The following is a 288,358-nucleotide window of genomic DNA, read 5'->3' on the forward strand; positions in this document are numbered from 1 at the left end:
CCATCCTCGGGACTCTGTCTCACACCAAACTCTGTACCTATGAAACAGCAACGCCTCGTCCTCTCCTCCTCCCAGCCCGGGCAAGCACCATTGCCTTTTCTCTTTACAACTTTGACTACTCTTAGGTACCTCCTCTAAGTGATATTATACAGTATTTGCCTTTTTGGGACTGGCTTATTCTACTTAGCATAATGTCCTCAAGGTTCATCCATGTTGTAGCATATTTCAGGCTTTCATTACTTTTTGATGCTGAGTAACATTCCATCTTATATATATATATAACATATATGTGTGTGTGTGTTTATCCATTCATTGAATGCACACGTGGGTTGTGCCCATGTGTATAATGATGCTATGAACATGGGCCTACAAATATCTCTCTGGGATCCTGCTTTCACTTCTTTTGGGTATGTACCCAGAAGTGGAATTGCTGGGTCATATAGAAACTCTATTTTCAATTTTTTTAGAAACCATCATAGTTTTCCACAGCGATTGTACCATTTCACATTCCTAGCAACAGTACACAAAGGTTTCAGTTTGCCTACGTGATCACCAGCACCAGTTGTTTTTCAGGTTTTGTTTTGTTTAAGTTAAGATGGTATGGGATTGGGTTAACGGACTTGAAAGGCCTGATCTGATACGCAAGTCTGGGGGAGCTCCAAGGAAAGTGGACAGAATGCCCTGGCTGGTGTAGCTCAGTGGATTGAGCGCGGGCTGGGAACCAAAGTGTCCCAGGTTCGATTCCCAGCCAGGGCACATGCCTGGGTTGCAGGCCATAACCCCCAAGAACCGCACATTGATGTTTCTCTCTCTCTCTCTATCTTCCTCTCTTCCCTCTCTAAAAATAAATAAATAAAATCTTAAAAAGAAAAAGAGCTGGTGGATGTATTTATCTATTTATTAAAAAAAAAAGAAAAAAAGAAAGTGGACAGAACAGTAAATGGAAACACAAGGATGAATAAAGTAAGGTTCTTTCTTGCAAGGGAGTGAATTTCAGTCTTTCAGTTATGGCAAATACAATTTGATCCACGTGCTCAGAAGCAGTGATCCTACTGCATAGTGACCGCTGTTCAGAGCATATTCGAGTCAGACTCTTGGTTCAGTACTTGGTAAAACCTCAGGGGTCTTGTCCTTATCCACAAAATGGGGATGGTAACTTCTCTCCAGAATTGCTGTGAAAAGTTAATGGATACAAATTCTTAGCACAATGCAAGGCTTACAGTATTTGGTAAGTGATAGCCATCACAATTATTTATATTTAAGTCACCACTTTAGATAACAGCTAATTCACTGCAGGTAAGTTACTATGTGCCAGGCTTTGTGATAACTGCTTTACATATAGTATCTAATGTAATACAACACTATAAACTACCATTTTAACCTGCATTTTACAAATGAAACTGAGGCTTAGATCAAGAACCTTTCCCAAAGCCACACAGCTGATAAATAGAAGAACCCAAATGGGATCCCAAGGGTCTCTGCTTTCCAGGTCCCTGGCCTTCACCGTAGGGGACTCTGGCCAGAGACCTCTTACCTGAAGAGCACCCGCGAGGATGAAGGGGGCTGGGGCTGACGTCCTTCCTGGTGCTAGGCCTCGCATCATCTGGCACCCACTGAGCCTCACTACAAGTTGTATGATTAATTCAGACTATGATTTCAAAAGAAGTAAATTAAACAGAAAGACAGAAAATCTGAACATCAGAGAATGGGCAAGGATGTGGGCAGAGCCAATCAATACATGCTGGCCCAACCAGTCACTGAGTTGTCTTCTAGTGGACTTTGAGGTATGGGGAGCAAGCAGCATGTAGCTTTGCTACTTGTTTTTTTTAATTTGCCTTTTCAAAAATAAATTATACAATGAACATGTACCATTAAAAATCAGATTTTAATTCCCCCAGTCTGTTGAAAAATAATCTAATGTGAACTTGATCTACTAGAAACCAGCTGGATACACTACTGTACAAAAATCTGGGAAGTAGGAATTGAATAGATATCCCATTGAAATAAACTGAAATTTCTTTGAGCCCTTAAATTCTGTTACAAGTGTCTTCCTGCCCCCCATAATTTACCAAGATCTTCAGATGTTACAAATGGTTATACTTTAAAATATAAAATTTCTATGTTTACAAAAATGTTTCTCTCCAACTCAGAGTTTAACATGAAACATTTAATTAGCTCTACAGGGTTCCAAGTCTAACGAGATCTAATTAGTCGCCTAAATCAAATGCATTACAAAGAAGTGTCCTCTTGTTGATTCAAGACAACATTCCTCTCGTTACATTACAGTGAGACCCGTGTACCCTCCACTTGAATCTGAGCAGGCCCTGTGACTGCCTGGCCAATAAAATATGGCAAAAGTGATGCCAAGACAGTTTCTAAATGGCCCAGGCCTCAAAGAGAGTGGTTTCCACTCCCTCTCTCAGAACAATGGTTCTTAGAGCCCAGTTGCCAAGCTGTGAGGACACCAAGGAAGCCCCCTAAGGATGTCATGAACTAAGGCCTCCTGAACCCTGAGCCAACAGCAGCTCCGACTAGCCAGCCACATGAGTGAGCTGTGTTGGAAGTGAATCCTCCTAGGCCCCTAACCCATGTTGACATTTGGGGGGCAAAGACAAGACAATCATTTGTCTTGGGTCATGCCACTGAGTTTTGGAGTAGTTTGTTACACAGCGATAGCCACCAGCCCACTCCAATTTTCTCTAGATGGATGCCTGAACACACCAACCCCACTGTATCCACTACGCTGACCCAACCTATGATTTGTGTGGTTCACAAGGCCAGGGAGAGAAACAAACACACAGTCAGGCACCTGGAAACTCTTCACTGCTTCTTTATTAGGATGCACCCACAGTACAGAGCCTCTCACACATCTGTGAAAGGGGAGGGTTACATTTCTCTTTGGGAGCACCTTCATTTTTGTTTCCGTTACCACTTTTGATGAAAGTAAATCATTTTCAAAGAAAAACATTTTAAATTCCAAGTGTGTATAAGACTCAGCTTGCATTTTGTTGTGTTTGAAAAGGAAGTAGTAGCATACTTGAGCCAGAGCTGGAAGATTGTTGTGTGGCATTTTAACTTCGATGGTGGAAAAGAAGTCTTCGCTGTCTGGTTGAACCAGTCTACAATTTTCATATGCAACTTTTCATATCAAAAATGTTTCATTTTTACCTCTACCCACAAACAGATGCTGTTTAAACACACACACACGCGCGCACGCACAACTAAACAAAACCATTCATGAACCACAGCATTTCTAACAGGGAAAATAAACTTTTGCTGCCCTCTCCTGCTAAAACAATGAAATACTAAAATACCAAAAGATTTATGAAGCTAAAGCGAAATCCTCAAACCAAAAGCAATGGACATGTCATTCTCATATACCTCAGTCAAAAATCAGACAACCACCAGAAAATGTATTGGTAATATTTATATTTGAAAGTTCCCCACTGATACATGAGGTTTGGATTACAACTTATTTACAATAAGTGATTTCTAAAAAAGTAAAGAGAGAGAAGGGAAGAAAGAAAAAGGAGGGTGGGGGAGGGAAGAAGGGGGAGTAAAGGAAACCTATGTTCATAGACATCGCCATAGGGGGAGTTTATTTCCATGAGAGACCCTGCCGCTGCGATCGTGCACGAGAAGCAGCACAAACGAACATTCCACTACTTCGAAATTTGCTCAACTTTCTCTCAAGATGCACAATTCTTTCAGATTTTCAAAATTAAATACTGAGAAATATAAAATGCATTGCCAATATGCCTACTACAAAAATCCTTTGTGGCTCATTCCTTAACTCCTCTCAGAGAAAGCAGCTGAGCCAGAATATAAAAATAAAAATATTGATGTGCAAATAAAAAACATCACCGATCATGCCTGGTGTCTGTCACCTTCCTGCTATAGGTGACCAGTCACTTTGTGATAACATTGGTAATAGCATCAAGAGAGAGAATCTTTTCATTTCTTGGGCCAGGTCAGTGCATCTGATTAAAGGGGGGAAAAAGACAAAACAGAGAGGGGGGGAAAATAACTCTTAAAAATGCCAGTAACATCCATACATTTTCCCTTTCCCACCCCCTACCCCCACAAAAAAATAAAAAAGCTTTTAAAGCTCTAAATATACTTTTTTTCTTTCCATAGTGTGATTGAGCCTAGGGCTATACGTTTTAAGTATAGCAGGTGCAATTACAAGCAATTCCTGGCTCTGCACCCTGGACTGCCCCACGCATAGGAGGTACAAAATAAATTAAACCCTTCCCTTTAGGCACGCAGCCCAAGATGAAGGAGCATAACCCTGCTTGTGAGTATCCAGCGGCATCGAGGGTATTATTTCTTACTTTTTTATGTTTTATCTTATTTTATAAAAAAACAGATGTTAGGGAGAGCAAAATAAAATTTAAAAGGACACAAACTAAATACTTAGGGAAACAACTGGGGACACTTGCACAATGAGAAAGGAATGCATGCTTGATTCGAGGGACGAAATGGGTCAATTCACTCACATGGTTTTTCCAGGCCCACAGCCTAAGGCCTCAGCATCACTCTGAACCACAGGGTTTGTGTTTGTTTTTTTCCTCCAAAGACACTCTTAATCCTACCCCTGAAACCAATATGGTAGGGATAAGTTTGGAGTGATCATCACTCACTAACTACAATATTCGCTATTTAAAAAATAGATTTATATATAGTTCTGGAAATTATGAAGCAAACAAAATATAACATGAAGATGCATTTGTCACAATGAGCTCAAGTTGCAGCAACAGGAGAAATGTGGGAAAGGACAGAGAGGGCTGCTGCAAATGCAGCAAGTACGTCCTTAAATATGTCACATAGTGCAACAGTCAGGTTACCTCAGTTACTCTGCGTCACTGGACACAACATGACAAACGTCACATTGTCACTTTCAATTAAAAAAGAAAAGACAGTGTTTCTTCTCAGAAGTTGCCCTATGAACTTTAGACATATATCTAAAATTGCTTCTTTAAATGTCTAAAATTTGGCTTTATTCTTCTCAGTTTGGAATGATCAACATAGAAATTGACATCAAGGATATCTGTGTAGTTCTCACCTTACCTCCGAGGACAGGGTAAGGTACAGAAACAGGACCCTGGTCTTTCTCATTTCAAATGACTGCATTTCACTCTAATCGGCAGAGATGCTTCATAAACCTGTGATTTTAATGTCCACTATCTAAAAAAATGAAATAATGGCAAACAAAAGTTTATACTGTCAAAACTAAATGTAATGCAAAGTCAAAACTAACGGGCTAAAATCAGAGGTGATTTGCTACAAATTCGTGTTTCATCTTTAGTATCTGAACTTGCACCTTTGCTCCAACACTTTGAAAGGAAGTTGTTTCATCTCCTGCAGGCCTTGGCCAATTTTACATTGAATCCCCGTGACTGTTCTTTAAGAAAAAAAAATCTACGAATTCCATTAAACCATGTTGTGTTTGGTGTTGCATATGACTCTTTTACTGCTGTTTCTTTTTCAGAATTAACAATGCCAAGTTTTCTTTCTGTTTTACAAGGTCGTTGAGATGACAATATCCATCATTAGCTGACTTTTACGCACAAACTGTGACCTGATAATCCTGAAATACTGAACAGGGAAGAAAGGTCAGCTGTCTCCCCCGCCCCCTTTTTGGAAACAATACAACTGCATATTCTACTTTGTATTTAAATGGAAGAAAATATACAAGCCCATATTGATATTATATTTCTACTAAGAGCAATAACAGTTCAGATGTTCATGTTTGCTGCTATCACAATTCAATGCATGAACACGGAGTCAGCTCTATACCATGAATACTGCTGGAAGTGATGGTTTAGGATTATCAACTCACGCTGCAACATCCGTAACAAGCAAAAGCATCCTGGAAATAAGCCCCCAAACACATAACTTTCAGTACATAATAATGCAACCACATTAGGTAAGTACATACTGTATACAAGTTTTATCAGTATTTTTATCTCCCCAAGGTGTTAAGAGTCCTCTTTTAAATACAAAGCAGAGAGCCAATAAGATATATCTATGATACAGCCCTAGATTTGTTTTGTTCAGTTTTTTTTTTTGTATTTTTTTTCTTAAACAATTTGGTCACAATGCACCTTTGATATAAAAGCATTTTTAAACTTTATTATTAATACTCAGGACATTAGGAATTTCCAGATTTTTTTCAGTAGCATTTGTAGAACCACTTTTGGTAACAAATACAGTAGTTAGGAATACGCATCCAATTCAGAATGCATAATAATGTTTATCCTGAATCCTTTCTGGCTAAAAACAGGGCTGGCGCTGTGATGAGATATAGAAGGAGAATCTACAAAAAAACACTGTAACATGTTTTTTTCCCAGAGGCTACATCCTCTTTTGCTGGAATACTTTATAAATACATATTAAAAAGTAAGGCAACAACTCCAAACAGTCCAGGCTGTTTGCTCATCAACTCCATTCCCAATTAGATTCGCAATCCTGGCGATCAATTTCACGGTTGTACTGTTTAGTGTTTGTCTTTCTGATTTCAAAATGGTCCAAAAGGATGTTTTCTGACATCTCTACAACATCTCTGGCGTGTGTGTGTTCAATGATGTACACAACTAATACTGGTCAGGTACTGAAGCCTACGATGTCCCAGTGCCTGTTTTCAAAGGATTCAAGACATTGATTTGGATTCGACACAAACTTGCATGAATCCAAACTTCCCTTCCCTACTATGTTTATCACCTCTTCTCTTTACTCCTAATTTTAAAACTAAAGGAGTACCAGGACTACCTGGTTACTGGAAAGATGTTCACTCCAGTAAACAAAACTTTTATCAGGGGCCTTTATAATTAATCCGTGGCCCCATTGCAAGTGGACAATCAACTCATGAAGATGTGCAAAAGGAGAAGATGTCAAACACAGTCAAGTTATCCAGAAGAGGATATTGTACAAACTTACATGGAAATGACAGTCTTTTTTTTTCTTCCTTTACTATAAATACATTTAACAGCTTAGCAGAAAGACAAGCTAAATTTAAGATTGTTCACATTTAAAAATTGTTTCATACTCTCTGCTAGTGATAAATAAGGAATCCTGACACTGGAATTTTAACAGCAATTTCATTAACACATCTCTGAAGACTGCTTTTTTTTTTATAAGGGTTAGAACAATGATTATGTTTGCAATGTTCTGAGAAGTCCATCTACTGTCCAAACTTTGGATTGAAGTCCTTATTTTTTTTTTCCTTTACTTAGAGACAGGTATATACAGTGCTGTTGTAATAATGAAACAAATGTGAAATCTACTGTAAAGTTGCACAATACAGAAAACTGTTGCTCCATCTTCTACTACATAAATGTGTGACTCCACAGGTTAGTAATGTTGCTGTCATCGTTTTTGTTAAGTTGGAATTATGCCATCACGTCGAAGGCCTCTCTTCAACTCCAGATCCTCCAGTTTTTTCCATAATTCTTCACGCTCCTTTTCTTTCTTTTTCTCACTGGGAAAGAAACAGAACATGAGGTAAATACCTGGGAAGGTTTAAAGAGACTATTCAACAATAACTGCCCCTTTGACATGCTTTTCCCCCATATATGTTTTAAAAGATCTTTGAAAAGTTTGGCCTTAAACTTGTGGGTGTTTTTTTTCTTTTTGGTTTCCCCTCTCTTGCTCTTTATTTATTTTTTGACACACAAAGTAATATTAATGAACAGAATAGGAAATGACAAAAAATATTTTAAGATTTTAAAAATTTATTTATTTTTAGACAAAGGAAGGGAGAAAGAGATGGAGAGAAACATCAACGTGTGGTTGCCTCTCATGTACCTCCTACTGGGGACCTGGCCTGCAACCCAGACATGTGCCCTGACTGGGAATCAAACAAGCAACCCTTTGGTTGGCAGGCCTGTGCTCAAACCACTGAGCCACACCAGCCAGAGCAAGATTTTATATTAATATTCCTTTATATTTATTATAGAATATTTACTTCAAAATTACTGAGAAACAATAACAAGGATCATTTATATGTATCTGTTATACTAAAACCAAGGACACATTAGTGACTTTCATTTGGGGTCTAGTTAAAACTTAATTTTCTCTGCTTCCAAATATTTAAATTTCTCAAAAGCGATGCTAGAAATGACACTAATACAGAGAATGTATTAGATCAAGAAAATACACTTCCCCTTTATGAGTATCTATTTTTCCTACACTAAGTATATTTAAACTCTAGCAGTATCTTATCTGTACAATTATTAATGAATCACAAAATCTAAATTATTAACTTGTTTTATACTTATGAGGTCTGTCTGGAAAAAGTACAGCTATTGTTAATATAACTAGAACAGTTCGTGCAACATTGATGTAACCTGGCAGCCAAGGAGAGTGGACTGAACTGCACATGCGTGAACAACGATGACTTCACTGCACTACTCAGCGGGGAGAGTAGACACTCTTAAGTGAGTACGGGTACTGTGTGGCCATCGCACTCAAAATGACTGAGCGGCCCTGGCTGGTGTGGTTCAGTGTATTGAGCACCAGTCTGTGAACCAAAAGGCTGCCAGTCTAATTCCCAGGCATGGTATGTGCCTGGGTTGTGGGCCAGGTCCCCAGTTGGGGGCATGAAAGAGGTAACTAATCAATGTTTCTCTCACACATTAATGTTTCCCTCTCTTTCTCTCTCCCTTCACCTCTTTCTAAAACTAAATAAATAAAACCTTAAAAAGCAAAGAAAGCAAGATGACTGAGCAAGTAGAGTAATGAATCTACATGAAATTTTGCATTACGCTCGAACACTCCTCCACAGAAACTATTTGCATTATCCTGAAGGCCACAGGTACGGTTTGGCAGCTTCATCACAACAACACGCCTGCTCATCGTCATGTCTTGTGCAGAGTGTTTTGGCCAAACATCAAATCACCCAAGTGATCGAGCCCCCCTGCAGCCAATTTTGGTGCCCTACAAACTTGGTTTTTGCCAAAACTAAAATCACCTTTGAAAGGAAAGAGTTTTTCAACCATCGATGAGATTCAGGAAAATACGACGGAGCAGCTGATAGTGACTTGGGAGAACTGTGTGAGGGCCAAGGTGCCTACTTTGAAGGGGACTGAGGTGTCACTGCCCTATGTACAGTGTTTCTTGTATCTTGTATCTTCTTCAATAAATGTCTCTACTCTTCATTTAATAGTACATGGCTGGATACCTTCTAGACAGACCTCATACAACCAAATTAAATACTCTTTCTCTTGTGATTTTCAGTTTTAATGATCTAGACAGAACTTTGTTGATATAACTATATATTAAAATTTTAATGTTCCAAGCCTTCAAATTTAGTTCAACATTAATTTGAGATGTGACTTCCAGTCTTTTGGAAAAATTGGCAAAATTTACCAAAACTTTAAATGTCTAAAACAGGGTTAACAATTTTATTTTGCCAAGGACATTTTTAGATAACATTTAACATCAACCAAGTTGGAAGTACATTATCCAGGAATACATGATCATTCTGTAAATTAAATTTGCATTTATTAAAAATAACTCACTGCACTGTCCTTAGTTTCCCTATGTTGTGATGAACCAGTGAACAGCACACCCAAATGACATCTGCGTATCCATAAATTCAGATAATTCCTGAAGAAAGGGGCTCTGCCATTTCAGACATGGGTGATATGGTCCTTGTGCCATGTTACCTAGCATGGGTTTAATGTCAGTTACAGTACAATATTTAATATTTACTCAGGGAACTCCACACAGGTTATGTGAAATTTGTAAATAATTCCAATGCTTCACATATTTAAAGTTATATTTGATATCTATAGCAATAGAAATGAATCTTCATTTCCTCCCCCCCCCCAAAAAAATCTCTAGCAATATTTAGGTAATTTTATATTCTCATCCCACTAGTCTTAAGGGAATATTTAAGTATATAATATGGTAATTAATATGATCATAATTAATATTTTGTTATTTTAAGCCTTGTTTCCCTTAATTAGTTTCAGCTACCTCAAATATAATCTGCACAATACGAATTTCAGTGGATATAATAGTTTTTCAAACAATTACCTATTGTAATACTATTAAAAATTGTATTAATAGGGCAATAAGGGGCAAGATTAGATAATCCTTCAATCATTGTGGACTCCAGATTCTAAACTGTAAAAGCAAGCTTTTTGGTAAATTAACACCTTTGGTTTCTCAGTACACTTGATGATACCATTAAGTGCAAATAAATGTTATCTGAGAACACTAATTAGAGTATATTTAAATCAGTTCTATAGATCTTACATTTGGAATGAGTGACAAAATTGGTAGGCAATGGCTTAGGAACTTTATTCAACTAAAAAAAAAAACAGTTTAAATGTGTATTAGGTTCATATTGCCCTAAGTGACAGTTTAAATTAAGGAGCAACACCATTGAAATACTCATCATCTTATCATGGAAGTCTTTCATTCATATCTTTGATCGAAAGTTTTATGGCATTTGATGCAATCTGTCCTGTGGAGGCTTTTCTTCCAGATGAACTTTATGCTGATTTATCATAAATCTTTTATGCTGACAACTTCATCTTCAAACATTCTAAATATTTCCATAGTTAGTGTCATCCTCATTCTTTCCCACTTTTCTGTCTGTCTGTAGGTGGGAATTTAAAAACTTAACCACGCTGTCAAGCTAGGGATACTGTCAAATTCTCTCCCAATTTCAGTTCTATACAGCACTACTGCTGGCGTGCCTAACGCTGTTAGTTCCTTACTCCACCCACCACTGCAGATTATTGGTAAGACTTAAAACTGTATCTGAACTGAAATAGTTACTACCATCTTGCCATCCAGAAGTGAATTCTTTCATTCAGTTCTTCTCTGAAAGTACCAAATACATCTCTTTATTCTCTTTTCCTATTTCTATACCTGTGGAGAAATCAATGTTTCCATCTATTCGGTATAACCTTTGATTGCTAACTGGACGAAGTATTACCCTTGCTAAAAGAAAAAAATCCTTCTCGTTAAGAAAGTCCACTCACTTTAAATCACTTTAATATACCAGATCATGAGAATCAACTTTACAGTGTCTATTCCTGGTCCCCTTGGCTAATTCTTATCTTTTTCAAGAGTCTGGTCCAGTTTAAATAATAAATGATCAGAAAACAGCTTTAGTATTAAAGTTCAATAAATATGAATTAATTCAGTCAATTTCTCTATGTTAGAAATAAGGTCATTAATACTATTAATGGTATTCTACAGATTACATCCTTAATCAATTAGGATAATAAACTTTTAGTTGCTAAAAAGGAACACTATGTACAACACATTCTTTAATGGTACATCACATCATGAAAATGTGTATTATATCTCCTTTATTTAAATAACATTCTAAGTTTGCGTCTATGGCCATACCACCCTGAATGCGCCCAATCCCATCCATCTAAGTTTGGGACAAGAAAAATTATTATAAATTCAGTAATTTGTAAAAACTGTAAATATATTAAAAGTTCTTTAAATTGCAAGTATGACACAATATATCCCATAACTGATATTTACTCCACTACTGTATAAAAAATCTCAGCCTTTCCTGACTATAGTTAAACACCTGCCATATTCCATAATTAAGCTGCTTTTCAACATATCATATCCTGATCATTTTTCTTCAATGACTATAATGGTCCTTTATCTCCTGCCACCAAACCTTTCCCCTCTTTGCTCTCTTTATCATTAAAATACAAGTAGTACACTCCTAATCAGGCAAAGCAAAGAAGCAAGGGAACCACAGATAGCTTTGCTCAAGAGATTCCACAGGTCCTGGGTGTGAACTCTCACACACACCTCTGGGACCTTCTAAGGTCCACAGTTTTAAAAAGTGGTATTTGCTTCTGTGCAATCCAAGCAAAAACCCAGAGGTCCCACTACTAACAAACTCTCTAGACTTTCCTCAATCTCTCCAAGTACATCCATGCCTCGGTCTAAACATTTGTGTCTGCTCCTGCCCCTCCCCACACACCAAATTCATATGCTGAAATCCTAATCCTCAAGGATGATATTAGTAGGTAAGGCCCCTGGTGGCAGGTGATTAGATCATGAAGATGGAGTAATCTTCATGACCTAAGAGAGTAATCCCTTGTGAATGGGATTACTATTCTTCTAAGAAACCCCACAGAAATCCCTTGCCTCTTCCACCAAGTGAGGACACAATGAGAAGGTGCCAGCTCCGCACCAGAAAGACGGCCCTCGTCCCACCATGCCGGCACCATGGGCGCCATGCTCTTGGACTTCCAGTCTCCAGAACTGTGGGCAGTAACTTTCTGGTTTTTATAAGCCACCCATAAAATACCCATATGTGGTATTTTATTATAGCAACCTGAATGGACTAAGACAACATCTTTTGGAAAAATGGACCATAAATAACAAAACTGAAGAATCGTATCAATAAAATCAAGAAAGGCTTTACTCAGCCATAAGCATTTATTATAAAGAGTACAACTGCTTTTTGCCCCCTTTTGGTCTTAAACATTTCAAGATTCATACAATACCAGACTCTTCACCTCCCTCTTCTTTTCACTGCCCTTAAAATTATAATGCATTTGCTGGGTTCTAGAATAGAAAGGAAGTTCTGGGCCAAAAAGCCAAACAAAATGGTGCCTCATCCCTCCTGCTGCCAAAGTGAAGTACAAGTGAAGCCCAACTGTATTTCAAGTAAGTGCAGAATGGAAATGAATCCAGATGGCAAACTACCTGGCGGTCCCCTCAAGTGGGCCTGAAATATCAGCTGTGTGTCAAGCTCTTAACCCTGAGGCAGAAGAGAAACGTTATAGAGGCAAGGAGGAAAGCAGCCTTTTTCAGAATGACAGTTCATCACCCAGTGGGTACACTAATAAAGACACAGGTAATGAGCATGCAAAAATGAAGAGATAAATAAATAAAACTGAGCCCTGGCTGATGTGGCTCAGTGGACTAAGCACTGGCCTATGAAACTGAGTGTAGCAGTTCAGTTCCCAGTCAGGGCACATGCTTGGGTTATAGGTGAGGTCCCCAGTAGGGGCACATGAGAGGCAACCACGCATTGCTGTTTCTCTCCCTCCCTTTTTCTCTCCGAAAAAAATAAATAAATAAAATCTAAAAACAAAACCAAAAAACCTCAAATAAATAAAATTGTGCTGCTTAGGATCTCGGTGCAAGCAAACAATTTGAGCAAAGAGCAAGGAAAGAACTCAATAGTTTTACACATAGCTGACAAAAAAGCTTTAAAAAGTTACCGCTGACGATCTGACTTGTATGTGGCTGTCAGCTCATCAAACATGGTGCTGTTCATTTCCATAAATGCCTTTAGCACGTTGTAGACTAACGCCACGATAGCCCTGGAAGCAGAGAAAAGGGAACCAGCTGGTTAGTCTTACATATGGGATGCTGCATGAAGAAAGAGGAAGCATGAGCTTTGACTAAGCCCCACGTGTTGCGTACTATCTCCATCCCTTTTTAGTTGGAACTAGGAAGGACCTACAGTTCAATTACACATCAAGAGTGACATTCCTCACTGTTCAAAGAAAGATATCTTTCTGAGGGATGGCAGGATTAAACAAAAGGAAGATCTAATTTTGCCCTTCAAATTATTGGTACCCAGAATAGACTTGCCTGTGGACAGTTGTTAATTCCATTTAATAAAAAGGCAAGCATAAAATAAAGCAACTTCACGCTTAAAAATGAGCACCTGTGGTAGAACTAACCTTATAGACCTGAATTTGCACAGAATCTTATTTTTAAAGGGATAATATACATAATTCATCAAAATCAAAAGCTGTTCCCATGGCAACAAGTAATATGTATTATTCATATTCAAAGATATGATACTAAACCCCTTTAAGTTGGGCAGTTTAATGAGTTATGTTTCTAGTTGTGACTTGCATCAATCCATTCACACCCGCTGAGTCCCCAGTACATTGCCTGGTAAGGCAACTGGTAAGCTGGTCATGGCTGCTATTAGCTGTGGAACATTCTGCAGCTAAACAGCCAAAACAGTGATCCATCCTTCTCCAGTACTGAGTGGAAGAATAAGCTCTTGGGCAATATTCACTCTCTCCCATGATGGGCTTGACAGCTTCAGACTAGAGTCTAAGGAGCATTGCCCTTTGCAAAATATACAACAGTGCTTCCATTTTGCAACATGCTCCCAATACCTCTGAAAAAGGCACTGGTAAAAGTTAGGCCATATGTTAAATAAATAATGGGTTTGATGTTTCCAAAACATTTATAAGAAGGTGTCCTTGCTGTGGTGCTTCTTCCCATTGCCCATTATTAAAGGAAAACGTGTGCTCCCTTCTGTCGCGGGGAATGACCTCCTGTGCACAGTAGTGGAGAAGGCCGAAGCCGGCACACTGAGTGGTTACACACCCTGGTAAAACCCCTCTCTAGGTTCTCAAGAGACTATCTGTATAAGGAGACTTCATTGTTTATCAGCTCATAATTTTCACGTCTTAATAAAATTTGGCAAATTTGAAAAATGAAAAATGTGTTATTTTACAGTTGTACGCAAAACTTTTAAAGCCAAATTACACATATACTGAAATCTGTTTGCTAATTTTTAATGCAGCCTTAACTTTTCTTTCTATTCCACAGGGAAATATGTAAAGCCATTCAAGTACAGAACGCTTTAACTTTCATAGAACTAGATGTTAAAGTTCCCTCTGAAGACCGTAAACTTTTCTTCCCTAGAAAACACATATAATGACTGAGTTGGTTTTTAAGAAATAGATCTTGGTAAAAGCTCATGTGGGCCCCATTCCCCTTTCTAACCTTATCTTCCAGCAACCTCCCCAAAGTACCTTGTGCTTTAACCCGCAGATAGATCTGTCTCAAACTCAGACGGATCCACATTCTAAAAGGGCTTTTCCCCAGCCCTGACCAGCGTGGCTCAGTTGGTTGGGCGGCATCCAGCAAACCCAAATGTTGCCAGTTAGATTCCTGGTCAGGGCACATGTCTGGGTTGTGGGTTCGGTCCCCAGTGGGGGAGTATATGAGAGGCAACTCATCGATGTTTATCATTCACATCCATGTTTCTCTTCCTCTCCTTCTCCCTCCCTTCCGTCTCTCAAAATAAATACAATCTTTCATAAAAATAAAAAAATGGCTTCCCCCATCCCATCCACCTGCCACCATCTAATAACTGTCCACCAGTCTCTCCTCTTGCTCCAGAGCATCCCCACGTCTGCTACCTTCACAGACAGGCCAGAGGCCCTCCTGTGAACTGGTGTGTTAACAAAACACACATAAGACGCTATTTTATAAAGCATCTGTTCACTGTGGGTCTTGCCAACCAGTCAGTGAATTTGAAAAGGTAGGGATTTCACCTTTTCACATATCTGTCTTTAGCAACAAGCATAGCATCTGGCACAGAGGAAGCACTGAAGACATTTTATTATGCAAAAGAGAAGGAGGGAGGAAGAGAAGACCAAAGGAAGAGAATAAGACAGGGAAGGAGAAAGGGAAGGAAGGAGGAAGGGGGGGGGAGGAAGGAAAGAAGGGAAGGAGGGAAGGAGGGAGGGAGGGAGGGAGGGAGGGAGGGAAGAGGGAGGGAGGGAGGGAGGGAGGGAGGGAGGAGAAAACCTACGGATTCCAATGTTCTTTTGAAATCCTATAAAGACTGGAAAACATGATGGGAAGGATGACGTTCGAGTTTTCTTCTATCAAACTCATGATGTATTCATTATTCCAATAATACAGCGCCCTTTCCGCCACCTTTAGGAAAAAAAAAAGTTAAGAAAGCACAAATATAAAATTATACATCTCCAAACAAAAGTATTTAAGGTTACTTTTATATCATTCAATCAAATGTAAAATTAAGTATTAATCACTCTACATTTTTGTGGATTTAAAGTATTTCAGAAAGTTACAAAGTGGTCCATCAATGTGGGGAAGGAAACGACGGTTTTCCTACCTATGTCTATCTCCTATCACACTGCCCACTTAATCTGACTCTACAGTTTTCTGCATAGCTCCCAAGCCCCAGACTCCTTTACTCCCTATGCGACACCGTTTCCCCACCACTGTAACCCCCTTCCTGGCTCACCTCTTTCACCCACACAGCACACAGCTGGCGTTCAGTCCATCGCTGCTGAGAAACACCCAGCTGCCCGTCACTGCACAGCAGTCTCCACTGCTGAGCACCTCCTACGCAGGCGCTGTGCCTGCACTGCAGGTAGAATGCCCCCCTTCGCCAGCCCCTGAGGACAGTTATTGCTGTGCTCACTGTGCAGAGGGGGACACTGAGCTTCAGAGAGATTGGTAACCCGGCCACGGTCACGTTACTAGTAAATGGTAAAAGCCCGGACTCTTTCCAGAGTTCATTTCTGTCTCCCTTCCTCTGAAGTACATTAGCCAGGAGAGAGTCACTCTGCTTCCAGACTCGGGGACAACAGTGGGTGCAGGCCTGCCTGCTATCTCACATCCCTTTTCTCTTACTACCACACTATCAAATGACTCTACGAATTCAACGGACACTTCAAAAGATAATCTAAAAATCTAAAATAGTAAGAATCATGAGCCAAAATCTCCAAAAAATCTAAAAACTCTAAAAAGTGTAGTTACATAGACAAAGGGAAGAGTGACTTTTTTTCATTCAATTAGATTAAGAAATTATGTTTTAATTTAATGAATTAAATTTAATCTTAAAAAAAAAATGGTATAAGATGCACCCAACCACAGACTGTGAGGAATTAGAACTTTCCATTCTCATTATTCAGCCTGGTTCAAAAACCGTCCTGGGACTAGAGGCCCTAGGCTCTGAGAGCACAAAGGAAACAATCACTACTGAATGCTCACTGCATGCCAGCACTGTGCAAAGTGCTTCGCACACATGTTACCTAATCCTCACAACCAACACACAGAACAGGTGCCATCATACTTTGCAAATGAGGAAATTGAGGCTCAAGGTCACACGTCCAGCAAGTGGCAGACTCCAAAGTCCTTGCTCTTAACCTCATTACCCTGCTATCCCTATGGAGTTCATATATCAGTGGGGAAAGGAGGAATCTATGAGCCTGTCCAGTGTGAACTGTGGTAAATGTCGTATCAGACAAGAAATAAAGTGCTGGAAGGAAGGGCAGAAAGAACCACCCAGATGACGTGGGGGAGGGGAGAGGCAGGGCTGCAGCACAGGAGGTGGCAGCTAGGCCGGGCTTCAGAGAATGAAAGAAGGAAAGGGCATTGGAGGCTGAGGGCATTACCGGAAGGGAGGGCACAGGCACCAACACAGACAGTTTGCCCGACGACCATGAAGCACTTGGTGGGTCTCAGACAGGCAGAACATGAAGCAAGGAAAGGAGGGGAATAGGACGAGGCTGCTCTGAAACTTACAACTAAAAGGAGGAATTTTTAAAGAGACCATGGGAGGATGCTGGTGAAGAAGGAGGGAATCTAGGCTTTTCCTATATCCAACAATGAGCCACTTAATGCTAACAAGTATCCTAACCTGTATACATCTGTATGTTAACATGTAAATCATTCCCAGAAAGACAATATCCAGGTAAAGCCCCTTAAAGAGGAAAGGCGTTGTTTATGCAAAGTAAAAGGTAACGTATCTGACACTAGAACAGAACCACTACCTTCCTGGGACCACTGTCCTCCTACACACACGGTGGCACTGTCTCCAGCCAGGAACCTGCCAACCCCAGTGCCACACCTGGAGCAAGAAGTGATAGGTATCTGGCTACACAGAGAAGCACCGGATAAATGTCTGCTGGGTGAACCAATGAACACTTAATGAATGAGCAAAGAACCCCTTTACTTTCTTTTGTTCTCAGTTCTACTTCTGTCAATTTAAAATTCTTTTTTCTTTCTGCTATGGACTGAACTATGTCATGTCCCCACTCCCCGCCAACTCCTGTGTTGAAGCCCTAACCCCCAGTGGGTGTATTCAGAGATCGAAGGTAATTAAGGTTAAGTGAGGTCAGAAGGTTTAAGCCCCTAATTCGACAGGCCTGGTGACCTTACCAGACGAGAGCACCTCTCATTCCAGGAAAGGCTTTGTGAGGACGAGTGAGAAGGTGGCCGTCTGCAAAACAGAAAGCCAACCTTCCCCAGAACCCCACCGTGCTGGTGCACTGACCCCAGACTTCCAGCCTCCAGAACTGTGGGAAGTGACTTCTGCTGTTCAAGCCACACAGCCTGTGGTGTTCTGTTATGGAAACCACTAAGGTCTAAACATTTGCTCATAGGCTTGTAAACATCAAAACTCGTATGTTAAGATCCCTGCCCCCAAAGATGATGGTCCTAGTAGGCAGAGCCTTTAGAAGGTACTTAGTCACTAGAAAGGAGCCTTCATGATGGGATCAGTGCCTTTCAAAAAGGCCCCAGAGAGCTCCCCAGCCCCTTCCGCCACATGAGGACGCAGCAAGTCTGTGACCCAGAAGAGGGCCCTCACCTAACCATGCTGGCACCTGGATGCCAGACTTCCAGCTTTCTGTTGGTCATAAGCCACCCAACGCGGTGTTCTGTTAGAGTAGTTCGTCCAACTAACACAGCCCTCCCTGATGAAGAGAAGACCCTCTGTCTCAGTTTCTGAAAATCACACTTCATCCTCCCCAGTGATATTCATTTTAAAAGATTCCTGCTCCTTGCCGTCCATTACACCAAACACGCTCATGAAAACTGAAAAATAAGTTAAATAAGCCAGATGATTCATGTTTGAGCACCCAGGCATGTATAATATGCAAAACACCTACACAGTATCCTGAATTTTTGTTTAATCCAGACATGTGTTAGATCATCTGAATGCAATGGTTCACATAAGAGTTTCTGCTCTTTGGGGTTTTATTTATTTATTTGGGGGGCTTTGTGGGACAAGTCCCAAGATTGTCACAAGACCGCTGACTTGACCTACTAGGATGTGTTCCAAGAACAGCCGTGCCTCTAACTATGCAGGATAATGACAGCGCAGGGAACGAGCCCACCATCCAGTCACTGTTTGCTGTGTGGTTCTGTGCTGCTGACTACAGTCTGAACAAGCGCTCCACGCCGGCAGGCCGTATATAAAGTCAATTCTCTACTCTGTAACTTGGACTTTGCTGAGATAGCAAAGGGTAAAACCTACTGTGCTTTCACCCCAGATTACCCACTTCCCTCCTGCACGGGCTCCTCATCACTGCAGCCATGCAGCCAGGGCCCAGCTGAGAAAAGGGCTGCCCAGGTTCACCTGCCCTGTACTCTCCCAGAGTGGCCACAAGGAGGCAGAGTGCTGCCACAGGAAGGTCCTGACAAGAAACTACCTACTGACTCCACTCCCTATCAACTTGGGATCTTGAGCAAATTATTCTGAGCCTCATTTTTTATCTGCAAAATGGGGTGGGGAGGAGGCTTCATAAGATAATCTGCAGTTCAGAAATAATGTATGTAAAGCATCTAGCACAGTATGAAATATTAGCATCCTTTTGCCCATAAGCTTTCTTCAGTACTCTCTCTTACACACTATAGGGACTTGACCAGTCTACCTCTCATTCAGCTACTTTACTCGAGACAAACTACTTCCCACGCTGAGCACAGTGTTCACATCTGTAAAAACTATGCTGGCCTCCATGCAGGGCAGCCGTGAGAACTAAAGTTACCGAGCAGAAAGAACCATCAGGGCGGCTGGTGTGTAACAGGTCCTTGAGATAAAGGCGCCTATTGTAAACATTATTATTATGTGAAAAAACTGCAAATAAGTAACAACAGGTAGCTAGAGTCTATTATATTTTTTCAATACAAATAAAATTTTACCAAAATAATACGTGTTGCATAGGCCACTCTGGCCCCTGCCCTCCTTCGCACTAACCTGAAAATGGGGGCTAGATACACACTTGGCAATTTGTTTAAACAAAGGTTCTTGAATTTTAACAAACTGTGACGGTTCAATCACATCCAATATTTCTTCCAGCTCCCCAAGGAACATAACCTGTAAGTACATGCAAAACACAAAATGTCAGGCACTTTATTAAACAAATCCACAGGAATGATGGGAATTAAGGAGAGTTCACACTGTTTTAAGAAAAATTTACACATACAACTAAACATGAACAAATCAGGTATTAACTCGTGTTAGAAGGTGTTCATTCACAAGGAATTCTCCAGAAGGTACTTGTTGAGAGCAAGTCCCCTACGCTCTATGGAAAAAATATTGGAAAGACTATTTTTGGAAAAATGCATTATATCAATTACAAGAACAAGGGCACTGAGACAATGCAGCAGGGCCCTGTGAACCAGGACTGGCTCTGGGGGGCCCTCTTCTCTGTTGCTATCAACCCAGCTATCTCCTCCCCTCACCCACTGTTTTTAAACAATGGGGCGTGGCTGTCCTGCACGTGTGGACGGAAGTCTGCAGTGCCCCATGCAGATGTTTCCCAAATGCTCACAGCCTTGCTCTGTGCCAGGTGTTCCTTTAGGACACAGAGTCAGAGAGATACAAGTGAGCAGATTCGCCCCCATAAAGGGGCCCTTTCTACCCTGAGCACACACTCACCCAATCTCCACACTTACACACGCACATGCACACGTACACAACTGTTCGCTCTCAAGCAAAATGAATCTCGTGACCTTAAGAAACTGCTTTCAGATCACAAAATGGAGCCACATAATAAATATAATCAAGTGTTTTATATATAATGGGAAATGGACCAAGAAATAAAAAGCAGTTACCTATTTAGGCATGAAAACTAAGTACCTCAGAAAAAATTAAGTTTGCAATTAAAATATGAAAAATGACAATGTCTTCACATTGTAAGATACATATAGACAGCAATGTATGCTTTTAATTTTACCTAACAGGTATTTAAAAATTAGATTAATTTTCTGAAATTGTGTAAAGTATGGTTTTAGAGAATTGAAACTGATTTGGGAAAGGAGGGGGTTTCTGTTAAAAGCAAAGTTCAATAGACCCTTGCCATTTGTCAAGATACATAAATTATCTCAAAAATTTTCCAGAATGTAAAACTAACAGCTGACCTTTGCGGGGGGTGCATTTTCACATGGTTTCTAACCTTTCGGAAGAGGGGGTGCAGATCTGGTTGGTACCCAGCTAGGCTCACCTCCAAGCTGAGACTCACTCTCCACCCCCCCAACAACTTCACATGCATGTGCCCGGTTAGGTCTCAGCCAAGTACAGATCACTGCAGGGGACAGGGTTCCAGGGCCGCCTGTGAACAGCTGAAACTGGAGGTCTGTGATACAGTTTACGACTGTACATAGTACAGTCCCATCTATATTATGCTTTGAAGTGGTATTTAGGCAGGTTGCTCTAGCATCTATCTATAGCAATAGCAAAACCTCCTCCATACTACAAAAGTGGCCGCTAGGAAGGTGACATCGAGAGAGCTAGACAGTTGGACACATGACTTGGGCTTCCATGGGGCTGAGCAGCACTCTGATAAAAGTCCAGGGTTCACCGACCAGGAAGCTGGGCTCTGGCCTAACCATTGCCACTTGGCGTGCTCAGGTAGGCTACTTAACTTCTCTAGGCATCAATTTCTTAGCCAGTGAAATGAGAATATTTACACTCCTGCCTTACAGAGCTACAGTGAGGACTAAATGAGTGAATACATTTTATACATGCTTATTAGCTCAATGCCTGGCACTCAGCCAAGTATTTAGTAAGCTATTAACACACTGAATAAGCACTTACCTCTTTCTGACTACATGTTTTGGGCCAAAATTTCATTAACCCCCGAATAACCTAAAATGAGAAGGAGAAAAACAAATGACACTTAATTTTTCATATAAACTCCATGAAAAGTGATCCATAATTCAAACATAAGGAAAAAAACACTTACTGGTTCTGTGAGTGAAGGATCTTTCTCCAGAAACTGTACTATGCAATATGCCAGCTGGAGAAACATAAAAGAAAGAATAACAAAATTGGAAATTCTACATACTAAGGGCACAAAAGATATATCAGTAAAACTTCCCAAAGAGTTTCCAGATTCTGGTTTTAGTAACTTCATGTCCAATTCATTTAAAAAATAAAAAATATATAAAGCAAAATAAAAAGATTGATACTAATAAGGTTCCAGGAGAGGTTTTTAAAAAAGAACATTGGGGCATGAACTAGCCAGCTAATGAAAAGCAGAGGTGAAATATCACATTAAGTATATTCTGAACGTAACTCATCTGCATACAGTCTGAGTTACATCTCATGGGCTTCCTTTCACTCCTTGCTAACGTCCAGAGTACCGGGTTTTACTGTGGCTCCAGAAGAGTCCTCTGTAAGGAGCAGGCTCTTCCCGAAACCCCTGCTGACTGCCTGACGTGGCACATGCAAACTACAGTAGTTTCAGGAAGACATAAAATGTTCTACTGCCAGTTACAACCGGGAGAAATATGAGTTTTTACATCTGATAAAACTCACCTAGATAGGAATTCCTTTAAATGATCATGAAATGTGATACCTTGTTCAAAAACTAGAGGCAAGATTTGGAAAAGGACTGGTAAAGATTCTTGGACAAAAAAATCTACTCTTGCGAAACATTTTGAGGGTGTTCTAAATGAGAAGCATATGGACTAATTTTTCCTCGAAATACAGAATTTCACATTTAAAGAGGAACACTGCTCAGAAAAATGTGTTACATTTTTATGCAAACTCAAAACATTCCCTCTGCAGGGAGGGGAGAGTCAGAGGTTTCAAATACTAAAATTAAAACACCACGAGATCATTTCTCTCCCCTCTATGACATGCTTACCATGCAAGGCAGTGTGAGAATGGAAATAAGAGTGGGAACAAGTCAGGGTGTGCTTTTTAAAGTAATGGAGGGTAAAAATAAAAAGATGTGAAAATACTAATTTGTTTATTTATGCGAGCATTTATTTGTGTGTAGAAAGTTAGAAATTATGAACGAACTGGAAGAGGGAGCAAAGGGCAACTTACAGACTATTGCAAAATAAGTTTGAGACAAAATGTTTGAGAACATTCAAAAACGACTACCCATGTCCAAAGAGCTAAATCTGAAAAGCCCATGTATATTGTTCCATACAACATGTTCAATATATAATTTTATGAACAGGCAAGTCATCTAAATCCTCTGAAAAGTGAGAGGACTAAATAAATGCTCCTTCTAATTGAAAAATATTTCCATGAGTTTCCTATGCACTGAAAAACACATATATACACATTTTTATTTTCTTTGAGGAGTATTTTAAACTTTAACAAGTCTTTTAAAAAAAAACTAAGTATATATCACTACCAAGAAAACATCAGGTTTGCAAACTTTACTTTGCTTCCAAAAAAAGTAGTTGCACAAAATTCTACCTGGGCGTGGAAGAGTGATAAGCTCCGGACGGTGTGCAAAGGGATCAACACTTTCACCAGAAACTGTTTGTGTTCTGCCTTAAGAGGTAAAGCAAAGCCATTGATAATACTAGGAAAAAGAAAAGAGACGTGAATTAGCAATGTTACCACAACGAGCTAATGTAAGACAAACTGTTCTTGTGAGATGAGGTTAAATCTTAATCCACTTATGATTGTTCCAGAGCAACCCAAAACCCATCCCAGAGGCTTTCAGGATTTCTTAGTCATGTCAGAGAATACACTGAAGTCGGAAGGAAACTGAAGAGAAGACAATTTGATTGTGATCTCCCTGCACAGGCTCCTGTGCTCTTAAACCTAGGTGGATGGTCGGTCCCAACAACATTTGTATCAACAACTCTTTATTCTTCCTCCCTCTTTTCCTTCCCCGAGTAATTAATTGCCTGCCTTGCCCACTTATGACCCTTTCCATTTCCAGACATCACTCCTTCCTGTGCCTGACATCTGTGCTCAGACCAAGAATATCCTGGAGCCCAGCCTAGGGAAGGTGCAGAGAAAACCATGTGACTCCACCTTCTTTTTCTCCTCCGATTAGGAGGAGAGACTAAGTAATCTCATTGCTCAGTTACATTTGTCTCCCCTGTGTGTCGAGACCTACAACAGCTGTCTCTTTCCAATTCACTCCACTACGCCAGGGAACAGCTGTCCAAGAACTACACCTGGGTACACGGTTCCCTTGAAAATGGCAATGTTCCCAATCTATTATAAACCTGCTTTCAAAAGATTTGGCAAAGGACAGGTAGCCTGGAAACTAACAAGAGTAAGATATCTTGGGGTAACTGGGCTAACTGCAATCAGAAGCGTCGTCTGCACAACGAGGGATAAACTGCTAGCTCGTCCTGTCATCCCAGTAGAATGAGCAATGCGTAACTGGGGCAAGGGGAACGAGGACCAGTGTTTCGGAGAGTCAGCTGGGAGACATGCTAGCGCACAAGTGAGAGCATCCGGTGTGTGCACAGCGAGAGATCTAGGTCAGCACTTCCCGGCACCACCTGAACCTAACTTACAGAATGATACTCAACTGAGACTAGCAATCCGATGAAGATGTGCTTACCTTCCTAATATTTCCAGCAGTTCAGCTACACCATTGAAGTGTTCTGTTTCATAAACAAACCTTTGAGGGGGGAGGGGAGGATAAAGTCAGTCCAGTAACATTCAAATGTTTGAGGTTTACTTATTACTTCTATAAAACCACTAATTTTGCTTCTCCTTTTCCTCCCTCCTTCCACTTACCTTAGAAAAATATTGTTAATCTGTTTTCGGATAAATGCTCTAAGACCAAGAAACTTGCCATAAATTCTGTGTAAGACTGTTTTTAAGTAGTCACGTTCCCGAGGATCTTCGCTGTCAAACAGCTCCAAAAGCTGTTGTAAACAAAAAAGTGTAGCTGTTAAAAGCAGTGCCAGGAAAAAATTTAGGAAGTCTGCCACTCGTTATTCAAAATCCCTTCCTTCCTTCTTCAAAAATTCATTGAGTATCTATTATGTGCCGGGCACAGTGCTAGCCACTGGGGATACAGTGATTAAGTCAAACAAGGGGCTTATACACTAGTGAAGAGATACGCAATGATAATCACCACAACAATAATGTATCACAGCACTTAGTACAGTTATCAGGCTATTGTCTAAGCAATCTAGTTATATTATTACTCCCCATTTTACAGATGAGGAAATTGGGGGCACAGAGATGTTAAGTAAACTTGCCCGTGGTCTCAAAGCTCGTAAGTGGTAGGGCTAGGATTTGAACTCAAGTAGCTGAGGCCCTAGAGTCCACTGTCTCAGCCACTTCACTACTATGACATAAGCTACCTACTGAGCTTATGTTCCAAATGTACAGTTAACATAAGCCTTCAGCTCTACCAGAGCATTCCAATGAATGAAACAACCTAGACCAGAGCGAACACAAACAAGTCCCCAGTGATGCAGGCAATGTGTCTTTCTAGATCTTGGTTCTTGTTACATGGGTAAATAAATATCTTTGTAAATATTCACTGAGATGAACATTCACAATTTCTATATGTATGTTATATATGAATAACATTTTTAAAGTTCCCAATCATTTGTAAAGTCAGTAACTCAATCCTGATAAGACCTGACCTTATCAGGATAGAAAACATATCAACACAAAAACTTATACATGAAAGTTCACAACAGCATTATTCATAATAGCCAAAGAGCAGGAAGAACCCACATGTCCACTATCTGATGCACAGATAAGCAAAATGTGCTACGATAAAATATATTTGGTCATAAAAAGGAATGAAGTATTGATATATGTCACCACATGGATGAATCTTGCAAACATCATACAAAGTGAAAGGAAAGCCCTGGCTGGTGTGGTTCAGTGGACTGGGCACTGGTCTGTGAACTGCAAGGTCACCAGTTCGATGCACAGTCAGGGTGCATGCCTGAGGACCTGGGGGCCAGGTCCCCAGTTCGGAGTGTGTGAGAGGCAACCAATCAACCAATCGGTGCTTCTGTTGCACATCAATGTTTCTCCCCCTGTCTTTCTCCCCGCCTTCCCCCCTCTGTAAAAATAAATATCTTAAAGAAAAAAAAAGTGAAAGAAGCCAGCCACAAAAGGCCAGTATGAAATTAATAAACTGTATGAAATGTGTAAATATTTAGGTGAAATACACACAATAAGCAGCTTCACGGAGATATAAAGCAGAACGAGGAGAGGCTGCTAATGAGTGTAGCACTTCTTTGGAGAATGACAACAATGTTCTGCAATTATATAGCAGTGATGGTTACACAACTCTGAAAAAACAATGAACTGTTAATTTTAAAAGGGTGACCTTTGTGGTATATGAATTATATCTCAATAAAGCTGCTATTTTTTTTCTAAACAGTAGGCAGTTTCCTCTAGCTGAAGAACAAACTTAGAGACTGGTTTAAATTTTACTGAGTTCTTCACACATTCATTATCATGGCAGTAAAGCAGAACTCATAGGTCTAGTGTTGACTTTATAGCAAAACATTTCAAGAGCATACAGACAGCATACAAATGAACACAGACTACCCTAATTACCAAAAAGATATTAACATATAAAAGTATGATTTTAAGTGATTAAGACATGAAGCTAAGACTGACAGCAAAATATTATACTCAGTGGGCAGTATCCAAATAAATTATCTACTTTTGTTTGGTGTTTTTCTTTGAATAAAAGGCAGAGTTCCAGACAGGAGGGGCAAAAAAAAAAAAAGGCCCTTCAAATGATGGCAGGAAGCACAAACTGAAGGAGAGTCTTCAAAACGGCCAATGAGCCCTGGCTGATGTGGCTCAATGTATTGAGCTCCTGCCTGCAAACCCAAAGGTCGCCAGTTTGAATCCCAGTCAGGGCACATGCCTGGGTTGTGGGCCAAATTCCTGTTTGGGGATCCAATTGATGTTTCTCTCACACACTGATGTTTCTCTCCCTCTCTTTCTCCCTCCCTTCCCCTCTCTCTAAAAAAATGAATAAATAAATAAAATCTTTTTTTAAAAAATCATCAATGAGACAGATGCAATTTTTGGGCTACACAATGTCATCTATCCATCCAAAAAATGAATATTTCAAATAAATGTGTATGCAGACACAATCTGCTTTCAGAGAGCCTAGTCTAATGAGGGATGGTGATAAATAAAGAGCAAGATAGGTGGTTTGGGATGCTAAATAAATACATAGCAGACATATCTACTCTATTTGGGGGAAGCAGAGTGATCAGGGAAGGCTTCTAAGGAAGTGTTCATGGCAGATTCAATACCACATGCCTTCACCAGCAGTTTCAGATAACAGTGTCTGAAAAACAGATACTATTAAAATACCTGCCATATCTCTGGCCACCTGGCCACACAATCAATCAATCAATTAATTAATCAATGCCAGGGAACTGTCCTCATTGCTGGGCATGCACAAACATACACACACGCACACAAACTTGGGGCCCACAAAAAAGCAATGAGCAAGTCAACTACCCCTTTCTACAGGGAACAGCCTGAAAAAGAACATGGGACCCTACAGGCAAAAAAGAGACCTCATGGCTCAGCACCTCTTACCCACAACAGGCACAAAGTGATGTAAGACCCCTAACCTACCACCCTATTCCTTATTAACAAAATAATTAACCTTTTGAGTTCTATTTTTTCTTTGATTTCTGTTTTTAAGTGTTGTGAAAGGGTTTAGTGAGTAATTTGCAACAAACACAAAAGGTTTGAAGGGTGCATTTTAGCAAAACTTAACTATGCTTATGGACTGTTAATCTTGAGAGTTTAATAAAAACAATAATTAAACAAAAATTATTGAACTAATATTTTCATTAGGGCCTTAAAGAAAATGCATTACCAGGCACCTAACTGGAGTCATTTACAAAGCCATAAGCATTATATATATATATCACATTCTATGAGGAACAAAGATAAATTGCAGTATATAAATTACTTTCCTGCTATTCTTTAGAACACATTCTTGATGATTTTATGATGTATGAGATAAAGGGAACAGAATAATAGTACACATGCCAAAAAGGGGGAGAGTAGGATGAGGAGCTGATTTCGAAAACCAAATATGTGTGCTTAGTCATATATAAACTCCAAACTCTCCCCACAAAAATAAAAAAAGCAATGAAAAATATAATACAGCATCTGTATATGCTTAGGTAAACTGTGTCCCTTACAATATAACAGGCAACTGGTTGTCAGAAAAAGAAGCTGGATAATTTCCGAGGTGATTATGGAGCAAAGACAGACCTGTCAACATGTGGAAGCTAATCAACAGGGATGAGCTGTGTAATGATTTAACAAAGAAACCCTCCTCTGAACCTCATAATAAACCACAGTGAAAGGAGAACAGGAACATGAAAAAGGCATTAAGGGTCTTCCTGTTAGACATGGGGGACTGAACCTCTATCCCCCTGAACCCTCCCCGAATAAAAGAATGAAAGTAGAGAGTTAAGGAATAAAAATGGAAGAAACTAGAAGGCAGGGAGGGCTGAAGTTCAGATTAGACAAATTTGCACACTTTCAAAGATGGAAAGTGGATGGCGAGGAGTTTCCGCTTTCTCCACTCTGCTAAGTGTTTTTCCATTCTGCCAGCAGGGAGGGAAGCCAACAAGAAGCAAGCCAATTCACAACAGAGAACCCTTAACAGGCTTAAGAACTGAGGGCACCAGATATATTTGGTGGCAAAGGTGTAAGGAGCTAAAAACAGGAAGGCTGGTTGTCAGTTTGTAGGAGTAACAAGACCTCCCAGATCCCTGTCCCATGCAGTGTACTGAAGTCTGACCATCAAAGTCTGGAGAGAATTAATAAATGAGCAAGTCTCTAGTCTTGGGGACACTACACACAACTAAGTGAAGGGCTAATGGAAAATAATGGGGTTAAATGAAACTCTGCACGCTGAAGAGTGTGACCTTTGCCGGCCCCCTTCTCTGACTAAGCTCCCCAGTGAAATGGCAAGGTCTCTGCCTAATATGTCGGGTCTCCCACGCACGAAAGCATGACTACACGCACATACACAGGCTCTAAGAGGCTTTTTTTGGTGTGGAAATTGTATTTATTTTATTTTTTAAATGTAGTTAATCTTTATTGTATTCTAAGAGGCTTTTTGATGACTAACAGGTAACTATAAATATGAAGTTAAAGATCACCAAACATTCTACCATAACAGGCAAAGACCAAAATAATCATAAAGAACTCAGAGGAAACATACCCAACGAAAGGAGTAGGAAAAAAAATACAGAAAAGAACCTGTAACAGACTCAGAAATAAACAAATATACTGAATCCCTGAAACAAAAACAACACACTATTACAGATGAATACTCGGAAAATAAGAGCTTTTGAAAACTCAAAAGGTAACAGAAAAAAAATTCAGAAGGACTAGAACGTTAAAATGAGCAAATCTACACTAGAAGTATAACCCGAAGATGAATATAATATATAGAAGATAAGAAAACTTGAGGATCAATCAAGAAAACACGATTAATAAGAATGCCAAAAAGGTACAGAAAAGGAAGGAAGGAAGGAAGGAAGGAAGAAAGGAAGGAAGGAAGGAAGGAAGGAAGGAAGGAAGGAAGGAAGGAAGGAAGGAAGGAAGGAAGGACAAAAGACAAGATAAGACCAGGAAATTAAGAGAAGGAAATTATCTGAGGAAGAATTCAAATTTCCAAATACAAGCTTCACTATATATAGGGCCATCATGGCTCTGCACAAGGCATGAACATAGACCCACAACAAAGTACAATCTGAAATTTCTGGACACTGGGAACAAAGAGTAAATCTCAAAAGCTTACGGAGAAAATCAGTCACAATGAAGGATGGATAAGGAGTTCGGCTGGCACAGGCCTTTTCAATACCAACACTGGGAGCTGGAAGACAATGAAGCAATTCCTTAAAACTTCTGAGGGGATATGGGTTCCAACCTATAAACCTATGCATAGTCAAAATGTCAGTCAAGTATGTGGGTAGATTAAAGATGTTTTCAGAGAAGCAGTTCTAAAAAATGTTGTCATTTATAATGAGGAATATATATATTTTGGCCAATGTTCCTGACAAAGCTCCTAAAACCCTTGGAATTTCATAGGTGATGAGAAAAATAAAGGCTAATGTGTTAATGAGGTTAGTTCTTAGAGGGCACCTAAGTATTGGGGCAAGTTGCCAGGAGAATCAATTATGTGATAAGATGGTGGGAACTTTCAGCCCATCTACCTGACCTTGAGAGAGGGGAAGAGGGGCTAGAGGTCGAACCCATCACCAACTGCCAATGATCTAATCAATCATTCCTATGCAATGAAGCCTCCATAAAAACCCAAAGGAAAGGAGTCTATGGAGTGGCTTGGTGAACATGTGAAAACTCCAGGGAAAGTGGCATCTCTTCCATTTGGTTCTTCCTGAATTATATCCTTTGATAATAAACTGGTAACCCAGTAAGTAAAATGGTTCTGGGTTCTGTAAGCAGCCCTAACAAATTCTTCGAACCCAAGATGGGGGCCATTGGAACCTCCGAACTATAGCCCATCGGTCGGGGGCACAGATGACAGCTTGGGCTTCTGGCTGGTATGCTAAGTGTAAGTGGCGGGGTTGGGGGATGGAAGCAGGGGCAGCCCCATAGCACTGAGTTCTTAACCTGTGGAATTTGACCCTATTTCCAGGCATACAGTGTCAGAATTGAGTTGAATTATACAATATCCAGCTAGTGTCTGAGAACTGCTTGCTGGTGTGGCCCCACCCTATACACACACAAACACACACACAAAGGAGTTGGTCCATAGCCCCTCTAAATCTACATCCCATTCATACTCTTTTAGGAATCATCTAGAAGATATATTCCACCAAAATGAAAGAGAGGAAACTAAGCAGGTAAAGACATAGTCCAGGCCCTGGCTGGCATAGCTCAGTAGATTGAGCGTGGGCTGTGAACAAAGTGTTGCAGGTTCGATTCCTGGTCAGGGTACATGCCTGGGCTGCAGGCCACAGTCTCCAGCAACAGCACATTAATGTTTCTCTCTCTCCCTCTCTCCCTTTCTCGCTCTTTCTCTCTCCCCCCACCTTCCCTCTCTAAAAATAAATAATAAATAAAATCTTAAAAAAAAAAAAAAAAGACATAGTCCAGAAGAGGGCAAGGGGAAGTCCTGGGATGACCTCTGTGGACTCAGGACGGCCTGGCTCCGAGAGGGAGGCCCGAGAGAAAACACTTGGCACTGACAGACAGCTGACTGGAGGGCCACACTGAGGATGCTCTCACAGAAGTAACGGGTGAACTGGCAACCAATGCAGAGGAAAGCAAGCAAGTAGAGAAGAAGGCCACTATTAATTCCAGAGGTCTAAGGAGGGGGAATGTCCTATAAGAAATGCAATTATAACATAATACGAGCCTTGGCTGTGAACAACACGTACATGGCCATACTAATGCAAACATCACAATCTGATTTAATTAAATTTTATGGCATAACTGTTGGAAAGATGTAGAGAAGGGAGATGTAAAGGGAGACAAATAATGGTTTATAGTAGGAATAGCTAAAATCTAAAATGAAAAGTCAAAAAAATCAAGTTTAAGGATGTTATTTTAGAAATGTGGAGATAAACATGAAGACCGCTGGAAGACTTGAATAAGACTCTGGGCTGGGGAAGGATGAGGCAGAGAATTGCTAGTTTTCATTATAGTCATGTAAATATATTTGAGTTTTTAAAATTGACATTATTTTTTTATTTAAAAGTATATTTAAAAATTAAAAGCAAAAGATGTGAGACAAAAAGAAGCCCAACTGCCCTCTGCTACAATAAAGATGCAACAGCCCGGCCCTATTCCAGGTAAAGAAAGACTTTAAAGAGCATCAGAAATCCTCAAGTAGATCACCAATAAAAGTAGTATTCTAACTGTTTTAATCTAAACTAAAATCAGATCTCCATATTTCTGGCTTTGTTTTTAACCTTAGCTGTTCTACTACTTGAAAAATTCTGTCTTCCTAATTCCTTCACCTTGAACAAGTAATTAATGCACATGGAGAAAACAGCCCAGAACCAAGAAGCAAGAGCCAATGGCAGTCTGACTCTAACGAGTCAGAAAAAAACCGTATGAAATAAGCCAACCAATGAGGAAGCACAGGGAGGACAAGGGAGCAAAATGCTGCATGTCTGGCAATCTCAGTTCAAAGCCCCTATGGAAACTCGCTATAAAAATTTCAAAGGTATAAGTCATACAAATACGAACAATTTGACCAAGTCACATGTTTTTATTTTCTTCCTAATTTCAGGCATTCTTCTCACAAACTAGGAGTCTATCTTTTCTCCCTCAAGTACTCATTTTATCGGATTCAAGAAAACCTGCAACTTCTATCTTTAGGACAACCAATTTGGTCAGCATTTCAAGAAAGAGCAGTTATGCTACCGAACAACACATTTCAGGGATGCAGGGTATGGAACCAGCTAGAGTCCACAGGTCTCAGTGCTGAATAAAAACGCAGTGCTTCTTGTTCAAAAATTATCAGGAATTTCAAGCCACAACAGCAAGGTGTTAAACCAAGTGCCAGGCCCTTCTAAGCCCGGGCTTGTGCCACTACACAGGTGCACGCCTACAAAGCTGGCTCTGGATGCAGGATGCAAGCAGTGACGCCCTTTGTTAAGGTCTTTGAGGTGATCTGTTGTTCATTAGTAATGGCTCTCTGATAAAATCCTAGTAGAAATAAATTCTTCAGTTTTATGGTTTTTGCTATAGACTCCAAGAGAAATGTAAACATTTTAACATATTCAAGAAACTTGTTCAGAAAATAGTTGATTGCATTGGAGTTGAAATTCAAAGCCTCATGGAATTTATTTCAGTTTGGAACTTAAATTTTTTAACAAGCTGTTGTGTCCAATTTGTCTTGAGATTTTAAAAACACAACAAAAGGTCACTTTTAAGAACAAGCTGCCTGATTTGCATAACTTGCATAATAAATAAGGCACCTTTCTGCTAAGCTAACTGCAAATGTGATATACAAATTACTAAATAGCATTCTCTAGCAGTACATATATTTATGGGGATACTTGAATAGTAATGTGTCTCTTAGCAACCACCGACCGCTTTTCAGATTTACAGAATGGCTGAAAGCAGTCTTTAGAAATATGCTGCTACACTCTTGCCACAATAACCCACCCAATAAAATACTTCAAGGTTTGGCAATTCATTTTGGTCTAAAGCAGAGATAATAAAGAAACCATTTTCCAAGCCATCCTAACACAGATGAAAATGACCATTATGAGGAATGGACAAGCCTACACACTTACAGCTATGGAAGGCAGTTACCAGGCTAGCTAAGTCTAAAATCAACATTTCCGTAGACACAAGTGCACTGTGTAATCAACTATCTTTGATAAATCTGACAGCTTTCTTATGTAAAGTCTTAGCTTAAGTACATAAGAAATGCTAAAGGTCATGTAAATCTAGATTTAATAAAAACTGCAATGAAATTTAAGCAAGCCAGTCAATCTTAAGTCAAAAACAGCAAAGTGTTCAAAGGTAAAAGTCATAGACTGTTTTGTGGGACCCACACAAAAATCTGGATTTTCAGCTTACCTTAAAAATTTAGATCTAGCAACACTTGGCCCACTTACCTATTGGCCAGCAGTTCACAGGAGAGGGCTGGCAACAGGGTCCAAATTGTCTAAGTCATCAGTGTTTCCATCACTCCTTGTTGTCACACTCACACTAGTTCGTTATGTGCCACTTGTCTGGGCTCTGTCAAGATTTGAAGGCACTATCCCTGGTTCTCACGTATTAAAAAGGACATGCTCTTGGCACTAATAAACATTTACTCGCAACACTGATTGGGAGAAATCAGTTAGCAAACTGGAACTGATGAGAATCCAAGCACAGGAGAAATCACACTTGACATCTTTTTTAAAATCCCAACAAGTCCTGGCTGGCGTAGCTCAATGGATTGAGCACAGGCTGCGAACCAAAGCACTGAAGGTTCGATTCCCAGTCAGGGCACATGCCTGGGTTGCAGGCCACAGCCCCCAGCAACCGCACATTGGTGTTTCTCTATCTTTTTCTCCCTCCCTTCCCTCTCTAAAAATAAATAAATAAAATCTTTTTTAAAAATCTAAAAAAAAATCCCAACAGATTTTTAAACAAAATAGAATCCAAAGGGTTTTTTTGATTTTTAGAATAATAAAAGTCAGATTTTAAAAAATCCATGACATGCTAGGTAAGACATGATACACCATATGACTTCATGGAGTGAGGTTGTTCAAGAAAATCTGTTGAAAGAAGGTTCTCAAAACAAGAACTGACCCCAATAAAAACCAGTAGTAACAGCAACAGCATAACATTTACTGAAGACTATGTATGGTATGTGTCAAGAATTGTTTTATGTGCTATGTATTATTCACTTATTAAATCTCCACAACATCCTTTCGACATCATTACTATTATATATTATGGATACTTTGCATCTACTTTCCAGAGCAGATGAGGCATAGAGGAGTTATGTAACTTGCCCAAGGTCATGCACTAAAAAATGGCAGAGCCTGAATTCAAACCAGTTTTATACACTTCACCACTAATCTATACTGCTTCCTGATGGGGAAGAAAAATGGGAGGTATTGAAAAAGGCTCCTGAGGCAACACAGGAAGCTTTCTATTAAGCTTTGGATTTTAAAAAGACACATACAAATGATGAAAAGAAGGAAACAGAACAAATGTTAAGTATAAAATAATGGCACAGTCTTACCAAAATAGTCTTAGGAAGGCTAATGCACAAAATCAGCTAAGGTTTGTGAAAATGCAAGGCAACAAAATGAGAATGTACTTATAACTGAATATTTGTCATATTCTTACTGCTTGTACCATGTATGTTCATTATTTTTAATGCAAACACAGAAATATAAAAATTGGAAAATGAAGATCATCATGCATAATCAGATCCTATCAATTAACAATTTCATATATCTCCTTCCAAAAACTTTACTGCATATACAAATAATCCTTTTCCCTAAAACATTGGACTCAGACTCAAAAGCTCATACTGTTTCAAAATGTGCATGTTTCACTTAAAAACTGATCAAGTGTAGCTCTATCTCATTCTTTTTACAAACTTATAATTATTTCACTGTATAATGTCCACAGTTGATTCAAACAACATCCCTACTGAGAAACTTTTAAATTGTTTCCAATTTTCTAAGAATTATTAACAAGGATGTATTCAGTATCCTTGTATATGTATCTTTCTGTACATATCTATTTCTCCAGGACTTGCTCAGTCAAAATCTAAGTTGACAGAATACTATCAGATTTCCTCTTCAAAGGATTATGCTACTTTAATGTACTTATCTACCTATTTACACATTTTCTTATGCATTTTATGACATACCAAGAAGGAGCTTTTCTACCCAAGCCTCTATTATATTTCATTCTCTTGCACCCATACCACAGTTTAAAATAAATGTACCTTTTCAATATGTTTTCATAGGTAATATCATTAGTTTTCTTTTTCAAATGTTTTTTATTCCATAATATTTTTATGTGAAATTTTCAAATAAAAAATACTGAAAATTCAGTTAGAATTGCACTAAATGTATAAATTATTTGGAATTACAATACATATCTTTCTGATGGTAAGTCTTCCCATCTAGGAATATTACATTTCTGTATTAAGCCTTCTTTGCAAAATTTTATTATGTTTCATAAAAATGTTGTTTCAAAAGGTAGAGATTTTAAAATTATCAGAATCAGCCTTGGTCGGGTAGTTCAGTTGGCTAAAGGGTCATCTGATACACCAAGATTGTGGGTTCAATCCCCGGTCAGGGTCCATACAAGAAACAACCAATGAATGCATAAATAAGTGGAACAACAAATCAATGTTTCTCTCTCCCAAAATCAGTAAATTTAAAAATTTTTTAAATATCAGAATAAAAAAAGATATCCTACTACCATGGACAGATAATATAAGGTGTGAAAAGAGAAATATTTAATGAGCAACTACTATACTCCATACTAGCATCCTGTATATGATACCAGCAGGCATTTTTACGATTCATATCATTTTATCATCATAACAAGCCCACTTGTACCTTGTAAGAGAGGTAACTGTTATTGCCACTTTACAGAGGAGAACACTGAGGCTCAGAGTAGTCCATAAGGTAACCAAGTTCTCAGGATACATTTAAGATTTACTGTGGGGATCTTGTCTTTGTATCCATCATGCCAACTGAATTAAGCTTTAACAGCTGTCAGTTTGGTGCTGTTTCCCTATTTTACTTACAAATGACTGATTTGTCCTGTTATCCCCATGTCACAAATGAGGAAACTCAAACTTTGATATTACAAAATTATACATGTTTGAAGCCACATTCCAAATACGTAGAAAAGCCTGGGTTTGAAAGAAGTTTTTTCTTACCCCTCACCTCAAATTCTCAGCTCCTAAAATATACTTAGAGTACATAGCAGAGTCAGGATTCAAATCCAGAGCTTCTAAACTTTCTTTCTACTACATCATGTTAAAATAGCTCAATTCTTGCTTCGCTTTTGTCTTTACTAACAGGGGAATGAGAGTCAGAATAGGTTGTAAACAGAAAGCTAGCTGTTATAGAAAATAAGTTTAAGTCTCATAGCTAGAATAAATTAAGTCTAATATTTAGAAAGAGACATACATTGAGATCACCAAACTAACTTTGAGATCTTTGAGAATCAACAGAGAATAAAAAATCTGATGAAAGAAAAGGAACGCCGTAAATGTCATCACAAGGTGGATCTCATTAACAATAATGCCTCAAGCTCCCAAAGACCCATCCGTTTCCAGCAGGTCACAAGTCAGGGCCAAGTCTCCCAAGAAAGGACTCAGAAGAAGTAGGCAGGGAACTGAGGTCCTACTCCTACAAGGTGCTGGAGTCCCACGTGAGGCATCAGTAGTAGGAAAACAGACAGGAGGTCAACTTTATAGGTTACCAACATGAAGGAACAGGATATTCTGGAAAATGGCAACTAACACGCACCCAGGGCTTATCCCCAACATGACAATGAACACACGGGTTAGTCACATGATTATATTCAAGTATACCACTCAGTGGTGCCACTGAACCTGCCAATACCCTCCCTGTTCCTTTCATGACTAATTTAGGAACTGGGGTGAGCCTTGGGTTCGTAAATAGAACCAAAAGACGGAATATAAAGAAAGCAAATGTAAAAAATGAGGCGGGCTGAAAATGTAAAGTATAAATGGATGGACTTCACTATTTGTGCTTTATTTCTTGTCTCTAGCAAAACTCAGCGACAGAAGATCAATCCTGTGCTTTATAAGCACTTACAATAACGTTGCCACTACAGAGCAGTAGCCCTCAGAAGTTCACTAATGCCCCATGACAGATGAATGGCACCCCTCTTTATGATGAAGTTCCAAGGCCCATAGATGAGGGGAATGCTGTAAACATAAAGTTCTGGCTTTTACCACAATACATGACAAAGTCACTACACTCTCCATCTGATGAACAGAATTTTAAAGTTCAGGAAGGAGATGACATTAAATTCCAAACTGGTTCAAGGATGCAATTTGAAGACTGCTGACTAATGAATCTGTGCTATAATAAAAGGAAGTTGCTAAAGGCACGCCACAAGTCCTAATCCCCTGTCCTAGCTAGTTTAGTACTTCTAATCAACGACTTTGATGAGGCCACTAGCCAGCATATTTAAGAAGGTCACAGATGTGATTAAGATGAAAGATGCAGAGAATAAGGTGGATGACAGGTTCAAGATCCAGGAAAACTTAAAAAGGCTGAGGAAAAATTATATTCTACAGAATATATGTCAGATCCCACACCTAGACACACACACACACACACAAAAAACACACACACAAAATGAATGAGAAAACAAGAGAAACCATGGCCTTACAACAACATGCATAAAGCTAAATTAGAAGTCAGTTAAAACCACAAGCTTAACGTAAATTAGCAGTGTTAAAACGATACTTCCTCTTTAAGAAACCTAGCCTCCAGAGGCGGAGAACCCAACTTAAAGCTGCGCTGGACTGACAAGAATCAGGGCAGCGTGTTCGGAAACAGATGTCACCCGTGAAGACAAGCGGACACATGCTGAAAGATTTCAGAAACTGACAAATGAGACAGGGTTGAGAGAACTAAGGACATGGGCTAGAGAAGAAAATGCACGCTGACAGCTGGTAGGCTAGAAACTAGACAGCAGATGGGCTTAGTTCATCCCAAACAGGATATCAGAATTATCAGAAAATTTCCCATGAAAATCTGGATTTCTGTTTTTCTTGGTAGAAAGAAAAGTCTGGCTGTAACTGAAGAAAGAGGGGGAGCCAGAGATCCCTGCAGTGGGAGCCAGTGGGCCTCCTATTGTCTGACACCTGGATGCCACGCTTACCATAGAGCAGCCTGCAGGCATTTGACCAGCAACTTCCACTCTAGAGGAAAAAGAGCCAAGGGGTGAATACGAAAGCTGTGTCTAACACCCAGAAGCTTATGTCTGGATAGTGATATACCAAGGGATAGTGACATGCCTGGGAAAGTCCAGGGTAATAACACCAAAGGTACAACGAGGTTCAACATGAAAATTTTTCTAACAAAATTTTTCTAACAAAAATGGAACAGGCTGCCTGTGTACATGGCCTCTCCTCACTGAAAAGGGGTAAATTGAGGTTACCCCCTGATCAGGGTCACAAAGAAGACTGGTTAAAAAACTAGAATAGACAACCCAAAACATCCTTTCCAAGTCTGGGTTTCTCTGATGGTCTAATCTTATTTTGTTTTATTATCATCAGTACCCACCCACTGGGGAGAGCACACCGTGCTGGGCCCTGCAGGCTTTTCTTGTAAAGAAAGCACTGGTTCATAGAATGATTGCAGAATTTACTGTTTCCATGTCCACTACACACAGGCTTTACTGCGGAATCATTATCTGATCCTCACAGCCAGTTTAATTTACCATAAATATAAGGGAACCTGGTTATTTCATTAGTGGTAAGAAGCAAGAGCCCTCCTGACTTGAAGTCATTCCAAGATATAGTGAGGTTCGGAATCACAAGAAGGCATAAAGGGCAGAAAACCAGAACAGAAGATGTGCTTGGGAAAACTTGATCTCTCTACACCTTGGTTCACTCATCTATAAAATGGGTGTAAAACTTAGCCATGTCTATTTTAAACTGTTGTGGAAGTCAAATTAAATAATGCTTATGTGGATTCTCTGACAACTACACAGATGCTATATAAATGCAAGGACCTTCCAATAGAAACACTAACCTGTTGTGGCTGGTGTTCAGTTTATCATGTATGCCTTTTGCCTTCTTGGTATAAGAATCTGGGTCAGTTTCCCATTCACCCAGTGATCCATGTATCCACCTATTTACTTGCTTCTCTGTGTACACCTCAAACCTCAGTTTTCCAAAGCCTCCCATGTTAACCCTCCCACTGCGGAATCAGTGTATGCCAGAAGTGCGGCACAGGTCAATGACTTGCCCCCACAACCAGAGGGAAGGGATGTACAGGTGCTCATGAGACGCCCAGACCAGGCCCCAGAGCTCCTTTCCATCTCTGAGCTGACCGCTGAATTAGGGTTTAATTCCACCCAGTCGCATTACTGGGGATGTTTAGGAGCTCCCATCACCCTCAGCTCCTTGGCACTAGTCTGTCTCTGGCATTCTACTAGGCTGAACCATATGAAACTGCTGTGTTTTGAGTGTCAAAAGCAGTTAAAATATCAGCTATGACTCAACTTAATATATCCAGAATTCTAAATGTATTCATTTAATTAGGGCAAGACAATAAGGTCATCATGAAGGTTATCGAACTTGATCCAGGTAAGGCATAGGGGAGATCAATTTCTTGCCAAATTAATGGTTTAAATTTGAAGTTCTCACTGGGACACTTGGCTCACTCAGAAATAGAAATTTGTTCTTTTCTACATGCGGTGCCACACATATTACTCAGAAAGGAGCTCCAACAGTCAGTACGCCAGTTGGCTTGAGTACCCATTTTTGTAGATGAATGTCAACAACACGAGAAAGGAGATGTTACCTAAAACGTTACCTAAAGCCTCAGTGCCATGGAAGTACCCAAGTCCCAGGTGAAAAGGAAGATATGATCTATATTTATAAAATGTAAAATGACAAATCAGGAAAAATTCAAACTCTGACAAATTCTAAACAGGTAGGTGAGAGTTAATCCCTTCAGGGAAATTTTGAAGTGTTGAGCTGTGCTATTTCCTAGCTATGAAAGCTCATCAGTTAGTTCTCTGACTTTGATAATTTATTAAAGGTTATTCTAAACCACTCCAACTCAGTTTTCACGGATCTATGCAATAGTTCCTTAAGACTCCTGATGCAAATAGTCATTTTCAAGCTACATAAAAATTCATGTAAACTAGGGTTATATATAAAATCCCTTTATAATTAAATTTTAGGGAGGAAAAACTGCAGGGATTTAGGTATTACCATTCCTTATTATTTAAAATGTAATTAATTTCCAGCACAATAAATTAAAGAGGTAGCTATTACTTTTAATGGGCATTAATGGAAACTGTAACTACCATTGCTAGATTTTCCAAACATCAAGAGAAATGAGGTAAAGTATTATCAACTGAGTAACAAATGCATGCAACCAGAAGAATCTGCTTACCTGTAATACAAATTTCTGATCTATGTATTTTTTGGCAATGCTAGGTTGGAATTCTTGGCTCTCCAAAAACCGTATGAAAAATTCATATACAAGCTGTAACAAAAAATGAAATTCAAATTATAATTCACTGAGGACAGTATCTAAAACCATGAAAAGCCTGTAACACTGAAACTGACAGGTCTTAAATGCTGAATCACTATGTTATATACCTGAAACAAATATTATACATCAACTATAATTTTTTTAAAAAAACACTGTAAAAGAAAACATGACAGGTCTTAGAAAATTGGGTTTTAACATTAATTGACTAGTTGTGCTAGTGTTTCATTGTGGCTCACAGTTGCTGTTATATTTTTTAACTTTTTAAATTAAAAATTAAAAAACACAGCCAAATAAAGCAAATAAAATCTTAATCTTGTCATTCAGAAATACATTAAGATCTTAATGTATAAACCTCCCAATTTTTCTCTATAGTTCTACAATACACCAATGTACTATATATTTTATATGGTTTTGTAAACTTTTACCATCTAAACCAGTGATTTTCAACCAGTGTGCTACAAAAACTTTTACTGACCTCTTTTCTTTTAGATTGTCAAAAAGACAGTGACCAACACAACAATAGTCTTCTAACGTGAATGCCCTGTCTTGAACCATAAATATATAGGTCACATAATAGAGCATTTTATTAGTCACATCACATATTAAGATCACATCTGGTTAATTCTTGGAAAGACGTGAGATGACAAAGGTTGAAAATCGCTGTTCTAAACAATATATTATGAACAATTTATGTTAACAATATCTAAGCCATTTTTCGTAATAGCTACAAGTAGTACTCCATTAAACATAATCTCCTATGCTTGGACGTTTAAGTAGCTCTGAATTACTTCTCTATCAAATTATCCCACAATGCACATCATATTTTTTAACATACATTAGTGCGCACTGGCTCAATTATCTTATGAGGAGACACTTCTAGAAGTGGAATTGTTAGATCAAAAGATATTCAAACATTCCAGAATTTTCAATAGTCATTGACAAATTTCCTTTCAGAAAGTTCATGGCACATTACACTCCTCTAAGCAACATATGATGGCAGAATATTCTCATCTGCAAAGAGTAAGAAAGAACATTCTCATCTGAGGCATAAACCTTGAATAACTGCTCTGATGAAGCGTAGGGGACCACTGTTTATGCTCTTTGCATAATAAATCCATGTTAAAGTATACACGAGATCCTGGTGTAGTCCATAAAAGTATATTAAAACCAGAACCTCTAAGAGACAGGCAGACACTGGGTTGGAAGCCTAGCTCTGTCCCTTACTAACTGTAACCCTAGGCAAGTTAATTTCTCTAAAACTCTCTCTTCAGCTGTGAAATGAGGATGACATAATCCCTAAGATCAGATGTGTTAATATCTACAAAGCCCTCTGCACAGACTGACTCATATCACCACTGTTACTATTGCTTAAAACATTATTCTTCAACTTTCTAGTAGCACTTGACACTTAAAAATGATTAAAAACCCCAAAGAGCTCTTGTTTATATAGTAATATGATATATTAATACAGTATATATATTTAGAGTATTTAGATGACTATAGTATATATAGAAAAGATTTTAGTATGTATTTCATTTTAAAACAATAAAATATATTACACATTAACATAAATCATATATTTTTGTAAAAATAATTTTATTTTCCAAAATGTTGAGAAGAGAAGCACTACTTTTTATTTTTGAAAATCTCTTTAAAGGCATGTTAGAAGACAACTGTAACTGTCTTATCCACTTCTGTATTCAATCTGTTTGGGTTGAAGAATATAAAGAAAATCAAGCCTCGCACAGATCTCGCCGTATGACAAAGGGAACCCATTCTCGGTCTTTTCACATAATTGGGGATATTCTTCTTTGATACCACACTATGACCTGACAAACAGTCATCTTTTAAGGATGAACTGCAATGTAGAGTGAGAAACCATATCAATGCATTTTTCATGCTCCGTCACACTAATTCCAGTGGTCTGTCTTGCACTCTGAATGGATCTGTACTCGTGTGTGGGTTTCCTCTACTGGCCATCTATTGGCCAACTGGAAAATATCAGTTCATTGTGTTATGTAAAATCATCAAATGTTGACACATTTCATTAGTCACATTCCTTAGTATCTCCAATTTTATTTATTTATTTTTTAAGTCTAAGCTTTTGGAACCTGTAAAGTTCAAGGTGACAGATACAAGTTTTTCTATTTTTAATTTTAAATTTTGCTTGAGTGCTCTGATTTTATTAGTGGTAACAGCTGTTTTTTTAATTTATTTTAGAGAAAATATACTCCAAATACTCAAGCCAGAATAACCCTAGTTTGCCAAGCATTCCTTCAGGTAAAAATGACATTTCATGAAAAAACAGTTTAGCTTGCAGCTCAAAGCAATCACACAAAGGCCTCAGCACAAGACACCGTGATACTTCATTAAGCAGCAGAGGTGCTGTATGCAAATTCCTACTTCTTTATGGAGAATATGTTTTTAAAATGTGTATTCAAAGGTCAAGATTTAATAAAATTAATAATTTTTTTGCTGCTTCTTCAAGGACATTCTGAAGTGAAGAACTGCAAGTATGTGGCAGTGAAGGCCACTGAAAATCAGGTCTCAGGTCTCCCCCAGGGGTCTGCAGATACTACTAATGCAGATGTATCACACAGTAACCTTCCAACCTCGGGCACTACTACTTCAATACTTAAGTTAGGGGTTCACATTAGAATTTTACTCCTTTATAAAACGTTGTTTTTGTCTTTGAAACTCTCTGAATTCAGAAAAACTCCTTTCCCAACGATCTGAAAAATGCCGTCAAGCTGTACATATTCTCCTAGTCATAGTAACACCTGAGTCCCAACACCTCCTAGAAGAATTGTTCCATTTTTCAATTCACTAGTTTTTCAAATCTTAGTTTTACAAATAGAATATAAGCCATATATTCAAGTAACCCACAAAGTGCAGAGATTCTCATCTTCCAGGCCTGACACATGGGCTGGCACATGGGACTGGCCGAGTGGTCTCTCCCCTCTGGTCCCTTGAAAGCAGTTGTGGTTTAAAACAGTTTGGTGGAAACACTTCAGACATACTTATTAATAAGCATAAATGCTCTCTGTACTTAAGAGACAGATTTTTACCTCAGAATCAAAAATCTCCCTTAAGTTTCTAAAGGAAAAGACTGAGAACTTGGAGAGAATCAATTAGTTTTCAAGGTCTCAAAAAAGAATTCTCTAAGGCACATGAATAAAAGGACTTTTAGCATTCCCATTTTCCAATCTCAAGTGAAAAGCATTAAAAACAATCCCTTAATTGTAAATGAAAGTCCTGTAAAACTGTATTCTACTGGAAATACGTATAGGCCTAAGTTCAGAAATTACATAAAGAATAGCCACGGTAACTATGGAATACCAGGTTAAAAGATACCAATGCAGATAATGGGAAAAAATCAAGTAAAAAATGCAGCAGGACCCCTTGATATTTTGGAACTAACTTTTGTGGATTTAATATTCCTTTTTCTATTAATATTTTTAAATATCCCCAAAGATCCCTGATTTGTTGTAGGTGGTTTTGTGTAGACACAAACTTCAATCAAAGACGAGGTGTTCAGGAGCAGTCAACGAGCTGGGCGATGTGCCCAGCCATTCCCCCAACCACCACGTCTCAAGAGTAACAAACCTGCACTGAGATGTGGTGGTCGGGTGGTCATTTTCAACACTTGCTTCCTTGTAAATGTGGTCCAAAAGAAGCACACTGCTAATGCTGGAGTTAAGGAAAAGTGGAAAGGTCTAAGAAAGTGCTATATTTTGGTAGGAAAAGTGGATTATTTGATCAATTAAAAAGTAAAATGTTCAATTTGTTGATGAATCACTACGTCACGGACATGAATGACCTATCGTGAACAGAAAAGGAGATTTTTTAAATTCAGTGAGTGCTCCTGCCAGTGCTAATCCCATCCGTTGGTGAAAATGGAAAGGTGACTAATCTGTGGAGTCAGAATACGCAGAGGAAATACAGGACTCCCAACACAAGCCAGGAGCCTGAGCGAAGACTTCCATGAAGCAATAAATGGGAAGGGCACCAGTGTATCTACTGGCTCAGTCTTTACTATAAATGAAGGCTGAAACACAGATGAAATCAGCCTATTTTGAATATCATTTGTGACTCTATAACCAAAAGGGTACAAGTGTTATCATCGTTCCTCACTGTTGCTTTGGTTTTAGAGTTTCAGATGAGCTAATGGTTAATGTTCCTGTAGTAATGGTATAGTATAAGCTAGAGATTTTTGGTGGCAGAACTTAGTTTAGTAGCTTTAGAAATTAATTTGGTCCTGTATTTTATAGAGTCATTAAAGCTTAGGAAGGATTAACTGAAATACTGAGGTAAACTCTAATATAGTTTAGGGGAAACACGTCTATGGTAATAGTAATTTTTAGACTATTCCAAAAGCTCTTGCAAATGGCCAGAGTGGTCAACTATCTATTCTTTGGGAAGTAGGAAAGACAAATGGAAGCTTTTCCTGTCCTTTCTACTATAAGATATGGAGATTTCCTGAAAAGATTATCTTTTTTTGTTTTGTTTTTAAATTTTTTTTCCAGACTACAGTGCAATTCTATCAACTGCTGCCAAACATTAAGAATAAGACATGACAAGAAGTCCACCCATTCCAAAGAGTAATTTGGGGGCGGGGGGGATTTTTGTCACAATCTGGGATATACTATGAACATCACAAATAGTTTAGCAAATTTCTTAGACTGTGCATAGTATGTCTGGCACCTTCAAAATATCAAGCATCTAAGGTAATAAATCAACGATAGCATTTTAATTAATTTACTCAATCTTGGCTTAGTAGTAGAAATACATACATATAACACGCCTGAGTAAGAGCTGAGAGCAGAGCCCCTGAAAATTCTCCACATAACTAGGAAACAGTGTACATGTGTATCTGTAGCAACCCTGAGCTGTCAGAGCGGGACAGGGAACGGTGCATACTTATGTCAAAAATTCTCAAGTGGAGAAAAAAATAAACCCTTAGAATGTCTGTAGGCCTTATCTCCCTGCTGCACAGTTTTCTGTGCTTCAGAATGTCAACTAGTAACCAGGAACACAGCTATAAAGATGCAGTGGCTTCTGCCTCGAGGTGCAGGATGTACAAGGTTATATTCTTTCTCTTCCCTTCCTTTCCCTCCTTGCTATGGTTCTGGGAGGACTAGCCTCTGAGGATGGCCTGACTCAGTGAGGACGACTTTGGGATTCATTTTGTTAAATTTCTTTGTTCTATTCTTTTGAGAAATCTTGGTCTAGAGAAGGCAGCCAGGAGAGGAGGATGGAAAATGGCCAGTACGAAAAAGTAAATACAACACAGGTGGGCCTGGTGCCGGGAAAGGAGATTCGCTGATCTGTTCCAGTTCATGAATACGACTGGAAAGCGTGGCTTTCTCAGGGCGAGAGAACAAAAATGGCCATCACCAAGCTCCCTCAGGTGTTGCACTTCCTTACAACACTTTGAAATGGGCGTTGCAATTTGTTTTTGCCCTTCTGGGCTAAAGAAACACATTTGTGGTTATCAGTAAGACAGGCGTACAAGTCCCCAGGCTACCCACCGCTGCAAATGATATGCGTACTCTGTGACCTAATCACATCTAACTAATGTTAATGTGGAAACAGTTCTGTGCTTGTATGAGGTTCTAACAGGCAGGATCACACTGGAACTCATAATAAGAGGAAGAACTGCCAGTTGGACCGCAATACACTAGTGGGGGCCCACACTAAAGCACTGCACTGAAACGTATTACTTCATTCTTTTGGCATCCTAATTATCAAGAATAATACACATAAAAAGCATTCTCTAGCTTCCCATTAATGTACTGTAATTTGATTTCGTAGTAAATAAAGGAGTTCAATAACTTCCCATGCTAATCAGCTAATGAGTTAATGGATCTTTCTTTTATAACAAATGGTATAGTTCAAAGTACCTGTAAGTGTGGCCACGATGCCTCGAGGGTAGGTTCATCTTCTTCTGGATCAAATTCATTGCTGTCACTAGGAGGGAGAGTTCTGAATATATTGCAAGATACCTAAAAATAAACAAGCGGCAGAATTAGCTGGAAGCGCCTCCTGAGTAGCTTTACACAAGGTCTTTGCCACCAGCGAAAGGGAACCCAGAGGACAGATGCAGGAGCACCACTAAACTGAAACGAGGACAGCTTTCCATAGTCTTTGAGGTTGGGCAAAGGTTGACCACCTCCTGACAAAGCTGAGCACCATCTACCCTCTTGAACAGTACTCCTTGTCCTTATATGGTCATTCCCACCCCAGGTCCCTGGGATTGTTTACCTTCCATCAAAGCCTGCTTTTGGTTACTTACCACTCACACAGGCTTCTAATTAACCAATTTACACTAAGATATAAATAACTGCTAATGGGCTTCACGTATTTCCTTTCTCAGGCTTTTTCACAAGTTGCAAACTAACAGTTGAACTAGTGGTGAAATTTCAGGTGTTCACAAGAAGTACATCAGAGAAGATGTTTTAGAACTTTTCTAACATGCTTACAGTCATACCTAATCTGTTCTCAGTTAGTTTACAAAACAACAGCAATACCCAGGACAAGATACAAACCTCTAGGCATTCCTTTACCACAGGCAATTTCCAAATTAAATGCTAGTTGCTCAAAGAATGGCCATGTGTAACTGTTGAACCTGGGCAATAACACGATGAGGATTCATTATACTATTGTACTATTTCCGTATATATTCTAAGATTTCTAATGGGACAAATATAATAGCATAATCAATAAAATACACTTTAAAAAAGATTTCTATTGTAAAATGCTTATTTTTAAATGTTGTTGCTACTATTCTGAGGGTTCCTTTTCAATTTCTACTCTGTATTCTGTTTCTTGTCCTACGTACTCACCTATCTTCTCCTAAATATCCTAAACATCTCCAAACACTTCCTCAGAACTGAAGAATGAAACGAGGAGAGAAAGGGTGGGGGGAAGGGTGTTACATGTGTAGAAAGCAGAAAAGGAAAAGCAAGGAGATATTGCACCAAAAGCCATTGCTGCACTTTCTATATAATGCAGAAAATACTAAGCTTTAATACGCTGTTCTGAAAGAGGGAAGAAAGGCTTTGGAGGTCCATATAATCTAAATTTATTTACTCATTCAACAAACATTTATTCAGTGCCCATTATGAATGTCCACATTGTTCCAGGCACCAGGAAAACAGTAGTGACCAGAGCAGATAGAAATCTGTGCCCTCACGGAGCTTAAATTCTAGTTAAAGTCAGATTATTCCAATTTCCTAGCTATGGAAACCGCCCAGATGTCTAAGTCACAGAAAGAAGATTGGATTTTATTTTGAGTGCCACAGGAAGCCACTGGTGGATCTTAAACAGAGAAGTGACATCATTTGATGTTTGCTTTATTTAAAAAATGATCCTGGCAGCTGTGTATACAACAGATTGGAAGAAGACAAGTCAGAAGCCTGTGAAAGTACTAAGAGGTGATGATGGTTTGGACTAGGACGGTGACCGAGCATACAGAAAGACAGAAATAGATCGATTCAATATATACACTGCTGACTTGGATATGTGCGGTGAAGGAAAGGAAAGAATCCAGATTGAGTCACAGATCTAAAGCCATTTAACCAGATGGAGATAGTTTGGAAAGGGAAAAGGTTTCCTTGTTTGCTTGTTTTGGTGGGGAGTCACAGAAATCCAGTCAGGAATGTGTTAAAGGAGCAATGTGTAGGAGGCAATCAGACATACAAATCTGGACCTCAGAGCTGAACACGTCCGGACTGGAGACAAAAGAATTCATCAGCATATACACAATATTTACAACCACAGCCCTAATGGGACACCTTGGAATGGAGTAGAGAGGGCAAAGGACCCTCAAGCATCCAACATTTAGAAATCAGATAGAAAAAGAACAGCCAAGAAAGGCAAATGGAAAGGAGTAGGATGTAGAAGAAAAGTAGAGTTTGGGGATCTCAGGAGCTAAGAAAGAGTATCTTAAGAAAGCAGTCCACAGCAGCAAATGCTGTTCTGAGGTTAAGATAAGCATAGAGCAGTATCTATTGGATTTAGCAGCCCCAAAAGGTGGTACTATTATTATCCCCAATCTACCATTGAGAAAACAAGTCCAGGTGTTGTTAAGATCTCAGGTTGCAGTTAGTAACCAGCAGCTCCAAAAGAACCCAAGTTGTCAAGCTCCACCACTGTGTTCTAGAAAAGTAGGTAGACCACCTCTTTTGCTCTACTTTAATTTAAATGACTGAAAAAAATTATATTAGAATGTTTTTGCAATGGCTAATAACAACGTGCACAGTTCTGTTATTTTATTTTTGTCCCTTCCAATGATTATTAGAAATTATGTATACAAAGAAACTAGTCACTTTTCAGATAACCATCAACCCATGACTTCTCTATAATCAATCATACTGTGCAATCACACAGGCAAAAGTTTAATTACTTGCTTTTGAATCTTCATTAAACTAAACATGTATTTCAAAAATTGAATCGAGTTTTCATTCCAACTAAATCATTTATATTTGCTGTAATCTATAACAAGGTCTCTTCCTCTCCTGAGATGTAAAAGTAAACCCTAAAAGTGAAGAAGGAGAAGAGGAAGAAGAGGAGGAAGAAAAGGAGCAAGAGGAAGAAGGCGACTTCTGTACAGTAAAACTCTGGACAGAAAGACAGAACTTCTGTTCCTCTGTATTCTTGGACATATAAACTCTCTGATGGTGCACACCAGGCCCTACAGCAATTGTTTACGTATGTGTTTGTCTCTCCCCACTAATCAAGAATATGCAATGTCATTTTCACATTTGTTTTCCTAGCATATATGAAGCATCAAATAGTCACAAAATAAAAGTGCTTTACTGAGTTTACTTTTAAGCATTCACCAGATGAGAAACTAGGAAGCACAACCATGTTGGGCTGGACAATTAAGAGCTGACTCAGCTGGTACGTAGTTCTCTAGTACATTTGGAAAGAATGTCAAAGCACATCATCAAGTGTCATGTAAATGGCCAAGACTGACACAGTCTATGACATAATAGGTGCTTAATAAAAATGTCATGAATGAATGAATCATTGCTCCCATCCTGGAGACTCTATCCTAAGAAACTAACCCAAGACAGGGCTGAAAAAAAAAACAAAACAAAAAAACTAACAGTCATTTGCAATATTCTTCAAAAAGCATAAATTTGGTAACAATCCTTATGTCCAACATCAAAGATGTACATCAACTTAGTGGAATACTGTGCAGCATTAAAGAGGATGGCTATATGGAAGCACAGAGAAATGTTTAAAAATAAAGATTTAGGCGGAGAGACAATTGAAAATGGTGTGACTGTAACTATAAAGAATGGATATGGATAACTAAAGGGAAATTAAGAAAAGCTGTATTAAAGCAAGAAGAATGTGAATGATAAGGCAGGTAGTTACTATTTTCTTCTTGGGACACACCAAATAAGTCCTAAATCTATAAAAAGTATAAGTTAGAGACATATAATACATAAGTTATGCCTTTAATTTCAAGATGCAAATGGGCTCTTGAATTTGTCTGAACAAGATCATTACTGTCAAGAGAGAGTTAAAACTCAGAGCCTCCTACAATTAGAGTCTAGCTCAAAAGTGAACCACTGAATGAATCGACCAGTTTAAATGCACAGTTTAGCTCTAAAATCATGAGTTTAAAGCTGGGTTATCCATGGATGGGCTTGGGGGAGATCCCTAAATCCCCAATTTTTCCACAACATTTTGCATGTGGGTCCAATTTGGGAAAATAAATCACCTTCATCAGATTTTCAAAAGACTTCCTAGTTCTAAAAATGGTTAAAAACCACTGTCCAAAATGATAAATATGCTTCTATTAAATCTTCCTTTATCACCGGCAGCCATTTCAGATTTATAGGCCAAGGTTAAACAGATGATTAAATAGACAGTATTAATAAATAGGTAATGGCAGCTGCATGCTCATACAAATACATTGTGACCACAAGCAGCCACCAGCATCACCCCCCCCACCATACAGCCATTCTGTAAAGAGTCTCTGTGGCTAGGTTAAATTCACCTAAAGTCACAAATTGTCTCTGTAGTATATTTAAATATATGAGTCTCTAGCCTTGAGCCTTCTATTTTATTCATTCAGGAACAGATTAACAAAAATATGACCAAAAGAAAATTTTTAAATATATTAGAAGGATTTATTTTTCAACTATTTTATTTTAATCTACACTGGTGCCAATGCAAAGAAAAAGAAAAGTTTAAGAAATAATTATCTTTGAGGTAGTTTAACTCATTTTCACACTAAAGACATTAAAATAAACACTGAATACTGGACTCGAACTAACGGCCTGAAGGCGCTGGCCTGGCCTCCAATGAGTGACTACAGGGACAGAAAGCAAGGCTGGGGGAATGGGAGGAACATGTATTGAAACCAGACAGAAAACCTAAGGTTAGGGGCTCCACTGAGAAGCTTCCAGAATCAGATGACGTTACAGGCTACTTCATCCAGCACCTTCATCTTCCAAATAAGAAAAGTGAGGTTCGAACAGCTTGGGTTTCCCAAGGTAACACAGGGCCACCACAGAGGCTCTCAGGGTTCCTTCTCTGGCACACCACACCCACCCTACCCATGCAGGCCATGTATGCACCTGACTTCTTTCCAGCTCTCTTTTTCCTCCTCATTTCTTTTTATTATTTTATTACTCTTTCATTTTCTCACCTTTGCCATAATCTCCCTGGGTTCTCGGCCTGCCAGTGGCCTCGATGGCACCCATGGACACTGTCAGACCCCCAACGGCACTGCTCAGCACTAGCAGGGAAACAGAACCATCTCTTCCCTCCTGCTCTCTGGTTCATACTCCCGTCACTAAACGTCTTTATTATAACAGTTTCCTCTCTCTGGTGTTCCTGTTCCTTCCATCCCTTCCTCTTATCTCTCCCACTTAGATTTTGAGCCCCTTAAGGACCTCTTACTAATTTCAGAATGCCTAGTACCTAAAACTCAATAAATGGAAAAATACCTGGGGGATTGCCAGATAAATCTGAATTTATGAACATACTCATATTTCATAACATACTTAGACTGAAAAAATTATTTGTGACGATTATTAGAGAACTTCCAGCCAAGATGGAGGTGTAGGTAGATACACTATGCCTCTCGCACAACCAAAAGAAGAATAACAACAAACTTTAAAAAACAAAAATAATCGTAACTGCAAGAAAACCAAACTGTATGGAAGTCCGACAACCAAGGAGTTAAAGAAGAAACACTCACTGAGACTGGTAAGAGGGACAGAGATGGAGAGCCAGGGCGGAAAGGACGTATGACAAGGCAGCGGCTGGAGAACCGGGAAGTCCCACATTTGTGTGCAAATAAACCTGAACATCTGGGGAGCAAAACAAGCCAGCACAACCCAGGGTTCCAGCATGGGGAAATAAAGCCTCAAAACCTTTAGCAGTAAAAAAACCTGTGGGGGTCACGGCGGTGGCAGGGGAAACTCCCAACCTTACAGAAGAATTCACTGGCGAGACCCACAGGGTCCTAGAATATACACAAGCCTACCCACCTGGGAATCAGCACCAGAAGGGCCCAATTCGCTAGCCGGGACAGTGACTGAAAGCCAGTCGAAAACCAAGCAAGTGGCATTAGTGCCACAATGCAGCAACATGGGTTGCCGCACCCTGGCAAATAGCTCAGGCTCCACCCCTTACAACATAGCAGGAACACCAAGACAAAGAAATATGGCCCAATGAAAGAACAGATCAAAGCTCCAAAAATAGAACTAAGTGAAAAGACATAGTCAACCTATCAGATGCAGAGTTCAAAACACTGGTAAATCAGGATGCATACAGAAAGGTTGAGTATGGTCACAAAATAGAGGAAAAAGTGAAGGCCATGAAAAGTAAAATAAATAAAAATATACAAGAAACAGTGAAGGGAAGGAAACCAGAGCTCAAATCAGTGATTTGGAAGAGAAGGAAGGAATAAACATTCAATCAGGACAGAATGAAGAAATAAGAATTCAAAAAAATTAGAAGAGGCTTAAGAACCTCTAGGACAACTTTAAGCATTCCAACATGCAAATCATAGGGGTGCCAGAGGGAGAAGAGGAAGAGCAGGAAATCGAAAACTCACTTGAAAAAATAATGAAGGAGAACTTCCCTAATCTGGAAAGGAAACAGACTTCCAGGAAGTCCAAGAGGCTCAGAGTCTCAAACAAGCTGGACCCAAGGAAGCACATACCAAGGTACATCATAATTAAGTTACCCAAGATTAGAGACAAAGAGAGAATCTTAAATGCAACAAGAGAAAAGGAGACAATTACCTACAAAGGAATTCCCATAAGACTCTCAGATGATTTCCCAAAAGAAACCTTGCAGGCAAGAAGGGGCTGGAAAGAAGTATTCCAAGTCATGAAAGGCAAGGACCTACATCCAAGACTGCTCTATCCAGCAAAGCTATCCTTTAGAATGGAAGGGCAGGTAAAGTGCTTCCCAGATAAGGTAAAGCTAAAGGAGTTCATCATCACCAAGCCCGTATTATATGAAATATTAAAGGGACTTATCAAAGAAAAGGAATATGATCAAAAATACAAATGGTAAAATGACAACAAACTCACCACTATCAACAACTGAACAAAAAAAAACCCACTAAGCAAACAACTAGGACAGAACAGAATCACAGAAATGGAGATCACATGGAAATTTATCAGCAGGGAGGGCAAGGGGGAAGAATGGGGAAAAAGGTACAGGGAATAAGAAGCATAAATGGTAAGTCCCAAATACATAAGGGGCCCTGGCTGGTGTGGCTCAGTGGATTTAGCACTGGTCTGAGAACTACGGGGTCGCTGGTTCAATTCCCAGTCAGGGCATATGCCTCAGTTGTGGGCCAGGTCCCCAGCAGGGGGCATGCGACAGACAACCACACATTGATATTTCACTCCCTCTCTTTCCCCCTCCCTTCCCCTCTAAAAATAAAATAAAATCTTTTTAAAAATAGACAGGGGGAAGTTAAGAATAATACAGGAAATGGAGAAGCCAAAGAACTTATGTGTAAGACCCATGAACATGAACTAAGGGCAGGAGGGATGCTGGTGGCAGGGGATGGTGGGGGGTATGCAGAGCAGAGGGGAATAAAGCGGAGGAAAAAAATGGGACAACAGTAATAGCATAATCGAAATATATTTAAAAAATTTTTTAAATATTTGTTATTTACCTGAAATTCAACTGTAATTAGGGGTCCTGTGTTTTTATTTGCTAAATCTGACAACCCTAAAACAACACCAGTACTAATTAAGCAGGGCTTCTGGTAACAACTGGGCTGTGGCTCAGAATGGCGGCGCTGCAAGCTGGGGAGGAGGGAGAGAGGGGATATGCCGCAGGCAAGGCAAGGTACAGGCCCTGCAGCTGCTCGCTTTGAAGGGCGGGCTGCTCTCTTATTTTCTGTGTTTTAGTTTACTGCTGACTGTTGCTGAGTATGCTGCAGAAAAATAAATTTCAAAGTCTTGGCCAAATTTGAAAGAAGGAACTAAAAGGTTCTCAAGTGCCTAGCCCAATAAGCAAAAGAGGAAGAAGTGTTTAGGTACATTTTCATGAAGCTTTGATTAAGCAAACAACTTATAACTTTTGACTTGCAATGTCAAAATACAACTCTTCTTATTTTTAAATAGTTATTTAAATTACTATAGGAAAAACAAAAAACAAAAAACAATTCATTGTCCCCAGTCCATTTATCTCCATAGAACTACTAATTTTACCCATGATTTTGATGACATTTTGTTGTTGTTGTTGTGTAAGAAAAATGATTAGCAAATTGTAAAAGAACAGAATGTAGCTAGTACCTTGTAGCTACTCATAAATATATACCAAGATTAACCCTGAACAGACAGACAGTCAGGACAATACAGTGAGAGTTATTAAAAAGAAACTATTAAATGAATGGTTTCCATTTCTTAGTTATATATTTGTTAGCACTATGATTATTTCAGGCTTAGGTAAACCAGACATAATGTAATTGGAGAAGCACTTTTACAGGATAACAAGGTAACTTAAATCAACTTCTCTGTGCTTTACAATCCTACTTTCTTGATGATTAGGTGGCATCTTTCTGAGATAAAAGCAGATGAACCAGTTGACCTTTTATGTGTGAAACTAATGTCTTACAATTATGTAATACTACAAAAAAAATGTAAATACAAATATAATGATATCAAAGCTATACAATCAATTTTCTTGAGTGTATATCTAAAAAGTAAACTTTCTAACAAAAAAGAACTAAATGAATGATGTTAGAGAACATTCAAGCAAATTTAAAAGTGTCATTATTTCTTTAGTGCTACTGCATTAAGACCTCATCCAAATAATAATTTCAGTAACATTCCTGAGTTGCAATGTTGAAGCTAGGTCATTGTGCATTATTCTCATGGTATTTTGTATCAGCTCAATAGATGCATCTAAATAGATATGGTAAAACTAAATCCTGACAGAAAATACAAAAACCTCAGAGTAGTTCAACATTTTCCATGACTACAATTTTTAAAAACAATTTTATACAAAACAAAAAAATGTGAACATAAGCAAAATTTACTTTAAGGCTATACAAATCAGATGTTTAAAGAGAGACTAATTCCAAATATACTAGAATTTGTATTAAATATTAAAACTCTAAGGATAACAATTAAAATTCAAATAAAATTTGTATAGATACCTTGTTTGTTTTATTGCGTAAAAGTCATAAATAATAAACAACATACGTATAATATCAAGTTACTTTTGGTAACACCAAATTTAAGAATTTTTAATGATCCAAATGGTAAATACACTTCTAAACTTGATAAATTAAGAACAAGAAGAAAAGTCCCAAAGCATCTGTAATTATGCTCAAGAGACTTAGAATCAGAGCAGATAAATATCTTTTAAGCTAATGCTCTGATTAGGGAACAAATGGCAAAATTTTTAAACTTTCAATTAGGACTTAATTTAATTTACTGGCAATTTGTTCAATCATTAATTTGTTTCTAAAGCCAAACTACATCTTTTAATTACTGCACTAAATGTACTGTAGTTTCTACTTCACAGTAGGTGTGCAGTCTCTTTTTAATCCTCACCATCTACATGAATATACATGGCTGTTTAAAAGTTATCTTAACTTGTGAAAACATTAAAATCCCTTATTCTAACATAAAGACCTTATTGAGAAGATTAGAAATTTAATTAGAGGATCAGTATAACTTCCTACATCATAAGCCATCAACTATAGTTCTAACTTTATTCTCCAAGATAATATATAACTGTCACTGCTATGTAATGTTACCAATATAATAAAAATTTTCAGACGAGGCTTTCCAGAAGTTATTACTACAAATTATGTTCACTTGAGTTGGATATGATTCATTGAGCCCAAATGATGTCCACGATGCCCTTGTCTGCCACAACTACTGGTCTCGGCAACACAATACAGACTAAAATACTGTGATACACAGGGGTAGTCAAGCCCTCCAACAAGTCTGTCCACACTTTTACCATAAAAGCACCTTTGTGAGAAAATAGTCATCGAACCAGAACCAAAGACAGAGTGCACTGTTTACATGTGACTGAGAAACATGCACTTGTGACAGTTGTGAGGTTTGTTTTAGAGCATCTGGAAATCTAGAAGAAAATTTAAAAGATCTCTAAAGTCAATGAGTACAACCTTATTGTTGCACATTCAGTGTCATATTTTAAATCTGCATTAGCAGGGCTTTCTAGAACAGAGCAGCTATTCTTTTAAAGCTGATTTCTGAAGTGAGACAGAAGAAACGTCTTAAAATGATAAAAAATACATAGCAATCAATGGGAGACAGGGATTAACAGTAAAGAAACAAATAAAAAAGAAGTTTAAAATTTATACTGCCTAGTTAGAATTTGAAAACATGCAGTGAAATTCAAAAAAACCAAGACTAAGGTAATAAAAACTTGAGCACATACTGTTTTCCTAACTCTCAGGGATGTCACCATTTCTACTTACTTATATCTCCTTTTTCAAGTATTTCTTTCAAAATCTACTTGGTATACACACTGTTCAGATTTATATAGACCTAAAGAATCTGTTTTCATTGTTATTACTGATGTCGCTGGTAGCAATACTTAACTAGTTAATAATTCTTATGATCAACTGGAATAACTGTATTTAACATACAATAATTTTTTCTGAAAATAATTTGATCTCTTTAGGCTAGCCGTCTTTAACCAGTGTGCCACAAGAATTTTTAAAACATGCAATACCTAACTGTTTAGTCAGGGGCACTGACCTCTTTTCCCTTAGAATGTCAAATTAAAAAGTGACAATAGCCAACACAATAATAGCCATCCAATATGAATGAATCAAAATTATACCTATATTTTTTGTCAGATTGGCAAAAAATCATATAATTTTTGGTGTGCTACAGAATTTTATTAATTAGTTTATGTGTGCCATGAGGCACAAAAGGTGGAAAAGTGCTGCCTTAGGCATCCGGTTTCTAAGAGGATCAGAGCACCGACAACTGTATAGAAGAAAGGAATCCATCCATGAGAAATCAAAAACCAAGTCAACAGATTTTGAAATCAGATCAAATGTTAATACAAGGCACAGTGTTGAAAAATACATCAACATTTGGTTGTAAGGAGGCAAAAGAAAGTGTGTGAAGAAAAGGACCGTTCTGTTCCTATCGCATGCCCATCAGACAGAGATGCCACGAGGGCAGGAAGAGAAATCGGGAAGGGGCCCAAAGGAAAGAGCAAGATCTCTGAACTGAGTCCCCCCTTTGTACATTTATATAAATGCAAAACTAATTGACAGCACCAATGTCACAACAGTGTCAGGAGAGAGGCATCAACGCCAGAAAATCTGTGCTCTTACAGGGCCACTTCCAGTCACGTTTAAAATGGGAACTCTGTGCAAGGCTGCCGCTGAGCAGTGGGAGGCTGCCTGGGCTATTCCTACCCACCACCGCCCTTTCACCCCACTGGGAACCCTCCTTTCATTGGTGTCTTTAGGTCTTTTCCCCTCCAGAGAAGGATCATCTGTCCCTGACTAGAGGCGAGGGAACTGGGAGCTGAAAGGGACAGATGTTCCCAACGTGCCCCCTACTTTCAAAAAGGCGCCCACTGCTCCCAGCTGTGCCTAATGTCCCTAAGTTGAGACTCCCTCCAGTTTAGCCTCTCAAGAGAGTAATCCTTCCATTTTTTTTGCCGCAATTTGAGACATGCAGTCACCTGGCTGCCTGGTATGGGGGCAGTAGGGTAGGATTAGGAGTTCCAGATACTTCTCACACAAACTTTCCGTCAAGTCTCCTATGTTTGCCCCCAAGCACCCTTACTTTGAAAGGTATCCTTCTGAACTTCTCCGAGTTAATGTGCTGTGAGCTGGGTACTCCCAGACTTCCCTTGCTGCTTGCTGTTTAGTGTTCAGCCTTCTCTGATCGTCCAAAATAGAGACCACAGTTCATTCACTTACTAGTTTCCAACATGTTCATTCAGAGATCTCCTCTGCATTTTGCTTTCTTCTTGTGAGCTTTCTTTCCATTAACTTTTGTGTGATTTCAGGAGGTATAGGTAGTAATAAACATATGCATGTGTTCAATTCCCACTATTTACTCAAAAGTTAGTGATTATTTCCAATTAAGTTATTTCTTCTATTCCATGTTAATTGAAATAATTTAATTTTCTTATGCAAATATATCAATCCCATCTCAGTGGGAAAGAATCCAGTAGAACCACAAGAAAACCAGCAGTGGCAGCTGCTCTAACCTTAGCCAAGGTAATGTGAGTGACCCCTCATCAGTTTTCCTTCTCAGAATTAGCATCAACCACATAAGCTCTTAGTGTGGAACAAAATAGGAAGTAAAGCACATTCTGGATCTTGGCATACTGTGCACAGAAACTAAATGAATGCCTCAAAGTCATCATTTCGCCTAATGAACAAGTAAACAAATCTCAACATATAAATATATCAGCACCAGAACTCAAGGCAGAGCAAGGCTAGATCCTTAGCATGCTCCTCTCCTCTCAATACTCAGTTCTCTGCCACCTTTTCTATTATAACTTCTGTTTCTAGGCCACATAAATGTCTCAGTTCCATTACTTCCAGTTATATACAGAGCAGTTCTGACATCTCGCTAGATCTCAAATTTAATCTAGTCAAACCCAATCGCATCCTCTTTGACCTCCACATCCCCCAAAAGGGAATTCTATTCTCATCTTCTCAATTCTGTCTAAACCTTTGGAGGGTTTGGGGTTTTTTGTTTTTGTTTTTTGTTTTTGGGTTGTTGTTTTTGTTTTTTTTTTTTCATTTAAGGGGGAAACCTCATAAAAAAAAATAAAACCAGGAAAAAATGGCCAAAATGTGAACAATGATTGAACTTAAATAATCAAACTACAGGTGATTTTTTCCCTCAACTTTTTTTTTATAAGCACATGGAAAAAAAATGTAGGAGATGGTGAGTCCTTGACATATTCTCCATTTCCTCTTCCTTTGCCACCACTTAACAAGATTAGGATAACAGCCCTCTGTCATCAGCCAGCCTGGGTTAAATCTGCCATCCTAAACCTCCTTACAGGAGCTGGCAGAAGGGTACAGACTTTCTTTGTGGGGGGTTAAAGAAAGAAAAAGAAGAATATCATTTACATTTCCTCTCCTGTTCAAAAATATTAGCAACTTCCTGCTTGCTGCCTATAAGATCAAGTCTAACTTATTCTATTTAGTTTGCCAAAACCTCTATAACCTAGACCTATTCCTGCCTCCCCCACCTTATTGCCCACAAATTCCAACCATGAACCCTCCACTCCAGTAGGCTCCTATTTCAAGATTAAACTTTCTGAAAACAGTAAGCAGCTTTTTACCTGCTGCAATGGTGACAGTGATGTTAAATTAATTCTCTCTAGAGAATTAAATTAATTCTCTCTGGAGTCTGTTATTCCCACACAAAACCATTGCAGGGAAATGATATTTCACACACAGAAACAACTATATTGTACTGTCTCCAAAATTGGAAATGTAGTAGTGAATCCAAAAGTGGTGATTGTTGATATTAAATCTTGGAATCCAAGAATAGAGGTGTAAACACTCCGACAGTCACAGTGCTCACTGTGTATAAACACAGAGCAGGCCCTCGCACTGCCAGGGGTCACGGTCGAGCACGCAGGCCCCACCCACCGGCTAGCCTGTCACACCAGGTGTTTGCTACCTTTCCTTGTGCAGGGACTGTAGGTCCTAAAAGGTACTAAAGCTGGTAAATTAAGTGATTTCTGTAAGAATAAAAGTGTACAAGTTGATAAAACAGTAACAATACAGGGCTTTTTTTTGAGAACACATCTATTTTAACATCTACTTTGACCACTTTATGGCTCAAAATAAGCTAATGCTGAAAGAAAATTAAAATCTCTTGTATTTTGAACTAAAAGACAGAAGCGTGTGCACCCAAAACACTTGAGGCTCCTGATAATACATTTCTGACTATTGAATGTGTAGTCTTATTTCTAATCACCAAAAACAAACAGGAAATGCTGCCCAGTCACTCGCTGTCCCTTACCGTGTGAATCTCTTTCTCTGTGGCTCTTCATTACTAAAACAAAGCCCTGAGCTAGCTGATGAGTCATGAAAACAAAAACACACCTGAACTACATCTGACCATGGACAACATTACTTCTTACCTGATAGTACTGCTTCATAATAGGTCACTAATAATAGGCCACTCCGAGGGAGGGCAGGACAGGCAGCCCTCCCTCCTGGGCCTCACGGAGGCATGCCGGCCTCATCTTGAGAGAAAGGCAGAGAGTATGGATGTAAGTTCCTCCAAAAGAAGCCAAGAGAGGGCCTTGGGGCAGGAACTGTCCACCAACCCCGTAAGCTTCCACTTCAAATGTGCATGTGAAGATCATTGCCTTCCAGTTATTTTACCCCTCAGATAACTACTCCTACTTTTCAGAACAGGGTTTAACAGATTACCCACCTAACACCTGACTGTCAATACAAACACAAAACACCATTTTCCAGACCTTCTCTATTATCTAAGCCTCGCAAATTTTCCAAGAGAAAAAGCCAAGAGTCCCACAAAAGGAAGAGGTCTAGGCCTACATTATTCCAGAGTGTTCTACCCAAGGCTCTCTCATGAAGGCCTTACCTTCTTCGGGAAGGGAATTCCACAGCATTTCAAAGCAGCCCACTTAATACCTAACACAGTCTGTCTAGCCCCTACTCCCTGTTTGTTACCTATATTTCTGAAGGGTCAGAAAACAGCATATTCTCCAACAGATCTTGCTTATCCATTTTATTAAAAAATAAACCTGTTCTCCAACTTACCAAGAAGTTGTAACCAGTCCTATTTTTATTCAGAAACATCCTCTCTTCTGTGTGTCTCCCCTGCTCTCCTGGCAATGCTCTGGCCAGGACCTGCCACTGCCTTAGGCTCTGGTCTTTCCAGTTTACTCTCCTCCAGGCCCAGCCAACCCCCATCTTGCTCTATTCATCACTGGAAAGGCATTTTTACTGTAAGTCTTTTATCTTATCACTTTCCAGAGGCAACTTCCTCCGCAGGAGTCACTGGATAGCTCATTTCTTGTTTTCATCTCTAGATCAAATTTGACTTTTCACATCTATCAGTAGCCAACTACCTCCTGAAAATGACCTGCTCGTTGTTTTCTTGCTGAATTCTTGCCTCAAGCGTCACTGTCTCTGAGAATTTCATATTGAGGACACACGCTTTCTCCTTTTTTACACTGTGGTATAAACAGCTTTTTCTCCTGAGAGAATCAACCAAGAAATATATCCCTCTCTCACTTCTGTCTCTCCTCAGTACAGAGGCGGCTGAACCATATAAATTAGCACCAAGTACTAGAATTATCCAAGACCCATTTACATGGGAAATATTTCCCAATCATTTTATCATTCATTTTCTTGATAGATTTTCCCAAAAGTATTGTGTATACCTATAACCATATTTTCAGTTTCAAGGTTAAATTAAAAGGTGGGGAAAAAAAGAAACCAGAACTTGAATACAGTACTGTATGTAACTTATTCTGCAAAATTCTGGTGTTATCTTGGAACAGGAGGGGACAGGTAGAAGCACTGTCCTTACAGTGAGACAATAGTATTGGATGGATCAGTGCCGGACAAGTCACAGCTGTCAAACAATTTTATGTATACTGACGACTTTGAACAACCTGTAATGCAGTTAAGCCAGAAGGACTACAGCTTGTAAATGAAGCAAACAGCAATCATGACTAGCTTAGTTGCTTCCTGAGTAAACACCAGCTCCTTAGCATATATAACTAAAAACTAAACACATTAAAATCTCTGTCAGATTCCACAAGAGAAAATGTTTGCAGGAGAGAATTACTTATATATTAGTTATATAAATTATTAATATAGTAGGGACATGAACATTGGGGAAAACATTTGAAAAAATTTATTTAGGTTAACGAAGGGCAGTATATATACATATGTACATATAGTTATACACAGAGACACATGCAGATTTACAAGGTCCTCCAAAAAAAGAAAAAAAGAATTGAAAATAAAATTTCCCAGAGAGAATTAAACTTTAAAACCAAATGTCAGAGAAAAGATATGGAAAGTCACCTTGAAGAGACTAAAATCTTTCAGGCTGGCAAGACTTCACTGTAACTAGAAAACCTGATTAATCTTTCTAAAGAAAAAGGTAAGTCTAGAAGAAGGAGAGGTGGTAACATGAATAATGATGATAACAATGACATCACAACAGCCTTACAAAAAGTACCAGTGGGGTAACAAGCTTAAGACAGTTAGGATCGTCTAAGATCACAGATAAGTAAGTAGCAGGACCGGGTCCAGGTCTGTCTGTCTGTCTACAGCACCACCCCAAGAAGGGCAGCAAAAAGAGGAAAAGGACTGTACACACGTAAGTGCTTCCAAGGATTGAGGTCCATCATGGAAATGGAGGGATGTTCAAATCATCTAACTCTCTTGCTGCAAACTCAGGCTAACCAAGCAACTTAGGGATGCCTTTGGCTGCTGGAAGAGCTTGCCTGCTTCTAATGGTGGGACAGAGCGAGAGGAGGCCTGGGGGGAGCACACCAACTTAGAGAACAGGAAACAGGATCATCTCAAGGATCGTGGTTATGGGCAGAACAGGGGTGTTCTAACGACACAGCCCTCCTCACTGTCAATCACCATGCACTCGTTACACTGACAGGGAGTGTGGTAAGGCAGGGAAAAAGTAAGAATCACTAATACACACCTTTGTGAAGAACCTCTGAGGATTAAGTATTTGACTACAATGCTAAACTGTGTAACTATTATAACCTACCAAAACTGACACAAGATGAAAAAGAAAATCTGAAGAGTAAGATAAGTATTTAAGAAATTGAATTCACTACTAGAAACCTTCACATAGAGAAAACTCCAGACCCACATGGTTTCACTGGTGAAATCATTTTAACAACTTTATTTTTTAATCATTGGTTACTGCCATAAACGGGAATTTCAATCTCATCCTGTATTTTTCAACAAAGCAGCAGCTAGCAGAGCACAGCACATGTGGTAAAACCAAGCTGAAATCATTTTGAAGTCAGATATATCTTTGCAAATTTAATCAAAACCTGTGCTCTTCTACCAAAAAAGTACACACAAAAAAACACGTAAAATTTTGCAGCCAACATTAGAGGGTCTACTGACCCCATGAAGCCAATCTATGGATCCCCTGAGATGCTAAATGAATATTGGTGAGTATTAACTAAAGAAACACAGTGTGATAGTTAAGATGGTAATTAAGGAAAGGACAAAGTGCCTGCCAGTTTCTCTACCCTCTGGTAAATTACAAATGGTAACAATCTGCTCCTAACCTTGAGCAGTGAATTAATTCTCCCTGATCTCATTCTAAAAATGTCTTTTGGCGATCTTCATGGTCATAACCTTCTATTCTTTTCTAAGTACCAAGGAGTTCTTTCTAATTTAATTCTCAGGTCCTAGCATTTTTAGACTTATCCTACCCTGAAAATTCACCATTAACTTCAGTTCCTAAATGCCTTTCCCAGACACCACTCCACTCTCTTCCATTATTTCTACTTCCAGCCGTGTCAGCAGCCTACAGCCCCCTCAGTGGCTCACACTGACAGACCTTATCTCCTTCGGGGCTGAAGAGTCACCTCCAAAGCACATTCTGGCCAGGATGTATATTTATATTCTTTATCAGATGCAAGAAGATGAAAAATGGAAATTTCATCTTTCCCCCAGTAGCTCTCATTCCCAGGGCTACTTTTAGATAGTTGTTATTTTACAAAAAGAAACTCTGTCCTTCAGCCAACAGAGTATGTAATGAAGTTAACAAAGCACTCCTGTGTAGGCAGACTCTGAGACCTTTAATTGCAACTTCATAATTTTCTACAAAACCACATTATTCTATTAAAAGCCTAACCAGAGCTGTGATTTCCAGTTAAATCAAAGAATATATAAAAGATAAAGCACTTAGATAACCAAATGACAGGGCATAATTTGAGAGAGAGAGAAACAAAGTTAAGGGTGGCTAAGAAACAATATAAAGGACACAAGGAAAAACTTCAATAGAAAAGACAAAAAATTATTCAACATATTTTTATCTTAAAAGTACTTAGCTTTGGAAAACCACGTTTTTAAGATTTGCAGTATACAGAGATTTAACCACAGATTAGGAGCAGGGCAGACTTTGAAACCAAGAAAATTCAAGTCACAGAGACAAAATATGAAAATAACAACAGCAAACGACCAGTGCACACGGTACACTTTCTACAGGACAGAAGTGGTAGGATTCTATTCCATCAAGGAATAGCCAAGATTCCACCAGTGTGCGTGCAATCATTATCTACAGTCACATCTCAGCCTCCTCATAGTTCACGCGCTCTTCCACTGCACTAACGTACAGTGATTCCGCCATCACTTGGAGTTTTTCTACCCTGCCCTACTTGTGTGCTGATAATTACCAATATCTATTTCCAGCTTTCCACATCTAGGTTTCCCAAAACCTCCAAGTTACATAAAAAATCACCTCATCAGCCTCCACCCAGAACCTGCTCTCCCTCCTGCTGTACCTTTCTCAAATACCAGCACCACAAACTACCTAATTCCCAAAGCTATCGTAGACCCCATCCCCTCACACACTGTCCCCAAACAACCCCACAAACACTAAGCAGCTTCAATCTTACCTCCTAAGTTAGTCTCAAACACCATCCTTTCCTCTCCTTCTCTACTTCCACACCTGTGCTTGGTTTAGGCGGTCCACAACTTCTCTAGCACAGCAATCCCGTACCTCTCTTTGTAGCTTCCTCTGCCTTCCATTGCAGCCCACCCCACCCCCAATCTCTCTGACACACTGTCACTGGATTCTAAATCTGACTAAATCTAAAACTGCAATGGCTATCCATTTTCTGGGAGGTTCTTTCAGGATCTGGCTTGCATCTCCTTTTCAACTGGCACCATTCACCTCCTCCCACTCCCCAACACACACACACAACACTGAAACAACACAGCTTATTGTGACTGTATCATGCTATATCACAGCATTTCTGTGACTGTATCATGGGATTGGGGAAGTCCTTTGTATCACATAATTCTCTTTTTCGACACTATTTCAGCCACCTGAAAAATACACATTCACCTTTAATACCCTACTGAGGCTTAACTCACTTCGTACAGCCTTCCTCCACCACTCCTACCTACCTCTGGTTAATCACCCTTTCTCTCTACTCCTTCTTCGCCTTCTATTAATGCATACATGACATTATCTCATTTGTTCACATGAGTATCCTCTCTGCCTGACTGTGAGCCTGTTGACAGAGCAGGGTCCTGCCCTTTTTTTATCATCAAAATGTGAAAGTGTGTGGTTCTAAGTCATTCAGTAAACATTACCTGGAGTTAACCAAAACAATGTCTTCACCAATGCAATTTCAGCTCACATCTGAACTACCCCCAAGAGGCATTTTTAAAAGAAAGATGTGTAAATACAAAGAATGCAAAATAAATAGCATTTGGAGTTTGGGTAAAAAAAAATTAACATAGGATTACTGGAAGAGTCAGAAATCTGAAAGACCTTTCAAGTGGATGCATGGCAACAGAACCAGAAGGAAAACATGAGCACATGTGGTAAAATTACTGCCTCCAGGACAGAAGCTTGACACTTGAGAAGATACAAAGCAGAATGTGCCAGAGCTCAATGAACTGAAAGTCCTGATTCTCATTTTTCCATCAGATATGACCCCACGAGAAATACACGTAAGACAAACCACTCACTTAAGCAACTACTTTGGACAATGGTTTGTAAACTTCAAGAATGGCAGAATCCATTCTAAATTTCTTAGGCTGTGTTAACCAAAAGAGTTGGTAGTTTTCAGAGCTGGAAGGATGTGAGAGACCATTATGAATCCCTCCACATTTACAAAAGGAGAAACTGGGGTTTAAAGAGGAAATTACTGACCCAACATCTCACCACTAGTTAAGTGGAAGATGAAAAATAAGGACAGTGACCTCCACATTCTCTGTCTGGGGCTCTTCCTACTACCCCACACTACCCCACACTATTCTTCTTCGGGTAAGTTATACCCGAAGTAGTGCGATATTGTTTTGTTTGCACATAATTGCTTTTTCTTTCTTATTTCTAGCAGCTGGTAGGTGCTATCCAGATTTCATTTAAATGCTAAAAATGGCTTCCACAACTCATAGATTACTTGTATCTGTCACTCTTTTCTTCCCCTAATACGAATAGCAATTCTCAAATTCTAGTTCCCATGAGGTTGCGTCAAAAGCTTTTTTGGTAATAATGCTGACACCAGAACATTCCATCATGTCATTACCCGTGCTGGTGTCTAAAACCTAGTTATTACTTCATTGATATCTTATTAAAAAAAGCAGTACCATTTTCCCCCGTAACCCTGGTGGAGCAGTTTCATTTCTCAGCAACAGGAAAGAGGAATAGGAGGGACAGGGACTGTTCAATGGGCAGGATCACCTTGGAATTACAGCACTTGAGAACCACTGAAGCAATGGAATACACACATCTAGCTGATAGAGCATGTTCAGTCCATGGCCAGGAACTTCAGTTCCACCAGTAATTGTCAGATCAAGTATCTAATAACAAAATCATTAAAAAGTAACAATATGATTAATTGAATGTCTGCTATGTCTTAGGGACTGTTCTGAGAGCTTTACACGAATCATTGTAAATCCTCACAAAATGCTCAAAAGGCAAGTAAGACACGGATAAGGAAGGTGAGTAGTAGAAGCACCATAATTTCCATATACGAGGTGCTCAGAAGTGGCAAAAAGGAAAGGAGTAGAGGTCACCCTCAGTGGGGACTTGGTTCCCACCATTTTTATAGAGCGGTAAGGATCCTGCTTACTAGGTTGTGTGTATATTTGACATGGTGAGAACTTTCATGTACAAACAAAAGCACAACGATTTTACTTAGGTGGAGTATTTATGGAGCAGGGTGAGAGAGACTCTGACCACCTCTCCCCCAATCCTGTGTTCCTCTGAGCACCACATGAAAACCGAGGGCTCCCAAGATGGAAGGTTTCATCCAAGGTAACGAAGCAAGTGTGGCCAGAGCTGACACTTGAACCACGTTTGTGTAGTTCCAAAGTCCCTTCTATTCTACACGCTACCTCCTTCTCTGTGAATACACTGGACTGCCTAAGAGCCACGTAAAATTAATAGTTAGCAATTTTACAAATCATGATATAAAAAATAAATTATACCTCTGAGGACCATAAACTACCAGAAAGAAAGTTAATTTTCTAGTGCCTAGAATACCACACATGCTACAGATACAAATCCTCCTAAGATAGGGCTCAAGTAGATTTTAAACACACAAGTAATAAAATCGTTTAAAAAAATTTTTTGAAGAAGGGTAGGATGAGAGGGGTACAGGGAGATAATAAGGGAGAAGAGAAAATGGTCTCCTTTAAGAGACCAAAGCTGGTTTTCGACCATGCTGGTTCCTAAGAATGAAAGAATTTTTGGATTATGCCAAATACCAGGTTTAAAAACTGAGTAGAATCCAATGACATTCACTATCTTAAGAGTGATTCCAATGTCTGAAATGCTCACATTTTAAGAGGGTTCATTTACTCATCCAAACAACTGCAGGTAGGCCCGAGCTAGGAGGCCTTAAGAGACCACAGAGATGTCTGAGACACACTTCTTGCCTAGAAGTGCTTAGAGTCTAATTAGAAAAATCAAACAGCCCTGGCTGGTGTAGCTCAGTGGATTGAGCGCAGGCTGCGAACCAAAGCATCGCAGGTTTGATTCCCAGTCAGGGCACATGCCTGGGTTGCAGGCCACAGACCCCAGAAGCCGCACATTAATGTTTCTCTCTCTCTCTTTCTCCCTCCCTTCCCTCTCTAAAATTAAATAAATAAAATCTTAAAAAAAAAAAAAAAAAGAAAAATCAAACAAACATGTGAAAAGATTTTCTATAGAAAGCAACAAATGAACTAGTTAGCTGAAAGAACAACCCAACCCAAATGGGTGGGCTGCTGAGGAACTTAAGGAAGGAGAGAACTCTGGGCTTTTTCAGGAAATTGTGGTAGCACTTTAAGCCTAGTCCTGACAGGAAAGGGAGAATCAGAATTAGTGGAGGGGCTTGGGGGGAATGGGGGGGATGACACATGAAAGTCCAAAAACCGGGAGAAAAGAAAGAAAAATCAATCAGCAAATTCACAGAATACAGATTAAATAAATTACAGCACCTCCACACAATGAGATATTGTGGAGCTAAAAACTGAATGAGGCAGCTTCATATTTACTGATATATATTATATAATGATAAGTGAAAAAAGCAAGTTACAGAGAAAGTATGTACATATTTGTGTTTACAAAAAACAAGATTTATACATATATGCTTGTATGTGCTGACATTTGCATAAACTATCTGTATAAAGATGTAGAAGGAAGTTATAAACAGTGGATATCTCTTGGCTGAGGACACAGGTAGGTTAAAAGCAGGGACCATCCTCTGCAGAAGGCAAGGGTACTAGAGAAGATTCTAAGTACCAGGTTAAGAGGTTATACAACATGCAAGCTCTGGAGCAGGGCTTCTCAACAGCAGCACTACCAACTGTGGGGCCACGCCATTCTTTGCTGTGGGGGCTGTTCATCATTAAGATGTTTAGCAGCATTTCTAGCCTCTCTCTACTAGATGCTGGTAGTACGTACATTTGTCCCACCACAGGCTGTGACATTTCCAAAGTGCCCTGGGAAGCAAAACCACACCCTGGTTGAGAACCACTGCTCAAGAGCCACATGTTATTAGTTAACCTACAAAACATTCTGGTCCTATATTCTTATAAATTAACCACAAATGCAATACACATTCAGATATGGATCTGAGGAATACATTGGATATGCTAAAATGACCTTCACACATCAGTCACGGTTCCTCATGTTATGATAATACACACTGACCCTTCTGGGTCACTGAAGCACAATTTCACCAGTTAGCAGACCAGCCCGGCCCCCACCCATCCCACCCAAATAGTGTGCACTCTATAGATCCCAGATCTTCCAGGATGCCAAAGAAGGGCACTCTCCCACAGAAATCTAACAGAGAACCATATTTTAGCTCAGCTTTTGAAAAACTAATATAATTATTGATACAATAAGAGCAGAATTACTCGCATTATGTTAATAATGTTTCTTCTCTTAACTCCTAACAACCACACAAAGTGCAAGACACTGTTCAAAAATAATGAAAGACATCATCCCTGATTTCAAGAGTATAAAGAGAATAATTAGCTTATGAAGCCAAGAGAGGCTTAACTAGATTCTATCAATCACATTTTATTAAGCATAAAGCCATTTCTAATATACCAAAATGAATAAGGAGGGGGAAAAATCAAGACATCCAACAGGCTTGAATATTTTTCAAACACAGATCTAAAAGTTTTGTTGATTCTCCTGTGTCTGCTCTTTTCCCAAGGCCAGAAATCCAATAAAGCCCTGGCAGTCTTGGCTTCATAGTTTGAAGTCACTGATTCCTCCAATACTGTTGCAGGTGAAAAGTTCTGGGTTTCATTCTCATAAAACAATGCTCTTCAACTTCTAGTACTGTGCCGACTACTTGTGCTTAGCTCTCAGAAGGTTGGCTCTCTTGTGTGGAGGTGACCTCCAAGCGACCTGACTCCCGCAATAAATACACCTGCGAGTTGCTACGGAAGGTGCTTAAAAGTGTCCCCGGCGAAAAAAAAGAAACTCACCATTCTAACTACTTCAGGGTAAGTCTGCTCTGTCAAACAGCCTCTGCTTATTGTAATGTAGTCCACCAGTTCATTAAGAGTGGAGCGCTTGTATTCTTTCATTTTAAGATCAGATAGCGTGTCCATGAAGTCAAAAATGACACAGCACTGCTGAAGTTTCTTTAGGAACAGTTCAGGCTGCTCTGAGGATGGAACGTCTAAGAAAAAAAAAGGAAATGGTGTAAGTCTGTCATCAATTTCTAGGTAACAGGAATTCTCTGTGAAAGTTATTTCAAAAGCAAGCTCAAAAAAAATTCACATGACAACAGTGTTTTTTTAAAACAGTTACACATGGCGGGAGGGGATACCATATCCACTACCTTGGAGACCTTGTCTTTGAAAAGCTACATGATACCAACACCAGTTACAGCATTTGTTATTCCACACCAAAGATTGACCAAAATCCCAAGAGCCATTAGAGAGTTGAAGCAAATTTTAACCCAAAAACAACCCAATGTCAACATCCTTAAGCCAAAAACACTGAAAAAGGTCAAATTTCCCATTATAAGGTAAAAGCCAGAAGTTTTCACTGTTGGTTTAAATTAGTTTTACCCCAAAACTTCAAAGCAGAAATGTCAGTTGATTCATTTTAATTTCATGCTGACATCCATGGTATTTAAAGTAACTGGTGTGTGTATGTGTGTATGTGCATGCGTGTTTATATTTTTTTGTTTTGTTTTGGCTTGATATCCATGAAGTTTCTTTGTCAAACAAACTTGAAAAGTCAACAAAATGAAGTAATACCAACTCTCTCAAAAGAGCACATCAAGCCCTGGCTGGAGTAGCTCAGTGGATGGAGCGCGGGCTGGGAACCAAAGTGTCCCAGGTTTGATTCCCAGCCAGGGTACATGCCTGGGTTGCAGGCCATAACCCCCAGCAACCGCACATTGATGTCTCTCTCTCTCTCTCTCTCTCTCTCTCTCTCCCTTCCCTCTCTAAAAATAAATAAATAAATAAATCTTTAAAAAAAAAAAAAGCACATCAGCACTGGGACAATAACAATCTCTACTTAAATCTATGCTCCCTCTTTTGACCCATCTTCTTTCCTTACTGTGGGAGAAAACCACTAACATCTTTATTAATATGTTCTCAGAACAAACATCTATTCTTTTCCCACAAACAGGAGGCCAGACATTTGGTTTTGTGTTATTTCTAAAATATACCTAGAAATGTTAGGTTAAAATTCCCCAGCTAAAATGGGACCCTAATCTATAGTTGAACTTGAAATACAGTAAGTTGCAGACAGCCATTCTATTCCTACCTTCTCTCCACTATTTTATTCCCCCAAATTGGAGCTTCCCTAGAAAGGCAATGAAATTGTGACCAGATTAAGCTCTGCTGCCTTGTTCCAAGGCAATTAACTCATTAATCTTCAAAACACTCTTGGAGGTAAGCAGGTGGTATTATATTATTATTCTCTATTTTCTAAAAAGAAAAATAAAGACAATCATTGAGGTCCCGCAATGAATGAGTTATGGAGCTGGGCACAGTGCCTGTGTCTCTGACCACACTCCCATATTCCCTTTATTCCATTCATGAAGGACTTTAACAAGCTTGCACCCTTTGCTGCCACCCTCCCAGTAAATGCTTGCCAGCAGCTTCAAAGCATGGGCCACCTGCTCCCTGCACTTCAGTGCAACAGCTAACAGCACTCACCTTAGAGCCAACAGCAGCCCCAGCAGAAGGGAGTAAGGGCTAGGCTCCTCCTATTCACAGGGACCACATGAAGCCTCTCCACAGCCGCCTCCCCCTCCTACACCCCACAACCCAAGTGCTAGCCCTTGGGTTAGTATTCAGAATGTCATGGATAACTCCCCCAAGACATTGCCTACTGACATCGACTTTAGGGTAAGCCTAAGTGAGAGTGGATAGGACCCCTAAAAACATGGGATTTCTCTAACAGATAAGATATAAGAGAACAAGAAGTAGTTAGTATTTTTGAAGATATATAGCATCAGTTACTCTTGACAAAAACAAGTTATGAATTTGGAAATCATTCTTAACCAATGAGTTTCCGCTCCCACCACTACCCCCATAGTTCCCCAGAGGCCCAATGTACAGTATCTTACTGTCAAAGACTTTGGAATCTGAGTTAAGCCATGAGATATGTCTTATTCTAGGCCCCTAGACTTAAGCACTTTCAAAACTAGAACTAAATTTAGTCAGACCAAGTTTTCTTTCTGATTGGTACCTACTTCAATGTTTAAAATAAATAAACAAAAACTAAAGGCTGCTTATGAACATGACTATATACCTTTAATCAATGGCTAATTACATGCACAGGACCATCATGGTTAATTACTAAAGTTCTCTAAATTCTAAAGAGGACCCCATACCGCGAAGCTAATTGTAAGTTTTGATGCTGTATAGGGAACAAGAAAAAGCTTATTGATGTAACATTAAAATCTTCAGGGGAAATTTTAATTAATCTTATTTTTGATACAGTATAACTTTAATACAGCTTAAAAACCAGACCAGCCACATGGAGAACTCCATAACTCAGCATGCATGAATTAGGAAAGCATCTGTAAATGATAACCTTTTCTCCAAAAAGCAAACCATAGTGAAGCAGTGACAACCACAATTAATCTTTGCAGTCACTGCAATAATATGCAAGAGATTCATATATTTGGTTATTTTAAAAAATGTATGCAGTTAACATTTAGTCCTTTTTCAATGTTAGGCCATTAAAATGTCTTCTTTACTTATCCAAATGATGTAACATTACAGACAAATGTGAAACAGGCTAGCTGCCTGATAGAACAATGGTAACATCTTACATTTATTGAATTCTATTGGGTACATATACTGGGTACTATTCTAAGCATTTCCACATATTACATCTCATTTAATCCAAACAACCCTATGTAGTATGTACTATTTCCAATTTAACAGATGAGAAAACCAAGACAGAGAGAGATTGAGCGACTTGCCCAGAGTCACAGAGCTAGCAAGCAGTGGAGACAGGATTCAAACTCAGGCAGACTGAGTTCAGGGTCTGGACTCTTCACCACCACGCAGCATTCAGACTCAGTGAGAGGCAAGAGTAATATACCATACTCCATAGAACAGGGATGTGCAAAGGGAGAAGAGGAAGAATGCAGAAGGAAAGCACAAATTAATCTCCAACATGTCCCGCTCATAAAGGATCATACCGAACCCCTTCTCTCTCTTCTCTAGCCCATTCCCCAATAAGCTTTGCTTCATCCTTTTTCACAGACTAAATTCTTCTAAAGTGATATCCTCTCCTTAAATTAAACAACTTAAGTAATCAAGACTGACTGAAAGAAAACGAGGAGAGGTTTTCTCAAAGAGTCAATTCCCTTACAGCAACAATTTTCTAAAATCTTCATTCATGATGAAAGATGCCCTCACTTAGTCCAAGGAAAGAGCTCCTCCTGTAAAGTTTGGCCCTTGATCGCCCCACACAGCCATGCCAGTCCCAACCTCCTTGAACTCCTCTCCCCAATTCCGGTGGGATTTGAAAAAGGAGAATGTGAAAAGTGTAGGGCAGGCCAGCATCGGAGAAGGAACACTCTCTGAACAGTTCATAAGGTTTCAATAATAAAAGTTCAATGTTTATGTAACCAGTCCCAGAGGCAGATACAAATATTCTTTGTAAAGAAACATTTATAAAATGCATCAGGTACTAGGCCACAAAGAAAAATCTCATAAATGGCAAAAAGAAAAAAATCAGACAGGCAGTACACTTTTTTAAAATCCTTACCCAAAGAAAAAACTTTTTCACTGCTGTTAGCAACAGCAGAAGGGGGAGAGAGAAACATCGACACAAGAGAAAAAAACATTGATTGGCTGCTGCCTTCTGGTAATCGTCCCGACCAGGGAATCAAACCCATTACATTTTGGTCAATGGATGATGCTCCAACCGAGCCACACTGGCCAGGGCAGATGAGTAGTACATTTTTACCTCAATGAATAACACCAGATTTTAACTCAAAGCTACCATCTCCCAAATCTACCTGAAAATCTAAAAACTTGAAGTAACTTAAAAAAAAATACAAATTATAGACATTTAGAAATAAATGTAAATTAGAAAAATTAAAAGTGGTTTAGAATCCCAAAGCAGACCAGGTAGTGAATGTTCATGTTATCTCTCTTCCAAATGGAAATTCGTGGCCTACACAGGCTACCCCTGAGCCCAGGAGAGGGATCCCACAGAATCATAACCATAATAATAAGGAATCAAGTAGTGGTTATGTAATACCATGACGGTTATTAGCAAAACAATCCACCGATCCAATGTTACTATTTATTTAAAGGGAAGAATAACTGATCCAATTATTGCAGCTTGATAAGATCCATGAGGTCAGATTCCACTGCTCTGGAAAAACCGTTAAAATTAAGTTGATTTCAGAAAATGCTTCTCATCCCAGAAAAGAACGTGGTGACCGGCAAAGTGGTAAATCCACTTGGTGGTTATATTTCTCACTGTACTGTCCTTCTCTTTCCTTTTTATACATAAGTCATTTTCTCCCACATGCCTTTTCTATTATCATCGCCCAAGCATCCCATCAACTTTCATCAATAAGCTAGACAAAATAACTAAGCCTACCTCCAAGATATTCTTACCTAAATAATTTTAAAATTTACAAGTGCCACAAGTGATGGAAAAATGGAAACAGAATTCAACAGCAGAGGTAGGATACAAGTTCACTTATGAGACAGATTCTCCTTGTGTCTAAATAACAGTCGACAGAACTATAACCTTTTTTAGCCCACCCCATCACATGTGCACCATGCAAGCACACACAAACACATACTCACAAACACACACCTCCCCTCACCCTCAGTATGATTTTGAGGAATGGCTGTTTAGTGTGTGTGTGTGTGTGTGTGTGTGTGTGTGTGTGTCTGTTTGTAATTGGCAGACTCATCCCCCTGCCACTGCAGTCAACAGCTTCCATTATTCCATCCCATCTAATATTTGGGGCACAGGATCGTAAGTCCAATATCAGCCCACCTTCCCCTGGGGCCTGACTCAGTCCAGACTTTGCAAAGCAGAAAGTAGCAAAGGTAGAAGAAATAAAGCATGAGCCTGGTGTTCTTTAGATTTGGTACTCTGGGACTCCAGGCACCTGAAGTTATTGAAAATCATAGTGTTCAATTCATACCTGCAAATACACCAACCAAGTAAATAAAAAAGGCCCACATTCTTGTATTTCTTAACCATTATATCACAGGAAGAAGGCAAAATGGTTTTAAAGAGAAAAAAAAGATGCAGGCTAGTAACTTATTTACACATAGACTATTAAAATGTATGTGGAGCCCTGGCTGGTATGGCTCAGTGGATAGAGCACCAGCCTGCAAACCAAAGGGTCACCAGTTCAATTCCCAGTCAGGGCCCATGCCTGGGTTGTGGGCCAAGTCCTCAATAAGGGGCATATTAAAGGCAACCAGACATTAATGTTTCTCTCTCTTTTAATAAAAAAAATAAATAAATAAAACTTATGTGGAAATATAGTGAAGAAATATTTCTAAAAAATGGTCATGTTTGTATCGGAAGCTAAGAAATAACATGATTTGAGCTCCTACTGAACAGTTTATAACCAGTTACTCAATTCAAAAGATCTGAAATAAAATGCTTCTAAATTAACAATGCTTTTCACCTGAAAATGCCCTAGTATTAGCCATTTTACATTCATTTCTCTAACTCTCACAAAAAATAAAGGTACCAACAGACTGGGCATGTAAATGTAGTCTCCAATGCATTCTATCTCAACCCTTAGAACCTTCCATACAGTATATGAATCCCCAACCATGGATGCTGTTAGTCCCTCACACAACACCCTCCAAAACTTCAACAAAGCCAGGGAGACTTTTACTTGCATAAGGTAGTATGAACCTATATTTACAGAAGACCAGACACTAACCTGACTTAGTCTTGAAGGACCGAACCACAGTAGGCTGGCACATATGGTAAGGTGCCTAATTGCCTGTCCATGCTCTTACCTGTCCAAACCCTCACCACCAACTTTACTTCTAAACGCAGACATAGGCGACTACTTTTTGTAGCACGTATTTCAGGAAACTTAAAAAGAATCCTATTTTACTAGTGGAATTAGCTTCTATTAGAATTCCTTTTTGTACCCAAAAGAATCATGGTTATAGCCAATACTTCATCAAAACAAGGAAACATTTATAAATCTTTATAATGAATCAAATAATAAAATGAGGCTTCATATCCTATGAATTGTACCCAAGTATAACATGATGACACAGATAGTTCTAAGTAAATAAGCAAGTAAGAAATTAACATGTTAGCTAAAATAACTATTATATATTTGACCATCCCTACTATTTATTTTATTACTATACTCAATGCAGCGAGTTCAAAAATGTTGTTGCTGATGGTGGTAGTGGTTGTGGTGGTTGTGGTGGTGTGGTGGTGTGGTGTTCCAAGTGATTTCAATGTGTGGCCACAGCTGAAAACCACTTCTCTTTAAAGTAATAATTTTAAAATCCCTCTTTCATCTCCTTCACCTTTGAAATTCTTTCTCTCTTAGATTATTTAAAGCTAACAGTGAAAACTTTCCATTTCCAAGCAAAGGAAGGTCCCTGGAAACATCTACAAGAGGGAAAGCATTCCTTCTTGGCCTCAACTATAAATAAATTAATGTACAGTTAGCTGCCTTTAGAACTCCTTCCAATCTATTCGGAAAGTCGAAAAACATTTTACTGATTATCAGCATACACTTCTTTGAAAGGTTCAAAATGTGCCTCATAGAATAGCTTCCTAGATAAAATAATATCGTAAGAATGAGACCAAGGTGTGAGTATTCGGTAAACAACTAACTGAAAGGAAGAAAAGGCCAGGACTGATAGTTCAACGTAAAAATAACAACAATAATATAATGAACATCTTCTATTGCAAAGCACTGTATTAAGCTCCTGGCATACAGTATCCCCTTTAATCCTCAAAATACTTTATGAGCAGTTACTATTAATATCCAAGTTTTTCAGATGGAAAAAACCTGGGGCCCATAACAGCTAAGTCACTGGCCCAACCTGTCCCGCCAGTATGGGCTGACACTGGTATTTAAACCCAGGAAATTTCACTCCAGAGCCCACAGCAATAACAACAATGATGATGATGAGGATAACTAAAAGCAACTGACAGCGGCAACCACCACCACGGGAGATACATATAAATTGTCATGGTTAGTTACTTATTTAAGAAAAGTTGTCATATGATTTCACTTATATGTGGAATCTAATGAACAAAATAAACTAACAGTGGAGAGTGGAGGGGTTTGGGGCTGAGAAGGGTGAAGGGGTTAAGAAAAAAAAAATAAGGAAGACTCATGGACACACAACAGTATGGTGATTCCCAGAGAAAGGGGTGTAGGGAGCTCGAAGACAGTAATTAATGGTGGGATAAATGGTGATGGAAGGAGACTTGACTTGGGGTGGTGAACACACAGTACAATATACAGATGGTGTACTGCAGAACTGTATACCTGAAACCTACATACGATTTTATTGGCTGATGTCACCCCGATACATTCAATTAAAAAAATAAAGATTCCTTGGCCTTTCCAATTTTGATTCAGTAGTTTTAAATTAAAGCCCTAAGAACTATAGCCAAAAATTGTTTTAATTACAATAATTTTAAAGCTCCCTAGGTCATTTTGATGCAGCCTATTGACTAGTATTTGGACCCGCTGCATTCCACCACTGCAACCATCTTGATGGGGTTTAAATATTAAAACAACAGCATAACTATCATTAAACCATTTATAAATGCCTTCCTAAAATGTGTTAATAGTATTCTTTTTTACTCCAGTGTGTTATTTCTGCAGTTGGCAGTCTTTCATTATATATTAAATATTAGTATTAATTTTTAAGAAAGTTGGAACCTAAAATAAAGGAAATTTTGATTGACTTTTCGAAAATTAAATGTTTTTAAAACTTAAACAGCACAAAATTAGCCATAAACTAGTAAACAATAGTAGGTGGGTAAATTAGTTTTAAATAATAATAATGTATTAATATTAATTATTCTTCCCAGCTTGGACAATCAACATGTATTTATTATGGTTTTTTCATGGATCACTCCAGTTTGCCCTTCCCAAATGCTGACAAACACATGTTCTCTAATTTATAACCAAAACCCAAAGGTTTCTGATGCAGACTAGTAGCCTCAGCAGCAAAATTATAGGATTCAGGGCTTTCACAGGACTTTTGACACTATGTTCCAATCAAAGTAAACAGAGAAAAACACACATGGCACACAGACACAAAACCTCCAGTAAGTGTCTGTTTCCAACTCTTCACTGGTTACCATCTTTCCCTCTTTGTCTTCTAAGGCCACGGCAGTCACTGAAATTTGTTGGGACAAGAAATAAAACATTTTAAAACTGACCCAATTCCTAATTATACGCGTAGGTTACTCTCCTGTTACCAGTCTCACCCACAGGACAGAAGCCGCTGCAACCTCTAACCAACACCGTCAGTCTCTCGAACATCACTCATTACTCAGGGGCCTCTCTACAAAGCTAGAGACACCAGGAATATAGGGGCCAGGGCCTGTTGAATACAGTAAATCCCTGAAGCATGCTGGAGTATACCCCCCAAAAAAGGAGGGCGGGAGGCTGCAGGAAGTATGCAGGCTCCAAAGTACCTCTATCAGTGGTTTCCTCTTTTGAGGATCTCACATACCTACTTACATAATTTTAAAACTACAAAGAGTAGGTCACCTTTTTTTTTTTCCTTCAGGTAAAGGAATTAAAATAATAACTAGCCACCATTTATTTTCACTATAATTTCATTAAAAGAAAGGATCTTTCACATCATGAAAGAGAAAGGACAACCTCAGAATGAAAGCAAGCCTTCCTTAGAAAGCAGGCTTGGCATCCTCTACACACACACATCACATGTTCTCTCCCTCTGTATACCTTCTCTTCCACTTCTTTTTCACTTTGCTCCCTACCAGCAACAACTTTTCTGCCAGCCTCTATTGGGAATCTCTGGGCCATATCACTCACTGTTCCAACACTTTTCTAGAAGCATGGGAAACAGAGTTCTGGCCGTAAGGGCAGCACTAATTTCAGTTGTATTTAGATGACAGTAAAAGCTGAAAAGACCATCATATACGTGCAATAGCGTGGGAATACCCTCACTTGACAGCAGCTTTGTAGGCCCTAGGAATTCTGTAACAAAACTTTTCATAAAACTTTATACATACCTCCATTCAAAAACTTGCCACATTATATTGGGACTCTTTTTTAAAAACCAGTGAACCATATGTCTTGTTCATATTTTAATACCTAGGTGAGCAGGAGATTCTAAAATACAGTAGGTATATAATAAAACAAGATTGAGTCAATAAATTCTACATATTGAATTCCACGTTTTCAATTGTGAACAAAAACTCTATTCCTCTAGAAATAAAACTAAACTGAATAGACAAAAATGTTAATATAGCAAGCATATTTAATAAATTAGTTCCTAACACTTTAATAATAACAAGTTACAAAGTAAAACTTTAAAAATCAGGATGGGCTAAGGAAAGTAAATCAGATAAAGACAAATACTGTACGATGTCACTTATATGTGAAACCTAAAAAAGCCAAACTCACAGAAACAGAGACTAGTGGTTACCAAGGCCTGGGGGTTGGAGGGAAATGGGGAGATGCTGGTTAAAGTGTATGAACTTCTAGTTACAAGAGCAGTAAGTTCGGGGGATCTAAGGTACAGCACAGTGATTGTAGTTAACAACACTATATTATTATATACTTGAAAGCTGATAAGAAAGTAGACCTAAAATTTTCTTGCTCCAAAGAAAGAAATGGTAATCATGTGATAAGATGGAAGTGTTACCTAAAGCTATGGTGGTGATCATTTTGCAATACAGAAGTGTATCAAATCAACATGTCGTATACCTTAAATTTACACAATGTTATACGTCCTTGAACTCTCACCCCTACTAATCAATAAGATAATATCTTATTTTCTAACATTTTATAAAAACTCTAGCTGACTTGTGAAAATAAATGCTCTATACTGGAGGATGAGAGAAAAATAGAAGATAAACATCGAAAATGAAGATGAATGCACAACATGAATAAGCAGTATAATTTGGAAATGCCCTCCCTAGCAAAAATAACCTAATAACTTTGTCAAGTTTACCATTAACAAACGAAAAGTGGGAAGGTCTAGTGGAAAGAGTATAGGCTTTGCACTCACTCACTCACTCACTCACTTATTCATTCATTCACGAAATATTCATTGACTACACATTGAGGTCCAGACTGGGACACCACAACTGAAAAAGGAGACAAAAATCCGATCTCTTGCAAAGCTTTACATTCTAGCAGGAAGAGACAAATAATAGAAACTAAAAATAATACATATGCTATGGGAAAAACAGTATGCAGGGCAAGGACAATTTGGCATGCTGGGGTTAAAGGGTACAATTTTAAATAGAGTATTCATGTGGAAGACACCATTGAACACGCGCTTTTAGGAGGCAAGGGAGTCAGTCAATCAGGAGTCTGGGAATAAAACAAAAAGCAAAGGAGATGGCAAGTGCGAAGGCACCCTGGCAGGAGGGAGCATGCTGGTGAGTTAGCGAACGTGGCTGGAGCCTGAGCGGAAAATGAGAGAGGCCAGAGAGGGATGCGCAGCAGCTGCAGGAAATCACCCTGGGCCTTGTGAAATACTGTAAGGACTCCAGTCTTGACTATGGTTCTGAACGAAAACTGCACCTTGACTGCTTACCAGGTGACACTGAACAAGGCACTTACTTCTCTGAACCTTGGGTTCCCTATCTGTAAAACTGAGAAAATGTACTTGACAAGGTTGAGTGAGGATTAAATGAAGACCATCTGTAAGGTGGAAAGAGTTTTTCACAAAAAGTTATCCTTCATCTGACAAACATCTATCAAGTATCTACAGCATACAGTGTGAGATCAATTCCCAACTTTTTCACTGTTATTAGAACTATTTTCTATATGGAAATACATTATTATTGGCGTATCTTCAAAATTATTTTATGACCATTTAAAAATAAATCCTTAAATTTTCTAGAAACATTAAATTTTCATTTAAATTTTAATATCAAACTTCAATTAAACAAAGGCCATTTATTTAGAACGCTCAAATAACCATAACTTGCCTTCTCTTCTGCACTTGTCTTTTAACACAAGGAGCAAATCATAAAATCGTATTCTGATAAAAGGAATTAATAGAACAAACTTCCAGGATGTACCCAAGAGTCAGCACTGTTGTTGAAGACCAATTTTCAGCAGCATTCAAAAGTATGAACAACAGAAATCTTCAAAAAAACTATTCTTACTTATGCCATGATTATAAGGTAAAGAAATAAATTAATGGAATTACAGATTATCCACAAGCACTTCCCTTAAATTGACCCTCCCCCACCAAAAAAAAAAAAACACTGCAATAAAAGAACACAAGATTTTCAAGTATTTCAGTTAATTGAAGGTTCCTCTCTCCCCGAGAGATTACTTCTACAGGGGATAAAAATGGCCTATCTAGTTTCCATTTGTTTTGCGGATTAACATGATGAACCTGCAGCTATTAACAGTATGCTATGCAGTTTAAAAACCAATGGATAGATGGATGGACACATATATAAATATCACATTAATATCAATTAAGCACAGTTATTTTACAACTTAGAGTTGACACCAAAGACATCATTAAACTGTTTTTAAAGAGATTTAAAGTAAAGAATAGATTCAATCCAATGTTGCAATGCCAGCTTAGAGATGCTATTTCTGAACCTCAGTTGGGAGTTTTAAATATGAGATCTTAAGTTCCTGAGAGTGATACAGGACTCAGTAACCACAGTGGAATGGCCTCTAATCCCAAAAGTAATAAAGAATGTACACTTATAATTAAGGTCATACTCTGGGCAGTAAATCCCAGTGATGGCATATAGAACACCCCACTAACTGTGGAACTCATCCATACATCATATGAAAGATAGTGATTAATATAAACTAAATATAAATGTAAGGTCATATATAAGGGTTGAGGAAATCCAAAACTGAAATTTGAAACACCATGCTAAAAAAAAAAAATGAAATCCTTTTAAAACTTTATTTCCTATTGTGTATAAAAACAATACTGTCAAACATAAAACAACAGAAAGAAACTCACTATGTATATGCATATATGTATGTATATAAGTATGTTAAATTGTGAGTGTATAACTACAAAATTAAAACTTACAGAAAAGTAATGCAAAGAGTTTTTTAAAGACGAATGATGGATCTGGAAAGCCTAACACTTCAGAGCAGAAAAGCATTTTAAAACACTGAAAAGTAAGACAGGACACCAGTTTGAGCCAACATATTTACAATGTAAGTCCCTTTTTTACTACTAATGTCCTGAACACAAACGTCCATCTCATAGGGTAGGAAAAGTCAGTAAGCCCTAAAGATAGGCATGCCAACAAAAAAAAGCCAAGCCTTTTTTCTGAATCTTGATATAATTCAGCATTCTATACCCAATGCAGTACTCTAGGGCTTAGCTAAACATGCTGCTGGTTAGTAAAAACATTTTCTCTTCAGTTATATTAGAAGTGACTTTCTTTTTCAGAAAACATATAACTGTATATTCCATTTAAGGGGCCAGACCAAATATGAGAAATAAGATTTGGTGTTAATAAGAGTAACAAAATTAAAACTAAGCTGGGCAACTCAGTCTACTGTCTCAAAAGTCCGTCAGCTACAATTCTGCAAGAACATTACAGAAATGCTTGCAATGCCTAATTAATTCAACTTCTTTCAGCACACTGGGAAGTTGAAACAAAAAACAGTAAACTCATCTTGCAACTTCCAGATGGCTGAGGTTGTCCTTTGGGCCACACACTCCCTTTAAAGTCAGGGAGGTCCTGGTTCTAATCAGGTTCTACCACATACCAGCTGGGCAATCTGGGGAAGTATGGTGTGGCAGTTACAATGGGCTAAAGAATCACACTACTTGAATTCTAAGCCTGGCTTTGCCACTTCCTAGCAGGGAAACCATAGGTGAATCTCTGTGCTTCGGTTTCCTCTTACGTAAATGATGGCATAATAATATTTCCTACCTGATATAGTTGACTTATGGATTAAGTGAATGAATAAAAATACACACAACAATGGGACATTTCAGGTGCTCAATAAACTTCAGTTGCTAAATGTGCTTTAAAAAGCATTGCTGAGCCCTGGCTGGTATGGCTCAGTGGATTGAGCGCCAGCCTGCGAACCAAAAGGTCACCAGTTCATTTTCCAGTCAGGGCACATGCCTGGATTATGAGCCAGATCCCTGGGTGGGGGCATGCAAGAGGCAACTTATCTATGTATCTCTCACACGTTGATGTTTCTCTCCCTCTCTTTCTCCTTCCCTTCCCCTATCTCTAAAAGTAAATAAAATCTTTTTTAAAATAGAAATAAATAAAAATAAAAAACATTGCTGAGCCTTATTGTCCTTTGCAAAATGAGTCTAAGAATAGTAGCTCTGTCACAGTGCTAGCTCAAGAATGTAATGAGATATACATAAACTGTTTCACACAATGCCTGGCACATGGAAAATGTTCAATAAATGTCAACTTTAAAAAAAATACTTAACAGATGAATATAAATTGCTGACACGTATAGGGTTTCTTCCCTTCCCTTGTTTTGTGTCTAGTTGTATAAGCCATATTTGAAGAAAATAATGTTGAGTTTGACCTACTAATATCCAGTGAGATTACTTCACAAGGAAAATGTAATTTGATTAGAGGAAAGAAAGGTAAGGATGCTGACTCAACTCAGTACATGAAATGACTCAGCTGTCAGGATATGCATCAGCAATGTGTTGAAATCCTGGAGAGTGAAGAGAGCTAGCATCTGAATAAACGAATGACAGACTAACAGTCCATTTGGAACAGAAAAACAAGAATTTATGAGGAGTTCAACAATCTGGATGAGCACTGTCAAGACCGGGACACACCCGGCTCTCGTACCTCCCAAAGCTCCCTCCAAATACAAATTGGTTTATGCTACATTTGCAAAGGGAAGAAAAACAAGCAATGTTTGACTGCTCTGTTCTCCAAGTCTAAATTTTGAATTAACATTAATATTCACAGATGTTAGCTTATAAATACTAGCTAAAAGTAGTAATAGTAATTTACATTTGAAGAATTCTTTACAATATCATATTCATATCAATATTACTGACTTCCCATCAAAGTAATATTAAGTACTGAGCCACTTCAAAGTATTTTGTAAACCATTTTTCTTCTCCACACACTGTGTTAAAGATCTGAGGTCTAAGCTAAAATTCTGTAAGCTTTTTATAGCCTCCTACGAGGACTCAGGCTAAGTCTGCAAGGAATATGCTATATTTGCTTAGAATCTACTATGTTTAACTTAATAATCAATCCTTTATTTATTCATTCCACAAATATTTACAGAACACTTTTTACATGCCAGGCACTAGTCTAGGTCTTATGTATACATTTCTGAGCAAAATCGAACAAGATCCTGGCTTTCATGAAGGTTACACCAAAAGGGAAGAAAACCTAATTAAATGGTCGTATAAGTAAATATAAAACAGGTTGCTCTATGAAGAAAAGGTACAAGGTACTATTAAGAGCATATACTGCAGAGAATGAAAAAGAAATATACTTGTCCTCAAAAACTTTAGAGTCATGACAAACAAGATTAACATATGTAAATAAAAGGAAAATTACAAAAAATAATAATAATAATTGCCTAAATTTCATGGGCCAAGGCAGAAAAGGAGAAAGCAGTTGGCGAGGACCTAAAATATTCCAGCCAGGGTCCTTCCATGCAGTTTCTCATGGAAACCTTGAAAAAAATCCTGCAAGGTAGGATTTTGTAGACGAGAAAACTGAGGCTGCAAGATATTCAGTTCTATTAGCATGAGACAATAACTATGGGGTAGAAACAGCCTCATTAACAGAACCAGAAAGTATGACAATTTCATGGCAAAATAAAATATATTTGACATTAACTTGGACAGAGATATGTAGCATCAGAACTGTAGGGACCAGAGCAATGAATTTGTCTTCCTCATCCTCTACCTCCCCTTTTACGGCCCACCTCAAACCCCTCCCCAAGGCACACAGTATTTTCACCCCAATCACACCCAGTGCTCATGACTTCTCCATACCCAAAAAAACTGGCCTTTTCCTCTGAAAATGTGGTTAATCTTCCTGGCTGTTAAAGAGCTAACTGACTTACCATGAAGAAACATATTTATACTATTGCAAAGGCTTCATGGAAACAGCAGCAAAATGGGTTCATTCAATGGCCTAATTTCAACAATGGGAATTTCAGGCATAAAATGGGCAAATTATCTGGAGCCCCTGCAGGCACATCTATTCTGCTTTCACGAGGATCATAAGGCAAGCCTTATCAACTGATCTTGGGGTGGGGGGCACATCTGGATAAAGATATAAACTAGCCCTGGTGGATGTGGCTCAGTGGATTGAGTGCCAACCTGCAAACCAAGGGTCATCAATCCGATCGCAGTCAGGACACACTCCTGGGTTGCGGACCAGATCCCCAACCCCAGTTGGGGGTGTGCAAGAGGCAACCACACGTCAATGTTTCTTCCCCTCTCTTTCTCCTTCCTTTCCCCTCTCTCTATAAATGAATGAATGAATGAAACTATCTTATTCTTAAGTTTTAACAATTTACATTGCTTGCTTGTACCATTACTGCAGACTGTATCACAAAATTGACCAAGAAATAGTTTCCAAGACACCTTAAAGTCCAAAGACTTGAGTGTTACCAAGCATTCACGCAAATGACAATGTCTCTTTGAAAAAGGCCAAGTGCAGCAAGCTCAGAAGAGTCCTTTTAAATGACATTCACCTAGATCTTGGACATTCTCATATTACATAAATCTGGAAAAACAGGCACCAGGCTCTCCGTGGGAATGGGCAGCACACACAAAATATGTATGTCTCAAACTTCTGATGAAACTAGATCCAGATGGGCCAGGACAACCTCATTCACACAATCCTTACTGAGTATTTTTCACAATGTACCCTCTATTGAAAATACCATGATCTCCTACAGACAATCTGCCCTTTCAGGATATGCAACACTATAAACAATGTTAAAAGGTACCTGTTAATGAACGAGTAAACCCAAATAAACAGAAGTCACCAAAGACAGAACAGGTATAAAAAAAAAAAAAAGAGAGATAGGCACATTCTGAAGAGCCATTTCCTGTTTCACAATAAATAGTTCTTCCTGAAAATCTTGAATGAATCATTCGTTTCCAATCATATCATGTATACATAATAATCTTAAAAGCTTCGTAAGGGCTTACTCTGAGACAGTCACTGTTCTAAGCAGTTTAAATTTATTAATTCATTCAATTCTTTTCACAATGCTGTGTAGTAGGTATGATTATCCTTATTTTACATGTTGAAAATATCCCAGAGATATTTAGTAACTTGTTCTTGATCACATAGCTAGAAAGGGCCTCTACTGAGCTTCAGACCCAGGCAATCTGCCACCTGCACATTATCACCCCCTCTGCTATAGAGTAACAGGAATTGGCTTATCACTACTTTTATTACTTTCCATCTAATCTCTACAACACCCAGTGGAGGGACCACCTGGAAGGGTTCATCTTCCTAATAGATTTTTTAACATAGAGACTGAGGCAGACATGAGTCTAGGCATCTACCTCCACTTTGTACCAAGCAAGTTATACAGATTCTCTAGCTGGTTTGTTATTTCTGTTAACATTTAAAGGACCCCTATATGACGGTATTAAATCTCTCAAATGATAATTCCAAGTCTTCTCTGGCCTTCCAACATTCTCCTTTGCACCTAAGCTACCTTACTTTAAAGACTTCAACATTATGTTTGGATTTAATTTACTTTCTAGGGAAATGAAATGACACAGGTTTAGCTGCTTCATTGTGTTCTAGAACACCTGACATTTATTGTTCCCGCATAGGTTTTTGATGAGTTGAACTGAGCATTCAAACCTGTGTTATCACTGGCACGGCATAAGGTCAAGAAGACATCCGGTAGGTTGAACTGCTCCCAAAAGGAACTTCAGAGAAGCATGAATAGGACAAGAAATAAACAAAGGAAAAAAGTAAGGAGACATTTTAGGCAGAAAAAGTATGGAGGGAAGAATAAGCACATTACGGGGGAAATAAGATAAGACACACGTGACTGGACAGGGAAGACAGTTCACTGGGAGGAGTAGGAAACAAAAGTGCAGAATCAGAACCGGGCCGTGAAGGAATGCAGAGTACTCTGGGTTTCGTGCAGCTGACAACAGAGATACATTGGCCGGGGCCAAGCATAAAGAGTAACTGTTCTTAGAGAGGTTTGAATGGAAAATTGTCCCCAAAACAATGTCACCAAAACCAAACACGAAGCTCTATAAGGGCCTATACCAATCTGACAGCAGTAGAAGGAGGAAAGAAAAGGAACCTGAGACACATTTAGAAGATGGGAACAAAGGGATTTTTTGTCATACTAAGATATAATGAAAAGGAAAGTCAAAGATTTGTAACTGTTTCCAGGTTGGAAGAATGATATATTGCTGGTAAAAGTGGAATCACTAGACATAGAAGTTAGTTTATCAAGAAGTTCATGCATACACGAGTGTGAGTTAACTCCAGGGCGCAGAGGTTCACGTCAGTACTGGAAACATGGGGCTAAATGAGAGATAGAGATTCCAGAATTTTCCCAGCAAGGTGAAAGAGGAACAGATAAACTCAACTTACAAAGCAAGTGCAGAACAAAAAACGAAAGGTTAAAAATAAAACCATGGGCAGCTAGAGAAAGGTAAAGAAACCTTGCCCTGGCTAATGTGACTCAGTTGATTGGAGGGTTGTCTCCCAAGCTGAAAGGTCAAGGGTTCAGTCCCCAGTCAGGGGGTATGTTTCTCTCTCTTTCCCTCCCTCCCCCTCTTTCTAAAATCAATCAGCATGTCCTCAGGTGAGAATAAAAAAAAATTATTTTAAAGATAAAACTCAACAATGAGGCAGAATGCTCAGTGTAGATGCAACAGAGAAGAACTCAGAAGATGAAGTATCACCAAAAACAAGAAGTAAAGCTTCTAAGCCACTCCCAATGCTAACAGTGGATAATAGATACACGAGTTGGAAAAACTTCTGTATCCTTAAAGAAATTCCCCTGATGCTAATGAAACAACCCAAACAGTTCTCAAAGACGTCTGAGAGATACCTACTAAAATCAAGACTTAGGGGACTGGGAGAAGGCTACTTGTGATTTGTTTTTGGTGTGAGTTTTAATTAAATTAAGAGGAGTATAAGGAAAAAGAGGTAAGAGGAAGAGGAAAACATCAAGTCCGTTTGAGTTTTTATAAACTTGGGAGTTTCAATTCACATGCATTTGATTTTAGGATTAAATTTTAATTAGTTATGTCAGAAAAATTGCATTTAAAAAAGCCAAGGTGAAGAGAGAATAGCAAAAGCTCAAAAGAAGGAGTCTGGATTTCATTCCAGATGCAGTGAGAAACCATGGCAATGTCAAAGCCTGAAGGAGAGACATACCTTGTTATTTGTATTTTTAAAATGATTACTCTGGTAGAATGAATGGGAAAGAGGCAAGAGAAGAAGTAAGGAAACCAGTTAGCAGACTACTGCTCTGTAGAACAGCTATGGAGTCATGACAATGACTGGAAACAAAGTGGACAAATATGTTCATGTGGAATCGAAAGTACTTGCCCATAGTAATTATTCTGGGGGAGGGTGTGAAAGTTGACTAGAGAAACAGGGAGGAAGCCAAGATGACACCCATTTGTCTGGTTTGAACATCTGGATGAATAGGGGAGTCAGTAAGTAAATGAGAGAAGAAATAGTTTAGTGGAGGAAATCAAGTGTTCCACTGAAAATGTTTGAGAGACATGCCTGGAAATGTCCAGCCAGCAACTATATATACAAGACCCAAAGACTGAAATAAGGTCAGGGCTGGAGATAGAAATATGAGAGACAACAGTATATAAATGGACTTAAAGCCAATGGGATAGATGAGACCACCTATGGCAAAAGTACAGAAAGTACAACACAGAAGCCCTAAAAAAATCCCATACATACAAGTTGAGTAGAGGAGGAAGAACCAGCACAGAGAACAAGAAGAAACAGCCAGAGGTAGGAGGATAACCAGGGCAGTGTCACAGAAGCCAAAGAGGAATGAATATGTTTCCACATGGAGAATATAAACAAGTATCAAATGCTGCTGATCCGCATGTCCATCAGATTTGGGAGTGGCCCTGACAAGAGTATTTCAGTAAAGCAACAATAAAGGCAGGATCACATAACAGCAAGAACTTACGGAATCCTATTATGGCCCCCCATTAAAATCACTCTTCTGTCTTCAGCGTCTCTTCCTGCTTTCCACTGCTCTGTGTCTAGTTCAAATGTAAAGGTTCTGACTGGTACACCAAGTCACTCTCATCTCTATTGGGTAGAGCCTCTGGTGCAGATCACTGCCTAAGCCGAAAGCCTTCCTGTCGACTAGACAGCCTTGAGTCAGGTGGCCACTCATTCTGGTCACCTGAGATGAGAGAGCATAAGGTTCCGCATGACATACATTCTAGAAAGGGCATGCTAAGTCTTGACCAGTCCCTAACATATTTTACTAAAATGTAAAACAAAGACCAAGAATACTTCTACTGATGAAGATCTAAGGAGGCTGGTAAATTATAAGTAGTTTAATTTTTCCTAACTTGGGATAGGTGTCCAGATGTTCAAGATATCATTGCTCTCTCTAACTTATGATAAGCTTATAAAAACAATTTATATTCTTTTAACTAGATAATACATTAAAGTCAGTGAATATTTTAAGAAAAAAACACAAAAACAAAGAAAACTTTCTGAGTACAGAGTCATGGTATCCAATACATTTTTAAATCATTAAATTAAGAAAATACATATGTTTTTAAAACTTTTATGATAAAATGTTTATGATAAAACTTTTATGATAAAACTGTGTGTCAAAAAAAGACACACAGTTTTTAACAGCATGCATTCATTCCCTTTTAAAAAAAAGAAAAGAAAGTTTCCATCCAAAAATATTCAAGCCCTATAATTTTATACCCCAGCAGAGCCAAGCTACAACGAAAAAAGGACCCAAAGGGAGGTTTACAGCGGAAACTCTGATACACGCTCAACTGCGGTCACGAACAGCACTGGAATCGTCAGCGTGTGTCTATATAGCTGGATACAAATGCATACACTCTGCAGTTCAATTAGTGAAAACAAATAAAGGATCATGATACTTAAAGTTTATGAACCTAACCGAAACATTAAAAACATAAACACAAGCTGGAGCCAGAACACTCCCCAAACAATGCCCTTGCATTTGAAAGTAGAACTGATGCTAATCTGCATTTGTAGAGTACTCAAAAGTTTTTCATGGATTTTTAAAATGTGGTATCACTTAAGGGTCCTAACAAAACTAAGAGTTAGGTTGGCTAGATTTGACCCTCCTTTTGCAACTAAGAAACGTGAGTTGCATCAAAAATTCAAGATTTCCTCAAAATTATACACACAGTAACAGTCCACATTAAAATCTATGTCTTGTAGGGCACAAGAAGCCTGCTGCTCCTGCCGCTGAAGTTTATATTCTATAGCCTTCACTACGAGGGTTTCAAATCCCTGATGGAGTAAGTTCAAATATCACACACCATACTCTCACTTCTAAAACAGACTCAACCATTCACCCAAGTAATATAAATATTAGTTATGCTATAATTATCAGTTCTAAGGCATTCAATGTCTTACTATACTGGTGTATTACTAGAAAGCCACTTTTGACAGTTCATTCATTATGTTACTGTATTATTTTTGTTAATGAGCACATAGAACTCGTAAGACTGCTGGTGGTTACTGTTTTTTTCTTTTTTGGAAGTTCTACTGATTTCAACCCATTAACAATTAGTAGTCATAAAGTAATATATAAGTTACTTACTCATGACATTCAGGAATAAGAGCATATACTTAGTGCAAACCTAACTAAACAAAAAGCTACTTTATTATACCTGTCTAGTGTTCACTAACAACTGAAAATTAAAGAAAAATTTGCATCATTTAGGAGAGTATAAAGTATTATAGTGCTTGTTTTATTATTCTCCTACATACATCAAAAAAAACCCCAATACCTTTCTATTTTAAAATGCTTATTTGCAAGCACCAAATCTTCCCACCAATACCCACTGAACTCAATGGCTGTTCTCAGAAGAATCCTTTATGATGCCCACAATATCTACTACATATCTGAGTCTCGGCCATAGACTATCAGTATCTGCATCATTTCATAAAAAAGAAAACCATTCTCATTTATAAATTAAGACAGCATGTAAGAATAATACTACTTCAGCCCTGGCTAGTGGCTCAGTATGTTGGAACACTGTCCCATACACCAAAAAAGGTTTAGGGTTTGATTCCCAGTCATGGCACATACCTGGGTTACAGGTTCAATCCCCAGTTGGGGCATGTTCGGGAGGCAACCAGTCAATGTTTCTCTCTCACACTGATATTTCTCTCTCTTTTTCTCTCTCTCAAATCAATAAACATATCCTCAGGTGAGCATTAAAAAAAAAAGAACACTACTTCACATCTGCCTCAGCCAAACTCAATACACCATCTAAAAGTAAATACATAATGCACTAATATTAAATAATGTAAATAATTACTATTTACTGAGCACTCAATACATTCCGGAAACTGCCAATCTGCTTTAATGATAATAAAAAATAATAATGATGTAGCAAACATTTATTGAGTCTATACAGTGAGCCAGGCAGTGTTCTGTATAATTTACAGAATTATCTCACAGTGCCACACTTTATAAATGGAGAAACCAAGATACAAAGAGACTAAATATTTTGCCCAAGGTCACACTGGCAGTTAGGGAGAAACCCAGCAACAAAGTCCCTGCTCTTTCTTCATCCTGTGTGGGTGAAATGGGCTAATTTAAGCAAAGTACTCAGAACAATGCTTGGCACATGATAAGCACTCCATAAATATTAGTAATTATTACCAGTATTATTCAATCTCTACAACAATCATGTAAAATAGAAACAATGAAAAACGGAATGAGGAAAGTGAAAGGAAAGTGGGAAGACAGCAGGAAATAGATCAATAGTAAAAGAAAAAGAAAGTCAAGGCTTTCAGAAAGAATGAGCAAGGATGGCTGCCCAGAGGTTTGTTTTACAAACTTTGTAACAAAATGTCTTTTTCTATCATTTTATTGATTCCTCTCTGTAAAAAATAAAATTGCAGTGACAGAAACGCTGATGAGAAGGGGAGAAGAAAGAATAAAGAGAGAGAAAGAGAAGTTAAGACACATTATCTGAAAAACAGCTGCCAAATAAGTGCAAACCCTCATTGTAAATCAAGCAATCTTTTTTTCTCTTTATCAAAAAAAAAGTATAAATGTAGGGGAGCTGTAAGATTAAGCTTCTAATCTATCCACTACCAGATCCTACTAAAAAAAAAAGGCACTTATTAAACATGTACACTGAAGTTAAAAACCCAAAAATTTGTAAGAGAAACCATGAATTCTGGTTGATCATGTTCTTAAGCAAAATGCACGCAAAGAATTCAGTATGATTTAGCTTTGGTACCCTTCAACTATCCACCTGAGGCTGTTTTCCCACTTTAAATATGAAAGTAACAACAAAAAATCAAAGCCCAGTTTTACTTAAGGCTTGGCTCACTTAATATTTGCTCATCTGTTGAAACTACTAATAAGGAAACCAAAGGAAGGCAAACTGGTAAAGGTTTTTATGATGTGCATACCTGTCCCACAGAACTCAACACTGAGACTACGGTTTTCAAACAACTTGCTCAACATCAAATGAAAACCTCTGATTCTCAGCGACCTAACAATATCCGACATCCAATTTTCAATTTTTTAAGAATGAGGAAATTGAAAGCCAGAGAGAATCTGCCCAACAGGGAAGCAGAATGGTGCTGTGGAAAGAGAAGGCATACTGGAATCAGACATACTTGGAATAGATTTCTGGTTCCCTCACTAACTAAATGTTGCTTCAGTTTCCTCATCCAATAGGAGAATTATACCACTCTCCCAGCAAACTGTGGTTAGAAATAATGGAAACAGAATATTCAACATTTAGCAAGGAAAAGGTACTCAGTAAGTAGTAGCTATTGGTACTAATGGCACTACAATCTCCGTGAGGGTAGATCAGTAGGTGACAGTTATTATTATTATTATTATGAATATAACCTTCTAGAGGGGAAGGACTGTATTATCTGCCTTAGGCAGTCAGCACAGTGCCTGGCATAGAGTAACCCTTATATAATGGAAGCAGGCGACAAAGAAAGATGACAGGAGTAATTAACAGGGGAATTGATATTCAACAGTTCTCAAAAATTCCTTCTATTAAAACAGCCAAGCCCTGGCTGGTATGGCTCAGTGGATTGAGAGTCGGCCTTCTAACCAAAGGGTCGCTGGTTCGATTCCCAGTCGAGGCACATGCCTGGGTTGCGCACAAGAGGCAACCAAGCATTGATGTTTCTGTCCCTCTCCTTCTCTCTCCCTTTCCCCTCTAAAAATAAATAAATAAAATCTTAAAAAAAAAAAAACACCCCAGCCAAGACATGAAAGCAACCTAGGTGTCCATTGACAGATGAATGGATGAAGAGGTGTCTCTCTCTCTCTCTCTCTCACAGAGTCTCTCTCTCTCTCTCTCTCTCTCTCTCTCTCTCTCTCTCACACACACACACACACACACACACACACACACACACACACAGAATACTATGCAGCAATAAAAAAGAATGCAATCTTGCCATTTGCAATGACATGGATGAATCTAGAGGGTATTATGCCAAGTGAATTAAGTCAGGCAGAGAAAGACAAATACCACATGATTTCACTCATATGTAGAATCTAAGAAACAAAACAAAACAAACAAAATAAAAACAGACTCACAGAAACAGAAACCAAAGGGATGGTGAGCAGAAGGGGGGTGGCGGGTGGGAGAAGGGGGAAGGGGAATACAATCAACAATATTGTGATAAGTTTACACATTGCCAGATCATTACTAGCATTGGTGGGGTGATCACATCATGAGATGTGAAACTGTTGAATCACTATACTGTACACCTGAAAATAATTATCAATATGAGATTGTATACCTACTATATTTAAATTAAAATATTTTTAAAAATTCCTTCTAGAAGGCACTTATACCAAATGTTCAGTAACAGTTTATCCTATTTCATTGGTTGTTGGGGGTTTTTTTGGTTTTTGTTTTTGCAAACTCAATTTAGGGACTTGGAACACCATATTTTTTTAAATGAAGGAGAATAGAATAGAACATGATAGAAACAAGTATACATATATTAAATTGTCTTGCTTCATTTAACTTGTACATTGGTTACATTTGCATTGCGGTGTGTGTGTGTGTGTGTGTGTGTGTGTGTGTGTGCTGGGGCCAGGATGTAAAATAAATTCTTTACTGCAGGTAGCAAAATATAGAAATAATACCATCCTAGGTGTCCCAGGAGAGCAGGAGAGCTTGACTTATATGTGATTTTATATTTTTCAATAAGGTAAAATGAAGTATATTAACTACATGGGATCTAAATTTTATACATATGTGTATCAAAAATCATAAAGAAAAATCTTTATCAGACCCTAAGTTCCACTTAATGGTTTAGAAAGTACAAACATAGTACCTACTTAGAAAACTTATAGCTAAAACATCCATACAGATTACGTCAAGAAATCACCCTACAAAACTCAGATAAAACTAAAAGCATATGCCTTAGTAGTTCTAAAACATGGCAGCTTTGTCCCCCTATTCAAAACATAAAAATTCCTTTATTATGATTCAAGATCATTTCTCAGCATCTTAATTCTCATATGAGTTACCACAAAATAATCATATGCTATTTCTGAGGTTCTCGACAGTGAGCCTGAAGTATCGAAGCAAATTGTACCATGGGCAAAGATCATTACCGAGCTCTCTGAAAAGGAAATTCGGAGCCTAGTTCTATATATCACAAAGGCAGAGTTTTATTGTATTTTATAGCACATGACACCTAACTAGGCAAAAATACATTAAATGCTTACTATTCTCTGTTAAACTAAAAATGTAAAAGTAATACTTGTAACTAGAGGGCCAGGTGACAACAGCCACGCTGGCCAGGGCAACACACTTTGAGAACAATTGGTCTAAGATACGGAACATGCGCTGAAAATCCATGACAACCTGACTTACCATGACAGCAGATTAAATCACTTCACTTCTCCGGATCACAATCTCCTCGTTAAAGAAAATGTTAAGAGCAGTATCTGTCTCAGTCCATTATTCCCATACTTCACACAAAGACAAGAACACACAGAGACGTACTCTGAGCTCTTTAGAAGATTAACTTCTCTCTAAAGTCAATTTGTCAGGTACTACTCAGGTGACAGCTCCACCTGTCTGGCCCCAAACACTCTCTTCTGTTCACTCAGCACCTAGCTAAAAGAACTGACCGATTTGTCTGCCCACACTCAGGGATAAAGAGCTAAACAAACTGTAACTTAAATCTTCGGTACAAAAAAAGGTAAAAAGTGGCTGCGTGTTTAACACCTAGCACCATACTGATAGCAAATGAACTTTTTTTTTTGAAGATTTTATTTATTTTTAAAGAGAGGGGAAGACGGTGAGAAAGAAAAGGAGAGAACCATCAATGTGAAAAAGAAACATTAATCAGTTACCTCTACCGCAACTGGTGACCGGGCCCCACAACCCAGGCATGTGCCCTGACCAGGAATCGAACTGATGACCTTTCGACTTCTAGGATGATGCCCAACCAAGCCACCATCAGTCAGGGCTGACAACTCTTTTTGGCAAATCTTAAAAAGAGACAGGGTTTGAGGATTAAAGAGCTTGAAATATATTCTCCTTGGACCATCAAGCTCTGTTCTGTTTAGTGAAATGAAACTGGTTTGGAGAAAAAAACAATATCTACAATTAAATATTGCTAGGCTGAACCATATAAAACAATCATTTTTACAGGTCAAAAATGGTCAACCACTGGCAATTCATTTCATTCAACCTAAGAGAATGTCTTATTTTGTTAATGGCAGTAAGACTAATGGTGTTAGTGGCATCAAAGGACAATGGTCTCAAACCAAAATACACATACGGGAACATTTTTGAAAGAGAATTTTTGCTTTATTTTACTTTGTAATATAAATATTAAAATATCCTCAAAAGTGGAAAGAACAGTATAATAAACCCTCATGGATCCATCACTAAGCTTCTCTTTCTAAAATTCTCTTAATGTCAGTATTAACGACATCCTGGAAATTATGCCCTAAGCAATTACCTAAACATATTGTACAAGAAAACTTTTCAGAACAATGCAAAAATGCATTGTTTTACCAAATTCTTTCAAGCTTATAGGACCAAAAATGTTTGAAAATTGCTGCCATGAAGTTTTGTGTAATTTTGAACTCTATATAAATGGAATTATGAAAGCATGAGCTTTAATAAAATATGTTCTTACTTGTTGAGTTATTGAGCTTTGGCTTAAGACAGTGGGCCTGAAACAACTCTATCTGACTAGGACATCTAAAACTAATAAAGAAAATAAACCAGTCTTTTACAAAAGAACAAATTTATTTGAATGTATACAAATCCTAAAAAGTATTAATTATATTGACTTCTAAGTACCAGACATACATACAGACATACATACATCCCTCAGAAAGTCTGACAGAATAAACTGTTCATCACGAATATATATATATATATATATATATATATATATATATGGTATGGTATGTTAAATATATATGGTATGGTATATAAATGGTATATAAATATATATGGTGTGTATATATATATGGTATATAAATATATGGTATGGTATATATATATATATATATATATATGGTATGTTAAAGGGGTACCAGAGCAATAGAAAAAAGAAAAAGCAGAGCAAAAAAGGGAAATGGAGAGGGGACAGCATCACAGTTCTAAATAGACTGAGCTCACAGACTCGTGGAAAAGGTTGACATTTACCTAGTTATGATGGCTATGTGGTAAGTAGAACTGATCCAATCAACATTCCATGGAATGAGAAGAAAAAGACACTTAATTGACTTACTTCCTCTCAGAGGAAGTGATATCTGAGCCACTGTTGAGAGAGCAAGGTGGCCAGAAGCACCAGAGGAGGAAAGGCTCTGCGTGCCCGGACAACAGCATGCGTGAGGGCACTGAGGGGCCCACAGCCCCGCACATTCCCCATTCGAAGCAGGCAGCTCCCTGTGGCTAAAACACAGTATCTGAGTGGGAGGATGTAGCCAAGAGAGGCAGGCAGGGTCAGATCAGAGGGTTTCCATTTGGGGAGGGTGGGGGAGCAGAGGCTGGAAGCCAATGAGCCACCTACCACAGAGCTGGGATTCAGGCCGCTCTGAAAGGTGGATGACAGAGCAGAGCAGTGATGGGAAGGGAGAGGACAGGACAGGCTCAAAAAGCTATAGTGAGCAGCAGGAAGCAGAAAGACTCCAAGCCCGACCAGACAGACCAGCCTAGTCCACAAAGGAGATGATGGGGCCACTCACTAAAATGGGAAAACTCTAAAGAAGAGATCCTAGAGAGATGTGGGATGCTCAATTTCAAGTGCCTGTGACAAGGGACCAAGGAGTCACTAGAAATGCAGGTCTGGACTGGAGAAAGTTCTTGCCTAGACATACAGAAATGTATGTGGACTGAAGAGTCTGAAGGCATTAGAATGGATCAGATCTCTCTCTGCATTAAACATGTCTCTCTTAAAACATTTCCACCAACTAGGAAGCAATTTATTTCCACAGTGCTCATAAATGGAAACATTTGCACAAATAATAGGTTCTCCAACAAATCCCAAAAGAAACTCTTTTCTGGAATAATTTATACACACACACCCATTCACAAAGATCTATTGTGAACATATGCCAATATTCATATTTTGAGATGTATAATAAATTACAAACTGCAAATTATCATCAGAAAGTGTTTACCAACACCATAGTTTGAGGTATATCAGATTATAAAACTGCAAAAAACATGAGATCCATAGTACTCTACAATTTCCCTTCCCACTTATTTTCTTTCCTACCCTACTTCTGCTTTCCTGTGCCCTCCTTCCCCACCATGCCATTTAACTCTAATCCCAGCCACACTGTTATCTGTGGTTCAACTGAAGACCTAAGCAAGTCTTCATTCCATCATCATTCCCTACCCGCTGTCTGCCTGGGCCTGGCCACAAGAAATACCCTGCCCCTTCCCCCTCCAGCCCCTTTCCCCATCCATCCTTAAGAGGTCCCTCTCAAATGTCACTTCTTTCTTGAAGCCTTTCTTGGTGATTCCCTCGGCCTGATGTGATCTCTTCCTTCTTTTGAACTACAAGGGGCCCTATCTGGTACCTCTCTTGTTGCGCTCCACTAGATGATATGACACAGTAATATCTGCCCTCTTGGAATTACATTTAATTATATTTGTGTCTCTGCAGCTCCTATGAAACCAGCACATAACATGAATAGAGCTGAGCTATCTCAAACCTAGATGTGTCTGTGACAAATAATATATTTTAAATATAGCTGCCCATAAAGTCAACCTGTACCCAGCCCTTTAAGAAGCCCAGCTTCTATCTGAGGAAGAATCAGAGGAAATTATTTGTCCAGAAAAGCAACACAAAACCAGCATCCTAGTATTTTAACACATAATGCCAAGTAAACATGTTACTTGAAAGTGAAAATAAGTATTAACTCAAGTTGTTAAAATACTTTAAAATAAGAAAGTGTTACATTCTACCAGGAAAATCAGATTAGGAATTAAAACAATTAACCAATTAAAACACTTTATCTTGCTTCTCTTTTACGTTCCTGTTTGGTCTTTTTCCAGAGCAACAGATGTTTTTCTCCTTGAGCTCAGTCATTTGGAGAAGAAAAGGAGCTTGAAAATGGTTAAAAAGCTGAGGGGAAGTGCAGTGTAAGTGTGGATAAACAGACAGGGTCAGTGCCAATGATGTGGGCATTTGTAAACCAATTCAATGGTTTCTAGAAAATATTTCAGAGAGTCCTACAAAAGCCTCAGAGGAATATCTACGTTTTGAGGATCTTAATAAATTTGTAATTTTAATCCTTCCTACTTCACAAACTGGTCATACAGCTTTCAAAACATCTTTATATCCAGTAATAAACTCAACGGTATACCCTCTACATATTTACTGTATCAAAGAATCCTTCCTGTTATTTCTAAAATTCAACAATGCTTAATTTCAGGGTTCCAACCTCGTACTACTGGTCATCTCAACACACTTTTTCTTCATTCTTAGATTCAGTTCAAATATTCTTTTCTCAAATTATTCCAAATACTGCTTCATTACTGTCTCTCAAGGCTTTGTTAATAATTTCTTCTTCCTTATTTATCTTCCCAAAAATTGAAAAAGAGGCAATACTTCCTAACACATTGTATGAGGCCAGCATAATCCTGATACCAAAACCTAGCAAGCATAACACAAAAAAATAAAACTACAGACTGACTTCTCTGATGAATGTGGATGCAGAAATCCTAAACAATATACACTCAAACTGAATGCAATACATTAAAAAAAAAAATAACACATCACCATCAAGTAGGGTTCATTCCAGGAGCACAAGGATGGTTCAACATACACAAATAGATCTATTTCTATATCACATTAACAAAACAAAGGATAAAAATCATATGACCTTATCAATAGATGCAGAAAAGACATTCGATAAAATATCCACATATGATTAAAACACTCAATAAAATAGGTATAGAAGGGAAGTACCTGAACATAATAAAGGCCATGTATAATTAAACCCTCTGCTAATTAGGAACAAGACAAGGATACCCCCTCTCACCACTCTTATTCAATATAGTTCTGAAAGTTCTAGCCAGAGCAATCACGCAAGAGAAAGAAATTTAAGGACATACAAATGGGGAATGAAAAAGTCCAAGTGTCACTTTTTGCAGACAACATGTTTCTATATACAGAAAACCCTAACAACTCCACCCAAAACTATCAGAAACAATAAAGAAACACAGTGAAGTTGCAGGACACAAAATCAATGTACATAAATCCAGAGCTTTCCTGTATCCTAACAATGAAATTTCAGAAAAAAAAAATTTTTAAGAATTATTTCTTTTGCAATTGCAACAAAAAGAATAAAATATCTAGAAATAAACTTAACAAAAGATGTGAAGGACCTATATACTGAAAACAACGAAGTATTGTTAAAAGAGATTGAAAAAGACACAATGAAATGGAAGGATATTCCGTATTCATGGATTAGAAGAATCAACATAGTTAAAATAGCCATATTATGCAAAGCAATATACATATTTCATGCAAAATCTTCAGTCTGTAAAGTCTTAATGAAGGTAAGCCCATTTTCTTCTTCATGAATTTATATAGCTCCACATTCAATGTTAGTCACCAATACCACAGTTTTTCACTGAAATTATCCACAAGCTTCCTGAGGTTCAGAATGTTTCTATCAGAGTATGCTAAAATTTAATTCAGGTAAAAGTCTCCCCCTCCTTTGAATGCCGTTTTTCTCAGCTATCTGCCAGTTTTAAAGAATACTGGAAAACTGATACATGCACACCCACAAATACGATGCTGAAATATGACATGTTTTGAGCACCTTAAGAGCTAGGAGTTACAAAGTTACTAATTACAAAATTTTTTTTTCTTAAATTATATGTTCATATATGAATACCTTTGTCTGAATGTCCTTAAACTAATAGGTAGTAAAATTCTTATAGAACTGAAACAGACCAATTAGGTGCTGTTCAGGAGATAGGGAAAAGGAGCTGGTCAAATAAGACAAATATTCAGCTACAAAATGAGTAAGTTCTAGAGCTCTAAGTTATAGTATGCTGATTATAGTTAAAAATAATGTATACTGGATTTTGCTGAGTAGATCTCAAGGGTTCTCATTACAAAAAAAAATGTTAACTATGAAGCGATAGACAAGTTAATTAGCTTGATTATGGTAATTCCACCATGCATACATATCTCAAAACATTACAATATACATTTTAGATACATGTAATCTGTCAATCAAACTTCAATAAAGCTGGAGACAAAAAGGCTATGGTGTACAAACTGCCCAATGTGGTAGCCACTCACCCATATGTGGCTACTGAGCATTTGAAATATGACTAGTCCTAAGTGAGATGTGTTATAGATATATAGTACACATGAAAATTCAGAGACAGTATAAAAAATGTAAAAGAATTTATTTTTGTTACATATTAAAATGATAATATTTTAGATATATTGAGTTAAAGGAAAACATTTAAATTAAGTTCATATGTTTCTTTTTTTTTCAATCAGGCTACTAGACTATTTAAAATTACATTCGTGGTTCACATTGTGGTTTGCATCATTATTATTGGGGAGCACAAAATGAGGACAAAGAAAGAAACAAAGGGGACAAAGACAGACAATTAAAAACAAAGGGAAACACTTCCCATTCCCCTGGACTTGGAATAACCAGAACCTTTCTACCCTGTGGTTATAAAAGAAACTCAATCATCTGTTATTCAATAAACTGACTTATATCTTACTACCTCCAAATAAGAATTACAGGCATATCTTAAGTAAACAGCAGACTGAATTTTTACACCTTGAAATACACTTCACGTGCTTAGCCTAAACCTAAAGGGAAAGGGAAGACAGAAGAAAAATATACTTTATTTTCCAATCAGAAAGCTGCTTTCTTATTCAAAAAGAAACTTATTTCATGAAACTTTCTGCCCCAAGCAGCTACAATTTCCTCTTAAGTACCCAAAAATCCCTATCAGTTTTTCTCATACAAGAGGGTTAATGTAAGTAATGTGGCCAAATATAAAGGTGCCCTTTAGAAAGACTTCCACTAAACAAGCAGCATTCAGTGTTGTTATGGCTCTGAGGCCTCTTGTGAAGATGTTTAAAGGGTCACAACAGGTTTAAATTAACTCAGTGGAAAGAATCTGGCATTTTAAGAGGATCTGATGATTCAAAACATTCTTTTGGACTCTCCCAGACTCTTCACTGAAAATGCACTCAGGACAGTCATACCAGTTAGTTCTCTTTATACTAGACCAGGTCAACTATTAACTTGAAATGTGAAAGGAGAATAATTACCCTACGTTCACCTTGTTCACCAGGTTCATGTTTGTGTTTGTTGGGATTTTTGTTCTTGTTTGGCTGGGTGTTCGTTTTACTTCTCTGTTTGAGTGGAAAGATAATAAAATAATGATAGCAAATTCTTCAAAGGCAAAAATGATCAGAATCCTTACCAGACACCAAAATTTGAGTCTTTATATCAGTCTTTACTTTGCCAACGTCTACCTAACTCTGTCTCTATCTCTGAGCAAATCATGAAAAAAGCTAAAAGTTCTAAGTCCCCAAAGGAAGCCAAGGGTAGCCATAATCACCTGATCAAGAAAGATCTGGCATGCAGCTGCAAGAAATGGGGCAGAATTGGTTTAATTAAAGGAATCGGACAGTCGTAAGGCTGAACACCCTAACTTCATGAAGAGCTGGATTTCTCAGCCTCAGTACCACTAATATTTTGGGTCAGGTACTTCTTTGTTGTGAACAAGGGTCCGAGAACTGTATTGATAGGGTACTTAGCTGCATCCTTGGCCTCTCTTCCCACTAGATGCCAGGACTAACCTCTTCCTTAACCTCCCCAACCTGAGTTGTGGCAACCAAAAAGGTCTCAGATGTTGCCAAATGTCTCTTGGAGGACAAAAAATAAAAATAAAAAAAAAGTTGAGAATCACTGACATGGAGCAAAAATACCTGAGAAAAGTTCCTGCAACAGCCAGATCAAAGGCAGTTTACTCTACACCCAGCGTGCCAAGGTGTGCTCAAGTGGTTGGCCTGGCACACATGGTAAGAAGTATTTCTGACAAAGTTTCTGACACTACCAAACATGAAGGGTAACGACATAATAAAGTACTCTAGGGATATGAACCCACCAAGGCTCATATGACACAGGGTTCTTCAACTGCAGTGGAAGTGAGGCTTCCTGTCTCAGTAATTAATGTAATTTGCAAACATTCTTCTTTAACAGATTAACCAATAAAGATGGTCAACTGTTCAGAAGTCATGATGTTCCAACTTCTAAACTCAGATTATTCTGTTATTTTTTTTAAATATAGTTTCAAAATGAAATCAAGATACTATTTTCTGACCCATACAATTAGTAAAACTTAATAGGCCCAAGAACATTCAAGGACTGTGGAAAAACAGGTATTTTGAGATACCCTTGCTAGGAATGTAAATTGCTACTTGAAAAGCAATTTGGCAGCATATACCAAACTTTCATTTTTCACTCAAAATTCCATTTCTAGGAATGTATCCTATAGATACACTCACCTACATATGGACAAGGAGAGAGATGTAGCAAGCAGTTCCCACAGCACTATCGACAACAGCAGTGAATTGGAAATGCCACGCACGGTATCAATAAGGATACAGTTTTAAATAAGTGACTGTATATTCACATCTTGGAAGCCTGTCAGCCATTTTAAAAAATGCAACAACGTGACAAACTTTTAAGAAAGAAGTAAGTGTGAAAATATATATCATATATTGAAAGAAAGAGAGAGTAGGACCCCATTTTTGTAGAAATAAACATGCATATATGTAAGTAGATATAGACAAAGAAAAAAGTCTAAAAGAATATATATCCATTTATTTTCATTTCTTCAACAAGTACTTTTTTTAAGCCATTAACAATAATTTTCAAGGTATAGACTTAAAATTAGGCTTGGGCTATCTTTGTTTTTCTAATTTAAGGCATAAAAACTTTCCTTTATAAATGTTACTTTTTGTGTAAATCAAGCTTTGTACATAATTATGTATCATACATTGGGATGTACTCATGTTCATCACCTGTCCACCACCACTATGCTGACAATGCTGAGTCTTCAAGCAAGTTACATAGGTTTAGTTCCATTTGCCAGACCAACTCCATAGAGGTAAAACCTTACCCAACTGCCCTCTTGAGCCATAACCAGTTAACAGCTAAGAAAATATGTACAGAGTGGTAGTTTAATTTAGTAGCATGTTTACTTTACTCAATGTTTCTTGTTTAATTTAGCAGAATCTGATCATACACAAATTTAAATAATTCTAATTTTCCTTTCCTACTTAAATCCTGAATGAATAACCAAAGAAGTCAAATGTCTGAAAGACTGACAGACTTGTTAATTAATAAAAATTAAAATCTCAACTGTAGATTTAGACTAGCAAACTAATTTATCTGGGTGCACAGTAAAAAAGGCAGTTTTCCAAGAAATTTTTCTGGTTCTAAAATAAACATGCAGGCACACACTTGAAAACAAAATGTCAGGCTCTCACCATAATAGCTATGGCCTTTAAACCACCCTAGCAGCCCTCCCTCTGCCCCAACTCTAGACAGTTTAACTACTTTTAAATGGAACACTCTAAATTGCTAAAAAAATAAACTGTATCTATTTCTTCCTGCTTAAGTTTCCCCATTCCCCACTTTTCTGTGACATTTTAATTTTACTCAGGCAGTTATCACAAATATACAATCCTTATATGATACACCCTTTCTAAACATTTTATATAGAGCTGCATAAATGTTTTGAGTGTCACAGTATTTCCTTTCTTTTGAAAGAACAATATGACAAAATAACCTTGAAGGTCTTAAGTGTTTATTCCGTTGGAACCCTGGATGTGAAGACTGGCTCCATGGAATTTCATAAAACTTGGTCCCACACCTCAAGGCCACAATCCTTTTTTTCTTTTCAATGAAAAACAGAAAGATTCAAGATATAAGAAACATTGTACACAGGACAATGACGCCTCAGTCCCCTTCAAAGTTATAGTGACTTTTTTGAGGAAATCTGGTTCATTGGTAGCAGTCTGAATCAAATAATTAGCAACTGCAGCATAATATTCCTTCTGCTCTGGCAGCAGAAGCCACTCAAATTTTGCCACAACACACTTCACCTCACGATCCTGCATCAAAATCTCCCACGCTGTAGTTTTTGGAATCCCCAGATCCAGCTTCCCGGTCTCTGTCTGTCAGTCGCAGATTTTTGTTGATTGCAGCCCACAGACGTTCAACATTCTCTGGTGTTCATCTTGTTGCAGACCTTCCAGAACGCGGATCACTTTCAACAGATTCTTGATGATCTCGGAAGTATATAGGCCACGCTTTCATTTGCATAGGCGTCATTGCCTCATCCCGGAAAGTCTTCTGAATCATCTGAATTTGTTTCCTCCCACCGGAGACTTACCCGCGGGATCCGACCAACCAGACGCGGTTGCCTTCAGGCTCGATTCAGCGACCCGCAGACCCTTTGCTGGGTGAAGAGGCCAAAGTTCCCTTGGTAAGTAGGTGGGCGCGAGGCCCCACGTGCGGGGACAGGTTGGTGGGGCGTTTCACAAAGGCGCTCCGCGGGCGCTGAGCCCTCCGAGGGCCGCAGTGCACACGAAGTGAAGCCGAGAGGGCTGCCTGATGGGTCCGTGCACAAAAGCGGGGTCGAGACATAAAAAGGTAAAAAGGGCTGTTGCCACCCCAGGGGCTGGGGAGAGGGTTTCAGTGACTAGAAGCTGTGGCTCCTCGCCCCCCGCCCCCGTTTTCCTGACCTTTTGTGTGAGGGCAGCACCCACCCCGCCCCCAGGAAGGAAGGAGTCCGAGTGTGTATACTATCCTTTTTCTGGACAAGCACCATCTCCGCATAAACCACACGTCTCCTCCTTCCAAAGATAACTAACAGTATACAGGGTAAATACCTGGGTATAAACGTGTGAACTTGCTCCAACTTTATCAGAAACTGGAAAGGCAGCTCAAAGATCACTGTAAACCACCGCAGAGCACTGCTCCTTTCATACCCAGAAACACACTCCTGTTAATGTCATCACCTGGTATCACTTCCCATTGTTCAATCCTTTTTGTCACAAATATCAATAAATCTTGCCCTGGCTGGTGTGGCTCCAGTGGATTGAGTACCGGCCTGCGAACCAAAGGGTCGCTCATGCGATTCCCAGTCAGGGCACATGTCTGGCTTGCAGGCCAGGTCCCCAGTTGGGGACTTGGGAGAAGCAACCACACATTAAGGTTTCTCTCCCTCTAGTTCTCCCTCCTTCCCCTCTCTAAAAGTAAACAAATAAAATATTTTTAAAAAACAAAACAAATATCAATAAATTTCATTTTCTTATTTACTTAGAAAATAATACATCTGATGAATTTTTGGCAATACCAAATTCATTTTCTATAATTTATGCAGTGTTTTAAACACAATGCCAATTCAGTCAACAAAAACAATCATGAGAAAATGAAGTTAGTATCTTTTCCTTGTAAATTAGATCGCTTTTTAAGTTAAGATCAAACAAGTCTTGAGGTATTGTTTTTATAAACTTATGGAAAGTCAGAGTTTGTCCATTTTTTTTAAGATTTTATTTATTTATTTTTAGAGAGGGAAGGGAGGGAGAAAGAGAGAGAAACATCAATGTGCCGTTGCTGGGGGTCATAGCCTGCAACCCAGGCATGTACCCTGACTGGGAATCAAACCTGCGACACTTTGGTTCGCAGCCCGCGCTCAATCCACTGAGCTATGCCAGCCAGGGCTGGTATTTTTTTAATGTTTGTCATTTTGTCTTGAGACCCAACCCTAAATCCACTAAAGAAAGAAACAACATGGTTTTTATTAAATAAAAAAAGGCAAAAAGTGTTTAAATTCCTTAAGTTTTACTGAAAACAGGAACTACTTAATAAATACATGCTTCTAAACAAATATATAAATAAGTATCAGGTAGATCCTGTGACAATTCCACTAACTTCTTGACATGGTTTTAAAGAATTGTTTTCCAAGTTTTATGTATATACATGTATTTGGGAGGTTTTAAAGTACTCTTGGGTCCTAGTATGCTAGTAACTCTATCATTGACATCATTAAAAAATAAATGAAAAAGTATTTTTATGATTTTAGCATATAATTTTAAATAAATCTGTGCTTTATTAATCACAAGCACTTATATATTTTTGAAAAACACTACTAGATTTATGCCCAAGACCTATTTATTATTCATTTAGTCTGCAGTTTAGAGGTTCGTGTAGATGACTAAACTTCTTACAATAACTTCACATACCTCTCCAGCTTTCAGAGGCCACATTTGGGAACCACTGGCAGAGAATATGAAATATAAAGCCGCCTGGTTACAAACAGAATGGCTCTTTAAAGTAAATATTTGGAATCTGAAATGAAAGTTTATTGTGTCAAGTACCAATATGTTTTTCCCCTATAAAACTGTAACTCCAAATTTAAAATCAAAATGAGTCACAAAAATCATTTATATACAAAAATTTACTTCACAGGCAACTTTTAAGCAATGCAACTACTCAAAAAAAGGGCTCAGGACACACCAAAACATAGAACACATTAGCTCCATTTCTATCACCAACCACAGAGGGAAGGCTGAGTTTAGTCCTGAGCTCCATGGCCCAGCTGAAGCATCTGTAACTAAAACCTTAATACAATTCTGAAGGTATTACATGTCAGAGCTGCCTGCAAAAGAGATGAATACACATGGCAGAAATGCAAAAATAAAATACAAATCATAAGATATCCAGTGTCTCAGCATATCCAGTGTCTTATCTAGCATTTCACAATCGCTCTCATATGTCCTAATCTAGGTTTGATTTGCATTTGTGTTGAAAATTATTTTAACAATGCTAACTATTTCAAACAGACATTTCTCATGCTTCATTTTACTATCCTGTAGATTATTTAAATTGAGTCTCAGAATTTTCCCATCCATAAAGGTGGCAGTGGTACACATGTTTTGAGCACTGTGAATCTTTCTTACAGGGACATATCTCCTCTTTAATCTTGGAAGTCTATGAGAAATAATATTTTTTAAAAATTAGTTTCAAATGCAACTTTCAAGAACCAAACAACTTGATTTTCAGAAACCAATGCCCTAGATTTACTTTTACTTTAAATAAGATGGTCGCATTATCTCTCAAATAAATACGCCAAGTTGCTAAATGAACACACATAATTGCACTGCCAAATCCTGCCTGTTTTTTCACCAAGTCTTATGACAGAAAATAATTTACAATGACTAAACTCTAAACTCAGGATTTAGGACACAATATTCAAACTGACTTGAATAATTTGTATATAGTTAAAAGGTTAGCTGTTGACAACAGAGAAATAATAAAAACCAATATGGAAAAGTACAAAATTAATCCATTAGAAATATAACATATTCTAGCATAATAACAGAGCTAAATTTATAGAGTACTTACACAAATACAGTTTAAAGAGCTTTCCAAATTTCACTTATTTAATTCTCACAAACCCATATGTAGATAATATTATTATCCTCCACATTACAAACTAGGAAACCAAGGCAGAGACAAATTAAAGGGCAAGTGCATGGTCACACTCCTATAAGGGAAGAGCCAGGATTTAAACCCAGGCAGGGTAGTTCCACAGGCTGCACAGAACATACTAACAAAATATAATGACACTGAAAATTTTACTGAAATGTCCAGAACAGGCAAATCCAGAGAGACAAAGAAATCAATTAGTGGCTGCCTGGGTCAGGGGGAAAGGGATAAAGAGGAATGGGAGTAAAGTATTAGTGGGTATGGAGTTTCTTCCTGAGGTGATAAAAAAGATCTAAAATTAGACTGATTATGGTTATACAAACCTGTGAATATATTAAAAACTAATGAATCTTACATTCTAAATAGATTAACTGCATGGTACGTGAAGAATATCACAATAAATCTGTTTTTTAAAAAAGGCAGTGGTGAGATATATTCAAAACTGAACCACACTCAATAGCGAAAAAAATGAAGATGATGATTTTGTAAATTGCTAATATTAGGGAAAGCAGTTTGAATTCTATGACTACTACTGCAACCTTAAGCCTAAAATTATTTTTTACATTTTCTTTTTTTTTCTTTTAATGGAACCATCAATGCAGCATAAAGTAGAGCGCACTGGATTTAGAGGCAGGAAGTGCTGGCCCTGCCTCCAATCATGCAAAACTTCCTTACGTGATCATACTGACCTGCCTCACTCCTTCAGGTGCCATGAGGACCACTGAACCATGACATAATGAACAATTCTAAAATAATCAATGACCATTTACAGGAAAGATAAATGTTACCATGTTGAGATTTTATAAAATTAAAATAAGCAGTAATTATCAGAAGGTACCCGAAAGCTCATGAAATACAGTTAATAGTAATAATAGTAAATAACTAATTCTTACTGAGCACTCACTGTTTGCCACAATGTTTAGCATTTAATTCTCACAACAACCTTATAAAATAAACACTATTACTGGTAGCCTTATTTGAGAAAAGCTGGGACTGAGTCACTTACAAAAGGGCACGCTGCTTTAGAAGTGGCTAAATTGTAGTATAAACTTAAGCAGTTTGGCTCCAGAGCCCTGATCTTAACCTACTTTAGATACTGCTCCTAAAAGTGATTTTTTTTTTTAAGAGCTATTCATTTATCACCCATCCCACTCATCTGGCTCATTCACAGAGGCCCAAGTCACACAAAGCAAACAAAAATACAGTTGTGGCCCTCACAGAGCTTACCCTATAGAGGGGAAACCAGGCAAATAAACCCCAAATGCCTTTTTAAGAAGGGAGCTATCAGAGTGCTGGGGATGCTGAGAGAGTACAGAGGAGGGGCACCTCCCTGAGGTCAGGGAACTCACAGGCTTCCTGCAGGTGACATCTGAGCTACACCTTATCAGATCAGAAAGAGTTCACCAAGAAGAAACAGGAGGAAGAACAAAGCCAAGCTAACAGCAGGATGACCAATGTAGTAAAAACTCTAGAAACAGCAGAGATAAATTCAGAGCATAGACAGAAAATGACTATTGAACAGGAGGAAGAACACCATCCGCACTGAAATAAGAGAAAAAACATAAGGATGCATACAAGATGGGAAACAGGACAGGGAGTTGAGAAAGGTGAAGATGATTCATGCCTCTTAGACATCATGTTTGATTTTTCTGACAGTTCTGGGCGATACTTGTTTTGAGGTTTAGCTGTAATTCTCTCTGTGATTGCACAAGGAGACAAAGTGTGTCTATCTATTCTTCCATCTTTGATTTGTTGCTTTCTACCTGGTAGCTTTTTGTTGGAAGCTACCAGGTATGGAAGTCTGACAACCAAGGATTTAAAGAAATCACTTTCATCCAGACAGGTAGGAGGGATGGAGATACAGAGAGGGCAGGAAACACGGTGTGGCATGGAGAAGCTGCAGAAGAGGTGGTACCACATTCATGTGCTCACCAAGAATTAACTATTTCTTATTATTACTATTAACTACATATCCAGAGCTTTTAGGTACCTCCTGATAATTTTCTGATAATCTACTGGTAATTTTATAAAATCTTAACATGGTGACATTTATCCTTTCTATAAACAGTATTTGATTATTTTAGAAGTGTTTTCATTATGTCATGGTTCTTTGGTCCTCATGGCAACTGAAGGATAGTATAAAAAGCCTCTGGGACATCTTCAAACACACCGACATCAGAATCATAGAAATGCCAGGAGGAGATGAAGAACGAGAAATTGAAAAACTTATTTGAACAAATAATGAAAGAAAATTTCCCTAATTTGGTGAAGGAAACAGACATACAAGTCCAGGAAGCACAGGGAGTCCCAAACAAGTCGGACCAAGACAGGACCACACCAAGACACATCATAACTAACATGCCAAAGGCTAAAGATAAAGCGAGAATCTTAAAAGCAGCAAGAGAAAAACCAATAGTTACCTACAAAGGAGTTCCCATAAGACTATCAGCTGATTTCTCAAAAGAAACTTTGCAGGCTAGAAGGGGCTAGCAAGAAGTATTCAAAGTGATGAAAAGCAAGGACTGACAACCTAGATTACTGTATCCAGCAAAGCTATCCTTTAGAATGGAAGGGCAGATAAAGTGCTTCTCCTATAAGGTCAAGTTAAAGGAGGTCATCATCACCAAGCCCTTGTTATATGAAATGTTAAAGGGACTTATCTAAGAAAAAGAATATCAAAACTATGAACATTAAAATGGCAACAGCCCTGGCTGGTGTAGCTCAGTGGACTGAGCACAGGCTGTAAACCAAACAGTCACTGGTTCGATTCCCAGTCAGGGCACATGCCTGGGTTGCGGGCCACGTCCCTAGTGGGGGCCACATGAGAGGCAACCACATATTGATGTTTCTCTCCCTCTCTTTCTCCCTCCCTCCCTTCCCATCTCTCTAAAATAAATAAATAAAACCTTAAAAATAAATAAAATGGCAACAAATTCACAACTATCAACAACTGAATCTAAAAAAAACAAACTACCAGAACAGGAACAGAATCATGGATATGGAAATCATTTTGGAGGGTTATCAGCTGGGAGGGGGAAGGCAGAGAATGGGGGAAAAGGTGCAGGAATTAAGAAGCATAATTGGTAGGTACAAAAATAAGATAGGGATGTTAAGAATAGCATAGGAAATGGAAAAGCCAGGGGATTTATATGCATGACCCATGGACATGAACTAAGTGGGGGTACTGCTGGAGGGAAGGGGGATACCAGGCAGAGGGGAGGAAAACTGGGACAACTGTAATAGCATAATCAATAAAATATATTTTTTAAAAATGAAAGAAAGAAAGCAACAAATCTCCAAGGCCTGTTCTCTTCCACCACACCACACTCCTTCCATGAACACAAGGAATCTCTATACTGGCACTAGCCAGCAGTGATTTGGATTCTTCCTGCCTGGAAGACTGTAAAGATAAGAGAACTGAAGAAATGTAAACGTATCATAAATCATCATTCAGAGGAAACTGAAAACTCTCCTTCCCCAAACTACAAGCAAAAACATTCTGGCTCAGTTTTCAGTATTAAAAACTATGTAACAAAATAACTCATGTTTCCCAAAATGGAGACACAGATTTTTGAGGCAAAACCACATACTACTACCTAATATTCTAATCCCACATTGTTTTATATTCTTTACATTTCAGTGTTGGGTTAAACAAGCACTGATCTGACTAGGAGATGTATTACTAATTAAATAAGCTATCACTCAATTTCACCTGACAAAAAGGTCAATTAATATATTTTATTCATAGTGATGACCTGTTAAAATTCTACTCGATTAGCTAACAATACTGAAATGATAGAATTAGCTCCTCAAATATATTTTTACTTACAAATAAATTCAGAATTCTTTTCAAGACCATGAGCCAAAACATATACAATCTCTGGCACCACCACCATACCACCTGATGGGGGGGGGGGGGGAGCTTGAAGAATTCACACCAAAATGTTTAAATGGTAATCATCTCTGGAGCTGAGAGTAAGGATGATTTTTACTTCCTTCTGTCATCTTCATCTGTATTTTCTACAATAATACATCCATGACTTGTAACTTTAAGAATGTTCCCTTTTCACTTTTTTAGAAAAAGACCAAAAATACATTCAATTATTAACATATGAACAATTTGTACCTTTCTTTCCCTTTTTGTTTTTGGCAAGACTCAGAAAAATTTAGCTTAGGATTTCTAATTGAAATCCCTACATCAAAATCTTCTTTAGCAACTGTATATTCCATAAGGCAACATTCAATCAATAGTATTTTAATAGCTGCTAAAACATTACTTGTCACAAACTTATTAAACTATAATGTAAATGAAGCACTGGTGGAAAAAGAACTCTAAAAATAAAATGAGAACATTCATCAAATGTAAGACTCAGGCTAATATTAAACCATTTCTGTTAGTACAGTTCTTTTCTAAATAAAAATGAAAATAGTACCACCATGTTTTTTTTATTATATGAAACTGATAAAAGTACAAGAATTAATAAGTTGAATATAAATAGTTACTGGGTGCCATGGAGAAACAAAAACCTAAATTATTCCTACTTTCAAGGCACTTAAAATCTTATTGAGAGAAAGGACTATTTCTTACATTAAAAGGCAGAGGGCCAGTACTTAATGTTATGCAGTGTACTACCTGCAAAGCTGTACATGGGAGCCCTGGGAGATATATTAGTAAGGCAGGCCAATACATGGGAATGGTCCAATGAGCAATATGGACCATAAATCAAGAATTACATACTCTACACACCACAAGAGCCAAATAGGGCAAGTTTATGAGTAAAACCAGCTCAATGAAAATAAGGGGTAGCAGCAGTATTAAAATAAACAACAAATAACCCTTGTCCAGAATTAATAAGTAACAGGAAGGGGTAAGACTTGGAAACTATTGTATAAAGTAACAAATGCTGCTAATTAACTCCAACCAATAGTTATGAGCGAATATTGCGCCAGTTTGTTAGAAATTCTTATTTTTAGGAGTAGCTCCTAATATTGTCAATTTAAACAAACAAAAAAACTACCACATATACAGAGGAGTTAGGAGGAAGGCAACCTCTCAAGAAGCCCACTTCATGAGCTGAGCCCCTAGGGAAGCAGGAGATTCATTTCTATCTTGGGGGGAATGAATAGAGCATAGGCTCTGAAGCCATTCAAGAACATGGGGTGTGGGGCAGCAGGCTGGGTACAGGCCAGATGGCCTGTGTTGAGGAGTGCTAAGAAAGGAGGTTAGAAAGGAACATTGTGAAGCTTCCAAATCAATGTCCGGTCTGTGGCTCACAGTATCCAAACCATCTGGCCTCCACATCCCCAGGCGAGATCTACTGATCAGAACCACTGGGGAGTACAGATGAGAATCAAAACTCAACCAATTCCTCAGTTGATTCTTATGCACACTGAAGTTTGAAAACAACTAACTGTTTCAGACCAAGAAGGTAACAAGGAGAGTACTAAGGGCAAAGACTAGTATATTTAAATCACATTTTAAACATTATAAGGGAGACAGTTGTTTTAAAAGATGTTCTGTTTAAATACTCCCTACTACTATCCTCTCCCCAAAAATAGCTACTTTAAAATTAAAATGTTTGAATGTATTACACATTTTAATTAGCTTCACATCTTACAACCATAGTCTTTCTCCTTTTAGGTATAATGACACTAAAAGAACTATATGAAGACTGTAAGTACCCTTATTTAAAAGGTTCAGATAGCAGAATGTGAGGAAATCTACTGGTTTCTGCCATGTATAGTGCGCTCTGGTGTAAGTGCATACCCACATTTTTCACTCAAACTTTCAGGAAAAAATATTTTATTTTAATGTATTAATTCAAGTTTTTATTTACTTATATTTAGAAACAAAATCAATTATCATATTCCAGGGTATTATTTTGAATACAAATATTGTTACTGCTTTCTATAGTTACACTTTTAATGCATAAGCACAAATAAAAGAATTAAAAACATTTATATAGATGCAGAATTAGTACTACCCATGTATGATGTGCATCCTTATTTTTCCCTCAAAAATTTGAGGAAAAAATACGCATTACACACAGCAAAATATGGTATTTGGGGAAAAAAATCCAATCAACTACAACAAACAAACAAACAAAATTCTGCTTTACTGAGGAAGGGCACAGCCCTAGTTTCAAAAGAAAAGCAAACAAAACAGAAAAACTTTGAAGTTCTTTTTAAGCATGCAGTACCAAAATCACATGCCAATGTCCTGAATCCAAAATTAAAATACGTAAGTTCATTATTGAGAAATGAATCTGATTAAACTAGGGAGTATGAGAAGTACTGAATAACACTCTAAGCTACTTCCAAAATTTTCTTCCAAATGAAAAATCATGCACAGGTACAGATTATTCATACCATACTACCTGAATAACCACTTGGAAAACCTATACATACTGTGTAGATTATAAACTTCAAAGTCTGATTTCTCCAAATAACCCTCATGCTTTCTTGGCTAGCAGAGTTTTACTTGGCAATAATAAAAAAAAAAAACACTAAACAAGTTGATCAAATTATTCCTGAGAAGTATTTATCTGGGGTATTAAAATGATTGGGGGAATGAAATACAAAAAAAAAAAACAAAAAAAAAAAAACCCAACCCATGGCTAACAGTTGCTTCAGGGAGGAAAAAACTGACATCCAAAAGGCTACAACCAGAACCTCTGGCCAAAATGGAGGCTATGCAGACACACTCTGCTTCCTCACACAAACAAAAGAAGGATAACAACAAATTTAAAAACAAAAAACAACCAAAACTGACAAAAAACTGAACTGAATGGAAATCCGACATCCAAAAGTTATAGAAGAAACATTCATTCAGATTGGTAGGAGGGGCAGAGATGGGCAGCCAGGGCACAGATGGGCAGTCGGATCACAGATGGGCAGCGAGGGCAGAGAGGACACGTGGCAAGGAGCAGACCAGGTGATCCCACATTCACTTGCAGATAAACCGGGAGGAACAATGGGGAACGAAACAGACTCACGCAACCCAGCCTTCCAGTGCTGGAAAAGAAAGCCTAAAAACCTCTGGCTGTAAAAAGCTGTGGGGGTTGCAGCAGAGGAAGAAACTCCCAGCCTCACAGAAGAGTTCACTGGAGAGACCCACAGGGTCCTAGAGCATAGACAAGGCCACCCAACTGGTGGGCCTCAGCATCAGGAGGGCCCAATTTGCTTCTGGGTATTGGAGGAAGTGAATAAAAACTTGCAGAGCTGAGAAAGTTGCATTGTTCCCTCTCTGACCCCTCCCCAGTGCAGAAGGCCACAACACAGAGACATAGGTTGCCCCACCCTGATGAATACCTAAGATTCTGCCCCTTACAACATAACAGGCACACCAAGACAAAGAAATATGGCCCAAATGAAAGAACAGATCAAAACTTCAAAAATACAACTAAGCAATGAAGAGATAGCCAACCTATCAGGTGAACAGCTCAAAACACTGATAATCAGGATGCTCACAAAAATGGTTGAGTATGGTCAAAACATAGAGGAAAAAGTGAAGACTATGCAAAGTGAAATAAAGAAAAATATACAGGGAACCAACAGCGAAGGAAGGAAATGGAGACTCAAATCAGCGATTTGGACCAGAAGAAAAAAATAAACATTCAAGCAGAACAGAATGAAGAAACAAGACTTCAAAAAAATGAGAAGAGGCTTAGAAACCTACGGGACAGCTTTAAACATTCCAACACCCAAGTCATAGGGGTGCCAGAAGGAGAAAAGGAAAAGTAAGAAATTGAAAACTTATTTGGAAACATAATGAAGGAGAACTTCCCCAATCTGGCAAAGGAAATAGATTTCCAAGAAATTCAGGAAGCTCAAAGAGTCCCAAAGAAGTTGGACCCAAGGAAGCACACACCAAGGCACATCACAATTACATTAGCCAAGTTAAAGATAAGGAGAAATCTTAAAAGCAGCAAAAGGAAAGGAGAGAGTTACCTACAAAGAAGTTCCCATAAGACTATCAGCTGATTTCCCAAAAGAAACCTTACAGGCAAGAAGAGGCTGGAAAGAAGTATTCCAAGTCATGAAAGGCAAGGACCTACATCCAAGATGACCCTATCCAGCAAAGCTATCATTTAGAAAGGAAGGGCAGATAAAGTGCTTCCCCTATCCGGTCAAGTTAAAGGAGTTCATCATCACCAAGCCCTTATTATATGAAATATTAAAGGGATTTATCTAAGAAAAGGAAGATGATCAAAAATATGAACAGTAAAATGACAGCTCACAACTATCAACAAGCAAACCTAAAAAAAAAACAAAAACAGACTAAGCAAACAACAGGAACAGAATCACATAAATGGAGTTCACATGGAGGGTTAATAGCAGGAAGGGGGTAGGGGGAGGATGGGGAAAAATACAGGGAATAAGAAGCATAAATGGTCAGTATAAAATAGACAGGGGGAGGTTAAGAATAGTATAGGAAATGGAGAATCCAAAGAACTTACATGTACGACTGATGAATGTGATGATAAAGGGCATGGGAAATGCTGGTGAGGGGGCAGGGGAGTAGACTGACAGGGAATGAGGGGAGAAAAAAAATAGGACAACTGTGATAGCATAATCAATAAAATATACTTCAAAAAAAAAAAAAAGAAAAGAAAAGCTACAACCAGTATAATGCAAGATCCTTGTCTGTCTTATTCACACTTCATGCCCAGGCCATAGCTAAAATTCCTGTTCAATAAATACTGTTAAATTAAGGCTAATTTATTACCTTGGTCACTCTAGCACCTAGAAAATTCCTAGTACAACGTTTGCTGAATAAATTAATGTTATGATGCAGTACACAGAAATATGGCTTGAATGACTTAGGTTAAAAAGAGACCACTCAGGAATAAAGTAATCAAAAAATAGTTCATGGCAAAGACAAAGCCTTGAACCACAAAATCTTAGAGCTAGAAGAAATCTCACAGCATTAGTAGGATTTTATAATCTGGTAACTCCCAAAGAAGTTTCCAAAGATACCAAAGGTAGTTTTACACCTGTAAGGTTAAAAAGATAATTAAACTTGATAGTAGCTACTTTAAAATTGAGGAAATCTACATAAACAGTGGGCATTATAGAATAGTAATAACAACCTGTTCATGTGCTCAACTCTGCCATTCACTCTGCTCTCCCTACTTCTTCCCTACACTCAAAAGACCAGAAAAGGGAGGTTGTGTTCTCAGAGCCATTCTGTCTCCAGTCGCTGTCAAAGTTTGGACCGCAATGTGGAGAGTACCTTTTTCTAATTCTTTAACTTCTCATGTGCTCTGCACATACTCTTACAATCTGAAGTCTAAACTGATTCATAATTCATGACAGATGAGAACCACAATCTAGACTAGATGCATCCCCTCTTTCAGAGTTCTCTTAACAGAGTTCTCCAGAGAAATTCATCCATTCACAGGCAACTACTCTACTACACATGCCAGAAATTCAGCTGGGAACATAGTGGACACAGCACCTGCCTCCCTGGGTATCAATGGGTGAGACAGGAAGATATTACAAGTAAATTAGAAAACAGTGTGGCCTATTATCATGGATATTAAAAAGTATACACTCTAGGACCCTGGCCAGAGTGGCTTAGTTGGTTGGAGCATCATCCCTTGAACTGAAAGGTTCAATTCCCAGTCATGGCACATGCCTGGGTTGCAGGTTTGGTCCCTGGTTGGGGAATGGCGCTTAGGCCAACAGTACCCGGTCATGGTGTGTGTAAGAGGCAACCGATCGATGTTTCTCTACCTCTCTCTCTATCTCCCTTCCCCTGTCTCTAAAATTAATAAACATGTCCTCAGGTGAGGATTTAAAAATATATATATATATTCTAGGAATCCAAGAGAGTAAATAACAACTTGGCATAAAAAGCCTGGCAAGACTTTCAAGAAAAGGTAGTATTTCCTTCGATCACTCATTCAACAAATAGTTACTAAACATGTACTATGTCCCAGGCACTGCCCAGACACAACAATGAACATTTGCCCTAGATTGTAAAAGGATATGTAGGGAGTTCACTACAGAAAGAGGAGTAAGGTATGAGGGAGGCACTTAGTTAAGAAAAAAAGAACATGCAGAGTAATGAAGCAGGAGAAAGATATGACAGACTGAGATGTAGGTAAGACACTCCACATAGGTTTAGACATTGGTGAGATCTTCGACATCTCTAGGGAAGATGGTCCAAAGAAATAGAGCAGGACAGCTGTTGGGAGAACTTTAAATGCCAAACTTAAGTGTTTAGAGTATATCTTTTGGGAGTAAAGGAAAACCAGTGAACATCTGTGAAGAGGGAAATGACAAGATTAGCTTGGATTTTCAGGAAAACATTTTTGTAGAAGACAGACATATAGGCAGGACAGACAGTGACTTGCCTACTGTCAATCAGTTTATCAGTTACAGAATCAACTAAAACCCTGGCTCTCTTGTTCCTAGCACAAAATTCTGCAGAATAGCTAGGGATTAAAAAGCAGTAAGAACTCTGACTGGTGTGGCTCAGCTGGTGGGGCTTTGTCCCACAAAGCGAAAGATCACAGGTTAGATTCGTGATCGGGGCACATGCCTGGGTTGCGGATTCTGTCCCCAGACAGGGAGCATGTGAGAGGCAACCGATCAACCAATGTTTCTCTCTCAGTCTTTCTCCTTCCCTTCTCTCTCTAAAAGTATATAAATAAAATCTATTAAATAAATAAATAAATAGATAGATAGATAGCAGTAAGAAAAGTACAGGCAATGAAAGAAAAACAGATAACATATTTTGCCATGTATAATGTGCACTCATATTTTTTGGCCCAAACTTTCAGGGGGAAAAATCCTTCATTTTAATTTTTTAATTCATTTTTTTACGTACTTATATTTAAAAATAAAACTGCCATATTCCAGGGTAGCATTTTGCATACAGATATTGTTATCACTTTGTAGAGCTATACTTTTAATGTATGAGCATAAATAAAAGAATTAAAAACATTTGTACAGATATGGAGTTAATACTATCCATGTAAAATGCACATCTTTATTTTTCCCTCAAAAATTTGAGCAAAAAAGTGCATATTATACACAGAAAAATATGGCAAATGGGGACCTCATCAAGATAAAAACTTCTGCTTCAAAGGATACTCTCAGGAACGTAAAAAGACAATCCCCAATGAATGAGAGAAAATATTTACAAATCATATATTTGATAAAGACTTGCACTCAGAATATAAAAGGACCTTTTGCAATTCAAAAAAAAAAAATGACAAACCAAAAATGGGCAACTGATTTAGAGACATTTCTCCAAAGAAGATACACCAGTGGCCAATAAGCACATGCAAAGATGTTCAACATCATGAGCCATCACAGAAATCACACCCAATAGGATGGCTATGATCAAAAAGACAAAAAAATAGCCAGTGTTGACAAGGATGTAGAGAAACTGGATCCATCACTAGTGGGAAAGCAAAATGGGGTAGCTGCTTTGGAAACCATTTTGGCAATTCCTCAAAAACTTTAACTATAGAGTTACCATGACCCAGCAATTCCACTCCTAAGATATTTAACCAAGCAAGTTTAGAATACTCTTATAAGCCCATACAAAAACAAAGTAGTAGTATTCATAATGGTGAAAATGTGGAAACAACCCAAATGTTCACCAACTGATGAACAGATAAATAAATGTGTTATAATGGAATATTATTCAACCATGATAGACATAAAAGTACTGATGAATGCCACAACACTGAGGAACCATGAAAACATAATGCTAAGTGAAAGAAGTCAGTCACGGCCTTGACTGCGGTGGCTCAGTTGGTTGGGCACTGTTCCACAAAGCAAAAAAAAAAAGGTTGCCGGTTCAATTTCCAGCTAATACACATGCCTAGGTTGCTGGTTCTGTCCCTGGTTGGGGCATGTACAAAAGGCAACCAATTGATGTTTCTCACATCGATGTTTCTTTCCCTCACTTTCTTCCTCCCTTCCCTTCTCTCTAAAAACAAATAAATAAATAATCTTCAAAAAGAAAAAAAAATTAATGATCTCTCGAGTTCTTTGAATTTGCCTTCAAATCCTGGGTCAAATAACTCCTACACAGACTCTGCTGCTTAAAACTCTTACCTTGTTCTACAGGCCTGTTGTCAACTGTAAATATTTCCACATGGTTCATTATGTCCCAGTTATATCTTTGTCCTATGCACTATAATTTAAAAATCATACAATTGCCCTTATTTTTCAACCTTCTGTCATTCAGAGATTTCACTAAGCCAGATTGCCCTTCCTCCTACTCATTCTCATTCCATCTCATTATTCCAAATTAGAGGTTTGACTGTATGTTACAAACACATACCTGCAAACGGTTATCTCCTGTAGACTAACAGAATTCAAATTCAAAGCCTCAGGAGCAGCTATAAGCCACTTGAGAGACAAATTGGACTTGTAGGACAGCAACTCTAAGCCCAGCTTAGCTACAGCTCACAGAAAGCCAGACCCATGGGGGCCTGAGAAATTTGGAATACAGGTCTAAAAAAAAAAAAAAAGAAAGAAAAGAAAAAAGGAGGCTTGGGGAACTGAAGGAATTTCAAGAGTACAAGGAGAAAGAAAACACCACCACAGCTACCTGAGCCTCCATATCTAACCCACAGTGCTTGCTCCATGTGCTACTCTCTGCAAAAAAAAAATGTATATTTATGCATTTTTGTAAAGTATCAGCATAAAATGGAATGATTGTATTTCTAAATCCATGAAGATAGGTATTTATAAAGAAAAATGATCCAAATATCATCAGCTTAAAATTGCTCAAATTTTTTTAAGCAGAATAGGATGAACACTTCATTAAATATCACTACACTAGTCCAGCTGAGCTTCAGGCATGAGGAGGAGATAGGCTGCCTCTCACCCAGTAATGAGGAGACACAGGCCTTTCCAGCTCTGGGAAAGAGCCACCACTAAAACTAGGCGATGAGTTTCACTTAACAGTTACTCCACCAGGACTCATGAGGCATGTACCCTGCACCAAGCACTGTTCTAGGAACTGGGGATAAACAAAGTCTCTGTCCTCATGGAGTTTACAGTGTCTAATTGGAGGAGACAGAACCTAAACAAGTGTCAGGTGGTAGTGGTAAATGCTATGAAGCAAAATAAAGCAAGCCAGAAATTGGTAGGAATGAACATTATTTTACATAGGTAAATCAGTGAAGGCCTGAGAAGGTGACATATAAAGAGAGGCTTCAAAGAAATGGAGCAGGCCATGCTGAATAACTGGCAAAACAGCAAATGCGAAGCCCTGGAACAAGATTATGTTTAGTGTATTTGAGAAACAGCAAGAAGGGAAGTATAGCTGGAATAGAATGTATGAGGAGGAGAGTGCTATGATATCAGAAGAGGGCCATATGTAAAATTTTGTAGCCTCAGCGGGGAATTTAAATTTTATTATGAATGAGATCAGAACGAGAGACCATTTTCAAAAGTTTGTTCTGGTTGCTCTATATTGCACAGTGGGCAAGGGTGGAAGCAGGGAACCTGTTAGGGGCAAAGATAATAGTGGTTTGGACTAGGAGGTGGCAGAGGAGATAGTGGGAAATGGTTGGATTCGAGATATATTTCAAAGTAGAGACAATAGCCATTGAACCAAGATTTGGAGTCCTCAGAATATCTATGGCAGACTGTAAATATGGCCACAAATTCTTTCCCTCCTTGTATTCATGCCACTGCAGTATAATTTTAGACCTCCTCCAACAAAAAGGTGGAATCTTTCTTTATCCCTGGAATTTCAGCTTGCCTTGAAACTTGCTCTGACCAATGGGATAATAGCAAACATAACATAAGCAGAGATTTCAAAAGTACTTCAGCATTTGCACTTGCCTTCTCTTAGTGCTCTAGAGAACCACAACCCAGACTAACCTGCTAGATGATAAGACTGACACAGTGAAAGTGACCATCAACTGTCAGCTGACTACAGATGCGAGAGTGAGCCCAGAGGAGATCCAGACCATCACACAGTTGAAACCAACCCAAACTGTCCAACCACGGAATGCTAAACTAAAGAAATGGCTGTTTTTAAGCCACCAAGTTTTGGAGTAGTTTCTTAAGCAGCAAAAGCTGATTTAATATCTTCTTATCCCCCAAATTCAATGTAAACCACTAAATGCTCTTGATTTCTCTAAATGGCATTACACAAAAACAAAATTTCAGTTCTAAAGTAAATTGATAGAGACAGGGCATGATGGTACTGAGTTGATGAAAAGGAGAGAGCACAAGTCACAAATTACAGTGTCGTTCATTAAAGTGTGGTATGACAGCCAAGGAGCTGAGTTCTTTATGCAGAGAAATACCACGATAAGAATCTCAGAAAACAGGGAGAATAGAAGATTTCACACCAATAGAATTTCTCTTTTCAATGCCCCACGCACCATTTCTGAAAATTACTAAGTACTTTCCCCTCCTGCTGAACATCAAAACTAATGCTTTTTCAAGGTGATCTACATAGATAAACAATTAATGCTCTTTGCTTATAGAGAAGAAACCAATTATATTAAATAGATCACAAGCTGGATTTCTCTTCCTTTGCTGATACAGACAGATGGATAGATGATGATGGTTGGATAAAGGACTTTTTTTTCAATGTCAAGGTAGAGAGTGAAACCCTCCACTCCTACTCCCCAAAGATAACCACTATTTACAGTTTCTTGGTATCTCCTTCTAGACTAGTTCTCTCTTAAAAGTTATGTCTGACATACAATTTTAAAAACTAAAACATTTACAGTTCTTTCAAGGTACCCTATAAATTAAGTAGAATCCTCCCTATATATGTGTTCTGCTAACAGAGCTTTCCAAACTCTATAAAAATCTAACATTAATATTATTATAAGCTGACTGGCTGGATTTCTGAAACAGCTCATCTATTATCACAAAAAGAAGTAAACAGCAATGAATGACCCCACTCACCCTCAAAAAATGGGAAACTTAAATATCTAATGGGTGGGGGAGAAATTACCTTATTTGGAACTAAAACAGAAAATGTTTCAATGGTTAAATGAAAGAGCTTGCTACAGTTTATGGGCCTAGTTTACATTTGACATGTGGAAATGAGTTTTCGAGAAGAAAAAAAATTCCTGGAGACAGAGCCCGATTACCCCTGTTTCTGAAGGTATGCTCATCAAAGAAAGGCCTCTCAGGGTCACACACGGGTCTCCTGAGAATATACACTGCGTCTCCTTCAAGTACGAAGAACAAGGACAGATTGTCTTATCAAATTATGTATAACAACGTGAAGACTCCTGGAAATGAGATTTTTAGTAAAAGAAAATCTTCCCAAATACTGTACACAGATTTTTTAAAAAATGGACCATTATGTTTCTCCTGTTATTCAGAAATTTAGCAAACCACATCAAATCTTCCCACCTCTTAATTATACTTACTAATGAAGGGATAGAAACAAGAATAATCTAAAATTCTCTTCTTCTTGAGTATTAAAAAATGTACAATTGTAGGGGGTAGGAAGCAAGCGGTAGAAGGAGGCTTCTTGCAACAGCAAACAGAAACTTTTTAATTATGATTGCCTAAGGCCAGGATTAAAGTAAGCTTTTTCAATGTCCTAAATACACATCAAACAAAAGTAAAAGACAGGCTGGGTGAAGAGAAAAGTCCATCTAAGAGGAAAAAGAAACTACACAGATGACCAGAACAGTAACTTTTATAGCACTCATCTTTCATTAATCACGATGAGCCAGAACTACTGCCTCTGAGCTGACATAAACCCCTACAAGGCAAGAGGGGCCAGGCGAGAGGGAAAGAAAGAACTAGAAGAGAATATTACACTCTCCCACAGCTCACTCTTGCACTCACACCTCCCCCACAAATCTACCCAGAAGAGACAATACAAAGGTAATGATTTTCAGGTCCTGTGTTCCAGTCCAGTGAAAAGTTTTCTATGGTGTATTCCAAGGAGAGCAGTAAAGCACCAGGTTAGTGCCAGCAACAATTGTGAATCAGCAAATCTCCGTCTGGTGTAAACCTGAGATGCGACTAGAAACTGAGTTGTTTTTATTGTTAATGCAGCTACACTGAAATTCACTTAATGTTTGTATACTATTTCTGCTCTCCAAAGCTGATCAAATAAATACTACCTAATATAGAGCTCACTAAATTTTGATACAACAATCGCCGTATTCATTCATACATTCAGTAAACACTCATTCCGTATCTCCTTACACGCAGAGACACTGCCAGCTCTCAATCACAGATGAAATGGCTGAGGATAAAACCAGAAAAGGAAACTTATGCTCAGAGCCTGTCAAAGCACTTGGCAACTGCTGATAATCTTAAGCCTTTCATACTGAGGAGACTGTTCGTCCAAAGCAGCACCTTTTCAGCTAACCACTGCAGGCCATAATCATAAACCTTTGTCTTTAAAGCTATGCTCAGTTTACTATAGAACGACATTGAACAAAAGCACTCTGCATTTTAAAAAAGTTCTTTAGCCCTGGCTGGTATGGCTCAGTGGACTGAGTGCTGTCCTGCAAACCAAAGGGTCATTGGTTCGGTTCCCAGTCAGGACACATGCCTGGGTCGCAGATCAGGTCCCCAGTTGGGGGTGCACGAGAGGCAACCACACATTGATGTTTCTCTCCATCCCTTTCTCCCTCTCTTCCCCTCTCTCTAAAAATAAGTATTTTTAAAGCTCTTTAAAAGAATATTTAAGAAACAAACTAGAAAAGAAAAAGGAATGTGTAAGAAGTGATTTTGTGAGTCAGCACCATCTTATATACACGAAAAATCCCCTTCTCAGCTCAAAGGACAGTTTCATTCAATAGGTACTCATGGGGCGGTGAAGATGTGATTGGGACGGTACCCTAGACGGTGGGGATTCAGTCATGAATCAACGTGGTCCCGGACCTCAAGGTTGGAAATATCGTAACATCAGTCAATAACCAAATGCCTGCCATGTGTCAGCACTGGTCTAGGCATTTGACGTACGTCACATCTCAAACTAATCTTGCAAGGCAGATGATATTATCACTTTACAGATGAGCAAAGTGAGGTAGAAGGTCATTTGTCCAACGTCACCCGACATGCAAGGAAAACTGGCTGGAATTCTAACACTGGCTGGCTGGCTGGCTGACAAACCTACCCTGCGGGACATGCAACATCTTTGTGTCTTTGTCATCAGTCTACCTAGCCTTCCACGCTACCTCTATACTTCCGACCTGGCCATAGCTCTGTCTGCCCTAAGGAAACCCATCTGCCAAACAACTGAGGAAGGAAAAATAGAGAGTAGAAAAAAACTAAATGTAAGAAATTCTCTAAAAAAATTTTTTAAACAGGTGCGGGGGGGGAGAACAGCTTATAGGGAACTGTCTTGTGCTTCAAAAAGCTGAAGTAAAACATATAGACACCAACAGTATCCTGCCTTGACTGAGGCTTTCATTGTTAAGTCTGGGAGTCTTTATTTAAAATCTTTAGAAAATGTAAGAACTCAAGGTAGAACAGAAACATCAGCATCTACCAGCTTAGGAAGGTAACTTGGAAGGGCGACTTCTGATTGACATTCCAATTCACCCACACATGAACTGCCAGTTATTTCTTGGAATCTTGGTTTCCCTCATTCTATACTCACTTCGAATTATATGTACATGTTGACTTTGTGAATATTTTCATTCACACTTATTTTATTTTAATTCATTTATGAAAGCAAAAAAGATCCACTGGGTTGAATACATTTCCTCATCTCAACAGAAACTGAAGACATGTCAGTGCTGACACTCCTTATCTTGAGACACGTGTAAGAAATGAGTGGTTTGGACATTGTAATAACTGTAACATTCCATTAGGGAGAAAAAGGAAAAAACTTTCTAGGTCTGAATAAAGACTAAGTACAGGTTTCACTGCTAATCAAAATTATGGGTGCCCAACAAATCTATAATTTCAGTTCATAAAAACAGCTTCAGGTAAAAACTTACAGATGAAGAAAAAATTTCTAACACACATGAAATTCATATTGTAAGCCACTTGCTCCAAAGATACTTTTGTAAAACTCCTAGGAATACCTTTTGATTTTTTTTTTAATTTTCAATGTTCCCACTTAATGAAAGATGTGAAGTTAATAGCTATTTCCCATCTGTCCAGGTAACATTCACCAACCCCTTAGGAACCACCAATATCCCCTCCCAATGTGTCACCATTCAGTGTCATGACCCACACCCAACGCCCCAATCCCCCCCAACACATGACACACACCAGCTGGGGAAAACAGGTGAACAAAATGCCTCAACCTCTCTCATAAAGCAAAGCAGCTCACACTTGGCTAGACTAGACCTTGGATCCAGTAACATACTGACATTGACAGTTTCTAAATGTTACTTCACTCAAAAATGCTTTTAAATACTTTTTAAAGTTCATTAGCAAATGCACTATATAGTGATATATTGTTTTACTTAAACAATTTAGTCTGTAGATAGACTTAATGGATTTTAAAAAACAAACAGCTACTTCCCTAAACATAAATTACAGAAATAAATCATCTTTAAAAGATCCACTTGAAACCCAACCCTTAAAATACAGATTATAAGTAAATACAGATTTTATATATATATATATATATATACACATATAAAACCTGTAATTATATATTATATATGCTATATATAAGTGCAGATTATAAATAAATAATAACAACATCAACAACAATGGCAGAGACAGCTAACATTTGTATGACACCATGATCTGGAACCTATCCTTAACGTTAGCTATATTAACTTAACCCTCAAAATCACCCTATGAAGAAGTTTTTGATCTCTCATCTTTTACAAATGAGTCAAGCAAAACTTCTTGACTGTCTCACCAAGAAGGAGGCAAATAACTGCTCAATTATCCCTGCATTTATGGAGAGAAATGTGTATCTACCATTAACTACGATACCTTAATGTGAAGAAATTATTCGCTTAAGAGATAGTATAGAATTATAAATAGCCTTGCTCAAAAAAAAGGGGGGAAGTTTCTAGCCAAAAAATGTGTAGGTGTACTGTCCTACTTATATTATCAAGCAAAGGAAAAATAATATTCCATTAAGTAAAACCATAAAAAATATACATAATTTCACCAATGTTAATATTAAATATTAACATTGTACTCAAAGGACTGATTCCACATTATGTGACTAATCATCAAGTGATTCTAAAATTATTTTGAAATTTATTAACCATTGAGGTATAAGAGTGGTCACTGAAACACTGACTGTCAAAACTCTGAATTCTATAGTCTTTTTATTTATTTATTTATTTTGTTGGACTCTCCTACAGGCCAGAGACTGAGACAATCATAGATGATGCTTTCTCTCTTATGTAAACCATCTCAAATCCAGCTCTGCTTCAAGCACTGGTACTGAAAAGCACTCACTCCACTCAATTTTCACCACCCACAGGATGCAGCACAGATAACACAAAATAATTTAAATCTTAATAGCTCAAGAAGATTTAAAATTAGCAAGTGAAAAGGAGGTGGATTCAATTTTTAACTTCATTCAATTTGTCAAATTAAAATACTTTCAATTATTTATTTTTCCAGTCTTCACAGTAACCATAATACCACCGATGTTAATTGCTTTGCCTAACTGTAGTCTTACTGTTGCTTGCATCCTTACTTAATGAACTTCAATTAGTGCTGACAGTAATTCTTACCTCTAAAATCTTCTAAACCTTTATTCTTTTAATGAATGAAATCTACTGTATTATGTCTCCCACTATTCCAAGTGGCACTTCATGAAACAATGAATTCAAATACATGAAAACTTAAGATCATGAACTTCCATAACATAGAGCCACCTATAGAGCATATAGCTGGACATGCAGGTGGATTTTACTTAGTTTTAAAAGGACTTTTGTACTTTTTATGTTTATAGTCTGAAATTAAATTGGTAATGTTTTTCTTAAAAGTAAGCAATGATTAAGTGATTTGTTTTCAAAGAAACCTCTGTATCATCAAAGAACAAGCATGGTGTTATTGTGACAAGAAAGAACTTTCTAAATTCCAACTCCAGCAATAAGACTATCTTAATCTTCCAGTTATCTTCAAAGAAACTTCAGTATCATATAATGATGAATACAATGTTACATGATAAAAGAACTTTTTCTAATTCCAACTCCAATAATAAGATGATTTCACAGTAATCACAATGCTATTAATCATTGCGTAGAACAAGAAAATTGTTTAAGTGTAGTACAAGAATATACACACCTGAGGAGAAAATATACCTCATGACTGGGTAAGGATTTTATGGGTGATTTATATATTCTATGGGTGTGTATTTATGTATATGTACAAGGCCAGGATCAAGGATAAACTGTAACCAGCCTGAATGACTTGGTCCTGACAGCCTAAATAGCCCCATCAGTCTCTGACCTCCAGCTACAATGGCCTTTTGAGAAGAACCTCTCAACCTTGTTTTGCTCATCAGTGTGTTCCCAGGGCAGGGCCTGGAGCATCATACTGCTCAGAAATTTGATTAATGAATGGATTGAATTACACAGCCCACAGAACAATTACAAAAATGAGAATTTAAGGTCCTTGGAGGAGACAAGTTAGCCAGGCCATACATAGATTCCTTTCATAGCTGTTTATTTCATACATACTTTGAAAAGCATTTGTACGTGATTTATTTCATTCAAGCCACACCATAACTCAAGAGTGTGAGTACAGGATCTACCAGTCCTAAGCCCAAGGGCATCTAAAGTATACACTATTTCTAGAACATCCTACTAAACCAGAAAAGCCTAAATAAATTCCACCATTAGTTGAAATGACTTTTACAATGTTAAGATATAAATCTAAATACAAAACATAGCTCTACCCAGAATCTTTAAAGAATAACTAAATCTAGGTAGTAAAGTACATTCTCAGTAGCCAAAGGTTATGTCAAAGTTCCTCATACCTGAAAGCTTACAGACAGAGCTCCCCCTATATCCAGCCACATCCAAGTTAAATTTTAGAACTTCATCTTAACTGTTTTTGATTAAAACATCTTTAAGCTTTCTTAACATGAAAGGAGTATTATTTCTAGATCTCAGTTACTGTTAAAAATACCAGTTTGTCGTATCAGTTGTAGATGGAGATCAAGTATAGATGGAAGCATGGAAGGACAAGGCTGAACACAGAGCCCTGAAATGCCCTTTTACTTTTAAGAAGTCCCTTGTTATCAATCTGCTTTCAAGTCATTTTAACTTTTGCTCACAAATTGGGGAAAAACACCAGTTCTTCTGATGCATCACTCACTATGTTTCTGGAAAATTAACCTAATGAGACAAAGGATGAAGTAGCCTCGTGACCCTCAAAAGAAACTCATTTTTGCTACAAATGTCCTTGATTCCAAAGTATCCATTCAAAAAGAAAGTGTTATATGCCTACAATGTGCAAGTCACAGGGTATCTCTGATTTCCAAACTGCTAATATGAGAGAGCTCCTTAGGAGTCTGAACCCACTCTGAAGTCTCACTGTGTTTCCTTGTAAGATACGGCAGAGGAGTATCCCCTTCTGTTTCCAGACTACTGTCCTCCAGGGGTGCTTCGGTAAAGGATCATTCTGAAGTCTGTATCTTCCTCATTACAAGACAGTACTTTGCCTGAAATGATGCCAAATCCTGATGTTCTTCTCCATGTGCTTTTTAATGTTTTACCATTTTACTTTGAACAGTGTTCCAGGCATAAGCAACCACAAATTAAATTAAAATGTAACATAAAATGAAAGTCCTTCATGGTCCCTACATAAATGGATGAACTTTTGCCAGATCTCTTCCCTTATAACACAACATATTCTGAAACAGGATCCAGGTACAGAGGAGTGACTCAAAGAAAAATCAATGACAAACAATGATAAGGAAAGGAATATTTATTAAGCAACTGACCACACATTAGGCAGTTACCCACCTGATCTCACGCCTCACAACCACCTTGGGAAGTATCAGTCCCATTTTCCAAAAGTGGAAATGAAAGCTCCAAAGAGGTTCACAAAGTTCAGTTCACAAAGCTAGGATCATCACCTGTACTCAAACCCATGCCCTTTCCAAGAATAAGCTAATTCCCAAAGACAAAGATGAATTGGTAAAGGACAACGCTGCCTAATACCAATTACCAGTTTACCAAACCCTAGCCACCCTGTAGCTGACAAGCCTTTACTTTGACAGTATTTGAGTCCTACAAGAGTCCCGAGCAGCATCTTCGCCCCTCCTACCATGGAGAGGTGCCAGCTGCCCTTCCTCTTGCCTCTTGGCTGTACTGCCTGGCCCTTCCGAGGGCAGAGTCTGAGGCCCACTGCTCTACCGTAAATCTTCCCCAGCACCACCTAGGTGCCACTTCCCACAGTGTTGCTGCCCACCTGCTGCTCTCCCCGTTCTTTTCTCCTCTTTCTCATCACTCCAGTATCCTCACAATTTTCAGGTTCCTTCAAAAGGTAGTAAGATGATTTGCTTATTAAATCATCCCAGCACAGCATCAGCAAGATGGCAATTGGCTCCAGTGCTCACCTGTGTTCATCTGCTAATGCACATAATAGAGAAGGCACTGGCTTTGGAACCAGATAGGCCTGAGTTCCCGACCCTGGTTCTCTCTGTAGGATTGGGCAAGTTACTTACTTAGCCCAATTAATAGAAAACATCCTCGCTCTTGGTGTTGTTGGAAACTTCAATGTGGTACCATGTATTACATCACCAGGCACACAGCAGAACCAAAAGACAATGCTTCTCTTCTCCTTCCAAACTATTTATTCACTACCCTGACCAGTGTGGCTCAGTTGCTGGGCACCATTCTGCAAAGCAGAAGGCCTCCAGTTCAGTGCCCAATTAGGGCACATGCCTGGGTTGTGGGTTTGGTCCCAAGTAGGGGCACGTACCAAAAGCAACAAATCTATGTTTCTCTCTCACATCAATATTTCTCTTCCTCTTTCTGTCTCCCTTTCCCTCTCTCTAAAAATAAATAAATAAAATCTTTTTTAAAATAAATATAAGATAAACTATTCACCAGCAAAGATAAGTTGAGTTTCTCCTCCCAACTTCTTCTAGGTCCCTAGCTATATATAGTCCAGGAAAAATGCTTTTTCGCAGACGCACTCAGTTTCACCATTAGTAGTCCTATTCACCTAGCTTAATTTTCCAAACAACCACTCTGCAGTCACGCAGTCACTTTTACCTTCAAACATCTTTTAAAATTCTGTCTGATATCAAAAAGAATTAAAAATCGGAAGAGACATGCAGAAGAAACCCCTTTTCATGTGATCTCCTTTCTACAGAAAAGGATTATGGGACAAATTCTCTCTCTCTGCTCTGAGTGAGTGACTGCTGCCTACCACCCAAAGCAGCGGTTCCTAACCTTTGGGGAAACTCCTCTGAAAATCTGATGAACGCATTTGCCCAGAAAAAAATGCCACACTGCACAGGGACACAAAATACTGCCTGGAATTTCAAGAGGGTCAAGGGCCCTCTGAAACCCACCCACTGATAGCTAGATAAGAGCCCTTGACAAAGAACCATCTATGATACTGCTTAAACTAGCAAAATCTTCAATTCAGATTCTGTTTCTTTAAGTGCAATAAATTCAAAAGCCTGGACAAAAACTTTGAGGGAAGTTTTCTCATTCAACTCTTCACATAATGCTACAAAACGAACAAGGCTCAAAACCTAAAAAGGAGGTTCACTCTCAGAAGCAAAACCTCAAAACAAAGATGTGCTCAAGGCCTAGCACATGCTAGGGGATGGGCGAGGGAAAAGGAGGCACAAAAACTCAGTATTAAAACTCTACACATTTTTTTTTGGACTTCCGGCAAGATGGAGGAATAGGTGGACGCACCATACCTCCTCGCACAACCAAGATTAGAACAACAATAATTTACAGATAGAATATCACTCAGAACTGATAGAGGATTTATCTGAATAGAAGTCGGACAGCCAAGAAGTTGAAGTAGACCCATATATCCAGACTGGTAGGAGACAACGAGACGGGCGGGCGCGGGGCTGGCGCGGGTCGGCGGCACGCGGAGGTCGGGGAAAATTTGGCGCAAAATCGGCGCGACAGCCATCCGGGGTGCAAGAACGCAGCGGTGATCCCTGAGTACGCAAGCTGCGGCTGGCGGACCCAGTGGGGCAGCGATTGTGGACCAGGGCAGAGCTCACAGCCCAGGATCCCAAAGAAGGGTCTGAGCCCAGGAGAACGGAACTACCGCCATTTTTCACCCCCGCCCCCATATATAACGTCACAATCTAGCGACCGGGGTGCCCAGCCCCGGTGAACACCTAAGGCTCCGCCCCCCATCGTAACAACAGCGACCAGACCGAAAAAAAAAAAGAGACAGGGAAAGACATAAGACATGTTTCCAACAGAACAGATCAGTCCCCCAGGACTCATCCTTTTGAGCGACCAAGAAATAGCCAATCTATCAGATGCACAGTTCAAAACACTGGTGATCAGAAAGCTCATGGAATTGGTTGATTTGGGGCGCAATTTAAATGAAAGGATGCAGGTTACCATAAAAGAGATACAGGAAGATACGCAGAGGAGAGCCAATAGTGAAAGGAAGGAATCTGAGTCTCAAAACAATACAGTGGACCAGAAGGAAGATAGAATCAACCAAGCAGGAAAGCATGATGAAATAAGAATTCAAAAAATCGAGGAAAAGCTTAAGAGCATCCAGGACACCTTTAAACGTTCCAATATCCGAATTATAGGGGTACCAGAATGGGAAGGAGAAAAGCAACAGATTGAGCACGTATTTGAACAAATAATAAAGGAGAACTTCCCCAATCTGGCAAAGAGAACAGTCTTCCAAGAAATCCAAGAAGCTCAGAGAGCCCCAAAGAAGTTGGACCCAAGAAGAAACACACCAAGGCACGTCATAATTATATTAGCCAAGGTAAAAACGAAGGAGAGAATCCTAGAAGCAGCAAGAGATAAGGGGACAGTCACCTACAAAGGAGTTCCCATCAGACTGTCAGCTGATTTCTCCAAAGAGACCTTACAGGCAAGAAGGGGCTGGAAAGAAATATTCCAAGTCATGAAAGACAAGGACCTACATCCCAGATTGCTCTATCCAGCAAAGCTCTCATTTAGAATGGAAGGGAAGATAAAGTGCTTTTCAGATAAGGTCAAGTTAAAGGAGTTCATCATCACCAAGCCCTTATTTTATGAAATGCTAAAGGGACTTATCTAAGAAAAGAAGATAAAGAAAAAAACCATGTATAGTAAAAGGACAGCAAACTCACAATTATTAACAACCACACCTAAAGCAAAACCAAAAGAAACTAAGTAAACAACTAGAACAGGAACAGAACCACAGAAATGGAGGGCACATGGAGGGCTAGCAGCAGGGGGGGTGGGAGGAGAAGAGAGGGGGAAAAGGTATAGAGAATAAGTAGCATAGAATGTAGGTTGAAAATAGATAGGGGAGGGCAAGAATAGTACGGGAAATGTAGAAGCTAAAGACTCATAAGTATGACACATGGACATGAACTAAAGGGGGGGAACGTGGGTGGGTGAGGGGGTACAGGGTGGAGGGGAGAGAAGGGGGAAATGGGACAACTGTAATAGCATAATCAATAAAATACATTTAAAAAATAATAAAAAAAAACAAAAAAAACTCTACATTTTATTTTTCATATCATCATTTAAACTTACTATGTTGGTATATGTTCTGAATGGGCATTACATATCTGTATAATAGCACATGTATACAATGTACAGATATATATGTCATTTTTTTAAATATTTTATTTATTTATTTTTAGAGAGAGAAGAGAGGGAGAGACAGAGGGAGAGAGAGGGAGAGAAAGAGAAAGAGAGAGAGAGAGAGAAGCATCAATGTGCAGTTGCTGGGGATCATGGCCTGCAACCCAGGCATGTACCCTGGCTGGGAATCGAACCTGCGACACTTTGGTTCGCAGCCCGCAATCAATCCACTGAGCTACGCCAGCCAGGTATATATGTCATTTTTAGTGATAGGAGTAAACAATCACAAAAAATTTTGGGGTCCTGCCCTAGCAAACAACTTCCAATTAAGTTATTTAACAAAAATTTTACCTGGTAACTCTCCACAAATGGAATTTCCCTTGAAAATAATTACATTCTCCACTTTAAGTTCTTATTCCTGAACTCAGAAGTCAGGGTGAAACTGATGCTGACCAAACAGTAATGCTGAGACTGTTCTGTAAGAGCTAGCTCTCCTTTTTGCTTAAAAATCCAATTCTTGCCCTGGCTGGTGTAGCTCAGTGGATTGAGCGCGGGCCTGCCAACCAAAGCATTGCTGGTTTGATTCCCAGTCAGGGCACATGCCTGGGTTGCAGGCCAGGTTCCCAGAAGGGAGTGCAACCACACACTGATGTTTCTCTCCCTCTTTCTCCTTCTCTTCTCCTCTCTCTAAAAATAAATAAGTAAAATCTTAAAAAAAAAAAGTCCAATTCCCATAGCTATCCTACTCCATATTTTTCTTCCTTAAGTGGAAATAATCCATGTAAGGTATTAAAGAAATAAAAATCAACTGAAAAACACTGAGAAGCATTCTCCATTCCACAGGTTTTTTTATCCTTATAATTAATATTCTTCAACCCCTACAATGTACAAAGCACTGAGCTAAAAGTTTTACCTTTTTGAAAGCACCTAATCTGATTCTATTAGGTAGGTTCTAATACTCTTAATTTGGGAGATAAAAAATAAACAATGCTTAGAAGTCACACAGCTGTGAGTAGACCCAGAATTGAAAACTATGTGTCTGACCCTAGGGCCTCCATTCTTAACTCAGGAAGGCCACCTGCCTCCCTGAGTTAATATATTTTATATGTACTAGGTATATATTATTATATATTAGGTAACAATATACTAATAATATATTATTCAATTAATATGTTCCTATGCTTAATTCTACTGTAATCTAAAATTAAGACTCCTATTTATTTTTATAAAATTTTGAAATACAAAGGGTAGAAAAACATTTTTAAAGAGTGAAAGAGGGTGTCATCACTGACAAACAAACCAAAGAACTATCTTAGTTATTAGCCTTTTTGAAATATCCAGAAACTTTACTGTTCTGTTTTCAAGCACTAGAAAATCTAATTGATATTAAAAGCTAACACTGTTATAAAAGATTTGACAAAAGAAAATTTGATCATAAAACCCTGCTCTACAAGTCCTTTATAAATTTCAGATATGCTATTCTCTCCAACTATACACATGAAAAAGGTCTGGTGATATGATCAACTCATAATTCAGTCCCAAAACACCAGCACAATAAAAGGATTTCACTGTACTTAACAACTTCACTTCTATAAACTAAAAATGATAAATCCCCTAAGTAAAAGGAATCACTCAGTATGTCTTATATAAAATCCACTCCATTCTCTCCACAAGATACCACTTCAGTTTTCAACTTGAATCATGCAGAATTCACCAGAGCAAAAAAAAAAAAAAAAACACTCTCAGGATTTTAACTGAACACTCAGCACTTTGATCCCTTTATAAATAAATAAAAAGTCTTCATTACACAAGTTCATAATTGTGTGTAAATGACAAAATACAATTTGTATGGCCTGGATTTGGAGAAAAATATTTTTAAAATATTTAGGAAAGAAAAATAAATGTCTATACTACTACTAAAAACCTAGATGTCAACTAACAAATGTTCACTCGTTTTCTAATAAATACTTGCTGAACACCAACTGTGTGCTCAGACATGAGAGAAACAAGGGTCCTAAAGCAAAGGTTATATTTCTAATGGGGGAGGAGAAACATAACATACAAGTAAATAAACAGAGATAAAATAATTGTAGATTATAAATAAGATGCAAGGAACAATATAGAGTGATGGGAACTTCAAAGATAACTATAAGCCATCAGAGACAGTCCCTGAGAAAGTCCCATTTGAACTGAAACTTGAAGAATGATACATAGTCAGAGGAAGGAAGTTCTAGGTAGAAAAAGACCACCTCACATTATGAGAAGATTCATTTGGCACCTCAGTATTTGTATGCCCTGGCTGCGCTATATCCTAGAGAGACGCACATGATGATGAATTCTGTGGTTTACAGCTTACAGTATTTACTGTTTAAGTGTCCAGTGCACGTGGGCATACACACAGGTAACATGACACTCAGAAAACAACAAGTCTCAATTTTTACTCCACACCAAAAGCTCTTAACTACAGGGAAAAAGCAGGAATGATAGGGTTAAATCTTTGAGAAAGTCATGAAAGCAATAAACTGTCCTCAAAAAAAACTACACATACACAGAAACCTTACATGTAACCATTAGCAACTTCTTGGAATCTTGAAGCCCAGCCACAATGCACCCATCCTATGCCCAAACAGAAATCCATGGACCCTAGTTTAAGAACTAAGCAGTAATTATCACACTCTGATAGGATGGCATATGAATGCAAGCTGCTACCCTACTATTAAATGATTAATAAATCAGGAACACTTACTCTTGATTTCTTTTGGCCCATTTAAGACTCTATATGGGAACTCTTTCCATTCTACAGAAACAAACTATTAGAATGTCAGAACATATTACCACCTAAAAGTGAATGAAATACCTCTTCACTACAAATAAATATAATCTTTCACTCATAAAAATGGTGTAATCTGACACTTAGTGTTTTGCAAAATCTTATCATTTCTTCCCCAAAAGAAAATATTACCACACTGTTTCAAAGGCTGCAAAGCTGATGTTAACACCTATTAACTTACAAATATTCTTGTGGTTCAAAAGTAAAGCCTATGATTAATTTTTTAAAGCCACCCCCACTCCCCTCACACACACACACACACACACACACACACACACACACACACAGTCTCCCTCTCTCTCCCTTTCCCTCTCACCACAATTAAGTTGTCTAAACAACATACTTCATCAATCTAAGGTACAAACTAGATCAATGGTTCTTAATCTTTTCGATTCAGATACTCTTTGAGAATCTAAAAAATGCTACGGAATTCTTCCATTTAAACATGGACATACACATACAAAGTGTGCATATAATTTCAGGCTGTTCAATGCATTTCAAAGTCAGTCAAGGGTTTAAGAATGTCTAGACCACCCTGACTGGTGTGGATCAGTGATATGGGCACAGTCCTGCAAACCTAAAGGTCTCTCCCTGGTTCAGTTCCCAGTCAGGGCATGTGTGTGGGCTGCAGGCTAGGTCCACAGTTGGGGGCATACAAGAGGCAACCACCTATCAATGTTTCTCGCCCTCTCTTTCCCTTCCCCTCACACTAAAACTAAAAAATAAATCTTAAAAAAAAAAAAAGAATGTCTGTACCACCTATATAAGAATATTATGACTGATTGATTCTGGGAAGGGGACCTGGGAGAACCGAGTTGGCAGATCCTTTTGTACCTTTTGAAATTTTAAACATGCAACTGTATTAACAATTCAAAGAATAAATAAATTAAAAATAGCAGTTACACTAAAAAAATGTGGCAGGATACCAATGCAGTTGGTGAAAATCTCCAAATAAAGATCTTTTAAAATAACTAGTCTACTAAATTCAATACTTTGCACAGTTTCCCTGAATTTTTGAGTTGAAAAGGGTTCCTGACCGTAAAACTACACTCATTTCATAATTTTCAGAGAAGTTTCCAATTTCAACTTTTTGCTAGGAAAATATAGTCAAATAATAATTCCATATTATTCACAGTCTAGCTTCTGAAACCCAATCTAGATAATAGCTAGTATTTACTGAATGTGGCACTGCCACATCTATTGATTATCATCATCATTGGCACTTGATAGACATCATGCCTTAAGTTACTTGCCCCAGGCAATAGAGCTAGTAAGTAAGTTAGGTCTCTTGTGAGCAACGGAACTCGTGTACTTTCCCCCACACCACGCTGCACCATAACCTATATGGAGGATGGTAAACATTAGAGGATATTCTTCCATGAGACAATTCTCATTATGAATACACTTTTGAGTAGTAGCCCATTATAAAAATTGGGAATTATATCTGCATATTCCTTCTTTACACTACACAAAGCAGATATAGATGAAAGAGAATTACTTCATCCAGTAGTTAGAAAAGCACAAAAAATAAACTGGAATTTTTTAAATCCTCTCAAACTATCACCCTAAAAAAGAAAAATGTAGTAAGCTGAATCATAAGCCCAGAATTTCAAAACAATGTTTTCAGCTGGCTAGTGTGGCTCAGTGGACTGAGTACCCGCCTGCAAAACAAAGGGTGGCCGGTTCAATTCCAGGTCAGGGCACATGCCTGGGTTGCAGGCCAGGTCCCCAATGGGAGGGGCATGAGAGACACAACCACATATAGATGTTTCTCTCCCTCTTTCTCCCTCCCTTTTGCTAAAAATAAAATAAATACAAAAATGTTTTCATTAGAGAAGGTGTGTGCTATAGAAACAGAGTTACCATCTAAAGGTTTCAAAACCAAGAGGGAAAGAGTCTCTCTCTGCTGAATGGCACCTCCACTCATCATAGTTTGGGGAATGTTTAATAATGAGTGTCCAAGGCCCTGGCTGGTGTAGCTCAGTGGATTGAGCACAGGCTGCGAATCAAAGGGTCGCCAGTTCAATTCCCAGTCAGGGCACATGCCTGGGTTGCAGGCCAGGTCCCCAGTGGGGGCCACGTGAGAGGCAACCACACACTGATGTTTCTCTCCCTCTCTTTCTCCCACCCTTCCCCTCTCTCTAAAAATAAATAAAGTTTTAAAAAAATAATGAGTGTCCAAACTATCAGCAAAATGCCTCAGAAGCATGTAATGAGTTATAAGGCTATAATTAATACTACCACTTTCATTATAATCCCATCTTTAAAGAGATGGTAGTTTTCAAAAGCATCCACTCAAATCTAAACTTACATAATCTTCTAAAGTCAAAGAAAAATGGAAATAAGTTGTGGGAGAACAGGGTAGATAGAGAACATAAATCACTAACCAGATACTGCTACTACTAGTTCTATTACTACTACTTATTAATATAAATGTTTGTGTGTCTATTTGCCTAAATGCTAAGTTTGACTGCCCTTACTCAGTGATTTACCTAAATGACTGCCACAGCTTGCTTCATGTCCTGCTGTGTTGAGACAAAGAGAACATCCAAGTCTTTACTTTCTTATCAAGCACATAAGGCATGAAATCTCTACTGTAACCTTCACCAGTAAACCTTCATCAGTAAAATGAGTACGAGTCCTTTAATCTCAAAAACTTTAGGACTCCCTGAAAACATTTTCAGAAGTATGTGAAGATGGAAAAACTTCAAATGTCTTTCAAGGTTTATCCTGCAATTTCATTATATATACTGAGGAAAAGCCAGGTCACTCACCATATATTTTACAGAAAAGCACATACTAGTATTGCTTCCTATAGAAAATAACAACATTGACACAAATTTTAAAATCCCACCCATTAGCAAAAGGGCAAAATAGGTTAAACTCACTTTATTATGGATTTGCAACTAAGAAAAGTTTTAAGATACTAAGAATTAATGGTAGTATTACTTATAAGACAGTCAAGTATTAGATGCATAAAATAAACATTCTGGTAATGCACCCACACAAAATATGTGGTTGTTAATGAATATCTAATTTTTGAACTCTCAAAATGTACATATTAAAAAAATGAGTTACATAATAACTATATTTACACAATTTCCATTTTCAAACTACCCTAAAATTAAAGACCTCAAGGAAATTTTTCACTTCATTCTTTGAAGAAACCACAAAATTCAATTGCAATTTAAATTGTCTTCCCAAATAAAATTACTCAAGTCTACCAATTTACTTAAAGAATAGTATAGAAAATTAAATCAGTAACTATCCTTTGGCATGCATATATAATTTCTTCCAGTTTCTCCTACAGAAATAGAAAAAAAAAAGAAATTCCTTCTATAGTTTCCTTATATTCCATAAATTACTTCCTAAAGTTAGTAAAAAGGTAACATACAAAAGGTCAATTTGTAAAAACAACAAATGTCATTTAACAAACTCTTCACATTCACTACAATAAGCAATAGCAAATACACATTTCTGATGTCTCTACCTGACAGTACATCTGTGTTGTTCTATACATATGGGAATCTAATTTAAGGAATCCTTTCCAGAATATTTTCCCAGAATGGGCTTACTACAGTAGAATCACTTTTAATCTATCTGGAATCAAGTTTATGGATATATATATCTAGCATTATATGGTCCTGTTGCTCTGTAATTCTCCCACACTGGCAAAATATACAAGTTTACAAAAATCGCATTCTTAGAAAGCAAAGTTCCTGGAAATTTTTCCATACTACCAGACTTCACTTAAAAAATGAGAAAAAGGGTATACAAATGGCAATTAGCACATGAAAAGATGCTCATCACTAATCATTAGGGAAATGAAAATCAAAACCACAACAAATTACCACTTCACACACATTGTGATGGCTATTTAAAAAAAAAATGTTGGTGAGGATATGGAGAAATTGTATAAAATGATGCAGCTGCTGTGAAAACCAGTATGGTGAGTATTCAAAATTCATTAAAACATTTGACCCAGCAATCCTACTTCTCAGTCTATCCCCCAAAAATGTGAAAGCAGAGCCTCAAACAGGTATTTGTATATCCATGTTCAGAGCAGTATTATTCACAATAACCAAAAGCTGGAAGCAACACAAGTGTCCACTGACACGTGGATAAACAATATGTGGTATGTTCATACAATGGAATATATTGAGCCTTAAAAAGGGGGAAAATTCTGCCCTGGCTGGTGTGGCTCAGTGGATTAAGTGCCAGCCTGTGAACCAAAGGGTCACTAGTTCAATTCCCAGACAGGGCACATGCCTGGGTTGCAGGCCAGGTCCCCAGTGGGAGGGGCATGAGAGACACAACCACACATTGATGTTTCCCTTTCTCCCTCCCTTGTCCCTCCCTAAAAATAAATAAATGAAATCTTAAAAAAGAGGAAAATTCTGACACATGCCACAACACAGAAGGACACCATGCTACGTGAAATGACAGTCACAAAAAGACAAATGTTGTATGAATTCACTAATATGAGGTCCCTAAAATAGTCAAATGGTGGTCGCCAAGGGGTTAGGGGTAGGGGGGAATGGGGAGTTAGTGTTTAATAGATACAGAGTTTCAGTTGGGAAGCTGAAAATGTTCTGGAGATGGGCAGTTGGTGGTGTATACACAACAATGTGAATGTACCTAATGCTACACTTTTAATGCCCATTTAAAAATGGTTAAAATGGTCCATTTTATGTTATGTAGAGTTTACAATAAAAAAAGAGAGATAAAAGACAACAAAATATTAAAACATGTCAACTTCTTCTCACACATGCCTACTTCACTACCCACCAAACCAATACCCTATGAGTGGTTAGTTAAATTTTAATGTAAAGGTTTACCATGTGCCCCAAGAAAACAATGTAATGAAAGTTTAAATTTTTTTCTAATCCTAAAAAGAGTTTATTTGCTCAGAATAAAGTCCTTTGCCACATGTAGATACTAATGGCTATTATATGCCTAGTTCAGATTAAATAAATTACTACAGAAACCAATATGCCTATACACTTTGTATTTCAAGCATGGTTAGTTTTATCCCTAGAACGTTTTTCCTTCATTTTTCTTCCAAAGCTTCATAAAGACTATTTTCATTTTTACCAACAAAATCTTCAGCCAGAATGCCCCCTCTCCCCAACTCATAAGAGCTCATCTTTACTAATTGGTAAACATACCATCTTTACAGTAATCAGCATTCGTTTAGCTTCCACTGATTTCAAGTATAAATATTGGAAACACATTTATGAATCTCACTCCTTTAAAAAATTGTTCACATGAGTAAAATGCAAGTTTGAAATATGTTAGGCTAAATTTTAAGGATCCTCTAGTCGATCTCTAGTGTTTCTTATAAGAACTTTGATTTCACAAACTGTCACAGAAATAAATATTCGTGAATGAACTAGCAAACCAGGTTTTGATTTCCTCTAAACCACTATCGTGCATTTTGTTTTCAGGTCCCTTTTCCTTCACTCTTAAGTGTTAAGCAGACAAAAATCTGCCTTCAAAGGTAGATTCTGATAGTTTCCATGCTATAAACGCTATGTTCCAATTCATTTCGAACCATGCCTATTCATAAACATTAAACAAATAGATGAAAATTTAAAGGAGCACAAAGTATCCACATACCTAAACAAAAGCTGAAAGGTCTAATTTAGAGAAAATAGGTTGATATCAAAAACTAGTCCTTAATTCATTCTAATGGAAAGAGAAAAGTAGTGTTAAACAACTATGACCATCATACACATTTTCTATTTGTACTATCTGAAAACAAAAATGCATGCAATTACTGAGTATTGTTTCTTCCAAACATCATTTTTATATGTAAGTTAATGGTACTGTCTCTTCTACTAGGTCTACTTCCTAAAACTAAGACTGTATAATTTGTAATTGTCTGCATATAACAGGTACATCTAAATGTCAACAGAAGAAAAAATAAAAATATAGACCCAGACACCTTAAAGTTTCTCTGGCATTCAGTTTTCCTCCTTATCAGTGTAAGAGGTCCTCCTGATAATAAGTTTCGTTTTATTTATCCACAGCTATTCATATTAAATTGAGCCCTTTAAAAAGGAGAAAGGGTGTATCTGGTCACATGCCAGTAACTTCTGTAAGTATGAAACCTCCCATCCCACAATTTATAACACAAAATATTAACAAATGTGAAATTCTACAAAAAAAATATTACATATAAACATAAAAAGATCCATTGAAAAGGACTCCATCACCTGGCACGAATCTTACCTTTCAGCAGGGGCAGAGGTGTTAACTCAATAGGCTTGCCTTGGGACCTAAACTGTGAGGAACTTTGTGACCTCTTCTGTCTGGCTTTTCTGACGGACTTCCGAGAAAATCCGTCTACTTTATCCACTGATGGAGGAGTAGTTGGTGCTGAGGACATATCCCTACTGAAGAGAAAGAGGTATCATAAACATATTTCCAAGGTAGAAGCACACGAGAGGGACTCCCCCTCCCAAAAAATATGGAACTATCTTCTTGAGAGCAGGCCCCTTGTAGTACAGGCCCTCCCTGCTAGGTGAGTGTTCTAGGAATCCATCTCTATCAGTGTACAAGCTGGCGTTGTAGTGAGAGGCTGAGTTCGGCTGCAGTGTGGGTTTTTTTTTTTTTTTAAGATTTTCTCAAGGTATTTGCCCATTTCATGATGGATGTTTTACAAGCACACCTACCGACACCGCACTGAGTGTTCAGCAGTTTTTGACCAAAACGGCATGACCCCCATGCCGCACCATCCCTATTCACCCAATCTCACCCCAAGTGACCTTTTTTTAATTTCCCCAGATGAAAAAAGTCCTCAAAGGGAAACTTTTTGCCCACGTGAAAGAGGTGAGGTGAAACAAAAAACAGCAGAAGCACTAAAAGGCATCAAAATTGACAAATTCAAAAAACTGTTTTGAGCATTGGAAAAAATCTCAGTGGGTGTATTAAATAAAATGGAGAGTTCTTTGAAGGTGACTGAGGTTTAAACATGTAAGAATACAGAATCTTTTATAAATAAATTCTGGGTTTTTTGGGAGGGTCCCCTCTCATACATGTGAGATACAAAAATTCTAAAACTCCCATACACAATATTCATGAAAATGCAGATATATAATAAAGAAAAGCAAATAAAATCCATTAAGAAAAGTCACGTTCAATGAGAAAACATAAAAATTTGGTGAAAAATAGAATATAACTATGCTATTACTAGGATAAGCATTAAAGATGTTCATTTAGACCTAAAGAACTCTATGCTATGTACTCATTTTCTAACTATGAAGCTCTTCTGTTACTGAGATTCCTGAAGTAATGTTGGAGCTATTCTGCAGCTGGAAAACTTCCACTGATACATTTTCCCAAGATATTTAATATTATGAATGGGCTCTACACTTGAAACCCTTATTGCACTTCAAGAATCTACACCAATGTATCACAACAAGTAAAATTTATGATTACTGAAACTATCTAGGCATGACTTTTAACACTGTTAGCTATGATAAACTATACCACACTGGAAATGAGAACAGGCTAGATTACTTTAAACAGGACATATAAAAGGCATAATTAAATCACTTCAGCCCTGGCTGATGTGGCTCAGTGGATTGAGTGTTGGCCTGTGAACTGAAAAGTTGCTGGTTTGATTCCCAGTCAGGGCACATGCCTGGGTTGCAGACCAAGTCTCCATTTGGGGGCGTGGGAGAGGGGCCCCATCCATTGTTTCTCTCCTTTCCCGCTTCCTTCCCCTCTGTCTAAAAATAAAAATCTTTTTAAAAAGTCATTTCAAAGATGTCTTCTTTTTGAATGAAACCATCTTAAATTATCATGGCTTAATAAACAAAACAACCATGAAACTGTGCACCAAAGTTGAAATGAAAACAAATTCACAGCCTACTTAGACAACCAAGTTGAGTTCTCTTTAAGTTCACCATCAAATATTAATTTTCAGTCCATCAAACTGATGAAACTGAGCATTCTTTTGGATTTTCTAATCCTGTCAAGTTATTTAAATGAAGTCTATTTCCTAAAAGTAACAAGTGTTAAGATCAATTTCATTCACTTTTAGCAGATGCCATCATTTGCATGGCACTGAGGCTCCATGCAAGATTAATGGCAAACTCTAATAAAAATAATGCTTTGGGGGCAAATGCTGAAATGCAATTACTCACTGTCATTCCAAACATAAGACAGGTGTTTTTTAATCTCTAAATAAAAGTATAAGGGAGTTTCTTCCTAAACTTGTAAGAATAAAGTTACCTCAATTACTTGGATCCTGACAAAGTAGAAATAACAAAAACAAAAAACCATGATGTTGAGGGTTGGAATTCTGACCTCTTGTTTGGCTCCCTTTTAAAATAAAAAAAAAAGTTTTTAGCCCTAGGCAGTGTGGTTCAATTGGTTGGAGTGTTCTCCCCTACACGAAAAGGTTGTGGGTTTGATTTCCGGTCTGCGCTCATATCCAGGTTTAGGGTGTGATCCCAGGTCAGGGCGAGTACCAGAAGATAATCAATCGATGTTTCCCTCCTTCTCTTCCTCCCTTTATCTTCTTTCTTTCTTTCTCTTTCTCTTTCTCTTTCCCTCTCTCTATCTCTCTCTCAAAGCAATTAAAACATGTCCTCAGGTGAGAATAAAAAATATATAATAAAAGTTTTTAGAAATCTACCTAATTTAGTCATAAATAAAATGTGACAGATTCAAAGTGGAATTTCGAACTATGAATGACTACAGGAGGAAGATCATTTAAAATTTTTCATTTAAAAAAAATGCATCGGCGAAAAGCTCCACATCACGTTTGTACGTTGTAAATTTAGGGGTTGCTTTCCCAGTCTGGTATTTGACTTATTTAGATTTTCGTAACCGTAATTAACCCAGGATTTCAGTAAATCCTGTTCCTCCATCACTTTTTGTCTTCTTTATCCTCATCTCCCATTTGTAAAGATGGTTTATTGACAGCAATTTTTTTAAAAATCATGTGCCTCTTATGCCCGCGGCCAAAAATAAACGTCAAAGATCTCAACCCAAAGCGCCGCAGAACTGAACGTGCAGTTGCAGCGGGTCGGTGCAAAGCCCGGGGAAACAGGTTTCGCCCTGGACCAAGGCGCCCAAAGCTCTATCATCCTCTAAGCAGCGGGCAGCGGGCAGCGGGCATTTCCAAGGCTCAGGATAATCCAAAAGGGGTACTGGTATGGAGGGGAATATGGGGTAGAGGTTCGTCTGTACGGATGGCTCATATACTCCCTTTGCTCCTACCCACCCCCACCCCAAGCCCTTAAGAAGCTGTTTCAGAATCCTTCTCACAACACCAATCCCCCTTTTTCTCCCAGCCCCATCAGTGAATAAGGGGCACAAGAAAATGCTTCTAATGCCGGAAGGAGAAAAGGGGGGAGGGGGACAGAGTGAATGAGAGGCATCATCAGAAGCATTTGCAGGTAAATCAGCAAGTGGGACGGGCCCTCACTCTCCCGCACCCCACCCCACCCCATCGCACTCCTCGCCTGCCCGGACCCAGGCCTTCGCGAGGCCGGTGCCTTGCAGGTTTCCCTGGAAGACCCGGAGAAAGTGGGGAAGCGGGCGAGCCGCGGAGCTGGAGGGACGAAGTTACCTTGAAGCTTCTGGGGAAGAATTCGAAGATGATCTGTGGTTTTGAGGGGTGGGAGACTGGCGAGAGGGCCGCAGCGGGGGCGTGTGGCGGGACCGGGACTTGAGGTGGGAGGTCCGGACAGCAGCAGGGAACCCAGGGAGACGGCTGTCCCGCGCGGGGTCCCTCCGGTTCCGCGGCAGCGGCGCCTCTAGGCCTCACGGCCGGACCTGAATCTCAGCGTTCCGGCGGCGGCAACGGCGGCCTCACGATCCTCCCCCGTGGGCCCGTCCCATCAAATCGGCACCGACCCCGTTGCGGCTCCGCCGGTGGTTCCGCGCTCACATTCCCGGCGGGCGGCGCCTCTGCTCCTTGCCCGGGACCTGGCGGTGGTGGCGACGACGTGGGGAGGGGGGGGAAGGGAGGGAGGAAGACAAGATCCGCAGCGGCAGCAGAACGAAGGAGGAGGAGGTGGAGCCGCTGGAGCTGGAGCCGCCGCTGCCAAAGTCGCCGTTCCGTAACCGCGGTGGGTCCCCGTCAATGCCCCTTTCTCTCTCCTATTGTCAATATCACCGGGCGGCTGAGTCCATGGCACACGCGCAACCGAACCTTCTGGCCAACAGCGCCCGCCCCCGGAGCCCATTCACTGGAGGCTTCAAACGGGAAGCAATGCCTCACTGGTCGCCTTGCGCCTTCACTCCCATGCCAGCATGTTCGGCTGAGAGCCGACCAGGGATTGGCGGCAGGGGGGCAAAGAAACTGGAGGGTGGGAAGAGCGGAGACCGAGGATTGGGCTGAGGAGCGAGAGACCCGGATGCAGCCTCGCTCTCCAGCCGCGCAGCTGCCGCTTCCGCCTGGCGGAAGACGGCAGTCACCGCAGCCGCTAGGGCTGAGAGGAGCTTTAAACCTGGGAGGTGTGCGACTGACAGATCAATGGAATGGGTTTCCGCGCAATGCGGAACTTCTGGGCGGCGGTAGTCTTCAATCAGAGGATTCCAAGGGCCTTGATGGACTGAGGGTGGGGAAGCCCCGGGGCCTGGATTCCGCCCTCTTCAGCGGCTAGGGTGGCCCTTGTGGGCTCCAGGAGCCCCACTCAGGACGGGAACCAGCGCTGCGCAGACAGAAATAAGATCCCCCACCCGCGCCTGTGTAAATGGGCCCCCTTGCAGCCTGCTGTGAAATCCCCGGCAATCGCTCTCCGCTGAACCTTGTAGGAGACCTGGCACCGAAATCTGAAACCCTGGGGCCTGGCCAAGGGTTGGGTGTCTCATCCAGTTCTCTCTCACCTCGTATCCTTTTCCCTAAACCTCACTTTTGAATATCAGCTCCCTGACGATGCTGCAAGCCTTGGTTGAGGGAGGCTCAGTGTAGCATATACAAGTGGGAATGCTGTCTCTACTCTCCACAATCACTTATTGATACCCACCGCACCGTCCTTTCAGCTGCACCGAACTCAGAGAAATCCCCACTCCAAACTGTAGGAGCTTGGGAGCTTTTAATTGGCCGGGTGGATCAGAAAGAGTTTATGAAGAAGCCTTGACTTAACTCTAGGTAGAACAAGTGGTAAAATATTTAGATACGCGTTTGCATCCTTGGCGAGCCCTAGGCCAAATGGTGCATTTCCAGAAAATATTCTTGGACGCTCGCTTTATTTGAATGTATGCTAAATACCTCCTTTGCAGGGAACAAGAAAAAGAAAGAAAATCTTAATGCAAACTACAAATGTCAGAGTACCGACTGTTCAAAACTTGGTCAATGGAAAAAAAAAATCAACATTCATAATTGCTCACCCACTGTTAGCATTTTGGTGTACTCCCCTCCAGTATTTTTTTTCTTTTAATACTGTGTGTGTGTCGTTCTGTAGCCTAGTTTCCGCACCCCCCCCCCCCAGCATTATATCATGTTTTCCAAGTTAGGAAATAGAACTATATATAAATAAAACTGTATATACCAGATGTGCAAGTGATGAACAAAAAATGGATTGCATTTCTCTTGTGTTAACCACCAAGTGTTGCAAATTTTTATACTCATTCCCAGAAATGGCTCCTGAGTGGGAAAAAAATGTTGTGTGTGTACCATGAAAGATGAAAAATATATATTCCTGTTTAGAACTGAAATAGGAAAAGGTGGCTCTCATAGATGAAAGCAGCCTCCCCCTCCCCCACCCCAGCCCTCGCATGACTCCAGATGATTGGCCACATTTAATAGTGCCCATTTTTGCTCTGATAAAGTTCATCACCGTGAGGCCCTATAAAACTGGCAAGAATACTAGTCTCGTACCTGCAAGAAACTTACATTTCCACATCTCAATTTCTTTTATCAGTCTCAGCCACCAAGAACTTGTTTGCTCCGTCTGATTGTGGGTAAATGTGGAATTAAACCAAGGAAGATTTTAAAGCCAACTCAATTTCCCTTGGCAACAGTTGAACTGTTGAAGAGCAGTGCACGTTTGAAATGCTCACAGCTGTTGCTTAGAACATTTCACATTTTGTAGAGCAGAGATTTTGCTTGCAAATTATGGATCTCTGTAAAGACAATTCATTTCAAAACTGTTTCACTTTCTATAAAATGGCGGAGTAAATGAAATGAGCAGGTCTTTTTAAATCAAAACATCCTTGCCAATGTGAGGAACTTCCTTGAACCAATAGTTTCTAAAGGGTGTTCATGCATCCCAGGGATGTACTCTAGGAATAGTGCAAGGCAATCCATTTGGGATGCAGGACAAGAAGATATGAGGACATCTATTTTTGCTTAATTCAAATAGAAAAAGAAAAGCATGAAGCTCAACTAATATACAGAATAAGTATGTATCCCTGCACTCCATCCCTAGAGTGGTCTCTTGGCCTAAAATAGTATAGATGTCCTCAAAGAAAAGTGGGAGTCACCCATTCCCAGGGCTTGGCTCTGGTGGTCCCACCCAATCAGTCTCTGCCAACATGTAGTGACATATTGAAGTTTTCTAGGTCCAGTTAAGTGGATTTACTGATTATATTATCTAGGTTTCATTAAACTAACCCATAGAAAACAGATTTTACCAGTTTTCTACAAGGAAACCACAGGAAACAAGCAAAAGACAGAACTGACACTTCTAGTATCGGATCTTTGACAGCCACATTTCAAAGTTAAAATAATCTAATCAAACAAATTTTGGCTTCAAAATACTGAATTCATGAAGATTATTCGAAATTGGGTTTATACCCTCTGTCATTAACAATAAACTTCACCCTAAGTTAATGTACTGGAATTATAAGCTAAAGACAGCAACACATGTATATACTTTATAAATAAATACATACAGAGTATACTCATATTTGGTTAAGAATTGCTCCCCAAGAATATACTGATGGGAATGAATGATCAAAAAAGTAAATGGAGACTGCTATTGTAGACAGTACAAAGTAAAATACATTGTAGCCACCTGTGAAGCCATTATCAAATGACAAAACACGGCCCATTGCTATCTGATGGAAGCACTTACTTTCCAGATATCGAGGCTGAGCTTATCATTAATCTGCTGTCGGGCTAGCCAGGTGATGAGCCTAGAAGACATTGACGATCAAGTGGTGGCTGACTGGTGAACTAAAGAAGGGCTAAGATAATAAGCAGAAGCATCATCAAACCAATTACCAACCAGTAGAGCAGGAAGAGACCCATGCTGGTAAAGCATCATCATCAGAGGTAGACTAGCCCAATTTGTGTGTGGGAAGAGGAGGGTGCATGAAGCTAGGTTTGGGCTGAAAGGGAAGAACAGTGAAAACACCTGAGGCAAGAGATGCTCTTTTTGGTAACACAATAAAAGGAGGGTGCACAACAGCTAGTGTAGACAAGGGATTTCTTTGAGCCATATTTATCTACACAGGAAATACCCTCTGCAGTGACCTTTTCTTGAGTCATAATTTAAACAGTGCAGTTACATTTTCAGATGTGCCTCAAGGGTTATAGGTTACTCATGGTTTTCCACATGATTAAGGTGTATAATTATTGATTGAGGTTTAAAATATTTAGGTGCTCTAGTTCCCTACAGAGCAGTGAGAGGTTCTACGTGTTACTGGTGGATCAAGACAGAAAGAGGGGAGCCCTATGTCACTGATGGAGAAGGAACACTGAAAAACAAACAAAAAACGGGCCTTGGACAGGTGGTTCAGTTAGTTGGAGCACCATCCTGTACTCTAAAATGTTGGTGGTCCAACAATCCCTGGTCACATACATAGATTGTGGGTTTGATCCCTGATCGGGGCACATACAGGAGACAACTTAATGTTTCTCTCACACTGATGTTAATATCTCTCTCTCTCTCTCTCTTTCTCTCTTTCTCTGTGTTTCACTCTTTCCCCTCCCTCCTTTCCTCTATAAAATCAATAAAAAGACATATCTTTGGGTGAGGATTAAAAAAAAAAAACAGGAAGGAGAAAGCCAGCATCAAGTATACTTTATTTTATACAGGATAAAACACAAAATAATGTACCACAAGTAACCATTTTGCTTCTAAAATTGTCAAATTATACAATTAAATGAACTAAAGCTATAACTAATTATAAGCACAAGGATGAGAACGCAGACTGTGGATTCAGATATATCCAACTTAGAATCCCAGATCTGCCAGGCAGGAGCGGGGGCAAATTACTCAGCCCTCGCAGCTGTGGTTCCCTGGCCTACAAATGAGCAGACTAACACTTCCTAACTCACAGGACAGACATCCATTTAAATGAGGTGATGCATTTACTGCAGTGTCTGGCACAAATTAACTGCTCAGTAAGTGCTAGTTATTACCCTCATCATCCACTTTCTTCATATTCTAATACTTTTTATCATCTGGAAGATTTTCTACAAAAAGTTTTCTCCCCCTTTTTTTTATTCTGGCGCACCCACTGTGACAGAAAGAAAACAGGGAGCAAGGAGGAATGCCGTTCAGTCCACTTCCACACTAAATTGTGGGGACTAGAACTGTGGGGACTATTCATTAGCAATAATAGGGACATACATTTTACAACATCCATATACTTCTGAAAGTTAAACAATAACAACCGATGTAACATCGTTTCAGAACTTTATCTTAATTTCTACTTAGCATTCCTTTAACAGAAGCTCAAACTACTTTTGCTCTAAACTTACCTACTTCCTCACTGTATGTAACCTTCCGGAACTGCGGTAGGACTGAGGGCCTGGTTTGTAGTCCTAGGCCCCACCTTGCAGGGGCGTCCAACCCGTGGCCTGCAGGCCACATGGGGCCCAGGATGGCTTTGAATGCGGCCCAACACAAAATTATAAATTTACTTAAAACCCTGGCTGGCGTAGCTCAGTGGATTGAGCGTGGGCTGCAAACCAAAGTGTCACAGGTTCGATTCCCAGTCAGGGCACATGCCTGGGTTGCAGGCCACAGCCCCCAGCAACCACACATTGATGTTTCTCTCTCTCTCTCTCTCTTTCTGCCTCCCTTCCCTCTCTAAAAATGGATGAATAAAATCTTCAAAAAAAAAATTTACTTAAAACCTTTTTTTTTTTTGCTCCTCAGTTTTCGTTAGTGTTTGTGTATTTAATTTGTGGCCCAAGACAACTCTCCTTCCAGCGTGGCCCAGAGACGCCAAAAGGTTGGACACCCCTGGTAGATATCTGCTTCGAGCATCCATCCCCTCTTTTTCTTTGAGGACCACACCCCTCACTTCATGTGATCCTGGTGGGACTATTAACCACGCTGCTTCCCTCTTCTGTCACCCAGAAAAATGGGGCCAGACACGAGGGGATCAATTGGATCTTCTCCAAGATTGGCTCTGGGAATGCTGGGAGTGAGATGCCTCTCTTCCTTTTGGATCATAAGCCATAGAAATTATGTAAGCTTTTTATGATCATCTCCTTCCCTCTCCTCCATCATCAGAGGTAGACTAGCCCAATTTGTGTGTGGGAATAGGTGGGTGCATGAAGCTAGGTTTGGGCTGAAAGGGAAGAACAGTGAAAAAACCTGAGGCAAGAGATGCTCTTCTAGGTAACACAATAAAAGGAGGGTGCACAACAGCTAGCGTAGACAAGGGATTTCTTTGAGCCATATTTATCTGCACAGGAAATACCATGTGAGAAATCCTGGAGAAAGCCAATACTGTGGAAGAAACAAGTTCTAACAACACGATTGGAGCTGCTGGATTCAGTTATGTCCAAAGCTAGTTTCAGTTATATGCGCCAGTAAATTCCCATTTTGTTTAAGCTACTTTGGAGTTAAATTTTCATAACTTACACCCAAAAGAATCCTGACTAGTAACAGGCAGGTCACTTGACCTCTCCAAGCCTCAGTTTACTCTTAGTCCCTGAATCTGGGATTCCCTAAAGGTTGAACTAAATGAAACCTTCAGATGAAATTTAATCTTAAGCATGAAAGAAATCCTTAAAAGTGGCCATGCTAGAAATTCTTTCCTAATGTGATTCATCAAGTCTAATTTATTTGTTGTTGTTTTTTTAAAGACTCAAAGCAGCTCTTCATAAGAATTACATTTGAAAAGTTAAGTTTCCCTAAACACACCTACATGAGGAAAGACAGTGGAGTGACTACCTAACGTAAAAATAAGCCTTATTCTTAGCAAACTGCAGCTTCTCAATAGCCTATTTTTACTGTGACCCTAAAACACCAAAGCCATATTTTAGAAAATGCAGCCTATGGTTGAATGTTGCATCTAGGGTCTTAACTATTATAGAGAGAGAACACTGTTTTTACCTATAAACATAAGGTAAATTACTGCTGAAATGTTCTAAAAGAGCAAGACAACAAAAGGAAGGTGAAAACATAAATCTGAGCACATGGCTATTAAAATAATCCAATAAAGACTATGCACACAATCTTGTGTGGCACTGGCAATAATAACTGCAAACCTGAACACAATGATTTAGTTCACTTTCTTTTTTTTTTAAGTTCATTTTCATACGCACTATTTAGTTTGAACCTTAAGCCTATAGATACACATTATTCCATTTTCTAAAGACGAAAAATGCGCCCTGGCTGGCGTAGCTCAGTGGATTGAGCGAGGGCTGCGAACCAAAGCATTGCAGGTTCGATTCCCAGTCAGGGCACATGCTTGGGTTGCAGGCCATGGCCCCCAGCAACTGCACATTGATGTTTCTATCTCTCTCTCTTTCTCTCTCCCTTCCTTCTCTAAAAATAAGTAAATAAAATCTTTTTAAAAAATTGGAATACTGGTGCAGCAGAAAAATTTCAATTTCATTTAAAAAAAGATACAGAAGTTAAAAGTGTCTTACACCATATCCTAAAGAAAAGAAAGAACAGGCCAAGTGTCCACATCAGCATGAGCTCCTGGTCCCTTGAACACTGTGAACCAAGAACTGGAGTGGCCATTTCGCGTGTATTGTCTCATTTAACCTTCAGAATAGCCCATTGATGTCAGTACTTGTATCCCATTTTACAGATGCAGAAACTAATTTACAGAAAGGTTTAGTTCCTTTTACAAGGTCATATATCGAGTAAATGGCAGAACTTGGGCAGGAGTTAAGGCTAGAAGAGCGGTACCGAAACTCTAAACTGACTGTCCCCCCTGGAAATCCTCTATACAGTCTGGTTTGTATGCAGTGCTGTGTAGAATACATGAAACACGAATCTTTTCCAGTTCATTTCCTTTGATACTTAAGTCTTTTTCCGACATAACAAAGAACTCCCGTTCTGTCTTTGGTGAGAAATACACATTGCTGGAAGAGTTAGGTTGCAGTGTGGATCCAAATGAAACTTCTTTATGAAGAGATGTTTGTGGGGGGAAGTTTATGTTCAAAGAGCTTTGAATAAAAGCAGTAGTCACCTCCAGTATTTGAAAATATTTTGATTGAACTTTTTTCTAAGTCAAGAAAGCTTATATTCTCAGATTAGGAAGGTTAAGTGACCTAGTTAACAAACCAGTTGTCGAATGGAACAAAGTATTTATGAAAAAAATATTTTTGAAACAGAAGTGCTGAAGAGACCCATTCAAAGTAAAAAAGTTTAGCTGCCTTGATCCTTTAGAGGGAAAACAGTTATAATTAACCAAAAGTTACCAGCTTCATAGGCTAACTGTGGCAAGTGCTCAACTTCAAGAAGAATCATAACACAGTGGCCCTGGCCAGGCAGCTCGGTTGGTTGGAGTGTCCTTCTGATACACCACGTTTGATGGTTGGATCCCAGCACACACAAGAATCAGCCAATGAATGCATAAACAAACGGATCAACAAACCGATGTTTCTCTCCCTACCTCCCTTTCTCTAAAAATAAATAAAGTAATTAAAAAGAAATCGCCTGATGAATGCTAACTAGACTTACTCTATCATTATTTTGTACACTTGAAACTAGTATCATTACATATGAATGTATACCTCGATCAAAAATAAAATAATATTTTTTCTTTAAAAAGGAAATCATCACTATCATATGGTCAGTACATTTCAGTAAGCCTTTCAAACACTTAACAGGAGAACTTTTCTAACCAAATTTTCATTATTTTATTTAATTATTCTTGCATGTATTCATTCCAAACATTTAAGTACTTACTCCATGTTCTGGGGGAATGCAAATCTGTATAAGACATAACAAGTACTATCACTCTAGTGTGTTACAAGATGTTATAATCAAGGGCTAATTATTAGGGGAGCCCAGAGCCCAGTTAAATACCTTGTGACTAGAGGGGTAAAAATCGAGGAAAAAGAGGAGGAGACATTTAAGCTGAACCTTGTTACACTCAGCACCCTCAATCACTCGTGGCTTGGCACCCTGTTTGCTGGTTTAAGGTATTTTTGCTATGGGCCAGGAACTATCCCAAGGAAACCACATAGATTATTTTCATTTTACTTGTAAGTGCTCAATTACTATAAAATTCTTCCTTCTATTCCTCCTTGTTCTCCTTGGTAGACCCTACCCCCAGAGTCGGGAATTAGGACACCCCCTGTATGAGTGCTGGGGAATTGAGGTAAAGGGCAGAGTCGGGGTTCTCGCTCTTGAGTCAGAGCAGCAGGAGCTTACCAGGGATTTACAGGAGCCAGTGTAAGCAAAGGGGGAAAATGTTATTAGAATTCTGGGCAGGGATGCACTTAAACTCAGCAAGCAGGGAGTAGCAGCGGGACAGGAAAGACCTCGGGTCTTTTTTTTTTTTTTCTTTTTTGTCTCTCTCTTTCTGTGATTGTGCTCCATTTTTTTCTCATGCTAAAGAAGGGCTTTCACTGAGGGTCAAGCTACATGGTGGTTTCTGGCAGACCAAGCTCTCACATTTCCATTGTCTCCATTGACAAGAGCAGCCAGAGGTGAGGTTAAAACTCCTGAGAAGCGGCCATGACCCAGCTTGGATCAGCTCTGCAACCTGTCCAATCAGCTGTGGTCGGGGATCCGAGTCATGTTGCACAAAATGAACACTGGGGGCTTCCTGCTGTTCCCCTGCATGTTGGGTAAGAAAAAGAAGAGGAGCAGTTGCCCCAAAATACATGCAATAATTCTCTAATTACATCTTTGATTATTTCCTCAAGTTAAATTTACAATAATTGAATTTATAGTCTAAGGATATGAACATAGTTTAAGTTCTCTATTCAGTCTGGCCACATTGCCAACACTATGACTGCCTTTCTCATCTTGTTGACAGTTAGAGCCCAAAACTTGGCAAATAATTATAACTTTCATCTCTCTGATCACATTCTCACAAAATGAGAATAGTTAAAATACTTTCCATACATTCAGTATTCATGTAGATTTCTTTTTTTTTGGTAGATTTCTTTTTTCTGCAAATTGTCTATTGGTGTACTTTTCTTATTTTTCTATCATAGTTTTAGTGTTTCTGTGATTGACTTATATAAAGCTTTTATGTAATGACTTTATGTAGAGGAGTATACCATATTTTCTTTGGGGTTTCTTTCATCACCAAGCATAAATTCTTAGAAAGTCTTTCTCTTAAAAATTCCTCCCCCTGAAAATCTTACAAAAAAGAAGTACTCCTAAGTTTCACCCGGGATATTCATTGCAGAATTTTAATAATGGAAACAAATAGAAATAACCTAAATATGTGTCAGTTGAGGGATAGTTAAATAAATTATGGCAAGTTCACATTATATAGTAATATGCAGCCATTAAGTATAAAGGAGATATACAGGTACTCATATGGCAAGGTATCTATGATATTAAGTGGAAAGAAAGCAAGAATTACAGAATTAAAGGTAAAGTAGCACCCTATTTATATTAGGAAACACCCAATGTATTGAATATACAGATATCTAGGAAGGTAAAGGTCTTGAAAAGTTCTGAGAGAATCTACTTGAAACTGTTGACAGTGAAGGTTTTGGGTATGGGTCGGAGGTGGGTGGTAAAGATTAAATTATATGCTGGGTTAGCCAAAAAGTTTGTTTGTTTTTTCCATAAGATGGTTCTAGTAGTGCTTAGCTGTCTTTAACTTCATTCAAAACAACTTTGTTAGATTCTACAGTGACAGTTTTCATATCAGCAACATTTTTTAAAAAATTACCAAAATTGCCCTGGCTGGCGTAGCTCAGTGGATCGAGCGTGGTCTGCAAACCAAAGTGTTGCAGGTTTGATTCCCAGTCAGGGTACATGCCTGGGTTGCAGGCCATGACCCCCAGCAACTGCACATTGATGTCTCTGTCTCTCTCTCTCTCTCTCTGTCTCTCTGTCTCTCTCTCTCTCTCCCTTCCCTCTCTAAAAATAAATAAATAAAATCTTTTAAAAACTTACCAAAATTGATGAATTTTTGTGTAGCTATTTTAATATTGAAGATGGAAGAAAACACACAACATTTTCAGCACATTATACTTTATTATTTCAAGAAAGGTAAAAATGCAACTGAAACACAAAGAAAGATTTGTGCAGTGCATGGAGAAGGTGCTGTGACCCATCCAATGTGTCAAAAGTGGTTGGTGAAGTTTCATGCTGGAGATTGCTTGCTCGATGATGTGCCAAGGGCAAGTAGACCAGCTGATACTGATAGCAGTCAAATCAAGACATTAATCAAGAACAATAACTGTTGTACCACTGAAAATATCCAAATAATAAAGTTATTGGTGAACATTTAAAAGTATGTCTTTTATTTTACAGAAAATACTAAATGGACTTTTTGGCCAACCCAATACTTAGATACTGTTTCAATTTATTATAAGGAATATGCTTTACCTTTACATTTTATTTCACAAAACATTTTAGACTTATAGAACGCCACAGTAAATACTATAACAAATACCCACATATCTACCACACAGTTCGAGAATACCAATACAGCCAAAGTCTCATGTGTAACCTTCTCCCATCACATCCCTTCTTTCTCGGAGGCTACCATGTACCTGAATCTGGTGCTTTTCATTCCCATGATGTCATACTTTTACTAAATATGTACATCTTCCTAAGCAGCATGTGGTACTTTCTTCATATTTTAGGATCGCTTATAATTGGTGTTATACTATATGTATCCTCTATAATTTAATTTTTCACTCAGCATGATATGCTTTTAATTTAAACATGTTGATATAGATACTTAGATCAGTTTCATTCACTGCTATGTTACATTCCATTATAAATGTTCTAAACAAAATAGAATCGGACTCATAGATACAGAGAACAGACTGCTGCTTGCCAGAGCGGATAGGGGTGAGGAGATTGGGTGAAAAAGGTGAAGGGACTGAAAAGCATTGATTGGAAGTTACAAAATAGTCACAAGGGATGTAAAGTACAGCATAAGAAACACAGTCAATAACATTGTAATAACTATGCATGGTGCCAGCTGGGTGCTGGGAATACCAGGGGAAACTTTGTAAAGTATATGACTGTCTAACTGCTATGATTACACCTGAAACTAATACAAAATAATATTGAATGTAAACTGTAATTGAAAAAAAATTGAAAGATTAAAAAATGTTCTGCAGTTTATTCATTCTCTTGTTTGGTGCTTTTGGATTATTTCCAGCATTGTACTGTTTCGAACAGTGTGCTGTGAATATTCCTGGGCACATCTTCTTACATACCATGTTTTCTGGAGTTTGTGTGTGTATCTAGAAGTGGAATTTAAGTTGTAGGGCGGTGCTTCTTCAACTTCACAAGATGTGGCAAATTGCCATCTTAAATAATTGTACCAATTAACAGTCCCACCAGCAGTATACAGGAGATTCTGTTGCTCTCAAAATTCCTTACCCATTTAGAAAGCAAACATTTATCTATCTTCTAATTTTTGTTTTATTTTGCTCTTACTATATTCTTTAATTGAGCTTTCATTAATTTTGGTATGGGGTGTGAACTGGGAACCTAAATTTATGTTTTTGATAAATAACCCATTTTCCCACCACCACTTATTGGTAAAGCAATCCTTTTTAATTATACTTTTAAATCTTTTTCTTACTGTTACCTGTTGATTTGTCTGGTTGAATTTCTATATCTTTTTGTAGAGGTCTCCTAAACAACCCATTGAGATTTTATTGAAATTGCATTAGGTCCATGAATTATTTTGGTCTAAAACCCACATTCAACAGTTCATTCCTCTACTCTCAAACCAAAATGATTCAAGTCCTCACTGCATAAAATCCAATACCCTCAGCCTGCTATTGTAGTCCCACCCCCTGCCATCATCTGTCCCCTCTCTCACCTTTCAGACTCATCATTTCAAGCAAGCCAGTGTCCTCCTCGTCCTCAAAGCTTTCCTTATGTATTTTTTCTCACAAGCTTTGTTCATGAGGTTTCCTCCCACCAGCAATGCCAACCCTTCCTTCCATTCCCTTTATTTTGTTTATTCAAACCTTTTCCTTCCTTCAAGAGCTGACTGTGGTCCTAGCTAATCAGAGGGTCCTATCCTAGTCAGGATTCAGCCCGCCGACTTGCATTGCTGTTAAATTTTCTCAAATGTCTGTTTTGAATCTCTCCAATTCTGTGATTGAGTTAACTAAAATAAGAAAATTGGGGACTTCCAGCAAGATGGAGGCATAGGTGGACACACTGTACCTCCACGTTCAACCAAGATTAGAACAACAACAATTTAGAGGCAGAATAACACCCAGAACTGATAGAGAATTTATCTGAATGGAAGTCGGACAGCCAAGAAGTTGAAGTAGACCCGTTCATCCAGACCGGTAGGAGGGGCGGAGATGAACAGCCAGGCATGGGTCGCGGCGCACAGAGAACAGGGAGAACTGGGCGCATAAGGCAACCGGGAGCAAGTAAGGCATCTGGGGTGCGCAAGATCGCAGCAGTGGACCCTGAGTACGCAAGCAGCAGCTGGCGGACCCAGTGAGGCGGCGATTGTGGACTAGGGCAGAGCACGCAACCCAGGATCCCAGGGAAGGGACTGAGGTCCCAGGAGAACGGAGCTACCACTATTGTTCCCACCCGCCCCCGCCCCCACATACAACGTCCCAATCTAGCGACCGGGGTGCCCAGCCCTGGTGAACACCTAAGGCTCTGCCCCTCACCGTAACAGGAGCAAAGAACAGATCAATACCTCAGGGCTCATCCTTTTGAGCGACCAAGAGATAGCCAATCTATCAGATGCACAGTTCAAAACACTGGTGATCAGGAAGCTCACAGAATTGGTTGATTTCGGGCGCAAATTACATGAAAAAATGCAGGTTACCATAAAAGAGATGAAGGAAGATGCTCGGAGAACCAATAGTGATGGGAAGGCAACTGGGACTCAAAACAATAGACTGGACCAGAAGGAAGAAAAAAACAACCAAACAAGAAAGAATGAAAAAATAAGAATTCAAAAAAATGAGGAGAAGCTTAGGAACCTCAAGGACATCTTTAAACGTTCCAACATCCGAATTATAGGGGTACCAGAAGGGGAAGAGGAAAAGCAACAGATTGAGCATGTATTTGAACAAATAATGAAGAACTTCCCCATTCTGGCAAAGGAAATAGACTTCCAGGAAATCCAGGAAGCTCAGAGAGCCCCAAAGAAGTTGGACCCAAGAAGAAACACACCAAGGCACATCATAATTACATTAACCAAGGTAAAAATGAAGGAGAGAATCCTAGAAGCAGCAAGAGAGAAGGGGACAGTCACCTACAAAGGAGTTCCCATCAGACTGTCAGTTGATTTCTCAAAAGAGACCTTACAGGCAAGAAGGGGCTGGAAAGAAGTATTCAAAGTCATGAAAGCCAAGGACCTACATCCAAGATTACTCTATCCAGCAAAGCTTTCATTTAGACTGGAAGGGCAGATAAAGTGTTTGCCAGATAAGGTCAAGTTAAAGGAGTTCATCATCACCAAGCCCTTATTTTATGAAATGCTAAAGGGACTTATCTAAGAAAAGAAGATAAAGAAAAAACCATGTATAGTAAAAGGACAGCAAACTCACAATTATTAACAACCACACCTAAAGCAAAACCAAAAGAAACTAGGCAAACAACTAGAGCAGGAACAGAACCACAAAAATGGAGATCACATGGAGGGTTAGCAACAGGGGAGTGGGAGGAGGAGAGAGGGGGAAAAGGTACAGAGAATAAGTAGCATAGATTGTAGGTTGAAAATAGATAGGGGGAGGGTAAGAATAGTATGGGAAATGTAAAAGCTAAAGAACTTATAAGTATGACACATGGACATGACTAAAGGAGGGGATATGGGTGGGAGAGGGTGTACAGGGTGGAGGGGAGTGAAGGGGGGAAAATGGGACAACTGTAATAGCATAATCAATGAAATATATTAAAAAAAGAAAGAAAGAAAATTGAGACAAGTGGAACTTGCCTGGAGAGAAGTCAGTAAGAATAGTTGCTGGTAGGAAGGTCAACACCCAGATTAAGCATTCCACTTTTAACACCTGTAACCTTGAAGTGGGGAAAATAGCAGGAAAAATAGAAGAGGAAGGCTGGAGCTGGTCCCTCAACATGCCCCATGCCCGATGTGGCCAGGCATGACAGGGGTGAAGCCAGGCAGGGAAATCTATCATCATCACCATCAAAATGCTTTACATTTGAATAGTGCTTTTAGGTTCTGCCAACTTGCATTAACATCCCTTGCAAAATTATTTGATGTCGGTGACATGATCTCCATTTTACCAGTGGGGCCACTGAGGCAAAGAGGTTAAACACAAGCCCGAGGTCACACAGCTAGAAACTGGCAGTGCCCAGTCTGCAACCCCAATCTCCTACCTGACCCTAATTCACCATTCATTCTATCATGCCCACAGTTGCTTCCACGTTAACTGTGTTAACTTTAAAATTTTTTTAAATTATGGCAAAAGCACACACAATACTAAATTTTCCCTCTTAAATTTAAAACTTTTCATGTACAGTTCAATAGTTAACTATATTCACCTGGCTGGTGTAGTTCAGTGGATTGAGCCTGGGCCTGTGAACCAAAGGGTCGCTGGTTCGTTTCCAAGTCAGGTCACAGGCCTGGGTTGCAGGCTGGGTTCCCAGTGGGGGCTACGTGAGAGGCAACCACACATTGATGTTTCTCTCGCTTTCTCCTTCCCTTCCCCTCTCTCTAAAAATAAATAAATAAAATCTTTTAAAATTTTTAAAAAATCATTAACTGTACTCACATAGTTCTGTAACAGATCTCTAGAATGTTTTCATCTTGCAAAACTGAAACTCTATAGCCCATTTCTGCCTCTCACCCCACCCCCCCGCCCCTCAGTCCCTGGCAACCACCATTCTTCTTTCTGTTGCTATGATTTTGACTACTCTAGATATTTCATATAAGTAGAACCATACAGTATTTTCCTTTTGTGACTGGCTCATTTCATTCAGCATATCTTCAAGGTTCATCCATGTGGCAGCATATGACAGGATTTCCTGCTTTTTTGAGACTGCATATATTATACATACATTTCACATTTTCTTTATCCATTCATCTGTCCACAGACATTTGGGCTGCTTCCACCTCCTGACAATTGTGTAATGCTGCACTGAACATGGATGTGCAAATATCTCTTTGAGATCCTGCTTTCAACTCTTTGGTATACATATTCAGAAGTGGGATTGCTGGATCATATGGTACTTCTATTATTTAGGGTTTTTTTTAGGAACCATGTTAACTTTTAAACAAATAGCCCCATTCTCACGAACTCTATTGCAATATGTGAGGAGGTGGCATATCGCCTTCCCTCTAATTAAGTGAAGATAGCAATCGTGCTCATATATAACCATTAAAATGTGCTTAAACTCCTTACTTAACATGCATTAATTACAACATTGGCAACTGTAAACGCTTCCATTTCCTCCCAGTCTCAGTTAACAATCTGTTCTTCACTTTGAGCAACTCTCCACCCCAATATTAGGATCACTAGATCAGAAGGTTTGAGATGGAAGGACCAATCTGTTTTGTTCAGCGCTGTGCCTCAAGTAACTAGCACAGTGCCTGGCATGTAATAACCACTCAAAAATGGATACATGAATAAAAATGTGCATGAATAAAAAATCATGTTTCTGGGTACAGTTTTAAAAACTTGAACTTTGGGTATCATCATTGATGAGAGAGAATAGTTTAGCATTTCTTATTCCAGCAAGCAGAAACTAGAACACAGGTGACAAAGAGAGATTTTAATGACATGAGTTTTGCCAGAATAATGAAACCATCCCCAAGATAAAGTCAAACTAAAGCTCTAAGGGCAATACAGGATCATACCAATCATGAGAATTTGGGGAGCTTAGGGAACCCTGGGAATTATGAGGCCCTACCAGGTTAATGGGACAATGCTCTCAGTAGGAAAAGCCAAGAAAGGGCATGAATAGCACAAGACTGCATTTCCCTTCTCTTCTGCCAGGTGCTGTGAACCATTGGTAGAAGACATTGGAAGCAAAAGCATTGTCACGGTCAAGTGAAAGATTCTCTGCTGGCCAGCTGCACAGCAAGCTGAGGCCCTCTAAATGGGGACAGGGTGTGGAAATAAAGAGAGGAATAAACACACAGAGGGTCGTTATTATCTCATAGAGAAAGCAAGCTCTCCTGCTGATGGCTGCTGTCCATCCGTCTTTGGACTTGTACAACCTTATGAAAGGAACTGGAGGAAATGGGATTACACTGTATCAATAAAAGTTAAATTTATACTTCACAAAAATTGCATGGAGTTTTAAAGGATTTGGTCCCTAGAACAAATTGTTCAGTGGAAATTATGTTCTGCACATATCTGAAAAATGAATGAATTGGAAACTCTCTTCCATTCAAAGAGATGGAATTCAAGGGAAAATTATCTTCTAATAGGCATGTCTCCCAAAAAAGATAAAAGACAAGGCTAGTTGCTTAGTGATTGTGTGAAGTCTTTTCCCATTCCTTAGTTAAGAATTTAAATTCATACTGGCAGACTAATATAGCAAATAGTGGGACCTTTTATATTCTGTTCTACAGAGGAGTTAGCATGGTTTAATCGAAAATCTACTACACTTGGGTCAAGAGACTTTCATTCTGATATTAACATTGCTTTGACCACTCTAACCTTTTAGAGGATTATCAGTTCCCAATGTCTACACTGACAACATAATGGCACATTCTGATTATGTTAACTGTCAACATAACATTCTTCAGGGGCACCCAGTACCTACAGGGCACACTTTGAACACCTCTGTCTAGTATATTCCTTCCCTATCTGCTCTCTACTCACCTAACCAGCCTTAACATATCACTTGCCCTTCCTTTCAAGTCAAGCAACATTGAACAACACATAGCTTCCTTGATACAGTGGAATTTTGGTTCTCGAACTTAATTCATGGCAGAAGGCTGTTTGAGAAGTGATTTATTCAAAAACAGAATCATACTCACACATTCTCTACTTTGTCCTCTGTGAGACGCGTGAATGATCACACAGATATCTGCATGAAAATGTCATCAGGTCAAAAACTGAAGTTTTGTTCAACAATCGAGACATTTTTTTCTGTGAACAACTTGGTCAAGAACTGAATTGTTCAGGATGGAAGACGTTCAAGAACTGAGGTCGGACTGTATGTAACAGTCATTCATGCTTCCTCCACTGGAACACATTTCTGTCTACATTTACTTGGCAAACTTCTACCCAACATCCCTGTGTCAACTTAAATGCCACTACTCTGACTTTCCTCCTCGTACTCCCCTGTGTTCACTGACTGGCCCTCGTCAGTACGTTCAGTCACAGTTGTCCTGTCATTAGTCATTTGAATGCCTGCCTCTGCATTACACTCCTCCCCCATTACGTCTTTTTCTTCTCTGACCATAAAAGTTATATATTTCTATTATGTAAATTCAAAGGGTAGAATGTTAAAGGGCCCTTCAAAACCCACTTCCAAGCTCTGGCTGGTGTAGCTCAGTGGATTGAGTGCTCGCTGCAAACCAAAGCATCGCAGGTTCGATTCCCAGCCAGGGCACATACCTGGGTTGCAGGCCATGGTCCCCAGCAACCACACATTGATGTTTCTCTCTCTCTCTCTCTCTCTCTCTCCCCCCTCCCTCCCTTCCCTCTCTAAAATTAAATAAATAAATCTTTACAAAAAAAACCCACTCCCAAAGACAGCCCTTGTTAACATAAGAGCAGGAACCTTAAGTTCTTTCTTTGGTTTTCTTGGGTTTTCAGGACATAGCAGTGCCTGGCACATAAGAGGCCTCAATAAGTAGTGTTGAATAGGTGAATCTAAAATGAAGATGGCATAACTGGCTGTACCCAGCAACAATGTGTTGTAGTGATGAAATCACGCAGGATAAGCAATATGAAGGCTCTTTGAACACTGGAAAGCATCATGTAAGTACAAATTTGTGTTACCAGTGATTGCCACCCAGGACCTCATTTTATCTGACTCCTACTACCTGGCAAACTGGGTTTCAATGATGATGATGATGATGATGATGATGATGATGATGATGATGATAATGATGGCTAATACTTTTGGAGTATTTTTCATGTCCCAAGCACTATGCTAAGTGTTTCACCTGTATTAACTCATTTAATTCTCAGAAGAACCTAAAAGGTAAAAGCTATTAATTTCTCCATTTTTCTGTATCAGCTGAGGAAGCCAAGGCACAGAGAAATTAAATAACTTACCCCCCACCCCCCCCAAAAAAAAACCCCACAGAGGTCATAAGTAATACAGTCAGGACTTAATGCCAGCCACTCTGGGATCTGAGTCCACACTCTTAACCACATCACATTACTGTCTCCTATAAATCACCCCGTGGATGTGCCCGGGTCATAACAGGAACCAGGTACTTCCCACTCTCACATTGCTGTTTGCTCCAGTTTTGGAGTCCTAAGTAACTGGATTGCCTCTGCAATCCTCTGTTCCCTCACATGTGAAGTGGGGGCATTCACGGTTCCCATCTCACCTCGAACCTTGCCTCCAGGAGCAGTGTGAGATGGGGGGTCAAACCTAGGGTCCAGGCAGGGAGTGAGTGCCTTGCAGCAGATGCAGCAGTAGAGAGAAGCGAAAGGATCACACTGCTGTAGACTACAGCTACTCCCAATCCACGAGAAGTTAAGCATCTATTAATGCGTACATTCATATGACTGGATTGATGCCAAGAACCTGTCGGACTCCATGGCCACGTAATTAGTTCAGTCTCCGTGAAGAGAATGACCGTTCACAAGATGGGATGCTCACTTCTTACTCATTCAATTTTGTGTGTGTGTGTATTGGCCAGTACAAATGGTAGCAGCGGTTGATGGTTACACACACCTGACAGAAGTCAGAATGGAAATAAAAACCTACAATGTGTCATATGTGTAACAGCAAGGTATGTGAGTAAAGTACAATGGAAACAGAGAGAAAACCACACTGGCAGGTACTTACAGATGGTGCTGGCTTCTGGAACAGCCACTCAATCCAGCTTTAAAAGGAGTTTCCAGTGTTGCAGCTCTGTCCAGCTAAGCAACAGTAAAATCATGCCAGGTTCAGGGTTCTGTGGGACTCATTGCCACTGAGGATCTCCACGGAAAGAATACTCAGTTAAACTTACTAGAATTCATCAACTCCTGGGCCAAGCTACATTATTTGCAAAGCCCCTAAGAAAATATAGAGCCTTTATTCTGTCCTAGAAAAGAGAAATGAAGGCACGGCAGCAACGTCATACATACAGACTAGTTTAATCAATGAGGAGGCAACTGGAACCAAAACCAAATAAACAACCAAATAAGACTCAAGCTAAATTAATGCAGCATTGCCCCTAAGCTAGGTACAAAAAGCAGGAGGTAGAAAATGGACAAACCTGTTGTTAACTGGAACTGAAAAGCTAAAACTAGAACCAGCAAGGTTTTACAAGGCAATCTTACAAATGTTCTGAATGCCAGAGAAGAGGATGAGCCCGAATACACACAACGCCAGGATGAGTCATCACGGGGCCTTGAAACGGCACCGAGGAACATTTCTCCAGAATAGTAACATTAACAACTTCAGTTATTACCTAGTGGTAGTAAGTCCAGAAAGCAGGCTCAGGAAAGTGTCCTCAGAATAAAAAAAAAAAAAATTCAAGACATAATAGATGTGATGAGCCATCTGCAGAGGTAACATACCCAAGAAATGTTTTATGAAAGTGTTTGCAGAGAAACTCAGGAAGACCTGAGCCCAACACTCACGGCTCAAATTAACCACGTATTTTATGCCTCTGCTCCTTCGCACCTTGTTCCTTCTGCCCACTTCGTCTTCCCTTGCTCTTTTCTTCCCTTTCTCCAGTCTATCGAATAAACAATTTTTCTTTCAAAGTGCAGGCATCATCTTTTCTCAACCTGTGCCTGAAAACAGAATGAATCATTTTCTCATCTCTACTGCTTTTGTGCTCTGTGCATATTATCTCCACCATCATCTACTACAGTGTTCAGCTCTGTAGATATTTATCTCAAATGACCAACTGAGTGGGCCAGGAGAGGGGAGGAGGGCTCTGTTTCTTGTAGGAGTTGTGTATCAGAAATCTGTGGGTGGGGTAGTTGTGGTTTGCATGATTGGCATATTAGTATTGTGATAGATTTAGGACCATGGGAATCTACGTGAGCCATGAGATTTCTATGTTTATTAAAAAGAATCCCAGTTTTGTTTTGTTTTTAATGAGAAAGAGTGGTTTAGTAAGGAAACAAATGTGTAAACAAAAAAGTGCAAATTGCTATAAAAGTATACACAAGATTAAGAAGTAGTATAAAGCAAAAGGAAGATTAATTCCTCAGGTGGGCATCAGAAGAAAACTACACAGAGGAGGAAATGATTGATTGATTGAGTTTTATAAACAGAGTTTACCAAATCAGGCAGAGGGAACCTTACCAAAGCATGGAAATTGTGTAACATTGTAAATACTACTCTGTGCTTACTCTACTCTTACACACTATTCTGAGTTTTTACATGCATTAGCTCATCTGATATTGTCTTTTTAGCTCATCTAAAGAGTGTATAAACAATCTTTAAAAGTTTATACAATATTATCAGTTAAGTACCACTACTTGTAAGAGACCTAAAATAACAGTGGCTTCAGTAGAGCAGTTGTTTCTTTCTCCACAGAACCTCAGGGTCTCAGACCCCTTTTAGCAAACTACACTAGAGCTAGTTGTGGCTTCATGGTTCAGGATGTTGGCTAGAGCTCCAGCCATCACATCCATGTTCCAAACAACAGGCAAGGGGACATAGGAAACTTAACAACTGTATGGAGGTTCTTACAAGTTTCCACATATATCTCACTACCCCCAACTAAGTCTTACAACAACAAATAGTTGTAAAGTACTCTAGGAAATACATTCTTTATTTTGGACATCACTTCCCCAACCAAAATTTGAGGGGTTATATAACTATGAAAAAGGAGAATGGGAGATAATTTGCCATTTCTGTCACACCCTTATCTCCATTCAGATAATGAAACCAATGCAGAGTGGCTGCATTCTTTTCATGGTACGTTCAGGGATTTCAAGTAGCTTTTCCTGGCTTATGAGTTAGATGTAGAGTGGGAAGAATGAAGGTTAATGGGCTATAAAATGGTATGATTTTAATTCTGACTACATAATCAAAAAGCTAATGGGCAGTGAAATGCACAAAACCCAGGCAGCACTAAAATGCATTAGACGTAACGTGTAAGTAATCTCAAAGCTAGGGAAGTGAGAGCTGGTTTGCAGATGGGAGAGATGGATTTACTAATGGTCAATAATTGAAGAGTAAATTGATTTAATATGACATTGCTGATTGCAAGTGGCAGATTACATAAAATTAGCTAAAAGGACAACACAAATTATCTGACACATTTTTCAGTTTCCTCCTTTTTTTTCAATGTCTACCTCTCCTCTAAACAATAGTTCAATAAAAGGTAGGATCACTTGCATTTAATGCATTCTGATTAAAGTAAAATGATGCAATTATTACCTCACAAATATCTTACATTTATTTGATTCAATGTTAAAATGAAAAATATTTTTAAGTAATATATATACATAATTAAAATCAAGTAGTACTTGTCAAGCAACTGTTCATCAACTCAACCTGCTACTTTTCATAACCCTCTCTGAACCCACGTGCTCAAGAGGAGCCTGTCAACTCATCCCTATAGGCAGTGGATCATGATTGGGGGGCAATTGGTGGCAAGCACATTCTTCTTGCTTGTGACTATTTTAGGCAAAGAAACAGTCCCTTAACCACTGGACGCTGATCATTGGCTGATTGTAGTCATCTTGTAAACTTGAAGCTGACAAGATGAAGACTGGCAGAGCAGAAAACTGGAAAGAATTTACATTCTTGTTAACCAAACCCTGGAAAAGCTTCTGAAGTGTGAGGTTCTATGTTCCTTATTTGGTTAATTTGAATTGAGCTGTTATTTGCAGCCAAAGTACCCTGATATTCTACCACAAGGTAAAAACAAAACAAAACAAAAAACCAAAAGACCAACAAAAAATCAGCAGTCCCCTATCCATTCCTCTTCTGGCTTTCTCTCTTCTCCAGAGGAAACCACTTTAAATGTAGCCATTTCGCTAGGTGATTTATTTATATGCTTCTACATAATATGCTTATACTGCTATTTTTTTTATTTATTCATAAAGAACGCTGATTTTCTACTATGAAAGAGAAAATCCAATCATTTGCACACCCCTTCTCTTCCCTGCTCACAATATAGTTCTACAACTTTTGGTTAAATAGTGCTTACCATTTTTCTTATAAACAATTCTTTACCCTTTGGAGTCAAAAATTATTCCCCACCCCCTTTTCTTTGCATGGTTTTCCATGTTCCTATTATTAGTTCACAAACTCTCAGAGTTGTAATGTACTATTAAAGTGATTTTTGCCTTATTAAAATTTTTGGCTTGATCTTCCTCTTTTATTTCTAATCCACTTCCACTCCCTTCTCCCTCCATACCAAGCAACAACTCTGTGGTGATTAATATGTATAATTGTACCTTCATACAAAAAGTAAATTTTTTGTATATTTTAAATTTATATAAATGGCTTTCCCACACATGCATTCTCCTTTTTACTATTTTCATTAGGTACTGTATTTTCACAATGAAGCCATATGGCCACAGTGGACATCTGTGGTTTGTAACTACTGCAGAACACTTAATTGTGTACTTCATTTCCACCTATCCTATTTCCCACGCGTGGATATCCAGGTTTACCCCAACTCCGTAACATCACAATGCTCAATAATGGAACTGTATAAAAGTATCTTTGGGTTATTAGGGCACACGAGCATGCATAGTTTGTTCTTTATGTTAGCTACATCTGTGTGTCTACATTCCCATCAGAACTGCATTAGGATTCCTATATGCCCACCCCCACTATTTTGGTATTTAATTTTATAATTTTCCTAATTCTAAAATGTATAAAGTGGTTGTTTTGAATTTGCATTTTTCTAATTACTAAGGAGTTTGACAATCTTTTGCATTTCTTTTGAAATTTGCCTTTTCATGTCCTTTGCTCATTTTCTCATTGGCATTTTCCCTTGATTTGCAGGTCCTTCTATAGACTACATTTAATCACTTGTTGATTTCAAACCTTTTCTCCCTTCCATTCTGTCATCCATCTATACATCTTTTGTTACTATAAATATTTAATATATGACATGTTTTTGCTTCATGTCATACTTTTAACAAGTCCAGCTGTAGGTCAGATATATTCACCCACACTTTCTTATATTAAATTTAGTTGGTTTTTTAAAAGATTTATTTATATTTAGAGAAAGGGGGAAACATCAATGAGTGGTTGCCTCTCAAGCATCCCCCTACTGGGGACCTGGCCTGTAACCCAGGCATGTGCCCTGACTGGGAATTGAACCAGAGATCCTTTGGTTTGCAGGCCAGTGCTCAATCCACTGAGCCACACCAGCCAGGGCTAAATTTAGTTTTAAATCTTCATCAATACCATCTAATATAAAACTCTGTTTCTATCATGTCACCTTTATAACATATTAAGTTGCCATATATCTATGTTCTGTGACTAAGTTTTATTCACTTGCATTGTTTTAAGGCTGTATGTTTTTACTATGATTTTGTAAAATGTCTTAATACCTGGTAGGGAAAATCCCTTTTCTAAGTTATTTATGGACCTTACTCTTCCATACAAATTTTAAAGTTAAGGTTCCTTAAAAAATCCAACTGGAAAGCCCTGGCTGGCATAGCTCAGTGGATTGAGTGCGGGCTGTGAAACAGTGTTGCAGGCCACGACACCCAGCAACCGCACATTGATTTCTCTCTCTCCCTCCCTCCCTTGCCTCTCTAAAAAAGATAAATAAATAAAATCTTTAAAACAAAATCCAACTGGAATTTGGTTGGAATTACATTGGTTTCCAGATTAAATTTAGAATGTTCACTTTTACAATATTATCACCTCACTGGAAGCATGCAATGTTTATTGGATCATTTCTGTCTTATAATTATTAGAATTTTAAAGTTTCTTCCAAGTAGACTTTATATATCCTTGGTTAATACCTTTATACATTTTAACTTTTGCTGCTACTGTGAAATGATGTTCTTTGGACTTCCATAGGCTGACTCTATTCTGGCAGTTTTGCTGAATCTCTTAATAGTTCAAATAGTTTGTTGATTGTTTTTTCTCCTCCAAACCCAACACATTACAGTTCTTTCCTTATAGTATGAGACAGAATCCATTCTACTGTAATAGGCTTCCCCACTGAGTCTTGGTCATAAAGGGAATGTATTTACATCTCTTCACTAATAATGCTTACTATACATTTTTGGTATATAAATCTTAGCAAGTTTTTAAAAATCTGTTGATAGCTTGATGCTTATATTTTTCATAAATAGATAAAACCTTACCACATTTTCCGGTATCAATCAAGACAGTCATTACTATTTTCCTTATTGCCCATTTTACTGTGATAGGTTTTCTGATGTGGAGCCATCAAATATTCCTGAGATAAAACTCACTTGGTCATTTTTTAAAATACACCCTTAGATTTGGTTAACTGATAGTTTCAACTGTGAGTATACATTGATAAACAAAACAAACTTTTTTTCATTTTCATTTAGTCTTGGAATCAACATTACATTAGCCTTAAATTCCATTTTGTCAACAATGAAGATTACCACCCTGGCTTTTTGGTTCATAATTGGTGTGTATGTATATATATATAAACACACATATGTATTTGTGTTTATAGCTATATTCAGATAATTTGCATATCATACAGTCCATCTATTTGAAGTGTACAATTCAATGGTTCTTTTATTCAGAACTGTGCATCCATAAATACAGCTTTAGAATATTTTCATCACCCTAAAAGAAACCCGATACCCTTTTCCAATACTTCCACCAACTTTCCATTTCCACCCTCCCCCCGCACCCCAACCTTCCAGCCCTAGGCAACCAGTCATATATGTTCTTTCTTTATAGATTTAACTACTCAGGCATTTGATGTAAATGGAACCATACAATAGTTGTCATTTTGCATCTAACTATTTTTACTTAGCATGCTTTCAAGATTTATCCCAGTTGTAGCATGTATTTGTACTTTATTCCTTTCAATGGCTGAATAATATTCCATACTGTATAGATATAACATATCCTACCCATTTGTCAACTGACGACCATTTGGGTTGTTTTCACCTTTTGGCTATTAGGAATAATAGTTAGAAACAGTCATGCACAAGTTTTTGTGAGGCATATGTTACCTAGGGGTGGAAATACTAGGTGAAATGGCAACTTTGTTGAGTTACTTTAGGAATTGCCATTGTATATTCCAATTGGCAATGTAGCTTCCAATTTCTCCATATCCTCACCAACACTTTGATTATAACCATCCTAGTGGGTGTTAAGTAGTATCTAATCGTGGTTTTGATTTGAATTTCCTTGATGACTAATGATACTGAACATCATTTTTTTGTGTTTTGAAAAACTTTTATTTTCAATATCAGGGTCTCTTTTAATTGGTGAGTTTAACCCACTTATACCATTTTGACATGATTAAACGCACTAGGTAGTCAATTCATTTTTGTCCCTAAACATCTCCATCCTGATATTTTTGTCCTCTTGTTCCAATCTGGACTGAATACTGTATTCCTGCTACAAAGCCATTATCCTCCATTATGCTAGATTGGCAGGTTTTAAAGATCTTGTCTTCCTTAATTTTCGCCCTTATTTTTTTGTGGAGTATATCCTTCAGTTGCCTTTTTTTAAAAACCTACATAAAATGTAAAGTTTGAAATTTTGTAGGTCTGAAAACAGTTTTTACTTTACACTTGAGGGCAGCTTAACCAGCCACAGAATTACCGATTGTAAAAGCAGGTATCTCTTGAAATCTAAATCTCAGTTCAAACAGCAAGTTTCGATTAGCCATGAATATCCTGCAATAAATTTAGTCCAAATAAATTTGGTTCCTCAGTTTCAGAGAGGAAGTAGGAAATGTTCACTTAGCAAAGGATGCTTCAAAATTTATTATAATCTACTTGCTTCAGGCTTTTGCAGAGCATAAGTTCAGATAGCTTTTGTCCTCAGAACTTTTAAGACACTGATTCACCATTATTTGTCATCCAGATTTGCTAATGAGGTGTCTGATGCACATGTCATTTTTGCTCCTAAGTGATTGCTTTTCCCCATCTCTTAGGAAACTTTTAAAATTTTCTCTTTATTTTTGCAGTTCTAAAACTTCACAGTACTAGGACTTGGTGTGGGTTTTCTCATTTATTATACTTGACACTCTGTTAGGCCTTTCAATTTGAAAACTGAAATTCTAGAATAGTCTCTTACATTATTTCATTTTAATAATCCTTTTCCCCCTTTAAAAAAACTTTTTAATTTTGTAAAACTGTTAGTCTTCTGTGGTTTTAATCTTTTCTCTTTGAGTTCTATTTTCAGAGATACTTCCTCATCTGCATCTTCCAACTACTTTAGAATTTTAAGTATTTTTAAAAGCACTATTTTTATATCCCTGTTGTTTTATAAAGGCAGTATTTCCAAACATTTTTTTAACCAGCTTTTCACTTACAACATAGTTGGCATTATCTCAATCCTAAATATCTTGAAAACATGGCTTCTCATTGGTACATAGTACTCCATCAAAAGAGCAAACATTTTAAGCAGCATGAGGCATTATGAAATCTGTGTTTTTGATGTTTGGCCTAGGAAGTAGCAGGAAGACAGGGTCAGTAATCTAGGAGAGAAATGAAAGACTTATCTCAGGCACTAGTGGTAGGGTAAAGACAAAATGACAGCTGACAGATTTTAGGAGGTAGGATGGCACAGGATTTGGTAAAAGACTGGTTAGAAAGAAAGGGAAAAATCTAGAATTACCCTCAGGGTTATGGTTTGGAAAACAGCAAAAATAATTACATTTTTCAAAAAACAAAGATAAATTTTGAATATGTTCAATAGTGAGTTACCTATTGTTCAATCTCAAGTGAGTTAAGCTAGATCATAGCCAAAATGTAAGCTGCATTTGTCTATACAAAAGTATTTGTATATTAAAGAGAAATGTAAAAGGTTCTCAAGTAACAATTATGTTTTTATGACAATATTTCTGATGCAAAAGATAAAATATTTACAAATATTTTTACAAATAATCTATAAAGATATATTTTTTAATTAAGCATGAGGAAAGAAAACCTTTAGAGAAATTAACTTCATGACTAAAATTTTTTGGAGAAATATTTAAAAGGATGAAAAATCAGCAGTGAACAAAAATTCAGGTTCAAAATTATGAGTGAAACACTATAGAAGAAAATTTTATCACAAAATATTAGGGTATTTCGAAATAAAAACAGCCATTCTGCTATTATCCTTTTATTTTTGTATAGTCACTTTGAGTCTCAAAATGAATTCTGCAAGATAATTTTTTTCATAAGTAAAATATCTGTTTACTGTTTAACCTACAACATTAAAGTATAGATGCAAATATTTACTAAACATTTTTATTAAATAGATGCAAATCCTTTTATTTCTAAAAGATTTTAATTCTTTTTAGACTCATTAGTATATTTATATTTAAATACTCCAATGTTATCTATGTATATTAAGCATGTAGGATCTCAAGTGCAGAAAGGTCTCATTTGTTTTTTTAAATAATAAAGATGATTTAAAATGTAAAAAATTGAGCTTAAAAAAAAAAGCATAGCCCAAACCACCTGTTTTTTTAGCCATCTACTTCTAAAAAGTCTTTATCAAAGCTATTTTTTTAAACCCAACATTTACTTTACTAACTCAACAGATGGGTTTTAAAAATGAAGAAAGTAATTTTACTTTCAAGTCACTGATTATATACTCAACTGGTGCCTTTTAAAAAATACATAAAGACTGAATTAAACCATTTTCAACATTTTCCCAGGACTATTTGCTAACTGGCTTGTTTTTACCATGAGCTTTAAACATGTCTTTCATAGGTAGGACACAAAAATAATTATTTGCGACTATAAAATCTATGAAGTAAACTTTTAATGCAATATCACTCCTTTTTCCTTCTCTTGTAAGAATCATTACTATGATTTCGAACTCGCTGGTACACAGAGGATGATATTTTCATGCTGTCTTTCTTTGTAAATGTCTTCTCTGTTGCTCCAGGTTTCCAAAGTAACAACTGTGCATCTTCTCCTCCTGTTAGCAAAGAATCATCCTGCATATTCCAACAGAAAGAACGGACTGTAGCAGCATGCCCCCCCTTAAGGCTGGTCACATGCATCAATCCTGATGTAGTACAACTCATTAAGTGAATAATTCCAGTGTTTGTTCCTCCAACAATAAACAATTTGTCCATCTTTTCATGATATAGGCCACCAATCAAGTAGTCCAAAATACCTCCTTTCACATGAATTACTTCTCTAACATCCTGGATGTGCAAACGTGTAAGTGGTTCATCAGTATCCAGATGATTAAGATCCCACCAACAAAATCCTTCATCATGTGTGATGCAGTATATCTGTTTATAATCTTTTCCAGACCAACCAATATAGCTTACTGATGAAACTGAGTTACAAGTTGTAACCAGTGCATCTTCTTCATTATCAGCACTAATATCAAATACATTTACCAGGCCATCAGTTGAACCTGAGACTACCATGTTGGGATTGCTGGGATGGAAACATACTTGAGTGATATCATCACTGTGTGTTTCTGAGTATGCACCAAGTGGGTCTTTAGTAGTAGACAAATCTTGAGAATTCATTCTTGCATCCCAAAATACCAACAATGCATCATCATCAATTTTTTCTGTACCAGCACAAATGACATGATCATTACAGTTGATATCAAAACTGATAAAAATATTGGAAGGATAACCCTTGAACAACTGGACAGGCTTTTCACTGGCTAATCGAGCATCCCAACATTTTACAGTGCTATCCGTACATGACGAATACACAATGTCACAACAATTTGCAAACCTGACTCCATTAAGTCCAGGATTTCCACTAAATTCTCGTAGTACATTTAACTTTTCTTTATCATATATTCTGATTAATCCATTAGAACACAAAACAGCAACCAAGCTTCCTTTTTCTGCTTGTACAGCCTTTGATGTGTCTATGCCAAGCAGATAAGTAGGCTCTTCAGTTCCTGAGGAACGTTTAACAATGTTCAGATTAGCAAACTGTTCCTCAATCTTCTCCATATCAGGAGTGGCACCCGAAGGCAGTAAAAATCTGTAATAAAAATATAAAAATTAAAATTAAATCCACAGCTTCTCTAAAATTGTAATTAAATCAAGGACATTTCTTTCTGAGAACTGACATAAAACAAGATAAAATTTATTTTAATACTGTAATCATTTCCTACCATGAAGTAACTAAATTACCTCCTTCTATCTTTTTCCCCCTTACAACAGAATTTATTTTATTAATTGTATTTTCCCATTACCATTTATTCCCCTGAAACCCCCCGCCCCCATAATTCACTCTTGAACACCAAATCTGCCACATATATTTTGTGCCAGTAAGAGAATTTAAAAACATGTACATATACTGAGTAATTGTTTTTCAACTCAAACCCAATTATTGGTCCTACTCATGTGTCCTCAGCATAGGTAAGGATCTCCACTTTGGAATCATCTGCACCTGGTCCCAGCTGCGTTATACAACTTGAAAATCTAAACATAAATGTGGAGGCAAAAAAAAAAAAGGTATCCCACAAAGAGGTCCATGTCTTAATCCCTGGAACCTATAAATATGTTAGGTTATATGGCAAAAACGAACTGAGGTTGCAGATGGAATTAAGGTTGATACTCAGTTGACTTTAAAAGGGGGAGATTATTCTGGATTATCTTAATGGGGCCAATCTAATCACGTGTCCTTAAAAGCAGAAGGTGGTAGAAGGTGAGAGTCAGGGGGAGATGTTCCCCTGGAAGAAAGGCACAGGGAGATACAGTGCAGGTTTAGTCGAAGGAGCTCAATAAGTGGGTAGCCTCTAGAAATAGGAAAAGGCTAGGTAGGAAGCATCTTCCCAGATGCCTGAAGGCAGAAATGCAGCCTTTAGGATTTCTCTATTACTGAAGACCCACTTGGTACATATTCAGACACATTCGAGCATGTTTTGTACTTCTAACCTCCAGAACTGTAAGATAATAAATGTGTGTTGTTTCAAGCCACCAAGTTTGTAGTGAGTTGTTACAGCAGCACTAGGAAACTACTACAATAGAGATCCCCAATATGGATTCTGGAGAAGCGGTTCTCAGGCAATTGCAGCTTGTAAATGGTGGAGCTTGAATTTGAACCTAGGCATTCTGGTTTCAGGGATTTTGCTCTTAGCCACTGTACTAGATTGCCTCTCAATGATAGGCTGTATGTATAACAAGTACAAGGTCAGTAAAAGATGCATGCCAAGTGACTTCACCATAGATTTTTCTATCTTGCTTTCAACCCTGAGTACTCTAGCCTATTTCATTCTTAAAAAAAAAAAAACCTGAATTTATTGGGGTAACACTGATTAATAAAATTATATAGGTTTCAGGTGTACAATTCCATAATACATAACCTGTATATTGTGTTGTCACATTTTCATTCCTAAAATGAAGTGATTTTTCTGTTGCTTTAGAGATAGATTTTTAAGTGTTTGTCTTTTCATCTTTAAAAGGAGAAGTGAGTACTGACTCAAGAGTTGTCAGAAGAATTAACTGAGATGTGTTCAGCATAATGTTTAGCATATCATAATACACATTCAACAAGTGTTCTATAAAAATTAATGGTATTACTATTACCAATACCACTAACACAACATGGGGGAAAATTTGGATCAGAGAGGACCCAATCAGAACAATTAAAACAATGGGCAAAAAATATTAAAACACTGGATTTGGGTTGGAAACAGGAACAAGCACCCTCTCGAACTTGTATTCTGAATATTTAAAAATATAAAAAAAAGTTGTACAGATACACACAGCCTTTCACCTCCTAGGTTCACCATATTTTGCCATGTACAATGTGTACTTTTTTTGCCCAGATTTTTGAGGGAAGAAACAAGGATGCACATTATACATGAGAATAATGATTACATGCCAGGGACATAATAACAGGCATAATAATCCCATGTATAATGCACACAAAACCATGGATACACATTATATACAGGAGTGCATTATACACAGCAATATGGTATTGGCTTTCTCTGTCTCCATAAACACACATGCACACACATTATTTTTGAACTATTTGAATTTTAATTGCAATGTATCATTTCACTCCTAAATACTCTGGCATAGTGCACCTCCTCAATCTATTTTTTTATGACGAATTTTTTGAAAAGTCCAGGCCAGCTGTCTCATAAAATGTCCCATATTCTGGATTCTTCTAACTGTCTCTTCAAGATTAGATTCCAGCCTAACATTTTTGGCAGGGATACTATTTACATGAGACTGAGTACTTCTTATTCATCACATCAAGGAGGCACCAAGTTTGATCACTTGTTTAAGGCAGTGACAGTAAGATCTCTTCATTTAAATGTAGATTCCTTTCTTGCAGTTAGTAAGTAATCATGGAGTCATACATTGAGATTGAATATCCCATTATTCTCCAACAACCCTTCATCTAAAGATTTTAGCATCCCTGGGTTATCCTTGCTTGAATCAATGGTTATATTGGGATTTGCAGAAATAGTCATTTTCCAATTCTATCATTCTTTTTACCTTACCTGGCATTCTTCTACAAAGAAGAGCCTTTTCCTTTCTCTCTCTTTGAATAGCACTAGGAAATTGTGATTTTTGAAAGTTATTGTTATAATCCATTATTTTGCAGTTCTTATTGGTGCTCAAACTATCCCTGACTTGGCCATTGAGAAACCCTTTAAGTCAGTTTCTCTGTCCTTTTGATATCATCCCATTGGTCTGTAAGCCCTACATGGAAAAACTGTGAATAAGATAAGTCTAAAAATGGTGAGCTTCCTTCAACATAAGTACTCAGAGACTAAACGGCCTTTTAACAGTAATGCTGAGGTAGTTACCTCCAAAGCATAACTGGTTTTCCAACCAGAGAGGGACTCTGTCCTTGAACATGTCATGTTTGCTTCTGCCTCACAACTACAGAAATTGCTGTTTCTCTGCCTAGAATGCTTTCCCTATTTCCCTACTTTTTCTTTTTCATGAATAACTCCTATTATTCAGATCTCAGTATGTCACCTCCCAGAGAGACCCTTCCCAATTAATCAATATGAAGTAGCCCTGTTACTCCCTATCATAATGCCTATTTTATTAATTTAAAAATTAAAAATGCTTAATTATGAATTATTTCAAATGTACAAAGCATAGAAAACAGTATAACAGACAACCAAATATGTATTACCCAGATTTAACAGATGTTAACATTTTGTCACATTTGCTTCAGTTTTTTGAAGAAATGAAACATTAGACACTACTCCTATGGTTAAAAATTGATTAAAATGGTATCACATTTATATATATCCTTTTTTGCAATTTGTTCTTTTCATTCAATATTTTTGAAAAACCCTATTACCACTGAATTTATTACCTTCTTCTTGCTTATTTCCTATAAATAAATGGTTGCTGAATAAATGAATAATTCATTCAACGTCCATGAATTTAAGAGCTGATGAGTTTTAGGAGAAACAGAATAAACCTAAAAGGATATTGCATGAGTCTGTGTGTTTGGAGGGGAAGCACTGCTCATGGAAATTAGTAAAATAATGTTATTTCTTAAAAGTAGTTTAAATAAAGCATAAAAAAGGAAATATGGAGACAAATTTTGGGGGAGAAGGAACATTAACATAATATTTTTTACCACAAATTATTCCAATTTTTCTTAAAATGTGCATTTACTTAAGTGTGTACTGCCTATATACTCCAGAGAAACCTTTTTTAATTCCAGATAAAAACAATTACCCACTCTTGAAATATTCAAGGTGTTCATGAGATTATTAAAAAAAAACCACATTATTTTTTACTGCTTCACATTTGATCTCTGCATATGAAAACCCAGATTGATGAGAATTTTAAACAGTAAGAAAGTTTAATGTGGCTTTTAAGCTAATAATTTACAAGACCATAAACTATTATACCCAAGCAGGACAGTAGTATCACACGCCTCTCCATTTGTCACCTAGAAAGTGTTTTTTTTTTTTTGCATGGAACAGTCTTACAAGACTTTAATTCAAAGGATTCTGGTGATTGATAAGGCAGGTAGCATGGGCCCTAGATAGAATGTCACAGCAAACTAACAATTTAAGACTGTAGCAATGGTAACCATCAAGATGGTTGTCCATGTGATATACTACCTAAATGAATTACAGTACTTCAAGGAAGAGAAGGAGGGAGAGAGAAAGAGAAAGAAAAAGGGAAAGAGAGAAGAGAAAGAAAACAAGGTATTAGAAGTAAAGTGGATATATCCCCCCCAAAACTCTAAAGCTATAGAGTTTATATTCTTCCACAGATACGAAGAGTGAAATACTTTAATCTCTCACAGGGAAACATGAAAACCTCTGGCTTATGTTTAAATACATTAGTATGCCAGCGTGTCATATTTGAACTATAACTTCCAAGACTATACAGTTAATATTTAATTTTATATACTAATGAATCATTCCAAAATGAATACCCTTTTACTTCTACGTATAGCCCTTATCTAAGTTTTCTTTGCATGATCCACTTCTTGGTGCTCAAGAGAAGCCTACAGGCTCCCTTTTCTTCTCACTGCACTCTCATGGGGTAACCTCATTTATACTTGTGTTCTGAAGTGCCACCTATATGCCAATGATCTCATCTCTCTATTTACAAATCCGTATTTCCAACTGGGGTCTACTAGCCATTTCTCCTTGAATGTGCCCCACTACACCACAACATAAAACTCATTATTTATGCTTCCCTGCCAAGACTTTCCCTAAGGAAAGGAAAAAAAAGTAAACCAATTTTTTGCCATTTTGGTCAAAGGTATTGGCACCATGACAACACTCTGATCTATCTAGTTATCTAAACCAAAACTTCTCAGCAATATCAAACTCTCCTACTACCAATTTCCAAACCCTACCTTCAGCTAGAGGCTACTTAGGAAAGTATTAAATATGTTTCTGTGAATCAAATCAATATTGATGACTTCATATGGTTCAATCTAAAAAAAACCTTGAGAGCAAACAAGATTAATCGTAACTTTTATCTTGTTTGTTAGATGCATGAAAGGAAGCTTAGTTAGCATTCTAGATCTCAAAAGACTAGTTAGAGATGAGAATGTGGAGAGAGCCTTCCTTATATTAATACACACATACACACAAATTTAAAAGGGTGCAAAAAGAGATGGAGAGAAAAGGGTACCAAAGCAAAGAGTACGGTGGAGAAAAAAAGAGTAATGAAGATGATCTAAAAGAGAAACAAGAAAGGAATGAAAAGAGAAAGGAGAATTACTGCTACTACCTCCTTAATCATACGTGGGTGAAGCACTACAGCTCTTACTGTCCCGACACTAAGAGGAAACAATCAGAAAATGTCCAGATAAGGGAAGTTTAGTGAAGTATAAAGCTATGATAGTTTGCATGGCTAAAAAGAATTTTTCTTCACTAAAATAAATTCTTTATCTTTGAGTTAGAGAATGGAGCAAGCAATAACCAATTTAAATATGTACCTAACTGTTCTGAGAATGGAGGCAAAAAAATTACTAATACCTCATCTTGATCAACCTCGTACAGATCAAGAAGTGGCAGATCCCCAAGCAGTGCTCTGGCACTGAGCCACTGCTGGTGCTGTGGTTCTTATTGGGATACACAATTCTCATGTCTGAACATAATGCAGGTGTAAGATGTTTAGAAAGAAATCCAAAACACACAGCTTACAGTAAACTGCAAAGCAGTGAGAATATTCGATTCCTGGTGAACTGTCATCTTGCAATACATTAGATGGGAAATGCTAACTAATCTCTTATCTGAACAATTGTCCTTACATAATTAAAAGTTGATTACTTAATAACAAATCCCTAAACATAAGTATGAATTCCTCTTGTGGCTTTGGACTTAATAAGATTTAAGTTCAATCAGAATGTTATTTCATTTTATTTTCTATTAAAATAAACCCAGTAAAATGTTCTTTCTTCATATAAGGCACATCCTAAACACATGTTGCTGCAACTAAGTGTTGCTCTTATTCCTGAACTGGCTAAGTTTGAATATGATATCTGAAGGACAGCCTAGCTTAAATTATTTCCTAAGGGGGTGAGGAAGTAGCTTTATTCCCCATGTAAACAAGGGACAATCGAATATTAAAAGAAAATAACAGATATTTTACACCTATTTAGAAACTACTGATTATAAAATGCACAATACCAAAAGTCTTCCACATATTATTTTACAAAATCAGAAATGAGCAGTATCCTTAAAAAGAGACATATTTCATCTTTCACTATGAATGTTCAACATACTCAAAAGATTTGACAGCATGAGCACCATATACTATTATATTAATTATTAAGACAATTTATTAGACTAGGACCAAAAACCCTAATTCCCTACAGCTAAAACTGAATATTGCCCATTGACTTTAAGAAACTACCTATGATGATTGTGAAATGCAGAGGTCCAGCAAATGTCTCAAATGTAAGGAGACGGTTAATGAGAATTCATTTAGAAATGGGCTCTAGTAACTTTGCAATAGCAATTAACAATTCAACTATAATAATGCTACCACATCTATCAAATTAGGCTAGGATAATTGAGCCTCACAGAAAAGAAAATAATCACAATTGGAGTTCAACAAATGCTAGGCTATGTTCAACCATCACTCTTTATTTTCTTGTGCCTCACTTTTATTTCTTGTTTAGAAACTTTTTATTATGAAACTTGCATAGAGTAAAGAATAGTAAAAGAAACCCCCATGCACCCATCACCTAGCATGAACAACTACATTCAGCAAAAGACAGTGGGTTCAATTATACATCACATTTTCTTTAAAGGGCAACCAAGAAATTCTACTGCACAGTGTGATGGAACCTGTCCAACTCATCCCCCTTTTCCTTCTCTATGTGGCATGAACATAATTTCAGGACTTGACCCCAGCTCCCAAGGCAGATCTTGATTAGCCTAAACCAATCACAGTAATTCTACCCCTTATAATCAGTGATTTGGTTAGAAAACTAACATTTTTGTTAATCCATGCATGTATTCTCCCACCCAACTTCAATTTGTTCAAATGTGGAATGCTAAAGTAGACCCAATCCAACTGACGGAAAGAACTTTTATCCCATGTTTATGAGATTCCACATTTTCTGACTATTTAAGTCAGTTTGCAGCAGAGTTTTTGTTAATGCAGTCAGAACCACTCTAATTAGAGATAATCAAAGTCCTTGGGTATATATCATCAAATACTGACTTAATATAAGAGGTTTCTACAAAGAAAACTTAGAGAACATATTTTAAATAATCAAATTTCATTCATATTAAAAAGAGGGACTTCAATCTTTTATTCCCTTTAGAACTTCTATCCTCTCCCACTCCCCACTTTAGTTGTTTTTGTTCCAAAATAAATATACATATAGAATACACAAAGGAATTCTCAAAAAAGAATACACAAAGACCATAAAAATCTATGTTCAATAATAACTGTAGGATTTCCTGATTTTAAAGACATCAGCCCTGGCTGGTGTGGCTCAGTGGGTTGAGAATTGGCCTGGGAACCAAAAGGTCACTGGTTCAATTTCAGGTCAGGGCACATGCCTGGGCTGTGAGCATGTGAGAGGGAACCAATAAATGTTTCTCTTGAACATTGGTGTGTTTCTGTCCCTTTCTTCCTCCCTTTCCCTCTCTCTAAAAAATAAATAAAATCTTTAAAAAAAGACATTAAAAAACCCACTGAAATGATCCAATATTTTAAAACCTAATATGAAACTCCTTCTAGTACTTTTTGTATATTTTTAAAACACACTTATATTTTTTAATATCTAAAATAGTCACATGGTTCAAAGTTCAAAAGATTCCAAAATCGATGTGTTGAACCTGGCAGCCAAGGAGAGTGGATGAGTGAACAATGACGACTTCACTGTGCTAGTCGGGGGCAGTAGACACCCTTGAGCGAGCATGTATGCTGGGTGGCTGTCACATTCAAAATGACTGAGTGAGTAGAGCAACAAATCTGCATCAAATTTTGCATTAAGCTTGAACATTCCTCTGCAGAAACTACTTGGATCATTCAGTAGGCCATGGCTATAGGCAACTGGTGATTGGCAGATTTGTCACGACAATGCACCCACTCATGCATCATGTCTCATGCAGAGTTTTGTTGGCGAAACATCAAATCACCCAGTTGACTCAGCCCACATACACTGCAGATTTGGCTCCCTGTGACTTATGGTTTGCCCCAAAACTAAAATCACCTTTGAAAGAGAAAAGATTTCAGACCATCGATGAGATTCAGGAAAATACAACAGGGCAAATGATAATGATTGGGAGAACTGTGTGAGGTCCCAAGGTGCCTACTTTGAAGGAGCTGAGGTGTCACTGTCCTGTGTACAATGTTTCTTGTATCTTCTTCAATAAATGCCTCTATTTTGCACATTACATGGCTGGATACTTTCTGGACAGCCCTCCATATATGCACAGAAAGGTCTATGGAACAATGTCGATAGCATGTATTTCAAGTACAGAGAGTATGTGTGCAGGTAATGTGTTCCTTCTTTCTAACACTTTTCTACATTGCTAAAAAGTTTAATAATGATCATATAACCTCACAATAACCCCATTAGTACTATTATGTTCATTAAACTGATAAAAAAAAGCACAACTAAAATCCAGTAAAGTTGGTTTCTGACCTCAATCATACTTGTTTCAGAACCCATTATATTAATTTCTATACTATACTACTTCTACAGTAAGCACATAAATATTTTTAAAAATATGTTACCTGTATAAGAAGCATATGTCATACTTTTAAAAAGAGGGGAGAGCAGGTAGGATGTATTAGCAGAGTACCTGGAAGCAGAAGCTGCTAATATCTAATGTTATGTGCTGGTGGCAAGGTCAGTGGCAAACCTGAAAAATCTACTGGTAGCCACAAAAGCTCCACACTGAATATTAAAGAAGATTATTATTTATCAAACATAACTAATGTCAGCTTATCTGAAGCAAAACTGCATAGGTGAAACTTGGGACTCTGTTTACGAAGACTTCAGAGAAGAATGAAATGGAAGAGTCACTCAGATGCACTACAAGTATGTCCTAGAAGAAACACCACCGCAGGATTAAAAGCATGTATTAGTTTAACTTCAGCAGATCATCTCTCAAAAGTTTTATATAAAAAATTTAGGGAAATTTGTGTATATGTTTTAAACTAACACAGAATCAGCTTTTAAACAATTTGCCAAAAAACCACATTTGTTTTAATCTGGGTAAGTGTTGAATATTTAATGGAGGGTATGCTAACCTGGCATCTGCTACAACTTCAAAGTAATTTTAAATATCATATTCATTAATGACTGAGACTTAATGTCTTTGTAAATTAAACTGCTTAGTGAGTCTGAATATGCTATTCTTATTCACATGAATGTTCAAGATACTGGCTGCAGCAACATATGGCACTTCATGAATTAAATACACTAAAATTCTTACAAAAAGCACAATTTTTAAAGTGCAGGAATCTGTTACCAAAGAAAAGGAATGGTGTCTGAGAGAATAACACATACACCTTTTCATACAGTATGAGATTATCCTTTAGGTGCCAAATATAACATTCAGAGTTATCTTTTAAAAAAATAAAGGCATTTTCTTCAATAACATCCTGAGATGTCCATTTTCTTAAACAAATCTTTCACAGAAAAATCAGCCTTTACATTAAGTCTATGAATACCCACCTCCTTTCAACAGGAACAATAATCTGCCTTTGCTTTTCCAGAACTAGCTGATTAATCAAACACAGAGAAACCAAATTTCCCAAGCATCAGAAGCTTAATGTCAAAGTTAGTAACAATGTGGAAAAGCCCACTTCTTGAACTGGTACTGTATGTTTACTACCAATTCTTCTTAATTCTAAATAGACCCTTTTAAAAATTAAGCAAATGCTCTCTTTAATAACTGCAAAAAGAAAAGACGAGGATAAAAACAACCATGGCCTATAACAGAATGATAGAGCATTATGAAAAGAGTCCCTTAAATAGTATACTATACTTAGAAATTGGTAAGTAATATCAACATTAAATCTACTCAAAATTCCTTAAGAATTATCCTACCCAGTAACTCAAAAACAAGTCTTGCCTTGACCTGTGTGGCTCAGCTGGTTGGGTGTCATCCCACAAAGCAGAGAGTCACCAGTTCAACTCCCAGTCAGGGGACATGTCTGGATTGTAGGTTAGGTCCCCATACAGGGCACGTGCGGGAAGTGACCGATCAATGTTTCTCTCCCTCTTGTTCTCTCTCCTTTACCCTCTCTCTAAAAATAAATAAATATAATCTTTAAAACAAACAAATAAAAACAAGTCTCAAATGGCTGATATGATAGGTCTAGAACACACTGGATTGAGCAAAAAATATAAGCAAAATGTCTGCCCTCATGGGGTACTGAAAGAAATATATACACAAACAACTAATTTTAACAATGAAAATAGTGAGTAATAAGCTATAAAAATAACACTGGGTAAGGCAAGAAAAATGAAGCTAGAAAGTCCTTTTAGATTCGATCATTAAAGGAAAGCCTCTCCCTTGAGCTGACATTTGAGCTAAGACCAGAATGAAAGGAGGAGGCAAGGTATTAGAATATAAGGACTAAGAGCCTCCTGGGCACAGAAAAACAAGTGGGCCCAAGAAGCTAAAGTTAAGTCAGAGAAAGAAAGTGGTATACAAAATAAGGTTAAAGAGGAAGCTGGAGGCAGGTAAGAGCTTTGTGGGACATAGTAAGAACTTCAGATTTTATTTTGCAATTAGAAAGAAAGCCACTGGGGTTTGAGAGTAGACTCTGTAATAAAGACAGTCCCCTGGCTGCTGCCAAGAGAAACCTTAGTACAAGAGTGAAATAGTGAAGGGGTTTGTGCAAAATTCTGGGCAAGAGTGGGAAGAAGTTGCTGGATTTAGGCAACAATTTTGAAAAAGAAATAAACAGAATATTCTCATTAGGTTGTAAGTGGGTTATGAGAAAAGGTGTCAAAGATGATCCTCAGGTGTCTGGCTTGAGCAACAAAGTAAATATGCCACTAGCATGTTATTTTTAGAATAATTACAACCTTTCAGGATAAACACAAGATGATTAATTAGATAATTAGACAATTATTTAAATAGTCTGTATTGATAAATTGTGGTATATTATTACAATGGACTTCTACACAGCAATAAAAAAACACATACTACCAGTACATGCAACAACATGGACCAATTTCAGAATTGTTTAGTGTCAGAAGTCTGACACAAAAGAGCACTATATAATTTCATTTATACGAAGTTGAGGAATAAGCAAAACAAATCTATTATGATAGAAATCAGAATACTGGTTATCTTTTGGGGGATATGTACTGGGAAAGAGAACTATGGGTGATGATTATGCACAGATGTATACATTTCAAAATGAACAAACCAACAAACCATCATGGAGGATAATGATACCCTGTCTCTAACACAATTCTCACAGTGAGTAAAAAGCATCAAAGTCTACTGTTGGAAGAAGAGTGGGGCAAGAAATCCTCTATTTGGTACAGAGAAGCAAAGCCCTGCTAAAAGTTGACAGTGGAGAAGAAATAAGAAAAACCCTTTAGCATCTGGGGCCCAATATGAAGCACAGGATATTAACAGCCCACAGCAGAGGAATTTCAAGTCTGTAGTATACTGAAGGTAACTATAGCAACAACAAAATCAAAATCAGCTCCCTTAGTGATTAGACTGTTCAATATCCAACATTAACAGTCTGCCAGAAGCAGAAAGGTGTCCCTGTCCATTTACCATGGTCTCTACTATTCTACACACATGTCCTGAGTTCAATTTAAAAAAGAGAAAGAGAAAGAGAGATACTCTAGCAAAAAGAACAACAAATTGTCAATAAATGAGTTAATGAACAGAACAGACCTAGAGATCACTGAGATGATGGGCTTTAAAACAACTACAAATTGGCTATTTTAAAAAACTAAACCAAGATTTCTGGTTAAGAAGGAGGTGTAGGTAAACATGGCTCACATCCTGGGAAACCACAGCAAAAATTACAACTAGTCTACAAAACAAACATCACCCAGAATCATTAGAAAATTGAGCTGCACGGAAGCCCAACAACCAAGGACTTAAAGAAGCCACATTCATTCAGATGGATAGGAGGGGTGGAGAGGTACCAAGGTACAAGACAGGCGGTCCCACACCTGCATGTGGTAGATAAAAGTCAGGAAGGATACCTCAGGAGCTAGGGGTCCCAGCCCCACAACAGACCACGTAGCCTAGGGTTCCAGTGCCAGGAAGATAAGTACCCATTACTTCTGGTTCTAAAAACCAGTGGGGGTTGTGGTGGCAGAGAAAAACTGTGGGATTCTCAGGAGGCCTGCAAAGGCCTTATGACTTCTGCAGACTCACTCCCTCTGGGCTTCAGCATCAGGGCAAAAGCTAGAAGGGCTCCATGGCATACGGGGAGAAACTGAAGTGACTGGCATCAGGGTGAGTGCTGTGAAACAGCTTCCTCCTGGACAAAACTCTAGAAGCCAGGCAGCAACATTGTCCCATGTCCAAACCCTCCCCCCACATAGAGCCACAGAGCTTCAACATGGGTTGCCCCAGCCTGGTGACTACCTAAAGCTCCGCCCCATCCAACTTACTGGTATCTTTTTCTACAATAGACTATGCTATGGAAACAGGGTGTCAAAGCAGCTGTACCTAATACATAGAAACAAACACAGGGAGGCTGCCAAATTGAGGAGAAAAAGAAATATGGCCCAGATAAAAGAACAGAACAAAACTTCAGAAAAAGAACTAAACAAGATGTAGATAAGCAATCTACCAGATGCAGAGTCAAAGCACTGGTTATTATGATGCTCAAGGAACTCACTGAGTACTTCAGCAGCATAAAAAAGACCAAGGCAGAAATGACAGTTAAATTTACAGGGAAAACAACAGTGGAGGGGATGAAGCCAAGAATCAAATCAATAATATGGAACAGCAGGAAGAAAAAAAACATTCAGTCAGAACAGCAAGAAGAAAAAAGAATCCAAAAAAGTGAGGATAGGCTAAGAAGCTTCTGGGACATCTTCAAAAGTACCAACATTCAAATCATAGAAGTGCCAGAAAGAAAAGAGAGTGAGAAATTGAAAACTTATTTGAAAAAATAATGAAAGAAAACTTCCCTAATTTGATGAAAGAAACAGACATACAAGTCCAAGAAGCACAGGGAATCCCAAACAAGATGGATGCTAAGATGACCACACCAAAACACATTGTAATTAAAATGTCAAAGGTTAAAGAGAGAGAGAGAGAGAGAGAATCTTAACAGCAGCAAAAGAAAAGCCAATAGTTACCTACAAAGGAGTTCCCATAAGACCATCATCTGATTTCTCAAAAGAAACTTTGTGGGCTAGAAGGAACTGGCAAGAAGTATCCAAAGTGATGAAAAGCAAGGACCTACAATCTAGACTAATCTATCCAACAAAGTTGACATTCAGAATGGAAGGGCAGATGAAGTACTTCTCAGACAAGGTAAAGCTAAAGGAGTTCATCATCACCAAGCCCTTATTATATGAAATGTTAAAGGGACTTATCTAAGAAAAAGAAGATCAAAGTTATGAACATTGAAATGACAATAAATTCACAACTATCAACAACTGAATCTAAAATACAAACTAAGCAAACAAGAACAGAAACAGAATCAGAGATACAGAGACCATCTGGAGGGTTATCATTTGGGAGGGGGAAAAAAAGGGAGAGAATGGGGGAAAAGGTACAGGAATTAAGAAGTACAAATTGGTAGGTACAAAATAAACAGGGGGATGTTAAGAACAGTATAGGAAATGGAGTAGCCAAAGAACTTATATGCATGACCCATAGACATGGACTAAGGGGAGTGGTCTGCTGGAGTGAAGGGGGGCCACTGGGTAGAGGGGGGCAAATGGGGAAAAACTGGGACAACTATAATAGCATGATCAATAAAAAACATTTTTAAAAAACTAAACCAAAACAAAACAACAAGCATTGGCTCTCTAAGAATGTAAAGAAGTTTGAACCTTATACAATGCTGGTGGGAATGTAAAATGTAAGCATCTCTGTGGAAAACAGTTTGGCAATCTCATAAAGTTAAGCATGCTAATGCAAACCTCTGTTCATTAACATTCAGAATAGCATTATTTATAACAGAAAAAATTAAAATAACTCAGAAGTCCTTTACTAATAAGTGGATAAAAAAATCCATACAGTGCCAGGCATATCCAGATAATGCAATATAATTCTGCCATAAAAAGGGTATAAAGTATTGTTAAATACTGTAACATAGATGAAACTTGAAAATATTATGCTAAGTGAAAGAAGCCACACAAAAAAGACCACACATTGTATGACTGTACTTATATAAAATGTCTAGAATAAGCAAATCTATAGCAACAGAAAGATTAACGGTTGCCAGGGGCAGGGAGTAGGGTGAATGTAAGGGGGAAACTGGGAGTGACTGCTAATAGGTAAAGAAAAACTATGCAAGTTAGCAAAAAAGGAGTAGCATTTTTAAAGCACTGAAAGGAAAGAAAAACCTGTCAACACGAAGCTCTGCACCAAGCAAAAATATCTTTCAAAAAGCAGGATAAAAAAGAACAATCATACAAGCAAAAGCTGATAATAATCACTGCCAGTGGATCTGCAAAACAAGAAATGTTAGATAGTTATTCAGGCAGTAGGAAAGAGTATTGGAAAGAGCACTGGAAATTTAAACATGAGAATAAATGTGAGACTTTCTTCCTTTTAAAAATTTCCTTGAGCCCTGGCTGAAGTGGCTCAGTGGATTGAGTGCTGGCCTGCAAATCAAAAGGAAGCTGGTTCAATTCCCAGTCAGGGCACATGCCTGGGGTGCAGGCCAGGTCCCCAGTTGGGAGCACACGAGAGGCAACCACACACTGATATTTCTCTCTCCCTCTTTCTCCCTCCATTCTCCTCTATCTGGAAATAAATAAATGAAATCTTTAGAAAAAAAATTCCTTGTGGGTTTCTTCAGTGACAGATGTAGAAAAGTGCAGGGAGTCTCCAGGCTCCAGCTTAGCTACGGGATTTCTGGCCCAGCTGTATGCCTTGAGAACATTCCTCAGGAACCAGTTCCTCCATGCAGACCCAACAACGCCAGCACCCCACAACCCTTGCCCCTGGCCTGGTTGCAGTCCCACAAGGCCAGGATGAAAAAGCTCCCCAAGTACCTGCAGCTGTATAAAGCCGCCGCCAAAGCTATGGTATTTGAAAATGCTATTTGTGATGAAATTGCTTGTCTTAAGGAAAAATTTCTTAACATAAAAGATGACAGTACTTGCTAAACAAGCTCCTCCAGCTTCATGCTCTAACTGAAGGGGAAGTATATGCTGCAGCTCCTTCCCACAGCTCCAATTTGCCCTTGACTTATGGTGTGGCCAGCTTTGTGGGAACTCTACAGGGAGCTGGGCCCATTTCCAAGCCTACCAGTGGGGCTAAGGAATCATTTGGGAAGAAATTCAAGGAGGAGAAAAAAGAAAAAGGCAAAGAGAACAACCTGGCTTCCATCATCAGAGTGCCATCTACCCTGCAGGCTACTTCAGTACTCAACCAGTGTCAGCATGAAATGCCCAGACCAAAAGTGTCACAAAGTGTAAAAGTCAAAACTAGAGTGAGGGATATTTCTTCATGGGAGGGAGGCACCTAATGGAATGCTGTAATGTCTGGTGCAACTTTACCAGAAGGGAGAACATATATAGCTCAAAGGTACCAAAAGAAAATCTTACATCTCTGCCAGACAGCTTTCACCATTTTCTAAGGATAATGGCTGGATTACCAGTTCAGGTGCATCATGAGAGTTATAAGCTCTGGCACAAATCCATCTATCAGTAAGGTTAGTGGAATTAGAGAATTTATACAAGATCTTAACTACTTCTGGCCAAGATGCAGGCGTAGGTGGACACACTGTGCCTCCTCACACAACCAAAATTAAGGACAACAAAAAAAACAACCAGACCAGACAGAAAATTGAACTGCACAGAAGTCCCAACAATCATTCATCCAGGCTGGTAAGAGAGGCGCAGTTGGCAGCCGGCGGAGAGGGGTCACTGCAGGAAAAAGCGGTGACTGGCAGACCTGAGCGCGGGTGTGGGGAGGCAACAGGCAGCCCAGTGAGGCACGCAAGGCAGCTGGCTGTCCCCGGTCATACATTCACGCCCAGATAAACAAGGTGAAAACAGGCAGCGAGACAGACTGAGCAACCCAGGGCCCCAGCACCGGGGAAAAAAAAAGCGTAAAAGCACTGATTGAAAACACTTGTGGAGATTGAGGTGCCGGGAGAGACTCCCAGCCTCACAGAAGAGTTCATTGGAGAGACCCACAGGATCCTACAATTTACACAAGCCCACCCACCCACCCAGGAACCAGCACCAGAAAGGCCCAATTTGCTTGTGGTAAGCGGCAGAGGGGGCTGAAATCCGACAGAGAGCACAGCAAGTGCCATTGTTCCCTCTCAGATCCCTTCCCCAATACAAACAGCATCACAACCCAGAGACTGGGTTTCCCCGCCCTGGTGAACACCTAGGGCTCCGCCCCTCACTACATAACAGGCATGACCAGAACCACCCCCACCCCCGATAAAAAAGGCTCAAACGGAAGAACAAATCAAAGATCCAGAGCCAATATGTTTAAGCGACCAAGAGATAGCCAACCTATCAGATGCACAGTTGAAAGCACTGGTTATCAGGATGCTCACAGAACTGGTTGATTTTGGTCGCAAATTAGATGAAAAGATGAAGGCTACACTAAGTGAAATGAAGAAAAATACATGGGGAACCAATAGTGATAGAAAGAAAACTGGGTCTCAAATCAATGGAGTAGACCAGAAGGAAGAAAAAAAACATATAATCAGAAAAGAATGAAGAAATAAGAATTCAAAAAAATGAGGAGAGGCTTAGGAACCTCCAGGACATCTTGAGACATTCCAACATTAGAATTATAGGGGTACCAGAAGGAGAAGAGGAAGAGCAACAAGTGGAAAAGTTATTTGAACAAATAATAAAGGAGAACTTCCCAATTCTTGCAAAAGAAATAGGCTTGCAGGAAGTCCAGGAAGCTCTGAGAGTCCCAAAGAAGTTGGACCCAAGGAGGAACACACCAAGGCACGTCATAATTACATTAGCCAAAGTCAAAATGAAGGAGAGAATCCTAGAAGCAGCAAGAGATAAGGGGACAGTCACCTACAAAGGAGTTCCCATCAGACTGTCAGCTGATTTCTCAAAAGAGACCTTACAGGCAAGAAGGGGCTGGAAAGAAGTATTCAAAGTCACAAAAGGCAAGGACTTATATCCAAGATGACTCTATCCAGCAAAGTGATCCTTTACAATGGAAGGGCACACAAAGTGTTTCCCAGATAAGGTCAAGTTAAAGGAGTTCATCATCACCAAGCCCTTATTTTATGAAATGTTAAAGGGACTTATCTAAGAAAAAGAAGATAAAAATATGAACAGTAAAAAGATAGCAAACTCACAGTTATTAACAACCACACCTAAAACAAAAGCAAACGAAGCAAATAGCTAGAACAGGAACAGAACCACAGAAATGGAGATCACATGGAAGGATAGCAACAGGGGAGTGGGAGGAAGAGGGGGAAAAGGTAGAGAATAGGTAGCATAGATGGTAGGGAGAAAATAGACAGGGGGAGGGCAAGAATAGTATGGGAAATGTAGAAGATAAAGAACTTATGACACATGGACATGAAGTAAAGGTGAGGAATGTGGGTGGGAGGGGGTGTGCAGGAAGGAGGGGAGTGAAGCAGGGAATGGGACAACTGTCATAGCATAATCAATAAAATATACTTTTAAAAAAGATCTTAACCATATCTTAACTAGAGGGTAGCAAGAAAGCCAAGAACAGAACTATCAGAATTTTAAGCAGCATGACTTGATTGGGTGATATAGAATGAGACAAAGTGGGTTGTAATATAAGCCTGGTCTGGATATCTTAGGAAAGGCGTGTATTTCCTGTCATCTGCTTTAGTCCTTAGAAATTTTTAGTTTTACATCACAGTTGGGGTACAGGTTCATTCAGGTTTGGGGCCTTTTTTGAATAGACACACAAATCCAAGAGTCAATCTCTTTAAGCTCGGCAATATAGAGGTTAGTCAGTACTACCTGGTAGTGGCCCTTCCAACAAGACTGCAGGAAGTCTTTACAGAGATGCCATTTCCTATTATAGACAAAGTCTCTAGGCTATAGTGCAGTGTTTGACATCATCTCCCAGAAGAATGCTATGGACAAATTATTCTCAATAGAATTAGCCCTTTGAAAAACTTCAGTATGTCCTCTTTTTAGTTTTAAGTCAAAGGAAACACTAAATACATTGGTTGTCCTATAATTATTTCAAAACATGAGAACTTATGAATCCCAAATGAAGCAGATCTAAGATTTAGAAGAACCAATGTAGTACTTTTACCCAGCCTATTTGAAGTGTTTCAATTATGTCAGCCAACTGGGTCTCAGTAATTTCATTTGTATGTCCAACCAGTCCTGAAGACTGAGGATGTTAAGTACAGTGGGAATGTTGCAGAACTGACCAGAGAGCAGAGACTAGTCGAAGTACCTGTCCAGTATAACGGGTTCCCCAGTCACTACAAAGCTGCAGTGGAGGGGGGACCCCAATGTGACTTCAGTTAGTGAATAGGCAGTTGACTTCCCACATGGAAATGTTTCAGTCCAATGTGGAAAAAATGCAAACCATTACTAGAACATATTTCTATCCATGAGATGACAGTAACTGTATGAAAGCCTTCCGGCAGACCTCAAATGGTCCACTGAGTAAATCAAGTATCCTGAGAAAGAGCAGATAGGCTTCCCTAGGTTGAATTTAAGACAGGTGAAACGCACAAGATATGTGCTTTTTGCAGCCTTGCCAATATTTCCCAACCGATATTGATTCATAAATGTGACTATTTTATCAGTGAACAAAAGGAACTTTTAGATTTTTTTTTTTTTTTTTTTGCTAAACCAGCTTATTATTGGGTTTGGACCATAGTTGCTTTTCTTCACACCATAACCTTTAGATTTCCAATTTTATTTTTCCTCTTTCAGAAGTCAGCTGTGGTGCTTCCCTGGTTATTTCATTAGGTCCTTCCCAGAAGAGGTAGCCTTTTGGACTAGGACAAAGGTTTGGCCTATGGATCTCATTAGGGAGATGTTTTTTGGAGACAAATTATCAAGAGGGCTTCCTTTGGCTTCCAGAGAGTCAGACTTGGAATGTCCAAGGACTTCAATGACAGCTAAAGCTATTGGCAGCAGTTTGACAATCCAACAAATTTTGGATGTAAGGGCAATTCTTAATATTATCTCCAGTGGAAGTCAGAAAACCCCACTGTTTCTCTAACATTCCAAAATCATAGACCACTTCAAAGGCACATAGACAAGACTATCAGTGCAGATGTTTGCTGTCTAGCCTTCAGCTAAAAAGCATACTCATGTGAGGGCCTGTAACTCAGTTTATCGGGTTGAAGTGATCTAAGGAAGAGTACAGCCTCAATGCCCTTAAAAGTGGTCTATGTTGTACACCCAGTACAAAATTTACCATTCTTGTTTTTTAGGTAAGAGCCGTCAGTCAACCAAGAAAGATCAGCATTTGCCAAGAGGGTTTCACATAAGTCATCACAAAAGCTCAACAGGTGATCCACCAAAGTCAGAGAGTCAGGAGAAATTTTTTCAGTGTAAGAGGAAGGAAAGGTAGCAGAGCTGAGATTGTTATAGTGATCAAAAGATGAAACAAGGGGTAAAAGAATTTCATAGGCAGTAAGGCGACTTGGCTTTCTAAAAAATGTTGAGTGTGGCATAGATTGAAGCAAGCCTCGACCAAGATGGTCCGGGAGGATCCCATATCTGTTCGGCAGCCTATACTAAAAGAGCAGTAGCAGGAACAATTTTAAGGCATGGGGGATATCCTCGGGCCACTGAGTCTGTTTGCTATAGTAACCCAGAGGTAGGTGATTGCCCCCGTGTTTTGGGGTAAATACTCCGAGGGCATTCAGCTCCTTCTCATGTATGAAAAGAAAAAAGGACAGCTGATAATTTAGAAGAAGTGGATTTATTAAGATTTCTTTCAAGGTCCTAAAGGCTAAGCTATCTTGGTCATCCCAAATAACAGAGTGAGGTCTAGTATTCTTTAGTAAGGCATATGGGGGCTAAGCCATTAGAAGAAATTTGGAATCCAATTTTGACAATAACCAGTCAGTGCAAGAAAACGATGTTTGGTGTGGGGGTTAGGAAAGTTTAAAATGCCTTAAAGCCTATCAGAATCTAGGTTTAATCCCTGTTCTGAGATTGAATATCCTAAACATTGGACTCAAGCTTGGACAAATTTTAGTTTCTCCTTCAAGATCTTGTTTCCCTTAGGGGCTAAGATTCAAGAGATGAATACTGTTTTTGTTTGTCTGTGTGTTGTTTGTGTGTCACCTTGGGAGGACAAGCAAAGAAGTAAATTATCCATATATTATAGTAAGGTGAAGCCCCCAAAATTTTTGTCAAGTCAGCCTTTAAAACTTTTGAGAAGGGCTGTCAGTAAAGCTCTGAGGCTGACCATCCAGGTATATTGTTGTCCTTCCCAGACAAAGGCAAACATATGCTGACTATCTCCATTGACAGGGATACTAAAATACACACTGCATAAGCTGACCAGAGTGAAAACGCTGTTTTCAGTAGGGATGGATGTCAATAGCATGTAGGAATTAGTTATGACTGTATTGTCCCAAGGACTCGGACAAATCGCCATCCTTGGCCACCGGACTTTTTTATGAGCAAAACAAAGGTCTTACAAGGACAGGTGCAAGGGATAATGAATCCTTGGGCCTTATGATCTTCTAAAATAGACTATATGCCCTACAAGCTTTATTTATAGAGTGTTGGTTTATTCTTGAGAAAGGTTTTGAGGGACCAATCTGGATCTTAATGTAAGGAGCATTATGAATTCTGCCTACATCTGTTGAGGATTCTGCCCAGAGTGAGGGATTACAGATTTCACTGTGGGATGAGTCCAAAGTTGAACTTCCTCGGTTTGCACAATACCAAGTAAAGACAAAAGGGGCTGAATTTTCCTGTGTTGGATTCAAACTCAAGGGCTATTTCTCCCTTAAAGGAAAAAACATTAGAGTTCACCAAGAAATTTCACCCTAATACATGTATGGGAGCCAAATCACTGAAGAGAAAGGGGTGTTTGTTTTGCAAAGGTCCAGATAAAAAGATAGGAGCTGAGAAATAGGGACATGTAGTTTGTTTAAGACCTCCAGTATTTGAACATATGTAATATTCTAAGGGACTATTTAATTGTGGTGGGGTTAAGCACTGATAAAGTAGCTCCCGTGTCAGTTAATACTGTAAGGAATTCATCCCCAATCTAGAGAACAGTTTCCTTCAGTCTATTTAATGGCAGAATGGTGAACAGACCTTATGTGTCCTCTGGTCCCACATTGGGGTGAATTTAACTGTTGGTTCTTGGGCTGTTGTGACTATTTGGATTTCCATTCATAGCATATGACCAGATTTTTTGCAATAACATAGTCCTGTAGGACAGATTTGCTGTGGAGCGAGATTCAAAATCTTAGTTCTTTTTTTTTTAGTATATTTTATTGATCATGCTATTACAGTTGTCTCATTTTTTTCCTACCCTTAATCCCTCTCTGCCCAGTACCCCCATTCCCTCCAGCATTACAGCCCCTTAGTTCATGTCAGTGGGTCATACATATAAGTTCTTTGGTTTCACCATTTCCTATACTATACTTAACCTCCCCACATCTATTGTGTACCTACAAATCATGCTTCTTATTCCCTCTACCTTTTCCCCCATTCTCCCCATCCCTGCTAACCCTCCATGTGATCTTCATTTCTGTGATTCTGTTCCTTTTCTAGTTGTTTGCTTAGTTCATTTTTGTTTTTTAGGTTCAGTTGTTGATAGTTGTGAGTTTGTTGCCATTTTACTGTTCACAGTTTTAACCTTTTTCTTAGATAAGTCCCTTTAACATTTCATATAATAAGGGCTTGGTGATGAGGAACTCCTTTAACTTAACCTTATCTGGGAGGCACTTTATCTGTCCTTCCATTCCAAATGATAGCTTTGCTGGATAGAGTAATCGAGGTTGTAAGTCCTTGCCTTTCATGACTTGGAATACTTCTTCCCAGCCCCTTCTTGCCTGTCAAGTTTCTTTTGAGAAATCAGCTGAGAATCTTATGGGAACTCCTTTGTAGGTAACTGCCTCCTTTTCTCTTGCTGCTTTCATGGTTCTCTCCTGACTTCTGGCAAAGATGGAGGTGTATGTAGACACACTGCACCTCCTCACACAACCAAAAGAAAGACAACAACAATTTAAAAACAAACAAAAAAACCCCACAGAACTGACAGTAAAAGGAGGTAGAACAGTAAGGTTAGGAGGGACCTTGGTTAGCACAACAAAGAGGCCTGTGGCTTTTTTAAAAAACTACATTTAGTTGTTTATTTGGTTTAGTCAATTTGGAAAAAGTACAGTCTAAGGAAGCAATTTAAAATCCTAAAACACGTTTACAAGTCTCCACATACTAATTCAAATAACTATTCCATTTGGATTGTTTAATTTTGTAGCCACAGTCTTCTTAGTTCGGATAAAAACAACTTTGGGAACATCAAAGGTTCTCTATATAGACATTAGAGTTCTAAGTTACCCTTTGTAAAATTGGTCCATTTAGTTAGAAATGAGCATGAGCCTTGGCTGGCGTAGCTCAGTGGATTGAGTGCAGGCTGTGAACCAAAGTGTCGCAGGTTCGATTCCCAGCCAGGGTACATGCCTGGGTTGCAGGCCATGACCCCCAGCAACCGCACATTGATGTTTCTCTCTCTCTATCTCCTCTCTCTCCTCTCTCTCTCTCTCTCTCTCTCTCTCCCTCCATTCCCTCTGTAAAAATAAATAAATAAAAATCTTTTAAAAATTATTTAAAAAAAAAGGAAAGAAAAGAAATGAGCATGAGAAAGAACAAATGTAATTTTTTAACATAACTTGCCAGGGTCTCCCAAAGAGGGGCACCCTTAGAACATTCAGATGACTGGGATCCCATTAACAGAAACAAAGAGTACTCACCAGAAGGACAATACATCTGTATCCAGAACAGAAATAAAGTCACAGACCTTGACCAAAAGGAGGAAGCTCGTGACTGAGAACAGACTTACCAAACCGATAGTTATGGTGACTCATGGAAGTAAAGAACACAAAGGGCTCAAGTGTGAGTACCTCGCGCAATTCCAGAGATTGTCATTCCTTGGTGGTCAGCTCCTTCAGATCCCACTTCTCACATAAGGTAATGTCAATCCCCCCAAAAAAAGTAGTAGTAACTAAAACAAGATCAGGTAACCATAAATTGAGTTTATTCAGGAATAGCAGAGAAATCACAATTCTAGACAAGGAAACCACAGAGAACTACAGGCAAGACTGATGATGTCTGGTTGCTTTTATGGGCAAGAATTAAAAAAGGGGAAAGTTCAGTTAAAGGCCATGTAGTGAGTTCATTAATTCAAAGATGGAGAGACATTCTTGGCAGATGCTCATTTGTCAGAGCAAAAGCTTCAATCTTCTATAAGTTGGATATTTACAGGAAATCAGTCTCTCAGTCTTTCATTTTTTAAGAAAAGATTTTATTTATTTTTAGACAGAAAAGAAGAAAAGGAGAGAAACATCAATGTATGGTTGCCCCTCACATGCCCCCTACCGGGGGCCTGGCTCACAACCCAGCCATGTGCCCTGACTGGGAATCGAACAGGTGACCCTTTGGTTCACAGGCTGCAGCTCAATCCACTGAGCCACACCAGCCAGGGTCCAGTCAATATTTCCTTTTTATGAGAACACATGCATGAGATTCTCCACTTCCTATCCTTCAGTTCCACTTTAAAGTTCTTTCACACTTTTATCCATAACAAGCCTGAAGAATGTATGTGAGTACTCAAAGACAGATGTACAGTGCACGCTTGGATACATTAGTCTTCAGCTCACAGTGGGGAGGGACAGAAGTATGGGACTGGGTCATCAGACTGTAAGAATTAGGCAGTGGTTAAAAACTAGAAAAGTGGATGAACCTCCTGAAGAGGAATTATACAGAATGATATAGGACAGCAGGTCAAGAATGAACTGGGGAATACTACTGTATAAAGAGTATACAGTGGTGGAAGAATAAAATACTATAGAGGAGACCAAAAACAAAACAAAACAAAACGCAACTGGAAGAAAACCAAAATGTAGCCAAACAAGAGCTAATATTAACTGACTGTTAATATCTAGATTCCAAATCAGTCTCTTCAAATGCACTGCTTCATGTAACCCTAAATAGCTCTAAAATTACAGTTTTTATTTTATTCCTGCTTCTTAGATGAGAATTCTGTGACAGAAAAATAGGTATTTCATGGTAGTTAAGAAAATGGGTATATAGCCAGACTGCTAGGGTTAAAATCTTGCCTTTACAAGCTATGTGTTTCAGCTTCCAATTCTTTGAAGCAGGGGATAACAGTTCCAGCCTCACAGGGTTGTTATGATGATTAAATTTATTACTGCATGTTAAACACTCAGAATAATGCCTGGCACACATACACACAAAAGTGCTGCATAGAGAATTTCAAAGAAATACAATAGTGTGAAATAATAAACTTGTAGAATGAACTATTAGATATAAAACCTAATATATACCTATAATAAACATATATATCCCATGCTGCTAACCATGACAACAGATAAATACACATATACACAGCCATACACAAACAAACTTATACTGGGGACAGGAAGACTAGATAAATCCAAGATGAATTTTATAAAAGAAAATGTTTCCCCAAATTGTCACAAAACAGAAAGTCACTTTAACATATTAATAATTGCATTTCCATTGATAACCAATGACTGAAATAAGATTAATGGCAGAATGAGGCTTCTAGATACTGGATAGCTTATAATGTCAACATATCTCACACAATAAGAAAGTATTTTATAAATATTTGTAAGTTGATAGCTAAATACACTTTTCTTTTACATTTTGAAGTAGATTTACTATTTAATGCTCCAAATTAGGTGAATACCAAAGAGGAATCTGCTGAAACAGAATCAAAACAGTGGTAAAACCTTTAAACATAAATATTTATAGTTTTATACTCATGTAAAGATTGAATAGGACACACCAGCTCTCTTAATCACTTTGTGCCATATCAGTGGAAGATCAGAAGCTAGTAAGTTCTAAACTCATTTCCTCCCTTCTGAACACAGTGAAAGAACCTGATCTCAAAGGAGTAACCAACAAAAGGTGTTAAATCTTCAGCTATCCTGCAAACATCTGATATTTAGAGAAAGGCTTTCATAATTTATAGACCTGATATAAAGGTTGAAAAGGACTAGAAATAATGTACTGCCAATTGTAACTTTACTAAACATACAAAAAAGCTTAGCTTAGGCTTAACTCTCTTTAAATTGCTTGCCTTGTCCTTGGCATTGATTACTACTGCCACCTAGCAACAGGTCCAAAAATTAGAGAACACAAAAAATCATCCAGGACTACAAAGTTTCTAAACAGAAAGATGCTTTAATTTAGTAATTATTTAAATTTCTTCTATTAACCATAATTGAAACTGAATTGCATTTTTCTTAGTTGTTCTTTTCCTTTCTTCTTCTATGTGAACTCACAAATTATTACCTCTATTAACTCACAGATTTTATTACCTCAGTCCTGATCTTTCTCCAAAATTCCAGTCCCATATTTGTCTCTCTAGATCCCTATCTCTAAACTTGCTGCCAAAACTTCAAATTAAATATACCCAAAATATAACTCAAATATCTGAATTCTTCATCTCTGTTAACTGCACAAACTTTTCATCTTCTAGGCTCAAAATCTGTCACCTACTGATTAAAGGGAGGCAAGGAACAAGATTCAACTAAGCTTATAAATCCCACCTTGAAAATGACCCTTCACATCTATCTCTTCACCGTTTCTTCTGCCATTACCCTCCAGTTTTAATTCCTCTTCTTGTTTTTCTTTCTTTCTTTCTTTTCTTTCTCTTTCTTCCCTCTCTCTCTCTCTCTCTCTTTCTTTCTTTCTTTCTTTCTGTATGTTTATTAAAGCTGGGGACAGTGAAACAAGGAAGGGCCTATCATAGAAGTAACAGGAGACACGGCTTTGGCTCTCTTGAAATGTTATGGGAAAGTGAGCCAAGGTGGTGCTGCTAGCAGCTCACTGGAAAGTCAGAGAAAAGGGGACCTTAGAAATAGGTTGATGGGGTAAGCTGGGGACCAGCTACTCCTGCCCATTTCTCCACTGGTTGCAAGTCTTATGGGGACCCTTAGAAAATTCACTTGAAAAGGAGATTTGAGTGGGTGTGCCCCAAGGAGGGCATACTATCCTCATTACCTCTTATCTGTAACTGTAAAACCTCCTACTTGCCTGACACAGAGCAAAACAGGAAACACTTAATCTAACATCTAACCGATTCCTGGACAATGATGGCAAGAACAGGACAAAGTGTTACTACCCATAAGAGAAATATCATGTAAATTTTATTCTTAGGAACTACTTTCATGTTATAAAAAACACTGACATTCAGCATGACACTAAATGGAAAATGAAAGCAATATATGACTTCACAAATACAGTTTTGAAAAAAATAGTTAAGTGAAATGCTTAATTTTTATGAAGTATCATATACATTATTTTATTGTTTCTGCATAGGCTGCAGATACCCGAACATTTGAATTACAAATTATTTTACAGCAACCCCAGACTTTTCAATATTTTAATGGGTGAAGTATTTTTCTCACAAGAGAACTACATAAAGGATGGATATTCTCTCCAAGAATCCTATATAACTTTCTTGAATTATCTAGATCCTAAAAATGCTTCAAGACCTAGCTCAAATGCTACTAGCACTACAATCTTTCTTAACCAGTCTAAAGTTAGTTTTTACTTCCCTTGAATGCCAAAATATTGTCTACAATTCATACAGTAATATCATATACTAAATATATTGAAGTGTCATTTACATCTAGTTATATTTTAAATACTTATATTTGTTTATCCCTACTGTAGAGCATAAAGTTCTATTTTTAAATTATTGATTTTTAGGGAGAAAGAGAAATATTGATATACAGTTCCACTTACTTATGCATTCACTGGTTACTTTCTTGTATGTGCTCTGACCAGAGATCGAACCCAAAACCTTGGCTTATCAGGGCGACACTGAACAACTGAGCTACATGACCAGGGCCAGGTATAAACTTCTGAGGGACAGGAGCCATGTTCTCCAATTCTCTATTCTCTAAAATCAATCCACTAGTGGCCTACCTCATGAAATTCTATTTCACATGGAGTGTAAACTTACAAACACATACAAAACAAATTCAATATAGGATGAAAAAATACAAAGGAACCACACCTACTACAAAACAATGTCCAAGACAGAAACACACACACACACACACACAACACACACACACACACACACAATTTGAAGCCTTAGAAGCAGAAATCCCTTTTCTGAAGCAAAGCTCCTACATAAGAAATTGATTACTACCAACACTGATGAAACATCCATAGCCACAGTTTTGAGGTTAATTCACTCCAACCTCCTAAAGTCATAGAAAGTGCCACTGAAACGGGGAATGCCCAGGTTCCCAAAATGGGGAAGTCCCCCCACTAACCTGGCTGGGAAAAGGGAAAGCAGAGCAGGGCCATTGAGAGTTACTTTGCATACCGAAAGAACTTGGCCAGTGTTTAAGTAATGTTTAGTAGCTGTGCCTGGGAGATGGGCCTGACTCTAATTTGTGGTAAAGCTGGAGGGGCTTGTTTGAGAGGCTTGGAACTGGCTCCTACATCACAGGGCCAGGCCTGCCCAGACTAACTCTGGCAGCTGAGAAGAGCAGGAGATAAGAAGGGCAGATGTAACCCAGTGTGGCAGGAGTTGGAAATGGGTTATAGAGGAAGATCTGTGCTGGGATTTATACCCAAGTGTGGGGCAGCCACGCATTTTTGACCACACAGCTTAGAAAGGGGCAGAAAAGCAGGATGTACCAGTCTTGCAGGGTCTTGGCCACATGGTTTGAAAGGAGGCAGAAAGGACCCCCACTGGCCCACCATGAGGATACAGTTTTGGATTGACAGCAGGAGCAGAGCCAAGCACAGATGACTGGAAGAAGCCAGAATACAGACAGATAGGATTCTGTCCAGCTAAGCTACAGACTTCTACTTCTTTTCCTAAGAGGTGGTACCTCTGACTGGCCTGGTTTGGCAAGGGGAGGCAGGACTATGTGTTTGTGGGTGTTTCTTTCGTTTCTAAAGGGAGTGGGATTTAACGGCAGAATTCCACCATTATTCTGAGAGTGTATAACTTTTAAATAGTTCCTCTCCTTTTCATAAGACTCTGGCATTGGGAGTCATGGTTCTTATTGGTGGTGGGCAACAGAACCGAGAACAATAGAACCCAGTGGGTCTGTTACACCATGAAGTCATAATTGAGGAAGCTAAGGAAAGGGTTAGGACTTGGGAACATCACTTTACTGTATTACACAGCACTGTATCTGCAGAAAGCATTCAATATACACTTTCTGGTTTGAATGTAATTTCAGAACTAGTCCTACATATACAAATTCCAGAAGTAAAAAATATGTTCAAAATGACCCTTCTTCAGAAAATACTTTATAGGATCATAGTATCTAAAATTTTCTGCAAATAATGCATAATGTCCCTTGTATGACATAAACCACATTTTTGATGCCAAAAAAAGACATCCACAATTTAATCATTCAAGATTTTCAAAAATAACCCAATGATTCATACATTGTATTCTTCCTATTTTTGGAATGGCTCAGGGGATTTGTGTGATTCTCAAACTCCTTTCTTAGTTTCTAAGAAAAACTTCAATTTGATTTCACATTCTCAGAAAAAAAAGGGAAAAGTTTGGAGAGAATAAAAGTTTCCTAGAAAGAATTTAGTGCTATATTAAATACAGATTAATAACAGGCCAATAAAAATCACAACTTAGCCCTGGCTGGTGTGACTCAGTGGATTGACTGCCGGCCTGTGATCCAAAGGTTTGATTCCCAGTTGGGGCACATGCCTGGGTTGCAGGCCAGTCCCCTGAAAGGGGCACACAAGAGGTAACCACACACTTATGTTTCCCTCTTTCCCTCCCTTCCCCTCTCTCCAAAAATAAGTAAATAAAATCTTTTAAAAATATGTATGTAGCCCTGGCTGGCGTAGCTCAGTGGATTGAGCGCGGGCTGCAAACCGAAGTGTCGCAGGTTCAATTCTCAGCCAGGGTACATTCCTGGGTTGCAGGCCATGACCCCCAGCAACCACACATTGATATTTCTCTCTCCCTCTCCCTCCCTCTCCCTCCCTCCCTCCCTCCCTCTCCCCCACCTCTCTCTCTCTCTCTCTCCCTCCCTCCCTTCTCTCTCTAAAAATAAATACTTTAAAAAAATATGTATGTGTATATATGTATAAAATCACAACTTTGAAAACTCACTATAAAAGTTTAGCTTCAATATCTATTCTCCTTCTGAAAAGAGATGCCTATGATGCATGCTAACAACTTTAGGTCAGTGATACAGGGGGTAAAGGAAGGATTCAAGAAGAAAGGGAAGGGCTCAGACAGAATCAGAACCAAGGATAAAATGTGTACTCTAACAAAGATAGCCAAGAAATGGAAACATAATGGGAAATGAAGGAACCTGTGTCTGGGATGAACCTAGTGAATGTGTGTAAGCTGAAGAGGTGTTACTAGAAAAAAGGAAGTAGTGTTTTTAAAGAGGAAGATCAATACTAGAAGTGAAGAAGCTTACTTTTTTTTCTTTGCACATGACCTACAATAAATCTCAGATCCAATTTGAATCTTGGCTTCCTCACATTTCCCCTTTTTCTATTTATTGGCTCTTTTGTGTGCACCAATGACGTAACAGTAACTAAGATATACTGAAATTTTGCTATATGCCAGGCACTGTTCTAAAGGCTTTATTTTATATGCACCATATCTCATTTAACATTCTGGACAGCCCTATAAAGTAAGTACATTTACTTCCCGCATTTTATAATTAGAAAAGGGAGGCTTAGAAAAGGTGTGTGATTTGCCAAAGGTTGTATGTCTCACAAATGCATAGTAGGAACTAGAACTCAAACATGACTGAAGAGCACTACACTGTTAAATGCTCTTACACTGACTCTCAAATGATATAAAGGACATATTTTACGAAGTTTTTTAAAATGACCATTCCAATGTAAAATACTGTTATAATTCTTATTTCCACTAACATTGCAGAATCATCATTAATCAAAAAACCAAACAATAAGTGCTGGCTGGCGTAGCTCAGTGGATTAAGCGCAGGCTGCGAACCAAAGTGTCGCAGGTTCGATTCCCAGTCAGGGTACATGCCTGGGTTGCAGGCCATGACCCTCAGCAACCGCACATTGATGTTTCTCTCTCTCTATCTCCCCCCTTCCCTCTCTGAAAATAAATAAAAATCTTAAAAACAAAAAACAAAAAACAAAAAAACAAGCAATACAGAGTTAAAGTATTTAAAGCATATTCATGAGGAAAGTCTTAACATTAAGAAAAAAATTTTAAGATGATGGCAATACCAATGATGGCAAGTCCACTGCAAATTTTGGTTGCCTGTGTCAAGCATATACAGACTTAAAGATTTAAAATAATATCAGCTATGAGATAAAATAAACTTAAAATATAAGTCATCACCTGCAGCTTTTTCTCTTCTAGCTATTATTTCACATTAATACTTGATGAATGATACTGAATAAAATCAATGAGGAAAGAATTTATTTAAAACAGTGTTTGTCAGGCACTGTTTTAACACTTCACAAATACTTATTTAACTCTCATAACATCCTATGAAGTACTTATAATTATCTCATTTCAGAAATGGGAAATTGAAGCACACAATGGTTAAACATAACCAGCTCAAGATTACAAAGCTTGTAATTAGAGCCAATACTCAATTTAGGCAGTTTAGTTAAGAATCTGCTCTTAACCACTGGATCTGTGGCAATTCAAGAAATGAGGAAATTCTTTTTTCAAAAGCCAGTAAAAAGTAATGATCAGGATGAATGGCCATAAGAATGGAGATAGTCACTTATCTCAGTATACATACTAACACAAAGGAACATGTACAAGAAATATCTTAACAGTTGTAATAAACATACTAAGCTAAATTATCAGGAAAAATCATTTTCATTATAATAGCACACCAAACATTAGTCTTTGGAAGAGGTTTCTTTTAATTTTCATATGAAATGCATCGTTAGAAAAGCAAAAATGAAATTTGGAGACTAATATTACTTAACACTAATATTAACTTAAAAGATGTTTCTTATATCAGTGTTTCTCTCTTCCCCTTCCTCTCTCTAAAATCAATAAACATATTTAAAAAACATTTGATAGAAAAGATTTTTATCACTCTTTGATCCAGTCAATTTATAAAGAAGCAAACAACTGTAGTAAAGCTTAAAAAAAAAAAATCACATTAACTAGTGGAGTCCGCAACAGAATTAATGCTAAATTTGAACCCTTTTAAGGTACAATAGATACTTAATATAACTTTATTTTATGAAAGAATTACATATTGCAAAGGACTACAGTATTTGTCATTTCGTCTGATTTTCACAACTCTGAGAGTTAAAGAGAGCATGTACTATTATTCTTATTTTACAAATAAGTAAACTAAAGCTAGGGGAAGCTAAATACTTTGCATGGTCTAGACAGCAATCCTCTGATTCCAAGTGCTCTTTCTGTGATATGTTGCCAGCAATTTTATGCTTTATACTTCTCAAATTGTATCATAACAATTAATATTTAGCCCAGAAAATTTGGGGAGTATAGAACACATAAGGAAGTTTTCTTATCTTTAAAACGTTAAGAATACTGCTAAAAATCTCATTATTGTATCATGTACAATTTATTTAGCTAAAATAACCCAGTTAAATCAGTGGAGCCCAAGAAAAACTTGCACTTATTAAAGCTAAGTGAATCCAATTTCCAATGTTTAAGATGTGATATAATGTGACCCTAAAATAGTACTTTTTTTCAAGAATTAAAAAAAATCAATTATTTTCTGTGGTCAGGATGGAGGCATAGGTAAACATGCTTCACCTCCCTACACAACTACAGAAAAATTACAACTAGACTTCAAAACAAGTATCACCCAGAACTATCAGAAAATCCAGCTGTATGGAAGTCCAACAATCAAAGATTTAAAGCCACATTCATTCAGATGGGTAGGAGGGGTGGAGACGTGCAGGGGGGTTGGAGGGGAAGGCACAGAGATGCAGTGTGGCACAGAGAGTGGGCTGAATGGGTGGTCCCACATTCATGTGTGGTGGACAAAAATCGGGAAGGATACATGGGAAGCAAGGGAACCCAGCCCCAGGCTAGACCAAATAGCCCAGGATTCCAGTGCATGGAAGACAAATGCCCACAACTTCTGGCTGTAAAAACCAGTGGGGGTTAGAGCAGTGGAAGAAGCTGCCTGATTTACAGAAGACTCCTCTTAAAAAGGCCACAGCGACTCAGAATTTACACAGACCCACCTTCTCTGAGATTGAGCACCAAAGCTACAGATGGAAAGGCGCCAGTTGTATATAGAAGGAAATAAAGTGACTAGAAAAAGGATGAGTGCTGGGCAAACCTCCAGAAGCCAGGCAGAGGCACTGTCACCTCTTCATGCCTCCTACCCTACATTAAGCCACAAAGCAGGAAAGTGGGTTGCCCTGCCCTGGCAATTACCTAAGGCTCTGCTCCACACAATTTACAGTTGCCTTTTCTACAACAGTCCACACTACTATGACAAGGAGTCGGAGCAGCTCTATCTAGTACATGGAAACAAACACAGGGAAGTTGCCAAAATGAGTAGACAAAGAAATGTGGCCCAAATGACAGAACAAAACTCCAAAAAAAGAACTAAACAAAATGGAGATAAGCAATCTATCAGATGCAAAGTTCAAAACAGTGGTGATCAGGATGCTCAAGGAACTCACTGGACCTGGCTGGTGTGGCTCCGTGGATTGAATGCCAGACTGCAAACCAAAAGGTCACTAGATCAATTCCCAGTCAGGGAGGCATATGGGAGGCAACTTGTCAATGTTTCTGTCTCTCCCCCTTCCTATCTCTAAAATTAGTAAATATATCCCACAGTGAGAATTAAAAAACAAACAAACAAGCTAGGTGTGGCTATGTGACAAGAGAATATGTAATGTAGGCCTGAACCACAGAAATGCCCCACATGTGCTTCTGTTTGCCCTTTCCCCTTCCAACTCCATGCAAAAAGCATAGACCTTCACCAAATAGTTATTATATACTGAATGCCTACTGGGAGCTGGGTTATTTTATATATTATCTTATTCTAATGAGTGGATGGTAACAAACTCAATTCATCAGATCCTGTCTCTTGAGAATTATGCATTCCAGCCAAACATGAGAGAGCAACAAATGATTATATTCATCTGAAGGAATTTCCAGTTCTCCATAAAGCATACTGCGGTCTAGCCTTAGGGGCAATGAAATACAGAGTCTGTGTTTGCTTAAATGGCTACCTTAAATACCCATTATCTGAGTTTATGTTTCTTGAACGTGGGTTTGAACAGTTCCCATTTGAGTTCACGCTTCTTAAACATGGGTTTCAACTGTACACCCTCTCAACAGCTAAGCAGTGATTTGCACACTGGCCCTAAAGCACTGAACTACATTAATATAAATAGCATTCCAGTTCATAAATATAGAAATTCTTTTTAATTATGACCTTTGATATCAAGTAAATGAAAATACCTTAAATATGTAGAAATCATGAAAAAAATAGTGCTTTAAAGCATCATTGGGAAAAGGAAAATAAGCATGATCTTCGTATTTGCAACCAATAATAGAAGTTGCAGGGAAAAAGTCATGATTTTAGGTTAAAACTAAGGTACAACTCAAAAACTGAATAGATAACAATACAAGGTGGGAGAAAAGAATTCACAAAAGCAGCTATGTGGGCTGATCTACTTTTTCTTTATGCTACTTACAACTGCCTAACGTAAGAATATAAAGCAGACAAACGAGACCTTTGCATGTACAAGGGATACTGTCCTAAGCCCTAGGTGACCAAGTAGGTATTGTATTTTGCCATGTACAAAGCACTCCATCTATACTGCACACCCACGTTTTTGGCCCAAACTTTCAGGGAAAAAAATCTTTCATTTTAATTTTTAATTCAATTCATTTTAAATTCAATTATTTATATTTAGAAACAAAATTGATTATTGTATTCTAGGGTATTACTTTGCAGACGGATATCATTATTGCTCTATAGAGTCAGACTTTTAACGCATAAACTTGAAAGAATTAAAGACATATATAGATACTGAATCAGCACTACCCATGTATAATAGGCATCCTCATTTTTCCATCAAAAATTTGGGCCAAAAAGTATGTATTATACACAGCAAAATATAGTAAGTGGGTCGGTCATACAGGCTTAAGGGACACTAGGCTGCATGTTTCCACCACTATTATATATTCTAGGTACTAGGTTCAAATGATAGTCTAGCCTCTACAGGAAAGATTTTAAAAAGCAGAAACAGTCGTATGTACTTAACATCAGTGATTTATATTTTAGATCCATTATCTTATTTGATCCTCGTACCTCTAGGAAATAAACAAAATTGGTATTGATTTCAATTCAGCACTTGAAACTGAGGCAAAGATGCTGACTGCCCCAAAGCTTAGTAAGTGGCTCTTACTTCGACGTCTACTAGATCATTTTACCTCGGTAACAACAATTGATTTACTTGCAGGCATGCGGTATTCTGAAATAATTTCAAGTTAGGAAACAAGAGCAACACTTTACAAGGAATACCACATCTTAATTTTATGTCCTTGGAAATCGAACACCACATTCAATTTAAATTGTCAAAGATAAACTTAAGAGACACGCGGACTAGTAATTTAACAGGAGTTTCTCCGAGAGAAAAATGACTCTAGCAAGCACTTCCTTTGTTATGTGAATTAAATGAGATAACACGCGTAAAGTGCTTAAGATAGAGGCTGGTCTCCTACTTGGCACTACTACGCGATTTCTCAACTGAAAACGTGCTTTCTGACTTCGAAAATTAACAAACTCGGGGTGGGTCGGAAAGAATGCGAGCGGACGGAGGGAGGAGCAGGGGGAAACAAGGTCCAGGCTTACTTTTCCTGCAACAGCTGGCGAAGGACACTACACTTTTCATTTAAAATAACCCAAAGGAACTGCTGGGGGCGGCGGCGACCTCGGGGTACGACCGTGCGGGTTTGACCTAGGCTAAGACCGCGGACCAGAAACCACAACGCGTGGTCCCTCTTCCCGGCTCCTCCCCACTAAGCTCAGGGCCAGAGGCTCAGCAGCTCCGGCTTTTCAGACTCCACCCGTACTGCCGCCGCCCGTCGAGAGACCTGGCCAGCCCAGGCCGTCGCCCAGCCCGACCCTAGGTAAAGTACCTCAGCTATAACCCCACAACTGGCGCGGGAGAGAACACGAGCTCTGTCACGGGCGCAGAGTAGACAACCGGAACTCCTCCCCTCTACCTCTCTGATTGGGTATTCGTGTAAAGGAAAATGAAGATGATTGGTCAGCAACACAGAAGCCGGCTATAGCCCAGGGGAAGCGAAAGAAGCGGGGCGGGAGGCTCGAGGTATTGCGGTAAACTGACTTCTCTGCGCCTGTGTAGAGCCGTTTACGTACAAAGCAGCATCACACTGCCCCTTACGTTACGCTAACGGAAATTTCAAAGACTCATTGGTTGTGATAAAAGGGTTGAGCCTCCTGAATGCGTGACCAATAAAGGACAAGAATTAAGCAAGTTCCGCCTCTTCCTCTGGAGACAGGGTTCTTCCGTTGACACTGTGCAACGTGAGTTCCTTTCACCGTTTTGGATGCTAGAACTTCCACCGATCCAGTCTTGGGGAGAGAATAAGAATTGGGCACTGAAACACCCACATGTGCTCATAACTTCTAAATATGACCCAAAGGAACCAGTCTTTTACTCCCTCTGTGGCATGTCTGTGTCATTGTTTTCCGCCCCAAAGTAACTGATTTGCGTAATCCCGAAGGCGCAAGTCCTGTCTTTAAGTGTGGTGGTTTCCTTTTAAATTTTATTTATTTTTAGAGAGAAGGGAAGGGAGGGAGAAAAGGGACGGAAACATCAATGTGTGGGTGGTTGCCTCTCGTGTGCCTGAGGCTGGGTACCTGGCCTGCAACCACACCAGTGATGGCTGAAAGTGGTTGTTGCTACCGAATTCTTCATTAACACCCACTGACATTCTGATGTGTTGTGTTGTGCTTTTTATACTTTATCAGCAACATTAAAGCCAAAAGACACTTAGAAAAACTGGAAAGACTTCATGTATATGTTGGTAAAAGAAATATTAGTGTTTCAGACATTTTACTACTGTACCTGACGCTCTGCTAGTGGATAGTAACATTTTCAGTTTGTAAAATTTTTGTGTTATGATAAAAGTCTTTGATTTTTCATATTAGTGTTCATTCGAGAATACTTGAAAAGCACCCTAAATTTAGCAACGCTACATGCTATAATGGCGCAGGTAAATCAAGTGTTGAAATAACATGATGCAGAATTGGCTGCTGTCTTGACAGGAAAATAGTGTTGTACTTAAAATGCCAAATGTGAACAGTTTCAGGATGTAAACACATTGTATATTATTCAAGATTGTATTATTAAGTCCATTTTCCAGCTTTATGGAAACATGTTGGTTTTAAGGCAGGGTTTCCTGCCCTTATTGAATCTTGAATTCCTTCTACTTCTGTGAGTCCATTTAATAATTCATCACTTTTGTGCATTGCAAAAGTAAAAATCAACCTATAAATACCAAGAACTTTTCCTGAGTGGACTTATTCCTTTCAACAAATTTTTTCCTATTTAATGTGTAATACAAACTTTTTTTGTAAGAAGAAAACAGGATTTATGATATATAATAGTTCCACATTTCTAAATTAAGAATTAAGTACACTTTATAGGCCTTGGCTGGTGCTGGCCTGTGAACAGAAAGGTCTCCAGCTCCATTCCTGGTCAAGGCACATGCCTGGGTGCAGGCCAGGTCCCCAGTTGGGGACTTGTTAGAGGCAACTGATCTAAGTATCTCTGGCACATGAATGTTTCTTTCCCTGTTTTTCTCCCTCCATTCCCCTCTCTCTAAAAATAAATAAATAAAATATTTTAAAAATGAAAATTAAGTACACTTTATAGGATTAAAGCCAAGAAAAACTGCTTTTATGACTGATTTTTGGAATCATTGCATTTTTGTTCTAAATTAAATTTGAATTTGTTGTGTGTTTTGTTTCTAAATGATGAGAGACAGTTTCAGGTTGGTGGTATTTGTAAATGAAGCATGGAAGATATAACTTATTTTTATTTTCAAAAAATGAAGAGCCAAATTGGGTGTAATCTCCACTATATTTCTCCTTTTAATATTCCTTATGATGAATTAAATGAAATATATAGATATGAAAATCACCCTGAAGCAAAAATGCAGAATTACCAGTTTTAATGCTTTCCCTAACTAGCATTTTAATGGTATTTCCTTTTGCTTCCTATTTAAATCAAAGGTCTATTGAGCCATCAATTAAATTCATGTGACTGCCAATAAAAACCATTAAAAACTACAGGTATGAAGACTGCTCCTGTGGTTAGCTGCGTTCAGCAGAGTGATAAACCAACTTGAGAGACTGAATTGCCGGCATATTTGGCTAATCTGTATTAACTGTCCCAAGTGCTCGCACTTGTGGAGTCTTTTGGACGCTCCCAAAGTGTTCCATTTTAAAGAGAAAAACACTTATTTATTGAGAATTTTAAAATAGTAATTAAAACAGGGACCATTACTGCCTTTTAAGATGTGAACCCTGGAATCATCTTTGTACACCGTCTTTTGGCAAATAGTTCGAGGAACAACCTCAAAGTGAGAGGAATGCAAGATGATTCTTGAAATGCCGGAAGAGAATTACAACCCCTCTTTTTATTTACTTTTTAATCTCAACATTTTTTATGTCTGTGTTTAAAAATACATGATATACAGTATAAACTTTTTGAAATCTATATATATACTTGTTAAGATGGTAAATCAGACTTTATTCAAGGAGGACTACTATGGCGGGGTTTTGTAATATGGGAGAAAAATTGGGCTCAACATTGAGTACAACAAGAAAAAGTGGGAATTAAAATGACTTAGCAGGACTCTTGCTGGCACTGGACACTACAAAGACGGACATGGGAACCCAAGGTCAGATCTAGTCAAAAAGAGAACACACACGTGTGTACTGCCCTCCCACTCACTCCTATATATACAAAATATATTTGTCTTTGCTATTATTAAAATACAAATATTTGTTATTTGTTATTAAAATATAAGTCCTAATTTTACATAATACTGCTTGGAAGTACTCATGCTCAACCACTGTATCAGGGCTCAACCTCTGTGTCTACATAAGAAACATTTAAATGTAGAGTTTATTTCAGCCAAACTGATGACAATTGCCAGGAAGCAAAATCTCAACAGATTGAGAAAATGCTCTGGAAAATGGCAGAATTTCTTCTGGGAAATCTCAGTTCTACTCTTTCAATAGTTCAGTCAGGCCCACACAGATTATGTAGGATAATTTCCTTTATTTAAAGTCTACTGATTTGAAAGTTAGTCACATCTACAAAATACCTTAACAATAATAGCTAGATGAAGAACTTCAGATTATTCATTTAAGTGTGGGCTTTCAGGCTTGGAAATCATTCCAAAGAACCATTCCAAAGAACCATTCCAAAGAACCATTCCAAAGAATCATTCCAAAGAACCGTATTTGATACTGTCTTATTGTGAGAGTGGGTTCGTATGAGCATACAAAATGTACAAATCAATTCCATTTTCCAATCTCTGGTAAAAATAAATCTAAAAAAGAACTGTCCTATATTCAAATTCCAATATAACATGCCTCTCTAACTTCCTACTTCATTTGGCTGGCTAGTCCTTGAGACCTTGGCCTAAAAGCCTACATTTGAAGCTTCCGGCTCCATTCCTACGCACCTCATTCCTTTGCCCAACTCTTGAATCCCGGAGCCCCTTGAAGGTTTCCCAGTACATAAGGCCCACACCTAGACATGCACACCTCTACCATGTAAGGAGTACTTTCTGGCAAGCTATTAGCTCTGGAGCTTTTGAAAATGTCAACAGTGTTGCCCTTGAAGCCAAAGTGTGGGGTTGTGAGGACATCTGTAACAGGTGCCAGCTGGTTTATACCAGTCACCATGCCAAACTTTTTTCAAGATAGTGGTGGTGTTTTAACTCCTTCCATTTTAAAATGGACTTTACTATTACCCCTTTTAGTTTAACAGATGAAAGTTGGCAAAGAGGCAGAACCAGTGCAGAAACAGTGATTAATTGAAAACACCAACTACCTCCAGAAAACCTCTTGACAGAGCTGCTCAAAAGTAGCAGATTGACTACTTTAAGCTGTATATTCTCTTCCTGCCACTTTGTAGTTAAAAAGAATGAGCAAATAGTAACACAGTTACTTTAAATGGAAGGGAAGAGAAAAAGGCCCCAGTATTTGATTAACTAGTCTCTGGATCTTCTCTTCAGTAAGCATTAGAACGATGGTTTATTTTATTTTTTAAAGATTGTATTTGTTTTTAGAGAGAGGGGAAGGGAGAAAGAGAAACATCAGTGTGCAAGAGATACATCCATCATTTGACTCTCCCACACTCTTACCTGGGTACCTGGCCTCCAAGGCAGGCATGTGCCCTTACTGGGAATCAAACAGGCGACCTTTCGGTTTGCATAATATTTGTAAATATTATTCTTTATATCTCTAGATGATGGGACCTTTTCTCCCCAAAAATAATCACAATAGAAAGACATTTTAATAAGGACTATTACTCAAAATTAGGTGTGTGATTTCGAGAAAATTATTTAATCTCTGTAATCCTCTACTCATCCAGTAACAATATCTCCAATGTAAATAAAACATCTAGCACAAGGCTTGCTACACATAGGCATTGAGGAATTAGTTCAAGTTCAAACCTTTGATCTACTAACACCCTTTGCTCTGAAAGATTATAGGAAGGATGACAAAATAGATGTTTGCTTAGCCTTTTAATTGTTGAAAATGATCCTTGTAAAGAGGGGAAAAATTTAATGATAGAACAAGGAATTTACAAAAGCCAGGAAATGGAATCAAGAAAGTTTAAATGAAGCATATCAAGTTAGACAGATTACAGCCCAGTATTAAGAAGAGAATTAATGTGAACTTTGTGAAACACAGACTGTTTGACTCATCTGATATCCTTTTTTTTCTTAATGGCAACTTTTTAAATTGTTGTTCAAGTATAGATGTCTGCATTTTCCCTCACCACTCCCCTTGCCCCGCCCATCCCCACCACCCACCCTGGATCCTACCCCCCTTTGGCTTTTTCCATGTTCCTTGACGACCCTTCCCCTTTTTACTCCCTGTATCCCCTCCCTACTCCCTTCTGATTACTGTCAGTTTGTTCTTTATTTCAATGTCTCTGGTTACATTTTGTTCGCTTGTTTTATTAATTAGGTTCTACTTACAGGTGAGATCATATGTTATTTGTCCCTCACCTTCTGGCTTATTTCACTTAGCATAATGCTCTCCAGGTCCATCCATGCAGTCACGAAGGGTAGAAACTCCTTCTTTCTTTCTGCTCTGTAGTATTCCATTGTTTGGCTCATCTGATATTCTTAAGATTTCTTTTTTTATGTATTCTGCAACTGATGTATGTGACATCAGTTGAAGAATACAAAATCATTTATCTGAGCTTTAAAAGAAATATGAAAGCCTTCTGTTTTCTTTTGTAGGAGTTCTGGAACTTTTAGCCCCCAAATAACAATAGTATTTCTACTCATTATCTATGTTTTTTTCATTTATATATTGCTTGACTCTTTCTTATCTCCTATCTAGAAAATGATTTAGTAGGAGGTTGGATTTAATTTTCTTTTTTCTTTTTAAAGATTTTATTTATTTATTTTTAAAGAGACAGGAAGGGAAGGAGCAAGAGAGGGAGAGAAACATTAATGTGTGGTTTCCTCTTGCACAACCCCCTACTGGGGACCTGACCCACAACCCAGGCCTGTAAACTGACTGGGAATCAAACTGGCAAGACTTTGGTTCGCAGGCTGGCATTCAATCCACTGAGCCACACCAGCCAGGGCTGGATTTAATTTTCTAAGCATTACAGTAAATACAGGGTTGGGCAAAAGTAGGTTTACAGTAGTGAGTATGTGAAATATAGCTTGTTCTTGTATTATTATTTATTAGTTATTATATTTCATATGAACAACTGAAAACCTACTGTTGCCCCCACCCTGTAAATTTTCTTGGCAGAATATACAATATCCTATGTTGTACCACGCATAAAGATGGATCTGATCATGCTTGCCAGCATCTTATTATCTGAGCAATAATATCACATTGCAATAGTGCCATGTTTTCTTTCACTTTAAAAAATACATTATGGTGATGAAAGAGATAAAATAGTCTCAGTGGGAGTTGACAACTAGAATAAATTTTTTAGTCAGATAATTGCTCTCAGGCTAGTAAAGAGAGAATTTGGAAGCTAAAAGGGACATTAAGTATATTAAATCTCAGTCATGAAGACATTAATCTAATTAATTAGCATTTTTCACCCTTAAATTCCAATATTGAAAATCAATACATAATAATCTTTGGTTTGTACTATAAAATTTACTACTTTTGATCATCATTTCCCACTTAAACTTGTGGCATGTAACAATTTTTCCCATAAATCATCCACTTTAACTGTGGGGGGGGGGGCTCTGCCCACAGGGCCGCCCCCACCCCTGGCTGCCACGGATAAGAATAAGTCTACCAAGACATGATCTGCCTGGGAGGAAAGGTGGCCGATCTCTCAAAGGAGAAGGGCTAAGAGGCTTTTCCTCAATGGGCTTTTATTGGGTTTGTTTTGCACAGGAATACAGGTAAAGCTCATTAATCATTATCAGGCAATAAGGATCAAGCAATAGGTAACATACAAAGAACTCTGAGGGCCTATTTTGAGTCAGGGTCTGTTAGCTAAAGGACCATAAAACTTTGAGGAACAAACTCACTTCTTGCTTGGACCCTTATCATTTAATTGAGAGCATTCTAAACAAAGCAGGTTTCACAGGATTTTACATATTCTTTCTTAGGCCTGATTGCCCTAGGGAACCCACCCTTTCCAGCACAGGGCTACACCGCCCTCTGTCATTGTTTCAGGCTTAAGTCAGGCAGTGGAAGTAAGGCAGCCAAGAGATTAGGAGACTTCTCACAGACAGAATGAGGACTCAGGCTATGTCAAAGCCAAGGGGCAAGGGTCCATCACCCTCTTTTGCTATAGCCCCCCAGTCCTTCCCTGGGGCCTCCCCTTGATAATACCTGTCTTAGGTCATTCCCCTCTTTGGGGAATCTTATCTGTCATTGGCTAACCAATCAAGCATTGGGGGCCAGGCAGGGTGAAGTAAAAGGAGCAAAAACTGTGCTCCTGCCAGGAGATAAGCTTTGTCTCCTTAGTGGCTTATGGTCTGAAGGTTGCTCACTCAGCCTTAGCCATGTGGGGGTTACAGCTTCTGAAACCAGGCAGGGCAGTTCCCAACATTTAACAAAACTACATATGAAAATTTTTTCTTGACAACTACTTTTGTAATAGGGTGAGCCAGGCCAGGTCACTAGGAAGAAGAGGAGACTCCAGTAGCAGTGCCAGAGTCAGCACCTGCCCCTCAGAGAGGGCAGGGAGAAACCCTGAGGTGGTGGTTTGAAGCTACAGCCTGCAAAATAGGCTTCCTTACCCCAGGGGAATGTTACCCCAGGGGAAAAAACTGGTAAGTTTGTGACCCAGCCGGAGGGATCTTATATAGGGCCTGTACAAGTCACAAGTGGGGCTGGACACCCCACTTAAGGCCGAGATACTTGTGCACCTGTGTGTGGTTCAGAAACTTCTGCCCCTTATGCAAAATTTCATCAAGAAGAGGGTTAAGGACACTAGGGAGCTGACAAAAATTGGCACACATTGGCATACATTGACAAAAAAGGTCAGATACTCTGTTGAGCAGGGATCTGGGTGAGGTCTTTAAAATGCAATGTGCCAGAAAACATGTGGTCTTTTGCCCTCCCCTGGCTAGCCTGGTCCTCTGCAGCAGGTTCCAGTTCTTGAGACTTGTGGACCCTTGAGGTCACATTGTCTGAAAACACTCCCAACACCCCTCTCATGCAGAAGGTGGAGGCAGCACTGGGTGTGATACGTGGGACCTCCAGCAAGTGCACACAGACTCCTGGGAGAGGCCTGAAGCTGAACTGCGACCAGGAACCAGCTAAGCTGCCTGAATGATCATGCGGCAGACATCTGTGTTCCTCAAAGGACGGTACTTTTAAGAGTGGGAGAAGGGATCCCAGGCAATTCCCTGTACTGTCTGGCCTGGCAGATGGTGGTAGGATTCTTAGTCTTTGGGTGTTTTAAAGGGAGCAGGGCTCTGAGGCAGAAACCTGCTATTGTTCCACAACTTATATAGCCTTTAAATAAACAACTGTTTTCCCTTTTCCCTTTTCCCAGATCTCTGTCTCCAGAATTTTGCTGTTAGGTGATGAGCAGAATCCCACTGGCTGTTCTGGAACAGCACAGAGACGTTCTGTAATACTTAGAAGCATGAGTAATTAAAAGAAAAACTTTCTTTCAAAAAGAAAAATCACTGGCTGGTGTGGCTCACTTGGTTGGAGTATTGTCCTATAAGCCAAAAATCACAGAAAGTAAAATAAAAAGTAAAGAAATGGAAAATAGAAGAAAAAAATTTAAAGAAAGAATCACTTTAGGGGGTTTGATGAATGTGAATGAGGTCTGGAATGAGAAAAGAAAAAAACTGAGAAGAGGCATTTTATAAGAAATAATACAAAAATATTCCAAAACATGACATGATTCTCCATTGCATCCCTTAAGCAACAAATGAAAACACATACTAAGGTACATTGTTGTGAAAATGTCAATATCCTAGGCCTAGAGAGAATATCTAAAAAGCATTCACAATGAGAGGGTGGGCCATGGCAGAATGAAGTCCTGATACACTATGGTGGGAAGTCAATATCTAAAATCAATCAATAAAAAATAACCATGTCCTGGACACTGTGGCGTTGGAGCATTGTCCCGTACACCAAAAGGCTGGGGTTCGGATTTCCAGTCAGGGAGCAAATGGGAGGCAACCAATGTTTCGTTCTCACACTAATGTTTCTCTCTCGCTTTCTCCCTTCCTCCCTCTCAAAAATTGTAAAAGAGGTCAGGCCAGATGCTGAGAGAAGGCAGAGGGTGAGGAGAAAACCCTAAGGCAGAATTGAAGATTAAGCAACTTGCCCTCCCAGCAAAGGGAGGGGCCACCAGAGACAGGAGATTGCTCCAGCAGCTGCAGGAACCAGCCCAGCCCCTCCAGTGTTCTTGGCTGCCAGCAACCAAATAATTTGTGACTCAGCAGAAGAGAGCTTGTACAGAGCTTGCATGGTTTAAGATTTATGCTCCCCTGCACAAAATGGCAACTGGAAGAGGGACAGAGGCAAACAAGGCGGATAGTCATGCACATTGGTCAAAAGCTGGATGTTCTACTGCACAGGGATTTCTGGGCTGAGTCTTTAAAATGGAATGTGCCAAGTCATGTGCTCTCTTTCTTCTCACCTGCATAGCCTGGTTGACCACAGGGAGCCTGAGTTCCTGAGACCTGTGGGTTCCCCAAGGACCACATGGTTGGGATCCCAGTACCTGCACCCCTCCCACACAAAGTGTCTGAGCTAGCTGACTGTGACTGGGGAGCTACCTAACCACCTGGATTATCCTGCTGCAGTTATCTGCATTTCATAAAAGATGGGACTTTTGTAGTGGGAAAAGGGGACTTCAGGCGCATTCTAGAATTGGCAGAGGGTGGCATGGCTGTTTGTCTTCGGGTATTTTAAAAGGAGTAGAGCCCTAAGGCAGAAACCTGCTACCATTCTAAAACTACATAACCTTTAAATAAACAACCACTTTCCCCTTCACCAAACTCTGTCTCCAAAGTTACGCCTCCAGGTGGCAAGCCATAGCACCCCATTAACTGTTCTGGAACATCAGGAGGCTGTCTGGTAACAAAATTAATGAACATGCTTTTTTTTTAATTTTAAAAATAACCCTATAAGAACATTATTTAGAAATATAGCTGCAATTTTGTGCAGCAGCAGTATCATAACAAATGAGGTTTATCCGAGGCAGGATTATTGCTAATTGAAAAAGAAGAAAAAAAGAAATATGGCTGTAAATTCAGGTAAACAGAAGAGTTGAAGATATTGACCTGGCGAATGGCACATGGAGTAGAGCAGGGAACTACTGTTTTTAATTGTAATCCTTTTAGCACTATGTCTTTTTTAAACTATAAACATGTATTACTTTGGAAAAAAGTACATGCCTGGGTCTAAGGGAGGGAGAAAGAGAGAGAGAAAAACATCAATGTGCGGCCGCCGGGGGTCATGGCCTGAAACCCAGGCATGTACCCTGACTGGGAATCGAACCTGCAACACTTTGGTTCGCAGCCCACACTCAATCCACTGAGCTACGCCAGCCAGGGCAAGATGGTTTTTTGAGGGTACATAATGCACCATCTTCTCAGATTGCTGGCAGTCTGAATAAAATCGCCACAAAGATTCAATTATTTTTTCTATTTATTGGTTCTGGTAGTGACAAGCAACACAAACACCAATGTCTCCAATTTCAAAACAAGAACAGGAGAGAGCCTAGGCTGCTTTGGCTTTCTAAAAATTTTATAGGAAAGAAGTGAGCCAAGGCGGGACTGCCATCAGCTCACTGGAAAGTCAGAGAAAAGGAGGCCATAGGAACAGGTTCAGGGGATTAGTCTGGGACAAACTGCCACTGCCCATTACTCCCCTGGTTGCAAGTCTCATGAGGTCCTTTAGAGTTTAGGAGATACACACCTGTGGGGGAAGAGGAGGAAGGGAAAGGTATGGGCATGCTCCCTGGAGTGATGGCACATGAGGAGTAAGTACTATTAACAGGAAACCTTTCTAGCTTCCCTGTTCTTTGTTGCCTACATAATAAGCTTTAAATCTCCACACCAAGCTCTTTAGAATCAGGCCCTACCCTGCCTTCTTATCTTATCTATCAGTCCTCTCTCCTTAGCAATCACATTTCCTGTACCTGTGAGCTAATAAGTACAGAAAGATGTTTACCTATCTTCCCTTAAACTGTGTAATGGCAGAAACAGATGTATAAAAAATTAACATACTTCAGTGAATTTGATGTCTAAATGAAAGTATGGACAATGACCTATTCTATGGAAACCCAATAAAAGAGAGCACAATGTTTCCCAAGTTTGTCTTTCATTCATAACTCGATGCCCTTGATAATGCTTGTTTGTGTGTTCAGGGTTTTTGAGGACATATGGATGGACAAACAACATGAAACTTTGTCTTACTAGTCCTGCCCTCTGCCTCCTCCCAGAAACAAAGGATTTTTCTTTCCTTCTCCCTAATCACTCTGCCTATTTCATGCCCTGATTCTATTTTAGTCAAAAAGCATTCATTGTAAGAAAATAATTAAGAACTCCAGCTCTGGAGTCAAGAATACTCTGACACTTCCTAGATATGTGACAGAGCAGGCTATCTGCTTAGCATCCAGTTGCTCCATTTCTTACATGGACAGTAGAATTACTGGTATAATAGGGTTTGTTTGAGGATTATGTTAAATGCACTTAAAATATTTGTAATAGCCCTGACTAGTGTCTTCCTCCCTCCCCTCCCCCGAAAGAAAGAAAGAAAGAAAGAAAGAAAGAAAGAAAGAAAGAAAGAAAGAAAACAATCCCATTCACAATTGCTTCAAAGAAAATAAAATACCACCCTGGCTGGTGTGGCTCAGTGGATTGAGCGCTGGCCTGCAAACAAAAATATTGCCAGTTCAATTCCCAGTCAGAGCACATGCCTGGGTTGCAGGCCAGGTCCCCAGCTGGGGGTGTGCGAGAGACAACCACGCTTCAATATTTCTCTACCTCTCTTCCTTCCTCCCTCACTATCTCTCTCTAAAAATAAATTAATGAAATCTTTAAAAAGAATAAAATATGTAGGAATAATTTTTTAAATTCTGTTCATTGATTTGGGGGAGAAAGTGAGAGAAACTTCTATTTATGTTTCACTTATTTATGCATTCACTCATTGATTCTTGTATGTGCTCTGGACCGGGGACCAGACCCACAACCTTGGTGTATCAGGACGACGCTCTAACCAATTGAGCCACCCGGCCAGGGCTAGAAATAAATGTAACCATGGATGTAAAATACCTGTACTCAGAAAATTATAAGACACTGAAGAAAGAAATTGAAGAAAATACAAATATGTGGAAGCATATATTGTGTTCATGGATAGGAAGAATTAACATCATTAATATGTCCATACTACCCAAAGCAATCTATAGATTCAACACAATTCCTATCAAGATGCCAATGACACATTTCACAGAACTCAGAGAAATATTTCAAAAATTTATATGAAACCATAAAAGACCCCAAATAGCAAAAGCTATTTAGAGAAAGAAGAACAAAGTTGGAGGAATCATAATATGATTCCTAATATCATATTATACTCTAAGGCCATAGTAATCAAAACAGCATTGTACTGGCATAAAAACAGACACATAAATCAATGGAACAGGATAGAGAGCCCAGAAAAACCCTACTCCTTTATAGTCAATATTTGACAGAGGAAGCAGGTACATACAATGGGCTAATGATAATTTATTCAATAAATGATATTGGGGAATTAGACAGATATGTGCAAAAAAATGAAACTAGATCAACTTCTTATGCCACACACAAGAATAAATTAAAAATAGATTAAAGACTTAAAGGTTAGACTCAAAAACATAAAAATCCTAGAAGAAAACATAGGCAGTAAAATTTTAGATATTGGTCATAGCAATATTTTATCTGATATATCTCCTCAGGCAAGGAAACAAAAGAAAAAATAAACTAATAGGACTATATAATACTAAAAAGCTTTTGAACAGCAAAGGAAGCCATCAACAAAATTAAAAGATAACCCACTGAATGGGAGAACATATCTGCTGATATATCTGATAAGAGGTTAACCAAAATTTATAAAGAACATAAAACTTAACTCTAAAAAGTCACACAATCCAATTTTAAAAGGACTTCGCCCTGGGTGGTGTGGTTCAGTGGCTTGAGTGCCAGCCTGCAAACCTAAGGGTCACCGGTTAGATTCCCACTCATGTGGTAGCAGATGCCTGGGTTGCAGGCCAGGTCCCTGGTTGGGCATGCATGAGAGGGAACCACCCATTGTTGTTCCTCTCCCTTGCTTTCTCCCTCCCTTTCCCTCTGTCTAGAAAAAAAGAAACAAAACCTTAAAAAAAAAAACTCAACACTTTTCCAAAGAGGACATACAAATGGCTAATAGACATATGAAAAGATGCTCAATGTCACTAACCATCAGACAAATGCAAATTAAAACCACAATGAGATATCACCTCACACTAGGCTATCATTAGAATGGCTATCATTAATAAGTCAACAAACAAGAAGTGCTGGTGAGGATGTGGAGAAAGGGGAACACTTTTGCACTGTTGGTGGGAATGCAGGTTGGTGCAGCCACTGTGAAATGCAGTGTGGTGTTACCTTAAAACATTAAAAATAGAACTGTCTTATGATCCATTGATTCTACTCCAGGAATTTATTCAAAGAAACCCGAAACACTAATTTGAAAGAATATAAGCACTCCTATATTCACTGCAGTGTTATTTACAATAGCCAAGATTTTGAAGCAGCGCAAGTGTCCATCAGTACATGGGTGGATAAAACAACCATGGGACATTTACACAATGGAATACTATTCAGCTATAAAAAAGAAAATTTTATCCTTTGCAAGAGCATAGATGGACCTGGAGCACATTATACTAAATGAAATAAGCCACTCAGAAAAAGACAAATACTATATGATTTCACTCACGTGTAGAATCTAATGAACAAACTGAACTGGCAAGCAAAATAGAGACAGACTCTTAGAATGAGAGCAGGCTGACAGCTCAGGGGGCGGGCAGGTCAGGGGTTTGAGAGATCAAGCAAAAAAAGAAAAAGGACTCATGGACACAGACAACATACTGTGAATGCAGGGGGTTGAGGGGTGGAGGTAGAAGTGGGTATAAGGGGGCAGGGGGATAAATGGTAATGAAAAAATACAATAAAAACAATCTTAAATATATACACAGTGAAAAATAAATATTTAAAAAATAAATAAAATGCTTGGGCCATAGTATTTATTATGGTCATACCAGTCTCCCCCACTGGACATACTCCTCAGGGGAAAAAGAGTGTGTTTGATTTGACTTTTTGTCACCAATGTCTAACCCAGAGCTTGACACCTACCAAGTACATGTTTGTTATGATGATGTGGAAAGAAAGAGACTCTGGAATCTTAATGGAGACTATTGGACCTGAACTCAGGTTAAAGGATGGGTAACATCTAGCCAGGTCATGGGAGTGGCTAGTACAAAAAAATGTATCATTGGGAAAGAGCATGTGGGAACCGGTGAGGCAATTAGCCTTTCTACAGAGAGGGCGTGTGCTGGGTCAGTGGGAAATAAGATCAGTATGTGGGGTAACATTGTGAGAATGCAGCTGGGCAGAGGTGTTTAAGTCTGAGTTGGTAAACAGGGACTGTTTAGGCTCTTGAGCAAGAATAATATGACAATATCAATCTTCAGGAATGTTAAGTAAGTTAGCAGGAGGCAAGACTGAAGGTAATTCCTGGCCTATTTCCTTCTGGCACTCTGAACACCCGATGAGTCATCACTCCAGGGATGGAACTAAGTGAAGAGTATGAGTCTAAGAAGTTTTAGCAGTGAAAGGAAAAAAGAGCCAGTGGCTACTTATAAAGAGCAACAGAGTCTAAGATAAATTTGAAAAGGAGAGCAGATTTAGGATTAAACAGGGAGAGCAACATTAATATTTTAATTCAGCAAATACTTGTTGAAATAAAAAAAAATTTATCGAGTCTTTGTCACATGCAAAGCACTGAGGTGTACTGTGATGAATATAGAGTTATTCTCTTTAAGTAGAGGGAATAATACCAGTACACATATATCTATGTACAAGGAAGAACATAATGCTGGGAGAGAGATGATGAATGAAAAAGAGAGCATTCTAGAACAGTGGTTCTCAAACTTTTGGGTCTCAGCACCTCTCTTCACTCTTAAAAATGTTTGAGGACCCCAAAGAGCTTTTGTTTATGTGCATTATGTCTGTGGATACTTACCATATTTGAAATTAAAACAAAAATTTTTAAATATTTACCTTTTTGCCCTGGCTGGGTGGTTCAGTTGGTTGGGGCATCATTCTGTACATCAAAACTTTGTGTGTTTGATTCCCAGTTAGGACACATACCTGAATTGCAGGTTTGATCCAGGGTAGGGTACATGCAGGAGGCACCTTGACTGATGTTTCTATCTCACTCTGATGCTTTTTTTTTCTCTCTCTCTCTCTGTTCCTCTCTCTCTAAAGTCAATAAACATATCCTTGGGTGAGCATTTACCTATTTTAAGTAACGACATTAAGCCTATCATGTTAACAGAAAAAAAATGTTTTATGAAAAGTGTGTTTTCCAAAATCAACATAAATAAATGGTAAAGTTGCTCTGTTTTATGTTTCAGATCTCCTTAATGTCCAACATACAGAAAATACCTGAATTTTTACAGCTGCCTTTGCTATTTAATCAATTGTGATGTGTTGTTTTGCGTAAATTATTAGAAACACCATTGTCAGGTCAAAGGGATGGGCATTTTATATTTTGATAGCTACTGTCAAATTTGACCTCTATAAAATATCTATTCCTACAATCCTTTACAATATAATGTATTAGAAATTATTTTAACTTTGTCATCTGATAAATGAAATAGTGGTATTGCATTATAGTTTTTATTTGCATTTCTATTTTTATAAAGTGTTTTCCATTTCAATGAGCTATTTCTTTCTCGTTTCCCTATTTGATCATTGATTTTACTGACTTGTTGACCCTTTTTACACAGGAAGGCAAAGCTGGAAATGGGGAATGGTGGCAAGCCTAAAGATACACAGTATGAAGACACCTGGCAAATACGGGACAGGGCATCCACACAATGAAAAAACAAAACCAGAAGCAGGCAAACAAACAAGAAAACACTGAAATGGGCAGTGAAATGATGTATACGACCAGCCTTTCCTCTTGCACGTGATTAATAGGCCTGTACTTCCTGATGCAGTGACCTCCAAGATGGAGTTTGTAAGATTCAGGCAGGTACACTGAGGTTCATGAAGCAAACAGTAGAACTTGTACTTAAATTTATTTTGTAATGTAAGGACGGGAAATAAATTTTTACTAAAATTTAAACGTGGAATGCTACTAGAATCTTCATTCAGCCCAAAGGGTAGGCGGTCATATAAGGCGGTGTGGATCCAGGAATAAGAACAGGAACTCCATAGGTGTGACCTTCATGTATTTGCTCCTTTTCAGTACATTTTGACACCACGCACAAATGGTGAAATAAAAGATTTACCAATTATCTAGTTATCTAGTTTTAACTAAACTAACCTCACAAAAATGGGTGTTGATACCCTGCCAAGATTCTCCTTACTGGTCACTGCACCCATTCTCCATATGCTGTGACTCTTGGCTGCTAACAGCTCATAGCTGTACCCTTTTGCTTGGGAGAATTGTCTTTAAATGGTGGGAGCTACCTAATCAGGGAGATTATACACTACCGCCACCCTCGCACCCACACCCCAGGTGGCTAGTAGCCAATGACTGAATGATAAGGGGGTACAAAACAAAACTCTTGCCTCTTTTCCTCAAGGTGAGACAACTGGTGCCATCCATATGCCAGAGCTCATGATAAGAAACCTGAGCTGAAAGCCCATCTTTGCCATTTCCCGCACTGCCTTACAAATTTCATTTGACATCAATCTGTCAAAAAATCACTGGCAAAAATCCTCCTCTTAGGCTATTTCTTGAGGTCCTGGAGTAAGACAATATGCATATGATTTTAAAACAATCATGCAAAGAAGACAAGAATTGAAAAGATCAATAATAAAAGCAAAAGCAACAACAACAACATGGCAGAAACAGATTTTTCCTGTTTCCAGTACAATCTCTTCTCAGCTAAGATAAAAATGATAGTTTAATGAGGTATAATAGGAAGTCAGCTAAAAGAATTAGAGACTGTAAAGAAGACCATTTGAAATATGAATTTCTATCCCTTTTTCTAGCAAATAAATCTTAGTGCTTATGATATTAATGATAACATAAAAATACTGTTAGCAAGGTATTTAATATCTATGCACCCAGAATATAAAGCTAAATCTCAATAATCTTTTCAGTGATATTTAAAATTATGTGACATGTAACACTTTATACAGTTTCACTAAAGTGATAAATATGAAGAATTGCAGAATTTCTAACTTCTGAGGTTTCTTAACTGTGAAAGACAAAACAAAACAAAAATAACAATAGAAACCAATTTATATTCCAGCAGGGAAATAGTTCTCCCCACCACAGTTAAAATGGCTAAAATAATTTAAAGACTATTACAAAAGAGACAAACTAAAACACATTATTTAGGTACCATATACTAAAGGAAATATGCATAGAAAATATTGTAGAAAGTTGAAGAAATAAGTATTAGAACAAATAATGCCATGTGAAGAGTTCTTCTTTATTTGGGTGAAAGTATAAGTATGTCTAATGTCTCAGCTTATGATATTTGTTAAATTCTGAGTCATGACTTTTTTAATAAAAACTATTTGCAGCCCTGACTGATGTGCTCACCTGGTTCGGCGTTGTTCTGCAAAGCGAAAGGTCATAGGTTAGATTCCTGGTCAGGGCACATGCCTGGGTTGTGGGTTCAGTCCCCAGTGGTTCTCCGGTTGCATAGGAGAGGCAACCGATCATCCAATTGATGTTTATCTCCCTCTCTTTCTCCCTCCCTTCCCCACTCTAAAAATAAATAATCTTTAAAAAATACCCCATTTTTCATGGGAAAACAAAAGTGATTTTTTTATTAGAACAACTAAATTTCACAAGAATAAATGAATTTTCTTCAATACTGTTACAATGCTCATACTGTGAAATCAAACCAGTGAATTCTTCATTGTTAAAACAAAAAAGTTGAACCAGATTGCACAGACTTCTACAGAATATCATAATTATTTTAATAAAAACAAGACTTAAAAATTTTAGTGTAGACTTTACTTTTTAATTATCTGCAAATTGGACATAAAATTTTTTCATACAACAGGGAGAGGTCCACTGATATTTTGTGGCAAAATACTGTAAAAAGCTGCCAACATGAAGATGAGTTACAAGCTTTCCTTTTACAAAAAGGTAAGTTTCAAATTTCCTGTCCTTTTCTGTGCTGACAAGTAGTGCTCTGTAAAACGTAAAGTTGGCAGGTATTTTGGGAAACAAAAAAAAGCAACACTTTATCTGTTCCTTCAAGGTTACAGTGACTTTTAACAATGAATGGGAAAGTAACTGCTTATCAAAAGCAAACATAATTTGAAAATGCATTTGGAAATGGATCTAACACCCTGTGATTTTTATTGCTGAAAATGACATAAGTTTCTCAATTATTAATATTCAAATACATTGAAATTTGGAATTAGAATTGTTAAACTTGCTTAAAAATTTTCCAAATGAAAAGTTATGGATTCTTAAAATCTGTGGATTAGATTTAATAACACAGTATCTGATTAATACCAGGGAAGATGGATTGTTCTAGTGGAATTGCAACAAAAACCTTCCCATAATTAGGATATGAAAACAGAAAAAATGAGTGTCCAAATTTTGCACTACTTCCTGTTGACTTCGTACTTTTTTGAGGCATGTTTTTCATCTATGCCAGACATTAAAACCAAGAAATGAAATAAGTTGAATGTAGAATTAGATTTTCAAGTACTTTTATGTCCAAGATGCTAAACCAAGAGTTTCTAAAATAATGACATTATTGTTAATATTTTTGGTGAAAGCAAAATATATGAAAAAAATTTTAGAAATTTCTCTTTAAAAATCCCTATTCCATGTATATCTTATAATATAGAGCATTATTATAGTACATATAACTTATTAAAGATTAGTGATACTTTTAAAAATGTTATGATGAATGTACAATCAACAAAGTTTGGTGACTACTGGTTATTGTTTAATCAAACTCATCAAGCTGCTACAATTAAGTATTTTAATTACTATCTAAAATAGGCAAAAATCCAAGATGTAAGAATGAAAATTCTTCCTTTTTTCTTGGCCAAACAACCTGAAATTTTACATGGAGTAATGTGTGTGTAACTCGAGTGTCATTCCTGTAATGGGGGAGTTATGTCAACAGCCTGCTGCATGGTGGACTGGGGTCTGCCTTGCTTGGCTATAGAGAGCCAAAAGAGAGGGACCACTTTTGAGCCATGGCCTTTCACGCATTAATTCTACCCAAAACAGAAAGGTGATTCAATAGATGGCATATTCTTATCATTTCATTAAAATACAAATCACTCTTACATTTTTGGAGGTGGAGAGGAAGAGAGCAGCAGCATCTCCCCCAAAACTTCCTAGAGCATGGAAGTCTCAGCAGACATTCCTCTCATTGGCTGAGGCAAAAATGTACAAGAATGAGAGAATGAGGTCCCTCACAATCTTAAAGGCAGTTGGTTACAAATGTAACTCACAAAGATAACAGCTTTTCCATAAGTGGAAAAGACTGAGTTAGAAAATAAAATGAATAAAAGATCCCATATACTATTTAAAAGATTACCCACTCAAGGACAAAGCTAAGAAATGTACTGGGCCCATAAAAAGCGAATTGGAGGATAGCAATGCTTTGAGTGTCATTTTCCAGTCAGCTCAGCTGTCACTTCTTCAATGGATACTGCCCAGACACCACTCCTCCACCCACCCACCACTCAGATGATATCAAATCCCTTAATATAAGCAAGCTTCATAATTTTATGTTCATTGTACAATCGTACAATTGTTTGATTAATCAGTATTTCATCTCCTGGATTCATAAAATTCTATGGTACCAGATACGTCAGTTAACACTTACATCTTCAGATTCAAACAGAGTTGCTGGTGTAACGGGCACTCAATAGAGGTATCCTAAGTGAGTGATGAATGAAAGAATGAATGTTTTAATAAGATGGAAAGCCGTATTATTGTGCTTGGTTAGAAGGCGTTAAGACTATAAAAAGTTATTTCTGTGTAAATTAATCTATACATGGAATATAATAACAATCAGAATAGCAACAGCATTATTTTTGGGAACTTGACAAAGTACAATTAGAATTCATCTATAACAATTTTATGTAGATTCTGGAGATGGATGGTGGCGATAGTCACACAACAGAATGAATGTGCGTAAGAAAACTGTATTTAAATATGGTTAAAATGATACAAAATGTTACTGCAATAAATAATATGGCCAAGAAAAATTCATCTAAAAATATGAGAATAGGTGAAAAAAACTATTTTAAAAAATTAGCTCTGGTTGGTGTGTCTCCATGGATCGAGTGCCAGCCTGTGAATCAAAAAAGTTGCCAATTCAATTCCCTGTCAGGGAACATGACCTGGTTGCGTGTTCAGTCCCCGGTCAGGGTGCATGTGAGAAGGCAACTGATCCATGTTTCTCTCACATCAACATTTATCTCTCTCCCTCCCTCTCTCACTAAAAAGCAATGAAAAAAGTTGTCTGTGGGTGAGGATTAAAAAAAAGTGAATTTCCCTCCCATATGTTTCCCACATTTCTCTTCCCAAAGACAATCACTGCAGCTGGTTTCTTGGGTATCTTCCCAATGTATAAAATCTGCTTTAGGGAAACAGATGAGAGCACACTTTTCTTCCCTTTGCTTTTTTTTGCTTGTAAATGCCTTGGCATTAATCCACATGAGTATGTATGGAGTTGCCTCCTTTATTGTTATTGGTTACATAAAATAGTCTTTGGAAGAATATTGCATATATAAACATATATATTTGTTTTGTTTGCAATAACATTATGTACATATGAATGACATAGACAGGGTTAACATGCAAAGAGCTCACACATCACTAAGAAAAACAAGCCTAAAGAAAAATTGACAAAGTCATAAATACATAACACAAGGAAAATAAACACTTGGAAAGATGCTTAACTTTATAAATAAATAAATGCAATTAAAAAATAAAAATGATTTTTGGAATGAAGCAATTTTCACTCAGAGTGAAAATTTGGGCAAGTTCAATAATATCCATCCAGTATTGGTGATGAATAGTGAAGCAGGTACCCTTATATACAATTAAGTGGCAGTATAAATTGATATAGCCCATCTGGAGGGCAATATGACATCATCTGTCAACCCCCCAAAAGCTTTGATTCATCTACTCCACTTTGCATACATGCATAAAAATGTATAAAGAATGGTCATTGTATTGCTCTAATATTTGTTTTTATTTCTTTAAGATTTTGTTCATTTATATTTTAGAAAGTGGGGAGGGAGAAAGAGAGGGAGAGAAACATCAATGTGTGGTTGCCTCTCATGCGCACGCTACTGGGGACCTGGCCTGCAACCCAGGCAAGTGCCTTACACTGGGAATCAAATCGATGACCTCTGGGTTAGCAGGCCTGCACTCAATCCACTGAGCCACAGCAGCCAGGTATTGCTATAATTTTTCAAAACCTAGCAATACATCTTACTTGTATAAATAGGATACTAAATTATGTTACAAGAATGCCATAATATTCAGACATTAAAATTTGGTAGATCTTTCATACTTTTTAAAAAATTAAATTTATTGGGGTAATACTGGTTAATAAAATTATACAGGTTTCAGGTGCACAATTCAATTACAACACTTTGTACACTGTATATTGTGTCCAAAGTCAGGTTCCTGTCCATCACTATCAATACACCCTCTACACCAGCCACCCCCTTACCCCACTGCAATCACCACACTGTTGTTCATAGCCAGGAGTTCTGTTTTTTCTTTTTTGCTCTATCCCTGCACCCCCTGGGCCCCTCCAATAGTCAGTGTGAGTACATTTTTCTTTTTTAATTATATTTTATTGATTATGTTATTATAGTCCCAATTCTCCCCCCACCCTTTGCCTCCCTCCATCCAGTACCCCCCAACTCCCTCAGGCAATCACCACACCATTGTTCTTGTCCATGGGTCATTAGTACAAGTTCTTTGGCTACTCCATTTCCTATACTGTACTTCATCCCCATGGCTATTCTGTAGCTACTTTGTGCTTCTTAATCCGCTCACCTCTTCACCCATTCCCCCACATCTCCCTCTCATCTGGCAGGCATCAAAATGCTCTCTGTATTCAGGTGCAGTAACACATGAAAACTTGCTGCTCCAGATTTTAACTGAAAGGGGAGATTAGACTCTCTATTCTTTTTTTTAAAAAGTGTAATTACAAAGTCATGGAAAAATTTATAAGTTTTAAAAAATTTTCGTCACAAAGGGCATTCTTTTTAACACTCAGCTAATTTAAAAAATTAATCAGATAGCTCATCTCAAAGCATTCTATTTAATTTTGTTTAACTGACATTTAGGAATAAATCAATACACTTTAAAGTATAGATAATATTAAAATTTGTAACCCAGTTCACTAATCTCTAGTTTATTGTACATAAATGACATATCAATAAAGTTGATTTTATTTTTTTAAAATTTACAACTTATTGCTGATTAGTTTTAGGACTTCTCTATCAAGGTCAGTAAAAGTAAGTTGTTAATGGTATTTCCTGAATTTGCAGAACTCCAACCTATTGTTTTGAGTAGCTGCAAAAAAATAGAGAAGTTCTTTTTCTGGGGAAAAACAATGACTGTTCCACTTTTCTGAGGTTACACATATTCCTAAATTTTGAAATATAAATGTAATTTTTATTCTAGTGAGAGCACTCTTCATTAAAAAAATACTGAAATTACTATCTTAGAAATACCATATGCAGAATTAGAACAGAATCTTTTTAAGAAATGCCAACCTGTATCACCAGAATTTATACTGAACACTTACTTGAAAGATTTATACACTGAACACCTTGAAAAAGGTAGGTCAAGGTTCCACCAATATTACTAATGATACATTGGCAGTTAGTTATATATAATAGGAAATTACCAACGAAGCATTAGTCACAGTCTCTTTTGAACACAATAGAAAGGTCTGTGTTAAGTCTGGCCATAAAGATTAATTTCCAATCTGATAATACATATTAGCCCTTTAAAGTTTTAACTGGTAGTTAATTATTAATAGTTGGTTAAGTTCATCCTTTTGTTATTCATTTGTTTCAGACCTAGAAAAACATTCCTTACCTTTGCTCAATCCTTAAGCAGGTGAAGTTCTTTATTTTGGACTATTCAGCTTCAGTAACAGAAGAGTTATGTGTTTTTTTTTTCCAGTTGTTTTATAACTTTATAATTATTATGATACTAATTTGTGGGGGTTTTTTTTCCTGCAATAGAAATATCTTCAAAGTGAAATATATCAAGTTCAGGACTTTAAAAAATGCTGCACAGCAGAAAATAAAATGCTGATCTGAAAATCTGGAAAAATTTAGGCGGAAGTCAGAAATTTCTGTTCAACTTACTCTGGAAGAAACTGCGTTTATCCAATACATAGAAATAAAGACCTCAAATAATCACAAGTCTGAAAGGAAGAACTGAACAAAATAAGTATGCTTTCTAGATGATGGGAGCTTATTTCAAAATGCTGTATAACAGGTATGTAACAGCATTGCATCAGATGTACAAATAAACTGTTGAAGAAAGAAGGGGGAAGAATTTTTGCAGGGCACATGTTGCAAAGAGGTAGTGAGCAAAAAAATTCAGCAGAACAGTATCTCCACCACAGATAAAACTGTCAAAAGTTACTGTATACAGTTTTAATGTTAGGATTTGGCTCTGGGTGCCTGAGGCTTCTGAGTTCACGCCATGAACAGAGGAAACTCTCTTACTTGTGAGATTGCTGGTTCCCAAATGAGTAATCACCTTTCCTCTAGCTCACCAGTAGACTAACTAAAAGACTTTTAGTTAGCTCTAACCCCTTGAAGTAGTTCGGACAGTACAGAATTTAGGTAATCTAGGTCAGGCAGACCAAGTAGATTAGTAACTTAATAACTATGTGACTTATTTAATGAGAAAGTGATGTTGCAATTCAGTAACTCAAGTGTGCATCCAAAGCACTTGGTCGGCTTTTTCAACAAATTGCTGGGGCCACACCCCTAAGTTTTTGACTAAGTCTGAGATGGGGTTCGGGGAATTTGCATTCCTAACAAATGCCCAGTTGATGCTGATGCTACTGGTCAGAAAATTGCATACTGAGAATCACAGCTCCACGTAGTTTAGCTAAATCCCCTTGAAGCCGTTCCCTAATGTTTTCTCTTTGTTTGACAGATGTGAGATAAAAGCTAGGTTAATGGTATTAAAAATTATTGCTTAAGATCAGGTACTACAAAGTCATTTGATGGATATTGTTTGCTTTATGTTTTATAATCTTCCTGACTGAGAAGCAATCTAATCTTAGATTTTTAAAAACTGTATATAAAATCAGTTCTGGCATGTAGTATCTACCAATTTCACAAATTTGTAAACCACAGAAATGTACTTACTCCCTCATTCCCCAATTCTTGTCACCCCCTGAACTCAATAGTCTGACTACTGCCCCTACCACAGACCCTATTGAAATTGCTTTCTTAAAGGTTGGTATGAAAACCATGGCTTTTCTCTACCCTCATCTTGAATCTTTCTACCAGCATTTGATACTGTAGTTATTTTTGTTCTTGTGGGAACTCGCTCCTCCCTTTAGGTTTGAATTTTAGTGTCGGTTTCATTGGCTCCTTTGCACCTCCTCTCCCCTTTACCTTTGGACAGATGTCATTAATTGACTGCAGCACTTCTATCAACAGAATTTGAATGATTCTTCACAATGTAGCCTTTCAGGAAAACAATCTTTGTCAATTGGTGATGAAATATGTGTTGTGAAGATTCTAAACTCTCTCCAGAAGCAATCATATCTATTTCCGTGGCTTTAGATTTCACTGGATCAAGCCTGGCCTGAATCCTACTACTGCTAGACAGTTAAATGAGGCAATTCATTCTTGTTATTTTTAAAAACCATTTTGACTAAGTTATTTGTTACTTCTTATAATGTACTTCACACTCTATACTGTTTTCATATATTTCTTTAAATATATGTTTTATTTGGTGAATTAGTAATAATAAACTCTAAAAACTATCTGCATAAAATATGTTAATTAGTTCTTATGCCTCATTTGCCAAGGCGTTATTTTGCAATATATTCTTGGGTTTGAACTGATAAAACACTGAAAACCTGTTTGAATTCATATTTGAGAACTAGTTACACAGTCTTTTCAGTATTATTATTTGGGATTAAGGAAATCTGTAATATCCAAAAAATATCCTGCAATTTAATTAATGTAGTTAGGTACAGCATATAGTACTCACAAGGAATAAAACATTGTCTCATATTAGCAAAAAATGCAGAGGAGGACTTGAACAGACACTTTTCCAAGGAGGACATACACAGGGTTCAGAGACATATGAAAAGATGCTCAGTATTGCTAGCCACCAGAGAGATGCAAATTAAAACCACAATGAGATACCACTTCACACTGGTCAGAATGGCCATCATAAACAAAACAACGAACAACAAATGTTGGAGAGGTTGTGGAGAAAAGGGAACCCTAGTGCACTGCTGGTGGGACTGCAGACTGGTGCAGCCACTGTGGAAAACAGTATGGAACTTCCTCAGAAAACTAAAAGTGGAACTGCCTTTTGACCCGGCAATTCCACTGCTAGGATTATATCCTAAAAACCCTGAAACACCAATCCAGAAGAACCTATGCACCCAATGTTCATAGCAGAACAATTTACAATGGCCAAGTGCTAGAAGCAACCCAAGTGCCCATCAGTAAATGAATGGATCAAAAAACTATGGCACATTTACACAATGGAATTCTATGCAGCAGAAAGAGAGGAGCTCCTATCCTTTGCAACAGCATGGATGGAGCTGGAAAGCATTATGCTAAGCGAAATAAACCAGGTGGTGAAAGACAAGTACCATATGATCTCCCCATTAACAGGAACCTTATCAACAAAACAAACAAGCAAGCAAAGTATAGCCAAAGACACTGAAATTGAGAACAGGCTGACAGTGATCAGAGGGGAGAGGGGAGGGGATAATGGGGAAAAAGGGTAAAAGGTTTACAGGAACAATTATAAAGGACACATGGACAATAACAAGGGGGAGGGGTGGAAATGGGGGATGGAGGCAGGTGGTGGGGAGGGGTGGGGGAAAAGGCAGAAAACTGTACTTGAACAACAATAAAAAAAATGCAGAGGAACAGTAATAAAGAAAAAGAGGAAGGAATACAAGAAATTATTGGCCATGAAGAATATTAGCAGATTTATTATCTTTTAACTATTGCTACTAATTTTCCTAAAATAAATTATACATTCTCTTTATTTCAATATACCAATTTTAAGTATAATAATTAACACAAATAGTAATAAACACCCATTTAAAATGACAGTTACAGTCCTGGCTGGTGTGGCTCAGTGGACTGCACACCGGCCTGTGAACCGAAAGGTCACTGGTTCAATCCCCAGTCAGGGCACATGTCTGTGTTGCAGGCCAATATTTCTCTCCCTCTTTCTCCCTCCCTTCCCTTCTCTCTAAAAATAAATAAACAAAATCTTTATTAAAAAATGACAGTTACGTAATGTTCAGTATAGGACTATTTAACATGCCAGTATAAGTTGCTGAAGATGTGTACAGGCAGGGAGCCAACAGGGATAAGATGGTGACATGAATAAGATGATGAGATGAAAGGCCGAATGTAAAATTATTTGCAGAGGTAATATAAAGGGTCTTATTCCAGTTTCTTATAATTTCATGGTGATTCCTGAGATAGAAGAGAATTTTAAATCTAACTAGACTGGCACAGAGAATACATTCTGGATGATAAAGCAACAACATACTCTTTCAATTTGAACAATTAAAAATAATAAACTTGTTATGTTTAAAAACAAGTTGGTATGTGAGGGCTCTTTAAATATCTGTGGACAAAGGAAATAAAAATGTCAGGGGAGAGGACAGGATATGGTCTTATTTATTTATCTCCGCTTGGCTCCCTGCCTACATGCAGTTATAGCAATTACAAAAGACCCAAGAATCTTCAGAGTAGAATTGTTAAGAGCAAAATATTAGCAGCAATCTCAAAGTTCACTAACAGATTGAAGTAATTGTATCATGAAACCGTATAAAATAACAAGGTAGATCCATTCATTCATTCATGGGATAAATACTTATTGAGTCCCTACTAATTCTAGGTGCTGAGAATAAGCAGAGAACATGATAAATACAACCACTGGTTTCATGGAGCTTCTGCACTAGTGGAGAAAGATGTACAAGCAAACAAATAAACAAGAAAATTTCACCCTGGCTGGCGTAGCTCAGTGGATTGAGTGTGGGCTGCGAACCAAGACATCGAGGGTTCGATTCCCAGTCAGGGCACACGGCTGGGTTGCAAGCCGTGGCCCCTAGCAACTGCACATTAATGTTTCTCTCTCTCTCTCTCTTTCTCCCTCCCTTCCCTCTCTAAAAATAAATAAATAAAATCTTAAAAAAAAGGATCTACAAATGTTTTTTAAAAAAGAAAAAAAAGCTATAAAGAACACAAGAATGGAAAAGAATATGAATGCCACCTAAAAAATACTTAAAAAAAAGGAAAATTTCAATGTTATGGACAACATACAACAGAATAATCTGACAAAGAAAAACATATAGGAGATATGGGTTCCATTAGATAAGATGACCAGGAAAACTTTCATTGAGAAGATGCTGAGATCTGAAAAATGAGAGCAAGCCATCTATATAAAGAACGTGGGAGAAGTATTCCAGGCAAGCAAGATGGCAAAGGCTCTGATACTTCAGTTAGAGAAATAGGCCATTATGACAGGAAAGGAGTTTAAGGCAAAGAAGAAGCTAAAGGCTAGATTGTATAGACTCCTGATGATATTGTAAAGGTGTTTATATTTAATCTCAACTACGATGGGAGTACACTACAGGGTTTTTGGGTTTGCTTTTGTGTTATTTTTGAGACAGAGGGAAAGGGAGTTAAAAAATGAGAGAGGAAAAGGGAGAGAAACACAGATCATTTGCCTCTCTCATGTGCCCCCAACCAGGGACCTGGCCTGCAACCCAGGCATGTACCCTGAGACTGGGAATCCAACCAGCTACCTTTTGGTTTGCAGGATGATGCTCAACCCACTGATCTACACCAGTCAAGGATCCACTACAGGGTTTTAAAAAAGGGAGTGGCATAACCTGGCATGCATATTTAAATGCTTCTATGTGGAGAATGAATCACTGGACAAATAATGAAGCCAGTATGGAAGCAGGAGGATGAGTAAGCTGGGCTAGGCAACAGCTGATGGTGATGCTTTAGGCCTGTGGGGAAGCAATGGCAACGAAGTGGAGATATCCAAATTATGCTTTGAAGGTAAATGGATTACTTTGTGAAAGGTAAGAAAAGTGGGAGAATGAAAACATATGGTAATTTTTAGACTGAAAATTGAGGGGTTGACAGTGGATGAGCAGGACTATTTTAGAAACAGGTTTGGTGGAGAAAATCAAGAGTTAAATTCAAGATAGCCATTAGAAATCTAAGGGGACAAGTGAACACTGGGACACAGGAATCTGAAGCTGGGTAGGGAGAAGACTGGAGTGGAGTTATCCAGAACTGGGTGAAATTGCCTAGGGGAAGAACGGAGACAGAGAGGAGAACAGTTCAGGAACAAGCTCTGAGGCATTTCAATGTTAGGGAGCTGGCAGAGGAGGAGGAGCCAGGAAAGGAGACTGATAGGTCAGTGAAAAAGAAAATGTGATATCATAGAAGGTAAAAGAAAGTGTTGCATGATGAAAGGGTATGGACTGTGAGGAATGCTTCTGAGAGCTCTGGAAGATGATACAAGATAACACTGGATTTTACAACTTGGAGGTTGCTGCTGATGCTGGTTAGAGAAATTCAATGACTTGGTAAGGATGGAGGTCAGACTGGAATGAGTTAAAGGGATTAAAGAAGACAAAAGAATGACAAACAGAAAATGAGATGGCAAGGCCCAAATATATCAGTAATTCCAATGACTATAAATAAAGCAGAATCACAGATTGAGAGAGATACCAAGGCTCTCAGATTTTATTTAAAAAACTAAATCTGCCCTGGCTGACATACCTCAGTGGAGTGAGTGCGGGCTGCAAACCAAAGTGTCGTAGGTTCGATTCCCAGTCATGGTACATGCCTGGGTTGCAGGCCATGACCCCCAGCAACCGCACATTGATGCTTCTCTCTCTCCCTCTTTCTCCCTCCCTTTCCTCTCTAAAATAAATAAATAAATAAATCTTTAAAAAAAAAACAACCTAAATCTGAGTATGTTTTTTAAGCAACAGAATATTTTGTTAACATTTATTGTTGTTCTAAATTTTTATTTATTGATTTCTTAGAGCAAGGGGGGAGGGAGGAAAGAGAAAAAGGAGGGAAGGGAAGTGGGGGAGAGAGAGAGAGAGAGAAACATTGATTGGTTGCCTTCCAGGGATTCAGAATAAATGGAGGCACAAGCTATTTCTCCTTCTGTAGCTTACATCATAGAGATGAAGACAAAAAATTTAAAGATACATAAATAAGACAACCACAGGTTGTAATACGTGCTACAATGAAGTTCAGTGATGAGAACCTTTAATTTATGATAAGGGATAAACCTCAAATCTGAATAGGTAATACTATTGTGGTAATTTTCTTTTTTTAAGAGAAAGCATTTTATATGTCATAAAAAATGTCAAGACTTCTGGTGAAGATGGTGGGGTAGGCAGACATAGTGCACCTCTTCCATAACCACAACAAAATTACAACTAAAATATAGAACAACCATCACTCAGAACCGCCAGAAATCGAATTGAATGGAAGTCTGACAACAGAAACCACATCCGTCCTAACTGAGCAGGCAGACTGGCACCCTATCTAAGATGCCATCAACCTGGCTAACACTGCCTGACTCACCTTGGAGATCCCCACCGACCCACTCTACCCAACTCACTGGCCCACCCAAGCCGCTTTTCCGTATGAATGGCTCATCTTGGCTCATGCTTCACAACTTTTTAAATCCTCTCAAACAAGCAGCAGCTGGCCTCAGTGAATCCCAGGCCTGGAAATAGCAACCTAGATTCACAGCTTGCCTTTGCCTGGGAATCTCCAAGCCCAGCACAAGTAGCAGCTACCTTAGATTGCTTTATAATTCAGGCAGAATGGCCCCATGCAAAATACAGGTGGAGGCTGATCTTGGCCTGCACCACCCAGGAAACCCCAGGGCCAGTACGCTCAGTGGACAGCCACAGACCATGTCAGAGTACTGCCACCCTTCCTCTGAATGGTTGATCCTCCACGGAGGACGAAGGTTTTGTTCAGTAGTCACAGCCAGTTCTTGCAGCTGACTGGACTGGGTAAATCCCTCCCACTGATCTTCCAACATCAACTAAGGCTCCAATATATGAGGAGGGTGTACTCAGCCCACACAAGTGGCACAATTCAAGTATCCAGTTTCACTGACAGGGGAGGCTGTGCCACTGGACCTTACAGGGACACCTACTACATCAGAACACATTACCAAGACAGGAAGTCAAAGCAGCTCTACCTAATACATACAAACAAACAGGGAGGCTGCCAAAATGAGCAAACAAACATGGCCCAAGTAAGAACAGATCAAAACTCTAGAAAAAGAGGTAAACAAAATGGAGATAAGTAATCTATCAGATGCAGAGTTGAAAATGCTGGTTATAAGGAAGCTTAAGGAACTTAATGAGAACCTCAACTGCATAAAAAATATCTAGTCAGAAATGAAGGATACACTAATTGAAATAAAGAACAATTCATTCAGCAGAGTGGATGAAGCTGAGAATCAAACCCATAATTTGAACATAAGGAAGAAAAAAATAGCCAATCAGAACAAGAAGAAAAAAGAATCCAAATAAATGAGGACGGTATAAGCAGCCTCTGGGACAACTTCAAGCATTCTAACATTCACATCATAGGGGTGCCAGAAGGAGAACAGAAAGAGCAAGAAATTGGAAATCTATCTGAAAAAATAATGAAAATAAACTTCCCTAATTTAGTGAAGGAAATAGACATGAAAGTCCAGGAAGCACAGAGTCCCAAACAAGATGGATACAAAGAGGCCCACTCCAAGACACACCATAATTAAAATGCCAAAGGTTAAAGATAAAGAGATGGGAGGGGGTGTGGGAGAATGGGTGAGAGGTTAGGGGACTAAGTATAAATAGGTAATTACAGAATAGCCATTGAGATGTAAAGTACAGTAGCCAAAGAACTTACACACATGACCTGTGGATATTAACAAGGGTGGGGGTTGATCCTGCAGGAGTTGGGGAGGTGCAGGGTGGAGAAGGGCAAAGGGGGAAAAATCAGGACAACTGTAATAGCATAATCAGTAAAATATAATTTTAAAAATGTCACATAACAAAAGAAAATTTAAAAATATGTATTAAATCAAATATTGCAAACTACATAATAGGTAAGTTTAAGAGCTTTTTAAAAATCATATAATATTATACTGGTCCCAGATGAACATTAGAGTAATTCAGCATTTATAAACTTTACAAAGTGCTGACCACACTAAGTCTAGTAACTGTCTGTCAGTGTGCAAAATTATCACAATATTAGTGACTATATTCCTCTTCACCTTTTTTCCATCATCTCCCCTGTCCTCTCCCCTCTGGCAAGCCAGTTTGACCTGTTTGCAATGAGTCTGTTGGTAAGTGTATGTATTTTTAACATCTGAGACAATGGACTTTAATGATATTTAAAGTTAATGATATTGTAAACCTTATGATATGATTTCTTAGTACAGGTCATAAAGCAACTTTAAAATTCATTTGCATTTCAGAAAATAGGGGGGAACCACTTAAAACACAGATATTCTGTCATATCTTGTTTTCATACTAGGGGCTGGTATTTCTAGACATCGCTGGAAAATGCAACAAGACTAAGGTGATGAAAGGAAAAAGGACAAATTAGGAAATACTTGCTATTTAGTGCTTATTTCTATAAACATTTTTATTTTAGAAAATGTTTCTCTTATTTTTCTTTCAGTTTCCCCTCCTGTGTTCTCACGAGAGAGAAATGTTTTATAATCAGTACTGGCCCTGGCTGGGTCACTCGTTTGGTTAGTGTATGGTCCCAATGTGCCAAGGTTTCAGGTTCAATCCCCGGTCAGGGCACATACAAGACTCAACCAGTGAATGCATAAATAAGTGAACCAACAAATTGATGTTTCTCTCTCTCTCTCCCCTTTCTTTTCTCTCTCTCTCTCTAAAATGAACTTAAAAAAAGATGTACTGATCTAGTGGACTTAAAAATGAAGAGCTTTGTGTCCTGGCTGGGGGGCTCAGTTGGTTGGAGCACTGTGCGGTACACCAAAAGGTTGAGGGTGTAATCCCTGGTCAGGGCACACACCTAAGTTGCAGATCCCTGGTCGGGGTGCATATGGGAGGCACTGGATCAATGTCTCTTTCCCTCCCCACCACCTCCTCTCTGTCTAAAAATCAATGGGCATATCCTCAGATGATTGTATATTCAACATAAAACATTTTTACTATTTACATACTCACCTTTATCACATGTCTTATGAAAATCTGCCTTTAAATTATATTCATATCATTAACTTTTATGTTGTCTTTGAAAGAAACATTAAAAATCATTTATAAAAATTAAAGTAATTATGTAAATCTATAGTAGCATTGTTTTATATTAAGTCTTATAATGAGATTATGGAAGACCTAGTTTTTGCAATTCACATATTTTAAAATTATAAAATGAAATGGCCATATGTTTATTTGCTTGAAAAAATACCTTTTCCCAGTACTATAATTAATTCCTGAATTAACAGATTAACAGTCAACTACCTACAATACTGTTAGCCACAGATTTTACTGAAACATGTTTTATGTTTTTTTAAAAAATACTATGAAACTTGTTACTAAAAGTACAATGTCAGAATGATCATAAATGGAGCCCAAAGTTAGTTTGAACATTGAAGAATTTCTTCAATGTCTTCTATTACTTAAAACTGTACGCTGGTTTTGAAAAAAATGCTTCAGAAAGAAAGCCTACTAGAATTGAAAATTCTAAATGTATTTTATAAATCTCTACCAGCTAACACAGAGACAAATGCATAAAAGGCAAACAAAATAAAACAAAACATCCTGCAATCCTGAATTTGGCTTTTATTTTTAAATACATTTAGCATGGAACTATCATAGAACAGATAATAACAAAACACAAAGAAATATTTTCAAATACCTTTAAAGCTAGATATAAATATTAATAAGATAGCATAGACCCAATTATAGGAAATAGTCCCAAAAATTTGATTCATTTAATACATTTTGAAAAAAAAAGTTCTTTGCACATTTTCCAACGTACCGATATGTTCCCAAGTGCCTTGGTTTCCTTTCAACTAATAGGTAAAGGTCCCAAATTTAGGTGCTTTATTTAAAATCCTCAGATTCAATAATGGTAAAAACTACCATGTCCCTAAGTTGTCAATAGGAATTATAAAAATATGAGCTCAAATAGTTATGCTGCCCAAAATAGAGACATCTTAAATGATACTTCTGGATAATCAGATATTGCACTAAAGTAATTCCATACCTGATGCATGTTTATATGGAAAGTTAATTAGCTTCTTTATGGAAAACTTACTACAAATTAACTTAATGTTAACCTAATTATAATTACACTTCAAAATATAAAGGCACAGACAGAATAAAGAATAGTTTAATGCTATACCCAAATTTCCTTCTGAAAATAATAAAAAATAGAAAAAATAATGGGATCTAAATGCTGATACTTTAGATTTTATAGCTGACCTTAAGTAGCTAATAAGTGGGTATTAAAAGGTAACTGCTAAACCCAATCCTTTCCAAATAATTTAGAAAAATTGTTTGTTTACATGTGAACCTTGTGCATTGTCCAATCTATAAATTTCAGCTTTTCCATTAACTGGAAACATCTACCTTCAGTATAAACAATCAAGACAATGTACAAAAAATATATCTTGTTCTTATACCTTACAACGCACAGAAAAATACCTACAAAAATTGGAATATTTATCCATTTAGTTTTCCAATAAATTAGTGAGAAAGTTTAGCCTATTCCACATTTCTTTCTAAACAAAGGCTAAAGAATTGAGGGTGATTTAGTTCTAGCCCTGTTAGCTTGACATATTTTAAAAATATATGCCTAATTACATGTAAGTTAAGATTAAGTTAGCATCTTATTGTTATATCACAGTATACATGGCATTTCTTAATACAGCAACAGAAAGGCACAATTACCAAGCAATAAAATTCAGTACCTGAATTATTAAACTGATGTCCAGAACAACTGTAAATAAAGTACATTCAACACAGTATACAGAACTGAAGAAAAAAAAAAGAAATCCAAAAACTAATTTTTCTGAAAATTTGGTCCATTAAAAATGCCTCCCATGTTCAACATCATGGGTAACATGATGGCAGTGTAAAATGAGGCAGTAAATCAATATGTGGTAGCACATGAATCCTGGTCTAGTAATTATGCAGTTTAATTAGGAAATGGCTCCCATAGTGAATAAACACTAAATATATCTGTTAATAACAACATGCCTGTATTAAGTCCAAACACACAGGCACAACTGTTTGTATATTATTATTGATTTTATAATATACCCCCCTGTTAAAAAAACATTATTTTATATATAACATATATTAGATACATAATTGTATATTATGTAAGTTAATAAATATATGTTATATATCTTGAATCTGTAACAGCACAAAAGTCTCCAGATATTACATTAACAGTCTAAATGGGTACTCATCATTTTCTCAGTGTTGAAATAGCTCAGCTCACCTAAAGCAATATCTGGATGTGCAATGGTAAATGCACTGACTCTTCCGAATTTACTTAATTATGTAAGTTAAATTCCTGCAAAAGCCTAACGCTGATTTGGCTTTTAACTAGAATATATTTTTAAATATCAGCAACCGATACCCTTCTTTCTTATCATAAACAATTTTTCCATCAAGAGATACCAATAAAGCAAAATATGTAAGGAACCAAAAATGTGATAGAGAAACCTACCATTCCATAGGTAATGTACCGATAAGGAAGTTCAACTTCCATGTGTTGTCTTGCTTTTCGAATGTCATCACATGGTATACTGAAGATTTTACAGGCTAAAGGAATGGTGATCTTTTTCATTATATTTCTGACTATTAGTACAAATACCATTCCTATAAGGATCCGCATTATGGCTTTTCCAAAAAGAGTCACAGTAATGGGGGGTCTAACTAAAGGTAACATATCCACAGAAGGATCTAACATTAGACCCATGTTATAGGTAACATGAGAACCACATGCAATTCCAGCACCACTTCCTAAAATCTCAGCTGTGTCTCCTCGGGACGTACTCCAGGTGTCGAGAGTGAAAGAAAAGATCCCCAAGGCTAAGTGAAGCCCAATGATGATTAATGGAGCATATTTGTGAGTTTGGTTGAAGTTGTCAATCAGGTCCACAAATGGATAGAAGACAGCTAAAATTAAAATGGTATATAGGAATCCAGCAATAATATCCTGGGAAAAGAGAAAAGTAAAGTTGTTTAGTATAACACTATTTTTGGCCTTAAAAATATATATATTTCACATCTTGAATGTTAACAGATACAAATTTTTAAAATATGTCACATCCTCAAAGTAAACTTTACTAACTGGCCATATAATGGGTACTAAAAACTGTCTGAATGATAATAAAAAGATTAATAATAAAAGAATTGTTTTCATAATTCTACCCTTTTATAAATTAATTTACAGTGTTAAAAGTATATATAAATGTAAGTATTTATAAATTTAAGTAAACATATATACTATACAAATTTATATTCAAATCTTTCACAAGTAAATATGCTTCAATTACGTGGTTTTGATTTCTGGGAAAAAGAATATACTTATTTTTCAAAGACACCATATTCATTTTCATTCACTTAAACATATAATTCAAAATTAGAGAGGCTAGAAAGCCTGAGTAGTTTTCTTTTCTTGTTTATTCATTCATTCATTCATTCATTCACTGAACAAATACTTACTGAGTACCTACGTATGCCTGGCACTATTTTAGGGACTGAGGATACATTACTTAAAGAATGACAAGATTCCTGCTGTCAAAGAGCTTATATTATAATAGAAAAGACTGCTATATACTGTTTTACTTTCAATAACCCTGTAAGTAAAACAGTAGATAAATATTACAATTTCAGGTAGTTATAAGTGTTATGAAGTAAACTGAAACAGGACAATGGGACAGTATGCTGAAAGAACCTATTAGAGTGATCACAGAAACCTAACTGAGGATGTGACACTTGCTCAGAGGAGACCTGATTCCCAAAAGAAATCAGCACTATCTTTAGATCTAAGGAAAAGCATTCTAGGTATTGAGAATACCAAATGTCAAGAGCTGGAGGCAGAAAAGATCCTCGTGAGTTTGCAGCAGAAAGAAGGAACTCCTACCTTTTGCAACAGCATGGATAGCACTGGAGACTATTATGCTAAATGAAATAAGCCAGTCAGTGATGCTAAATGAAATAAGCCAGTCGATGAAAGACAAATACCATATGATCTCACCTATAAGTGGACTCTAGTAAACAAAATAAACTAATGAACAAAATAGAACCACAGGTGTGGAAACGTGGAGCACACTGAAAGTAACCAGAGGGGAGGGGAGTGGGAGACAATGGTGGAAAGAAGGGGAAGGTACTAAAAAAAGACATGTATGAATAACCCACAGACATGGAAATCTGTGGGGATTGACTGTGGGAGCGGGGGGTGGGATGGGCAGAGGAGGGCAAAGGAGGAAAAACTGACACAATTAGAATAACAATAAAAATGATTAAAAATACTAACTAAATAAATGAAAAATGAAATAATGTTGATAACAACGACAACAAAATACCCTACTGAGTTCAAGAAACTAAGAAAAATCCAGCGTGACTCAAACACTGAGCAAAGGAAAGAGGGATGTGGTATGAAGTCAAAGAGATAAGCAAACGCCTAATCATTTAGGCTCTTACAGACTAAGTAAGCAGTTTAAATTTTATTTCAAAAGTGATAGGGAGCCACGGAAAGATTCCAAAGCAGGAGTGCAACACTCCATCTGCTGTCTAGACAATGAATCAGAGAGGAAAAGTATGGAATGGACAGGTGACCACTGAAAACAGTGGCGGGAGGCCGCTGCAGAGGTTCGCTCTAGACATGGTTCATGTCTACACGAAGAAAAGTACACAGATGGATTTAGTAAACTATTTTAACACCAGAGCCAACAAGTTCAACTTGGTGATAGATTAAATGTGGGAGAGAAGCCGAAGAGAAAGGGGTCAAAGATGACTCCTAGCTTTAGGCATGAACAATTTGGGTAGGTGACAAAAAATGGCTTACTGGAAGAATTAAAGTTATTATTAAAAGAACTTTGGCTTCTGAAGAATTCCTGACACGAACAAACTGTGTTCGGAATATCTACCTGGGACCTATTCTCTGTCACTGAAAATTTAATCAAGAGTTGCTTATATTCACTTCCTCACTTCTTATTTTTTCTACACTCATCACTATACTGAAATCACGCTTTTCATACTAGTTATCTTAAAAAAAATCTTCACCTGAGAATATGTTTTATTGCTTTTCAGAGAGAGAGGAGGGAGGGCAGGGGAGAGAGAGAGAGAGAGAGAAACATCAATCAATTGGTTGCCTCCCATACATGACCTGACCAGGGATCAAACCCACAACCCAGGTATGTGTCCTGACTGGGGATGGAACTGATGGCCTTTGTGGTGTATGGGATGACACTCCAACCAACCCGGCCAGGGCTTCATACTAGTTATCTTTATGCTGCCAATAACAATGGCCACTCGACATCACTCAACACAGTTAAGCAAACTAGTTGCTTAATGTTTTTCGGCCTTAAAATTTTTACTATGTGACATTTGGTACACAGAAAAAGATATGTGGAGTGTATAAGAACTTCTCCAAATAAAATATCATCTAGTTTTGCTTCTTTATGAACTTTATAAAAGTTTTATGTAGCATGGAACCTTCTTTGATTTGCTTTGTACACTAAACATTAAGTTTTGAGATTCATTCACTGTGTCATTCACTTTCACAACTGTGTAGTATTTTGCTATGTGATTAAACAATTTACCCATTTTCCCACTGATGGTCATTTTGGTTGTTCTCAGGGTTTGGATTAATTTATTGTCATAGTTGAACTCGAATGTTTCTTAAGTGGTATGTATTCTTAAGCCAACCAGGAATATTATAAACAATGCTCTCTTTCTTTTGATATACCTTGGTGTGAGTCTGTAAGTTTCTCAGGATATATGCCTAGGAATGGAATGGCAGAATCTTAGGATAAGTGCATGTTCAATTTTACAAGACAATAAAAAATTTCCTAAATGTTTGTAGAAGTTTATATCGGATGAGTCATTACATTTTCCTGATTATTATTTTTTATAAATTCATGGGCTATTCCTTTTCTATGCAACATATATTGTGTTTTCTAGGCAACTATTCTTTGGTTTTTCTTCTTGCTGATTTACATTTCTTTATATAGTCTTTGTATAAATCCTTTATCAATAAAATCTATCAATAATATGTGCCATAAACATCATTTTGGCATTTGTGGCTTGCCTTTTCATTTGCCTTATGGCATCTTTTGATGAACATAAGTCCTAACTTTTAATGTAGTTGTATTATCAGTGCTCTTGTTTAAGAAAGCCTTCCCTGCTGCAAGATCATAAAAAAATGTTAATCAAAAAATTTAAGTTTGCCTTTTATGTTGAAGACTTCAATATACCCAAAATTTCTGCCACTGTCCTTATTGTACAGTAACAGTACAATAAAAACTTTGTTGTGGATTGGAAGAGTCAAAAATATAATACTTGAAACCAATATTCTAAAAAATATTCTTTTCCAAATCAGAATACTTCACAGGGGTGTCCAACCTGTGGCCCAAGGGTCTCACGTGTGGCTCAGGATGGCTATGAATGTGGCCCAAAACAAGATTGTAAATTTACTTAAAACATTATGAGATTTTTTTGTGATTATGTATCACAATATAGTTAATGTGTGGCTTAAGACAATTATTCTTCCAGTGTGGCCCAGGGATGCCAAAAGGTTGGATACTGCTGCTAGAATATAAGAACGGTTAGAGAAGATACAATTACTAAACAGACTAAGAGTTGAATGTTTAAGAATTTTTGAGGCAATATTTTGTTCACTATAGATTACATTTTGTTGGCTACAATCCACCAAGTAGCTTAGCATACTGTAGACACTCAAATATTTGTTTAATGGATGAATGAATGAGTGAATGAATTCTCTCACTGATATTTTCCTATTTTATAATACTAAGTGAGATCATTTAAAATTTTAATTGTTTTATGTAAGTGACTCCTTTAACAGTAGGTCTAGGGAAAATAATAATTAACAAAATGAATTTACAGACTATTTCCTCTCATTTTGAGATTACCTTTCCCACCTATGTTTTAGGCAAATTATTTCATATCTTTCGAGGCTCTGGTCAGGCATCTATATCCTCCATAAACTTTCTCCTCTTATTCCACAATAAGAAACTTTGTCCTCTCTGCTTCCTTAGCATCTTCTACAACCTGCTACAACAGTTACTACATTGTTTCCCACTTCTTTGCTTGCTTATTTCTCCTGGAAAGCCAAAGGTTCACAACTCTTGCTGCCCATTAAAGTCACTCAAAGAACTTAACAAAAATATCGATGCTTGGGCCAATCCTCAGAGATTCTTGTCTTTTTAAAAAATTGATTTGAGAGAGTGAGAGAGGAAGGGACGGGGAGGGAGGCAGGGGGAAATAGAAACATTTGTTTGTTGTTCCACTTATTTATGCGTTCACTGATTGATTCTTGTATGTGCACGGATTGAACCCACAATTTTGGCATATCAGGATGATGCTGTATGCTCTATTATGCTCTATCCTGAGCTACTAGGCCAGGGCTCTGACCTAACTGAGGTGGAAGTGTGGAAGTGGAGCTTCAGCATTTTTAAAAATAGCTCCCCAGTGATTCTACTGTGTAACCCTGTTGAAATTTACTGCATTACACATTTATATTACATATTAGTATTTAGACTGTGACTTCTCAAGGCAAAGACTTTATCTTCTTTATACATATATACCCAGTGCCTGACACACAGTAAACAGGCAATAAATACTTGGTTAAATTAAGACATTTAAAGCAATTCCTTAGACTCATCACACTTTGCTTGACAAGAACTCTGTAAAATAGCCCTGGCTAGTGTGGCTCAGTGGGTTGAACGCCAGCCTGCACACTGAAATATCGCCAGTTCAATTCCCAGTCAGGGCACATGCCTGGGCTGCAGGCCAGGTTCCTGGCTGGGGGCACCTGAGAGGTAATCGATCAATGTTTCTCACCTTCTTTTTCTCCCTCCCTTCCCCACTCTCTAGAAATGAATAAATATTTTTTAAAAAAGAACTCTGTAAAAGAAATAAATGAAACATAATTTCTTTCTTTTTTTAAGGATTTTATTTATTTCATTCTTAGAGAGAGGGGAAGGGAGGGAGAAAGACAGGGAGAGAAACATCAGTGTGTGATTGCCTCTCACACATCCCTGGCCCACAACCCAGGCATGTGCCCTGACTGGGAATTGAACTGGTGACCCTTTGGTTCACAGACTGACACTCAATCCACTGAGCCATACCAGCCAGGGAGAAACATAATTTCTTAAACTTAGGCTAAAGACATTGTCAGGGAAAAACAATAACTCTGTATTAAAAACATTGTTGTAATGTTTTTCATTTAATGTCACACTTAATCCTCACAACCACCCTGATATGGCTTGCCTAGAATAATCTCATTTTGCTCTGTTGCCCCAAACATAAAAATTAAATGTATCTTTTTTCTCTTTCAAATGTATCCAAAATTTTAAAACATTAAAAAAATACTTTCATTTATTTATTTACTTTTAGAGAGAGGGGAAGGGAGGCAGAAAGGAGGAGAGAAACATCAGTATGTGTCAAAAGTATCCAAATTTGATGAAAATTTATGTTACCTTAACTAGTTTTTAAATAAAGAAAACCAGACTAAGGTCACACAGTTATTTAATCTCCTAGACTAAAAATGCTTAATATATTTGTTGAAGCAAAAAAGGAATATTCTCACCATTAGTCATTAAATATTGATAGTGAAGAGAAACTAAATTTTCATCATCTGTTCTTGAATATGAGGTCTTCCACAAAAACTCATTGATACACACTAAAAATTACCTAAGAATTCTAGTTAACTGAATTTTACTGCAATTACTCAAAGGTCCTGTAACCCAAACTCTAACCATACTTTAGAATATGGAGATCTCAAATTACGTGACTATCGAACTTATATTTCAGACCCCTAACTGCCAAATAATTTCACTTTATAAGATTATGCTCCTTTGTTTTCTATTTTACCCTTTTCTACTCTAATTTGTAATTGAAGTCACAGGTCTAAGGGAACAACTGGATTTTCACTACCAGGACAGAAGCTGTTGCTTATTTTTTATTTAAATTTCATTACTGATTCAAAATTTTAAATTATATACTAATGTGGAAATGTTCTCAGCCTTATAATTCTCATAATGTGCTCCCATGTTAACTGTGCACCCATGTTTCTGTGCATATTATATACGTTAATTATTATACCCATTATTATATCCGTGGTATGTAATCACTATACCCATGTATAATGCTTGTCCTCATTCTTCTGTTAAAAACTTGAGCAAAAAGTGTACATTATACATGGCAAAATATGGTAAATGACAACTGATAAGTTATTTATATAAAAAATGCTTATTTGCTCTAAGGTTAGGTGAAAGAAGGGTTAATAGTTCTAAAGATAGGTACTTCTAAAAATTATAGTTTTTTATATTATAGATACAAGTACATGTTCATTCCTGTAAAATGCTTTTTATGGTACCTTAAAAATAGCCCTGGCTGAGTCGGTGAGAGCATTGTCCAGATATGCCAAGGTTGGGGTTCCATCTCCAGTCAGGGTGCATAAAGGGATTTAGAACTCTGGTTGTCTCCTAGTGTTTTGTTTTGTTTTTTTTTTTAAATGATAATACATTTCATGTGTCCTGCTTGTAATTTAAATATACCAGTGATACCAACAGGGTTTCTAAGAACAAAATGTATTGTTAGAATGGATTGTCTTTAATTATCTTCTTTAAAAATTTCAAAATCCATCCAGCACAATAAAATTTAAACTTAATACATGCTCAAAATAGAAAAACTAGAAAATACAGAAAAACAATAACAACTAGTTATTGTCCAGGAATAATCATTATTAAAATTCTTAGTGTTTACCATTCTAGATCTTCCTCTATAACATGTTTTTTTTCCTGTTATAAAAATATGTTACAGATGTACATACTACTTTACAATCTCATAATAAATTTCCAAAAAACATTTCCATATACAGACCCATAAACTTCTAATATAATTATGGTTAGGAAAGTAGGTTAATATTAAAATAAACAAAGCTATTGCTGTGTTGCAACAGTAACAACAAAGCATATAGTACATACTGAATGGAGCGCTCATTATAAATTATTTAGAGCATGTCAGAACGCTCTTCGTAATGAACATACCAGCTTAGATAATTGGTATCTAAGCACCTATTAGCAAGTTCTACAGCATACTCTGCCTTTAGATCCATACTAATTTAAAAAAAAAAAGTGAAGATACAAACTATGATTAAGAAAATAGTTCAAAATGCAAATAATTACTAAAATATTAAAATATAGAAAAATGTGGGGGTGAGAGGAGTACAAGATATATGGATTTAATAGAAAAATACAATAAAAATGAGGAAAAAGAAAAAACATAGAAAAAAGCTAGGTACTCATGGTGCACCTTCTGTGTGGGCTAAGTACACTGTCCTCTTGTAGCTGAGCCTTTGTTGCTGTTGGCAGGTCAATGGGAGGGATTTATCTAGGCCAGTCAGCTGCAAGGACTGGCTGTGACCACTGACTAATGACCTTCACCCTCCTTGGAAGATCAGCTGTGCAAGGGCAGGGCAGTGGCACTCCTATTGATCTACAGATGTCCACTTGGTGTCAGGTTCTGGGGTTTCCTGGGTGGTACAGACCAAGATCAGCCCCCACCTGTGTTCTGCCTGAGGCCACCCTGCATGAGCTATGTGCAGCTAGCTCATAGCTTTATCTGCATAAAGCAATGTGCAGATAGCTACTACTTGTGCTGGGCTTGGATTCCCAGGCTTAACTAAGCTATGAATTTAGGTTAGCTCCTACTAGTGCCAGACCTGGAGCCACTTAGCAAGAGGTATGGGGTAATTGGTGGCTCACTGAGGCCTGCTGTTGCTTGTTGGATAGGATTTAGGAAGACCAGCCATTCATATGTAGAAGTCACTGTTAACAGCTTGTAGGCCTGAACATTCAGGTTTGCTAGGACTGGGTCTCAGAGCACTCTAGGGTGGAGCAAACTGTTAGCAGGTTGATGGAGTCAGATATGGTATCCACCTGCCAGTTCTGTGAGGGGAGGGTTCAGAAAAGTGACAATGGCCTCTATTACCTTTCTGTCTGGGAGAAAGCTGTCTTCCAGCTCTCACCTTGATGCCAGACAGACACTCCAGTTCCTTTCTGTATGTCACTGGTGCCTTTCAAGCTGCTACCCAGTGGTGGAGCTCAGAGGGAGTGAGCCTGAGTAATTCTGTGTGTGGGTTCTTTAAGGGGAACTGCTTGGGATTCTAGTAGTTTCCTCCACCGACTCAGTCCCTGCTGGTTTTTGCAGCCAGAAGTTATGGGGATTTACCTTCCTGGCATTGGAACCGAGGTGTGGGGTTAGAATTCCTTGCTTCCAAAATATCCCTCCCAAATTTTTATCCAATACATGTGGATATGGGATCAACCCATTCCATGTCTCCACCCCAATGTGTTTTCTTTAATTCCACAGCTGTCAGACTTCCATTCAGCTTGATTTCTTTTTTTTTTTTTTTTAAGATTTTATTGCCCTGGCTGGCGTGGCTTTTTAAAGATTTTATTTATCTATTCCCAGAGAGGGAAGGGAGGGAGAAAGAGAGAAACATCAATGTGCGGTTGCTGGGGGCCGTGGCCTGCAACCCAGGCATGTACCCTGGCTGGGAATCAAACCCACGACACTTTGGTTCGCAGCCCGCACTCAATCCACTGAGCCACGCCAGCCAGGGCTCACCTTGATTTCTGACAGTTCTGAGTGATGGTTTTTCTATAGTTCAGTTGTAATTTGATGTGGTTGTACAAGTAGGTGATCTTTGTTTACCTATGATGCCATCTTGACTGAAGTCCTCATTTATTTTTTTATCACTCACAAATGCATAACCATTTGGAGTATCTTAGGATATTGCTAACCTTTGGTAGAAGGGAGTAACTCTAAAAAGGCAAAGTGATGGATAACAACATTTTCTTTTGACAAATATAAATGACATAAGACTGATACTTAGGCTCATTATAAAATTAGTAAAGATTAGTCAGAGACAGAGAATTGTATATAAATTCACAACTTGTATTAATATAAATTATAAAAAGTTAAACACAAATAATTTGCTTATTAAAATCATATTTGGGACTTCTGGAAATTTACTAATGCAGCAGTAGCTTCCAGAGGCAAACAATCTCTGTAAGAAATAGAAACCCAGCATTTCCAAAGTTATGACTAAAGCTAATGAGATATTTTTATGAGTAGAAAATTATAATAGTGAAAGTTGTTAAAGACAAAAAAAATTCAATATATTCATTAAAAATTTTTGGATTCCGTGAATTAATTCATATATCCGCACCTTTTTTTGATCATTTATCTACAGTATAATATATAATGTATTCATAGAGTGTTTTAAGAGACACCACACTAGATGAAAGGGATAGAGAGATAAAACATAATAGTTACTTTTCTCATGTTGCTTATTGTCTACTGGGGGTTACAGATAAGGCAAAAAAGCACTTTCAGTTTGAAATAAGTGCTATGACAGAATTATGGTCAAAAGGCTCTGGCAGAAGCATCACCTAACCAATCTTACAAAAGGAGAAGATGGAAAAGGTAGTGAGGCTTTTAGGAAATAAGAGCATTTTTGTGAATCTTGAAGAATGGATAGGTTAGGTAGGCTAAGAAAGGTAAACGTAATAACCTAAACATTTCATGTATAGGTTACAGAAATCCTAAAGAAAGGTATGGACCTAAGAAACACCCTTTGCATTTGAGAAAACTTAAAGTCATTCAGTATGGCATCACATTTGTGTTTTGGGAAGTATACTGTAATAAGTGACTGAACACTGCACAGAATGGTGTCAGATCAGAAAGAGGACTACTTATTAAGAAGCTGTTGCAATAATCTGGTTAAAAGATGAAGAAGGGAAGTGAGAAGATGTGGCTGAATAGAGTACACAGGGATACCAAAATAGTTTAAATGCATTTAAGTTTCTGAAGCACTGGGTCTTGATTAATAAGCAGAGCTCTCCTTGGTTTCTGTATTCCCATTGTTGGTTTTGACTCAGCATTAGAGGAGGCATACAAAAGAATGAGAAGGAAAATAAAACTGAGACTTGAAGAAGGGAGAAATGTTATCCTGAGTATAATACCTGGTTATGGTGGTTTCTGGGAACTCTTTTTTATGAAGTACATGATTACTACATTAAAACTTCCACAAAGCATCATGCTGACATTTTTGCAAAACAAAGAAGATTTACAATAACTATATTTTCTCATTTAGTTTCATGTAAGTTTACAAATAACATAAAATTATTAAATTGCCTGTTAATTTCATAAAAAGTAAAGCACTATAAACACAACATTTTTCTTACCAGAATGGAGTGCATTCCCATGTAAATTCTACTTAGGCAAACTAGGGAACACCAGCAGGGAATAAGAATCAGTCCATATATAAGAGGATACTAAAGGGGGGAAAAAAGTAAAATTAAATAAATTAGGCTAAATATAAACAAGCAAATTAAAAACAAATCACTATACTATAAAATTCCATGAAAACAAGAATTGTGAGTTTTTACTTCTCAATGTATTCCAGCACTAACCCCAAACATAGCACACAGCAGAGACATTCAGGAAATCCTTTTGCATGAAATGAACAAGTGAATGAAATACTGTTTCCACACTCTTCATTGGGGGAACTGACTCATTTTTGCTTCTACAGTAAAGATTCAATCACCAGCTACAGAAGAAAAACAGGTAGGAGACACACTTTTACTACGGCTACAAAATGAAAGTGCCTCTGGAATAGTACTTGAATCTGGCCCACTGAGGGTCCTCACTAAAGGAGGGAGGCAGACTAGGCATTATCTCCCTCTCACTTCCATTAGTAACTGCTATCTACAATTCCTAGTGACATTTCCCCATTTTTATTTTAATTGTTGTTCATTTTTCTGCCTTTTATTCCCAGCCCAGCCCACCCCCCATACCTTTCCCCATTTTGAATCAATACCTTGTAATTTGTTTTCCATTTCTACTTCTCTACTAAAATTTCAAATGGTAACCTTATTGATAAAAATTTTAATGGGATATTGGGAGCAGTAGACCATAAAAAGGAAAAAACAAAATGTAGACAAGACTTGGTTTCAATGGCACTAGTTTAGGAGTTGGTTATGACTCTCCTGGCATTAGAGGGGAGAAAGAAATGGTGGATAGGCATGGTGGTAAATTTCTAAAGAAAAAGGGAGGGCATATTTGAGGCAGTTCAAGAATTTGAAGCCAAGGTAGTTCAGTAAAAAGTGGTGTTAATAAAAAGTAGTTAAATAAGCATTTAAGAACAATGGTCAAGATTTAGTACATAGTTATAGTATTTTGATTCTTCCACTGCATTTAACATGGCCTACCATTTTCTTCATACCCTTGATTTTTATAGCATCACACTCTCCTGGTTCCCTTTTAACTACCTTTTTTTTTCTCTGATTTCCACACAAGAACCCACATTCTTCTTCTTGTTCCTTATATATTGATAGAAATAAGAATTCAGCTCAGCAGTTAGCTGCAGCTTTACTTTTTCTTATTTTTTAACCTTTACTTATTAGCATGCTGAAGCCCCCACCTGTGTTTTGCTCAGGGACACCCGCCTGAGCCATAGGGCAATCTGAGATGGCTACTACTTGTGCTGGGCTTGGAGATTCCTAACTATGAATCTAGGCTGGCTGCTGTTAGTGCCCTGCCTGGGCTATGTAGCAAGAGGTATGGAGGCTAGTGGCTCACTGAGGTTAGCTATTTTTGTTTAAAAGGATTTAGAAGTTGTGAAGCATGAACCAAGACCTGCCATGCATATGGTAAAGTCACTGCAACAGTTGTAAGTTGGCGGGGCAAACAGTATTAGTCAGGTTGATGGAGTCTTAGATACTGCACCTGCCTACTGGCTCTATGGCTTTGCCCTCCTTTCTGTTTAGGTGAAAGCTGTCCCCAAGCTCTCGCCTTGAAGCCAGCCACTTCAGTTCCTCCCTGTATGCCACTGGTGCCTTTCAAGCTGCTACCCCAGTGCTCTGGCTCGGAGAGAGTGAGTCTGAGTAACTCTGTGTGTGGGTTCTTTAAAAGGAACTGCTTGGGACTCCAGTAGTTTCTTCTACCACTCAATCCCTGCTGGTTTTTAGCAGCCAGAAGTTGTGGGGACTTATCTTCCTAGCCCTGGAACCTTGGGCTGGGACTCCTTGCTCCTGAGATATCCCTCCCAAATTTTTATCCACCACATGTCAATGTGGTACTAGCCCATTCTGTGTTTCTGCCCCTCCTACCAGTCTGGATGAATGTGGTTTCTTTAATTCCATAGTTGTCACACTTCCATTCAACTCAATTTCTGACAGGTCTGTGTGATGGCTGTTCAATAATTTAGTTGTATTTTTGATGTGGTTGTGCGAGGAGGTGATCCATGTTTACCTATGCTGCTTTCCTGACCAGAAGTCCCACATATGCTACTTCCAATCAGTCTATGAACTCTCTTCCCTTCAGTGGTGACCCTGGAAGCCACATGTTGAGATGCATCACAAGAAAGGCAAACTTCCATCAACCTGGGTTCTTTTGAGTTTCTAAGTAGAACAAAGCTGTTTGCCAAGCCATAATGAATATGTAGCAAAAATGAGAAATAAGTTTTGCTGGAGAGCTGAGATCTGGGGGTTAATTCATTCCCAGAGCATAATAAAGCCTATCATAATTAAAACAGTAATGTAAATAGGATCACGAGTTCAGGAGTGTGTGTGTGTGGCGGGGGGGCAAGGTTAAAGCAGTAAGTAAAAGACAGCCAATGCAGGCTTTATTGAGAAGCAGAGATTTGAGCCAAGACTAGATGGGGGTGAGAAAATTAATCAAGCAGATGCCCGAGGGAAGAATTTACCAGGCAAGGGAATCAGGTAGAAGAAGCAAGTCTCTAATAAGGAAATGTGACTGGCAAGGAGGCCAGTGTGGCCAGAGCAGAGAAAGCAAGTAGGAAGAGAGGTGAGAGAGATAATGGGGGCCAGAGCAAGCAAAAGCCGAGAGGCCACTGTAGAAAATTTTACTTTTATTGTGAATCAAATGGGGAGCTGTTGCAGGGTTTTGAGCAGAGCAGTGTCATGGTGGTTGCTATGTTGAGATTAGACAATAATGGATCAAAAGTGGAAATAGGGAGACCAGTTAAAAGCCTGTTGGTATAACCTAGGTGAGAGGTAATGGTGGCTTCTGTCTCTGTATTAGGCATTCAGGACGGTTTAATTTTTCTGTTAATTAAAAAACAAAGAAAAACAAACAAACACTTAATAGACGGTAAAGTAGAGCCAGAAAAGAGAACAACAAACATGAAATTCTCCTATGCTAGCCCCTTCTCTTTTTGCACTTAGACCCCATAAAGAAGTAAAAATGTACAAAGTTATTGATGAAAATTACTTGTATAAAAAAGACTGAAGAAAAATGTATTTAGAAAGTCCCAAAAGCTAGAGCTGAAGGTAGAGAAAAAGGAAGGTTTTGATGTAGGGACAATGAAACTGAATTTCACAACTCAATCCACATTAATTCAGGTTTGCCATGCTCAAAGTGCTTAAGTGGGAGAATTAGAAATGCAATTGAGCTACAGACAGAGGTTAAGGAAGAAGCTGCTAGACTTTTTATTTTTCTTTTACCCTGTTTCAGAGCACTTTTAGACTTTACTAGGGTAAGGTGACCAGTTGGGAAAAGAATGAGTCACTGTTAATTCTTATTGATTGGCTGATGTTTTTCAGCTATTAGTTTCTACCTTCAGAATATTTCCCCTAGATTATTTTTTCTGGAAACAAACACATTTGGAGGAATACCTAATCCAAGTCTGACTAAATGACTTTCATATTTATTCCCCATTGAATAATAAAATTCTGAATCACAAAATACCAATGCAAAGAAGTATTTTATCAGTTAATTTTAAGCAGATAAAAAACTATCACAGCCCTGGCTGGTGTGGCTCGGTGGATGGAGTGCCAGCCTACAAACCAAAGGGTTGCTAATTCAATTCCCAGTCAGGACACATCCTGGGTTGTGAGCCAGGTCCGCAGTAAGGGGTGTGTGAGAGGCAACCACACATTGATGTTTCTCCCCCTCTCTTTCTCCATCCTTTCCCCTCTCTAAAAATAAATAAATACATTTTTAAAAAAGCACAGATTTTAAGATGAAAGGAAATAAAACAAACTAGATCAATTAGATAAAAGTAATAATTTAAAAGTGGAATTGTGACCCTGGCTGGGTAGCTCAGTCAGAGCATCATCCTCACATGCCAAGGTTGTGGGTTCACTCCCCAGTCAGGGCACATACTGAAGGTAGCCAATTCCATTCCCAGACAGGACACATATGGGAGGCAACTGACTGATGGTTTCTCTCTCTCTCTTTCCTCCCCCATTCCTCTCTCTCTAAAATCAATAAAAACATATCCTCAGTTAAGGATAAAAAATTAAACTAAGTTAAACTAAATTAAGAGTGTTTGCATGGGGGGACGAAGAATTATTCATAACAACCAGTTTACCTGGCTTATTATTTATACAATATCCAAATTGCATCTATATTTAATTTTATATTAAACTGTCTCTAGAAACAAATTTAGGACCGCTAACCTCATTTAAATGTAACTGGAAGAAAATCAGACTTATGCAGAATTATCCTTTCCCGCAAAATATTGGAACTTATCACAATTATATAAAATATATATAGACCACTCCATTTTAGTCATCTTTGTTAGTTCTTTTCGTACAAATCCTTGATATTAGTGTGCTCCAGGACTTAGTTCTAAGGATATTTCATTTCCCAATCTATACTCACTTCCTTAATGATCTTAGGAATTACATACAATCCATTATGTCCATAACTAAAATTTCTGTCTCTGGTCAGGACCTCTCCTGAATACCAGACCTGTGTATCTAACTGTCATCTTGCTATGTCTACTTCAATATCTAACAGGCATCTCAAATGTAATATGATCAAACCTGAACTCCCGATTTCTCTTCCATCTCCCTCATCTGATCAGTTACTCTTGAAGATATTGTTACAGGGTGCAGCCAAGAGGGGGACCCCAAATGGGCATTTGAAATGGGGCCCAGAACTTAAGGTGTCCAGGAGATTTTAAGATGTCTTCACCCCCACCCCACCCCAGGTGTGGGTTGGGGGAAAGGGACAAATGAAGCAGGGCCTTTTAGAGCTGTTTCTCATAGCAACAGCCTTGTAGCTAAATGACCACCTGGTGTGGTCATTTAACATATCTATAACCTTTGGCTGGTTGCTTAGATATGTTAAATAGCTGTGGCCATGCTCTGAGCCAGGGGAATGGAAGTAACTACCCCACCAAGCCGTAACTGGGGGGCAGGTCCCCCGAGTTAACAGCGTCTGTGTGGGAGCTTGGAGAAGATTGGCTCCAGGACATGGGGCCACACCTGCCCAGACAGACTCATGATGGCAGTCCAGTAAAGCTGGAAGGGTATGAGTTCTGGCATGTGAAGCCGAGTGTGGAAGGAGTTGGAAATGGGGCTGCAGAGGAAGACTGGCGCGGGGATTTAAACCCAGATGCAACAGCCATTGGGGGAGAGAGAACCACGCAGCTTTAGCAGAGTGAAGACTCCCACAGCCCTGCAAGAGAGAATCACCATGCGGCTTTAGCAGAGAACTGCCACTCGGCTTTGACGAATGGCGACCCCCCCCCCTTGCAGCCATTGTAGGGAGGGAGAAGCACACGGTTTTTGGCTGAGTGGGGACTCCCGTGGCCCTGGGAGAAAGGACCACATGCCTTTGCCAGAGTGGGGACCCCCGCAGCTTTAGAAGGGGGAACCACCACCTGGTTTTAGCAGAGATCCCGGCGACTCAGCTGAGGGTGCTGGGAACCCAGGGAGGTCTCCCAGTTGAGATGGAGTACTAACTGGGAATAACCAGAAGACCGCCTGAGCCATGGACTTCTATTTCCTTTCCTGAGATACGGTACTCCAGACTGGGCAAAGGGGGAAGGAAGGAAGGACTGTGTCTGTTTGTGGGTGTTTTAAGGGACTTTGGGATTTTGGTGAAGACATTAGGTCACTACTTTAAGTCTGTATAGCATTAAATAAACATTTCCTTTCCTTTTCATGAATCTCTGGCATTGAGAGACGTCTTTCCTCTGGCGGCAGACATAACGGACCTGGGGGCTTCTTTCAGTAATAGTATATTGTCCCAGGCCCCCCCTTGTTTGTTCTGTAACAATATCTCCTTCTTAGCTAATGACTTCTTTACTATTCCTTAGGCCAAACATCTTGCTGTTATCTTTGACTTCCTCAATTCATATATATCATCTAGTTAATTGCACTGTTAATTGAAATCCCCATGGCAATCACAAAGAAAGTAAAAAATATATGCAAAAGGAAATGAGAATATATTGCACTGTTAATCGAAATCCCCATGGCAATCACAAAGAAAGTAAAAAATATAAGCAAAAGGAAATGAGAAGACAATCAAAATGGTATCCTACAAAAATATCAAATAAACACAAAAGAAAAAGCAGTAATGTAGGAAATGAGAAACAAAAAAAGGTGTAAGACATACAGGAAAAAAAAATCCAGCAAAATGGCAGAAGTCATTCCTTATCAGTGATTACTTTAAATGGAAATGGTTGAAATTTCCCAATCAAAAGGCAGAGATTTGCAGAATGACTAAGAATACAAGATCCAGCTATATACTGCCTAAAGAAACTCACTTTGGATCCAAAGACAAAAAACTGTTAAACGTGAACAACTGGAAAAACATATTCCACGCAAACAGAAAACAAAAGAGAGTTAGGTGGCTATACACTAATATCAGACAAAATAGACTTTAAGTCAAAACTTTTACAAAGGACACAAGAACAGTATAGGCTGATAAAAGGTAAATTCATTAAGGAAATATAACAATTATAAACATGTTTACCAAGCAACAGAGGCCCAAAATAAATGATGCAAACACTGAAAGAATTGAAGAAATAAAACAGTGGAAAAGCCAGTTGCATCAGTGTTTAAAATCAACTATTCCACAGTCCTTTTCCTATGTAACACTTAAGAGATATTTTAAAAATTCTCCTGTAGTCTCAAGATTATTGCAAGTTTAACATTTTTCATGCCTTTTGAAAAGTGCAAGCCAGCCAGCACTACCTGAGAACAGTTTAACACTTTCCTTTCTCGGAGTAAATGACTTTAAATTTCCTTGGCTTTCAGCTTGACAATAATACTGTTCACTATGCTTGTTTTCTTTTTCAATTGATTGTCATCTCAATTTAGTCACAAATTTAGTCACTTTTCCACCTTTTCCATAGCTTCATCATACACTTCAGATACAACATTAGCATTTTCCTCACATACAAATAGTTGAATTTCCTCTTCCTTTTTCTGGGTGCACTATATTGTTGATTCATTAATATGGCCAATAGAACAGTATTAGATGTCTGAATGAATCTTATCTAACATGTATATTTTCTTTGTAAAGCATATCACACCTTTCTTGTTTTAGGAACACTAGACGCCACAGCAGCACTATGCTTGAGGACCATTTTAAACAGCAAAACTACCACCACCAACAACAAAAAACATGAAATAAGTGAAAAACATTGAACCAAATTGACTTTGAAAAGGATTCTTGTTTACAGTATAATAGCTGAAACAAGAAAGCAGAGCACTGCCTTGTTCAACCTCAGCTGGGAACATGAGCACTAGGCGACAAACTTCTGCCTCTCTGCCCATCTGTGAATGTACTGACTATGGGGTTACAAATAAATTCTAACAAGTGGGTAAATTTACAAACATGCAACCATGAATAATGAATATCAACTGTATGCAAAATTAAACTTTTCTCAAGTAAACGTAAGCCAATAAAAAAATCACAAGGGAAATTATACACTACTTAGAAATAAGCAAAAACAAAATACAACATACCAAAAAATATGTAATGCAGTCACAACAGTACCCAGAGGAAATGGTAAGCAGTAGAGGCCTACATTAAAAGAAGTATCTCAGATCAGTCACAACTCTATACCTCAAGGACTAGAAAAAGAGGAGCAAACTAAATGCAAAGCTAGCAGTAGCAGGGAAATAATAAAATGATTAGAGTGAAGAAAAATAAAATAGAGACTAGGAAAACAAAGACCATCAACAAAACCAAAAATTGTTTCTTTGAAAAGATTGATGAAATTGACAAACCATTTTTTGGCTGACAAAAGAAAGAAGAGGCAAAATAATTAATTTCAAAGACGAAAGTGAGGATATTACTATTGATCTTACAGAAGAAAAAGGATTATAAGAGGAAACTACAAAAATTGTATACCAACAAATTAGATAAACTATGAAATGGACAAATTCCTAGAAACACACAAATTGCCAAAACTGACTCAAGAAGAAATAGAAAGTCTAAGTGGATTTATAACAATTAAAAAAATTAAATCAGCTATCACAACCCTTTAAACAAAGACAGACCCAGGTGTAGATGGCTTCATTGGTGACTGGAAGAGTCAGTACTTGTGCTGCCTGTCACTACCAGAACCAATAAATAGAGACAAGGACTGAATCTTTATGAATGCTTTATTCAGATGGCAGTGATCTGTGAAGATGGTGGGTTATATACCCTAAAAACTGTTTTAACATTTCATCTCAAGCTGACCTTTTTCATAAGGAGAAGAAAAGGGTAGGTAAGGGATTTGAAAAAAAGGTTAGTCAGATAAGTTATAGTCTCAACAATTCTTTATCTGTGTCACTGGATGTTCCCTCCCAGGAACACAATGGCTCAGAGAACCTCTGGGGCACAAAGGTTCAGCTGCTCATCTACCTCCTCGAGTCACATTGCTCATGTATTACAGTTCCTGGAACAACAACTTTCCACATGCAATAATCATTTAAGCATATCAACTATAACTACAGCTGAAATCTTTAGCTCTTGAGTTCCCCTGTCAATTCAACCAAACATTTAAAGAAGATTTAACATCAGTTTTTCTCAAGCTCTTCCAAAAAATAGGAGAGAACACTTCCTGATTCATTCTATGAGACCATTATCACCCTAATATCAAAGCCAGACAAAGACATCACAAGAAGAAATTGCAGAGGAATATCCTCTGTGAATACTAATGCAAATATCTTTTATAATAGTATTAGCAAACCAAATCCAACAGCACATTTTTGGGGGTATCCAAAAAACCCAGAATTTATTTATAAAAAAGTGTATGTTTATTCTTACATGTTTAAACTTCAGTCACTTTCAAAGTACTCTCCATCTGATGCAATACACCTATTTAGATGTTTTTTTCCACTGCTCAAAACAGATTTTGATACCTTTTAGTGCTTCTGCTGTTTTTTGTTTCACCTCTTCCACATCGGCAAAATGTTTCCCTTTGAGGACTTTTTTCATCCAGGGAAACAAAAAAAAAGTTGCTCCAGGTAAGATTGGGTAAATAGGGAGGGGAGAGGAGGGAGTCATGCCATTTGGTCAAAAATTACTGAACACTCAGTGCTGTGTGGGCAGGTACACTCATAAATGACCCATCGTGAAATAGGCAAACACACTGAAAGAATCTTCCAAACAAATTCATTGAAGCCAAACGCAGCCTCTCATAACAATGCCACTTGGTACATTGATACAGGTGGGTTCCAAGAACACTCACCTAGCAGGGGAAGCCTGTACTACAAGGGGTCCACCCTCCAGAAGATAATTCCAGGTTTTTGGGGGTCCCCTCTCATATCCTATCTCAAAAATAAGGGTCTTTAATTTATTTCTGTAATGTTTTGTAGTTTTCAGTGTACTAGTTATTCACTTACTTGGTTAAAGTTACTCCTAGGTATTGTACCCTTTTGGGCGCTATTGTAATTGAATTGTTTTATAAAGTTCCTTTTCAGATTGTTCATTGCTGGTGTATAGAAAAAGAGTTTTTTAATCACATGATTATATCAATAGATACTGAAAAAGCATTTGATAAAATCCAGCACCCATTTATGACAAAAACACTCAGCAAAGTGGGAGTACAGGGAGCATACCTCAACATCATAAAGAGCATATACAAGAAACCCACTGCCAATATTATATGCAATGGGCAAAAACTAAAAGCTTTCCAACTGAGATCAGGAACAAGACAAGGGTGTCCATTTTCACCACTCTTAATCCACATAGTACTGAAAGTTCTAGCCACAGCAATCAGACAAGAAAAAGAAATAAAAGACATCCAAATTGGAAAGGAGGAAGTAAAACTGCCACTATTCACAGATGACATGTTAGTGTACATAGAACACTTTATAGTCTGCACCAAAAACCTACTCAACCTCATTAAGTGAATTTGGCAAAATAGTGGGATACAAAGTCAATATTCAGAAATTGATGGCATTATTGTACACCAACAATGAAACATCAGAAATAGAAATTAGGGGGGAAAACCCCATTTACTAGAGCAACAAGAAAAATAAAGTACCTAGGAATAAATTTAACCAGGGAGGTAAAAGACCTGTACTCAGAAAACTATAGAACACTGAAGAAAGAAATTGAGGATGATAAAAATAAATGGAAGCATATACCATATTCATGGATTGGAAGAATAATATCATTAAAATGTCCATACTATCCAAAGCAATCTATAGACTCAATACAATTCCTATTAAAATACTATTGGTATAGTTCCCAGATCTAGAACAAATATTTCAAAAATTTATATGCAATAAAAAAGATCCTGAAAAGCCTCAGCAGTCTGCAGAGTCCTTGAGAAAGAACAAAGTAGGAGGGATCACAATACCTGATATCAAACTATACTTGTATACTACAAGGCCACTGTAATCAAAACAGTCTGTTAATGGCATAAGAACAGACACATAGATCAATGGAACAGAATAGAGATCCCAGAAATAAAACCATTTCTCTATGGTCAATTAATATTTGACAAAAGGGGATATGAGCATACAATGGAGTAAAAATAGTCTCTTCAATAAATTGTGTTGGGAAAACTGGACTGGTACATGTAAAAAAAGAAAACTAGACCACCAACTTACACCATACATCAGAATAAAAGGCAAATACAAGTTGTGACATCATAATGTCCTAGAGGAAAACAAAGGCAGCAAAATTTCAGATATCCCATGTAGCAGTATGTTTGCTGATATATCTCCTAAAGCAAGGGAAATGAAGAAAAAAATAAACAAATGGGACTACATCAAATTAAAAAGCTTCTGCATGGCTGAAGAAACCATCATCAAAATGAAAAGGGAACTGACCATATGGGAGAACATATTTGCCAATGATACATCAGACAAAGGTTTGATCTACAAAATACAAAGAACTCATATGACTCAACACCAGGAAGATAAACGATCCAATTAAAAAATGGGTAAAGGAGCTGAATAGGCACTTCTCTAAGGAGGACATACAGATGGCCCTTGGACATATGAAAGATGCTCAACATCACTAGTCATTAGGGAGATGTAAATTAAAACTACAATGAGATGATCACCTCACACCTGTCAGAATGGCCATCATTAATAAATCAACGAATAACAAGTGCTGACAAGGATGAGGGAAAAGGGAACCCTAGTGCACTGTTGGTAGGAATGCAGACTGGTGTAGCCACTGTGGAAAACAGTATAGAATTTCCTTAAAAAACTAAAAATGGAACTGCCTTTTGATCCAGCAATTATGCTGCTGGGAATATACCCTAAGAATTCCAAATCACCAATTCTAAAGAACTTAGGTGCCCCTATGTTCATAGCAGCACTATTTATAATAGCCAAGTGTTGGAAACAGCCTAAGTACCCATCAGTAAATGAGTGGATCAAAAAACTATGGTACATTTACACAATGGAATATGATGCAATAGAAAGAAAGAAGGAGCTTCTACCCTTCCTGACAGCATGGTTGGAATTGGAGAGCATTATGCGAAGTGAAATAAGCCAGTCAGTAAAAGAGAGATACCATATGATCCCACCTATAAGAGGATTCTAATGAACAAAATAAACTAATGAGCAAAACAGAATGAGAGGACTATTGGAACAGACTGACAGCGACCAGAAAGGAGGGTGGAGGGGAATAAAGGTGGAAAGAAGTGGAAGAGACTAGTCAAACAACATATATGAATGACCCATGGACACGGACAACAGTGAGGGAAGTGACTGCTGGAGCATGGGGTCGACTGCATGGAGGAGAGCATAGGGAGAAAAACTGGGACAACTGTAATAGAATAACAATAAAAAAATTTTAAAAAGGAACAGCTTTTGGGTGCTGGATCTTGTACCTTGCAACTTTGTTGAATTCATTTATTAACCATAGAAGAAGTGGATAAATGAATATGGATTCTTTGAGATTTCTTATTTTTAAGATCATGTCATCTGTTTCCCTGACCAGTGTGGCTCAGTTGGTTGGGCATCAACCTGCAAAGCAAGGGGTTGCTGGTTTGATTCCCAATTGGGACGCATGCCTGGTGGTGGGTTCCATCCCCAGTTGGTGCATGTGGGAAAGGCAACTGATGGGTGTTTCTCTCCCTCTCTTTTCCCCTCTCTTTAAAAATAAATAATAAAATCTTTTTAAAAGGAAAATATTTTTTTAAAAAAGATCATGTCATCTGTAAACAAAGTTTTACTTCTTCCTTTCCAATTTAGACGTGTTATTTCTTTTCTTTTTTTTTCCTAATTACTTTGGTTAGAAGTTACTATACACAATGTTAGATAGCAGTGGTGAGAGGTGGACATCCTTGCCTAATCTTGCAGAGAAACCTTTCAGTCTTTCACCATTGAGTACAATGTTATGTGTAGATATTTCATAAGTGCCCATTATCATGTTAAGGAGATTCCCTTCTATTCTTAGTCTTTTGAGTGCTAGATGATCAGGGGTGTGTGTGTGTATATATTTTTTCATATAACAACCAGTATATTGTGAACTGTATTTTCTATGCTAAAGGCAAAAACAAACAAAACAAAAACGTAATCAAAATACCATGTCTTCCTTCATGGCACTTTCCACACTGGTAGGCTAATGTAGAATAATATATGGGTTCAAATAGGTAAAACAAAAAGTGACCTATATCCAGTCATTTAATGTACATATTAATGATAAAAAAGTGAACTGAAACATTTTCAACTTAATCTATTGTTTTGACCTCTTCATATCTAATGTCATCTTAGTTACTTACTGTTTCTCTAAGTCACAAGTATCAGTTTAACAGAACTCATCACATAAGTATTAATAATTTTAAATACATTTCATATTCCAAATCATAATAAGGAAAGTACTACTTACTACCATACTAATTGATGTAGCATTATGTTAACAAAATAGGATCCATTTCTCAATTCCTATTATAGGGAAGAGATATGTAAGGAAAGAAAGAGAAGGGCTATGTGTTACATCATTTTAGAGCTGCAGGCAGACCACAGCTTCCCAGCTAGTTAAGAACAAGAAGTTCCTGATTGCCTCTGCAGAAACCAGAGCAAAAACAAAAGAAATAGTAAATCCAGTTTTCCATACAGTTTTCAACTCATTAATTCATTCTAATTACAACCTATCAAATAATTTTTTAATCTGTCTCTTGGATAATCTAGCCCTATTGGTTACAAGGCACCAGAAAACTTTTCCAGTGCCTAGTGTGGATTCTGTGATGATTTGTTTTTTTAAAAATCCCTATTCAAATCTCACAGGTTGGGAGCAAATCTAGTTCGGGGAGACAATAGCTCTTCTGGAGCTGCTTGGGTGCCTTGGAAGAGAAAATAGAGTAGGAACAATTAAGTACAGTAATTTCCAAAATGCAAAGACATTATAATAGAAAACTCAAATTCTGTCTTTTCCCGATTGGCAAATATAGCAATTCTGTATGAGCCCTAGTTTCTATTTTTTAAAGTCAGAACCAGAAAGACTAGGAAGGACTAGGAAGGGCTAGGAAGGACTAGGAAGGACTATGTCTTTCCCCTTTTCCTCTGCCGTAGAAATCTGACCAACTTCTCTCTCACTTCTGTACACATTTGTTGTACTGTCCTCCACTTTACTCTCTCTCTACCTAAAATCCTACCTAATCTAATCCTTTATCTCTGATAGACCAACAAAATTCAATTCTAGGTAGATGTTAGAAGAAATGAATGTGGATTTGTTCTTTACTGAAATGTTAATAGATGAAATAATTTTATTTAACATACAACTACTATGTAACAGGTGCTATGCTATGAGCTTTACAAGTACTAACTCATTTAATCATCAGAACAACCCTATGGGGTAGGTACTCTAATTTAAATTAAACTGAGGCAAAGAGAGGCCCAAGATCGAACAGATATATACTGATTACAGAGCTGAGATTCAAACAATGAAAGTCTGATTACTGAGTCTGAGCTCAACCACTATACTAAGCTGACCTTCATGTATAAAGTATGTTGTTTGTATCCCCAGGATCAAGCAGATTATCACTCAGTTATCTTTTAATTAGGTTTTTCTTATAATGGAGACTAGGTACAAATTTCATTTAATTAGAGGTATGAGATCTTACAGATGAAGAAATAGACCCAGGGAATGCTAAATAACATTTAGTATTATATTCTAGTGATCTATTCTAATGCCTTTTATAATTTAACATGCTTATTACTTTACACTTTACACTTTTGTCATTACAAATAGGTAATAATTTTAAGTTTGGTAGGAGTTCCTAGTTTCTGTTTTCTTTTTCTTAGAGAATGTTGACCTTTATCTGCCGAATTTATGTATCTCCTCAAATAAGCTTTTACTTAAATTCAATCTTTAGATCTTATCAAAAGAGAAAGAAAAATTTGCAGGTCTTCACATTATTTTCAAATTCATAAAATTTTACCAAACCCAAAACAGTTCACAGAACCTCCTAGATGCTTTTAACTTCATACCACCACCTAATCTTTTCATTGCACATCCTGCTACAGGAACACTTATCTTGTCATTTCCTTCAGTTATTCTACCCAACAGTTTTATTTTTACTGATATGCTTTCCTTAACTATTTATCACACATAATCAGAATTATTTTTTATATTATGGCATTTTCCACTGATAGTCATAGAAGTTAGTAAAAGAAGTCAATATAATTACTAGAAATTAAAGTAATTACAAAAACTATTTTTACTAGAATTAAAAAAAAATCAGAGTAATTTAAGGATGGGACAAAGGCAGACATTATATTTTGAATTCAAGGAATGGATAGTGTATATGTAAACAACATTTGACAAGGATAATACATTAATGATAGATCTGCCTTGTTCCCATACACTGCTAGTTTAATGAAAATTGATGCACCTTTCTGGAAAGCATTTTTGTCTATACATAAAAGAGCTCTAAATGTTCTAAATGTATACACATTGACCCAGTAATCTCTCTCCTAGAGTGTTTTTTTTTTTCTTTATGGTGTGTGAACCAGTTTCAAGTCAGTGTACACAGGTAAGCCCTGGCTGCCTCCACACCTCAACCCACTCCCAGGGAGGCCAAAAAGCCTTCATACATCTCAAATTGGGGACAAAAAGGGGGGCCATGATGGCTGACCATTCAAAATAAAACAAAAGGACAAGTATGAAGGTGAAGATTAAAAAATCTGATTACATAATTTACACAAAACAATGCTATCACCCCTCCCCTGTGAGGACGCTGGCAAGGGCTGGCCCTTCTTAGGGAGAAGTGGGTGGCTTTGGGGCAGGCAAAGGAGTTCCTGTAACAATGAATCTCACAGATATTTGGAATGACTACTTAAAAAAATGAACAATGTACAATCAAAGTTTTTGGCCACACTGTAGAACTTTGGTGATGCTTGCTCCAACAGACTGTTATTACTTCCACTGTTCCAGTTTTTAAATCCTGAGTCAAGCACACAAAAAAACATCAAATAAACAAATAAAGCAATATGGATCTTATCTCATTTTCTGCTTCTGCAGGTGCAAATTAGGTTTTATAAAGAAAGGGTGTAATCAACTAAGTAACGGTTCACCTAGAAGCATTTGCTGTGGTCGGTGGAGGGATGGGGCTTGTCACACTCCTGCTTGCTGATCCACATCTGCTGGAAGGTGGACAGGGAGGCCAGGATGGAGTCACTGATCCACACAGAGTACTTGTGCTCAGGGAGCACATTGATCTTGATCTTTATCATGCAGGGAGCCAGGGCTGTGATCTCCTTCTGTGTCCTGTTGGTGATGCCTGGGTACATGGTGGTCCTGCCACAGGATTCCATGCCCAGGAAGGAAGCCTGGAAGAGGGCCTCTGGGCAGGAGAACCGCTTGTTGCCGATGGTGATGGCTGGCCAGTGGGCCAGCTTATAGCTCTTCTCCAGGGAGGAGGAGGATGCAGCCTTGGTCATCTCCTGCTCAAAGTCCAGGGCAACGTGGCCCAGCTTCTCCTTGATATCACATATGATTTCCCACTCGGTTGTGGTGGTGAAGCTGTAGCCATGCTCCTTAAGGAGCTTCATGAGGTAGTCTATCAGGTCCCAGCCAGCCAGGTCCAGATGCAGGATGGCATGAGGGAGGGCACAGCCCTTCTACAGGGACACAGTGTGGGTCACCCTGTCACTGGAATCCTTCACAATGCCAGTGGTGCAGCCAGAGGCACACAGGGACAGCATAGCCTGGATGGCCACACACATGGCAGGTGTTTTGAAGGTCTTGAGTATGATTTGGGTCATCTTCTCACAGTTGGTCTTAGGGTTCTGGGGGCCTCGGTGGGCAGGATGGGTGCTCTTTTGAGGGCCACATGCAGCTCACTATGATGCCAGATCTTCTCCAAGTCGTCCCAGTTGGTGACAATGCCATGTTCGATGGGGTACTTCAGGGTCAGGATTCCTGTCTTGATCTGGGCCTCATCGCCCACACAGGATTCCTTCTGGCCCATCCATACCATCATGCCCTGGTGCCAGGTGGCATCCCACAATGGAGGGGAAGGTGGCCTTACACATGCTGGAGCCACTGTTGACCACAAGTGCAGTAATATCATCACCCATGGCAAGCTGGAAGTGGAGTAGACCAGCAAAGATGGAAGAGCAGTGGAGGCAAGAGGCCTGTGCCAGTGGGTAGACAAAGTCTCGGCAGTTTTCCTAGAATTCTCTACTAATTCTATACTATTAGATGGGCCAAAAAGTACATTATGTTTTTTTCTGTAAAATAAGATACATTTACATTTTTCATTTTTACTAGTAACTTTATTGATTTGGATATTCTCAGTATGTTGGCTATCTCCCGCTATTGACTTCTAGTGGGTAGAGGCCAGGGGTGCTGCAAAACATCTTCCAGTGCATAAGACAGCCCCACAGCAAAGAACTATTTGGCCAAAATTTCAATAGTACCAAGAGACTTTGCAAACCACTTTTGACACATTCGCTCAGTCATAGCACCATCTCCATACACTGCACAAATCTTTTCTTGTGTTTCAACTGAGTTTTTGCATTCCTTGAAATAATAAAGCATAATACGCTGAAAATGTTGCATGTTTTCTTCCATCTTCGATATTAAAATGGCTGCAGAAAAATTCACTAATTTCGATAAGTTTTTTTAAAAAATGTCTTTAACTGGAACATAATCAACAAAAGAAAAAAGCAAGCAAAATATAACCAGAGACACTGAAATTAAGAACAATCTAACAATAGCCAGAGGGGAGGGTGGAGGGGTCAATGAGGGGGAGGGTTTTCAGGAACTACTATAAAGGACACATGGACAAAACCAAAAGGGAGGGTGGAAGCAAGGGAGGGAGGTGGGTTTGGCTGGGGTTGGGGAGAGTGGTGGGGGGTAAATGCAGACAACTGTAATTGAACAACAATAAAAATTTTTTTTAAATGCATGCTGATAGGACAAATGTCACAACATAATTTAACAAAATTGTTTCAAATGAAGTTAAAGACAACTAAGCACCATTAGAGCCATTGTATGGAAAAATCTTAATGGATTTTTTGGCCAACCTAGTACTACGGATAGGCAGTGTTACACAGTAGTACAGTGTCATTTTGCAGCCAAACTTCCTGGGTTTGAATCAACGTTATGTACTGGCTGAGTCACCTAGGGCAAGTTACTTGCCTTCCTTCTGCCTCAGTTTCTTCTATAAACCAGTGATAATAGAAGCAACCTAGATGCCCATCAGTAAATGAATGGATCAAAAAACTATGGTACATTTACACAATGGAATTCTATGCAGCAGAAAGAAAGAAGGAGCTCCTACCATTCACAACAGCATGGATGGAGCTGGAAAGCATTATGCTAAGCGAAATAACCCAGGCAGTGAAAGACAAATACCATATAATCTCTTTAACAGGAACCTAAACAACAAAACAAAGAAACAAGCAAAATGTAGTCAAAGACACTGAAATAGAGGACAGGCTGACAGTGAACAGAGAGGAGAGAGGAGGGAATTTCAGGGGAAAATGGGAAGGGTTTACAAGAACAAATTTAAAGGACACATGGACAAAAACTAGGGGGAGGGTGATAATGGGAGGGAAGTGGGGAGAGATGGGTGGGTGGGCTGGAATGGGAGTAAAAGGGAGAAAACTGTACTTGAACAATGATTAAAATAAAATTTAAAAAACCCAGTGATGATAATCATAGGATTTTATAGAGATTAAAAAAGTTAAGTTATTTAAGGCATTAAAAACAATCCCAAGCACAAAATTAGTATTTATTTATTGTTGAGTAGAAGAAAAGGAAAATCTCCATAGTATATTTCTAAATGAAAAAACAAGCAAACAAAAAAACCAAGGTAAAGAACAGTATGAAAAATAAACTATACAAATATATGTCCACAAAAGTAAAGACTATCTCTCGAAGGCTAAACAAGAAACATAAAACAGTAAATCCTTCTGGAAAAGAGATGCTATCTGTGGAACAGAAGAAGAGAAATGTACTTTCCTCTCCATATTTTTATGTAAATAGGTTTCTACAATGTATTACCTATTCAAATAAGCAAATAAAATTAATTTTAAATCAATAATTAATAGCACTTACAAAGTCAGAAAAAATGTGCATTTTGAACACAAGTATCACTCTAGGTAAAAAGAAATCAAGTAGTAAAAAAACTTGATTTTTTTTTTAAAATTTGATCTTTAATAAACTGTTTTTTGCCAGAATTACTATAGTGGTCAGTTTCCCTTGGCTCCTGAAGCATTTTCTGGTCTTCGCCATTTGTGACCTATTTTTGTAACTCTTACGTCTTGCCTTTCTTCCTTTTATTTTTTCATGGTTTCAGAGATATCTTCTTTATTATCTACAATAAACTGTATTTTGACAGAATATCTCATGTGCTTTTCTTTTCCAAAGCTCTCATTATGTTCATTGAATTTTTTATTTAGTCAGGAATATAGAAGAAAAAGAAGGGTAATCAAATCTGCATTAGATTTCAGTCAACTTAATATATGTTTGAAGTAAAAATATTGGTGGATATTGCCTATGTACATACCCTCACACATCATCTTCTTAAAGCATATGAAAGCTATTTTATATTTTAAGAACAATGATATCTATTTCAAAAATATTTATTACAGTGTACAGCAAATATTCCTTTCAAAATTAGTGTGATTTGAAAAGTTTTCTCTATAAGCTCTGGAGTGTATCTGTTTAATTCAGCCTCTGCCACTTACTAGCTGTGTTACTTTGAGTAAGTTACTTACCTAACCTCCTTCTACCTCAGTTGCCTAATATGTAAACTTGTTACTACTAGTAGGCCCAACCACCGGGATGTTATAAAAGTAGACTAAATAAGGTTATAGACATTTCAAACAATGTCTGACCAATGATAAGACCTTAATACATGTTAGTATCAATAATATTATATAACTATTATTATTATTACTAAAAATTGTAAAAGCATATGGACTAGTAAGGAATACATTTGGCTAAAGAGTATGTAATGACACTAATTTTTCATAAATGAAATTCATCTAAAGCTTTTTAAATGTTATTCAATCAAGTATATAATTAGAACTCATTATATGCTATATTATTTAAAATGAAGATTTTATTTCTGGAAAGTACATCAACCATATATACAAAATAAATGTTTCTTTTTTTAAATCCTTACTGGAGGATATTCTTTTTTTCTCATTGCTTTTTAGAGAGAGAGGAAGGGACATAGAGAAACTACCAATGTGAGAGAAAAGCACTGATTGGTTGCGTCTCCTACATGACCAGACCAGGAACCAGACCAGGGATCATATCAGGACAGGGGAATGCATGCACCCTGCCACCCGGTCTGGGGATCAAACTGCAGCCTACGTATGTCCCCCAAATGGGAATCAAACTCACAACATTTCGGTTGCAGAATGATGCTCCAACCTACTGAGCCACACCAGCCATGGCTGAATGCTTAATTTTTATTTTAGACTATTCTTCAAAGAACTATGTCCTTAATTCTAATGTTTCTTATTATCTATTATTTTCCCTATTCAGGCTACAAAAAATTCCAGTGAATAATATGAGAGCAATAATCATTACCCTGGCCAATAGATATCAAATTATTTAATATCTAGAGAAATGCCATAACACTTTCTATCTTGTATCACTACAACGTTAAAAAAAAATTCTTCCAATACCAAATACTTCCTTTAAGCCATACTGCTCCGAACTTCCTTTTTGTATTATACCTTAAAAGATTCAAAGAGTAGAACTGAAAAAGAGCTGAGACAGTACTGTTGGAGATATATAAAATATCTATTCTAACCATCAAAAGTTAATTTTACTGGAAGGGGTTAAAGAAAATACATCTTTTTCATCAAAAAGCTTTGTGGAACTTGAGCAAAATGCAATGTCCCTCACTTACCTAATGGATCAGCATCTCTGGGAGTAAGGTGCAAAAATCTTCACTTTAAACAAGTCCCCAAGTAATTTTTTTTTGGTCTACTGTCACTTTAAGAACCAATAAGGAATAACAAACCAGAAAGGGTTAATTTCAAAAGTTCCATATAGGAGGTGAATCTTGAGCGGATTTCAAGCAAGAACATTAAGTGACAGGGAGGAGGGAGTAATTATTACAAACCAAAGGAATGATATATGAGATAACTCAGTTTCCAGAGATGTTTCAGCATCCTAAGCATATATAAGCAACCACACCTATCCTGAATAAGCAGTAGGGGCACAGTGGACAGACAGGACCGTAAACCAAAACTACTATCAATTAGAAAAACACCAGGCTTTCATTGTTTCTTTTTTTTTTTTTTACACTGTGTCTCTTTTTTAATTTTTACTTATTTATTTTTAGAGAGGGAAGGGAGGGAGATAGAGGGAGAGAGAGAAACATCAATATACGGTTGCTGGAGGTCATGGCTTGCAATTCAGGTATGTACCCTGACTGGGAATCGAACCTGTGACACTTTGGTTCGCAGCCCGCGCTCAATCCACTGAGCTACGCCAGCCAGGGCTTCATTGTTTCTTTTTATTAATCCTCATTTGAGGATATATTTCTATTGATTTTAGAGAGAGGAAGGGTGGAGAGAGAGAAACATCTATATGAGATTAGTTGCCTCCCATTCTCACCCTGATCAGAGACTGAATCTGCAATCCAGGTATGTGCCCTGACCCAGAATCAAACCTGCAACCTTTTGGTGTATGGGACAACGCTCCAACACCCTGAGCCACCCAGCCAGGACCCAACATTGAAATTTTAGGAGACTTTTTCTTAACCTTGAAATGGCTTCGGGCTATTCCAATAAGCCCCTGAAATATCGAAAGCAGGGGTGTCAAACTCATTTTCATCAGGGGCCACATGAGCCTCGCAGTTGCCTTTCAAAGGGCCAAATGTAATTTTAAGACTGTATAAATGTAACTAACTACTCCTTAACTAGCGGCAAGGAGCTCGGTGTTGCCACCAGGTAGAAACAAGGTGCTGGGCTGGATAAAATAAGGTAGAGGGCCGGATTCAGCCAGCAGGCCTTGTGTTTGCCACCTGTGATCTAAAGGATTTATTTTCTCTCCTTATAAAAGAGAAATTTTAACCAACTAGCTCTATTTGATATGCTTATATGAATTATATGGGAAGCTTTGTCAAATAGAGAAATAATAATTTGTTTTATCTGCACACAGAGTAATAGTAAAATAAATGTTCTAAAGATTTTATAAAAATCTCCAAGAGTCTACCAAGTTTTGATAAAACTTCATCTACAATTCTAGTTGTTATCTCAGAATGTTGTATCTTACACAAAAGCAAAGTTCTTTGTCAATCGCATTATAATCAGATCTACAACCATGTCATTTTAAGTTTTGTCATTTACACACGGTCATTGTTTTACTCTGCTGCATTGCAAATAGGTTTCATCTCAAAGATCCATGAAAAGGATACTGATTTATTTTAAAATGTAATTTGCTGAGAATACATTTTCAGATAACTTTAAATTTGATTCAGATTTATAGAACTCTAAAGAATAACTGGATTTATAGAAATACTGGCAGATGATCTAGATGAACAAGAATTGATTATGTGTGGCTGACTGAACTTAATAAAGTTATTATTTTATGACTTTGTTTAAAATATTGCTGATTTAAACAATTTTTTGTTTTCCAGATATAAAGAAACTTTTTTTCTTAAAGTAGTTTGGTAAATTACACCTTTGTAAGCAATATTGAAACCTTTATATTTTTCTCCCTACCTGATCCCTCCAGAATTTGGAAACTCTTAGCGAGTATTATTCAATTTTCATGGTACTATGGTTGTTTATGTGAATTCAATGAGAATCTGTTCTTTTATAACAGGACACAATTGGAAACTGGTTTCATTAACCAAGACTTTGAATGAAATGTCTAGTTTGAGAGAGACATGCATAGACTCTGGATGTCACCAGAAAGCTTTAAGGAACTCAGATTAACTTTGGAAGCTGATAAAAGCCGTTTGGAAAAACTACAAAAACTACCTGATACCTTGCTTATTTACTTGGTTCACGGCAGTCTTTCCAGGTGAAAAAAAAGGCTGCTTTCCTGAGAGATGGCAAAGAAAGAACCTCAAGGCATTTGGGGGGCCTTAAGAATTCACCCAAATCTATGTGTATTACATGCAAAGTCAGAGAGCAACTATGTGGCTGGGCTTCTTTGCTCTGAGAGGCTCTGGAGATTCCTTATGAGATTCCAGCAAAGCAAACTTAAGAGAGCCTATGTGACCAATTGCTATTCTTGTTGAATTTTTGCAAATAATCAAGATAAATTTATTGAAACTAGACTTATACAGCCAACAGCCTTAATTTTGCCAACTTTGAGGAAAATGAGGATGATTTTAGGGAGAGAATTATGTTTTCATAGAATCTAAAGGGTGGGGCAAATGTAGGTTTACAGTTAGTCCTACAGAAAAAAATACAATAATTAATAAATAATAATATAATTATAAACGGTTTCACATACTCACAACTAAAAAACTTACTTTTGCCACACTCTGTACAATATACAGTTGTGGATATTAGAGTCTAATTCACTTAATTGCCTTTAAAGTTTTATTTTTCACCTATATACTAAACTGAATCTTGAATTTTCTAGTTGTCCTATATATTTGGCTATAACCTTCCAAACTAATGTTTCATTTTTCTCCCATCTTTTGACTTGGAATTAGAAACTAAAATTTTTTTTTCTAAAAACTTTTTGAGCCCTGCAATAACAAATGGCAACTAAAGGACACAATATAAACCAGAAAAATCACCACAATAACTCATACTTAGTCTCAATGACTGATGCTTTGCAAGCCATGCCCAATTCACTGGAACACCTGATGACATCATCAGAGATGCTGAAACAGCACAGTGTTTCTATCAGTCACTGCCTGCCTTCATTTCAGCAAAAGAAACTCTGAGACTTACATACAGAAATCTTCTCAGCTGACAGCCTTACAGACTCAGAAACTGGTTTATAATTTGCTCTAATCATTACCCTTCCTGCTCCTTCTGTATTCAAAGACATACTCCTTATTAAATAACTGACTGCGTACACACACAGTACAGGCCTCACTTTGAGAGCCCATGTGCAGCACCAACTGCTGAAATGAGACTCAACATGTTTATCTGAACTGAATTATTCTCAGAACTGAAAGACTGAATCAATAAAATATGGAGCAAACTACTACCAACTTAGCTTCTGGAATGTGAAAGTTTATTATTTAAAGTTTCGGCTCTGGTGAGTAGCTCAGTTGGTTACAGCACTGTCCCCATACGCCAAGGTTGCAGGTTTGATTCCAGGTCAGGGCATGTACAAGAATCAACCAATGAATGTATAAATAAGTGGAACAACAAAATGATGTTTCTCTCTCTCTCAAAATCAATAAATTAAAACATTTTAAAGATAAAGTTTCAAAGATGAAACTAAAGGGACAAAAATTATGTCAACCTGAAGCTGCAAAAAACTCAGAAAGTTAAGACTTCCTTCCTTTTCTTACCTAAGAGAGACAGATGGAAAAACCTGCTTCAGAAAGGAGAATTTAGGATCTGCCTTAGCCCAATTTGAATTAAGTACAGTAAGCAAGAGGGCTGCAGGCACTTGCTTGTTGCATGGATACCCCGTGTCCCATTGTTTCTGAGTAACCTAGGGGGAGTTTTCCTGCCCTGTGTGTTGTGCTCTTTTTCTTTTAAAGATTTTATTTATTTATTTTTAGAGATGGGAAGGGAGGGAGAAAGAGAGGGAGAGAAACTACAAGTGAGAGATGCATCCACTGGCAGCATCCTGCATATGGCCAGCTGGGTACCTGGCCTGCAACCCAGGCATGTGCCCTGGCCTGGAATCGAACCAGCGGCCTTTCAGTTTGCAAGCCAGCCTCAACCCACTGAGCCATGCCAGCCAGAGCTGTGTTCTTTGTCAACTACCTGTAAGTGGCCCATTCTCACTTCTAAAATCTAATTCCCCATTTCCCCCTTCTCTTTTTTCCTTTGCTTAAACAGATTTATATACCCAATGTTGTCTCACTGTTTTTGAGAATTTTCATGGATTTATTGTACCTATGTGAATTCCCCATGCACATAAATTAAACTTTTATTTTCTCCTGTTAAAAAAAATCATCTTGGTTTTTGTACTAAATTATTACAGTCAAACGTCTGTAAACAAAGAACTTTCATACAAGGAAGACTTTCAAAACAACCAAAATATAAGCAATTATTCAAATTTAGGAGTTAATTCAAATTTACAGTGAAAAATGTAAAATAAGAAATTTAATTATATAAAATTAATTCTAATGCAATGTGTCTTTCCACATCTGTAAGTAAAGTGACAGTCTGAAACTAGGAAATTAAGTCCTGTATAGCTCAAATTTTAAAATTGTATGATATACAAATTCCTCAAACTTTGAATTTAATATACCAGGTTGTTAAAAAAAAGTAAGATAAACTTATTCTGATGATTCAAATAACCCTGAAATGTTAGAATACTGATAGCTGCACCCTGTAAACAATCCATCAGTACTGCTTTCAGACTCCCTGTTAATATGTGTTCTGAGTGAATGACGAGCAATAAATACCTATTTGGACTGCTCACCTTAATAACATGCAACAAAGCTATTCATTGAGGAGTTATAAAAGGCCCTGTAACTACAGAATCCTGAAAGTCTCATCAACATAAGAGAAACATCATTAGCTAATACCAGTGAATATCATGCCAAACATAACTGAATGAATACCTTAAATTCTGAAATATTCAGATTAAATAAAAATTTGAGATATTTATGTATATGCAGAACAGGCAGCTCCACTTTGCAATCTGAGTATCACTGTAAATCTCCTTTAGTTAAATAGGGGGGAAAAACCTGTCCATGGTACTCTTGCCTGGTAATCCTACCATTCTTCCTATGCACATTACATGTTTCCATGTACTGTGGGAAAGATGCACCGCACAGAAGTGTCCATGGGAACAAGATTTTATCTCTACTGAAACTACATCTGGGGAAAGTATGCTAATCACAAAGAAGTTTTACACAGAACGTGTATTTCTTGATGTAAGATGATTTTATGGTGCAATGGGAAACACATTGAAAAAGTCTGATTCCTTAGATCCTCCATAATTATTAACTCTTAAATTAAGGGGCTGGTCTCCTTACAATTTAAAACAGATAAAACAAGACAGTAGTCTAAGAATTAATTTTGCATCTATAAGAAAGAGTTTTAAAACCTCATTTATGAACTATGAAAAACAGAAAAATGGGAGGCCAAAAAAAGTGAGCAAAATGGAAAACGTTTACTATTACTGTTCCCAAATTGTCAGGCTGACCCTGCTGTCATACTTGCCATTTTCACAAACCCACTAATACGATCAAGAGCCCAAATTTTAAGAATTACGAATTTGTAAAGCTAACGCAACAATCATAATGCAGGAGCTTTACTACAGACTACAGATCCAGAAGACAAAACTTTGCGTCTACCAGAAAATTAGCAGCCACGCCCCTTAAAAAGAGAACTGAGGCTGTTCCTCATTAACTTCCACAAAGGGTGGCTTTCGTTTAAAATTCATTACTTCATTGCCTGGATCGACTACACTTGTTTTGGAATTGTACTATTGTTTTATAAACACTGATTCAGAGTAAAGCTAAAAACTGTACCAACGCCTGAATCTTTTGGGGGGAAGGCACCCCCATACTACGGTGAAACTGAGTCTTAGTTACCTAACAATTCATTATAAGGATATTATAATTAATCACAATTATATTCTATGCAGCACAAGAATTAAAACCGTTTAAAAACTCAACCAAAGCCCAATTATAATGTATTCACGAACAGTGTTAGAACTTTGCATTCTAAGAAAGGCATTATTATTAAAATATGATTTGATGGCTAAGTCTCCAGGTTTCCTCAAGCATTTAATTTTTTAAATCTAAAATGACCCTGTTTGCGGAAAGAGAAGTTTGGGAGAGGAACAAACAGCCAAATTAAAATAACCCCGGAGAGCAAAGAGAACTCCGAGTACTTTAACTGCCCCAGGCTGTGCGGGGCGAGGACAGGGAAGCTTACCTGCCAGCGGCCGTAGGTGAGGAGGATCATGGAAATGGGGATGGCGGTGCCGGCCATGGCGTGGGTGGAGGGCATACTGTACTCGGAGTTGTAGAAGACCTCCAGTTTGACCACGGGCGGCGAGGCGGGCCGCGGCCAGCGGATGATGTCCTTGGTGCACTGGCCCAGGTACATGACCAGCACCCAGATGACCACAAGCCTCCGGCCCACCAGGGCGTCCAGGTTCCAGATCCAGAAGGGGAAGAACAGGATGTAAAATAGTTCGTTGCCCAGCTCCGTGCCGAAGCAGAACAGGTAGTAGAGCGGCCAGTTGCTCACGTGGGCCAGCTCGCCCTCCTCGCCGGTCAGCGAGTTTCGCCGCAGGGTGCCCGCTCGCCGTGGCGGGGCCGGGCCCAGGTCGGTTGCCAGCCCGTTTCGCACGCCGTTTGGGGTGCCGCCGCCGCCCGGCTTGGCGGGGCACTGATTGCGGTCGCTCCCGGGAGGTTGGGGGCCTTCGCACGCCCCTGGATGCCGCTCTCTGCACCGAGAGTCTCCGGAGAGGGGAGCCTCCGCCTTCTCATCCTCCCTCGGGTCAGCGGCGTAGCGGGTCCGCGGTACTTCCACCCCACACAGCCGCTGGAAATGGGCCACTTTCTGCGGCTCCCGCAGACGGCCAGCCAGCTGAGCGAGGCGCTGCCCCAGCGACATGATAACGGACCCACGCGGCCCGCGAACGGGAGGACGGTGGCAGGAGGGCGGGTCGGCTCCGCACAGCCCCGAATCGCTCCCGTGCGCGTGGCCAGTGGCCGCAACAGCAGCAGCAGGAGCGCCTCGCTCCACGAACTGGGTTCTGCCGGGTGACGGCGCCACAGGCCGCAGCAGCCGCTGCGCGCCCCGCCCTTATCGGCGCGCGCTCGGCCACCGCCCCCGGCCTCCACGCGCCGGCGCGCGCGGAGCCCCGCCCCGCCCCCCAATGTCGCTCTGGGAGGGAGCCGGGCTGTGCGTCCGACCGAAGTGCACCCTGCTGCGAGTGGGTGCTGAGGCTCGCCCGGCCGCGGCCCTCGGGTTCGCCTTAATACCCAGTAGGCATCGCGGAACTCGGCGTGCGGGAGGTTTCGCGTCCTCCCTCTCCAACTTAAGCCCCCTTCTCCTCGCAGGCTGGTGGTGTGGGCTGTAGTCCTTCGAACGTTGGCTCCGAGAGGACGCGATCCTGGTGCCAGCTTTGGCGGTACCAGTGGCCGAGCACCCGGATATCCTGCTGGCACAGAATCAAATGGTGAATGAAGGCGAAGTAATTACCACGCGACCGGAATCGTTCAACTAAATCATCACAAGTAATTACTGAGCTGCCGATGTGGGTTAATGTCCTGACAGTCACGTGCCAGTTGACCAGAGATGGCAGGACTACATGTAGATCCCTGGGCAATACTGTGTCACAAACCAAATATTGTGGTATAAGTTAAGAGATCCCAGGCATTTTTAATTTACATGTAGAATTTCCTTTTAATAAATTCCAATAGTTACAGGGTTTGCACAGAAACTGGTTCATTGGTGGCTTAATGCAGTGTATAGATTTTTGAGTCTGATAAAGTCGATTTAGTGTCTCACAAGTTACAGATTGACTTCTGGGAAGAATAGTTTGTATTAGAAAGCCTCAGAACTCTAATTTCAGGAAGTTATTTTGCGTAAGGTGAATGCCTGTAATTAAAGAATTTGAAACTCTTCCAAGAAACAGGCTGGAAAATTCTCCTGCCGTTATGTCATTAGAAATATTTTCTACTCTCCCAGGGAGACTTATTCTCGTCCTCCCACTGCGATTGGCAGGCTGCGACTATACCTGCCCTCGAGATGCTCATAATATAAATGGGAGACAGAAACAGACCCACCTTTAGAGTGCAGAGAAAAGTGCTAAAATAGAGAGGTAAACAACACAACATGAAAGGAGAAAGGAGAAATGGAAAGGAGAAATGAGGTCAATGGGACAGCAGGAAAGGTGATAAGAGGTGATCATGTTGATAGACTGTAATTAAAGAGCAAGATACCAATAGATAGAAAAGCCCATCTTAGGAAGAGAGAAAATAAATAACGAGGGGATGGAAATGTGTAAATATGTGTTTAGTAAACAACGTATAGCTCATAGAGTACAGAGTAGGAAGATAAGTGATTGAAATTAGAAAGGGAAGATAGGACCAAATTGTAAAGGCGTTGAATACCAAGCTGGGGATTATATCTGTAGGCAGCAGAGAGTCCTGTGAGGCTTTTAAGCAAGGGAGTGACAACATCAGAACTGTGCTTTAGCAAGGTGACAGGGAAGAAAATCAAAGATAAGTTGCTAGCTGTCAGAGACAAAAGCCAGGTAAATGATTAGATGATTGCAGTTACCAGGTGAGAGAATGAGAGCCAGAACTAGGGCTGGGATTCTGGGAATGGAAGGAAAGGGATAGATTTGAACAGGATTTTGGAAGTAGGAAAAAAATTAAAGCATTTCATTTGAATTCATAGGTCTGTAGACAAATAGATTTGCAATATATACCTATATCAAATCATTATATTGTATACCTGAAATAATACAATGTTCTATGTCAATTATATCTCCATAAAACTAGGAGGAAAACTGCTACTCAATAAAAAATGGTAATATGCTTTTTAAACTAAATATGCATTGATATATTTATTTTCTTTTACCTATCTGAAACCTAATTTTACTTCTTGTTTGTTAAACTACAAAATTTGTGTATTGCAAGCTATTTATCATAAATTATTACTATTACTAAAATATTTTTTATTGATTTTAGAGAGAGGGAGAGAAACATTGCTCTGTTGTTTCACTTATTCATACATTCATTGGTTGATTCTTGTATGTGCCCTGACTGGAGATCGAACTCGCAACCTTGGCACATCAGGATATCACTCTTATCAACTGAGCTATCTGGTCAGGGCTAGAATATTTTTGACAGGTAGATGTCAGTATATAGCACATTATGAACATTAGTAACTGGTGATTATTAATTAATGTATTTTTAAGTATATTTCATTGATTATGCTATTATAGTTGTCCCATTTTTTTCTTTCCTTTATCCTCCTCTTACTCCCTGCTCCCATCAGCATTCCCCCACCTTAGTCCATGTCTATGGATTGTACATATGAGTTCTTTGGCTTCTCCATTTCCTGTACTATTCTTAACCTCCCCCTGTCTATTTTGCACCTACCAATTATATTTCTTATTCCTTGTACCTTTTCCTTGAATTTATTTTTGAAAGATTAAACTTGTGTATTAAATTCTTATATACATACCTAATGACTTTATCCTGAATCTTTTTTTTTTTTCAGATTCTCAACCAAAGATATATTTATTGATTTGAGAGAGAAGGGAGAGAGAAACATCAATGTGAGAGAGAAACATCTATCAATTGCCTCCCATATGTGCCTGGAACAGGGATCAGACCCACAACCTAGGTATGGTCCCAGACCAGAAATCGAACCCACAACCTTTTGGTATATGGGACAAAGCTGCAACCAACTGAGCAACCCAGCCAAGGCTATCCTGCATCTTTGATTAGTTTTATTATATTTCTCAAGAAATAGGATTTCCTTTGAATTCTTAAAAAGATGCCTATCACATTTCTCACTCTCTTATTAGGGACTTGGATTTTAAACTTTGGTTTTTTTTTAGGGAAAAAAATGCCGATGACAGTACAAATGTAAATAAAATATAAATATACATAAAAGTTCATAATTAGTAGAGTTTTCCATCCTCTATGTTTTCTGTACCTCAACTTTTCAATCGCCTTATCCCAAAGATTAAAAAAAAAACACATACTAAAAAATGGTGAGAGTATTCTTGGCAACAAAATAAATGATCTCTCTCCCACTTTATTTCTAATCCATGTAGGCTGAGATGACCCAGAAATTCTTCCCTTAACATTACAGGTTATTTACACTCAGGTTTATTTTACCCACTCTGTAGTACTTTTAAAATCATTTTTTTCTTTCTAAGATTTCCCCTCTTTATTTGTTAACATCTCTCCAGTTCTACTTATTCTTAAAATCTGATTCATGACTTTTTTTTTACAGAAATAATTGGATATACAGGTGTATACCCAACACAGAAGGTTTTGTGTTGTTGTTTTTTTAAGTTCAGGACTTGAAATCTCTAACATCTCCCCCTTCATCATTCCAGACATTTTGGTAGGTGTTGATTTGTCCCTAATATTTTTGTGTTTGTAAATATGCTAAATTCTCCCTTAATCAGAATGGTTAATTTAATTTTCTAAAGAATATACAGTGTTTTTTATAAACTTTTGCTCTTGGTGAAAATAGTTACAAAATGTGTGTGGAATATTTTCAAACTTATATTTCTTAAAGTACAGTAGAACAAACAACCTATTCTTTTGGGGGGCATTTTTTATTGTCAAAAATACATAACATATAATTCACCATTTTAATCTTTTTAAAAGCCTATCTTTTTTTGTGTGTGGTTATTTGAGGACTTTGAAGACTCAAGATTAGGATTTAGAAATGGACATAAAATTGTAGAGCTTGAAGGGGGTTAGAAACCATTTTATTAATTAACTAATTTTATAAGAATCAGTTAGTTTGTTAATCTAGTAAATTAAGCACCAATTGTGCTAGATTCCTGGAGATGCGATGTTATTAAGACACATACATCTGCTTTCAAGATGCTTATGTTCAAAAAGTCACTGAGAGTACTATTAAATGTTATCATCTTTCTTCTAGGCTCCTAGATTAGAGGGGTGGGTGTTGTCTTTTGAATTTCCCTTCTCTGAATTCTCACACTCATTCT

At 38.2% G+C, this 288,358-nt stretch overlaps 3 protein-coding genes and 1 pseudogene across 5 annotated transcripts; all 4 read right to left on the minus strand.

Annotated features, from left to right (window-relative positions):
• Positions 1 to 2,816: 2,816 nt before the first annotated feature.
• PPP2R5E (protein phosphatase 2 regulatory subunit B'epsilon) lies at positions 2,817 to 146,290 on the minus strand. Of its 3 annotated transcripts, none has more exons than XM_045822271.1 (14): positions 146,159 to 146,290; positions 142,807 to 142,967; positions 69,653 to 69,849; positions 46,386 to 46,487; positions 40,381 to 40,473; positions 24,524 to 24,654; positions 24,345 to 24,404; positions 23,234 to 23,342; positions 21,762 to 21,815; positions 21,614 to 21,664; positions 19,772 to 19,891; positions 15,572 to 15,699; positions 13,224 to 13,325; positions 2,817 to 7,480 (listed from the first exon to the last, which is right to left on the minus strand). In XM_045822271.1, exons 2-14 carry the CDS (start codon positions 142,961 to 142,963, stop codon positions 7,381 to 7,383), a joined length of 1,404 nt encoding a protein of 467 aa, XP_045678227.1. In that variant the 5' UTR covers positions 142,964 to 142,967; positions 146,159 to 146,290; the 3' UTR covers positions 2,817 to 7,380. The 3 variants fall into 3 exon arrangements, with proteins under 3 accessions (XP_045678227.1, XP_045678226.1, XP_045678228.1); XM_045822270.1 differs by having other exon boundaries at positions 3,415 to 7,480; positions 142,807 to 142,970; XM_045822272.1 differs by lacking the exons at positions 142,807 to 142,967; positions 146,159 to 146,290 and adding an exon at positions 89,005 to 89,095 and having other exon boundaries at positions 3,415 to 7,480.
• A 25,366-nt stretch (positions 146,291 to 171,656) lies between these two features.
• Positions 171,657 to 211,607, minus strand: WDR89 (WD repeat domain 89). Its single transcript, XM_045823693.1, has 2 exons — positions 211,485 to 211,607; positions 171,657 to 176,077 (listed from the first exon to the last, which is right to left on the minus strand). Exon 2 carries the CDS (start codon positions 176,044 to 176,046, stop codon positions 174,886 to 174,888), a length of 1,161 nt encoding a protein of 386 aa, XP_045679649.1. The 5' UTR covers positions 176,047 to 176,077; positions 211,485 to 211,607; the 3' UTR covers positions 171,657 to 174,885.
• A 32,778-nt stretch (positions 211,608 to 244,385) lies between these two features.
• Positions 244,386 to 284,437, minus strand: SGPP1 (sphingosine-1-phosphate phosphatase 1). Its single transcript, XM_045823910.1, has 3 exons — positions 283,576 to 284,437; positions 257,083 to 257,172; positions 244,386 to 246,797 (listed from the first exon to the last, which is right to left on the minus strand). The coding sequence occupies exons 1-3, from the start codon at positions 284,260 to 284,262 to the stop codon at positions 246,246 to 246,248; spliced, it is 1,329 nt and encodes a 442-aa protein (XP_045679866.1). The 5' UTR covers positions 284,263 to 284,437; the 3' UTR covers positions 244,386 to 246,245.
• LOC123808936 lies at positions 272,635 to 273,639 on the minus strand (annotated as a pseudogene).
• Positions 284,438 to 288,358: the final 3,921 nt, after the last annotated feature.

This window comes from Phyllostomus hastatus, unplaced genomic scaffold (genome assembly GCF_019186645.2).
Source record: "Phyllostomus hastatus isolate PE091 unplaced genomic scaffold, TTU_PhHast_1.1 phas_scaffold_501, whole genome shotgun sequence".
Classification (NCBI taxonomy): Eukaryota; Metazoa; Chordata; class Mammalia; order Chiroptera; family Phyllostomidae; genus Phyllostomus; species Phyllostomus hastatus.

What these genes read in the sequence shown, in the direction of transcription:
- PPP2R5E (XM_045822271.1), bottom strand. Translation starts at nt 142,963, where the DNA reads ATGTCCTCAGCACCAACTACTCCTCCATCAGTGGATAAAGTAGACGGA. An exon ending in CATCGTGGCCACACTTACAG is followed by an intron (nt 40,474 to 46,385) that starts GTACTTTGAACT and finishes TTTTTGTTACAG; the next exon opens with CTTGTATATGAATTTTTCAT. An exon ending in ATCAGAAATTTGTATTACAG is followed by an intron (nt 24,655 to 40,380) that starts GTAAGCAGATTC and finishes TGTTTACAACAG; the next exon opens with CTTTTGGAGCTGTTTGACAG.
- WDR89 (XM_045823693.1), bottom strand. Translation starts at nt 176,046, where the DNA reads ATGGAGAAGATTGAGGAACAGTTTGCTAATCTGAACATTGTTAAACGT.
- SGPP1 (XM_045823910.1), bottom strand. Translation starts at nt 284,262, where the DNA reads ATGTCGCTGGGGCAGCGCCTCGCTCAGCTGGCTGGCCGTCTGCGGGAG. An exon ending in TCACCTACGGCCGCTGGCAG is followed by an intron (nt 257,173 to 283,575) that starts GTAAGCTTCCCT and finishes TCCCCCCTTTAG; the next exon opens with TATCCTCTTATATATGGACT. An exon ending in TGGGAATGCACTCCATTCTG is followed by an intron (nt 246,798 to 257,082) that starts GTAAGAAAAATG and finishes CTCTTTTCCCAG; the next exon opens with GATATTATTGCTGGATTCCT.